Source organism: Heteronotia binoei, chromosome 6, assembly GCF_032191835.1.
Source record: "Heteronotia binoei isolate CCM8104 ecotype False Entrance Well chromosome 6, APGP_CSIRO_Hbin_v1, whole genome shotgun sequence".
NCBI classification, from domain to species: Eukaryota; Metazoa; Chordata; class Lepidosauria; order Squamata; family Gekkonidae; genus Heteronotia; species Heteronotia binoei.
The window spans coordinates 52,795,059-53,083,416 of record NC_083228.1 but is presented as its reverse complement, the minus strand read 5'-3'; the positions used below and the strand labels follow the sequence as shown (position 1 = coordinate 53,083,416).

General features: G+C 42.5%; 1 protein-coding gene across 1 annotated transcript; it reads right to left on the bottom strand.

The window, feature by feature from the left end:
- Positions 1 to 62,692: 62,692 nt before the first annotated feature.
- On the bottom strand, positions 62,693 to 198,688 carry CHST15 (carbohydrate sulfotransferase 15). The gene is made up of 8 exons (XM_060241455.1): positions 198,508 to 198,688; positions 106,516 to 107,557; positions 102,427 to 102,766; positions 88,982 to 89,131; positions 85,328 to 85,484; positions 68,380 to 68,536; positions 67,123 to 67,270; positions 62,693 to 63,285 (listed from the first exon to the last, which is right to left on the bottom strand). Exons 2-8 carry the CDS (start codon positions 107,056 to 107,058, stop codon positions 63,095 to 63,097), a joined length of 1,686 nt encoding a protein of 561 aa, XP_060097438.1. The 5' UTR covers positions 107,059 to 107,557; positions 198,508 to 198,688; the 3' UTR covers positions 62,693 to 63,094.
- Positions 198,689 to 288,358: the final 89,670 nt, after the last annotated feature.

The following is a 288,358-nucleotide window of genomic DNA, read 5'->3' as shown; positions in this document are numbered from 1 at the left end:
CACAGTGAATCTATGTGTTAGTTTCACTCTCCCTTTCTATCCTTTAAACCAACTTGGCATATCTGTGCTTATTTATTACATTTATTTTACACTTCTTATTCATATATCATGAGCCCCATGGTGCAGAGTGGTAAGCTGCAGTATTGTCATCGGAACCCTCTGCTCACGACCTGAGTTCGATTCCAGCAGAAGCTGGTTCAGGTAGCCAGCTCGAGGTTGACTCAGCCTTCCATCCTTCCGAGGTCGGTAAAATAAGTAGTCAGCTTGCTGGGGGGAAAGTGTAATGACCGGGGAAGGCAATGGCAAACCACCCCGTAAAAAGTTCTGCTGTGAAAACGTTGTGAAAGCAGCATCACCCCAGAGTCGAAAACAACTGGTGCTTGCACAGGGGACCTTTCCTTTCCTCTTATCTAAATGTCCTACATGTATATATACACCAATTATAGGAGCATCCCTCTTTTTGTTTCCGAAGCCTATAAGCAATTAGTATTAGGGTTAATCTGCTAGGTGTATACCAGGTTCCATGGGGTCCAGGGAACTGGGCAAAGGAAGCTCTGGCTCTTTCCTTCCTTCCTCAGGGGACCAGGAGGGGGAGGAACCTCAGTCAATAGAAGGAAAGACAGTTGGCTCAGCAGCTCTGCTGTGTGATTGAGAGAGCCTGGCAAAGCAAGCTCTGCCTCCCACCCTCCTGCCTAAGGGAGGAGCCTCATCCAATGGAGACAATAGAGGCTTTGCTCTGTAGCTCCTGTGTGATTGAAAAAGCCTTGCAATGCAAGCTGTTATGCAGAAGGAAGCAGGAAAGAGGGAGAAGGGAACAGACAACAGTCAGTTGCTCCTGATAGGAGCCCTCCAGGGGCCTGATTCGGCCCCTGGGCCACATGCTTGACACCCTTGGGATAGCATATGTAATGAGATAAGAAACCAATATCCCTGTTGAGAACTAGGGAGGTGTTTGTTCTAAGTTTTGTAATAACTTGTAATTCAGCAGCTTCCTTTCCATTCTGTGATGCTCCTTTGATGATGATGATGATGATGATGATGATGATGATGATGATGATGATGATGATGATGATGATGATGATGATGATGATGATGATGATGATATTGGATTTATATCCTGCCCTCCACTCCAAAGAGTCTCAGAGCGGCTCACAATCTCCTTTACCTTCCTCCCCCACAACAGTTTTTGCAATAAAACAGCTACTTTGAGGTCACCCACTGAATGTCCTAGAAGGTTGAAGTGTTCTCCTACAATGTATGTGGTATGTGGCAGCAAAGTGATAATTCAGATACTGAACAGGCTCAGCCCTGCATAGCTGCACCAAGTCTACTGCATCATGTGCTTACTAACCATACCCTTAGCAAGCCCTTAGCAAGCCCATAGCCAGATATATTTCTTTACACCTTAAGAGTAATTGTGTGGGACCTGATAATGAGCATGGAGTTCAGGCCACCATATATTTATCTTTCCTCCTCAGTGTTATCCTCATAATGATCCTGTGAGGTAGATTCAGGTGGAAGGGAGTGACTGGGCCACAAGGTCATCCAGTGCATTTCACACCACTCTGGGGACTAAATCTCATTCTTGCAAGTCCAGGTCTGACACTTCAACCACTAGACCAAGCTGGCTGTATGAGGATGGGCCTGGTGATGTTATATTGAATACTTCTTTTTTAATACTTGATTTAATATTCTTGATTTGATATTTGCATTCTTCTCTGAAGAGGTGTTGTAGAGTAGAAAGGATTCAAAATTGTCTTGGAAAGGGTGGGGGAGAGTGGAAGGAGCAATTAACCAATACCTTAATTACTGGAAGGGGAAATTCCGAAGTTACACTTACTTGCAAATCACTCTCTCCACCCCTAGAAATTGTCCTTAATTCCACTCAGGTAGATAATATTTGCATTCTCAGCATTCAGAGAAAGGATTACTCATGACTCAGATCTATTTAGATCTTCCTGAAGGCCATGGTTTTCTGTACTGAGCAACGGTGGGACTTAAGGCTGAATGGGTATTATGACCCTTCAACCCTTTGGCCATTGTAGGGAAGAATTTGTTTTTGTAGAGACAGATTCTGGAATTTAAATCTACAAGTTTTCTTCCCAGTGTTCTCACTTGTCACTGCAGGCATTAAAAGAGGGCAGGAACTATTGCACAGTGTAGCAGAAACAAAACTCAGCTTCTTCTAACTAAGTGGTTCATTCAGGGGAGACATCTTGACTTTAAGGGGGAAATATAACAAATAAATTTTTTGTCATCAAGACATAGCCAACTGGTGACTCTAGGGTTTTCAAGGCAAGAGCCATTGCCTGCCTCTGTGTAGCAACCCTTATATTCCTTGGTGGTCTCCCATCCAAATGGTGACTAGGGCCAATCCCACTTTGCTTCTGAGATCTGACAAATTACCTAGGACCAGGGCTTTTTTGAGCAAGAACATACAGGAACGCAGTTCCAGCTGACTTAGTGTCAGGGGATGTGGCTTAATATGCAAATGAGCGCCTACTGGACTTTTCTACAAAAAAGCCCTGTGTGAAACAATGGTGATTTCAGGGGGTGTGACCTAATATGCAAATGAGTTCCTGCTGGGCTTTTTCTACAAAATAAAAAAAACCCTGCCTAGGACTAAGTCAGAGCAACAAATACTTAAGAGCAACAAATACTTTTTCTGGTACCTGTTTATCTAGGCTCAAGACTATGTAACAGGTAACAATAGTTGTTGAAGCATACATTAATTTCTAAATTTGGTTTAGTGAAATGTACGCAATGTTTGAAACCTGTCACTGGAGGATCATGTGGTATTTATAACCTAGAATGGAAGACTAAGGAAGACTTTATGTAGAATTGGGGGAAAAGATGTTTGCCTGTTAGGAAAATACAGTTGTGTTTATCTCACCTACACCAGGCTGGATTAATTCATCTAGGATACAAATTTGCAGATAAACAGGACAAAAAAATCCTGTAAAAGTTAAAAATTTAAATTCATTGAATTCAAATGAAGAAGAGCTAATCAGAAGCTCCAAATCTATATTTTGAGGCCAAATAGAATCATTTTATTCTGACATTATAGGGTGTTAACAGACTGTGAAATTTTATACCTGTTCAGTGCCACAAGCAAGAGATTTGTCTTACTTTAAAAGTAACTACCACATCAGTAAAGCTATAATTATTAGAAGAAAGCATAACGGTAATCCCTACAGACATCTTCAGCTTTCCATGGTCATATTTTTATAACCTGAATCTACAGAGCTATTTGTCATACTAGCTATAAAGTTTGTAATAAAGTGAAAACAAGGAAACAAGGGAGAGCATATATGTGTGTTTCTGTGTTTGTTCGCAGCCTTAATTTCTTACAATAAACTTACTGCAATTGAAATTATTTTCTGTGATGAAATGCTGGACCTAGATCCTAACAAGTTTTACAAACTACAGATAAACCTTTTTTATTTATATGGATATTCTTGGGTGTGTCTCACTAAAATCTATGGGACTGGAGTGCATAACGGTGCCCTATTTCAGTGTATTATTGTGGTCTGTTTCTAGGAGAAAGTCACAAAAAATTCAAGGTATAAATAGACATGTAACTTCTACGGGTTGCTGCCAATGTGCTTTGCTTCTTAAAGAAGTCTTAGCTATCCATAATTTTCCAAATATGATAAAAGCAGTATTTAGTATTTATATAGCCTTTCTGATAATTTCTAGTGCTACATAAAATAACCTTGTAAGATAGGGTGGTATTGTCCATATTGTGCAGAAAGAACACTGTTAGAAGACTGGGGCTTGCCTAAAACTAATCTAGTGGGTTCAAGGGGAAACAAAAATCAATGTGGGGATTTCCTGATATCACCCCTAATAGTGATTCACAAAAAGTTACTTAAATTCATATGATTGACTTATGAAGTTGTTTGCCACTCACAATAGGAAGCTCAAACTGATCCCCTATCCACTAGTGATTAATGTACAAGGCTAAAGACTGAGATCTCCTTGAGCATAGCTCTAGCAGTTCTTCTGCATGCGTGGACAGGCCAGATCCCTTCAGAAGACCTATATTAATATTTTCACATCTTTTCCAGATCAGGAATATAGGTAAAAACAACTGAATTCAGACCTCAGCCAGCTGTTGTAACAGTAGACTATTGTATGGCAACATTTCACACAGGTTCTCATGCAAAACAATCCACTCTCTCTTAATGTCAGAAATTCCTATTGAGAGTTTATAATTATTTTTTTAAAAAAGGCCATGGGGGAAATAATCTGCATATCAGTATCCTTTGTAGTACAGATGCAAATCATTTCTACCATCTCTTACAGATTTATATCTGGTGTCCTAACTCTGTTCTTGCAGCATCTCAAAACATATACAAATATGCACTAAAATTATACAATTATATAAAAGCCAAATGGTACAAAAACACAAAAGCAGACTCAGTATAACTATTCTATTAAAGGACTAGATTTTCAGCTCAATTTAAAAATAGTATGGAAACAGTTAAAATACCAGCATGAAAATTAGGAAAGAAAATGTCTCTCCTGAACATGACATTTTTTGCCATCCTTCTGAAAGTCATCAATGAGCTGCAAGGTAACCCTTTCAGAAAATCCAAAATTTATACTACCACCATCAGTATAATTGTAGTCCTTGCTTCCATTTGCCATAACAGTGAGTGTGGTTCCACCTTCAACAGTGCTGCATGTCATCTAAGATTTTGGGGAGGTTTCTATAAGACAAAGCCTTCCTTTGTCAGCAGCATGGAAGCCCATAAGACCTTAAGGACATAAGAACATAAGAGAAGCCATGTTGGATCAGGCCAACGGCCCATCAAGTCCAACACTCTGTGTCACACAGTGGCAAAAAAATTTATATACACACATACACTGTGGCTAATAGCCACTGATGGACCTGTGCTCCGTATATTTATCTAAACCCTTCTTGAAGGTGGCTATACTTGTGGCCGCCACCACCTCCTGTGGCAGTGAATTCCACATGTTAATCACCCTTTGGGTGAAGAAGTACTTCCTTTTATCCGTTTTAACCTTTCTGCTCAGCAATTTCATCGAATGCCCACGAGTTCTTGTATTGTGAGAAAGGGAAAAAAGTACTTCTTTCTATACTTTCTCCATCCCATGCATTATCTTGTAAACCTCTATCATGTCACCCCGCAGTCAACGTTTCTCCAAGCTAAAGAGTCCCAAGCGTTTCAACCTTTCTTCATAGGGAAAGTGCTCCAGCCCTTTAATCATTCTAGTTGCCCTTCTCTGGACTTTCTCCAATGCTATAATATCCTTTTTGAGCTGCAGCAACCAGAACTGCACACAGTACTCCAAATGAGACCGCACCATCGATTTATACAGGGGCATTATGATACTGGCTGATTTGTTTTCAATTCCCTTCCTAATAATTCCCAGCATGGCGTTGGCCTTTTTTATTGCAGACGCACACTGTCTTGACATTTTCAGTGAGTTATCTACCACGACCCCAAGATCTCTCTCTTGGTCAGTCTCTGCCAGTTCAGGACCTATCAATTTGAAAAAAAAAACACAACAGGGAGAATTTCATTTCTTTATTTTATTTTAAACACTTATATCCTGCCTAACCTCCTTGAATTCATAGGTATTTATTGGTCTGCAAGTATTGCCTGCATCTTCAATGACACCAATAATGGTAATGCATGATCAAAAGTGGTCTGGCTTCAGTAGATCAGAAAACACTCCTGCCAAATAATAGTGAGATGTCAGATAATAGTGAGAAGATGTAACTAGGATTTTAGGCAACTGGGATATAGGTAGATAGTTCTGTACTTGCCCAATCCCAGAAACCCAGTTTGCCTATACATGCTGCAGAACAGTTGTAGAAGACCACCATGAAAAGCCTGTTACATGAGACCTGCTGGCATCTGAAGATATTTATTCTTCAAGTGTAGTCAAAGCTATTACTAATGGCTAACTTTGTCATATTTCTTCAAATTGCCCCTCACTAAGCAGATGGGAAGAGAAATGTGCCATTTGGAAAGAGATAAAAGGAACAAAAACACAGCTGCAAGCTCTGATTCTCTCATACAGTGCCACTAAGACTCAGAGCTGCAGTAAAGTTTAAAGTATTTCCTGACAATACAGGCTTCCAAGACCTAGAAGTATTTCATAAAGCATGACAGAAAACAGAATTAAGGCTGAATTGATCAAGCAAATTTTTATGGGGATTTCATAAATGGACTAATAGTTCACTTTAAAAAAATTAGTATAAATACATTTCATAAAGGCATCCAATCCTTCCTCCTTAGCTATCCAACAGCCAGTCCTTCTCTTGACCTATCACACACACCCTTTATGAGCTTTGGGGAGAACAGCCTGTGCACTTAGGGACAGAGAGTGGTAGAAATCCTGGATAAACCTTGTGTGAGAAAGAAATTTCTATGTTATCAGGAATGGTCAGGCATATGGCTGAACACTAGAGCAGACCAGAATGGCAAGATTTTGCCCCCCAAATCGGAATGAAGAGTCGGACACAAATGTATTGGTATAAATAATGGGCCACTTTATTACTCATCATAATAAATGGCAAGGGCACCCAAACAGCTGCCTGGTCAGGGCTAGGGGTCTCAACAGACCACTCCCCTGCCATTTGTGGGCGAGAGACTCAGCCCCTAGTCGGAGCTGTGTGACACAGCTCCCGCTAGGCCGGCCCAGCAGGGAGGCATGCCCTAGAGGGTCCAACCACCAGACGCATGTCTCAATGGAAAGCACCGTCTAGTCAAGCCTCCAGGACAGTCTGCATTCTCCCCACCCCGGGTCATCAAACCCCAAGGTTGATCATGCCAGACCCCTAATTCCCCAAAAGGGGGATGCTTCATGGTCCTCCCCTAGCCACATAGTACCATAAACCCAGGAAAACCTGCCACCACTATGGCCAAGTCTCTACTTAGGGCTTAGCACCCATCAGGAAGCCCAAAGCTACCCGCAGCCCTTGCCGGAGATCCCTCAAGAAAAGCATATTACCCTTTTCTGAGAGATGCACCCCATCCCCTCTGTGGAGGTCAGGAAATTCTGTAGAAATGTCCAGATGGGGCAGATAGTGGCCCAACCCCACTTAATTTCTTTATTAGCTTTGTGACATGCCCTCTCAATAGCTATAGAGTCCCATGCACTACGCAAAACAAGGCGGGGAATCACGGCTGACCAATTATAGTGGTCCCAGGCCATCGCTCCCTAATTTCCTGAAAATCCTCACAGGCCTGCCAGACTAACACCTTGCCTTTTACTAGCCCAAGATCATTCCCTCCCAGGTGAATAAATAAAACCTGAGGAGGAAGGCCCATACTCCCTTTATGGGACACTTTATTAGCCCTCATAATAAAAACAGCAAGCATCTAAAAAGAAAAAACAGTCAAACAAGAACATGAACCAATAACATGAACCAATAACAACCCCAGCTCACCTAAAGAACATGAACCAATAACAACCAAGAACATGAACCAATAACAACCCCAGCTCACCTAAAGCCTGTGACGTGACAGCCCAAAAACTCTTCCTTGGGCCCCTGAGCTGCCAAATAAGCAGCCAAAGCAGAAACTGGGCACAGCTCAAGCTCGGAGCAGGTGCCAAGTTCAAGCATGGTATCTCTTTGACCCTGATCCGTCTTAGAATGACGGACAGTAATGACTTCTTTGCCTTCAGATAACCTCAGGTCCCGTAGCAACAAGGCATTACCAGAAACATTTCCGGAGACGAAAATCAGCTGCTTTCTCCTTATAACCTTACTGGCAAAAGCAAACGCAGACAGGGGCCCCCTAATGGATCGCACGGCCAGTCCCCTACCTTGTAGAGAACTGCTCCACCGGGAGGGCCAAATACCCTACCTCAGCCCTAAAGTCCTCAAACTACCACACAGCACATTCATAAGACTTCCTGGTGCTAGGTGCAATGGCTAGGCCTATTGCTCAGCAGGCCTTGGCTCTCCAATCAACCATAGTGCCTAGGGCACTAACGCCACCTCTTGATTGGCATCTGGGGCCACCTGACGAAACCTCTCCATCTATTTATGAGAGAGAGTGTCCGCCACCCCATTATTCACCCCAGGAACATGCTTGGCTAAAAACAATATGTTAAGCCACAGACAACGCAGAGTGAAGGCCCTCACCAAACTCCTAACCTGCTGGAATTTGGATGGAAGGGAATTAATGACATGGACTACAGCCATATTGTCGCACCAAAAATGAACTCTGCGATTGGCCATATCCATCCCCCACAGCCAAACTGCAACCAGAATGGGAAAGACCTCAAGAAACATAAGCTTTCAGTTCACTCTCTCCAGCATCCCGGAGTCTGGCTAACCATCCGTGCACCAATGTCCGTGGAAATAGACTCCAAAACCCAGAGATCCAGCAGCATCAGACATGACCTGGAGCTCAGCTTCAAGCCTCATGTCTTCTCTCCAAAAGGAGATCCCATTAAAGGACTCCAAAAATTCTTGCCAAACCTTCAAATCTTCCCTCATGTTGCTGGTAACCCGTGTTCTATGTTGAGGCAAGCGTAGGCCTACCATAGCGTCACAAAACCTACGGAGAAAGGCCCACCCAGGGGCAACCACTTTGCAAGCAAAGTTAAGATACCCAACGAGCTGCTGCAACTCCATCAAGTAGACCTTCCGTTTAAGAAGAAAGGAATGAAACCTATCTCTTAAATCTACTAGTTTTTAGAAAGGTATCCAGGACAGCGGCCCCAGGGTATCCAGCTCAATCCCCAAAAAGATCAGTTTTTGAGCCGGACCCTCCATCTTTTCCTGAGCTAAAGGAACCCCAAGTCCTGTGGCCAGCTCCATAAAGCCAGACAGCAGCTGTGCACAACGTCCAGTCCCCACGGGACCCACAAAAGGTAGTCATCCAAATAATGAATGACATCCTGCAAACCCACTTTTCCGCGAACAGCCCATTCCAAAAATGTGCTGAAACACCCAAAAACTGAACACGATACAGAACAGCCCATTGACAATGCTCTGTCCATGTAAAATTGACCTTCAAAAGAAAATCCCAAGCGCTCAAAATCAGCAGGATGAACTAGTAAAAAGTGAAATGTAGATTTAATATCGCATTTTTGCCGACTCTGCACCCACCCCGCAGCGACGTACCACGGCAACAGCCTGATCGAAGCTGGTATACCTAACAGAGTATAAATACTCAGGAATTCCATCATTAACAAACACATGGGGCATTCATGCGTGAACTGACAAGCCTTTCTGCTACACACTCCCTGAGATTTGTCCTTTTTCTCCAACTCCCGAAAAAGGAAGGAGAAAATATCCACTTACCCTTTAAGATTTTTTCCCTAGTTTCAGGTAACAAGTGGTCTCCCAAAGGCATCCCCAAAGGGTAAAGCAGTAAAAGGAACCATCCCATAAGGAGAAGGGGCACCCCAATTCTCCATAAAAGCACCTGCAACACCCTGCTGCCCCACACCCAGCCAAGCTCCACTAGGGGCACACTGACCAGTTGGCCAAGCCCAATTTGTTAACGAGCTCGTACCTAAAGGGGAAGCAAACCCTGAACTCACAGCAAGGATGCCCTGACCAGCAGGTGCAGCAGAACCCCAAGGCCCCCAAGGCCAAGCCGGCCCAGCATACGCCTGCGAAATGTCCCCAGCCTTACCCACATATCCGGCAGGCATCAACGTTGACCCAACTCCAGCAGCTCCTGACGATGACGCTGATGCTGTGTCTGGACCGCCAAGACCCATGGCACTGCCAGCAATGAAAGCACCAAATCTGTTCTCAAAGATAGACAACCTGGTTAACACATTTGCTTGGAGCCCCTTTTTAGAAGCCTTTCCCCTTTCCCCCACCCCCCCCCTCAGAAGGAGAAATACCAGACACCTGTTCCAGCGCCTGTAGACTCTGCATAATGTTATCACTAACAGCCTCATCACCTTCCTCATCAGATGACGACAACGGGGGGTGGAGGCCTCTTAGCAGGTGCCTTAGGGGCCTTTTGCGCCAGCTTTTTTTTTTTTACCTACCAGACCCTTTTCCACCTGACATACTTATCAGCTAACATCGACCCTCAAAATGGGCACCAAACAAGAGCCTTCTAAAATGGCCGCCTTCCCCTTATGAAGAAAGGGAGCCCAAAAGAGCCTTCTAAGATGGCCACCTTCCCCTTGTGAAGAAAGGGAGCCCAAAATGGCCAACACCCCACACACAGAAGGGGGAAGCAAAATGGATGGCCCACCTAAGTCACCTCCCCCCAACCCCCACCGGGAGTCCAAGACCAAGGCAGAAACCCCTTCCCTGCCAAAGGAGGGAGAGGGCAAGCCACCCAGCCAATAACAAGAAATAATATTGCCGCCTTAATAGCAGATCCCTCGCGCAAACACCAAGACCGCCGACGAGCCCCAGGAGCCTTCAGTCCCTAGTGCTAAGAGCCTCAAGCGCCAAAGCGGCCCCCCGCCGCACTCAGAGACACGCGGCTCGTGTCTTTCGCAGCCAACCGACCCAACAAAGAACGGGGCCTCTGTCCCCACACGAAATCCACAGTCCTCGCCCAAACATGCTCCTCGCCAGAACTGCAACAGGGAGCGGAGGTCTGGCCGTTACAATGGCCTGGCCCCGCCCCCTAAATTGCGTGCCCAAACGGGCGGTACTCCTCCCTTCCCTCCCAGGGAGGCAAAGCATGCTTTTGCAGCCTAGCCTTTGCAAGCATATAAATATCTAAAAGCCAATGGGAAATTCTGTCTGTGTGTGCAAAACTGCAACCACAGAGGTTGTGCTCATGTGGAAGGAGAAATATTTTGCCATGGGTGAGTTTCCATTGTCAAAAGATATTAGTCCTGATCACATATTGAAATGAATGCATGTACAATCCATATACAATGGTGACCCTCTCCTTCATGCTTCATCCAGCCTGCATTACCCTTCTTTTCCCATGACCCTCCCCCAGTGAAGGGCTTAAAAGGCCTCAGATTGGAGAGGAAAGAGGATTTGTTCTCCTTTCTATACCCTCCTTCCTCTGAAAGTCCAAGAGGGGATAATCCATCCTCCAGAATCTACTGCCAATTCTCCTTAAACAGACCATCTTTCCAATACCCATCTAAAGCTAGCTCCTCCCATCCACCCTTTCACCCAACTAGGGAGTGTCCTGGAGCTCTGATTCAGCTGCAGCTATGGTTGTGACAAACTTCACCTGGCTGCCAAATTCCATTATTTAATCCAGAGCCTGCAGCCCTACTGTGTCTGCTCTGAGCACATCCTGGCTAGGCAAGTGTGGCTTTCAGCTGTGTATGGTTTGCCTCAGATAAGGTGGGTTGCACCTGGAAGTCTAGGGCAGGTCACATCACCAGTCCACAAAGTATATTTATATTTTTGTAGAAAAAGTCTAGCGTATATGTTCAGGAACTCTCATGTTTTGTTCAATGCATGAAAAGCTTCAAAGCATGAACTCCACATTTATCCAGGTCCTAGCCCCTGGGTTCACTCATTGGCTCTTTATTACAAACAGATGTGGACACATACATGTGGAATATACATGAGTTCACTTTAGGATTTCCAAGTCCAATTCAAGAAATATCTGGGGATTTTGGGGGTGGAGCCAGGAGACTTTGGGGATGGAGCCAGGAGCAAGGTTGCGACAAGCATAACTGAACTCCAAAGGGAGTTCTGGCCATCACACTTAAAGAGACCACACACCTTTTAAATGTCTTCTCTTCATTGGAAATAATGAAGGATAGTGGCACCTTATTTGGGGGCTCATAGAATTGGACCCCTTGATCTAATATTTTCAAAACTTGGAGGGTGTTTTGAGGAGAGGCACTGGATGCTATGCTGAAAATTTGGTGCAGCCTCCCCAGACCCCCAGATAGCTGTGGAACAATTATCCATTACACCCCATGGCAATTGGTCTCCATAGGGAATAATGGAGTGCCCAGCAGACATTCCCCCTCCCCCGCTTTCTGATGACCTTGAAGCAGTGGGAGGGCCTCCAAACAAGGGGATCCCCTGCCCCCACCTGGGGATTGGCAACTCTAGTTCACTGTAATAAGTGAACAAGGTTTTTGTTTTCAACAATAACTAACTTGCTATTTAAAAGTCAATTCTTATGTTGTAATTCTGGGTCACATAGATAGGTGAGTTAAAAGTAATATTGGGTTATTACTTTTACGCAACAATCCTTCGCAACAATCCTTTTACTACGCAACAATCCTTCGCTTCCAGAACTTACCAGAAGAGAAAGAGGAAGATTTAATTAGCAAAATTTCAAACATTTTAGTAGTTGATGATGAAGAGCTATTGGAAGATGGCCCGAAAGATATTCTTTGGGCAAAGAGAGTGTCTTCAAGCTACATAAGGAAATTTAAACTTCCCAGGGAGGTGCAGGTTAAGTTTGTTCGTCCAGAAACTACGGAAAGGGTTTTGCGAAAAGCGAGAGAATGTGAAATAGATTGGAAGGGAACCAAGATTAAAATACTGAAAGAGATACCTTGGAGTGTGCGGCAGCGGAGGTTTAAATTCAAGAAATTGTCTACTTGGTTAGTTAAACATGAAATTCAGTTTAGATGGCTTATTCCCCAAGGCCTCTTCTTTACATTTCAAGCGAATAGTACAATATTACTACTGAGGCAAAAATGGAAGAATTTTGGGAAGAATGGGTGAAGCGAAAAGGATCCGAATCAGAAGACGAACAAGAGGTTGAAGGTGCCAGGAAATCTACTGATGAAGAGTCTCCCAAAAAGAAACCAGAGAAAGTTAAAACAAGACTTCAGAGTAAGAAAGACTCAGCCAAGATACTTGATAGTATTGATTCAGCAAAATGAACTTAAAGTCGGGAACTAAAATACTTTCTCTGAATATTAACGGCTTAAATGAACCTGGAAAGAGGAAGAGAACTTTTCAACAGCTGAAAAAATCGGGTGCACAAATTATTTGTTTGCAGGAAACTCACATTAGGAGAGAAAACGTGAAGTATTTGGAAAATAAGAAATTGGGCACTTTATATTCATCGTGTGATCCCCTTAAAAAGAAGAAGGGGGTGGCTATTTTTGTATCTCATCATATTAAATCAAATTGTTTGTATTCGGATGAACAAGGAAGAATTATTGTAGTAGAGCTGGAAATAAATGGGCTGAAAACAATTCTCGGGAATATTTATGCTCCCAATGAAAACCAAGAGAAATTTTACCAAGATCTGTACCTAAAACTTAGAGAATTTATCTCAGATAGGTACTGTATTGTTGGAGATTACAACGCAATCTTTGATAACAAAATGGACAAAAAACACGATGCCCCTCAAAAAAAGAAGAAAAATCGAAATACTCTACCCAACTCCTTCCTGAAAATGGCGGAAGAACTGAATTTAGTGGATGCCTGGAGAACAAAAAACCCGACTACAATGGACTTCACTTTTTACTCTCACGCACATAAATCTTGGTCAAGAATTGATATGTCATGGGTGTCCTTGAGTATGATATTGTCTCTTAATCAAGTGGATATTCTCCCTCGGTCATATGCAGATCACAGCCCAATCGTGTTGACAATACAGGAACAGACAAGGAATCCTAGATGGTCCCTAAACTTGCAAATTTTAAAAGAGACTCAATTTTTAGAAGTAGCCAAAAAAGAGATTCAGGAATTTTTTAATCTTAATCAGGAAAAAGACACGAAGATTCCAATTATTTGGGATGCATTCCAGGCCTTCTTTAGGGGGATTGCTATGAGATATTCAATGAAGAGGAAGAGAGAACAAAGGAAAACTTATAGCGAACTTATAACAAAACTCAAGTATCTTGAGAATAAACAAAAAACTGAGAACCCTAAGGAGGTGAAAGCCAAAATCACGTTTATACAACATCAAATAAATACTCTTTTGGCAGAAGAAATCGAAAAAAAATTGAAATGGGCGAGACAAAATCATTTTGAAAACGCTAACAAAGTGAGTAGATGGCTGGCGTACAGACTAAAGAAAGAAAAGGAGAAGAAGATTATTAAAATGCTGAAATCTGAAACCAAGGAGGAGATGTATCAAAATTCTCAAATGAAAGATATTATTCAAAACTTCTACAGGAACCTTTATAAAAAGCAAAAGATTGAACAGACAGAACAAGAAGATTATATAAAGGGAGTAGAAGTGAAACGGTTAACAAAGGAGCGACAAGGAAGCCTGGAGGGCCCTATTTCAGTACAGGAAATCGTTGACGCAATCAGAAATCAAAAAAGCAACAAGACTCCAGGTCCAGATGGACTTCCAATTGAGTTTTTCAGAGCTTTTGAAGATCTATTACTGCTGCCCTTTAAGAGAGTACTTGAGAATGTTTACAATACAGGTGAGACTCCGGACTCTTGGAAAGAAGCTTTAATTACACTTATTCATAAAGAAGGCACCGATTCATCAGAAATTAAAAATTACAGACCAATTTCACTTTTGAACAGTGACTATAAGATTTACGCAGCAATATTAGCAAATCGGTTGAAGAAAGTAATTGCTGGTTTAATTCATGAAGATCAAACTGGTTTTGTTCCTGGACGATTAATGAACCAGAATGTGAGGTTACTCCTGAATGTGATCGAATATTATAGGGACCACCCAGATAAAGAATTTGCGGCTATTTTTGTAGATGCTGAAAAAGCCTTCGATAATGTTAATTGGAACTTTATTAAGACGACATTGGCGGCGACTGGCTGTGGCGAAAAGTACTGCAGAATGGTTGAAGCGGTTTACTCGAAGCAAAGAGCAAAGGTGAGCTTCAATGGAATAATCTCTGATCCAATAGAGATTGAACAAGGTACTAGACAAAGATGCCCGCTATCTCCTCTACTTTTTATTTTGACATTGGAACCGCTGATCAAGAAGATCAGGGAAGATGTGCAAATCCAAGGGACTAGAATAAATAATATAGAATTTAAGACTTTGGCGTTCGCAGATGATTTAGTATTCATTTTGGAGCAACCAACTTCTTCGATTGTACCTCTGAAGCAACGGCTAAAATAATTTGGAGCAGTATCTGGATTTAAATTGAACGTTTTTAAGACAAAAATTTTAACCAAAAACATGGAGAAAACTCAGATTGAATTATTGGAGCAACTTTCAGCATTCAAGTATGAAAAAAAAACAAAGTACCTGGGAATTCAGATCACGAGCGACTTAAAGACTTTATACAGAGACAATTACGAAAAATTATTGAAAGAAATTTGTAAAGATTTAACGAACTGGAAAGATATTCAAATTTCGCTTTTAGGCAGGATTGCTACGATAAAAATGAACATTCTCCCGAGAATTCTGTTTTTGTTCCAAACAATTCCAATTACTCTACCTAAATCCTTCTTTCAACAACTCAACTCCATGGTCGCGACGTTTCTTTGGCAAGGCAAGAAGGCCAGAATAAAATTGAAAGTTTTACAAGATACTAAACTCAGAGGTGGACTAGCCCTCCCAGACTGGAATTTGTATTACAAAGCTTGTTGTATTGCATGGTTGAGAACCTGGTGCAAACTAGATAACAAGAGATTATTGACCATTGAAGGAGCTGGACTGGGAGAAGGCTGGCACAACTATTTGTGGTATCATACTCCCATAAACTGGTCGCTTTCTTCGACACCAAATAAGAAGATCCTTATACAAGACGTGGAATGAAATCAAAATACAATATACTTACACTCCCAAGTGGCTATCTCCGATAGAGGCTCTGACCCATCCAAACTTGTACAATTGGGACAACCCACAAGATTATGCTTTTCTATTAAATGACCAAAATGAATTGGTTGAGGAAGAACTGTCTAAATTAAGTTGGTGGCTTCAGTGCCAACTTAAATCAAGATTTCGAAAAGATAAGGAAAAAGGCTTTACAAAAACACCAATTGAACTAGATCTAATTTTAGAGTCTAAACAGAAAATAATCACCAAAGTGTATGACTGGTTACTGCAAATTAAAATGCAGGACGAAGTTGTAAAAGAAGCATGGATCCGTTGGTTGAAGGACTTTGGCCATAACATAGACTTGGAAGAATGGGACAAACTATGGAAACAGAACCTTAAATTAATGAAACCAGCAGATTTTAAAGAAAATCTATACAAAATGGTATATAGATGGTACCTTACTCCAGACAGGTTGGCCAAAATTTATCCTACATATTCCGACAAATGTTGGAAGTGTCGAGAAACTAAAGGGTCCTTGTTTCATATATGGTGGCAATGTAAACATGCTAAAAAATATTGGACACAAGTTAACATTTGGGCTCAAAAGATCCTAAAAATACAAATCAACCATGTGCCGGAACTGTATCTCTTAAATATTTGTAGACAAAACCTGCCTATGACCAAGCTGAAACTGTTATTGTATATAGTTACTACGGCCAGAATACTATATGCCAAGTACTGGAAAAAGGACAAAATTCCTAATAGAGACGAATTCATTAGTAAGCTGTTAGACGCTGCAGAATCTGATTTAATGTCCACGAGATTAAGAAATGGTAATTTGCAAAAATGTCAGGAGGAATGGGACCCTTTTTATAAATGGGTTAAAAGTAAAGGTTTTGTTTTGGAGTAACTATGATTCTTTTTTTTTGTTGTTATTTTATCCTCTCCACCTCCCAGTGTATGATTGGGTTTTGTTTTTGATGTTAGATGTTAGATCATGAGTGTATAGTGTGTAGTACTGAGACGTGTAGTATGTAGTTAGGTTGTAAGTTGTTTGTATGATTGTATTTATGGGTTTGTTTTATGTTTTCTTTTGTTTTATGTTTCTTCTGTTATGTGCAATCCGTTCTTAATAAAAACTTTTTCTATAAAAAAAAAGTAATATTGGGTTGGACATGTTGTTTTTTGATAGTTCAAGGACCACTCACAAATGGGAATGATGGTTTTGGCAATTCTCCATCCAAATACAGACTTCTGTATCTGCTTGTGGATTGTGTGATCCAAACCATAGTAAATGTTAAATAAAAACCAGCAGAAATATCAGTCTTTAGGCTTGCCAGTTCCCAGGTGGAGCAGGGGATCCCCTAGTTTTATGGGCTCCTGAAGCCAGCAGGGAAAGTCCCACCCACAACAGCAACCACCAGTGGCCACCCCTCCCTCCCCTTCTGTGAGATTTAAAGAGCTCTCCAGCTGATCAGCAGGAGCCTGTGGCCCACTGATGGCCTTAGTGGCAAGAATCAGCACTCTGAATTGTACCCAAAACCCAATGCAGGTGTTTCAGTACAAGGGTGATATGATTCATAACCAACCCTAAACAGGGGTCTCAAAATCTCCTTAAGATCCCCAGACCAAAAGAGGCCATCACCAGATCCAGAACGTTTTCAGTAATAGCCGCTGCTCTGTGGAATGCCCTCCCTGAAAACATCAGGACCCTGTGGGACTTGCCACAGTTCCGCAGGGCCTGTAAAACTGAATTATTCAAATTCGCTTTCAACAGCTGAAGGGAGGTAGCTATTACTCCATGGTACCGATAATCACACTGAATCATTATAACTGAATTAAGAACATCAAAGAAAACAGAAATGTGCATCTTGGACCTATTGATTGTAAATTGTATGATAGTTTTTATTGTGTAACTTGTTTTTAATGTTTTATGTGGTTTAAATTGTTGTTAGCCGCCCTGAGCCTGCCAGGGGAGGGTGGGATAAATATCTGATAAAATAAATAAATAATACAAATTATGATACTGGCTGATTTGTTTTTAATTCCCTTCCTAATAATTCCCAGCATGGCATTAGCCTTTTTTATTGCAGTCATACACTGTCTCATTTTCAGTGAGTTATCTACCACCAGGGGCGAATTAACCATTAAGCAGACGAAGCAAGTGCTTAGGGCACCGGGGCCGAAGGGGGCACCACAAAGTTGGGAAAATGGTGAAAAGAAAAAAAAATGAATGAAGATTTGTAAAAAAAAAATTGATAAAACTAGTGCAAATTGATCATGGTGCACCCTAGGGTTATCTTCTATTTTCTGTTGGCGAGGTTCAGTGTCATAAGCTATGTTTAAAAGTAAAATGCATGTGTTTAAAAGTAAAATAATGGAGCCAAATTCAGTTGTCATGACAGTCATTTCAATGACTCTCTCTGCCCCTTTTTAATTTCAGCCCCATGTAAATGTCAAAAATGAAGCATGTTCAGTTGAGTGGTGTGGTGTGCAAAAGAGAATGAGCAAAAGAATCTGTCTGTTGTAGCCAAGACAGGAAAGCTGACAAATTTCTTCTTACAAATTGCAGAGAAAGATTATCCAGATCTAAACCAGTGTCAGTCTTCAGAGACAGGAAGTGAATCAAATCTATCTCCTTCATCAGAAACAGGCAATGTTGGTACAAGGCCAGATTTTCATGATGACGTTGCATATGATGAAGTGCCACAATCTGGACCTACTTCCATGACAAGATGTGTAAATGCTTTTGAATTGTCCAAGGAGTTTAGAGAACTGACCAAGGATGAAATGAACAAAGCTAAGGACCCAGGGTTGTGGGATGAATTTTATGGTGATGATGTGACTTATTGGGTTGCTTGTGGACTCAGTGAATGTCAGCACCACAATGGGCCATTTGACAAATCGTGTCGTAATTTTCATCAGTGGAAAGCCAAAGTGATACTGTTCACAGAAGATATTTTTTGGAATAAAAGCTAATGGTGAACATTACAAGAGAGAATGGCTGTTGTACTCTCCTTCAAAAGGATCGGTTTACTGTCTTGTTTGTAAACTATTTGCGCCCAAAGGGTCAACGCATTTTGCTAGAAATGAGGGATTCAGTGACTTGCAAAACACTGCTGTAATTGACAACCATGAAAAAAGTAGAACTCACCAAGATGCCATGTTGACATATTTAACTCAGAAACAAGGCTTAGGTTTGACACAGCCACTGGAAAAACAAATTGAAGAAGAGTACAATTACTGGGATAATGTGCTTTGGCGTGTTGTAGCAGTCATTTGTACACTGCCTGAACAAGGACTGACATTGCGAGGAAAAGTGGAAAAAATTGGATCTCTCAATAATAGGAATTATTTGGGGCTACTCAAATTGATAAGTCGGTTTGACCCATTCTTGGCTGCTCGCATATTACAGTATAGCAACACTGGAAAAGGCAACTCTTCGTACCTGTCCAAAATGGTATGTGAGGAACTTATTGAGTTAATGGCAAAGAAAGTGCACTCCATCATCATTGACAAAATTAATGTTTCTGGATACTTCAGTCTGTCTGTGACTCAAGGCCTGATCTTTCGCATGTTGACCAACTGATCATGGTGCTCAGATACTTGCAAGACGGACAGCCAGTTGAATGATTTATCACATTTTTGGAATTATAAAACCACACTGGTGAAGCTATGGCACAGCAGGTGTTGAAGTACTTATGTGATGATTGTAAATTGGATTTTGTTAAATGCAGAGGGCAGTCATACGACAATGCTGCCAACATGTCTGGACGTTACAATGGCATGCAGCAAAAACTTTTGGATGCAAATCAGTTTGCCATTTATGAACCCTGTGCAGCTCATTCACTAAATTTAGTTGGATGAAATGCTGTAGATTGCTGTTAAATTGCAGTAGATTTCTTTTCCAATGTACAACTGCTCTACACATTCTTTTCAGCCTCAACTGCTCGGTGAAGAATTCTCAAAGATTGCATTGGAAATGAAAAAGTGTTGAAACACTTTCAGACACCAGATGGGAAGTGCATGTAGTGGCAACTGCAGCAATTATCAACTCTTTCTTCAAGATTCTGGAAGCTTTGGAAGATTTATCAGATGACCAGTTGCAAAAAGGTGACAGTAGAAGGGAGGCAAAGTATATTGCAAACAAGAAGCAAGAACTGGAATTTGTGTTCATGCTGAATTTTTGGAATGAAACTTTAGAAAATTTTCATAGAACTTCTTCAAAGTGAAAATGTGATCTTGCAAACATGTGCAGATTTGTATTCATCATTGGCAGGCCAGTCGCACACATCAAGAGATGAGTTTGAGAGATCTGAATCACTTGTAAAGGACATGCTCCCTGATGTAGAAAACAAAGCAACTCAAACGCATAAGTGTATAAGAAAGATAATGCCCAACAGTGGAAATGCACCAGAGATCATTCTCAGTGCCAGAGACAAATTCCATATCTCCACTTTTTATGTAATTGTTGAAAAGTTAGGAACGGACAGACACTCATCGATGCTTATCCAGATGACATGAACAACACTTTGTCTATAGTGCTTCAGCAGTTCCATTCATATGTTCTTCATAAGTTTAAAACACCAAGAAAACATCTTTCACTCACATGGAACTTTACAACACAATTACAGAAGACAAACTAGAGAGTGCCTTTCCAAATGTTGAAATTGCCTTGAGAATATTTTTAACATTAATGGTCACCAACTGCACAACAGAGAGGTCTTTCTCACAACTGAAACGTGTAAAAAACCCAAATAGATCAGTTATACTTCCAGAAAGACTCAACTCTCTGTGTATATTAACAACTGAAGCAGACATTCTGAGAAGTATTAATTTCGGGGATGTTAGTGATTTTGCGAAAATGAAATGTAGAAAAATGCCTTTCAGATCATGAATATTGGATACATTTAACTTGTGAAATATTAAAATAGGTGTTGTATTGTATTTTTGTAGAACTTTATGTAGCCAAGCTTGGCTTAGTTTGTACAGTATATTGTGTTATCATATGAATAAATTTTTGTATTGCTGCAACCTGCATTGCATATCTGGTCAGGCAGGTCAACAACTAAAATGGACTGGGTCAGTGTGGAAAGGAGGGGGGCACCAAGATTGGTTAGTGCTTAGGGCACCAGTGAGCCTTAATCCGCCCCTGTCTACCATGACCCCAAGATCTCTCTTTTGGTCAGTCTCCTCCAATTCACACCCCATCAACTTGTATTTATAGTTAGGATTTTTGGCCCCAATGTGCATTACTTTGCACTTGGCAATGTTGAACCTCATTTGCCATGTTGATGCCCACTCATTAAACCTCAACAGATCCCTTTGGAGTGCCTCACAATCCTCTCTTCTTCTCACTACCCTGAACAAACTTCATCTGCAAACTTAGCCACTTCACTGCTTACTCCCAACTCCAAATAATCAATGAACAAGTTAAAAAGCATCAGACCCAGTACTGAGCCCTGCAGCACCCCACTACTTACCACCCTCTACTGAGAATATTGCCCATTTTTATTCACAGTGTTGCTTTTATCTTCTGTGTTGAAGCTTTTAAATTCTTGGTTTTTTATTTGGTCTGTGACCGTAAATAAACTGACTGACTGGGTCCCCTTTGTCCACATGTTTGTTCACCCCCTCAAAGAACCCTAACAAGTTAGTGAGACAAGAACCCATGCTGAGTCTTCCTCAATAGCTTTTGTTCATCAATGTGCTTACTAATTTTCTCTTTAATAACAGTCTCCACGACCTTTCCTGGTATTGAAATCAGTCTTACTGGCCTATATTTTCCCAGATCTCCTCTGGAACCCTTTTTAAAGATGGGGGTGACATTAGCTACCTTCCAGTCCTCAGGAATTTTTCTGTAGCACTTTGAATTTTGTTAGAAAATACTGCCTCAAATGTATTTCAATGTGATATGTAGCTTTACTAATTCTGAATTATGATGTTTGAGAGAAAGAGCACAATCCATTATTATTAATCAGTTGCAGCAGCTCTGCATTTCCATTGGAGATTTGTTTGCACATTGATTATTTCCCCCATCCTGCCTGCAAAGAGCACAGGAGAAGTGGGGTAATTTAGAAATCACCAGCTATTCCACCGGATGAAAAAATCAAAAACTGAAGCTGGTTTTGTGTGGGTTCATGCATGCTGTGCTTTTCAGGGATCAAACACATCAACTTTCAGCATCACAGGACCACCTAGAGCACATTAACATAAGAATGATTTAATAACCCAATCCAAATTTCTCCAAGTCACTAGCACAAATCAGAAGAAACAAAGCCCATCAAAGCTTGCCAAATTACTTTCAAATGCTTGTGACAATGTGCTCCATTTCTGTAACTAAATCTTTGTGTACACCAGCCAGTATGTTGCAGTACATTTTGATCCTGAGCTATGCAAAATATCCGGTACTACAGATGTTGCTAGATGTTGGGATTCTGATCTAAAACAGGTGGTCAATTAAAAGACTCTAACAGGGGGTTAGAGGCATATTATTAGAAATATACTGTATTAAATAACATGGTCAAAATATTAGAATGGAATAGTTTATCTGATGCTTAAAGGATAGTGATAAATTCTACTTTTCCTAAAACAGAAGGGTAGCTGGCATGCTAAAGACTGAATTTATTGTGCCCTAAAGTTTCATGAAATACAGATGTGTAACCATTAGTTGGATTTGCCACAACAAATCTTCTACAATTGCCTCCTGGTTTGGCTGCCTGTAAGCAAGATTCTTAGAAAGGACAACAAAGGTATAGCTGGTTGTGAACAGAACAAAAGTAATTCCTGTGTTCATCTCCAGATACTATTTGGCTAGTCTGGTTTAAAATATTCTTGTTTAGTAAGCCAAAGCTGTCCCACTGGAAGGAACAGGATCATCATTGTCTTCTGGTACTTTTCCCGTCTGTTTTTATCTGCTTGCTCCTTCATGGGGGGTGGGGTTGGTCCCCTCCACTGACCTCAGTAGTCCCCATTCATTAAGAAACATGATCACTATCTTCTCCTAGCATTAGTGTCATTTGTTTACCTTGTAATTTGATTTTTAAGAGAGTAGAATCTGAAAAGGACTTTTGATTAGATAGGAAGGTAAGGTATCATTTTTACTGTTCCTTTTAAAGGTCTTGTCTTCATATGTATTTTTATTTTCTCTCTATCCCCCATTATATTTGCCATCCTTTCATACCCAAGAAGAAACAAATATCTATGTATGTAGAAAACTTTCCACATTTCCTTATGAAATTAAAAAAGCTAATGTTGATAAGTTGTTTTTTAAAATAATTAATAATTAGAAATATATATTTATTAATCAAAAAGTATATATATATATATATATATATATATATATATATATATATATATATATATATATATATATATATACACACACACACACATACATATTTGATGAATGAAGACATATAGAAAATTCTTCACACTTCTCTGATTCAGTGATGCCCCTGAGATAATGTGGTGAGAGATTATTTGTACATCCTCTCTGTACCAATAAAAGCAGCTAAAAATCTCCAGGGTACACACTTCACTATTCTGTAACATGCTTAGTAAAGAAGACAAGAAAACAGCTATTAACTGGACATAGTTTTATCCAGAGAGCAATACTGATAGATTTTGCTGCTTTTTTCTGGTTCTGGTTGTACAACTCTTGTTATTTTCCTTCTTGAACCTTTGACTCTCTGATGTCATTCTATGACTACCACAATCTGAAGTTTCTGAGGCACCAGGATCCTAAAGCTGTATTAATTTTTCATGAGGTGTTTATTCCTCTCTGTAAAAGGGCTTCAGGTTTCATGGATAAAACAAAAATTCCTTTTCGAGATTCAGCCAGCCCTGCTCTTTCTCTAACTAAAGAGCATCACTAAAGCATTTTCTTTTCAATCTGTTCACTGTTGACAACTGCACTTCTGTCTGAGAAATAACTGCATACTTCCCATGACACTTGTTTACTCAGCCCAGAATACTGAATCAAACTCAAATCTATACAGACAGGCACAGAGGACACAAGAAAGAGTCCTCATCCCTTGTCCTAGGATAAAAATAAATCTCTCATGCTGCACATTTGCTAAGAGTGATTCACACAGTGCTTTTGGTATACCAGGAAATGCGTTGAAACAAGCTGGGTTGTGATTTTGCTCATTTATTAAGAGGTCAGTGGAAGTATGTGCTAAATCACAATCTGTGTGCATGATGAAGCATTCTTGAACAATTACTTCCATGTAAAATGTCTTTCTAGATCACTTCAACATATTTCCTGACAAATGAAAAGTTTTAATGACATGGATTTAAAAGGGTTTTATCTTGACAATCCTCACAAGATCCTCTTACTTTATTTAGTCATCAGCTGATGGCCTGTTGTGGGAAGTGGAAATATGTAATGTGATTTTCAAGGGATTTTTAATGTGATGTGTAAAGTTTGCTGCCATGTTCACATAATAAATTATCTGGAAACACAAGGAATTTCATGCTGGGGTAGGTTGCCAACCTCCAATAAGGCAAGTTAGAATGTGTAACTGACCCAAGGTTTAGGGCTGCCAGGTCTCCTGCCATGAGAATGGCATTGAAGAAAAGTAAACCAAAATAATTTCCATCAGGCTGTCAGAGGCCCAATCCAAACATGTAATACGCATGTAAACATCATTCTAGTTTGCAATTAGAAAAAAAAAAGAATGCATTAAAATATAGTGGAAGATGGGTTAGTATATATAATTAGATAAACAGCCAATATCCCTTATTTGAATATGTTCCTTTGCAGCAAAAAAGCAACTAGAATAATGTTTATATGTATTACATGTTTGGATTGGGCCTCTGAGAGACTGGTGCCCTCATTTTGACCCAGGGCTAGCATTGCAACAGACTCTAATTTATTGCACTTCACACCTGGTGACATGGACATCCATCTGCTATTCAGACTTATATTGCCACCTTGTTGTTGCAGCCCATTCAACACAAGCCATCACCACATCCCAACTTGTGATTCTTTTAATCTGCTAAAAATATTTCCATGATTTTGCATACTAATTCACTGCCCCCTTTTTCTATATTTAGGACTGCATGCCATTTCATCCTATTGTCTGATGAAGTGTGCTTCTGAGCACATGAAAGCTTGCATTCTGAATAAAACTTTGTTGGTCTTAAAGGTGACGACTTCTGCTTTGTTAAAATGAATATGACCAACAATTTGGTGCCTGCCTGATTTAAATCAGTTTAGAAGACTAGGGCAAAGAAATCAAGTTGCCAGTGATGCCACCATCTGACTTTTCAACTGGATTATTCTGGCTACCTCATTACAAAACTGGCAGAGATACATCCATTATTGCAGGCATCAGCTCCGCAGAAAATATAGAACTATGAGAAGTGTAATTGGTGTGATCCCTGTACTGACCAGCAGTGCACTTGCTTGCAATCATGTTATTATGTGTCAAAGAACAAGACCCTTGAGTTGAGAAAACTCCAACTAGGCACTAACTGAGGCCTCTCAGGTTCTTTAATTCAGTGTCTTCTAAACACAAAGTGTTATTAACACTAAAGTTTCACAATAATCCCAACTCTGACTTGTAATGCTGACATTTCATTATCTGGATGTGTTTTGCTCATTAGGCATAGGTCAGCATGAAGGATGATTCCAAGGCCTCATCTGTGAACTCTGAAATGGCCTAACAAGTTTAGTCTCCAGACCTTTGAAAGCAAATTAGGAGAACTATATCATGACAAAACAGAACTAAGTGGAAGTAAATAAGAATTCAACAGAGGAAATAGTTTCTTTCCACAACAGTATGGTGCATGCCTGTAGTAAATTAGGAATTTTGTTCCTTAGACACATTGTAAACACTACACATTAGTTGAGAAACATCTTAAAACAGAGGAAAATTCCCCATGGCAAATTAGCTGGTCAAGGTTAACTCTGTTGCTTAGATGCTTAGAAGGAAAATTGCTAATGTGGGCTGTGGCCCATGAAACCTCATGCCATGTTAAACCGGTTTGTCACATAGTCACTGGAATTATAGAACTATAAAAGTCTAAACTTACAGAACTGATGTTTCTTTTGGATTTGGGTTTTATTATTTTAAAACTTACTGCTGCATTTGCAGTTTCAGAGTGGATGCTGAAGAGGCCTATCATGCATGTAAAGTTTACTGCAGATTTTCCAAGCAGCAAGTCTTTAAGCTTGACTTCAGATTTTGTGCTCACCTTACATAACATTCTTTTTCCTCTGGTGTATTTATTCTGCAGTAACAAACAACTCGCCCACACACTTTTCTAAATCCTGTTGGGAATATCACTTCTGACATATGAGTGGTGGCATCCAAAGTTTGTTTAAAATTGTGCAATTGTTCTATTGCATCTACACAGTAGTGTCCAGCAAGCTCCTTCTATTTAAATCCTATAGTTCAGTTTTTGTGCATGCATTTTAGTGCTAGTTCACTGAATGGAAGAGAACACAAAGGAACCAGGCAAAGGGTGAAAGCCCACTGTTGAAACTGACCAGACTATTTTTGAAACTGACAAGCAGCTGCGAAGGCCTGTTTTCCATGTTGCCAAGCCTTAGGGGATTCTCTGCTGTGTTATTGGCAACTGTGAAAAATGGGAGTCATACATTCTCATAATATGGAGGAAGGTGTACAGTGCACAGTAGAACACAATGACACGGACATTGCAAGCTTTGATCACTGGTAACATGTATGGGTGTATGTGAGTGCATGCCTGTTCAAAGTCGGCTGTAGCCCCACCACAAGTTTCACAGGGCTGAAATTTGTATCGGGGGGAGTCCTCTAGCAAAAGATCTGGAGACCTTTTTTTTTTGTCTTGTGCCACTAAATTTTTTTAAATGGTATTTTTGACAATGCCCTAGTGCACCTGCACAGTAATGCTAATTTCCTGCCCTCCCTTGCAAATTTCTGTGGTTTTCTCTTTGTGATTCTCTAATTTGATCCTGCATACTGGTCATGATCTTGGCAGTTTTTTAAAACCTCTCCTGTGCCAATTAGCCCCAAGCAATGCTTAAGTTTGGTGGTTTGGAAAAGGTCCATGTGTCTCAGCTGGCATTTTAATGTTAGGCTTCTGGAGACTGCCAAAATAGTTCACACCCTATAAGCTTTGTTCACTAAGCATTAAAGGGAAAAATGTTTGCAGAGCTTCCCATCCCAATGTCTCCCTCTCTTTAAACTTCATGTCAATTTCATTCCACGCTGATGATCTCCTCCTTTATTTTGTTTGCCTGCAGCACTGAAATCCCATTTTTTGGCAATGAGGATGCAGGTTTTTGCCTCCTCTCTGATTCCCCTTTCAAGTCAATATCAGCAAGAAACTAAACCTAATGCAGCTTCTTTTAAACATTTCATTTTTTTTAATTCAGTGGTTTAAGACTAGTGATAGTATCATATCACTACAGTGATGCTGCTTGTCCAAAACAAATAAAACAAGATGGGAAATAATCAACGGATTTTGTACACCAATGAAGGGGGGAGGATAGTGGAAGGTGCAGAGTGGGTGGAATGATCTCAATGTGGGTGGGGAGTGACTTTGAGGGGCAGCAAAAGAGCAGGGGAAATTTGAGGGAATCTGTACGCTTTTGAATTACCTTCAGCTTGGAAGTGAAACAAGAGGGAAATTAGAACAAAAGCACTCTCAGAAAACCTGGAGAAATAGCAACCAGAAAGCAAACTGAGCACAAAAGGGAGGAAAATCAATGCAGAATGAAAAAGAAAACCTGATGGACATACATGGTGAAAGTGGGGAAACACCCATGCACAATAGGCCTTAGTCTCACAAAGCAGCAAAATAGGAGTATAATGGTACCTTGAAGAAAATCAAAATGTATTCTAGCATAAAGTTTCATGAGTTGAGCTCACTTTGTCAAGTGTGTGATACACTTCAACTAATGACTGAGAACACCTTATTATGAGATATATTTAATTAGTTTTGAAGGTGCCATTGGACTCTTGTTTAATCAGCTGTTACAAACTTACATGGCTACCCATTTGAAATTTTCCAAAGGTACCTGAATGTCATTTAGCTTTCTTCTGTTACCCAACGCCTAAGCATCCACATATTAAAAACCATTCTCAGACATTAACTCCCCACTTGATTAAAAACATAGTACACTATAAACTTTGAGGATCATGATCCTGCTTGTTTTCAGAACTATATTATCAAGGGCAGTAGTACACTGCAGCTATCACCCAACCCCAAGGTAATTTTCGTGCTTGGTTTAGATAACTCTTATTTGGGATAGGCATAAACCCAGAGAATGTAGTTTGTGTTGATTTGTGGCAGAACCATGAACTGAACCACAAACCGAATCAGAAGATCATTTGTAATCTAAACTGGCTCATGGCCCCATAAACCCTTTTGAAAGGGACCACAGTCCCTTTAGATGGGGTTTGCAGAAAGCCTGAAAAACAGCTGAGCAGTGGGGAGGTGCTCCTTGCCATTCAATTTTTTTCCCATATGTCTTCTGCAGTCTCTTTAAAGTGATTGCACAAAACAACTCAAAAGCTGAGTGGTGAGGAGCACCTCCCCACCACTCCACTGTTTTGGCAGCTTACATGAGAAACAGAAAGCAGGGGTTTAAAGGGACTCTATCCATGAACCACCACAAACAGCCATGGACTGCTTTAAAAGTTCATGGATGTTCATGATGGTAGACCCATCATGAACTTCTGTTCATGAACCACAAACAGGGCAAAATTTGTGATGAATTTTGATTTGTGGTTCAGTTCGTACCCATCCCTAGTTATTATAGTGCATGGCTTTGGAGTCTGTTGATGTGTTTGAGTTTAGTGGAAACTTTGTGTTTGTGTGATACATGTGTAATACAAAAGTGTTTTTCTAGTACATCTGTAGTAATCAATGTGTGGTTTTCACAACTGAATGTGTGGTGCAGCTGGGATAAACTGGAAGCTCATGTGGGGTGTTTTATGGTTTTATGCATTTCTGTTGCAAGTTCAAAGTGTCTTTAATTTGCATCTTATCCATCTTGGTGTACAGATAATCCAACACTGCTATTTCTTATGGATCACAAATAAACATTGTGGGGCCTTGGATACCATTCAGAACTCAGCTATCCATTTGGTACCACAGTCATGCTGGAAATTCTCTGAGTCTTCTCTGGTAATCCCCACTGAGAAGTTGCTTTGCTTTAGCCACTAAGTGAATTGCTGACAGGAACAGTTGAAAAATGCTCAAGAAAAATCACCTTTCATAGGACAAAATTATCTTCTTTAAAAAGCTACCCTTAATGATTAGAAATTGGACTGGTTCAGACATGACTCAAAATGATGGATTATTTTAGCTACATTCATCTGTGAAACCAGGATTCAGTTTGTAGGTGATTACTTAAATTCTGGTTTGCATCAATGCTGATTTGCATCAACTAATGCTGAGTTCAGGTATCTGTACCCATGGAGAGTCAAGGGAACAAGGATGACTGCCTTTGTATTTTGCACAAAATCATAATTAACCATGGCTTGAACCAACTACAAAGCATGGTTTCAGAATCTGATTTGATGAACCCTGGCTAACTATAGTTATTCACTGGAGCAACTTGTATCCAACTATACAGTTGAAGACTTTTCTCTATTGTAAAAAGTCTTTCTCCTTTAGAGAAAGCCTTTCTCTCTTAAAGGACACATAAGTTAAGGATAATCATAGGATCCAGTTTAATGGAAGGGTGTCATAGGCGCTAACTAGGGATGGGGACAAACTGAAAGAAGAACCTCAGTTCAAGCATGAACTGGGCCAGTTCTTGGTTCATTTGGAACCAGTTTGTTTGGTTTCACCATGCCCCAAACAGAAAATGAATCAGCTTTTTTCCTTGGTGGTTCATTTGGTTTGTTTTTGCAGTTTTGCAGTCCAGACAGCCTGGCACCAATTCAATCAATTCCTAGGAAACACTAGGGGTGGACTTCTGGAAGCCCTAGTAACACCCATAGCAGTTGTTTATAGTTTGATTAGCAGCTCTGAAAGCCAATCACAGAGTTCCCACTCTGCTCTATGGAAGCAGACACCTTTACTCAGCTGCTTTCACTTTGCAGCATGAAGAGAGAAGAGTTAGTTGTAGCGAGAGCTGAAGCTGAGCTTTTCTAGGGGCCTCTGCTTTGGGGATCTGTGGCTCAGTCATTTCATATCCAACCTCTGCCAAATTTGGAATGTGGGTGGAGGAGAGCCTGCTGAAGACTCCTGGTGAGTTTGGCATCTCTAACTCATTAGGGGGCTGTTCTACACCTCCTGTACCAAATGAACCATGAACTGGTTTGGGAAATGAAATGAACCATGAACCAAAATGAAACATTGGTTCAGGCAATAACATGAACAATAAACCAACACAAACCACAATTTTCCTAGTTTATGTCCATCTTTAGCTCTAACCTGTTATGTCTAAATGAAGTCATTGTGTTATGCCAAGGATGATGGAACTCGTTTATACCTTTTAGAGCCTAAAAGCTCACACTCACTGGAAAAAAAGCTCACAACAGCTCACTGGAAAAAAATGAATAAAAGGAGAGAGGACCTGGTAGGAAAAATCCAGTATGACTAAAACAAAACATCTACAAGCTCTCTCTCTCTCTCTCTCGGCTCGGCTTTGCGAACGAAGATTTAAGAAGGGTGCAATAGTCCACGTCTGCTGCAGGCTCGCTGGTGGCTGACAAGACCAATGCGGGACAGGCAGGTCCGGCCACAGTGGCTGCAGGGAAAAGTCTGATTTAGGGTTGGTGCTGTAGCAGTGCGATTCTTCCTCAATCTCCTTTTGTCCTCAAGACCAGCTATGCGTGCGTTCTCAAAGGAAGAGACAGCCTGGTGGATAGTGTGTCTCCATGCTTTGCGATCTAAGGCTAGGTCAGACCACTGGTGATGGTTGATGCGACAGCTGCCAAGGGATTTCTTCAAGGAGTCCTTGTACCTCTTCTTTGGTGCCCCTCTATTTCGATGGCCGGTGGAGAGTTCGCCATACAGGGCAATCTTGGGAAGGCGGTGGTTTTCCATCCTAGAAATATGCCCTGCCCAGCGCATCTGCGTCTTCAGCAGCAGTGCCTCGATACTGGTAACCTCCGCCCGCTTGAGGACTTCAGTGTTGGTCACAAAGTCACTCCAGTGGATGTTGAGGATGGTGCGAAGGCAGCGCTGATGAAAGCGCTCAAGGAGTCGCAGGTGATGACGGTATAAAACCCACGATTCGGAGCCGTAGATGAGGGTTGTCATCACAACCGCTTTGTAAACATTGATCTTTGTGCCTTTTTTCAGATGCTTGTTGCTCCACACTCTTTTGTGCAGTCGGCCAAATGCACGGTTTGCCTTTGCCAGCCTGTTGTCAATCTCCTTGTCGATCTTGGCATCTGAGGAGATGATGCACCCCAGGTAGCTGAACTGCTGGACTGTCTTCAGAACTGATTCACCCACAGTGATGCAGGGAGGGTGATAATCTTCCTGGGGTGCAGGCTGGTGGAGAACTTCTGTCTTCTTCAGACTAACTTCTAGGCCGAATAGCTTGGCAGCCTCTGCAAAGCAGGACGTCATATGCTGCAGAGCTGATACCGAGTGGGAGACGAGTGCAGCATCATCATCAAACAGTAGCTCTCGGATGAGTTTTTCCATCGTCTTGGAGTGGGCCTTTAGTCACCTCAGGTTGAACAGGCCGCCATCGGTGCGATAGCGGATGTAGACACCATCGTCATCATCTAGATCTACTGCGGCTCTTTGAAGCATCATGCTAAAGAAGATCGTAAAGAGAGTTGGCGCGAGAACGCAGCCTTGCTTTACACCTGTGCCTATTGGGAAGGGCTCTGAGAGGTCGTTGCAGTGTCTGACTTGGACTCGCTGGTCTTCATGTAGCTGGATGATCATGCTGAGGAACCTTGGGGGACATCCTAAACGTTCCAAGATTTGCCACAGGCCTTTCCTGCTAACGGTATCGAAGGCTTTGGTAAGGTTGACAAAAGTCACATACAGAGCCTTGTTCTGTTCCCTGCATTTCTCTTGGAGCTGCCTGAGAACAAATACCATGTCGGTGGTGCTCCTGTTAGCTCTGAAGCCGCACTGGCTCTCTGGGAGGAGTTCTTCTGCAATGGCAGGCACCAGTCTGTTCAGGAGTATTCTGGCAAGGATTTTGCCTGTGATGGAGAGCAGGGTTATCCCCCGGTAGTTGGAGCAGTCTGACTTTTCCCCTTTGTTCTTGTATAGGGTGATGATGATTGCATCGTGAAAATCCTGTGGTAATTTGCCTTGTTCCCAGCAGGTGACAAGTACTTTGTGAAGTGAGCTATGTAGTACTGTGCCCCCATGCTTCCAGATCTCTGGTGGAATTCCATCAACTCCTGCTGCCTTGCCACTTTTCAGTTGCTTGATGGCTTTAACAGTCTCTTCTAGGGTGGGGATCTCATCCAACTCTGTTTTCACTGGTTGAAGTGGGGTGAGGTGCATTGCTGAATCTTGAACTACGCGGTTGGCACTGAAGAGAACCTGAAAATACTCTGACCACCGGTTCAGTATGGATGCCTTGTCTGTGAGGAGCACTTGGCCATCTGCACTACGCAAGGGACTCTGAGCCTGATATGATGGACCATATACTGCCTTCAGGGCTTCGTAGAACCCTCTTAAATCACCAGTGTCTGCACACAGCTGGGTTCTCTCTGCAAGCTTGGTCCACCAATCGTTCTGAATGTCTCGAAGCTTGCGCTGGAGGTTGCTACATGCAGCGCGAAAGGTTGCTTTTTTCCCAGGACAGGAGGGCTGAGCAAGATGTGCTTGGTAGGCAGATCTCTTTTTCGCCAGTAAATCTTGGATCTCTTGATTGTTCTCATCAAACCAGTCCTTGTTCTTCCTTGTGAAGAACCCGAGGACTTCTTCAGAGATCTGCAGGACGGTAGTTTTTAGGTGTTCCCAGAGTGCTTCTGGAGAAGGGTCTGTGGGGCAACTGGGGTCCTTAATTCTTGACTGGAGTTTTGCCTGGAAGGCAGCTTTAACTTCGGCTGACTGGAGACTGCCAACCTGAAACTTCCTCCGAGGGATACCTCCTCTCCTGGGTGTGGGTTTAAAGTGAAGACGGAGATTGCAGTGTACAAGACGATGATCCGTATGACATTCTGCACTGGGCATTACTCAGGTGTGTAAGACATCTCGAAGGTCTCTCTGGCACACCAGAATGTAGTCGATAAGGTGCCAGTGCTTGGACCGTGGGTGCATCCAGGTTGTCTTCAGACTGTTCTTCTGCTGGAAGATAGTGTTGGTGATGGTGAGCTGGTGCTCCATGCAGAATTCTAGCAGGAGGCGCCCGTTGTCATTGCAGTTGCCAATGCCGTGTTTGCCAAGTACTCCTTTCCAGGCTTCCGAGTCTTTACCTACTCTGGCATTGAAGTCGCCAAGGATGATCACCTTGTCCTCTGTAGGGGTCTTCCGTACGAGGTTGTGTAGATCAGCATAGAACTTGTTCTTTTCTGCAGGATCTGCTTGAAGGGTTGGGGCATACACACTGAAGAGTGTTGCATGCTGCTTGTTTTGAAGTGGGAGGCGCATGGACATGATGTGATCTGAGTGACCTGTTGGCAGGTTTTCGAGTTTGGAGGCAATGGAGTTCCTGACCATGAAGCCAACGCCAGAAAGGCGGCTCTCAGCCTTTGACTTACCCGACCAGTAGAGGGTATAGCCAGCACCGTGTTCTTGAAGACTACCTTCCTCAGGGAAACGGACCTCACTGAGAGCTGCTATGTCGATATTCAACCTGAGAAGTTCGTGGGCAACTAGAGCAGAGCGTCGTTCAGGGCGACCACTGTCTACTGTGTCAAGCATGGTTCTGATGTTCCAACACGCAAGCTTTAGTCTTTGCACACTTTGTGAGGCAGGTGCATGCCTTTTCTTTGTTGTTATTTTTTGACCGCAAGTAAGGATGCCCGTTGACCGTGGCTAGCCAACTGGGGTGGAGGAGACGAGCTTTGTTTAGGCCACCTTTTCTAGGCCCCTCTCCGTGTGGAGCAAGCAGTGCTGTCCCTAGATAAGGCTGCTTGGTCGTTCAGGGTGCTGCCGAAAAATGCTTTCGTCTCCGGGTTAGCATCAGGCGACCAATACCCTGAACCGCCTACATGCAGGATCGGGACTGCGGCTTCCAGTGGCACCTTCCACCTGCCGTTTCGCCCCTTGCCCATTGCTGCAGGACTTGATGCGTTGTGGGTTGTGTATGTGGATATGCCCTTCAGGCCTGTGCAGAGGAATTTTTTAGGTGAAGCGCAGTGTGCGCGGTACTGGCTCCACCCTTTCACCTGGGGGTCATCTGCCATGGCCCAGTAAGCCGGGACGCCGGCAGCGAGTCCTCCAGGTGGTAGGTGTTACATTAACGAGCTCTATCTGCCCGGGTTTGATGTTAGAGTTTTCCTTCTCTTAGGCTGCCCATCCGGTTATACCGCCCGACAATTCTGTCGCACCATGACGTAGCAAACTCTGTGAAAAACGGGGGAGGGGGGACCAGCGAGAAGGTGTTGCTACGGATGCAGTAATGCAGGAGAGGCCATTGCAGTGACCATCTGCCAGGCATAGCCAGACAGTGACCACGCGGCGTTCACTACACCGGGAGAGGAGAGGCTATGTATTGCGCATACACTTTCCCTGGGAGGGTAGGATACCCAGAGGGAGCCCACCCACCCCCGCCCCCCCATCTCACAGCACTATATAAAAAAATGATATATAAAAAATGATATATAAAAAAATGATATAAAAAAATGATATATAAAAAAACACTATATAAAGAAATCTACAAGCTAACAGCTAAACAAATGAGTATACTTGAAACTGTTGCTAATTCTTACATTGCAATGTCAATATGTATTTATTTTATCTTGTAACTTAATATGTAAAGCAATACTTTGTGTGTACTGTGTTGCATTATTGACATGGTCCTTGATCTTAGTAGTGAAGAATCTGCTTACATAAAAATTAAACCAATCTAAAGCTGTGAACAACATCTGAGATAGGCCCGTCAAGCACCTACTTGAGCCCTAGTGCATAGCTAGCAGGGAGAAGACATGTTGTATGGGCCAGGGAAAATATAATGCATTCACACTCAGAGATATTAAAAAATACATTTATCTCACTAGACAGGAATTTGAGGAAGAGCCAAGATGATTTTATTACTCTTGGCTCTTGATATAGTCTATTACTGACTGTGTTCAGATGGCAAGTTAGCTGAACATCAGACTTCAAGAAAGAGTAGTACTATACATCATACTATTGCTATGCTGTTCAAATAACAATCTGAATACATGTTGTGCCATACATAATTCTGCGGGGATTTTTTTTTTTAATTCAAGGCTCACCATGTGAGCCATTTTATTTCCTTAAGCTATCAAAAATGTTTTTTTCCCCACATGGATTGCACAGTGCTTAGTTTCAAATGGTTTTCACAACTACTGCAATCATTATCATCTAGAGAAGAGATTCATAGAAGAAGAGGAGATTAGATTTATACCCCTTCCTTCACTACCTGAAGGAGTCTCAGAGCAGTTTACAATTTCCTTTCCCTTCCCTTCTCCACAACAGACACCCTGTGGGGTAGGTGGAGCTGAGAGAGCTCTTCCAGAACTGCTCGAGAACAGTTTTGAGAGAACTTGTGACTGACCCAAGATCACAACAGCAGATGTATGTGAAGGAGTGGGGAATCAAACCTGGTTCTTCCAGATTAGAGTCTGTGCACTTAACCAATACACCAAGCTGGCTCTGTGGATCTGCTATGGATCAATTCTGCATAGCAATCCTAAAAAGAAAACAGACTAAATCTTCTACAGATTTAGTCAAGTGCTCCTTGCCCACTCCTGTGGGGGTCTAACCAGATGTCTAGATATATAGTTATGAGCAGGAGTCATTTCGTAGGAAAAGAGGTGCTGGAGCTCATTAGCACAACTCATTTGCATATGCCACATGCCCCTGACATCAACAGAAGGTATGCTATATTATATCAGCTCAGCATTAAAATGCTTCTTGAATTATAATGTTCATCATAAAACCTTACTCTCATCATAATTCTTAAATTACTTTCTCCTATGTGGCCACAGTGGCATGAGGAAGATTTCCATCTGTCTGCTTTATATGTTTTGGTTATTTTCCCTTTTATATGTGGGGGGAAATATTAAAAAGTTTGGCAGATCTTAGAGTTCAGCAAAATTCTCACAGGGGATTTGAACAATGGGGTCCAGAAGCAAGTATTTTGGGAGGTGGGGTAAAAGAGAAAGAGCACAATAAAATTTAGAGGTTCCAGAGCTCCACTCCTGTGAGCTCCTACCCAAAATGAGGCCTGGTTATGAGTAACCTGTATGTTTGCTTGTCAGGTCCTCCCAGGAAACCAGTGGGAGACTTACCTTTCTGGAGACATTGCCAGTGATTGTGCTGATGTTGCCAGCAATGTTGCTGGTGATGTGCTGATGTCACTCCCTGTGTGCCCAGAGGTGATATCAGTGCATTGTTGAGGGACACTGGGGATGCACTGACATTTAGGAAAAATTTTATGGTTTAGTTTTGTCCAAATGCCAGTATGTCTCCAGCATCCCCTAGCAATGTGCTGATGTCACTTCTGAGTGCATGGATAGTGACATCAGCATATCAGGACACAGCTGACATTCCCACCCCACCTCAGTTTCCAAATGTTCTTCTCCATGCTAGCTAGCTGAGTGATGGTGCGAAGTGCCTTGCTGGTGGCAGAGGATCCACTACCACTAAGATGGGCTTGGCAAGCCTACCTGTAAGTGCTCCATATATCTGGTTAGACCCTTATTCTCTATGTTATTCTTCTAAGAAAGCAGTTCTCCAATACACTATTGCCCCAATCCTTTGGTGACTTAATCACCAGTTGTCAGGCCCAGGCAGATAGCAGCATCCCTTCGCTGACCTCTTGCCACTTACTCACACTCCCAGAACACCAGAGACCAAGATGCATCAGCTGATGTTTGTGATGTTCCGAATTGGCCCTGTAGAGTCAGAGAGAAATAGGGAAAGATTCTGAGGGGGCTTCTGAGGGGAAGTGTATTGACACTTGCTGCAGTGTTCCCAATAGGTGGCACCATTATAGATACCTACCAGTTGTCTCTTCTTCTATACTGTTCTGTGAGGAAGAGGAAAACAAGGGATGGTGTACTGAAGTTCAGAGGAGTGGGTCAGAGAAGACTGGCTATGGTGTGAAAAGCCACCTTCTTGGAAGGGGAACACAATGAAGATGAGCTAATATGAAGATGGGTTAATATGAAGATGGGGGAAACAATGAAGAACAATGAACAATGAAGGCCACAGTATTACCAGATTTTATTCCAGTCTCCAAATATCAAGAAAGCATAAGATCTACAATGTGAAGACACCGGGAAGAAGAACTGGTAGGGAAAGGTGAGGAAGGATTGTAATCTGATGGCGCCAAGGCAACATTTAGAGAGGGAGAGCAGGATGATCTTTTCTCAAGTCACTGGTGTTCCTTCCTGAGAGGGAAAAAGCATAACCTCCCAGTAGCTCTTGTACCTTTGGTCAGTTTTCTCTTTGTTTCTGCAAAAAAAAAAAAAATAGAGAGAGAGAGAGAGGTCTGCACTGGTGCCTCAAGTTGTGCCCAGAAACCAAGTAAAGTCAGTAAACATTTTTTTGGCCCTGGAAAAATATGATCATAGTGACAAAATGACTACTGTTTCCTGGACCAGATGTAATTTCTGAGCAGCCCTGCATAATATGCCTTATTGTAAAGGTTAAATAAAGTGTGATTACTAGTACAATCCTAGACAGACGTAGTAGGTGTGTTAGTCTGTAGCAGTAGAACAGCATTTGAGTCCAGTTGCCCTTTTGTCAGACAAAGTAAGGTTCAGCTATAAGGTTTGACTCACAAATGTATACCCTGGGAAATGTTGTTGATCTTCAGAGTACTGCTAAACTCAAATTTTATCCTAAGCCAAGTTCCTTCTTAGCTGATTGATTTCAATGAACTTAGAGCAATGTGGCTGTTTAGGATTTTGCTGTAAGTGGTTTATAAAATGGGAGTGACGTGTTTCTGATATTCGTACTTTTCTCATAAATCCTTTCACACAAATTACTTCTCCTTCTTATATAGCAGTTTACAATTGTTCTTACAAAACTATTTTAAAAATATTTGTGAATGTACCCTGCCCTCTTGTGGTATGATATTTGGAAAATATTGTTATGTGCTCATCCTAAAACAAATAGCATTTGGGAATGGATACTCTCGTGTATCTCTCGTGCAAGAGACAGCCAGCTGATACATGGAACCCCCATGCCCTTTTTCTAATGAAACATATCCTCACAATTTTGGGAATCAATTATTTGTTTCTATCATTGGCTATAGCAAAAATAAATAAAAATAAAGACAATGAGTAGCAAATATAATAGCAAATAATAGTAGCAAAATCATTCTTGGAAATATCATTTTGTTTCTGTTTTCTGCTATTGATTAGATTTCTGCAAATTATTACCACAATCACTTTGGTTCCTGGAAAAGAATACTGGCCTCTACTATCCTACCATTCCTCCCAGCAAAGTTTGAAGCCTTCCTTCAACTTAAACTGCTGTTTGATGGCCCTGACCAGACTGAAAGGTGGAATATAAATCTTCTCTATTCCATATAAAATAAAGCTATATAAATAAAATAACGTACCTTTCCCCATATATTCCCAACAGGTTCACAACATTATTTGTCTGTCCCTGGCCCAAAAGATATCAAGGCTGGCCTTGACTAGAGCCAGGGCCTTATCAACCCTGGCTCTGAAGCTGAGGAATGAACTGCCAGAGGAGATTAGGGCCCTGAAGGATTTGCTACAGTTCTGCAGGGCCTGTAAAACTGAGCTTTCCCAGATGGCTTTTGCATAATATCTCAAAGCCACCAGCAAGAGTGATTTAGCTCCCTACTGATGTTACTGTAAATATATTGATATGTTGCATGGCCACTACTGCCACCTATAGCCTGTAGAGCTTTGATGCCTATTTTATGGTATATTTCAGGGGGGGGGCAACGGTAGCTCTCCAGATGTTTTTTGCTTACAATTCCCATCAACCCCAGCCATTGGCCATGCTGGCTGGGGCTGCTGGGAGTTGTAGGCAAAAAACATCTGGAGAGCTACCATTGGCCACCCCCGGTATATTTCATTATTTTAATTGTGTTTAATTGTATTCATTGTATATAATCTTAATGTATTATGTTGGAAGCTGCCCCAAGCCATTTGTGGAAGAGGAGGGGCATAAATCAATGGAAATAAATAAATAAATAAATAAATAAATAAATAAATAAATAAATAAATAAATAAATAAATAAATAAATATGTCTTTAAAGTGTTAATTGGAAAAGCATGTTGCATGTAATGGTTAATTGCACAGACTCTAATCTGGGAGAACTCGGTTAGATTTCCCACTCCTCCGCATGCAGGTGCTGGGTGACCTTGGGTCAGCCACAGTTCTCAGCAGAGCTGTTCTCTCAAGAGCAGTTCTCTGAGAACAGCCCCACCTACCTCACAGGTTGTCTGTTGTGGGGAGAGGAAGGGAGATTGAGAGCTGTTCTTGAGGCTCTGAGTGAAGGATATGGTATAAATCCAATCTCTGCTGCTGCTGCTTCTTCCTAGTGAAGAGATCTGTAGGAAGGCAGTTTCCTTCTCCTGTAAGTCATTTCAGCAGTGACTACAAGGACGGAGAATCTCTTCCACAAGAGCAGTGCTATCAGGTAAGAGGCAATGACATGATAATCAGAGTCCTCATGCAGAATATTAATTTGACAGTGATCAGACAAGTAACATCAGCATTCTTTCCTCTACACATGCCCTTTCATCTTTCTTTGTACTTTCAGCCACACACCAAACCTATCACTGCTGTCTTCAATAGCCTCAAGAAGTGATAGCATCATTCTAGAGCCAGTTTGATGTAGTGGTTAAGTGTGCAGACTCTTATCTGGGAGAACTGGGTTTCATTCCCCACTCCTCCACTTGCAGCTGCTGGAGAAGTGTGTATCAGCATAGGTAACAAATGAAGTATTGACAGGAATTTTTTTTAAGTCTATCCTTGATTTTATCCCAAATTTAGATGTTTATAGTTTTCATTGGCATTTTCTTTTTATTATATAATTGTATTGCCTCCTACTACCTCAGTTCCTATGTACAAATGCCTAATAGAGTATCAGCTGCTGGAATGGCCTTGGGTCAGCCATAGCTCTCAGAGGAGTTGTCCTTGAAAGGGCAGTTTCTGTGAGAGCTCTCTCAGCCCCACCTACCTCACAGGGTGTTTGTTGTGGGGGGGAGGGGGAGGTAAAGGAGATTGTGACCACTCTGAAACTCTGAGATTTAGAGTATAGGGTGGGATATAAATCAAATATCTTCTTCATAGTCTTCTTCCTTCTTACTCAGAAAACTGCATCCCTGAACTTACTAGGTCCCTCCCGATCATGGTGAGCACTGCAGAGCATTCATTTTATGTGGAAAGGCTACAGCACAACAATAAGCACTGTAGGCATTGTTTTATCTGTGATGATTACAGAAATCTCTATAATTAACCAAATGATGAAACACTGTTTGTATATACTAATTAGTAACTGCAGCAATCTCTTGTTAACCATTTAGAAACAATTGCTTGGCATCCCAGTTGCTTCTGTTCAGAGAAAGCAGAAAACCAATTATTTGGCCTTTGATTGTTTATGATCTGTTTTAGTTATTTATTTACTAAATTATACCTCACCTTTCCCTATAACTGAAACTCAAAGTGACTTACACCATTCTCCTTTCCTCTGTTTTATTTTCACAACAAGCCTTCAGGGCAGATTAGACTAGGAGTACATGACTGTCCCAAGGTCACCTAGCAAGCTTCCATGGCAAGGATTTGAACCTGGGTCTCTGAGATCCCAGTCTAATACTTTAACCACTACACCACAATATATTCCCTCCCATCCCTTTATAAATTAATAACATTTCCAAACCTCTCATGATTCAAAGGATACTAGAAAGAGACTATGATCTCTTTCTAAAAGCAGTTCCTTTTAGAAGAGAGCCAGTTTGATAAAGTAATTAAGTGCGTGGACTCTTATCTGGGAGAACCAGGTTTGAGTCCCTACTCCTCCACATACACCTGACCTTGGGTCAGCTACAAGTTCTCTCAAAGCTGTTCTACTCAAGACAGTTCTGGGAGAGCTCTCTCAGCCCCACCTACCTCACAGGAGGAGAGGAAGGGAAAGGAGATTGTAAGCCTCTCCGAGACTCCTTTGGGTAGTGAAGGGCAGGGTGTAAATCCAATCTCTTCTTCTTCTTCTTTTTCTTTTTCTTGTTCTCCACTGTTCCAGCATCAGTTCTCAGGATGCCTGTGGAATCAAGGCCAAAAAGACCACAAGAAGAGCCCTGGTGAATAGACCACAAAGGTCCATCCAAGTATTCAGTTAGATTTTCTGGGACATCTTCAAGGAAAGAATAAAGGCAGAAGTAAAACTTGTTTGTTCCATTTAACCATCAAGTTTAATAGCCACTGATAGCCCTATTTTGTATTAATATTCTAGTCCTGCTTTGAAGCCGTATAAGCTAGTGGTTGCCATCACAAATTCTGTAAGCTGTTCTGTAATGTTATTTTCCATGAAGGTATGATGCACTGATTTTACCGGATGACTTAAAGTTCTACTATCAATATTGAAAGTCAGTGCTGGGCAGTGGTTAGAGTATAGACTAGTCCAGAGACATCTGAGTTCAAATCCCCTCTCTGCTCCTTGGATGACCTCTTTTCTTTCAACCTAACTACTTCACATTGTACAATACAATAGAGGAGAAAGAACCATGTAAACCACTGTGTTCTCCTCCGAAGAAGAGAAGGATAAAAATGTGATCAATAGTAAAGGAGGAGAAAAGTTCCCTCTGCACACTAGGTTTCCCATCAACAGAATTAGTAGTTCAGTTATAAAGTGTGGAAACCATTTAAGGGTTTCTGCTTGCCAACGAAATGGGGGCAAGGACTTGGGTCTCACATTTTAAGTGGTGGCAACAGGAACATCATGTGCAAGATGGTGCAATAAAAGAATGTGGTACTCCCTGTGAAGTTTTGCATGGACTGAGGTGTGTGGAAGGGGGGAAACCCCTACTTTTCATGTCATATACTACCCTGAGAATGACCTGGATTTATCACTGAGTCTACAGTGCCAAATCAAGCTCCCCATGTCTTGTGACACAAAGGTTTGCAAACACGTCTGTTGCATCCCAACTTTCTGTGTTTAAGAATGCATTCAAAATATCTTTGATAACACCCAAATGTAATGCGTGGTGGTCTTCATTTTACAGTTTTAAAAAGCAACCCTAATTTTAAAACCCACGTCACATCCACGGCATATTCTATTTAAAGGGATGAAGTGTGATTAGAGAGCAGATGTTCCCATGGTTCTGAGAAGAGTGCAGACGCACAGGAAGAACTTGGCTTGACTTGGATGGTAAATGTGTTCTGAATGGTGGAGCTTTGTGATGCCTACAGTAGCATGTGCTTTGCATTTACCATGGCAACAGCTACTTTGGTAACAAGAAGAAAGCTGAGAGCCACTGGAGTATTTATTGTGCATAGACTTTCATCAACTGCTACATGCCTGCAATGGATAACCAAAGGGTAACCATACCATAGGCAGAACAGAAGGAGCCTTAGGAAACAACAAAATATGCTTATGAAACATGCTATCTGCTTAGTCTGCCATGTATAGACATGTCAGGAGGGCTATCATAAAGGGATCCAGCCTTCTAACCAGAGAGATGGAACTTGAAAACCAAATTGAATTGGAAATGCATTTTAAATTAAAGAAATTGCATTTATTATTTAGCCACAGTCAATGAATTCCTTTTCAAAGCTGTTCTGCTGAGGCATCCCATTCAAACATAAGTGAGTTCACTCTGCTCTTGTTTAATTAGGTTCATTTTCCATCCCTTGCTTGCACATCTAGCCAGTAACTACCACTGTTATGTGCAAAGATTACTCAATAATTACATTGCATCCACAACTGTTATGCTTCAGTGTTAAGATATCTAGAAATAAATATTAACATAAAGCAAATATTTAACCTTTTTCATCCAAAGTGTTTTCAAGATAGCTAAATCAAGCTACATAGTACTATTATTTATTTATTTTATTTATATCCCGCCCTGGCAGGCTCAGGGCGGCTAACAATATGAGGGTCAGCAATAGCATGCCCAACCATTCAACAGTAAATATAAACAATATTAAATATAAAAACGTTAAAACATTAAAACATTTAAAACATCTGGTGCTAATTCGATGTATCCAAACAACAAGATATTAGTGGTGGTAATCAGACTGGTCAATTTTTAAACTTCTGGAGGTTGTAGATGTCATTATTTATTTATTTATTTAGGATTTATATCCCGCCCTTCCCACAAGTGGCTCAGTTATGAAAAAGTGTGGTGGAAGAGTGCCATTTTGCAGGCCCTGTGGAACTGCGTGAGCTCTCACAGGGCCCTCACCTCCTCCGGCAACTCATTCCACCAGCTAGAAGCAGCGATGGAAAAGGCCCTGGCTCTTGTTGATGCAAGTCTAGCTTCTTTGATGCTGGGGACCATCCACCGGTTTTGGGTTCCGGACCAAAGTGCTCGCTGGGGCATATATGGGAAAAGGCGGTCCCTAAGGTATGCAGGACCCTGGCCATATAGGGCTTTAAAGGTGATAACCAGCTCCTTGAAGTGAATCTGGTACACTATCGGTAGCCAGTGCAGTGCTTTCAGCACAGGCCGAATGTGCTCCCGTAAAGGAATGCCCATTAACAACCTGGCTGCAGCATTCTGCACTAGCTGGAGTTGCCGGATTTGGTACAAGGGCAGCCCCATGTAGAGGGAATTGCAGTAATCTAATCTCGAGGTGACCGTAGCATGGATCACAGTAGCTAAGTTGTCACGATCAAGAAAGGGAACCAACTGCATTACCATCCGCAGATGGTAAAAAGCTGACCTGGCAGTGGCAGCTACTTGGGCCTCCATCATTAAGGAGGCATCCAAGAGCACTCCTAAGCTTTTAACCTTGGGCGCCAGCATAAACTGCACCCCATCAAAGGTTGGTAAACGGACCTCTGGTCTCAGATCGTGGCGACATAGGTACAGGACCTCTTTGTCAGATTTAATTTCAGTCCACTCAGCCTGAGCCACCTCGCCACAGCTTGTAATGCTGTGGACAGATTTTCTAGGGTGGAATTGGACTGGCCACCCATCAACAGGTAGAGCTGGGTGTCAGTAGCGTACTGGTGACAACGTAGCCCATGCCTCTGGGCAACCTGGGCGAGGGGAGACATGTAGATGTTAAATAACATCGGAGAAAGAACCGCTCCCTGAGGCACTCTACAAATAAGTGGGTGTCGCCAGGATAGTTCTTCCCCTAGTGCCACCCTCTGTCCCTGACCCTGGAGAAAGGAGGAAAGACACTGCAAGGCTAACCCCTGGATTCCAGCGCCGGCGAGGTGACAGGTCAGTAACTGATGATCAACCGTGTCGAACACTGCCGATAGGTCTAATAACATCAGCACTGCCAAGCCACCTCTATCGAGCATGATCCCTCCCTTCTAGGTAGAGTCTGCAAATGTGCTCTTGCATGTTGGAATGCAGGGGTGGCCAACAGTTGACATCGGTGGATCTGTAGGATTATAAATTAACAGACAATCCTCCAGGGGGTTCTTTTAAAAAAGGGCTGCCAGTGCCTATTGTTGCAGAAGGCAGGAAGGAAAGTAGGGATGTTGAGAACTTCACAGTGAACTTGTTTGGCGGGTAAATATTTTGTTTCCAACAGCCATAATCACTCATAAGGCAAGCCTTGGATCTCCTCATCTCACAGCCTTCTCACTTGAACAGCATGCCAAGACAGTTTTGCAGCAGCACAGTAGCCTGTGGCTGCTTCTGCATCTGCACAGTAGGTGCAGTTGATTTTCCCCAGACACGGCTGGCTGGCTGGCTCAGGCAATTAATACTGGGGAGAGGGGACTATATATCCTGTGGGCTTTGCGAAAACATGTCTGTAAGAACTGCAGCAGATCCAGACAAATCAGTAGCAGTAATGCTGATCAGACATAGATGAACACCAAGCAGTAAGACTTTTTTTTTTTAAGAAAAGTTACAGTGTTTATTTATTATGGCTGACTTTTTGTATATTCCTCATTTAAAAACTGGCAGTGGAACATAGCAAATCAGTATTTATGGATAGGAGATTAAGGTCCACTATGCATACATGTACAAAAACTGACCTGAGAAATACGCTTAAGCTGTTCACAAGCAACCTCCACGGCCCCCTCCAATCAGTTTCTGCTTTTGATGGGTGGTAGGTAAAATAAAGTTACAACAGTCTCAAGTTTAGAGAATGGGAGATATCAGATGAGCCAGTTGCTGCAGCAGCCTCTCAGATTTAAAAAAACCAATCCAGTTTAAGGCAGGCCATGGCAATCAAATGGTGCCCAGCCAGCAACCAAGACAGGCATGGGCCACACACATGTAGGGCGAAATGTTCATACCAGTCCTGTGCCTTCATGGCGTGCCCAGGCCAATCACAAGGCTAGAAATGCACCATGGAGGCACAGCAAGGACTTTGCCACTGGGAAGTTCTCAGTGGCTATTTAATGAATATGCGAGTCATACTACTATGAGGTAAGGATGAGCAGGCCATGGGGAACAGATGTGCATGTGTGATTGCACACATTAAATCTGGGTTGGGGTGGCTAAGCCAAAAAGCCCATCTGATTGTAACCAGCATCAGAAAACCCTTTCAAGAGGTTAAATAAATCATATGAGGTGGACAGAAAATTAAATATGCATGGAATTAAGATGCAACACATAGCAACATTGCATTGGAAAGCATACACTCCACTTTTAAAGCATGATCCCTTCCTTCTAGGTAGAGTCTGCAAATGTGCTCTTGCATGTTGTCATGCAGGGGTGGCCAATGGTAGCTCTCCAGATGTTTTTTGCCTACAACTCCCATCAGCCCCAGCCAAATGGACCATGTTTGTTACTTCAAGGGGTCTAAAACTTGTGGCAGTCTATGCTAATCTCTTTCCCTCTCTGCCAAAGTTTTGGATGTACCCCATAACTAAGAGTTTCAGGTGGGTAGCTGTGTTGGTTTGAAGCAATAGAACAAAGTTGGATTCCAGTGGCACCTTAAAGAACAACAAAGTTTAATTTTAGGTATGACCTTTAGGTGTTATTTGGACTTCTACAAGTAGCAGCCACAGCAGGACCCAATTTAGAATAGGACTAAGTAGTTCAGAGGTGGAACCAGCTGCCTAGGAAGGTGGTGAGCTATCCTTCATTGGCAGTCTTCAAAACATGGCTGGATGATTATTTGTCAGAGATGCTTTAGGCTGATCCTGCATGGACCAAGGGGTTGGACTAGATGGTCTGTATGGCCCCTTCCAACTATATGATTCTATGACTATAGCGTCAGTGGCCAAACTGTGACTTGGGAACCACATGTAGCTCTTTCACACATATTTGTGGCTCTTGAAGCCGCTGCCACCCTGTTGACTGGCTTGGAGAAGGCATTTCTCTCTTAAACCCTTCTCCAAGCCACTCCAGCTCCTCCCTTCTCTCCTCTTTCTTTTTCCCTGCCTCTTTCATTCTTTCTTTCCACCTCTTCCTCTCTCATTTGTTTTCAATTGAGAGAGTCAGAGAATGCTTGCCAAAATATATCACTTTAAAAAAAAATTCAGGAAACAAATGGTTCTAGTAGTTCAGTTTATTACCATCAAAGATCAGTTAAAAATTGAAATAAATAAGGCATTGTGCCAGCAACTCAAGGCTGCTCTTATTCTTTACTGATGCATTCTCTGTGTGTGTGGGGGTGTGGTCAGTGTCTCAGGAGCTGGCAGGCCAGAGTGAGTCTGGGCCACGCTCATGTCTTGTGGCTCCCAATCATCTGATGTTTATTCTATGTGGATCTTATAAGTTAGTTTGTCCACCCGTGGACTATAGCTTGAAGTGGGGGCTGGGAGTTAAGCCTTCCCCCTCCATTTCCACTGTTTAAATTGCCGCCAAAGGTGATATTTGTCCTATAGATAAAACATTGTACATTTTCCTGATAGAAGTTACTAGCACATGGTGGGGGCCGGGTTTACACCGAGCAAAGCAAAGCAGAGAGGAAATTAAAATCTCCCCTTTCTCAATTCAGATCACACATGTCTTCTGCAGCTGCTATTTATAGATATCTTAAAACAGTGGTTCCCAACCGCTTTAAAAAAAAAACATGAGGGGTAGGGTGGGGGCGGCAGGCTGGGTGGGGGGTGCTGGGATTTTTGCCACTCCTCATGACAAATCCCAGGTGCCAGAATGCCAGGGCACCTAGACATTTCATTGTGGTCCTCAGTTTTTTCATCATTTATTGTCAGTTCCTCTTCCCCAGTAGAAGTACAAAGCTTATTTAGGTGGTGAATAGAGGTTAGCTTTCTGTTGTGAACACAATTAGTTACCCCATAATTTATACACTGCAGCACTTTTTAATATAAATTTGAAAACGAATAAATTTTGCAGATTTTAGGATTCGGTTTTACAGTAGAGATGATAAAAAGTATGGTCATAAAAATATAAAACCCTGAATCCCAAAAAATAATTATGGCTCCTAAACTTTCAGAGTGGCTCCTAAAGCCGAAGAAAGTTGTCAAATCTTGCTCTAAGAAGTTTCTAGTAAGTGCTTAAAACTTTGGTTTTAGAAGATTTCATCTTAGTTGGTGACCTGATTCAAGAAAAAGTAGGCAATGGTGCCCTCAAGTGGCTTGCAGAGGAGTTGAGTAAACTATCTGATAAAGTTTTAAGAATCAGTCTTACTCATTGGGTAGGAATTTTCAGATTTGCCACAAAGCTGATAGACAGGTAACATTATATTAATGGCAGTATAACTTTTCTAGCATATTTACAAGCAATTCTAGTTTTTTTAAAAAAAAAAAATACAGAAACCTGATACTCCTGCCCTGTTGATATCCAGGTAGAACTACTGGGATGTGTTATACATGGAACGATCTTGTGAAGAGGACATAAATGCTACAACTGGTTAAAAATTCACCTGCCAAATAGATGGTAGGGGAACATATTACTTCTGTTCAGTTGTTGTTGTTTTTTTATCAGGAATACACAGGAACGCAGTTCCGGCTGACTTGGCATCAGGGGTGTGTGGCCTAACATGCAAATGAGCTCCTGCTGGGCCTTTTCTACAAAAAATCCCTGTGGAAAACAATGGTGACATCAGGGGGTGTGGCCCAATATGCAAACGAGTTCCTTCTGGGCTTTTCCTACCGATAAAGCCCTGCTTCTGTTTAATTCAAATTGATTGTCAGTTAATTTCTGGAGCCAATTCACAGTACCAGTCAGAACTCTTGAAGTCCTAAGTAGCCTGGGACCTCAATATCTCCAGGACTGCCGGCTCCCATATATACACCTTAATTTTTTTTATTACACTTCTGAATAACTGGTTGGGGTTAGGCCCATTTTTAAATGTGTTTATATTTGCTACTGATTTTAATTGGTGAATTCATCATTTTCTGATAGGAGTTTCAATCTGAAGTTGGTGACACCAAGTTCAGATTGAAACTACTATCAGAAAATGATGAAGTGAGTTATACCATTTTAAAATGTTGGCCTTGTGCTGTTTTATTGTCGCTTGCTGTATTTTTAAAGTGGTATATGTCACACTGGTATAACTACTGTATAGATTTATTTATTTAAAAATTTATATCTCACATTTCCTCATGGAGCATGTTGGCTTACAAGTCATAGTTAAAATTTAACAATTTAAAACCACAGAAAAAAACACAAAGATATTGATGGTGTTCCCCTTACCTCCTATGGGAGTCTGTTCCATAAAGTGGAATTTCCAATGGAAAAGGCAAAGGCTCTAGTTAATGCCAGCTGAGCCACCTTATGTTAGGGAACAGCCAGTAGGTGACAACCTGAAGACCATAGGGACATATGCAAGGAGATGATCATTTAGATTTGGCTTTGTCCTGGATTGTGAAGCTCATAAGCAGAACCTTGAATGAGATTCATAAATAAGTAACTGCCAGTGTAGTTGTGTTAAGATGGATGAAACATGTTCCCATTGGCTAGCTCCTGATGATAACTGGGTGGAAAGATGGGATAGAAATGCTTTGAAAAAGAAGTGAATGAATAGGTCACCTGTCTTGGATCTCTATTGGCCTGTTAAGCTGTGGGGTTCAGCAGGGAGGAGGAACAAAGGCTGTAATGCAAGAAAAGATGGGTTTTCCTATCATGTCTCCTGATACCTTAGCTGATTTTTATTCCTGAATAAAATGCACCAAATAGGAAACTTGTCTGCTTTAGGAAGGATATTCCAGACCCTTGGCCATATTTCTTGCCCTTTTTGGCACTTTTTCTAGTGTTATATTGTTTTGGCAATGGAGTGACCAAAACGGCACACGGCTCTATTGGACAATATCATTATTAGAGCCAATCAAAGAAAGTACTGAGCAAGCTTTAGAGTTCATCAGAATTCTTCACATTGATTATTAAAAAATCCCAAGCCCAACAACAATTTTAAAAATGGAATGAAGAATAGAAAATAGATGTACTGGGCATGATAAAAACTTGTCACAGAAAAGAATGGATGAGGTATTGTGCAAATTTATTTTGGTTAAACCCTGCAACATATCTCAGGTTGCAGCATGTCATGTGGGATGAAAGAGTAATGGCCTTTCTCCCTTTGCCAATATAAAAGCTAGCATTTTAAAAAAAAATTCTCTAGTACTAAAGAGACTTCATTTATCTGGAGCAAATCAGAACTTTAGTTAAAGGGGAGGGTCTGTGGTTCAGTGCTAAAGCATCTGCAGTAGCTGGTACCATCTCCTATTAAAAGGATCAAGAAGCAGGTGGTACAAAAGACCTTTGTCTGAGAATCTGCAAAGACATTGCCAGTTCAAACAGACAGTCTTGACCTTGATGGACTAATGGTCTGATTCAGTTTCAAGCAGTTTTGTGTATTCAGGTGCCTCAGTAATGCAGAAAGAAAAGATTGTTAGCAAATACAATACAGTATATTAGCAAATACAATAAATAAATTTTAGATAACTGCAAAGACAATAGTAGCCAATCAACGGGATGTGCTGTTTTCCTCTCAGTTTTCTCTCAGAGTTAAGTGGAAGAATGTAATCTACTTCCAGTTACTGTATTCCCCTTCTGAATCATTAAAATTACCATTATCCAAAGAGAAAAAAAAGTTTGGATTTATATAAAGCGATTATAGTTGAAGTTTTATTCCCAATCCCATTCCTAATAATTGTTAGTAAAATCATGGATGGATTTCTAACCTATGAAATGTATGCAACTTCAGATGTATCTTGAGGGATGATGCTGGTCAAATGTTCTCTGATCTGCTCCTTTCTTCAAGGTCCTGTGGGTTTGCTTTAGCTTGCATTCAAGTTCTGTAGCATTCTATTTTAATTCAGAATGAATTCTGGTAGTGGAACATGCACAATTTGCCACAGCCTTCAGTTCATTGACAGCCTTTCCCCCTCTGAATGTTATGAAAGTGGATATAAATGTTGAGAAAATGCTGCAAAACATTCTTTAGGTGATTGTAAGAATGATTTCATCAAGATTCTTTGTGGGGAGGGTGAGATGACTGATGCAAACACATGCTGTGTTGTGAACAGGTAAACTATCTCACAAAAAGAATCTTTTTAGAGCCATGCATACAATTGCATCAAATTGTGAAAAACAAATCATCCATATATCCTAGTGCATATGAACTCTGAGCTTTGTAGAAAAATAAGTTTTATGAAATCCTATTTACAATTCCAATAAGACTGCAGTGCTTTGATAAGTTTAATACATTTGCAGCACTTTATCAATATGCACCAAGATACAGTGGTAGGTGGGAGAGGCAAGGGGATGGGTGGAACAGGCATTTGCCTCATGCTTTGTACAAACTTCAGTGAAGCAACAGAGGATCCTTAATGTATTGATGCCATGTTGGAAGCAAGACTGCAGAATTCAGAACAACAAAATAAAAACGAATGAATGAAAAGAATTCAAATAATAGGCTATCACTTGTCAATGCAATTACTACCATCACTTTTTTTGAGGGGGGTTGGCGGGGGACTGGCTGAAGAAAGCTTGCTCAGGCTTCTACTGTTCAGATCCTAGTTTTCATCTGTTTCTTTTCATCTGTTTTTTTTTCCAGGCAACATTTGTTTATTATTTCTTAACATTAGGATTTACAGAAGTGGCTTTCCATTGCAGTGCCTTCTTATTGCATCCACAGAAAACAACAAATGCTCTTATATTTTCACAGAACAATCCAGCACCACAATATCCAGAGAAGTCCTTTGTTTTTCAAGTTCTGATCTTGCACACTGCAGGCTTCCATGCTTCATGTGGCTTTCAACTCAGCAGTCTATTAAACCCCTACCAAGATGACTTGAGGGTGAATCATTCCAAGCACCATGGTGTTGATACAGCAGAGACAAGAAGGCTGGAAGGGCGCAGCGATGCCATGAAAAATTAATGTCTCACAGGCAAGCAGAGAAGGGGCAATAGGACTTAGCCACTACTGAAATTAGCAGTCACCATCAGCCTGAGGAGGGGAAAGTTTGCCCCTAGAGCCATATTATCAGATGAAGGGGCTATTGAAATATAGTAGTAGCCCCTTCATCTACTCTTGTCTGTTTTGAAATATTGTCTCTTTTGTTACCATGTTAGAGAAGGGACACAATTAACCTGTTGCTAGCTGAACATTCCAATCTCCTGGGTGGATAAAAAAAACTACTGAATGCTTGATAGTAGACAATATTAATGGCTTGTTATAGAATGCAAGGGTGAGCCAAGGTAGATTACTTGTCAGTTTCTGGTGGGCTTTAGGGTACTTAACCTGCTGATTGATAGGATTCTTGCAACACACAGAAAGAGACAAAATAAGGCAAAAATTCCACTGGTTGAATTAGACTTAATCTGTAATTTCAACCTGTACTATTGAATGCTCATTTCTTTTCTCTTTGTGAAGAAATGAAATTTTTGCTTTGAGTTTTAAAATGTTTTCCTCTCTGGGCCAAGAAAAAGCAAGAAGGGGGAAGTCCATTAAACTGCTTTCCCAGGCACACCTCAGCCACTTTTTTAGAATGCTAATTGGATTAGCTAAAGATAAAGAGATGGTCAAGCTCCCCCCTTCCAAGCAAAGAACAGAGATTTGGAGGAAGGGGAGGGCAATCAGTTAAGTGGCTACTTCCCTAGTGATGCATAAGGTAGCAAGTTGTCCCCATGGTAACCAGACTCTGGATAGCAGGAGACAAAGAGGCAAGGCCTCAGAACTTGGAAGGGAAGCCGGGGGTTCTGACCCTTCCAGTGGGCAATTCCTAGTGTGCAAGTCAGGTGGTGTTGGCGGTCAAACAGAAACATAGAGGGGAAAAATCCCCTCCATGTGTTGGGAAAACACAGGAAAGCATGATGGAATAGGGCCCATAGGACAGAGCTGGACTTTTCTGCAACTACCACACTCCATCATTCGAGATTGCTCTACACCGACTGCAAACCCCTTTGTGAATGCGTATCTTCATGCTACTTTACTGTAGTTGTCTTTTTCTGCCTCCCGTGTCTACTCCACTTCATGTGACAGTTGTCTGTGGGGGAAAGATGGGTTTATAAAATGTTTTAAAGTGGCATGTATACTCAAGATACTGCTGATTTAAATGACACTGGGGCAAATAGAATCCAAGCAAGCCAATAAATGGTGAGCATTTACTAAGAGTGACTACTCAGCCAGCTGCCATTGTGAATGCTGCCACCTCCACATATTTTTTTAAAAAAACCTCAGATTACTGTATGTTTTCCATTTCAGACACTGAATCAATGTAATCATATAGAATGCTTGACTGAGGAATAATATGGGCATTGTGAGCAAGATAAGTTTGATTTTGAACATGCTGAGGGCAAAAAGCAAAGCAGCACAAATTAGACTGATCACTGAGATCCTTCTTCTGTTCCCATCAAGAGTGCCTACTCAGGATCACACCCTGGATCAGTTTTGTTTTGTTTTTAAGCTGAAGCAATCTCAAGCAGTGGTGAACTGGAATGGAAAAAATGACCTTAGAAATTTGCCCCCCCCCCCCAACACACACACACACAAAGGAGAGAGAGAGGGGGGCAACCTGCTTGCCCCATCCCATGGCCCTCCTCACTCAAAGGAGGGAGGAAGAGGTGGCTTGCCTGCTCAGCATTGCCCCACCCTCATGGTAATATGGGGGAAAGCCTGTTGTGGAACATTCTCCTTTCCCATCACATTCCATTTTTGAGGTCATTCAGACAAAAAAGGTAGTCAAATGTGAGGCTGTTCAATATGTGTTTCCTTTTAAGAAATCTTGCAAATCAGCTCTCCATCACCAACAGAATTAAATATATTTGTGTGCATACCGAAACCAATGCCACCACTGTGCACTTCGTGGACCTCTTGCAGTGGACTGTGGAAGGTCATGCAGCAGTAAATTTATTCAATGTTACCCTGGGAAACTGGGTTTTATAACAACTCTTCCCCCCACCCACACTGCTGATGTTCTGCTGTTTTTACCTTTGGGTAGAAATCTTTCTGGCTCTAATACTTCATGCATTTGGAAGGATTCTGGCTCAAAAAAGTTTATGTTACAACAAATTTGTTAGTCTTTAAGGCATCAGAAAACCCTTTGTCATTTTGGCTGCTGCAGACTCACAAGGCAACTGCCCCCGCCAATTTGTCTTCTTCTTCAACAAGATTTCACTCAAATGGATCAATGCAGTGGCTCTTCTCATATCGACACTATTTCCTTCTAAATAATAAATATGGGCTTATTTTTTGTTCACATACTTCGCACTTCTCTCAGCAGCCCCGTGGACTGGAAACATACTTTTAAAAGAATGGTGAAAACATAGGATTCAAAGAGTTGGGAAAGCCCAAGTGGGTACTCTGCTCTACTGCCCTGCCCTCCTTACATCAAAAGCAGTGGTACTTGAACCACAGTTTACAGAGAGCCCTGTTTGCAAGTGCTGTCAAGTTGCAACAGACTTATGGGTTTCTAGGCAAATGAAGAGCAGAGGTGGTTTGCCATTTCCATCCTCTGCAGAATCTTCCTTGGTGGTCTCCTACGCAGCTTAGCTCCTGAGATCTGATGAGATTGGGCTATACCATGCCACCTACCCTCCAGACACATTTATAATTACTGTCAACCAAAAGAACTACATTTACATCCATCCCTAGCATGTCGCTTGTCCTAGCATGCAGCATACAACTTACATGTTCCTTTGGCATTGGCTGTGTCAGTTAGAAACCATGTGCCAACCACACATCCTATCAGTTAAGGGCTATGTTTCCAAAATGCAGTGCAGGTGCCAGTTCAGGAAGGAGAGTTCAGAAGAACCACAAGTGTCATGTCAAAAAGCCACATGTGAGTATCACTGACCAAAAGTATCTCCAACAAGCAGAGTGTGTTCTGCTAAAAAGACTTGAAAATCTCTCTGGTTTAGCCTAAATCTACCTCTAGATAATTACATTTTTATGCTGTTTGGTAGATGGGGTGATTTTTTTGAAATCTTTTCTTTTTCCTTGTTGATGCATCAACAATGGTAACATATGGGGATATCTCTCTCTTTCTCTAGGCTGGAGCTGCATCATATGTGATCTTCTGGGCAATATGGGACATACCATATATATGCTACAAGTCATACACAGTCACTCAATTCCTGGCCCACACAGTGCACATGCCCAGGTATCAAGTGTAGCTAAGTACAGACCTTTTCAATCTTGAGTCATGGAATTTGGCTTCTGAACCCCTTGATGCTTCCTAGTCTCAACCCAATCCTTTTGGTTTTTAGGTATCCAACTTGAACTACAGTGCTCAGGACTGAACTCTAACTATACTTTTGAAGCTCCCATCCACCACACACACAGTGCTGTTTCTCAATCCCTAGAGTAAACGTTCAATATTTATCATCCCAAAAGGCAATTTCTTGCACAAATTTTCTGTCTCTTCAAACTCAGAACAGAATAAACCATTATTCAGTTTTCTATTAACTGACACATACTGGTGAGAGAATTATTCATATATAAAAACCTCCACCTCACTTTACAGGTCCAAGGTTGGTAGAAATTATTCTATAAAGGAGAAAAAAGTACTACTCATTCAATTTTACAAAACTATCGTCCAAGGAACATTCTCCATGATGCACACAAGGTGGCAGAGCAGCATAAGTTGCTCCTCTATCAAGTATTTTTAAAGGACTAGAGCAGGGGTGTCAAACTCATTTATTATGAGGGCCAGATCTGACATAAATGAGACCTTGTTGGGCCAGGCCAAGTTGGGTTGGGCCATATGTGTACCTATTTAAGATTAGGTAGCTGAGATATAAATTTTATAAAGAAAACTGATAAACACAAATATATATATATAAACTTAACACATGATTAAAACATTAGCACTCATTGGTCTTAAAGATGTTTTCTTTATATTTCTCCCACGGGAACCAGGGAATTGGGCAAGAGAAGCTCTGGCTCTTTCCTTCCTTCCCCAAGGGACTGGGGGTGGGGGGGAAGAGGAGCCTCAGTCAATATAAAAAAGAGAGGTGTGGCCCCATAGCTCTACTGTGCAATTGAGAGTGCCTGGCAAAGCAAGCTATTCCTCCCCTCTTCTTCCCCAAGAGAGGAGCCTCAGTCAATGAAGAAAAGAGAGGTTTTGCTCTGTAGCTCCTGTGCAATTGAGCAAGCCTTGCAAAGCAAGGTGTTATGCAGAAGGAAGCAAGATATAGGGAGAAGGAAGCAGATGACAGCCAATTGCTCAGGGGCCTGATAGGAGCCCTCTGGGGGCCTGATTCGGCCCCCAAACTGCATGTTTGACACCCCTGGACTAGAGAAAAGCCCTTCCTCTAAATGAAAGAATGTCACAATGAATCTAACACACATTTCCGATCCAATCTACATGAGATAGCCAATGTGAATTGCTTTCCAGCAAACAGTTTTAACAGGAGTGCCTCTGGCTTAGTTTGAAAACTTGACTAATTCTTGGCAGGATCACAAATCCAAAGCTGAAACAACTTCTTTGTTTATGTTGAGGTTATTAAATTTAATAACGATAGGCCTGAACACTGGGGTCAACAAGCAACAATGTCTTTTTCTCTACCTAAATATAAAAGGTTGTTTGTCTTGGTGGAAAACTCTTATTTTGTATGTTTGTATTAAGTTTCATCTCCCAAATATCTAAAAGTCATGAGCTTAAAGCAGAGAACTTTTCAGAAAACACATTCCTCATTCACTTCTGAAGGCACCAAACAGAGGTTAAAGGATGTTTTAAAACCCACCCTTTCCTTAGCAACACTGGGTTTTCTTGATTGCTGTAACTGAACAAAGATCAGTGGAACTAAAAGATAAGGCATAATTATTTTGTATTTTGAAGCTTGAGATGTACTCTGGCAACAACTCAAACTCCTGATGCAAAGAGTGTTTGTATTTTAAACCAAAGTGACCTTCCAAGAAAGTCACACGCAGTTTGGATGATAATGCATTAAAAGTATCTTGCATTTACTTTACTAGGTTCTGTCCAAACCAGATTACAACTGTTCATAGATTACTTCTGTCTCATTACTCTTGAGAGCATTAGGATGAAAGAACAAAAAAATATGGGAACAAGATGATCTTTGACAACAAAACTAGTACTCAGACGTCATCACAAGCAATGCAAGGATGCTTTTTCAAGATCTTGTTTAGGGCTGTCTCCTCTTCGAGAACAAAATCTTGTAAGGCTGGGGTACAGCTTTCTCATTGGTGAAATCTGTTACACAGGTATTCCAGAATTCAGGGACTTCTGACCCCTTGAATTCTGTAAATACTTGGCTAAGGAAATAAAAGTCCAGAAGTTCCAGCTGAGATGAAAAATTTCCAGCTGCAAAAGGAGGGCTACGTGCTGAGATGACAAATAATATTTGATAGATTCAAGAGGGCAGCCATGCACATGAAAGTTTACATTCTGAATAAAACATGGTTAGTCTTAAAGGTGAAACTTGACTCCTGCTTTGTTCAAATAATATTTGAATTAGGAATGTCAGCCTGCAGGTGGGACCTGGGGATCTCCTGGAATTACAGCTAATTTCCAGACTACTGAGATCTTGGAGAAAATGGATGTTTTGGAGAGTGGACTCTATGACCCCAGTGAGGTCCCTGTCCTTCCCACACTCCATCCCCAAACCTCCAGGAATTCCCCAACATAGATCTTGTGACCCTACACCCCTATCTCCTGCTGGTGACCAGGGAGGAACTGGCAACCCTAGTTTGAAGCAAGAGATAAACCATTTCTATCCAGAGTTCAAAAAACTGTTGGGACTCTCTCTACATGAACCATATGGAAATTTAGGGACCTATCTATTAATAGGTTGATCAGTTCAAGGAACTGCTGGCTAAGCAGCATGCATAAGATAAATAACAGGAGATGGGCTATCAAGTCACACTAGAGCAAGTTAGGATTGTGGGATCTTGCTTAAGCTGTGTTCACCTGTTCCTGTCAAGAAGATCTTGTCTCAAGTAGATGGCTTTTTTCCCCCACATTTCCACTTAAAGAAAACACCAAAGTACATAATGTGTAAAACTTCCAAGTAATATTGTCAACCAGTAAAACAGCAGCAAGCAGCAGCCTTTTGTCAAGTCAGCTGAAAAACTTGGCCTTTGTTGGGAAGTTCTCCTCAGGCGAAGCTCCACTTGTTCCTCGTTCCCACACAAAGGGCATTGTCACAAGGGAGTGGAGCAAATGACTTCTGACACTCTCAAAGGGGCACTCATAGCTATATTTCTCTAGAAAGAATTGAACTTCAGATGTCAACCATCAGGGAAAAGCAGACAAGTAATCAAGTACCATCCCTGGACACTTGTTTTTACCTTAATGCAGCAGGAGCAAAGCTAGACCTGTCTGTGTCTGCTTTCTCCTTACCATTCCATAAAAGATCATACCTAGCTCTGTTCTCTGCTACTGAAATTACAGTTGGTAATGTAGGAACTATCCATGTTCTATGAGAGCAACACAAATATTTATACACACTTTGCTAGAATGTTGTGCTTAATAAACAGTTTGGTTTGTAAGTCTAATTTATGTGTATGATTTGTCTGGGATCCTGAAAAAACCCTGGGGTACTGTGAACTTCTCTGCAAGGGAGTATGGCATAATGTGTAACTGAATTAGCCGAGTTTTTAAAAGCTGACACTGTGAAACAGCACATCAGAATTTTTGAGATTTGTCTCCTGATGGTGAAAAGCTGGTCCTCATTTTCATCCCTCTGAACACTAAGCTAATAATAGTAAAGAACGTTTAGAAGAACTTCCTGACATTAGATCATCCAAAAAGATCTCCTTTTCATTCTCATCCAGGGTCTAGTTTCCTACCCAGATAGCACAGCTCCTACTGGACTCCCACTCAGTAGACCAGGCCTCGGCCTCTTGCATTCTCTCTTCCTGTTCTCCTGGCAGAATGGAAGCAATCAATCAGTAGAAGATTCTAGATAGCTGGACTGTTTCTTCCCTCACAGGGAAAGGAAGATTTAGGCACAGGCACGCTTTAAGTGGATGCTGGATTCCAACGTTTAGAAAAAGCTTAAAACTACAGTCACTGAATTCCCCAGGTGAGCAGAAGTATTGCTAAGTCTTAAAAGATGTCTGCATGGTTAACTATCCAAGTCAAGGAAGTCATAAAAGACAAGGCGGCTTCTTTTTTAAAAAGTGGAAGGTCTGCTCTAATGAAGTGAATAGAATAGAGCACAGGGTCTGGCAAAAGAACTGTCAGTTAATTAGGCATGCAAAAAAAGAATCTGAGAAACAAATTACTAAAAGCATCAAGAGAAAGATTTCTTTAATATATACAGAGCAGGAAACCTTTGGGCCTTTGGATGACCAAGGAATAAAAAGATTGCTGAATGAAGAAGGAGAGACTGCAGAGAAGCTAAACAATGTCTTTGCATGTGTTTACCGTGGTAAGTTTGGGGCTTATGCCACAACCACTATTTTCAGGAAATGTGCCTGAAGAACTGGGTCCAAGTGAGGTGACAAGAGAAAAAATTCTAGACCCATGGGGGAAATTAAAAACCAATAAGTCTCCAGGTCTAGACGACATACTCTCAGTGTTCTTTAGGAACTCAAATGTGAAATCATTCATCTGCTAATTGTCACTAAAATCAGCCTCTACTGTAACATCCCTGATCTATGGTACAGCCTCATTTTGATTACTGTGCATAATTCTGGTTGGCATGTCTCAAAAAGGACATTGCAGACCTAGAAGAAGAACAGAAGAGGGCAACCAAGATGATTAAGGGGCTGGAACATCTTTTCTGCAAGGAATGGTGAAGACCTTGAGATCTTTCAGTTTAGAAAAGGTTTGTAAAATCACACACAGGGTAGAGGAAGTGGAAAGAAAGAACTAACTAGTCACACACTTGATTCAGTATCAGCACAAAGGCACCAAACTTTTCTAAAATGGGAATTAGAACTGAGCCCTGAATTTCTATTTATATATTTTTCTCGATTTGATTTTGGCTTCATGCAGGCGGGTTGCAACTAGTGTCCTTACATAGGAATCTGTTTCCCTAGCAATGGATACAGCTTGTTGAAAGTGGTGGAACTACTCCAAAAGTGATGAGAGCACCAGACTAGTCTGTTGCAATGGGGGAAAGTGTCCATCACCCGCTGACAATGATACCAAAAATAAAGTGGAGCTACAAATGCATGCCCAGTTTTGGCACAATTCCTGTGTTTCCATATAGCAAAGCACAATATTTAAGGCAAGCAATCACTACTTCTGCAGGAGCAGAAGACTGCCTCCTAACCTGGAGAAACAAGACACTACTTTGTGGAAATGTTATCACAAAGACTCAGTGCTTTCCTTGAGTAAATGCATTTTTGTGGTGTGATTTCACACATACAAACCCTTACCCTGTCTGTCTTGAACTGCACATCTGAACAAACATTTTCTAAGCACGAAAAAAGCATCATTGTTGTGTAACAGAGCCCCCCCCCCCAAAAGGCACCCATGCTAGACAAGGCTAGGATGCTACTAAATCCCTTTGCACTTGCAGAATGGAGATTTACACTGGCTAAGCTCAGTATTGTACAGGCATACTTTTATGCCAGAATGTCATCACCACTACTGCCTGGGGCAAAAATGGAAGAAGCCTGGTGTTTGGCAGGGAGGAGTGGTACTCGGTGTAACTGCGATCTCTCAGATGTCAGTCCTATCCTCAGTGCTGGAATACAGTTGCAGCAATAGGTAAAACACTCCAGCTGGATGGTCTGTGCTGGATAATTCTCCTCCCCATGGTGACATTAGAGGATATGATTCTAACCACCGCTTGAACCAGTCTCAGCAAACAGCATAAACCCCCATTAGGATTCACACAAGTTGTATGCATGTGTAGCTGGAGTTACATCACTCTATTCTGAAGACCTGAGCCTAGAGATAACAACTTTGGTGACATGGCACAAAATAGAAGCACTTCACTTTAAAAAACAACAACCAGAGATGGCAACAACTATAAGATAGCTTACTGGCAAACATTTTTGGTTTCAGAACACATAATGGCACCCCAACACAGGACTGTAGGCGCAAACATATACATCCCAATGTCATCAATCCAACTCAACTTGCAAGGACTAGGCTCTTATGAAGAGGTTACACTCAAGGCTCCGACCAGGCACTGGTGAAGAGTATGGGAAGAACAGCCTCCTTCCTTGGTTAACATGAGGCACTCTGCGCCACTGACACTGAAAACTCGAGTCCCAAAAAACATGGAGCACAACAAACAACAGTGTATGAGGACAATGAATGAATCAATACTGTTTTAATGATTCCATTGATGCTTCTAACAAGATGTCCAAATATAGGTATCAGGAGGTATCTCAAAGGAAGTGTACCTGTGATTTAGCACCCTGTAAGGTTTCTCCCTAGTGCCCCAGCAGGCCTCTTTCACCCCCTCTTCAGCAAGGCTGGAGCAGAAGGTCATTCTCTCCCCCCACCTCCAACCACTGTGAGGTGGGATTTGATGTTTCCTTTCAGTTAGCCCTTGCCGCCCCCACTCGTTTCTGTCTCTGTCACTTTCCCTGTTCCCAGTCATTGCCCAGAGGTACAATGCTCCAGGGGTTGTTTTGTCTACAGACATAATGTAGGAATCCAGGCGTGTCTTTAACAAAATCAAACTTTATTTCTACAATACACAACTCTAGAATAAATACAGTTACAGGAGTAGAATGCAGACTGGAAAAAAAAAACAGAAACATGGGAAAGGTAACTAAACTAGTGAAGGCTTAACAGATAGATGTGTGCATAGCATAGATGCTGATCCTTTGGCACAGTTTCCCACAGTCACACACACACAAAGGGTAGTTCCTTTTTAGGTCTCTCCTCATGTCAAACAAGGCATTAGCCAATCTGGACCTCAAGTTCCAGAGCCCAGAAGCCTGCCAGGTTCAGCTTGCCCAATACAGAGATGCTAGCATATCATAGAAATTGCATGTTTTCTTTTCTGGTGGCAAAGTCAGCTCATTCAATTGGATGAACTCTTTCCTAGTCCTGCTGACTTTGTTTGGGCCAGTCAGTCTCCATACCTGTCAAACATTTGCCCTTCTGCCTCTCATTCATCTCATACCCGTTCTCTGTTTTATTCATTACCCAAACTCCAATGAGATATTACAGGGACTATTTTAACCATTGTTACCCATTTAGCATCCTTATTTTTCTCTTGTATCTCCACAGGCATTCACCACATACAGGCAGACAAAGATATTTCCCACCCCTGGTGCCATTCGGTTAATAAGAGGCCTACAGTGACCAGTGATCCATAGTGACCATTGCAGTTATTTGTGCTTTGGAGATCATTTCTGTCCTATTACTGGATGAGATGCTGTAGGTTCATCTTGTCTGGTTTCTTGTACTGTACACGTTCAAGGTGATACAAAGGGGTTTATGTGATGGATTCTGGATTTCTGTCATTACCACATGATGGTTGCTGCTTTCCACACATGGCCCATAAGATGGTGTCAACAGGAGAGATGCTGAAGGGTGGGTGGCAACAGAGTTCTGGTGTTGCTATGTTAGCTCTATTTTTCTGCTACTATTACTATCTTGATTCTGCTAAAATACAGGCTAATTAAACTCATTTACACTCTGCCATACTGACTGCAATCTTAACTGGACTACAGAATGTTTTGACAGACAGGAGGCTGCTCAGCCCCTGCAAGGTAAAACAGCAACACAGCCTATGGGAATGCAGCATCCCCTCCTTTCAGAGGGCAAATGAAGACTGAAAAGGAGAATCGTCTAAGCAATGGAGCAATTTCATCAGTAGCTCTGCCTGGTGGTGTGGCAGAACAGTTTAACTCTACCTCTGGGAAAGGACAGAGTTGTGAGGCTTGCCTCTGGTGATGAACAGACCTGCTAACTACAAGCTTTATAAAAACAATTCACATGTTGTTTTAATAAACCTCCTGCATCAGTGGTCTCTGTACTCCTTCATGCTTGGTACAAAACTTATCTCACAGCAGCAACCCAAAGCCTTTACACTTGCTATCCAAAACCAACTTGTAATGGGTAAAGGTTTATATCACAGATCAAGCAAGTTTCCTATGTTCATCAAAGAGGCAGGACTAGTCCCCTCTGTTTCAAGAAATGGCTTGCCTCAGATACCCCTTTCAGTTCTTTTTGAATGTTCAGATAGATTGCCCATTGTAGTAATAAACCAATCAGGACTGTGCAGCTATTTTTACATGGAATATTATATACTCCCAGTGTCTTCTGTAGCCTTTTAATTCTGTGAGAGAGATGGATAAAATTAAAGCTTTTCCTTCTTCATTTATGTTATAGTACATTTACCTTGATCTGATCGCTTCCTTGTGTTAGCTTGATAGCCTTGCACTACCTCCCAGCCCTCTCTTCCATTTAATATTTAAGTAAGTCTTTCTTGGGAAATTTTTTCTCATACCAGGGGCCTACTGAAACACAATAACCCATTAAACAACTCATCTGGTTTTGCTTTTACTGTACTGAGTTACATAGTCGAGGCAGACTTAATAGGCTTATTAAGGAGGAAGGAATTCTGTACCAAATGGGGTTGAAATAAAAAACCCAGACTTCTGAATTTAAATCAATTAATTTTTAATGATTAAAAAGCTATTTTGAATAGTTTCAAAAGAATGCAATCCATATTTTAAAAATGAGAATGAATGTGCATTTTTAGGTGGCTAGTGCTGACTGCTCCATTGAAGTTGCTTAAAAGATTATACTTTGTAATCATAACCAGAGAATGTAAGACTGCTTCATACCATTTGTACACTGCTGTGTTGTGGAGAGAGAAAAAGTTTCATAACTCTGGAGCTTTGTGTTCTTGTTTCTTCATAGGATTACTGTGGGGAAGAAGGCATTGGGCTTTCTTGACCATAGAGTGGGTAAAATATAATTACTTGCACCAGAAAATCTGCACCAGAAAACAGTTCCCACCCCCCTTTCTAAGTACTGTACTTGTGCGGTGGCACTGAACAGATCAAGGCCTTTTCCATAAAAAAGCTTCATCACAAAGAACTTGAGCTAGTTTTGCATTGAATGGCCGATAAAAATCTTCTAGGATTTCCTTTGTAAGAGGTAACATAGGGCCTAAATTGCGATCCTCAGGTCTTCTTGTGTTTGACGCAGGACTCTTGGTAATTAGAGCTTCTTGTTTTTCACTTAGGGCACCTGTAGTAAACAACCCAAAAATACAAATGTATAATTTTCTTTACGCATTTTCGGAAACATTTCCAAGTTAAAGAACACTAAATGTCCAAGACAACTTGTGTTTTACACTAGGTGCTGAGCAGTGTGTGTTTTCTTATTTCTCTATAATGTCTGAAGCTGAACCCACATCTTTGTTTGGGCTAATTCAAAGACTTCTTATCTGTTTCACTGCAAAGGCAAGGCACACAGGGAGGAACACAGGGAGAGTGGACTTTCTGTTACAAGTTGTAGTGTCTGAAGACAACTTAGGAGAGTGCATGCATCAAGAAAATTTCATGCAACTGTTCTGCTCAAGGTTATCTCTCACACTATTTAAATTGCTTCCAGATATTTAAAATTAATTGCATTTAAACACACATGAAGACAAGCAGCTTTTTATGTATCTATTAGTAATCTGAATGGCTAAGCAGCATCAATCTTCAGAACTTGACTGTTCTCGGAAAACAAACAGCAGCATAGTCTAATGCTGAAATAGATTCTTAATGTAATTTCTTTGTATTTGCATTTTTTGGGGCAGGGTTAGAATAGAATCACCAGATTTCACTTAACATGCCCAGAGAACAGATGCAAAACATGCAAACTGATACCAATCTATTTTTGGTGGGAAACATCAAGAACATTATACTTTTTTGGGTGACCTTCCTCAAGACTGAAACATTCACCTTTATTACAGCAACTTATTTTGTTCTGTGCTTGTAGCCAATTCACAGAAAGCCACTCTCTGTACTGATATAACTAAATTGCTTTCATGTAGCAAATTTGATGTACAGTGAAACTAGTGATGATCCCATGTAATGTAGTTAAATGGACACCTCTGAATTGTCATTCCTTACATGTACATTTTTATTACACATGCTTCCAAGTAATATTTTACTTTTATTTAAAACATTCATTAGCTGTCTTCCTGCCTTGCAGAACTCAAGGCAACTGTCAAGATAAATAAAAATTATAAAAAGCACAATAAAAATGTCTGCAGGAAACTCAGATGTGAAGTATCCCTATGCTACTGTGAACAGGTAAATTAAAATAAAATCCACAAATATCCATTTGATTAGAGGAGGATAAAAGTCTAAATTTAAATAGGTTACAGTGCAGTCCTAGGCTAAGTTACAAAATTCAAAATCAGTGGGCTTAGAAGAGAAGCTATCTTCTCCTTAGGATGGCACTGTAAAAATTCTTAAATCCAATGCATAAGGTACAAATCATGCCGAGTTAAGCAAAAGATCAGCAAATAATGCAGCTAGTCAACAGACAAGATATCCCAGTAAACTAGTCCACATCCTATCTACAAGGCTTCTGTAAAACCCTGACAGGGCCCACTAATTCATATATATCTCTGAAGTTGACCAGTACAAAGGAACTAAAAAGAACAAACTAATGCTAAGAGCTGGAGCAATGTGACTTCCACTTCTCCCCAAAGCACTTGGGGGACTCCTCCTTTGCCCCCCAAGGTCGGACTAAAGAGTCAAACACAATGCATTGGAATAAAATTGGGCCACTTTATTAACTAACAGCATAAACAGCAAGGGCACCCCACCAGCGGCCTGGCCAGGGCTAGGGGTCACCGCGACCGCTCCCCTGCCATTAACGGGCGAGAGACCCAGCCCCCCAGCCAGAGCTGAGCGACTCAGCTCCCTCCAGACAGGCCCAGCAGGGAGGCACGCACCAGAGGGCCTCAAACCCAGATGCACATCTCGACAGAAAGGCACCCTCTAGCCAAGCCTCCTGGAAAGTCTGCAATCTCCAAACCCAGGTCTCCAAACCCCAGGTTGATCATGCCAGACCCCAAATTCCCCAAAAGGGGGATGCTTCACAGTCCTCCCCTAGCCGCATAGTGTCCTAAACCCCCAAAACCTGCCATTACTAAGGCCAAGTCTCTACTTAGGGCTTAGCGCCCACCGGGAGACCCAAAGCCACCTGCAACCCTTGCTGCAAATCTCTCAGGAAAAGCATATTACCCTTTTCCGAGAGATGGACCCCATCCCCCCTGTAGAGGTCAGGACATTTCGCCAAAATGTCCGGATGGGGCAAAAAGAGGCCCAGCCCCTCCTCCAGCACCTTTTTAATCTCCTTGTTAGCCTTATACCTGGCCCTTTCTATAGCTACAGGGTCCAAAGCGCAATGCCACACCAGGCGGGGCAGCATGGCTGACCACACTATGATGGTCCCCGGCCATTGCTCCCGAATGCGCTGGAAATCATCACAGGCTTGCCAAACCAAGGCCTTGCCCTTCAATAACCCCAGATCATTACCTCCCAGGTGAACTACTAAGATCTGAGGAGGAGGACCCACTTTATCATTAAACAATAAAGGCAGCAGGCCCGGCCACTGAAGGCCACGGCGCCCCTGCCATTCAATAACAGCATGCTGGCTGAGTCCCAGCTGAGAGCCAGCCGCAGTTCTCCGTGCCTGAAGAGCGGCCCAAAACACATGGCTGTGGCCACAGATAAGAACTCGGCTCTGGCTCCTCTGGCCAGGAACAACAGCATCTAAAGAGAAAAAACAGTTAAAAACAAACAGAACCAATAACCTTCCAACCCCCAAGTCACTTACGGCCTGAAAAAAGGTCGCACATATGCCTTATAGGCCGATGAACGCCACCGACCCAACCTCTGAATAGAGGTGGAAGGATACCCCATGGCGGCCGCCGTAGAACCCTCCCCGATCCTGAAGGAGTGGGTCCCAAACCGCACTCCTGACAACCCCAACTCACCCAAAGCCTGGGATGTCACAGCCCAAAACTGGTGTCTCGTTAATGGGTTACCATCCAAACATAGAAACAAAAACCCATCCTTGGGCCCCCTGACTGCTGAATAAGCAGCCAACGCGGTAACCGGACATAGCTCAAGCTCCAAACAACTACCAAGCTCGAGCGCAGTACCATGCTGCAACTGAACCGTCTTGGAACGACGGACAGTAATGATTGCCTTACCCGCAGACAGCTGCAAATCCTCCAACTGCAGAGCCCTACCAGAGGCGTCATTTCTAGACTGAGCAACCAGCTCACTCACCCTAAGAGCCCCGAAAAAGGCCAACAAGGATGCAGCGTGAAACAAACATACTTCGAAAGACGAAGCACACACCATGTCCCAAACCCTCTTCAAACCACGCAGAATTGACAGAGACACAGGATTCCGCGTATCAACCCTGGGACCGGCATCTCTAGACCACCCCTCCAACATCTTTAGCAGACAAAAGTCCTCTGTATCCTCCCTATAACCCAGCGCCTTGCTGGCAAAAGCCAGAGCAGACAAGCGCCCCCTAATGGATCGCACTGCCAACCCCTTACCTCTCAGTGACACACAGTAATGGAGCAATTCCTCCACAGGAAGGGGCCAAACCCTGCGATACCCTACCTCAGCCCTAAAGTCTTCAAACTGCCGCACAGCCCGTTCATAAGACTTCCAAGTGCTAGGTGCAATGGCTAGACCTATCACTCTGCAGGCCTCGGCTCTCCAATCAGCCATAGCTCCAGTAAACTAGTCCACATCCTATCTACAAGGCTTCTGTAAAACCCTAACAGAGTCCACTAATTCATATATATCTCTGAAGTTGACCAGTACAAAGGAACTAAAAAGAATAAACTAATGCTCAGAGCTGGAGCAATGTGACTTCCACTTCTCCCCAAAGCACTTGGGGGACTTCTCCTTTGTTGCTGTCTGCCTCCATGAAGATAAGCTAAGAACTGAAACTGCCAACATCTCTAGAGAAAAGCTTTAGAAAATATATAACAATGTCATGCAACTGGCAGTAATGTGCTTATTAATGCTTATTTAAATGATCAGAAAAAGTGCCCACCTAGATCCAAAAACCGGAACACCATGTGCATAGTATACTTAACGTTGGATGCATGATCTTCCAAACGGAGAACAAGCATTTGGTCTTTATTAAACACTGTGAGCCAGTCCATGAGAAAAACAACATATAGACCAACTTGAAGTCGTACCTAGAAGAATGAAAACAAAATTAAATCAAGTTTTGGAAAATAAATGAATTCCAGATCTTATAATCTCAGTGGTTCTCAAACTATTGGGTAAAATCCAAAAGGGGGTCATATTTATCTCACAGGTAGCTCATGAGAACAGTATGGAAGAAGAACAGGGTAAGCCTGGGAGAAGAGACTCTTCCACAGCAACTGAGGATTTCCCTCTGCATAATATGAGGATTGACCATGAAATCTGCTTGTTATACCTAACACAAGATGCCAATTGTGAATTTCCCATGAGAAGTATATTCAGAAGCACTGCAGGAGCTCAATTCTGATTTGGCCTGTAGGGGGCAACAGGGGATCCTGCCTTTCTTCTATGCTGTTTTTCCAACCCAATATGTGGCCGGGGGGCATTATTTTCCACTGGAGTTACAAGCATTCAGCAACACCCCCTGGGCCATTTCCGACTGGGAAAAATGGCATGGGGGAAGGCAAAGAGCCCCTCCTCTTTCTCACTCTGCAGTCTCAATCCAAACTAAATCCATTTAGTGCTTCTGAATTGTGGTCCCATGGAGAACTTGCAGGTGTTGTATGGCTGCAAGGCCTTGTGGCAATCATGCGGTAGACAGTGAAGTGTAATTTGGTGCTTAGTATGCTCACAGACAGAACCTTAGCTAAAAGGGCAGTATGAACTTTTTAATTTCAGCGACCATAGCAACAATACTGGCTTTTATGTGAATTAGTTCCATGACCTTTTGTCCATAGCCCTGTTGGTGCTGAGATGGCAAGCCCACATCTAGGCTGCACCGCTTCATTCAGACTGATACGCCTTTATACAAGCTAACAAAAACAAAGAACCCTGTACACTGCAAGTATATTTATGGGACAAGACTTAGCCTTCTGCCTCACATGCTAGTTTTATACATGTAGGGATTTCTGAATAGCATTTAATCATGTGATCCTCCCACCCCACCCAAAAAAAAAATGTAGTCTGGAAATGCAGCCCGGGAAAACCTCCGTGATCAGGTTCATGCTTGATTTTACAAACTTCTCCACACATTGGATAAAACTGGCTACATATTCCATTGCCTATGCATTAGACTAAATCTGAACCAAAGCATACTCACAGGCATAGCATTATTAAGGGTGTTGTTGTACACACAAGCTCTCAGGGAATAATCCACCAGGCAATTTTCAAACAGCTGTAGTGACTCAGTCACTTTTTCATGGAAGTCCTCTACGGATTTGTTAGCACTTGCAAAGTAGAGATAATCTGAATACAGTCTGTAAAACGAACAGTACAGTACCAAGTGAAATATAATTTCAGTCAAACCATGTGTCATCATGAAAAAAAAATATTTATTTTATCATATTTCTTTCCTGCCTTCTCTGCAAGCAGGCTCAGGGCGGGTTACAATCAAATAAAACAATTAAAAACATCATAACATAGTTAAAACCAACAAACACCACATAATAGAGTCCATAAGATGGGAGTTACAGTTCAACAGGAACTCCTACACAGATCCCAAGATGGACCAGCATATCAGGGGAGGGTACATAACCACCATCAGTAGCACAGTTTTAGTGCATGCTCAAAGATGTAAGTGGGGCAAAGTGAACCAGAGCAGAGCAGGGGAGGCTGATGCAAATTGGATACCCGCTGCCTCAACCAAAGATAATAACCTGATTATACTTTTCTGGGGAAGAAACACGATGTACAGAAGAGGCCTATTTACAGAAACAAACAAGCCCTACTGTCATCAATTTCTGATTTGTTTTCCTCTAGCAAAACCTCTGGTAAAAGAGATTATCTGGAGACTATCAGACAAGCAGAGAATGAAACGTAGCTCAGACTGGCAGGACTAAGTGCAGAAATATTAGGAGCAACCATCAATCTGGTCGAAGTTAGCTTTCTAGCAAAGAATCCACAGCATACTTTCACTAGAGCAGGGGTGGCCAACGGTAGCTCTCCAGATGTTTTTTGCCTACAACTCCCATCAGCCCTAGCCATTGGTCATGCTTGCTGGGGCTGATGGGAGTTGTAGGCAAAAAACATCTGGAGAACTACCGTTGGCCACCCCTGCACTAGAGGAATCTACTTTCAAAATCTTCTTTCCCCTTTCTCATTGCTAACAGAGTTTCTCTGAATAGACTAACTTCGTCCCTGAAACTGCTATAGGATTCAAGTGTGATGTTACTGCTTGCGGATGTCATATCTGAGCCTCTGGCTATTATTTTTGAGAATTCTTTGAGAACAGGAGAGGTGTCGGAAGATTGGAGGTGGGCGAATGTTGTCCCCATCTTCAAGAAGGGAAAAAAGACCATCCAGGTAACTACCGACCTGTCAGTTTGATGTCTATACCCGGAAAAGTTTTAGAACAAATCGTCAAACAGTCGGTCCTGGAACATTTAGAAAGAATGGATGTGATTACTAAGAGCCAGAATGGGTTTCTCAAGAACAAGTCATGTCAGACTAACCTGATCTCTTTTTTTGAGAAAATGACTACCTTGCTGGATCAGGGGAATGCTCTAGACATTGTTTATCTTGATTTCAGTAAGGCTTTTGATAAGGTTCCATATACTATCCTTGTTGACAAGTTGGTAAAATGTGGTTTGAATCCTGTTAACGTTAGGTGGATCTGTAACTGGTTGACAGATAGCACCCAAAGAGTGCTTGTGAATGGTTCCTCATCCTCTTGGAGAGGAGTGACAAGTGGAGGGACTCAAGGATTTGTCCTGGGACCTGTTTTATTCAACATCTTTATCAATGATTTGGATGAAGGAATAGAGGGAATGCTTATTAAATTTGTAGATGATACTAAATTGGGAGGGGTTACAAACACAGAAGAAGACAGAACAGGATACAGGATGACCTTGACAGGCTGGAAAACTGGGCTAAAATCAATAAAATGAATTTTAACAGGGATAAATGTAAAGTTCTGCATTTAGGTAGGAAAAATCCAATGCATGGTTATAGGATGGGGGAGACTTGTCTTAGCAGTAGTATGTGCGAAAAAGATCTGGGGTCTTACTGGATCATACACTGAACATGAGTCAACAGTGTGATGCGGTGGCTAAAAAGGCAAATGCAATTTTGGGCTGTATCGTATAGTGTCCAGATCACGGGATGTGATATTGCTTTACTCTGCTCTGGTAAGACCTCACCTGGAGTATTGTGTTCAGTTTTGGGCACCACATTTTAAGAAGGATATAGACAAGCTGGAACAGGTCCACAAGCGGCCGACGAAGATGGTGAGGGGTCAGGGGACCAAGTCCTATGAGGAAAGGTGAAGGACCTGGGGATGTTTAGCTTGGAGAGGAGGCGGGTGAGAGGTGATATGATCACCATCTTCAAGTACTTGAAGGGCTGTCATATAGTGCAATTGTTTTCTGTGGCTCCAGAAGGTAGGACCAGAACCAATGGGTTGAAATTAAATCAAAAGAGTTTTCAGCTCAACATTAGGAAGAACTTCCTGAACATTAGAGGGATTCCTCAGTGGAACAGGATTCCTCTGGAGGTGGTGGGCTCTCCTTCCTTGGAGGTTTTTAAACAGGGGCTAGATGGCCATCTGACAGTAATGAAGATCCTGTGAATTTTGGGGTAGGTGTTTGTTAGTTTCTTGCATTGTGCAAGGGGTTGGACTAGATGACCCTAGAGGTCCCTTCCTACTCCATGATTCTACTGCACAGCTGTAATAACCATCACAAAATCCTCCTTTCTCCTGGTGTATCTTTACAACTTCTTGTACTGTTTAAATCAGGTGCAAAGACAACCATGCAGGAAAAATTAGTTCATGGGGGGAGGAACTCTTTTTCCTCACCTAACCAACTCCTGTTACATGGAACATGCATGTTGAATCAACCCAGAGCCACAATGTCAATATGAATACCCCAAACTGTGCTCTTGTGACCTTAAAATTAACCATCATAGTTCCCCCCCTTCCATTCAGCACCTAGTGCTGCATTTGTCTGTCATATTTCCATCTTGCTCTTCTTCCAAAGAGCTGAGGACAATATACATGGTCCTTCTTCCATATTAATCTCACAGCACTCCTGTGAGAAAGGCTAGGGTGAGACAGTGATTGTCCATGGTCACTCAGTAAGCTTCATAAATCAGTGAACGTTTAAACCTGTGACCCAGGGAAAGACAGATCTATAAAATGCAAGCTCATGCAACCTTGATTTACTTCAGAGCCATGTAGAGAAGGGACTTGGTTTTGCTTCTTTGTTATTTGACTTTAAAAGGAAAATGTGTATTTTTAAAGAACACATCTTTTTCTCCATTTAAAATGTTAATGGCAAAGTGGGGAGCCAATACTGATTATCAAAACTGAGAAGAGTTTGAAGGGTTAAACCTTTTTTCTTTCCAAACAGGTCAAATGCAAATTGAGGTTGCCTGAGTCTGCAATTTCATTTTACAGACATATAGAGGATGCATGATGTCTGTCATGTCTTTTTGAGTCCGTGACCTGACATTACATTACACTAGGTCTCAGTCAATCTACTGTCTTCTTCTGCAGACTCAGTCTCACTCAAACACGTCCTACTCAATGGAAACTACATCCATTAACTAGAACTACCTATGACTTCTTCATTACCAAATCTAAAAAATATCATCCTATCTTTCTGCTGCATTCGACATAATCAATCTCTCCTCTTTGATTTCCATTTCTCAATATTTCATCATTCTTTCTGCTATGAAACTGTACGGTCAAGGGCTATGTGCACAAAGACCTATTTTATTTTAAGAGGATGTGTGTGTTAATACACATGTCAGAAAATGGAGAGAAAGTGTGATGCAGAAGATATATATTTAATGTATTTGTAATGAATGGTTCTATTCAGCTCATATTCATGTATTCATTTTATGAACAGTTTTCTGAGTTCCTGAAATTATCCATTCTATTCCAACAAAACAGCTTTTGCAGTGGTTTAGAAGGAATTTCACCTGATAAAATACAAGCAGTTCTTTTTGATCCTTGATTTTTCACCAATCAATTCGAAGCCACTGTCCTATCTTGGTTCCTTTTGTTCTGTATCCTACTCTTTCTCTTTAGTCGTTAGTAACTCATCATTCTTTTTTTTTCTTGGTTCTTTTAATCAATCAATTAAAAGCGTTCTCCTCCACCTTACCCTGCAGACTCAAGGCAGCTAACAATTTTCTCCAGACCAGTTTGGCTAAGGAACCTGGAGGGTTGGATTTTGGTTGCTGTTGTTTGTTTTGCCATCTTCTGGGGATGGAGCAGGGGTCATTGGGGGTGTGAGGGAATAGTTGTGAATTTCCTGCATTGTTTAGGGGATTGGACTAGATGACCCTGGATGACCCTTCCAACTCTATGATTGTATGAAAACAACAAAGCTGTAAGGACACATGAACATTGTAAGCATCTAGCGACAAAGTTAAAACTTATATTCAATAAATACACAGAGTTAAAACCAATGAACACAGCTTAAATGCAGCCAAACCGCGGGGGGGGGGGGGTCCTTTACCCTCAAATCAAATGCCCTCAAAAATAGACCTACCATAGAGAAAGGCTGTATCCTCACTGTTGCCAAAAGACAATCCTAGGTAAGGGTACCCCAGGAGAAGGCTGTCTTGAGAAATGTAACTGGAGCATGGGAAATGAAGACGCACTCCAATCACTACACCACACACAGACTCCACTGAGAAATGGTACAACCAATTAGACCTCAGTTGAAGGAACAGCTCTTTGGAGTGTCGCTCCGGGAGCTCTACAACAGGGGTGTTAACCGGCCCGCCCAAGGCTCTACTCAGGCCTGTGATTAGAATGCCCCCGTGATCTCCTCACTAAACATCTACTGCTTGCTGATTATAATGCTGTCAGAGTTGCAGTGTTATTGGCGGCTCTTTCCAGCCTTAGATCAGCTGCTTCCCCTCTGCTCTGTCCTTCCACCTGAACTGGAGGCTGCCTTTGTTTACAAAAGTTTGATTGTTGGCTCCATGTGACCCTGCTGAGCTTTTCCCATTGGCTATGCTTCCTTTCTGCTCTGTTATTCCAGTTGGGCTGCCTCCTCCACTTGCTGGGCTTTTCCTCCTGGCTGGGATCTGTTGCAATAATCAATGCCGGATTGAAACTGTGTTGTTTGTTGACAAATGCTTGAAAAAAGGTTTCCTGTGATCAGAGGTGACCCTCCTGAGCTATCCCTGTGAGTCTGATCAGCTGCAATTTTCTGTGGTGAGTTATTTGTTGTTAAGCATTTATGTTGGAGTCTGGAGAGGGGGGACCTCAGTGGGATACAAGCTTCTGCCCTGATGTTTAGCTTAGATTTCAGTGTAGGGTTGCCAGCTCCAGGTTGGGAAACATCTGAAGCTGGAGTCTGGAGGGGACGGGGGGTTCAGGGGATACAAGCAGCTGAATTTATGCTTAGCTCTGAGTTGGGAAATACTTGGAGGTTTTTGGGGTGGAGTCTGAGTGGTGGGCACCTTTAAGACCAACAGACAGAAATAACAATTTTACATATAGAAGGTGGGCAATAAATTAGCATATGTAAGATTGTTATTTCTGTTTCTATTCCATTCTGTCTGAGGAAGTATGTGTGCACATGGACGCTCACACCCTAAATAAAACTTTATTGGTTTTAAAGATGCCACTGGACCCAAAACTTTGTTTTAAGACCAAAAGTTCATGCACTTTTATCCACCGTAATGCTAACTCTTTATCTGGAGGGATATACGAAGCACAAGAACAAATTAAAGGGAAAGAAAAAGTGTCTTGCTTTCAGTCTTGACAATGAGTGCTTCTCTTTCCACATGCCACATTTTCATGGGAGCATAGATGTAAGTTGGAGATATGAGACATGTGCTTCTTACTTTCCACAGTAGCTCTCTAAGGTGTGGCAGAAGAGGAAGGATGCAGCATACAAATAGAATGATCTGGCTGTAAGGTCTAATGTGGGCATACAAAGAAATGTGCCACTCCCAGCTTATATTTCACTGACAATAAACAGGAACTGAATATTTGGCAGTGTTTAGTATTTTACTGCCTTAGGCAGTTGCCTGTTTCTCTGTGCATAAAATACCTGGCTGTGAAAGCGGAAGACATGAGAAAACCAGGAAGGCTAGAGCCAGCCATTTAATTAAATCCAGCACTTTGTAATATATGCTCCACACATGCAACTCACAAATTCTTGAAAAGCATCAAGGAAGATGAAGTGAGCTAGAGAAGTGCATCTTCACAGTTGCACGGAGTGGGTAGAAGGAGGCTCGGAAACTGAGCAAGTATGTTTACTTTATTTGCATGCTCATCCATTGTCAATATAATTTAACTGTACTTTCTAAATTATAGGAAGCTTAAGGCTTCCCCCTTGCAAAGAAGCTTTTTAAAAATTAAATAACTATCAAAATATATTCTACAAAACATAAATGCAAATATAAATCCAGTGCATAAGAGCCCATTCTGATCTGGTTCATGCAATCAGTGTTTGCAGGCCATAAGATGTTTGGTACTTGACAGGTTAATACCACTATTTTGAAATGTAGCTAGAAAGTCAGATAGAATAATGGAGAACTAATGTAAGGCAAAGCCCATAAACAGTTCCAATCAGGAACATCAAGATTTGCTGTGTTTTGAGAGCCAGTTTGGTGTAGTGGTTAAGTATGCAGACTCTTATCTGGGAGAACCGGGTTTGATTCCCCACTCCTCCACTTGCACCTGCTGGAATGGCTTTGGGTCAGTCATAGCTCTGGCAGAGGTTGTCCTTGATAGGGCAGCTGCTGTGAGAGCTCTCTCAGCCCCACCTACCTCACAGGGTGTCTGTTGTGGGGGAGGAAGATAAAGGAGGTTGTGAGCCGCTCTGAGACTCTGAAGTTCAGAGTGGAGGGCGGGATATAAATCCAATATCATCATCATCTTCACTTTCTTCTTCCCTATGTTTTTAAACATCCAGTTTTAAGTACAATTTCATTAACCTTTGTTAACCCTGCATGCAGTCATAACATGAACACTGCTTATCAGATACCCATGCTATGGGCATGTCCAGAGCTTCCACATATGCTAGACTTTTTGCACTGCATTCATGACTATATGGCAAAAGCAGATCCTTCAAATTTGGGGGGAAATGATATCCTATGTGGATGACCTCCAACGGCAACTGGATCGGGGCGGCGTTGCGGTACTGATGTTGTTAGACCTGTCGGCTGCATTTGATACAGTCGACCATCGGTTACTGACGCGCCGCCTCGCCGACATTGGGGTTGAGGGGTCGGCCTTGCAGTGGCTTTCCTCCTTTCTCCTAGGTCGGGGACAGAGGGTGGCTATCGGGAGCGAGCGGTCCCGGAGGCGCACACTGGATTGTGGGGTGCCTCAGGGAGCAGTTCTCTCCCCGATGTTGTTTAACATCTATATGCGCCCCCTTGCCCAGATTGCCCGGCGGTTTGGGCTGGGTTGCCATCAATATGCAGATGACACCCAGCTCTATCTACTAATGGATGGCTGGCCCGACTCCGCCCCAGGGAACCTCGACCGGGCATTACAGGCTGTTGCGACATGGCTCAGGCTGAGTGGGCTGAAGTTGAATCCAGCGAAGACAGAGGTCCTATGCGTGGGTCGCGGCGCTCTGGGAAGGGAAATAGCTCTCCCGACCTTTGATGGTGCGCCATTGAAAGCAGCGCGCCAGGTAAAGAGTCTGGGTGTTTTACTGGAGCCTTCACTATCGATGGAGGCCCAGATAGCAGCCACTGCCAAGTCAGCATTCTTCCATCTGAAGCGGGCAAGGCAGCTGGCCCCTTTCCTTGAGCGCCGGGACCTCGCAACAGTGATCCACGCAACGGTCACCTCAAGACTAGACTACTGTAATGCCCTCTACTTGGGGCTACCTCTGTGCCGGACCCGGAGATTGCAGCTAGTGCAGAACGCGGCGGCCAGGCTGTTGTTGGGACTCCCAAAACGGGAACATATACAGCCGGGGCTACGTGAACTGCACTGGCTGCCGATTATATACCGGGTCCAGTACAAAGTGTTGGTCGTTACCTTTAAAGCCTTATATGGCCGAGGACCTGTCTACCTGAGGGACCGTCTTTCCCCATACGAACCCCAGAGAGCACTGAGGTCAACCGGGAAAAACCTAATGACTGCCCCTGGGCCGAAGGAAATTAAATATCAGAGTACCAGAGCACGGGCCTTTTCGATCGCGGCCCCTACCCTGTGGAACCGACTCCCAGAGGAGGTGCGGGCCCTGCGGAACCTTGAACAGTTCCGCAGGGCCTGCAAGACCACCCTTTTTAAATTAGCATACTCGGACTGCTAGGAAAAACGGTAACCAAGGGTCCGCCAATGCGGTCTAAAGATCTATACCGCATCACAACTGTATTACTGGATTGGTTTTAAGTTAATATTTTAATGTTTTATTGCTCTATATTGTAATTTTAAGGTTTTACTTGTTATTGTATGATTGTAGAATGTTGTTAGCCGCCCTGAGCCTGCCGTGGTGGGGGAGGGCGGGATATAAATGAAATAAATAAATAATAAATAAATAAACTATGTAACAGGCACCAGGGCAACAGCTAGGGAGCATTAAATTGACATTACAGAGTATTTCCAGATCATTTACAGAAGAAAACCACTTCAGCTCTTTTGCATACAATTACCATCTGTTAACATTTGGAGACCACAAAATATATTTATCAAGTCAGCAGTGCATTGCCTGACACACAGGGTAGCAAGAGGAGACATGGACAGATTGGGAGCTCAGTTGTTGACAGCTCTAATTCACACAGTCCACATGAGAACAAAATTCTAAAAAGAAAAATATTTATATCAAGGTGGCATGTTTGTTCTGTGTCCCCAACAAGATAAAGGATAGTTTTTTTAAAAATAAAATGGCTTATTAAACAGGTCTTTACATGGAGGGGGAAATGCAAGAATCTGACAAGGAAATCATTAAAATTCTACAATACAATACGTAATGGTCACTTCCAGATGGCATCTGGATCAAGGCGGGTCAGCGCTGCTGATACTTCTTGATCTGTTAGCAGCATTTGACACGGTCCATTACGACCTTATGACCCACCACCTCACCATCACCAGAGTTCGGGGGGGGTGGCCTTACAATGGTTTTCCTCCTTTCTCCAGGGTGGTGCATGGCGAGCAGACTTCCTTGCTGCATCTACTTATATGTGGAGTGCTGCAGGGAGCCATTCTCTCGCCAATATTATTTAACATCTATAGGCACCCCCTTGCCCAGGTTGCCGGAGGTTTTGGACTGGGTTGCCACCAGTACGCTAATAACACCCAGCTGTATCTGTTGATGAGTGGCCGGCCAGTCGCCACCCCTGACTAGTTGTCCGAGGCATTGGGAGCCATGGCTGGGTAGCTACAACAGAGCCAGCTGAAGCTGAATCCAGCTAAGACAGAGGTCCTGTACCTGAGTCGGGGCTGGTATGGGCATCGAGCTCCTAGCTTTGGACGATGCTACATAGGTGCCAGCCCAAAAGGTGAGGAGCTTGGGAGTGACCTTGGATTCCTCCCTTTCCATGGAGGCCCAGATCACGATGGTTGCCAGGTCTGCCTTTTGTTATCTTCGGCAGATCCAGCAGCTAGCACCATATCTATCCCCCCCGGACCTGGCTACAGTGATCCATGCAATGGTCACTTCCAGACTAGATTACTGTAACTCGCTCTACGCTGGCTTACCCTTGAGACTGATCCGGAAACTGCAGCGGGTGCAGAATGCAGTGGCTTGCCTGCTGATTGCACCACCTTAACGGGTGGGCATTTGGCTGGCGCTCTGCAGTATTGAGTACCGGATCTGCTTCAAGGTTCTAGTGCTAACATTTAAAGCCTTATGCAGCCTGGGACCGACATACCTGTGGGACCGTCTCTTTCCACATATGCTCAGGAGGTCATTACGTTTGGCCTCCCAACATCTGTTGGCCATCCCTAGCCCAAGAGACGCTCACCTCACCTCAACCAGGACCAGGACTTTTTCAGTCCTGGCCCCAACCTGTAAAACGGAGCTGTTCCACCAGGCTTTCAGCTGAGGCTGTGGGGGTATATTCTTGATCTGGTTGGCCTCCCCGGCCAGTACAGTCATCTGTGCTAGGCATTGGAATAAAAACTGCCATCCCTATGAGATATCATAATGTGAGATGACTAGGCTGGGCGATATGTGATGTCATGGTAATCTGAGTGCTGTTGTCTGTTTTAAAATGTTTTTATTGTATTTTATTATTTTATTATATGTTGTACTCCGCCCTGAGCCCTACAGGGAATGTGCAGAATAGACATTTACTAAAATAATAAATAAATAAATAAATAAAACTGCTGTTAAAGAAGTGGGGAATCCGCAAGGCATCACTTCATTTCCTCTCTATTTCCTTCCCCACAATACTCCCTGTTCCTCCCAATAGTTCTTATATCCTCTCCCATTTCCCAGCTTCCTTCTCTCCTTCCTACTCACTAGCCATCTTTCCTGTCTTCTCCCTAGTCTTTTGTATTCACTTCATTTATGCTCCACCTTTCTCCCCAATGGGGACCCAAAGCAGCTTATCTCATTCTCCTCTTCTCCACCTTATCTTCACAACAGCCCTACAGGGTAGACCAAGCTGAAAGAGAGTGAGTGGCCAGGTGTTAACCAACAAACTCTGTTGGCAGAATGGAGATTTGAGTCTGGGGTTGATTCCGCATTCACCTTTCTCCGGGGCAGGCTTCTGTTTCTGGGCGGAGCAAAGTGGTGATTTCACACCAGTTGCTCCACGCTGGCATCTTGCACGGGGCAAACCCGTGATTTGCCCCACTGCAGTGTAAACCTGAAAAAACAAGATTACACTGCAGCGGGGCAAATTGCAGGTTTGCCCCACGCAAAATGCCGGAGAGGAGCAACTGGTGAGAAATCACCAGTTTGCTCCGCTCAGAAACGGAAGCCTGCCCCAGAGAAAGGTGAGTGCGGAATCAGCCTGGATTTCCAGATCCCAAACCCTTTAACCACTGCATCACACTGGCTCTCAGCTTTCCCTCCCCCTGGGAAAAATCTGACCAAGTGACAAAAGTTGTACAGTAGTAACTCACTCAAGTGAGGTGGGTGGTGGCTATTGCTGGGCTCAGTCAAGTCGTACAAGTTGTGCAAAGTTTGCCACTGTCCACAAGCAAGTTGTATAGCACCAATTTACAGCCAGTGCTACACCTGGTGAGTTGTGCAGATTGCATTGTAAGAAGTTGCCCAGTGGCCTTAGCCCTGAAAAGTTCTCCTTCCAGAGCAGGACTGAGGAGGTGAACTTAAATGTTAAATGCTAGCCTCAGCCATGAATAAACTGTTCAAACTGACTAAGGATATTCACTGCATAGGATACTCTTGTCACTGATTCATACACTCAGATGAATTTTGTATGAAATTTTAAACTTTCGTATTACACACAATAAATTAATTACATGTAGGCATAAAGTATCAGTGCTATACTAAGCATGTTTATACCATTCCTCAGCCCATGGACTTCAATTGATGTAGAAAGTTCCAACTGTACCCAAGATGGCACTGGACATCACAAAGTTATCTTCTTTGTGTTCAGAATTATACAATGTTGATAATAATCTTGGGTTCAATATTGTGCTCCTGAACTCTTGATCTCCACAATAGTATCTTTTCCACATTTTCTTTAGTGGCAAGATCTATATTACCTACCCTTTTCTGAATTTCATATTGAAAAATTGAAAGGGTACACTCTGTAAGCCAGTGATACATATACGCACTTGGGGTTACAGCTCATGGATTTGTTCTGTTAATGATAGTGCTCTCCTCCAATGAAAGGAGGCTTTCATTGAAGCAAGAGGCCTTTCTCTTAAGAAAAAAGTTATCTACAGTAGATGAAAAAGCCCTGTGGCGCAAAGTGGTAAGCCACAGTACTGCAGTCCAAGTTCTGTTCACAACCTGAGTTTGATCCTGGCAGAAGTTGGGTTCAGGTAGCTGGCTCAAGGCTGACTCAGCCAGCCATCCTTTTGAGGTCAGTAAAATGAGTACCCAGCTTGCTGAGGGGAAAGTGTAAATGACTGGGGAAGGCAATGGCAAACCACCCCATAAAAAGTCTGCTGCCAAGAAAACGTCATGATGTGACGTCACCAGGCCTGCAGCCAGAAAATTCCAGTTGGGGGGGCCCACAGAAAAAAAATTTGGATGGAGGGGCCCCCCTCTGGTGGCCCCCACACTCTCCACTGCCACTTTTTCCCCACGGCTCTGGCACCCCGCCCCCCTCCGCGCAGCACCTTCCCCTTCCTCCCACCCACCCATCAACGGGGCAAAAAAGTAAAGTGTGGGCTTCTGTGGCTCGTGCAAGGCACCCCCCTGCCAATCACATGATCACCAGGAGAAGCTGGCGGTGTCTATGCTGGCTTCCCGGCGCGATCAGCAAGTTAAGTGCTGGGGCGGCCAGTGCTGGACTTGCTGATCGTGCCGGGAAACCAGCGTAGACACCGGCAGCTTCCATGCAGCTTTTTCCAGCGATCACGTGATTGGCAGGGGGAAAGGATGCCTTGCATGAGCCAAAGGAGCCGGCACTTTACTTGTTCACCCCGTTGCTGGGTAAGTGGATGGGTGGGAGGGGAAGCTGCTGTGCAGAAGGGGGTGGGGCCACCAGAGCTGTGGGGAGAAAAGTGGCGGCAGACAGAGTGGGGGCCGGGGAAAGGAGGGCCCAAAAATGTCCAAGGGGGCTGTGTGGAGGAGCTGTAACCCCCGGGCTCCCAAGGCTACAGGCCTGGACATCACCCCATGGGTTAGTAATGACTTGGTGCTTGCACCTTTACCAGGGAGAGCCTGGACATCACCCCATGGGTTAGTAATGACTCGGTGCTTTACCTTTACCAGGGAGAGCTCCAATATCCTATACAAGATATTGTAAACAGATTTCTCTTGGAAGGGCTTTTTCCAACTTCTCTTAAAAAGGCAGTGGTCCACCCTCTCTTGAAAAAGTCTACTTTAGATCCAGCCGAATTGGCACGCTATCGCCCGGTCTCGAACTTACCCTTTTGGGGTAAAATTATTGAGAGGGCAGTAGTGCTACAGTTACAGAGCTTTCTGGAGGATGCTTCGATCCCAGACTCCCACTAGTCCGACTTCCATCCAGGTCATGGGATGGATACAGTTTTGGTCGCCCTGGAAGATGACCTCCAGTGGCATCTGGATCAAGGTGGTTTGGTGGTACTGACATTGTTAGACCTATCGGCTACATTCGATACAGTCGACCATCAGCTGCTGACCCACCGTCTCACCGACACAAGGATCCAGGGGTTGGCCTTACAGTGGCTTTCCTCTTTCCTTTGCGGTCGGGGACAAAGGGTGTCAGTTGGGGGAGAACTGTCTCGGAGACACACTCTTAATTGTGGTGTGCCTCATCTACATGTGACCCCTTGCCCAGATTGCCCGGAGGTATGGGTTGTGTTGCCACCAGTATGCAGATGACACCTGGCTCTATCTACTGATGGATGGCTGATCTGAGGATGTCCCAGAAAACCTGGACCAGGCATTACAAGCTGTGGCTGGATGGCTTAAACTGAGCCAACTGAAGCTGAATCCGATGAAGACAGAGGTCCTTTGCCTAAGTCATGGTGGTCTGGGTAGGGGAATTCCCCTACCAACTTTTGACGGTGCGCCACTGACAATGGCGCACAAGGTCAGAAGTTTGGGGGTGCTACTGGAGTCCTCCCTGACAATGGAGGTCCAAATAGCAGCAACTGTGAAATCTGTCTTTTTCCACCTTAGACGGGCGAAACAGTTGGCTCCTTTCCTTGACCATAACAACCTGGCAACTGTGTTCCATGAAACAGTCACCTCAAAATTGGACTACTGTAATGCCCTCTACATGGGGCTGCCCTTGTCATGAACCCGGAAACTGCAGCTATTGCAGAACGCAGCGGCCAGGATGTTAATGGGGCTGCCCAGTGGGAGCACATACAGCTGGCACTGCAAGAACTACACTGGCTGCCAGTAGTATACTGGATTCACTACAAGGTGCTGGTTATCACCTTTAAAGCCCTTTATGGCCAAGGACCTGCTTACCTGAGGTACCGTCTGCCCCACACGTTCCCCAGAGGGTACTAAGATCGGGAACTCAACATCTTTTAGTGATCCCTGGGCTGAGAGAGGCGAGACTGACGGCGACCAGGGATTGCGCCTTCTCAGTAGCGGCTCTCCACTGGTGGAACCAGCTGCTGGAAGAGGTTAGGACCTTGCGAGACCTCGCCCAGTTCCGCAAGGTCTGCAAGACCATACTCTTTCGGATTGCTTTTGACTCACTTTGAGACTGTAACAGCAGGAGGAATCCAAGGGATACTGACACCATCGGATCTGAACAACATCAGAATGTTACTAGCACCAACTGTTTTTAAATTGTTTTAAATGTAATTAATTGTAATATGATGATTGCCGTAAACTGCCCTGAGCCGTCTCGGCTGGGAGGGCAGGGTATAAATTTAATAAAACCTAAACCTACCTTTTTACAGTAGACAAAAGGGCTGCAATTAACAGAGGATCCAGCACTTAGTTTCTTTGTAGAGCAGATTTTCACCCTTATATTTAGTCCAGTGAAATAAGCAAAACATGATTTTGACCAAAACTTTGGAATCTCTCCCCCCAGGGAGATTATTGTGGTCTCTCTGTCTCACACTACTGGTGTCTTTCACCAGCAGCCAGAAGCTTTTCTGGAATACTCCCAGTAGAAGTTACTGACCCTCTGTCTGGTGTTGTTTATTTATGTGTTTTCACTGAATTATTTTAGAATTTTAATTGCTTGAATGTTTTAATTTTTTTAAAAAAAATCTCTGTTGCCATGTGGACAAAGGAGACCCGATAGATGTTGTTTACCTTGACTTCCAGAAAGCTTTTGATAAAGTTCCTCATCAAAGGCTCCTTAGAAAGCTTGAGAATCATGGAGTAAAAGGACAGGTCCTCTTGTGGATCAAAAACTGGCTGAGTAATAGGAAGCAGAGAGTGAGTATAAATGGGCAGTCTTCGCAGTGGAGGACGGTAAGCAGTGGGGTGCCGCAGGGCTCGGTACTGGGTCCCATGCTCTTTAACTTGTTCATAAATGATTTAGAGTTGGGAGTGAGCAGTGAAGTGGCCAAGTTTGCGGATGACACTAAATTGTTCAGGGTGGTGAGAACCAGAGAGGATTGTGAGGAACTCCAAAGGGATCTGTTGAGGCTGGGTGAGTGGGCGTCAACGTGGCAGATGCGGTTCAATGTGGCCAAGTGCAAAGTAATGCACATTGGGGCTAAGAATCCCAGCTACAAATACAAGTTGATGGGGTGTGAACTGGCAGAGACTGATCAAGAGAGAGATCTTGGGGTCATGATAGATAACTCACTGAAAGTGTCAAGACAGTGTGCGTTTGCAATAAAAAAGGCCAATGCCATGCTGGGAATTATTAGGAAGGGAACTGAAAACAAATCAGCCAGTATCATAATGCCCCTGTATAAATCGATGGTGCGGTCTCATTTGGAGTACTGTGTGCAGTTCTGGTCGCCGCACCTCAAAAAGGATATTATAGCTTTAGAGAAGGTGCAGAGAAGGGCAACTAGAATGATTAAAGGGCTGGAGCACTTTCCCTATGAAGAAAGGTTGAAACGCTTGGGACTCTTTAGCTTGGAGAAACGTCGACTGCGGGGTGACATGATAGAGGTTTACAAGATAATGCATGGAATGGAGAAAGTAGAGAAAGAAGTACTTTTCTCCCTTTCTCACAATGCAAGAACTCGTGGGCATTCGATGAAATTGCTGAGCAGACAGGTTAAGACGGATAAAAGGAAGTACTTCTTCACCCAAAGGGTGATTAACATGTGGAATTCACTGCCACAGGAGGTGGTGGCGGCCACAAGTATAGCCACCTTCAAGATGGGTTTAGATAAAAATATGGAGCAGAGGTCCATCAGTGGCTATTAGCCACAGTGTATGTGTGTATATAACATTTTTTGCCACTGTGTGACACAGAGTGTTGGCCTTGATGGGCCGCTGGCCTGATCCAACATGGCTTCTCTTATGTTCTTATGTTCTTATGACCCAGGTAGGGTGGAAAGGCAGCAGGAGCAAGCAAGCAAGTATGCAAATAAATAAATAAATGATTTTATACATGCTGAAAAGTCTATGCATGTAGCCCCACAGAATGAGGTCTATGTTAAACCACACTTAAGGTGCTTATAAGAAATTAATTTCTGTGCTTTTGCTGACAGCAAACTACAAAAGATAATTAAGTTCATTAGGGACAACAGTTCTAGAGAGAACAGTGACCTCCCAGGTTTCTTCCCCTTCTTCCACTATTCTTGCCTGGATTGTATGCCAATGCCAACCACTCAAACTAATTGTGAGATAGATATATGATGCCATCTAACAGTAGAGCAAAGTGTCAAATAGTATTGGAGTTAATGTATTGTATTTATTTTATTATATATTGCTGTATATCTATGTTGTACACCACCCTGAGTCCTGTTTGCAGGAAACAAAGCAGAATAGAAATCAAATACTCTAAACTAAACTAAATGCATAGTGCACAATTAATTTATGGAATCTGTTTCTATAAGATTCAGAAATGGCAATTTCCTTAGGTTAACAAAGGTACGGGAAAGATTCATAATGGACAGGCCTAGCAATAAGATGACTATATAGAGGTGCTACCCAAATGAATGATGGTCGCTAGAGGGCAATAGCAGAAAAAGGCTATTGTTTCCTTTCTCCTGTTTTTGACCTTCCCAGTATACTGCTAGAAAAAGTATGCTGGATTTTGGGTCTAATCAAGCAAGCTTCTGTTATGTTGTCATGCAGTATTAGTTGCTCAATGTTATAATTTTTCTGTCATCAAATAATTAATCAACATGTTACGAGATTGTGACAAGGAAGTAATGGTATTCAAAATTTCCCCAACTTAAATACATTTTCTAAATATTGTTACTAAAATTGTTATTAGAAGGCCACAAATTCAGACACACTCTAGAGCTTGCTAGAGAATTAAAGTTGATGCCAAAAACACACTAGTTTTAAAGGATTAAATCATCCATATCAAAAATCAGCACTTTGAAAAGTAAACAATGGTGACAAATTTTATGACATGCTTCTTTGTCCAGAAATATTTTTGCTAACCTTTCAACAGGATCTCGAAGCATCACAATCAGCTTTGCATTTGGCTGGAAGGCATGGATAAAGTCCTGTATTAAAAATGGAGGCTTTCCATCTGTACTGTTGTCATAGAAGAAAATCCAAGCATTGTTGTCCCACATTGTTGAAGCACTGGCCTCTCCTAGAAAGACAAAAGCCACATGTTGTTATTCTTCATTCCAGGTAGCTTGATCTAAGAACTGTTATAAAGACTGTGCAGAACAAGAATATTAAATGCCATATACTAGATGACTTCATATCTTGGGATTTTCTGTATTTGTGTTAACACTAAACTCTAACTGAGACTGTTTTACCTAAATGGTTTTTACAGAACACTGCAGTCTTGGTTCTGCTAATGTTCTCATTCCACTGGTTTTAGATTCCCCCCCCTCCTTTGAGTCTCTGTAAAGAATTTCTACATTGTAACAGCACCAAACGGCAATAATTTTATTGCTACTTTGCACATAAAATGTTGAGAGAGTCAGTATCTTAGTATTTCCTTACCACTTATGGCATTTAATATTCTATAAAAAGAGGAAGGATTAAGGATGGATTAATACTATCAACTTTTCCAGTTTTCTGCCCAAATCACTTGTACAGAATATGTGCTGTTTATTCAACACAGGGTGTGTGCAACTTATCTGCCTGCAGGGGCTAGTGAAAAAATCAGATTCCAAAATACACAAAATGTATTTTGGTGCAAAATCAGATTCCAAAATACACAAATGGGCAGAGGGATATGTTCATGCATTGTGTCCCTTTCACTAGCTTATCAGGGATGTGGCTTTCCATTATTTATTTTGCCAAACCTTTTATTTGGTGGTCAACTCTTTCAAGTAAATTAGATTAATTTTGCTCTTTGCTAGCTCCCCTATAATGTTAATACTTAGCTATGGCAGTACTTTTCTGACTGGTTGTAGCATCTTCCTTTTGACATCACAATTCTCATTTAATCTTTCCTAGGATGAAGCCATAGTCAACCTACAATAAATTAACCACTGTTACATGTATATATCAAATTATAACAGCACAGTCACCAATTTTTCATATAAGTTAAAAGCACATAACATATGATTAAACTGTCTGCTTTCATTAGCAGATGGATGTATAATGTCCTTATCCCAAGATTAATGGAATAAAATCATGTTGTGCTTTCATAAAACATTCTGTGTAATTTATCATAATAATGATCATAAATAAATAAACCCTGTCTGGAATGCCTGGAGCCGTAAACACAGTGTCTTTGGTAGAGCTTCTGAAAGCATCCATTGCTCCCTCTGACAAAATATAATTATAACCCAATAAAGATTTGATTCAGAGATTCTTTTTATTGGAAAATTACATTGCTTGATAAAGTTAGAGGAATGTTTATAGTTTTAATTATATCTTCCCTTTTTAATCATCTGAAGTTTAATAACATGGCTCCCTAAGAGAATCTCAGATTTTCATATATCCTAAAGATGCTCTCTTGACTAAATTGTCTTTTTAACAAGGTAATAAAAAAGTTCCATATAATGAGCATATTAATCCAGATTTTTTTCTCTCCTCAAGATCTGATAAGGAGGAGCTAATGTAAACATTTCCCACTAGAAAACTGCCTTCCTGAAAAATTGTGACAGAAGGCAACAATTGAAAAAGCACATTGTCAATTTAAATTAGTGTTTCCTCCCAAACCAGTCACATTTAACTATAAAACAGATCATATCTGTGCTTTCAAGTGGCCTTGTTACTAGAAACTCCTATGTATATATTTATTCAGATGAGCTGCCTCGTCATATATCTGCCTGAAGTAACCCACAACAGAAATCAAAACAACAACAGTAACATCAAGCAAGTATTACTGAAAACATCTGTAAAACACCTTAACACCAAAGCACAGCATTAGAGACTGTAAGATGTATTTAGCAGTGCAAAGAGAGCATAAAAACAACCCTCATAAGAAGCAAGAAGTATCTTAAAATCGGACCCAATGAAATAAAGTACACGTAAATACAAAGGAAGGCTGGGCCACCATAAAAACTAAGGGGCTGGCTGAATGTATGTTGAGACAGCATTCCATGAATTAGGAGCCACTAGTGGAAAACCCCTATCTCACTTTCTGAATATCAGGATACATAGGTCAGAGACAGAGGCGACAATCTTAAACCGTTGGGTATGTTTATATGGGAAAAGAGAGTTCTTCAAGTTCCTCGATCCCTTAGGGCTTTAAAGGCAAAACAGTACTCTGAATTGGAACTGAACTGGAATGATACATATGCTGAAACCCACACCCACAAATAATCTGGCAGCTGTATTTTGTACTGGGTGAAGCTTTCAAGGCAGAGAGATGTATGGTAATATAACCCAGATGTGATCAGAGCATGGCTTATTTATTATCTGGATAGAGAATCAGTTTATTGGCCCTCACTCAGTCCATTTCTACCTTCAGTCATTTGTTTTGAACCTCCACCAAACAAACTGATTCACCTGTTACAGTGAAATAGAACAGAATGTTTCATCAACACATATCCTGACGCTCTCTTGGAAAAGGTGGTCTAGAAGGTGACCAATGCTGTTTAATGCCAAACCAGGATGCATTCTGTCTAGATAATCCATTTTATCTAAAACCATCTACAGCTGAACACCCACTCTAGCACTTTACCAAAAACCTATTTGGTTTTGGTTTGCTGATCCTTATGCTTGCAACCAACCTGAGATAGTTCAAAACCCAAAGGGTTGTTCATGTATATGAACTGCACATAGTCATTAAGATCATCAGGAAATGACTTGCTCAGTATTCTTTCATTTATTCTGATTGCACTGGAGAGAGAGTGGAGTAGGCCTTTTCTGTTGTGGTACTCATCTTCAGAGACACCTTTCCTTAGGAGATCAGACAGTGAGGAACAAATGTCATTTTCCTGATCCAGGGTACTGTAGTATGCATGGCTATAGCAGGTTCCAGTCTTTGCTCTGCCATTAAGTTTATGGGTGTCTGACAGCATCAGGGCCATTATGGGATAAAATAGTAGGGAAGAGCAACGTAAGCTACCCTAACTTGCCAGTAGAATAGGACAAAATGGCTTGCTTGAAGGATGGGGCACCAGCAAATCAAACAAGAGGTTGGACTAAATGGCCTATATGGCCCCCCTCCAATTCTGTGATGCTATGATTCTATTCTTGAAAGCTACTGCCAGATTCTGCTCAGAGCATTTACTTTTTAGTACTGTGATAATTACTTGTAATTGCTTTGTATAATGGTTGTTAGATTATTACTTTGAGTGCTTGTTGTTTGAAAACAGACTAATAAATTTTATAAACAAATGAGTAAATAAGTTAGGATATTTCAAGAGGATCTATTTACACAGAAAGAATAAGGAAGTGCAAACTTGAAGGACACTTAAATTCTTCTTCCCAGCATACATCATTTAATTTTCATTACTGGCTGAAGACAAACTTTTATGAGGCTGAAAAGCTTGCTTTCCATTTTACCAGCAGATATTGTTCCAGTAAATGCTTTCATCTTTTCCATATTTTTGTTATCTGAGCTTGCACTGCAAAGTGGATATCAGTGACCTCTTATCTTGACAGAAATAGTCACAAATGTTATTATAGCAAATCTAATAACATCAACATGTACCCCAAAATAAATATTTTCTGTACCAATAATGATGTTGTTCATCTTGTTGCTATAGCCTTTTGCAGCATCACCTTGTAGCACACTCTGAATCTGATGGGCAGACAAGTCAAACAGATCTAGGTAGTCTTCAACTGGGTAGCGATCATGGAATCCATCTCTCAGACGAATTATTCCTGAAAATAAGAATGAAAGGGAAAATGAGTAATAGATAACATGAAAACAGCAGTTGTTTTTGGTAAAATACTAATTTGAAATGAAAGGTGTGGTCCAAATAGAATGATACTACAGGCGAGCTTTCACACACACTGAATAATACACTTTCAATCCACTTTCAGTACACTTCATTTTGCACAGTAAAATTCAGTTGCAAAGTGCACTGAAAGAGGATTAAAAGTGAATTATATAGGGTAAAGTCACTAACATGGCACTTAAATTACATCTGCATTATAAAATTCTATATGATCAGTTCTGTGTGGGAAACTGGATATACTCCATATTTACATAATCATTTGTGAACATGTGTATGTAGGCTAAATAATGATTCCAAAAGCTGTGCCTGTTACACATGACCATGTGACACAAAAGGGGGACCCCACTGCAATAATTTGCATGCATCCTTAAGGGAGGGAGAGTCTTATTTATGTATTTAGAAACTCTGACTTCTGCACACCTGTATGATGTAGCACAAAACAATATATATAGAGAGAGAGTTGGAAGGGATCTCTAAGGTCATATAGTCCAACCCTCTGCACAATGCAGGCAACTCACAAACACTTCCCCTAAATTCACAGGATCTTCATTGCTGTCAGATGGCCTTCTAGCTTCTGTTTAAAAATCTCCAAGGAAGGAGAGCCCACCACCTCCCGAGAAAGTCTGTTCCACTGAGGAACCACTCTAATGGTCAGGAAGTTCTTCCTAATGTTGAGCCGGAAACTCTTTTGATTTAATTTCAACCCATTGGTTCCGGTCCTACCTTCTGCGGCCACAGAAAACAATTCCACACTATCCTCTAGATGATAACCCTTCAAGTACATGAAGATGGTGATCATATCACCTCTCAGCCACCTCCTCTCCAGGCTAGACATGCCCAGCTCCTTCAACCTTTCCTCATAGGACTTGGTCTCCAGACCCCTCACCATATTCGTCACCCTCCTTTGGACTCGTTCCAGCTTGTTTATATCCTCCTTAAAATGTGGTGCCCAAAACTGAACACAATACTCCAGGTGAGGTCTTACCAGAGCAGAGTAAAGCGATACCATCACATCACGTGATCTGGACACTATACTTCTGTTGATACAGCCCAAAATTGCATTTGCCTTTTTAGCTACCACATCACACTGTTGACTCGTGTTCAGCATATGATCCACTAAGACCCCTAGATCCTTTTTGCACATACTACTGCTAAGACAAGTCTCCCCCATTGTATATATATAAGCTCAACACAGTGAAAGGAATAAAAACAAACACCAGTATAATGTAAAACAATACGAATCACTAAAAAAATCATGCCAGTAAATACAATCAAGGCCATTAACAGCACATAAAACTGAGCTGTTTAAAATTATATTGATAATAAACAGTTCTCAGGCTAGTATTAATCCAATATATTTTTGACCCTGGATTGGACAAAATGGATTTCAGCCCCTAACTCTATGCACTTTGGCATAAGAAACTCTGACTTTTAAGACTGCAGCAGTACAACACTGGGTGATTGCTTTACATTTCATGAAGAACATCTAACTGCAAGTAGTAATAAATACTAGAAAAGTACTACTTAATACTGAAAGAAAAATTTCATTTGGCAGCATGGAGTGACAGGGAGCAAGAGGTGTGCATGCATGCTGCCGCCAAGGTCACTATTTCCCTCACCGAGGAAGCGAGGGTGAGCAGGAGCACCGAACCTGGCACCCTCTCTCCAGAGCCACACTCCAAGCAGCCACCTCATGATGCCTAATGGATGTGCTGGCTCTGGCTAGAAAACAAAGCTGTAAGTAGAAGGCGGCAAATTAATGGTTTAACATTTAAAGTAACTAACATGCATTAAGCTAGTGCTCACGTTGACATGTGTTCGTTACAACTGCTAGTGATTTACAGTTCATCATCTATCTACTGTTTTCTTTACCGGGGACAGGGTTAAAATTACACTGTAGACTCAAGTTTTATTTACTCATGCTTCTGCACTCCCTGTTTATGTATTCTATATTATTTGCTGCAGCCATATACTTCTTTCTGATTGTTTTGTTTCCACACCTTCTTATATGGAATCATGCATTTGATCCAACTTGCAATTTGTTTTATAGTATATTGTGGAATAGTGTCTTCTAATAAACTTCTTAAGTTGTATCACTACCATATTGGAGTCTGTACCTTCCTGCTGACAGCCATGTAACTACCAGAGTGATAGAAACCCATAAGAACAGGGGGCTCCTGCTTCAGGGAACCAGATTAAAGCTTAGGAACACACCATCAGACATCCGAAAATATGAAACCCCTTAGTAAAAATAGTGGATAAAGAAAAATGCTTTGGCCTGTCACTTAAAGAGGAGTAAAGTTGGCACCAGGTGAGATTTAATGCCTAGGGCATCCTAAAAATGAAGTGCCACTACTGAAAAAGTCTCTGGTTACCACCCACCTTACCTCCACAGTTTGGAACATGAAGAACAGAGCCTGAGAAGAGGATTTCAACTGGTGGGCTAGACAAGTAACAGCCAACTAACAGCAATACCACTGAAGCATGGTAGCCCTCACTCCGGGCAGCTTCTCAAGAAGGATGCAATGGTTGATGGTATCCAACTCAGCTGACAGGTCCAGGAGAAGCAACAGGGATGCATTCCCCTCTTACTCTTCAGGAAAACATCATTAGTCAGAGTGATCAAGATTGTTTCCATCCCACATCCAGGACTGACTCTGAATTGAAATGGCTGCAGATAGTCTGTTGCCTCCAAGACCACCTGAAGTTGTCTAGCCACCAGATGGTAGTTGTTTAGGTCACTAGAGTCCCGGCAGAGGTTTCAAGGCTGCAGGAACCTTGCAAGGAGGTGTTCTAACAAACCATAGGTTTGTTAACAGCCATGAAGGACAAAAGTCAAGTGCACATTTGGTGGACTGCACAAAGCTAAGCAGCTTGTCATTTTCATCCATGGAATTAGGACCAGACAGTGCTCCAAAAACATTCTGTGATTTAAGCAAATCAATTGTGGTACTCAAGTCTCAGTGGATGAACAAACCAGTCAGATGTAATAGATTCCTCCTTGATACTGGTAGAATAAAACTCTTATTAATATATCCCAGTGGTGTAATCTCTTAACAAGAGGACTGCAGCAGGATAAGCTAAATATAGGAGAGCTAGTTAGCACTGAGTTTACCTTATAAAAGGAAGCCAGTAGCATACAGGCTACAATTAAAAAAAAAATTATTTGAATACTCCCATAAATAAACAGACTTTCACCTTGGAAGGATGTGTCTTTCATTAGGCATAAAAGTGCAAGAAAAAAAATGGAGCTAAAGAAAACCGCCTAGCATCCTCTACAATATAGACAGCCTGATTCTGTAGAAATGAGAACGGGAATATTAATAGAATGCAGAGACCTATGAAAACTTCTGAGGGAAGAGATCCAGGAAATCCATCCAAGAGAATGCTGAAGACATTTTAAAAGAAAATCCTGTGTATTCTCACTGAAACGGTTCCAGAGGAATACCAGAGTTAGTTTGTTGCAGCAAAAACTTTTATTTATTCCACAATAACTTTTGTGGACTACAGCCTACTTCATCCAATGCAAGTAGTCCATGAGAGCTTATGTTAGAGTATAAGCTTCGCTTAAAGCATCACAAAACTCCCATATTAGTCTTTAAGATATCACAAGACTCCTGTTTACTTTTAATGAAACAGGACATTATAACAATTGACTACAATTTGTCAACTGCTCTGGCATGCTACTAGAGAGTGTAGATATGACTCTGGGATCATCCAGGAAGAGAAGAAGATTAAGAGCACCTGACACAAGTAGAGCAGGCTGCAACCTGTACAGCAGAAGCATCTATGATCTAAGAGCATAGATCTTCTAAGTCTTGGCACACAATGCCATCATCAAGACCTCAAAAGGCTACAACTCTGGGCCAGCCTAGTGGGATATGGCATAATGAAATACATGGCTATGTTTAGACAGAACATGCCTCTGAAGTCAGTGAAAGATTAAAATTCCATAGTGCATTCTGCTGTATTGGTACTCAAAAGCAAATCCTGAATATCTGCAAAATCTGAAGGCAACATTACTTACTATGTAATTCCAACTCTACATTAACAATTCTGTGAAAGAAATGGGAGCAATTTTTAAAAGACTGGGATTTAATACTATTCTAAAGCATTTCTGACAGCTATTGTATGCTCATATAGAAATGCCAGATACTATTCTAATTTCTAAACTGTTAGAAACAAAGGCCAATTACAGGACTACTGAATAAGTCAATTCTGATCACTGAATCTGTGTTCCACATATCAAGTAACTTTACAGCGTGTTAGCTCTGTGGATGAACTGAACCCTAACGCAAATCAGTTAGCTGAGACACTTCAACTATGCTCCACTCCAATGAAAATCCTTTTGCTTCCTATCAGAAGATGGCGGCTTCCTCAATTTGATCAGACTCTTAAGTATGGCTTTCATATCCTTCAAGAGACAGCTTGGATAAGGATAGTTTCTGGGGATTCTTCTTCTGCTCTTGCATATGGCTTGTTTTGTCTGCATTTCACCCATACCTAGGGATCCAGAAAATTTCCCATTCAAGCTGAAAAATGGAAATGCACACTTTGTTTCCAGACCGTTCTTTGGCTTTAGCCTCAAGAAAGAGTGGCAAAAATAAACAAACCACATTTCAATTAACAGATATTTAAAAGTTCAGAAATAGTTTACTGGGTAAACTGTAGAACCCCAATGGACATCAGAGACACTCAAAGTATTGATGAACACAGAGATGCTTGGAAGGACACTACCTGCCAATTAAAATCCCACTGAATTTAGCTCAGCTCACTTTTACTAAGTTTGCTACCTCAGTTGCCTTCAAACAGGAATCCAGATGTACTAATTTAGTGCATTTCAATTTGCCACAGTTCATTAGTGGTCAAACAGCTATAATGAGGATAAACTGAGTCTGCAAAAATCAGGGTTTCAAGCAACTTTCTCTTCAGCTCCTGCTTGATGAACAAGCACAGATTTGCTTTGATTTTTGTATAAAGAACAAATAAGTAGGCACAAGATAAATCTATGCCTGTTAGTGTGAAACCATACCCATCTAGCTTACCTACAACTTTAGCAATAACCAAAAACACTGCCATTCAAATCCACAGGGTTTCTATGTTTCCTGGTGTCCTGGGAGATACAGAAAAGAATCGGAAGAATCAACCAACAGCATAGAATTGGAGAGGGAGCTCTCTGTTCAATAGCAAGCAGAATAAGCAATGAAAATTTATTCTCAGCTGCTCTGAAACTGGCTTCATTCAAGATTTTAATCCTTGCAACATTTTTGATTTTTTTTTAAAAAAGACGTCTGCTTTCCAATCTCTCTAAGGCTGCTTCCAAACTAGGATACTTTTGCAAAGTTCAGTTTTTGCATGCAGCTGGAAATTGGGATTCCATTCAACATTTAATATGGTGCTGTTTTCTATATAAAAATCTTGCAGTGCTTACCCCATGGGCAAGATCCTTCCATATGTTACTCAAAAGGAAGTCCCATTCAGCAAAGGTCCTGTTTCTGCAAGCAATTTTCATTCTATTTATTTTTTTACAGCTTAATTAATGACCTATTCAGCCAACAAAAGGATTTTTCATCAACTGTTAAGTATTAATTCTTGTTGGGAAGGAGAGATAACTATTTTACTTTGAAGGTAAAGCCACAGCTTATCTATTTTATTTTTTATGGGTGAAATTTATAACAATATGGAAAAATATTAAAAGTCAAGAACAGTTAAAGGAGCTAATGAGGAATGGGTTCATGAATACCATGGCTAGTTGAGGAAAAAATCATAAATTAATTAAATATATTGGAACATGAAGGATGGAAAGAAAATTTAATAAGACACCAGCCTTGGGAATCCTCAATCATGTGTTAACAAGATAACCTGAGTTTTATGTGAAACAAAACTTGCCAAAATCAAAAGTGAAAAGATAAGCAAACAAAGGTGAGAAAAATAGAATGGGTGGCCAAATAATATTGCCTAGATATATTAAATGAACTAATCATGGCAATTCCAAATTAAATATCTAGTACTGAAGCTACCAAAAAATTCTTGGATCACTTAAGAATGATACAAATATCACCCCCCACAATGGGAGGTGGGGATTCAGAATGCTGTATTTTTCAAAAATTCATTGTTCTTTTTAGGGATTAACTATGTGTTACATATAACTGCTTAGAGCAAGATTAAATGTGTTTTAAACCCTGTTGAGGAGGGTGCAAAATCTTGAAGGAAGAAACGTGGTTAAGAAGTGGCAAGCCAGGAAATGGCCATGGATAAATCCTTCTCCACTCTAACAGTGCAATTACCGTATTTTTCGCACCATAAGACGCACTTTTTCCTCCCAAAAAAGTGGGGGGGGGGGAAGTGTGTGCGTCTTATGGAGCGAAGGTATCATACGTACCTTCCTCGGGGGGGGGGGGTGATCCACTGCCTCCGTCCCGGCGCTTCCCGCCCCTGCCTGCCTGGCTCCAGCTCTGACACTTACAGCAAGCGCCAGGATCGCTCCCTCCGCCCTCCGATCCCAGCGCTTGCTTTAAGCATCAGCGCTTGCTTTAAGCATCAGCACTGAAGCCAGGCAGGCAAGGAGGGAGAAAGCACGCCGCCACCTCCACAGTCTCTGGAGGGCCTCCAGGGACCAGCGGAGGCCGCGGGGACGCCGCGAAGCACCCGGCGCTGGTCCCGGAAGGCCTTCCAGAGCCTCTGGAAGGCCTTCCGGGACCAGCGCCGACCAGCGAAGGCCTCCCCGCGGCCTCCGCTGGTCCCTGGAGGCCCTCCAGAGTCTCTGGAGGGCCTCCAGGGACCAGCGGAGGCCGCGGGGACGCCGCGGAGCACCTGGCGCTGGTCCCGGAAGGCCTTCCAGAGCCTCTGGAAGGCCTTTCGGGACCAGCGCCGACCAGCGAAGGCCTCCCCGCGGCCTCCGCTGGTCCCTGGAGGCCCTCCAGAGTCTCTGGAGGGCCTCCAGGGACCAGCGGAGGCCGCGGGGACGCCGCGGAGCACCCGGCGCTGGTCCCGGAAGGCCTTCCAGAGCCTCTGGAAGGCCTTCCGGGACCAGCGCCGACCAGCGAAGGCCTCCCCGCGTCCTCCGCTGGTCCCTGGAGGCCCTCCAGAGTCTCTGGAGGGCCTCCAGGGACCAGCGGAGGCCGCGGAGAGGCCGCAGAGCAGCCGGCGCTGGTCCCTGGAGGCCTCCAGAGGCCAGCGCCGGCAGCTCCCTCCCTCCCTCGCCGCGAGGCCGCCGCCGCAGGACTCGCCGCCGCTGGACTCTCCGCCGCCCTGGAAGCAGGTAAGGGGGCTGAAAGCGGGGGGGCGGGGGGCGGCCTTCCTTTCTTCCCTCCCTCCTCCCTTCCTTCCTTCCTTCCTTCCTTCCTTCCTTCCTTCCTTCCTTCCTTCCTTCCTTCCTTCCTTCCTTCCCTCACTCCCTTCCCTTCCTTCCTTCCCTCCCTCCTCCCTTCCTTCCTTTCTTCCTTCCCTCCCTTCCTTCCCTCACTCCCTTCCTTCCTTCCCTCCCTCCTCCCTTCCTTTCTTTCTTCCTTCCTTCCCTCCCTCCCTCCCCCCCTTCCTTCCTTCCTTCCCTCCCTCCCCCCTTCCTTCCCTCCCTCCCCCTTCCTTCCTTCCTTCCTTCCTTCCTTCCTTCCTTCCTTCCTTCCTTCCTTCCTTCCTTCCTTCCTTCCTTCCTTCCTTCCTTCCTTCCTTCCTCCCTTCCCTTCCCTTCCCTTCCCTTCCCTCCCTCCTCCCTTCCTTCCCTCCTTATGTTCTTATGTGACACAGAGTGTTGGACTGGAGGGGCCACTGGCCTGATCCAACAGGGCTTCTCTTATGTTCTTATGTGACACAGAGTGTTGGACTGGAGGGGCCACTGGCCTGATCCAACAGGGCTTCTCTTATGTTCTTATGTGACACAGAGTGTTGGACTGGAGGGGCCACTGGCCTGATCTAACAGGGGTTCTCTTATGTTCTTATGTGACCAGAGTGGTGGAGTGGATGAGCCATTGGTCTGATGCAACAGGGCTTCTCTTATATTTTTATGTGGCACAGAGTGTTGGACTGGAGGGGCCACTGGCCTGATCCAACAGGGCTTCTCTTATGTTCTTATGTGACACAGAGTGTTGGACTGGAGGGGCCACTGGCCTGATCTAACAGGGCTTCTCTTATGTTCTTATGTGACCAGAGTGGTGGAGTGGATGAGCCATTGGTCTGATGCAACAGGGCTTCTCTTATATTTTTATGTGGCACAGAGTGTTGGACTGGAGGGGCCATTGGTCTGATGCAACAGGGCTTCTCTTATATTTTTATGTGGCACAGAGTGTTGGACTGGAGGGGCCACTGGCCTGATGCAACAGGGCTTCTCTTATATTCTTATGTTACACAGAGTGTTGGACTGGAGGGGCCACTGGCCTGATGCAACAGGGCTTCTCTTATGTTCTTATGTGACGCAGAGTGTTGGACTGGATGGGCCACTGGCCTGATCCAACAGGGCTTCTCTTATGTTCTTATGTGACAATACTGACTTTGGTGGACCCAAGCACTGATTCAGTGTAAGGGAGCTTTGTGTTTGTGTCTTCTGGTGCAATTTTGTTCTCAGATCCTGTATTTACTTCATCAGTATATGGGATAAGGCACTTTCTCAACTGTGCTGCATAATGCAGCCTATTTATTTTGTCCTGTTGGCTCTGTCTGCGCCACCTTCATCACTTTCGGGGTGTGGATCCCCCAGTGGGGTGGTCTCGTGACTCCCTCCGCCGGCTGTTTCTGATAGCCCTGCGCCCCCTCTTTCATTTGATATGTGTCCCGTGCGGGTGCCACCCTCCCGCCGGGAGATGCCGCAAAATGAGCCCCCTTGAGGCTTATGGCGGCAGGGCTCGGGGGAAGCGAGCTAGACTGCTGTTCTTTTGAGGGGTTATAGAGTGTTTCGAGCCCGTCCCTGTGGCATCGGTCCCATCGTTGTGGGGCCCAGGGGGCCGGCGCAGCGGCACGCTGAAGCAGCCTGTCGGTCACTTCCGGGTTCCTGTCCTGCATCTCGACCTGTGTTATTAGTGACAGGCTGCTTCGGCGTGCCGCTGCGCCGGCCCCCTGGGCCCCACAACGATGGGACCGATGCCACAGGGACGGGCTCGAAACACTCTATAACCCCTCAAAAGAACAGCAGTCTAGCTCGCTTCCCCCGAGCCCTGCCGCCATAAGCCTCAAGGGGGCTCATTTTGCGGCATCTCCCGGCGGGAGGGTGGCACCCGCACGGGACACATATCAAATGAAAGAGGGGGCGCAGGGCTATCAGAAACAGCCAGCGGAGGGAGTCGGGAGAGCACCCCACTGGGGGATCCACACCCCGAAAGTGATGACGGTGGCGCAGATAGAGCCAACAGAGCAAACAGGACAAAATAAATAGGCTGCATTATGCAGCACAGTTGAGAAAGTGCCTTATCCCATATACTGATGAAGTATATACAGGATTTCAGAACAAAATTGTTTCCAGCGGTGATATTTGGGGGATTTTTGGGGATGTCACAGGAAGTGCTGTGAAGTCACTTCCTGTTTCCGGCAGTGGCATTTGGGGGAAATGATGTCATTTGGGGGAAATGATGTCACAGGAAGTGATGTCACTTCCCATTTCCGGCAGGTGACGCGGGGAAATGATGTCACGGGAAGTGATGTCACTTCCTGTTTCCTGTGGTGGCATGACGTCACCGGAAGTGGCGTCACTTCCTGTTTCCGGCGGCGCACGCGCTTTGCGCGCGCGCACCCCTACCTTCCCCCCCCCCAACGTGTCCCTGGCTGGCCTTCAGACATTATGGTCACCCTAATGGAAGCCCAGATAGCAGCCACTGCTAAATCTGCCTTTTTTCATCTTAGGCGGGCGAGGCAGTTGGCTCCCTTCTTGGAGCGTGGCGACCTGGCAACAGTGATCCATGCAACAGTCACCTCAAGGTTAGACTACTGTAATGCCTTCTACATGGGGCTGCCCCTGTGCCGAACCCGGAAACTGCAGCTAGTGCAGAACGCGGCAGCCAGGCTGTTAATGAGACTCCCTAGGTGGGAACATATACAGCCTAGGCTGCGGGAACTGCACTGGCTGCCAATTGTGTACCGAGTTCGTTACAAGGTGCTGGTTATCACCTTTAAAGCCCTATATTGCTGAGGACAAGCCTACCTTTGGGACCGTCTCTCCCCATATGTTCCTCAGAGAGTACTGAGATCTAGCTCACAAAAATCTGCTGAAAATCCCTGGGCCAAAGGAGGCCAAACTAAAAGCGACAAGGGAGCGGGCCTTCTCAATAACAGCATCCCAATGGTGGAACCAGCTGCCAGAGGAGGTACGGGCCCTACAAGACCTTAATCAGTTTCGACGGGCCTGCAAAACCGTCCTCTGTCAGCTGGTCTTTTAAGGTGGAACCGTTGCATCATTACCATAAAAACTATGTTTATATGCACATCAAGACTATAGCAACATATTATATTGTGGTTTTATATTATTAACTTAAATGTTGTTTTATATGTAATTGTATTTTAATTGCTAATCGCTTTGAATTTTATTGTTTTATCATTGTACAATGTACTATGACTTGTATTATTGTACAATGTACTATGTCTTGTAAGCCACCCTGAGCCTGCTTCGGCGGGGAAGGCGGGATATAAATTTAGGGGAGGGACGGTGGCTCAGTGGTAAAGCATCTGCTTGGGAAGCAGAAGGTCCCAGGTTCAATCCCCGGCATCTCCAAAAAAGCCAGGCAAATAGGTGTGAAAAACCTCCGCTTGAGACCCTGGAGAGCCGCTGCCAGTCTGAGAAGACAATACTGACTTTGATGGACCAAAGGTCTGATCCAGTATAAGGCAGCTTCATATATTCATAAATTAAAATTTATTATTATTATTATTAGGCTTGAGTACCATTGCATTGGATTGTATAACTGGATTCTATAAATTCTTCATTTCCTGAAACTGTTTTTCATTTTAAAGCTGCCCAACAAGGCTACAGATGTAGATCTAGTGGAAACACCATTAAGATACATGCCAAGGTTCTGTAAAGGAAGTATGATATGACTTGATATAATACATGAGTTTAAAGAAGTTTTTTAAGTGGTTTCAATGCTCATTGGTGCAAAACTGATGCTCTAGCAAGGTGCATATTATGTGCTACATCCTTGGATGAGGTGACTTTCAAATGGAAATCAGTCCCAAATTAATAGCTCCTGTTTTATAAATTCCCTATCTCCTCCCACATTAGAATCCCCAGCAACACACAGCCATTCTATGATGTGAATGGCACAATCATATAGATGCTACAGAAAGGCTGTGATTACACATGCTAAATAACACAGTTTCAATCCACTTTCAGTTCACACAGTAAAATCCAGTTGGAATGTGTACTAAAAATGGATTGAAACTGCATTATTTAGCATGTGTGATCACAGCCATAGTGTTCCCCACACCACTGGCACCTCCTAATGAATCCATGGCATGGAGGGGAAAATGTAATCTTCCCTGACATTATGGTTACATCACTCATGTGCACCCCCCCACACACACACACAGCTGCAAGAGATTGCTTCACAGAAGAACAGCCCCCTTGCTGTTCATACTGCATGCAAAGGGCATCTATTTCTTTTTGAGGATCTCCATTGCCTGTAGGGCATTCTAAACCATGTTCAATGGGATTCCAACTTTGGCTTCCATGATGTAAGTGTGCTTTTAAGTGTTCAAAGTACACTTACACAATCACTGACAGCCACTTTTAATGCAAACCAGGATACAACAACATATAGTGGCATATATTCTACCAGTCTAGTGAGCAAAGTTTGAAGCCTTCCTCCACCTAATGAGCCTTCTTTCAACTTCAACACTTCTTCCACTTCAGAACTGGGGACTGCATGTTTGTCTCTTTTCCTACATTAGAGGAAGGGGTAGTACCCTTAAAAAAAACCTTTAATGTTGTCCTACCAGTGAGAGTAAGACTGGTGCTTATATCTCATTTTACCCCATCCAATAGGTACTGAGTTCCCAATTCCTACCAAGTGTCCTTTGTCTACAAGGTTGTTTATATGGAGCCCTAAATGTTGGTCAACACTAACATTTACTTACCAAGACTGTAGCTGGTAGCATTCCAAATATAGGGGCTTTTTTGTAGTAATGCTGGGGGCAGTCTTTTCCTGGACTACAAGTAAAGTACTCTATATAGTTCTCCCCTCAAAGTCAACTTGGGAAACTCCAACCGTTGCAGAATGCTGCAGCTCAGTTATTATCAAGAGCTAGACAAAGCACACATAGTATTCCCTTTGGCAGCCCATCAGTTACCGGGTTCAATTCAAGGTATCAGCTATCACATATAAAGCCCTTCATGGCCTTGGAGTCTCATATCATGCAGGACTACCTCTCCTCATGAGCTCCACCATAACAGCCCTTCTCATCTGAGAAGAGCCTCTGCAGGTGCCACCCAGCAAATGGGCAACATCAACTGCAGCCTGTACATGTGCATTCTCTGTTGCAGCCCCCATTCAAGAGGTCACTTTTATAAAGAAAATAGGGCTACATTGTTACAGAATATATCAGGAAAAGCTTTAATAAAGGTAAATCAAGAGATTGTGGACTATACTGCAATATACTGCAAGGCTCTACTTTCTTAGAGGTTTTTAAACAGAGGCTAGATGGCCATCTGACAGCAATGAAGATCCTGTGAATTTAGGGGAAGGTATTTGTGAGTTTCCTGCATTGTGCAGGGGGTTGGACTAGATGACCCTGGAGATCCCTTCCAACTCTATGATTCTATATAATAAGTTCTATCCATTGGTGTAAGTATTATCCTACTATGCAATTTCTGTATCCTTTAACATGTACTGTTACGTCTTCTGCTTTGTTTCAGCTTTATTTTAGCTTGTTCCTTGGTTTTATATTTTCCCAATCCTAATTCTATTACACTGTTTACTGGATGTCCTATTGATTGCACTGACTTACACAGCATAAAATGACTTGAGTCTCGGTTTAAAAAGATGGGCTACAATATTTTAAAAATGACCTACAACAATTTCAGCTGATGGGTCCTCTGTATTGGGCTTCTGGTTTGAATTTTTAAAGAGATTTAAAGAGGAAGTCACAACAGAGCTGGACAACAAAACCCAATCTCTTTATTCCTAGCATACGTTGTATCAGCAGAACTGAAAACTTCAAAATTGATACTGGTTTATAGAGAGTTAAGCATTCAATTCAGAAAATACAACACCACAACATCAGACTGCGGTGTTTACTCACCAAAACGTTTTCTTGTCCACCAGTGAGGCTCCTTAATAGCTGAGAATCTCACATCAGGATGCAACCTGAGCCTGTCATAAAGGTCTGTTGTTCCGCACTTTGGCTGGCCTATGATATAGAAATGGGGGAGACAGCGCAGCCGATAATGCTTGTCCTTGTAATGATACAAATGGTTCCAAAATACCTTTCTGAGGTAATCAAATATTGCTCGAAAACGTTTGGAATACAGTGCATAGGAGTTTGTAGCATAAGGGTCTGTGGTCATATTTCCACTATATTCTTCATACCAACAAGGACTCTTGCTGTTTGGAAGAAACTTGTTAGGAATTACTGAGAACATCTGCAATACAGAGAACAAACACTTTAGTTAAGAGCAACAAACAAAAAAACATGGTTGCATTCCAGTTACAATAATCCCAGTGTTTCACACTGTAGTCATTTTAATACTTAACTGCTCCAAGCTGCTGTACAGATACAAGACCAGGGGAATGGGCAGAGCTGATGGTGAAAAAGAATATATATGCACATATATATGCGTGTGTGTTTGTGTGCATATATGTGTGTGTGTGTGTAGCATGAATCCTCCATTCAATGAAGAATTATCAAACTCTAGCAGAAAGAATATTGACTGTCAATTCTGACATGTCACATGAGAGGATAATCAAAATGCTTCTACATGGCCACCACTTCATATGGGGACCATGACATTTGAATTTATACTGTTACATTTATCAAAATATTCACCACCTTTCCCCCTTGCAAGGGTCTCAAGCTAGAACTTCCTTGACTATGTGAAGTCTTCATGTCAGAAGCTACTAAGGCATAGCAGAAATAAAAAAGTGGGCAATCTAGATTGAGGATCATTCCCCAGTGCAGTCCTGTCTACCAGACATTAAAGCAGCCTGGTCAATATAACTTCTGCTTTTTAGCTTACCTCTGCTGTGCTACATCTATAACTAGTTTACACTGCAGATTAGCCATTCTGGAAGCAGTGCATAAATTCATTGCTGTTTTTAGCACAGATAAATCCACACACAGATTCAAAAGTACTACAAAGAGTTTTGCGATGTAACCAGGAATTCTGCCACCAGAATGTTTTACAAACATTCTAGGGGAGCCTCTGACTTCACAGAGGTCACTCTCTATCCTTTACTATGTGCATATGGTACACATCCTCCTGCAAAACCAGCACCTGGCATAGGTACTAGATTATCAGAATTTAGAACTCATACCAATGATTCTATTAATATTAAAACATTGTGATTAATGAAGAAATTTAAAAATAAGGTATGAATGAAGCAACACTGAGGGAAAGCTAGTATGATACAGTGCTTACTGTGCTGGACAAGTATTCAAAAGATACAAGTTCAAATCCCAACTCTGCCATGGAAGTTTGTTGAGTGACCTTGAGCCAGTCACATTCTCAGCCTAACATACATCACAGGATTGTTATGAGGATAAAATGCAGCAGAGGAATTGATGTAAGCTGCTTTGGGTCCCCACTGGGGGTAGGACAAGGTATAAATGAATAATAAATAGCTAAATCGCTTGATGATGGATTTCCAAAAGACATATGGCTAGCCACTGTAAGAAACAAGATGGTGGACTAGACAGAATAACCCAGCAGACCACATATGAGGAAATGAAGAGAAATTTTCAAAGCAAACCTGTAAACAAAAATTCTCAGGCATCAGATAGCTCTTATGGCTACTTCAAAGTAAATGGTTTCAGTAGAAAAGCCAGGTATAGACCACTTCAAGCTTTCAAGCAACCAAACAATATACACAATATTACATATATGGCACTCAAATTTTAAAAAAACATGAACATGTACTGCAGCTCAATGAACTGATCCCTCAATGAAACTTAATTGAAGTGTACTGAAATATGCAATTGAATTAAGAATTCTGGAAAATGAGTTTGCAAGAAACAATAATTAGAAAACACAGGTTGAGATGGAGATAAAATAAGCAGATCAAATTAATGTTCTGGTTTAATTCAGAAAATATAACATCTGCATATTTCATTGAAACACTTTCGAGACAGGAATTCTTCACAAGTCATGGTTGAGAAATACTGCCTTCTAATTATTAGATACAAGTAGAAACCTAAAAGAACTTGTGGGGAGGTGTCTCATTTCCCTCTCTCCCAATATTTCCTTTTCTGCCTCCCTTCTCTGGCTGCCCCACAGCCCCTCCCCCTTTCCATCTTCCTTCACTCCTTTCTATTCAAAGCCAACCTACTCTTTTCTGCCCCACCCACCCACATCTTCAACTGTCCCTGTGGCCTCTACCTAGGAACACTATGGCCCAGCAGTGTGGAGCCAGCTGCTGGGCCAGGTCCACTTGAATGATAGGGAACTCTCAAACACTGGTGGGAGGGGCACATAACTTTCCCGGTGCCTCCCTTCCTACAGTATTTCCTTTTACCCTCCTCCAGGAAACTCCCAAATCCTCCCCTCTTTGACATTCTCCTCAGCCATTTATCAACTTACTTTTTATTTGCGTCACATCTTCAGCTATATATGTGAGTATGTATGTATGTGTGTATAAAATTTATAACCCACCTTTTCTCATACTGGAACCAAATCACTTGACATCATTCTTCTCATCTCCTTTTTAACCTTACAACAAATCTATGGGGTAGGTTATACCGAAAGTATATGACTGGCCCTACATCACCTAGTGAGCTCCCATGGCAGAATAGGGATTTGAACCTGGATCACACAGACCCTAGCATGAAGCTCTAACCACTAGACCACACTGTCTTTCATATGGTGGCTGCTGCTGAAAAGAAGCAAGCTGACAGGCCTAGGTAAATCAATCAAGTAGGGTGGTATCAATTCACCCAGTGATTGCTACCAGGCATTCAAAAACCAAAGTAGTTGTGGAAAGGGCCCTGCCCCCTCCAGCTTTTACTGACAAAAATCAAGTCCAGAATGCAGTGGTTTCCTAGCACCAACCACTGAGGGATTCCAATTCTTAAGGCTACAGGAGCCCATTTTATAATTGTTGGGTTTTTTAAAAAAACCCTCCATGTATCTTTTTTAGATTTCAGGGGGGGGCGGGTTGTAGACCTGGGCATTTTTTCAGGTTTGTATAAAGATCTGTCTTGTACATTTATGGTTCTAATCACTGGATTTAAGTATCCTTAGATTTGACCAAGTTGGCTATTAGAATATATGATGTTTGGGACCCTTTCCTGAGAGTTATTTTCTAATTTAGAGTTATAAAAACCTTAGGAACTGAGATTATGCTTTAACACATTTTATAATCTTTTAACACATTTATAACACATTAATATAATCTTTTAAATTTGTTCCCAGTTTATCATCTATTCCCTCTGACTTTCCCACAGAAATATATCCATAAACGTTCTGCATTCCAAGCACCTAAAAACTTCCTTCAGAGCATCTTCAAATAAGCAACCCATCTGGAAGAACTAAGATTAAAGAAGATAAATATACTCAGAACTTTACTTGCTATCTCATTTCAGGACTGACTGAGCAACAATGGGGCAGCTGCACTATCTCTGTCTCACATCCAGACAATATCCAGTAGCAACCCATTTTCATGTTTGTCCTTCATATCTCCTTAGACTTCCTAAGACACACCTTGAATTCATGAAACTCCTGAAGTCACAAACACTCAGGGCAGACCTGACTTCTGAGGATTGCCAGCTCTGGGATGGGAAAGACCTGGAGATTTTGGGGGGTCTAACCTAGTGTACAATGCCATAGGGTATAATGGCTATAGCAAGGAACAATGCCATAGACTCCACTTCTAAAGCAGCCATTTTCTCCAGGGAAACTGATCTCTATTGTCTGGAGATCTAATGGTATCTACAGGCCCCACCTGGACGTTGACAACCTTATCTTCACCCTTATCTTGTGTATTTTATGTTGTTAGCTGCCTTGAGTCTGCATAGAACGGGCGGAATATAAATATAATGTAAATAAATAAATAAATAATAAGACCCACCAGTTCATATATCCAATAACATGACTATCAGTGTTAAGAAGTATTCATAAGCAAAAGTCAGTGTCAACATTGTTAATAAAGCAAAATAGTCTCTTTCTCATATACTCACATGCAACTCTTGTTTTTTCAGATCTTCTAAGTGTGGATAATGTCTGGGTATGAATTCAATATTTGCAGTAATAGTGTCAATAATTACTTTAATATTTGGATAATCCTTGGCATATGAAATATTCATCTTAGATGTTTGTAAATGATCTTTTACATCACAGAGAGTCTCACTGTCCATTAAGTTTGAATTGCTAGCAAAAGCTCCATAATGGAACGTGGGCAGTATCAGCAAGAGGCCATGTTTGGCTCCAGTCAGTATATAAGATGCCATCACTAGCATCATTATTAATAATCCAAACATTAAGCTGCACAGTTTTCCTTTCTTCAGACAAAACAGTCCAGTCCAGCTCTCACTGTGATCAGTCCTTACTTCCAGAACTGCAAGCAAGTTCATCTGTTTGCTATCCAAGTGCAACAGAACTTTATTTTCTCTTTTGCAAAGATGACAGTTTTTGTTATTGTAACTCCGCCCTTGGCACCTGGAACAGTGTTTGTGCAAGTCATTTGGTAACAGTGCTATGCAACAATGAATGCAATGCTTCATACCATTAGACTACTGGTGAAATGTGCCATTTAGGGTTGTCAGGGAAGAAGTTCAGGTGGATTAAAGTAATTTCCAGTAAAAAGAGTCATGAATACCTCGGGCAGCCAGAGAAAGATGCTGCCATGTAAAAAGATTCAATCAGATTCAATAAATATATAGATTCAATATATACATAATAAGGCTGTATCTTAGGTGTACATTAAATGTAGTCTGGACATATTTATGAGAATTTGGCTCAATGGGAGAAAGTTAAAAAGACAAAAACCCTATTCAGGTTTTTCCCATTGAGCAAAATGTAGTGAATGGGATTTCACGGTTCAAAGTAAAGAGGCAAACAAAAGAAAATGAATTCATTGTCCTTGGATTGTTCCAAAGGTAAACAAAATTTAAGATTTCTGAGGTTTAAATATGTTCCTTTAACATGCAGTTTCCAAGAAAGAAAAACTTTTTGGAGATCTTCATCTTTCTCACATCAGTTTAGAAGGCTTTGTTGCTTAACCTGAAAAAGAAAAAAAAAACAGAATAAATATGGGTGCACAGAATTTCAATCAAAACATCGGTTGTTTTTTAATAACACAGGATTAAATAGTGAAAATACTAGCACTGGTTGAAATTTATTTGCTAGAACAAAAGAGGAAATGGATTCTTGTTGGGAATAAGATGGTTGGAGAAATGAAGGAAGACAAAGCTATAGCAGGGAAACTGGTAAACCCAAACAACTGTGGTACAGAAAGAGAATTGTCTAGGAAAGATCTTTAGAACAAGAAAGCTGTTGAGAAAGGATGCAGCGGCAGTCATCTGAGTGAAAGCTATGGAGAGAAATACTTAATGACAGCATTTGAGGAACAACAGTGTTAAGGAAAGCTGCTCTAAAAGGGAAAGCAGTGGCTAAGTGAGCAGGAATACATTTATATCAGCTCCTAGAGATTCTTAAAAAAAGATAAATTTCTCAAAAGTGTGGTGATATGATAGTTTAGGATTACTCATAAATAAAACTCATTTCTCCTTCCAGTTCATGCTTCTGCATACTAATTCTTAACCTCAGTAACAGAAAGATCATTAGCAACTGCTCTCCAAAGCAGAATCGCCTCTGGTGATGACTTAATTGAATGTTTCTTATTTTTGAGATCAATAAAACATGTTGTCTCACCCTAAGAAGCACATTAAATGACTGTATACAAATGCTAAGATAGCAAAAACGATATTTTGAGAGTTCAAGAGAAAACTGATGTTATCTGAACATATTAACTTGTTTCTAGAGCTTTTCATGCGCAACACTGTTGCTTCTGGAGTGAATCCAACCATCCTCCAAGTAGCCTTCTTCCAATGGATAAGCTGTTTAATTTGAAGAAGGATCCTTGGGGTAGCAAAAGGTTTCAAATGTGAGCAAAAAGGAGACTATGTACAAATAATTAGATAAATAAACTTTGCATGGCAGAATGGTAGGAAAGAACATGATTCACTGCTTTGTTTTTTCCTGGAAACACTGATAATGGCTACACTCCAAAACCCCACAATCTTTACACAGCTTGTTTCTTTGTCCTTTGGAATGGGGTCTACATTGCTTAAAGTATATTCCTTAAATAACATAAATATATTAATCATCATTAGTATTCAGTGGGACTTAGATTTTTTTTAAAAAAAATAAAATCAATCACAATGCTTTCAACGTATCTTTGAAATGGATTGCTTTTTTGCTCAATTAAATTTACCAAAACCCACTTAAATGACAATAAACAAAGCAATCATAATCATAGCAACATTTCAAACACCTTCTTCTAAAAGCACTGATCCCTCTTCAGTGAGCTAAATGAGCAACACACTTCAAAATTTTTCATGTGCTCACAGGGCTCCTATTGCAGGCATCCTTGGAAGATTGCACTTCCCAGGATCTTGGAACACAGCTATCTTCAAGGTACTATGTCAGCATTGGGCACTTTAAGAAGAAAAGTGCTGATGCACTGTTATGTAACTCCTACTATACCTGCTAATGAAAGGCATGTGAGAATCATGTGCAGCTAGTTAAGAATTGGGTAACATGATTGGCTAGCTGCACTATATCAACAGAGAGCCTAACTCTCATTCTCTGTGGATTGATGAATACGGAGGACGTGCAGAGGTGTGGAGAGCTATTGTGATCAGAGGCTGTTACTCTGTCGGACTGACTGATGATGATGATGATGACTTGGTATGTGTAAGACTACTCTCTTGGACTGTGACTGTGTACTGCTAACTTGGATGGACTGAACTTGCTGTGTATTGACTATCTGCCTGCCTATTACTACTCTCTTTGCCTTACCCCAAATACAACTGGTTCAACTGGCTTGTTGGAGTTTTTGTCTTCATAGAACTTTTACTGGTGGCTGCACTTATCAGGGCACTCATACCTGCGGAACTTCCACGCACACTGACATCGGTTATGGGCCCAGCGTGGTCTGCGGGGGAGTAAGCTCTGTCTGCTGCAGCATTTTCCAGCGTTCTACTCGTGAGTAAGACGAACAGTTTTTGGGCGTGGCACTTTGTATGTGTATAAGGCAAACCATGGAGTCCAGCGTACATGTCTCTGGCTTCCTCATTACGAGGCTTAATGAAGACAACTACGTCACATGGTCAGAGAAAGTCACCATGCTGTTAAAGTTCCAAGGGTTGTGGGAGTATGTGGTAACTCCGCCAGACTTAACAGTGTTACATGCTGCTGATGATGCGGATGTAATAGCCAAACATCGGAGTAACGATGATAAGGCATTCTCATTAATTGGCTTAACCTTGGAAGATTCACAGCTCATCCATGTTAAAGGGTCTAATAATGCCAAGTCATGTTGGGATGCACTAAAGGCTCTATATGTGAGAGAGAGCGTCGGGTCCCACATTTTCCTAATGAAGAAGCTCTTGAGTGCACGTTTGGAGACAGGTGGAGACATGATGACTCACCTGGAATACATGAAGCGCACTTTACTCCAACTGCAGGAAAAGGAGGTAACTTTTTCTTCCCTGCAGCAAGTGTACATAATCCTCTGTTCCCTGGACCAGAGCTATGATCAATTTGTGGCTAACCTTGATGTTGTTCCACAAGCTGAGCTTACCGTGTCCAGCATTTCCCACCGACTGCTGAATGAGGCGATGAGGAGGAGAGACGCAGCTCAATTCCATGCGGCTCCAGCCCATTCAACAAATGTTCCTGCCCGGGAGATTCTTAAAGGGGCAGAATGCAAAGCAGCTGCAGCTAAAGCATATGCTGTACGTAAGTGCTACTTGTGTGGAAGTTGCAAGCACCTACAACGCCAGTGTGGCTTGAACAAAAGGAAACATTCTCCTGCTGTTACAAAAGGAGCTACAGACTGCAACATATGTGCAGATGGTATATCTGCTAAAGCCAAGAGGAAAGGCGACTTATATTTCCTTGAGAAGGAGCGTTCAGTGCAGCATGTGAGTACAAATAAACCACCACATGATAATTGCATACATCTCTGGCATCGCAGACTGGGGCATATCAATTTCCAGGCGATGGAGAAGACTCTTCAAGCGGCCGGAATTACCCCCAAACCATGTGGATGTTTCATAGAATGTGAAGTATGCAAGGCTGTCAAGTCCAAAGCAGCAGCAACTATGTCTCCTAGCAAGTTTCAGACTAATGAGATACTTGACTTAGTGTTCCTCGACCTGATTGGCCCATTCCCTACGAGGAGTTTGGGCGGGGCAAGGTTCTGTTTATGCATAGAAGACCATTTTTCCCGGTATGGTTTCTGCTTCCTTCTTAGGTCTAAGGCGGAAACATTCCAGGCATTCTACAACTGGCTTCGCTTTGTGCAACAGAAGACAGGCAAAGTTCCTAAGTCTATTCTCAGTGATAATGGGTCTGAATTCTGCAATGAGAGAATGATTTCTTTGTGCAGGAGATATGGCATTGAACGAAAATGTACCGCTCCTTATAGACCCCAGCATAATGCCTTCTGCGAAAGAAGGAACCAATCCCTGTACAATATGTGTATGGCTATGTTAAAGGACAGTGATTTACCCTTGAGCTACTGGGGGGAGAGCATGATGTGTGCTTCTCATGTACTAAATTTGTCTTGGTCATCTGCTATAGGAAGGATTCCTGCAGAAGCCTGGTATGGCAAGAAGCCCTCCATAGAGCATGTAAAAATCTTTGGGATCCCTGCATACGTCCACATCCCAAAGGAGCTCAGAAGGAAGGGAAAAGACAAAGCTGAAAAGTTGTTGTTTGTTGGTTATTCTAACAATCATCGAGCTTTCAGGTTCTGCCATGCTGGAGAGAAGAAGATAACGACCAGCGCGTCGGCAACTTTCCTTGAGAGATCTGTTGGCTGGCAGCGAACATCCTCGACTCTAATCCTGCCGACAGCAGAGAAACAAGAGACACCACCCGTTCCTAGGAAGGGGAGGAGAAGCCCGTCGCCCAGCAACGGAGCAGTCAAGGAGGAGCCGTTAACCCCTGCATCTCCAGGAGCTGGTGTTTCACAGCAGCAGATGGCAGCACAACAGACAGTGTCTGATGAATCTGCAGAACCGGTGCTTCGGAGGTCGTCACGTGAGACGAGGCCACCGGATCGCTACAGTCCAGGACAGGCATGTACTGTGATTGCAGAGCCCTCTAACTTTGAGAGTATTCAGCATTTATCACAGGAGGAACAGGCTGGATGGCACGCTGCAATGAGCTCTGAGCTAGAGTCCCTGCGTAACCTGAACGTCTATGAAGAAACCACTCTACCGCCCGGTCAGAGACTCATAGGGTGTAAATGGGTGTATAAACTCAAGCCTGGCACAGATGGTACTACTCAGTACAAGGCCAGACTTGTAGCCCAGGGATTCTTGCAAGGGGGGGCAAGATTACGATGAAACTTTTGCTCCAACCCTTAAAGCCACTTCACTTTACTGTGCTCTCACTATCGCAGCAAAACAGCACTGTATGATTAGGCATCTTGATGTTAAAACAGCCTACTTGCATGCCCCATTGAGACACTGTGTGTATATGAAGAAACCACCAGGTGCCTCTGGTGACAATGATAATGACAATGATAATACTTGTTGGTTGCTTAAGAAATCCTTGTATGGGTTAAAACAGGCTGGATTCGAATGGAATCAGCATTTGGTACATAACCTTAAAATGTTAGGTTATAAGCAAGGAGTTGCAGATCCCTGTGTGTTCACTAAACAGAAGGGGGAGCAACAATGCACCATCCTAATCTTCGTGGATGATTTGGCCATAATATGTAAATCTGCCAAAGTAATGAATGATACTATTGATGCTCTAAGGTCCAAATTTACTGTGAGAGATCTAGGAGAGATCAAGCAATATGTTGGCCTAGAGATAGAAAAAGTAGATGGTGGATACAGAGTATCACAAAGGGCAAAAATATCCCATTTGCTAAAACAGTTTAAAATGGACCAGTGCAAAGGGGTGCAAAGTCCTATGTTCCCATGTAATGAGTCAGACAGCGAACAGAGTCCACTGTTCGATCAGGGGATATATCAATCCCTGATTGGCAGCTTATCATATCTAGCTAATTGGTCCAGACCGGACATAGCCATGGCCACTAATGTATTGGCAAGAGCAATGAAAGAGCCAAGGCAAAAACATTGGCTAGCAGCTAAGCATATCTTAAGATATTTAAAGCAGACCATAGATTTAAGTCTATTCATAACTCCTACTGGAGAACTTACCATGCTTGCTTATGCAGATGCTAGTTTCGCCAACGATCCTGATACTAGGCAATCTACTACAGGAATGGCTATTTTTCTGGGTGGCGCCCTGGTTGGGTGGCGGTCACTGAAGCAAAGACACGTGGCTCTGTCTACGTGCGAGGCAGAATACGCGGCCTTGAGCGCTATATGTACTGAACTCATATGGTTCAAGCAATTGTTGTTAGACTTTGAAATACGTCATGTCAATCCCATAGTTGTGAGGGAAGACAATCAGGCTGCTATACAGTTAGCAACAACTCTTGGTGTCAAGAGTAGGTCCAAACATACTGATGTACGTTTCCATAACGTTAAGCAATGCTTGGAGGATAGACTAATCGTGCTTGAATACTGTGAAACCAATGACAATGTTGCAGACTTGTTTACAAAGGTTCAAACACATGTGAAGCATAAAGAAAGCTGTCTATCTTTAGGTCTTAAAAAATGTGAAAAGCAGTAATGTCATGCTGTGGAAATATTTTAACTATGAATGTTAAAGTTACATGCAATGTATAGCCCATGTCGTTACATAAGGGGGAGGATGTCAGCATTGGGCACTTTAAGGGGAAAAGTGTTGATGCACTGTTATGTAACTCCTACTATACCTGCTAATGAAAGGCATGTGAGAATCATGTGCAGCTAGTTAAGAATTGGGTAACATGATTGGCTAGCTGCACTATATCAACAGAGAGCCTAACTCTCATTCTCTGTGGATTGATGAATACGGAGGACGTGCAGAGGTGTGGAGAGCTATTGTGATCAGAGGCTGTTACTCTGTGGGACTGACTGATGATGATGATGACTTGGTATGTGTAAGACTACTCTCTTGGACTGTGACTGTGTACTGCTAACTTGGATGGACTGAACTTGCTGTGTATTGACTATCTGCCTGCCTATTACTACTCTCTTTGCCTTACCCCAAATACAACTGGTTCAACTGGCTTGTTGGAGTTTTTGTCTTCATAGAACTTTTACTGGTGGCTGCACTTATCAGGGCACTCATACCTGCGGAACTTCCACGCACACTGACATACTAGAAACTGAAGAATTCCCAAGATGGTTTGGAAGAAGATACTTAGCAGCCTCTCAAGATCTTTAGAAGACATTGGATTTATAGTCTGCCTTCCACTCAAGAGTCTCAGAGCGGCTCACAATTTCCTTTATCTTCCTCCCCCATAACAAACACCCCGTGTGGTGGGTGGGGCTGAGAGGGATCTCACAGCAGCTGCCCTTTCAAGGACAACCCCTGTGATAACTATGGCTGATCCAAGGCCATTCCAGCTGGTGCAAGTGGAGGAGTGGGGAATCAAACCTGGTTCACCCAGATAAGAGTCCGCACACTTAACCACTACACCAAACTGGCTCATGCTGCCATATTGGTGTCCCATATAGGGTTGCAGGTAAGATCTTTGAATTGCGTAATTTAAACAATGCTGGAAAAGACTGTCCGCCTTTTGTGAAATTAAATTTCTTCAAGGATATAGCTTAAAGATGAAAGCTACTTATAATGTAGCTGTTAGCCAAACAGAACAAGAAAAAAGTTTGGTAAATGTTTGGGGGATGCTGATTCCCCCAAACATTGGTTTGAGGGCTCCGAACCAGACCAAGTTCAAGGCAAATTTTGGCTTATGAGCCAGTTCATGTCCATCCCTCTCAGTCACTATTCAGTAAGGAAAATAGCTTGGTTCACCACTGACTGCTAGTTATAATGCTGCAAATTGAGGGGGAGGACAAGTGTAACATAGGTAGTTCTTCTAGAAGATCTTGAACAAAATGCTCCACTTATCATTTTGTATCAGAATGAATTTTATTGTATTGCATCAAACAGTGACTATATGGACTTAACTGTCTACAGACTAAAGGACCATTATATCAAATGCCTCATAATTAAACCAGCACGTAACAGTGTCTGAAGCATACCTTTATGTTTTTCAGTGATACAGGATTCAACAGACACAGAAGAGGCCTTCAAAAATTTATATCATCTCAAATCTAGAAAGGAGACTCTCTGGATAAAGCTGCATTAATTAGAAGTTTGTGCACATATATGTATAAATAAGAACCCTCACATAAAAACTCCACTGAATGAGCTGAGCAGCATTTCTAAAGGATAATTCGTATCAGAAAAAGGCACAGATCACTGGATTTTAATAGCTGTAACTGGATTTTAATTAAGACAATAATGGGAAAGTGACACAAATGAAAGCATTCTTTAGAATAGCTATACAGTTAATTCCCAACCATGCCACTTATTTATGGATACTTATTTCCACAGATAGGGGGCACATGGAGGGAATTTTACTATATTGCATCAAACAATGACCATATGTTTCTGCACACTTGTGACATTCCCTAGGGTTGCAGAAAAATTGGGGGGGGGGGAGTTTAAAAATACACCAGTGATTAAATTTCCCCAAGTTAACATAATGAGTTATCTGCACATGAACAGACAATTTTCCAATTAAAATTCCAATAACCTTTAATGGCATAACAATAGCTTAATGAACAGACGATTCATTTACCAGTTGAGCTGGTGATGGAGGAGGCCACTGCAGATAGGAACTCTGGACCAACTGCCATGATGGTGTTGCTGCCACAGAAGATGCTGGCAAAAGCTCCAGGCCTGGCCATGGCAGTGGAGCACTTTGGGAGCTGCTCCCTGCATGGCTGCCATGATGGAGTGCTCTGGGAGAGCCTCTAGGGCCAGCTGTAGTGGTGGAGGATGCCAGGAGTCAGTTTGGGCTCGAAGTGGCTCCCAGATACTGATGCTGTCACTGTAGGTGGGTGGTGGGGCATGGAGGTGTGATGGGGAGGAAGAGATGGAATTCTTTCCCCCCCACACACACACAAGTCTTGAGGTCCTTCCACAGGCACCAACACTAGTAGGGAAAAAGAAAGGAGAGAGACTGGCCCGGTGGGATGAAAGAGAAAAAAGGGGGATTGTCTGAGAGAGGGGAGAGAAAGAGGAAGGAGGATTTGCTTGTGGGGGGGAGAAACAGAAACAAGAGGAGATTGTCTGAGGGAGACAAAGAAAGAAGGGGGTTTGTCTGGGGGAAAGAGAAAGAATAGGGGATTGTGTGTTGGGAAAGAAAGAATGGAAGATTGTCTGGGGGAGGATGAGAGAAAGAAAAAGAAGAGGGGAAGATTGTGGAGGAGAGAAATAGGGAAGAGAAAGAGAGGGGCAGACCAAGAAACCATTTATTCCAGTGTAACTAGGGTTACCAACTTGCAGGTGGTAGCTAGAGATCATCCAGAATTACAGCTGCTCTCAAAAATCAGTTCCCCTGGAGAAAATGTCTGTTTTGGAGAGTAGACTCTATGACATACCCTGCTGAGGTTACTTCACTCCCCAAACCTGAGTGTGAGATGAAGATACAGGGGAAATTTAGGTACCCCCTGCAAATCCTTGGAGGTTCCCCACCATGCAGCTGGTCCCATTTTAGATGGTACTGTTCAACTTGGCCAGAGTTTTCTTGGATAAAAGCTGTCAAAGGGAGGGAAATAGGGAGGGAAGGGGGAAGACAGGAGAGCATATAGAAGTATGTTGGGTGGTGGTATGGGAAGGAGAGACGGAAGCCGGGAAATGGAGAATGTTATGGGGGCTGCCAGAGCAGGGAAAAAGGAAATAATGGGGGGGGCATCTTTAAAATGAGACGCCTCCTGCAAGTCCTTGTGGGCCTCTTCCATGTGAAGGTATAATATTGTTGTGAGAAGTTCAGATAACTGGGAGAAGTCACCCATTAAAAAAAAAAGTAAAGATTGCTATAGTTATGATTTACAAGAGTTCATTTTACCGTTGTCTAAGAAGTGCATTCACTCACTAAGCAAACCTAGGAAATACAATGGTATTTTTAATTAACATGGAAAAAGAGAACTTGAAGTTAGCAAAACTGGATGCAAACTTGACAGTAGCTGCGAGCAGCTTCTTCTACAGATCATCCCACCATGCAGAGGTCAGCTGACCATATCACTTACATTCTTAAAGTTAAAACACATGTTAGACTCAGTGGACTTTAAATAGCAATCCTTGGTAAAACTTCAAAAGCGTGCCAGAACAGCTACTGACTGGCAATGGTTGTGGCGAAAGCCTCTTAAGGAGCCTTTTCCAGCAAAGACTAACCATAAATAGCATTGTGTATTTTAAAAAATCCCTCAACCACTTTATGAAAACTTTTCACTCATGAACAGAGCCTCTCCTTGCCTAAGGTGCCATAACTTTGTTGTAGATTTGTCACTTGTCCCACCGTTTAATTTTATACAAATACATTTCATATTTTTAAAAATCTGGCTATTATTAAAGATCCAGGATGTGGGGATCAAAAGAAAGGCAACAATCTTACTATGTGGCTGTGAAGACATGTTGATTTTCTAGACTCTCTGTTCAGTGAATTTATCCTTAACTCCTTGGCTTCATCTTAGATTTCACAATGTGACTTAGTTGCTTTATCTACTCTTTACTGACACAGAAGAGTGGACTACTATTCTATAACTCTCAGCAGCTGCAGATATGTGAATGTAAATGATGGTAGTACTAGAAGGGAGTCTAGAAGATGACCTTTTACTGGCTAATTCTTTCTATAAATATCTTTTATCTATTTCAATATATTTTTCTTCCTGGAAAGTGAGAACCAATGATACCGGGATTTCAAACTCTCACCCAGCTACTTCTTTCACTTTCCCTGATGCATCACTCTTCTTCCTTCTTCATAGATCCTCATTCCCCAACCAGAAAAAAATGGGATTAGTCTTACAATAAACTCTTCACTCTCACCATAAACTTGGTCTGTAGTTGCTGCTTAAGGACTATCAGCTCTATCTTTTAAATTTCTCTTTAATATTTCTCAGTACCGTACAACTATAAGATTTATGGCCATTTCTAGTGTAGGCAAATTTATGTTCCCAAGGTATCTGATTAATGGATGTTCCAGTGCATTGAATTATCTCATCTTGGTTTTAGAATTCTAAATGGCAGTGTAAGTGACTTTGCCCTCAAATAATACAGGATTGAAGTTGGTTCTTAATGCTGTCTTGGTCAGTGCTGATGGGTCACAGTAGAAATACCTAATGAAAGTATATCTGAAGCAGAGAAGAAGTCCCGCTCTCCCCCCCTCTTACTTTGAACTGTTACAGGCTAGCAGTAGCAGCCAGCCAAGAAGCCTCTCCCTCTTTACCTCCCTTCTCTAGATTTTTTCAGAAGCTGTTTTAACAGTATTTGATGACACAATGGGAAATGTAAAGATGCCAGACATCTTAATGTCACTCTGAGGGTGCACCTCAGTACTTCTGGAACTGCTGATATAGCATCAAAGGCACCAGGGAGGGAGCAATATACACTGCATATCTGTTCATCCCTAGACTGGCCATCACCTACACCAATTACAGTAGTAATAACAACAGCAAAGTGTGTGTGAAATGGTTGAGGGTTCACTGGAAGAGTATGGAAATTCACAGAGACTGATGACCTCCCAGGAAAAATATATGTACATATTCCTAGAAGGTCCCCATTGTTACTTGTAAACTGTCATGCCATTTCAGATTCATGCCTTCCATTTGGTTATATCAGATATGCACTAAATTGCTTCAGGAAATCCATCCATTCAAACCAGCAGTATCTTCTCCCATTGTCTCCTAATGGAAAGACACTGCAAGAATGCAATTAATGCAGTATATATCTCAAACATATGATTTGTTTCATCTAACAAAGCAGTCATCAGATGAGTTCCTGTTCCCAGAATGCCTTAGGAGTAAACCTGAAGAAGCCTTCTTTCCCACAGGCCTAGTTCTCCCTTCCCTCCACCTCTTCCTGCATGCCAGTTTTGGCTGACCAGCTACTTTCTCCTGCACATGAACAAACTTTAGCCAGTCCAGATGCTATCTTATTAGTGTCCCAATCATTTCCCTCTAGTAATGTACCACTTGTATAACTTCTGATGGTGGATACTTCAAGTTTCCCACTACCACATAGGTATTTTCCACACCAGCCCAGAATGCTATCAGAATATGCAGCACTGACAAGGAAACAAGATGATATAGGGTCCTATGTTAAAATTCTAGATGTCAGAAGCACAAGCTTTATTTAAATTTGGCATTCTTTTCTGGAGTGGTTTACAGATAACACACTCCCTTCTCCAAATGATTTCCTTCTTTTTCGTCCCATAAATAAAGCCTTTAAAAAAATTAGATACGTTCATTGGCATTTCATCAGGAAACACGCTATTGGGCGAGGGGAGTTATGGAATACTTGTGCATATATCACTTGATCATGTTTATATTAAGCACTTCTTACATAAAGTGTTTGGTATGCGTTTTAAAAGATGCATATGTTCATTTCATGTTTATACTACATTAAAATGTAGTAAGTTGCAAAGAAAAATACTTGCATATTTTTCCGTAATGCACAATTCTCCAAAGTTAGCTAGAAAGACAGAAGATCTATCGAATGGAAAATGAATTAATGGCTCTACTGCCCAGGATATCCAGACTCAATAATTTTGTAGTCACTAAGAGATGTTAGGTTTCTCTGAGGAAGTTGCTAACTACATGTCAGCCCCTAACCTTGTGTTAGGTTTTCCCTGAGGAAATCTTCAGCATGGGGGAAAAGCAAGCTCCACATTTTCCAGGTGCACACAAGCTCAATTTGGATCAGAACTATGGTACATGAGAGCATATGGTTTAGACTTTCCCCATTGCCATTTTTCCAACTTGAAATTACTGAGGGGTACTATTTACCTCTCTGAGGGCTACACAGGTACTGATGAGCTACAAGTTAAGTTTCTACAACAGGACAAATAGCATCCCTTGGGCCATTTCAGGTTGGAAAAATGGTGAGAGGAGAAAGATAAGCCTTTTTTCCCCTCTGTGCATCACAGCCCTAATCTGAATCAAGGTCACATGTGCCTGAGAATCATATTATGTCTGAACTCACTTCTGGCGAAACCATACCATGTAGTTAGGCTATAAACCAATGCAATGCAAATCTGCCTCAGCTTTGAAATCACACTATTATGAGTTTACCTAATCGTTCTCTTCAGAATGATTCTCTTCACTAAATTTGATCCTTCTACCAAGAAAAGACATTCGATTCAGCCATCTGAGAAAATTTCTGTATGAAAGTATGATTACTGCCAATTTCAACAAATATGATATTACAAATGCCAAAATATCCATTTTTAGTCTGACTTCCAGAATGTATTCAACCTGAAATAGACATATATGTATTACCATTCTGATGTTATATTTCACCCTTTGTGTTTGCTACATTTTAGGTACCAAAGAGGAATATCTGAATTTTAATTGGAATACATGCTATGAAATAAAGAACAGACTTTCTAATAAACCATTTGTGTCAATTTTTACACTCCTAGTGCTGACAGCCTCCAGTTCTTCATCAGAATAGCATTTGATTAAGGTGATGTACAGTTTATTTGGATATTACTGAATGCAGTTTTTTCCTGTTGAAATTAGTAATACATTATTTATGACTATATAAACAGAAATATTTACCTAGCTATATTTTCTGTGTCTTGAACTCTGACCATAAACTGTGGGAACTAGCATATCCCCACAGCATTCATGCCCACCTAGCTAACAAGGCATAAAAAGGACAGTCAAGTTGTCAGCATAGGATATTGTTAGTAATAAAGGTGAAATGCATAAAAGAAATGTCACTCAATGGGAGATCTCAGAAGACAACCTTTAAAAGAGCTGTTTCAGATCCAAATTTCTCTCAGCAAAAATTATTTTAGTTGTGTGACTAATTTCTATACACTGAGAAGGACAGTTTAGTGTGTATATATATATATTTAACCTCTACCTTGAAAGTGGCTATATCATGCTCAACATTTTTCACAGTTAAAGAAAACAGCTTTGATAAAAGCAAGTTGGGAATGTAGAATGTCTCCCATTGTTACAGTTTTCAAACAGTGATTCCAATCAGGATCGGATCTACATGTTTTTGAGGTGGGGCAAAATTAAAAAATGACGCCCCCTTATGGCCCCCATTCTACCTTATGGGCCCACAGAATAAAATGGACTCTATACCCAATTTGGGAACCCCCTCTGGTGGCACCCAGGGGGAGCACCCCCTCTGCTCCTCCCCCAGATCCCACCCTGATTTCAATCCAACCCCAGAAGAGACCAAGATATGATCAGAATGGCAGAAAAGAGGTCATGTACTCAATGACAAAGGCTTATTTATATCATCGCTCCCACCTCAGAGCTTAAAACTCATCTGAGTTTACCTGCATAATATTTTTCCACTGTTCCATGCTTCATGTCTCATAATATTATGAATTGGTTACCCAATGAAGACAGTTAGCAAACTGTCCAAGACAGATAAATATATCTTTACAAAACATTTAACTAATGTATGGAACTGAACACCACAATATGCAATGATGGTCAAACACTTAGATGCATTGTATAAAAGAACGAGACAAATTCATATAAATGAGATTTATTAACAATTATTGTAAAATAGGAATTAAGGCCTGTTGTGGAAATAAATACAATGAGCTCTAGAAAGATGTTCTGGTAGAGTGCCCCAGCCTTGGGCATTCAGGGTCAATTTACTGTGGCATCATAGCATGATGATGATCACACAGATGCTGAAACTTAGCACTCCTTTCATCTGCAGTACATTGCTGCCACCTTTTCCTGTTGTATTGTGGCATTTAGCATCAGTGTGTACTTCTAGTGTGATCTAGTTTTTTTGGCCTGGCATAATTCTGTTATGGTATACCATAGAGTATGTGAATCAAGGTGGCCATTTTTTGTAGGGGAACTGATCTGACTTCCCGTCTCCTTCCTCCTCCCTGCAGCCTCTACCCAAGAAAAGTACAGTCTTTCTCCACAGTGTGGACCAAAGCAAAAAGGAAGAAATCTTAGCAGGGTATAATGACACAGAGTCCACCCTAAAAAGTAGCCATTTTCTCCAGAGGAACTGATCTTTGTCATCTGGAGAGCAGCTGTAACCCTGAGTAATCTCCAGCTGTCGCCTGGAGATTGGCAACAATGGTTCCCCAGGAAGAAATGGCTGGTTTGGATGGAGTCTGTGGCATTGTAACTGTCTGAGGTCCTATCCCTCCTCAATACCCACCCTCTCCAGGCTCCACCCCTCAAATCTCCAGGAATTTCCCAAGCTGGAGTTGGCAACTCCTTCCCAGTCAACGATCAACCTACCTTTATCTGCCCTTCTGACTTCAGCTTTTCATCTCCCCGTTCCCTCTACCTAGGAAAAGGACAGCCTTTCTCCACAGTGGGGACCAAAGCAGCTTACATCATTCTCCTCTCCCTCTTTTGATTTGTGCAAAAACCCTGTGAGGTAGGCAGGGCCAGTGCTAGGCACTGCGCAGCACACACCCCCCCCCCCCAGTTCCCTCAGGAAATAAATCTCTCGCTCATGGCACAATGACTTCAAAAGTGATGTCATCAAGCAGGCCAGGGACGGGGAGAGCTGATACAAGCCCCCGCGCACACACACACACCAAGGCTTCTTGCTTTGCCAAAAGCCTGATCAGGGCAGGGAGAGTCGACGCTTGTGTACCAGAATCCTGCAAAGAGCATGGTATGCAACCCCCCCCCCCCTCAGGCTTCTTGCTTTGCAGGAAGCCTGATCGGGGCGGGGAGAACCGATGCTTGTGTACCACACTCCTTGCAAGGAGCACAGTACACAAGTTCCGGCCCCGCTTAGGTTTCTTGCTTTGCAGGAAGCCTGATCGGGGGCAGGGAGAGCCAACGCTTGTGCATCATGCTCCTTGCAAGGAGCATGGTAAACAAGCCCCAGGTTCGGCTCATCAGAGGAGAGAGGGGGTGCCCAGCAGTGCTCCCCAGGCGAGGTGGTGCCCTAGGCAGCCACCTAGCCTGCCTACTCCCATGCGCCGGCTCTGGAGGTAGGTTAGGCTGAAAGTCTGTGACAGATCACCTTTATGTCCCAATTAAGAATACATTATTAGCCACTGTTAAGTGCAATTCCAGAGTAGACAGACCTTGGTCTGATCTTGCAAGACATTTTTATTCGACACAGTAGAATGCAAATTTTTCAGACTACTGGCTAATCAATGAGGATGCTGGTACTATAATAAGATTGCCAATCCCCAATTGGGAGCCAGGGATCCCCTGGTTTGGAGGGCTCACCCACTTCAAGGTTATCAGAAAGTGGGGGTGGGGGGTGAATGTCTGCTGGGCACTCTATTATACCCTACGGAGACTGATCTCCATAGGCTATAATGGAGAATTGATCCATGGGTAACTAGGGTTCAGGGGGGTGTTTTCTGAGGTTGAGGCACCAAATTTTCAGCATAGCATCTGGTGCCTCTCCTCAAAAAACAGCCCAAGTTTCAAAAGATTGGACCAGGGAATACAGTTCTATGAGCCCCAGAAGACGGTGCCCCCATTCCCCATTATTTCCAGTGAAGGGAAGGCATTTAAAATGAACATGGTCCCTTTAAATGTGATGCCAGCACTCCCTTTGGAGTTCAATCGTGGTTATCACAACCTTGCTCCTGGCTCCACCCCCAAACTCTCCCAGCTCCATCCCCAAAGACCCCAAATATATCCTGAGTTGAACCTGGCAATCCTAATTCCATAGACTCTACATAATTCTTCTCAAACTTCTCATCCCTGCAGCTGCCATGTCATTGCTCTGGTTTTAGGAGATTATACATTTCTATATCTCTTCAAAAGTTTCAGAGGATCATACCATTTTGAATTTATCACAACTGATACCTTTCTCTGTATTTTGAATATGCTGTTTGTCAATAATTTCCTAACTGACCTAAAGCAAGGAATACAAATTTTCTTCATGCCTTACTGCTTGGCATGTCAAATCAGAAAGATCTGTGTCATTAAGATTTCAGTTTGTGATGTCACTGCTCCAGATTTGCCATACAGAGGTCTCATAAGTAATGCAGCAGACACCAATTGCTCTGCCAGAGTAGCAAATGGTCCTGTATTTATTAATATTTTACCCTCAAGAGCTACTGTGGATTCAGTGCGATAATGAATTTTAAAAAAAGATGTGAGTAAGTGAAAAACATTCCCCACAGCTATATTAGGATATGAATAATAAATTATCTTAAAAGTTCAAATAGTGTGATCAGAATAAATTATGTCAATTAGGTATAATTAGATTAATCAAACACATTTATGTAATTTAAATAAGCATAGCTTGTTCTGATTTCTAAAAGTGCCCCCAGGCAGAAGAATGTTTTTTAAAGGTTTAATCCATGAGATAAAGGGGAGGCAGAAAAAAAGGCCACTTGGTGGGGGTAAAGTCATTGCGAGGACAGTAGTGACATGGAAAGATATGCCCCTAATGCAGTTGTGGAGGCTACGGATCTGATCTGAGCAAAAGGAAAGCCTAGGCCTTTCCTTTTGATCTATTTTTTTTCCTTATCAAACACTCCTACTTTTGCTTTCTCATCTACAGGAATAACTGGGATCTTTTCCCATTCAGATGTGAAAGGCATCTAAATCAATTTAAAAGTTTTAGGAGATACAGAAATGAAAAAAAATAACCATTAAGAATCACAGGAAACATTAGGAGAAAACAAGAACACTCCTAGATATTAACTTCAGCAGCCAACCATCCATCAAAATTTCTGCTCAGTCACCACAAAAGTCCTTAAAAACAAAAAGGTGTTTAGTTCCTGGCAAAATGGCATGAAGAAAGTATTCAGGAAGATCTCCATTAGGATTTCTTTTCCAAGGTGTGGATGCAACAATGGAAAAACTCTGTTCCCGGCTCTCACAGATGTTTCCTGGGAGAACACTGAATACAAAGTAGTGTTTTCTCCTCAGATCTCAAGGAGACAACTATGGTAAACAGTATATAGATGCCAGTTATTTCTTTAAATTTTTCATTTGAATTCAGATTGCTATGAATGGGAAAAGTTCACAGAAGCACATCTTTTCCACCTTTCTCTTATCTCAGCAGCCCCCTACACCCTTTGAAAAACCATTGGCAAGGATCAAATTCTGATGGCAAGAATTCCCCCAAACCAAACAGTATTTGGCATAAGAGGGAAAAGAGTTCAGGCAATGAGGTGAAATTGAATAAAATTCTCCGCACCCTACACTTACAGGAGAGAGATTAGAAGACTAATATTCTAATAATATCAACTGAATAGAATCAAAGGATCATAGAGTTGGAAGGGACCTCCAGAGTCATCTAGTCCAGTGGTCCTCCAACCTTTTTGGCACCAGGGACCGGTTTCATCAAAGGCAATTTTTCCACGGACCGGTGGGGGGGCAGCACTGGGGGTTTTGCCATCCCAGGCTGCCCCCCACCTGCCCCCATTCCTGCCCCCCATGGGAGTCTTTAAATAGGGGGGAGACTGGGGCTGTTTCTGCCACCTCCCCACTAGGTGACCAGGCAGCAGAAGGCCAATCTGCCTCCCCCGCCCTGATCAACAGGGGCCTATAAATAAAGAAGTAGGCTAAGGTCACCACCGGACACCGGTGGGTCTGATCATAGTCAAGAAGTCAATACCGCCTATACTGGATTGAAATAGCGCTATAGAATGGTTTTAAAGTTGATATGTAAATTATGGTTTTATATGTTTTATCGGATTAATTGTTTTATAATGCTGTAAACCGCCCTGAGTCCGCTTGCGGAGAGGACGGGATATAAATGAAAAGTAATAAATAAATAAATAAATAAATAAATAAGGTCACAGCAGCACTGCCCCTTCTGCCATCCTGGGATCTAAGTGGATGAAAGAGGTGATATGGCCTTACTCCACGGCCCAGTTGCTAGCAGGCCACGGACCGGTACCAGTCCATGGACCAATGCAGGAAAAGACAGGTTGCTTACCTGTAACTGTAGATCTTCAAGTGGTTATCTGTGCATTCACGCTCATGAGATAAAGCGCCTGCGCCAGTCCCCGAATCGGTACCTAAAAAGCCTGGGATTTTTTTGCACTCGGCACCAACGGGCATGCGCAGGCATCCCAGTGCGCATGCTTGCCGGCACCAGCATGAGGATCCCGCCAGTTCCTTCCTGACTGCTGGAAGCCCCTACTGGAGGGAGACCGTCAGCAGTGGGGAAGGAGGGCGGGAAGTGTGAATGCATAGATGACCCCTCGAAGATCTACAGCTACAGGTAAGCAACCTGTCTATCTTCTTCGTGGTCTCTGTGCTTCACACTCATGGGAGATTAGCAAGCAAGACATACCTGGAGGCGGGAAGAAGGTCAACCAGAAGAAACAGCTTGCAGCACCTCAGCTCCCAGACAAGTCCTCTGCTGAGCATGCACGTCCAGAGCGTAGTGCTTCATAAAGGCATGCGGAGAGGACCAGGTGGCAGCCTTGCAAACATCCATCAGGGAAACGCCTTTCAGGAACACCACCGACGTTGCCATCGCTCTTGTAGAGTGTACGCGAATAGGCCCAGGTAACGGCTTCTTTGCCAACAAATAACACAGTTTAATAGTCTCAGTGAGCCATTTCGAAAGCCGCTGAGATGAGATCCTGGAACCTAACTTAGGAACAGCATAAGAAACAAAAAGCTGCTGGTCCTTACGAAAACTCTTGGAGCAACTTAAATAAAACAATAAAGCACACTTCACATCTAGAGCATGCAACCTACGTTCCTCATCCGAGGAAGGCGTAGGATAAAAAGTGGGCAACCAAACTTCTAAGTTGAGGTGGAACTGAGAAACCACCTTGGGGAGAAAAGAAATATCAGGAGCTAACAACACTCCAGCCTCCTGAAAAACTAGATATGGGTAGTCACAACGCATAGCCATGAGCTTCCCTGCACGGCGTGCTGATGTGATGGCTACCAAAAAAGCAGTCTTCCAAGATAGAAGCTGTAAGGAACATGTGGCCATCAGCTCAAAAGGACGTCGAGTCAGGCTGTCCAACACTAAAGTCAAATCCCACAACTGTGGGGGTGATCTCGATGGAGGATGAAGCCTACCTAAGCAAACCCTTCAAAAACCTCTTAGAATGAGGGTGCGCAAAAACAGAGTGCCCCTCAACCGGTTCATGGAACACAGAAATTGCCTCCTTGATGGAAGAAAAAACAAGGCCAGCATCTACCAGAGATAACAAAAACTCAAAGCCGCCCTGAGCCCGCCTCAATGGGGAGGGCGGGATATAAATCGAATAAAATAAATAATAAATAAAAATTACCGACAATCCCACCCTTTGGGGTGAAACTGAGGGATCAGCTAAGAACTGCAGAAACCTCCGCCACTTCCTATCATAGGAAGTATGGGTAGAAAGTTTCCTGCTGTTCAAGAAAACTTGTTGGACTCTGCTAGAGAACCCACAGGGTCGATGAACCACGCTGTCAGCTTCAGGTGGGGCATGTTGTGATGGAGTACATGACTGTCCTGAGCTGACAGAAGGTTCAATTCCACCGGAAACTGGTAGAAGGCCCCCCTCACCAGTTGGAGCAGGATTGGGAACCAGTTCTGGCAAGGCCACCAGGGAGTCACCAGGATACAGCATGGTCTCTCTCTTGCGATCTTGTTATCCACCCTTGTCAGTAGTGGCAGAGGTGGGAACAGATAAAGGAACCGACCTTCCCACGGGAACAGCAGACCGTCCCCCAAAGACTCTGGATCTGAGCCCCGAGTGGCGGCGGAGGCAGACGGCAGAAGTGATGGTCCTTGCTGAGACGTCGACCATGTGCTTTGTTGCAGCCAGTTGTTGTTTGGCTACAGCAAAGCCTTCCTTCTGCAACTTTTTTGCAGCTGACCTCTTCTCACTCAGGGAAGACAGGAGGGGGGTAAGTTGTTCCCACACTGAGTATTGGTATCTAGCCATGCATGTGGCATAGTTAGATAACTTTACTCCCAGCGTCCCAGCAGAGCAGAACTTCCTCCCGACGTTATCCAGCTTCTTTCCCTCCTTGTGTCACGACTCGAGCCTCGGGTAGGAGACGGCTGCTGGTGTCCCGGCAGTCAGCCAGAACTCTTGCAGCCGGCTGAGGTTTTCAGGGAGCAGCACGGGCGTTATCTTAAACAGTCCAATTAGTCAAAACCATAAATCAGTCCGAGCCAAGGGATGAGACAGAGAGCGTAAACGCAGGAATGCCGGGGGTCGGGTAGCCAGAGAGAGCAAAGCCGAATGAAGTCAAATTACCAAAGCAAGTCCACAGAGCAAAGTCACAGTCCAGAGTTCCGAGGTCCAAGGTTCAAGCCGGGTCAGAAATATGCGGGTTCTCACAGGAGTCAAGAGGGTGCAGAGCGTGGTCACGTCCCAGGAGGATCATTCGTTGCCAGCACAGTTTGCCAAAGGGCCAGGATTGCAGATATACTGTGCTGGCTTGTTAACCCATTAGTATGCTGGGCTTAGATCTCTTCTCCCCCCGCATGCGTGCTTCACTCCTTCTGTTTCTAATCTCCTGCCGTCTCCTTTCACGGAGCCGGCTAACAGGTGGTGGAGATTCAGGAGGGGATGAGCTGGGGCCCGGCGTGGCCTGATCAGTTCCAGGTGGCTCCTGCTGCCGGCTTGCCTCCTCAGGACTTACGTCCAGGGCTGTTAAAGGCGCCTGCTCTGAGCTAGCAGGTGCTGGGTCAGGGGCAGGCATGACACCTTGTCTGGTGGAGAGGAGTGCGTCTTGCGGGCCTTCAGTGAGGAGGAAACAACCACCGAATTTGGTTTTGGGTGTGTAAAGAGGAACTCAGCCCCAGACTCTTGGACACGGTACATATGCTCCAACCTTCTCGATGACACGGGTGTAAAAGCAGGCTTCGCCCAGGGCTCCTTCACCGCCTGTAGGATGACCTTCGTCACCGGCAGGGCAACCGCTGTAGACGTATCCCGCTGCATGATGTCGAACACATCATCTACAACGGGTTGTGGCTGTGTCACTGGAAGCGAGAGGGAGAGTGCCATCCTCTTCACCAGGTCCCCGTACGACTTCAGATCCTCCGATGCTGAGATGGGAAGATCCTCAGCCATATGAGACACTGGTGAAGGTTGCAAAGCCTGGTCCGGATCGTCGGTACTGACCTCAGAGTCCAACGATGAAGACTCTCTGAGTAGAGAATGTTCTGAGAGCACCGGTGTTGACTCTCTGGCAGGCGACCGGATCGACACCGACAACCGAGGTTGGACTTCCTCCACAACCACACCGCGTCTGTCAGGCGGGACCGAGATTGATGCCGAAGGTCTAGAGTGTTAAGACAGCCTGGACATATGGGATGCCTTGGACTGCTGGTCCCAGTCTGCGAACTCACGAGGAGGGAACCATTGGTACGGTGGGTAGGGATAAGCGTAAGGAGGCCACTGGCGCTGCTCCCATGGTGGAATCGGTGGGAAGCGACGAGCTACTGTAGTCGGTTCCAGCTCTCTCTGGCCTCTCGCCTGATCCATCGGTGCCGAAGGCTCCATCGGCGCCGACACCTCCACCTCTGAGACCAAGTCGCTCTCACTGCAACGCCTGGACCCTGAAGAGTGGGAGCACTGAGTCAGGTCAATCTCTTGCTCCGATGCCAATAGGCGCAGCTGCAAAGCACTGCCTCTCAACACTGAAGGGCTACGACGCAGGGACACCAAGATCTTCCTCGGTGGAGCTGTCGATGTCGAAGCATCATGTGAAGGTGAAGGAGTGCAGGATGGTCTCTTCTTCCGCTTCTCCTTCGATTTCACCTTCTTCGGCGCGGATGATCGGGTCCCCAAATCATCCCGACGCTTTTTTGCCGGGGTGTCCACTGACCCTTCAGAAGGCCGTTTCGTGGAATGCCTGCGCTCGACCAGCATCTCAGTCCTGATTGGCGAAGCCTCAGCCGATGTGACTGTCAGGGCCGCGGCCTCACCCATCGGTACCGACGGGCCCGATGCCATCTTTTGAGGACAAAGTGCCAACTTGACCAAAGCCGCCGAAAGCCTCACCGCTTGATTCTTATGAGTTTGCTTGGAGAAACTCAGACAGTGCGTGCAAGAATCGACACAATGTCCCTGGCCAAGACAGAGGAGACAGAGGGAATGGCCATGGGGGGGGGGCAATCTTCTTCCCACAGGAGCGGCACCTCTTAAAAAAAAAAACGTCTTTCCATAGATGCCCAGGAAAAAACCCCACCCAGGAAAGTCTCTGAGGGGGGAAACACGGGAGGAAAACCAAACCCCGAAGGGTAAGTCCAACAAACTTTTTTTTAAACAACACTAACTATCTAACAACTAACTAACTAACTACACTAAGAAAATAACAAACGGACTATATACAACAGGAAAAAAGCAATCTAAGATTACTTTACTGACCGGGGACACGAAAGGAGATCCTCTCAGTGCAGCGGTCAGAAAGGAACCAGCGGGATCCTCACGCTGGCGCCAGCGAGCATGCGCACTGGGACGCCTACGCATGCCCATTGGTGCCGAGCGCGAAAAAATCCCGGGCTTTTTAGGTACCGATTTGGGGATCGGCACAGGCGCTCTATCCCATGAGTGTGAAGCACAAAGAGCATGAAGAAGATCTCACAAATACCTCCCCCCAAATTCACAGCATCTGTTTAAAAACCTCCAAGGAAGGAGAGCCCACCACCTCCCGAGGAAGCCTGTTCCACTGAGGAATTGCTCTAACAGTCAGGAAGTTCTTCCTAATGTAGAGCCGGAAACTCCTTTGATTTAATTTCAACCCATGGTTCTGGTCCTACCTTCTGGGGCCACAGATGACAGCCCTTCCAAGTACTTGAAGATGGTGATCATATCACCTCTCAGTTGCCTCCTCTCCAGGCTAAACATCTCCAGCTCCTTCAACCTTTCTTCATTGGACTGGGTCCCCAGACCCCTCACTATCATTGTCATCCTCCTCTGGACCTGTTCCAGCTTGTCTATATCCTTCTTAAAATGGGGTGCCCAAAACTGAACACAATACTCCAGGTGAAGTCTTACCAGAGCAGAGTAAAGTGATACCATCACATCACGTGATATGGACACTATACTTCTGTTGATACAGCCCAAAATTGCATTTGCCTTTTTAGCCACTGCATCACACTGTTGACTCATGTTCAAAGTATGATCCACTAAGACCCCTAGATCCTTTTCGTACATACTACTGCTAAGCCAAGTCTGCCCCATCTCATAACCATGCATTGGATTTTTTCTACCTAAATGCAGAACTTTACATTTATCCCTGTTAAAATTCATTTTATTGATTTTAGCCCAGTTTTCCAGCCTGTCAAGGTCATCATATCCTGTTTATGTCTTCTACTGTATTTACAACCCCTCCCAATTTAGTATCATCTGCAAATTTAATAAGCATTCCTTCTATTTCTTCATCCAAACCATTTATAAAGATGTTGAACAAAACAGGTCCCAAGACAGATCCTTGAGGCACTCCACTTGTCACTCCACTTGTCACTCTCTCCATTCACAAGCACTCTTTGGGTGCGATCTGTCAACCAGTTACAGATCCACCTAATAGTAACAGGATCCACACCACATTTTACCCACTTGTCAACAAGGATAGGATGTGGAACCTTATCAAAAGCCTTACTGAAATCAAGATTCCTTGGTGGTCTACCATCCAAATACTAACCAGGGCCTGACCTTGCCTAACTTCAAAATACATACAAAATGTATCTCCAAAGTCCTAAATGTGAAAAGACCACCAAGGAGCTCATCTTGCAGGTAAAAAGTGGGGTTCCCAGTACAGATTCAAAAGCTGATATTTTGAGGGTTTTATTTCTGTTTTCATTTATTAGATGCACTATATGTTTGTTCACCACTTTGCACATATAATTGGTATACTGAAACCCCCGATCAAATATTTAATATTATATAAGCAAAAAAGAAGAATTGGTATTTCATACGATTTTAACAAAAAATCTGGGCATGGGAGTAATTTCATTGGGCTGGATCCAAACATGCTGTTCCACTGGTGTAATGCTAGAACAACAGCACTTGCTCTCTGCAAATTCAGCTCTAACATTGAGCAAATACATCACCCTCAAGGATACTAAACTTGGGGAAATGGTACAGGGGTGAAAGACAGAAGCTCTTCCCCCTTTGTAGTCTCAATCCAAATTAGTTCTCCACAGCTGGTATGTTTAAAAATCCGACATCTAATCTGGCCCTAAAACAGTGCACCAACCCCAAAATGTCAACTAATGTTGCAAAGTTCTGCCACTTGCATTTTTTAAAAAAAGGACACTCCTCTCAGGGCAACATAGGGATAGTTCCCAGACAGTCTCTCATTTAGTGGGATTACAGGACAAGATTTACTTTTCCTACTAATATTCCTCATAGATAAATGTGGCAACCAGCGTCTGAAATAATTTCTAACTTCTGTGTGTGCTGTAATTTCTACAAATGAATTACATGAGCAATAAATGTAATAAAAAAAACCCTTTCTAAAGAATCATATTGGGGATAGAATGAATTGTGTTCTCTTTGGGCTCAATTTTGAACACACTGAAATTCTCTGATTTAACATTTTGTTAATAAACTTTGCATGAACTTGGAGCCATTTACTTCTCAGCATTCAACTGTCTGCCAAAAAATAAAATCAATTACATGAGAAATTGCTACTCTCTGTGACCTCACTACGAAAAGGCATAAGTAATGGTTTTGATAGCTCATATGGCATGTTAGGCATGTCAGTGACCTTCTCCTACGAGGGTACTCAGTCACTCTGCCTGACATTAAAAAAAAATCACAAAATTCAACCCACAGGAAGTACATTTATAAGTATCAGTCAGACAGTCTTATTAAAGGCAAAACCTTACAACATGTTGATTTTTAAAGAACCTTTGTGAACCACCAGAAAATATATACACAAGCTGCAGGAAAGCTGTTCATATACCAGCTTGCCAATGTTACATTTTTAGAAAGACCAAATCTCATCGACTAAAGTCAACCACTATGCTTAAGCAATGTACATTAAAAATGTACAAGCCCCATCCTAAACTGTGATACAAAAGAGCTTCGGATAACGACTAAGTATACATGCTGACAGCAAGCTCTTACAATGCTGGGTGTTAAGGTTGCCTACAATGTATGGGCTAGTGTTAGGGTTGCCAGGTCCAACTCAGGAAATATCTGGGGACTTTGGGGGTCAAGTCAGGAACAAGGTTATGACAACCATGATGTCACTCCAAAGGGAGTTCTGGCCATCACATTTAAAGGGACTGCACTCCTTTTAAATGGCTTCCCTTCACTGGAAATAATGGTGGATGGGGGCACCTTCTTTTGGGGCTCATAAAACTGGACCCCCTGAAACTTGGCAGTGTTTTTGAGGAGAGGCACCAGATGCCATACTGAAAATTTGGTGCCTCTACTTCAAAAAACAGTTTCCCCCCAGAGCCCCAGATACCCACAGATCAATTCACCATTATACTTTATGGGAATCGGTCTCTATAGGGTATAATGGAGTGCGCAGTAAACATTCGAACCCCACCCCACCCTGTTTTCTGATAACCCTGAATTAGAGAAGGGCCTCCAAACCAGGGGACCCCCTGTCTCCAAGTGGAGATTGGCAACCCTAGCTGGTGTGACCACTATGCCAGGATAGAACTAGACTGTGTCAAAAATGTGCCGGGGCAGAGTGGGGCTTAGTTGGTTTCCTAAGCCCTTCCAGTAGTGTAGCACAACGCTACACTACCAGAACTTTTGGCATAGTTCAAGCACACAGGAACCCATGAAGAGGGGGAAAAAAAAACAACTGCCCCCACACTTCTCACACTGTCCCCCAAAACTGATGCAGCTTAGGAAGCAGACTAAGTGCACAGTCACATGCCTTCACAGTGGTCCATCACAACCAATGTTCCCTCTAAGCTGCAGAGTCTTGTGAGCAAAAATTCTACTTTGTGAGTTGTGAGCTGCTGCATGAATTAGTGTGCTCTGGGAGTCATCCTTCCTGAACTAAGACAAAAATGTATGAGCTGAAGGCTAAACTTCTGTGAGCTAGCTCATGCTAACTCAGCTTAGAGGGAACACTGATCACAACCCACACCAAACTTTGTGTAAACCCCAGGACACCTATAGCTCAAATGATACAGCACATAGTGTAGGATTTTTTTTGCTCTGTCCTATATTGTGCATATTTAGTGAACACCTTTTTTCAGTCTGAAGATAAAGGGCAGTTAGTACTACAAGGGCAGGGGACAAAAATTGCTGTTGCATTTAACTAACACCGCTCTTTTCAGAACACTTAAAGATAAATCAATCCCAGGACACAGGTACCAAAAGAAAGACCTAATGGGAGATGCAAGGACAACACACCCTACACAGCTAATGGAGAAGTCCTATCACTACCTGGAATTGCTGCAGCCACTTCCCCTGAGGGGCTGTATGTACTATGCATTGCCCCAACAATCCTGACTTCCACAACAGTTGCAATGATATGAAGGGTGGGTGTGACATGCTGGCACTCAAACGTCATGCTGGTGTCAACCCCTCTCCTGCAGGTAGGGTGACACAGAAAGCAAAACTGCAATCTGGGGTAACCACAAACCACCACACTCTTGACCTGTGCTACTGCTGACCAGACAAGCAAGATCAGAGCCTCACGGAGTCTCAATGCAAACACAGTTCCACTACAACTCCCTACAAGTGATGGGTAAATGATGGCCCAGTGGTTATGCCCTTAAAGGGGACCCCATCAAATGTGAATGCAAAAACCACAGATCCTGCCAAATGCCATTTGCAGATTGGCCAAGTGCAAAGTAATGCACATTGGGGCCAAAAATCCCAGCTACAAATACAAGTTGATGGGGTGTGAACTGGCACAGACTGACCAAGAGTGAGATCTTGGGCTCGTGGTAGATAACTCACTGAAAATGTCAAGACAGTATGCGATTGCAATAAAAAAGGCCAACACCATGCTGGGAATTATTAGGAAGGGAATTGAAAACAAATCAGCCAGTATCATAATGCCCCTGTATAAATCGATGGTGCGGTCTCATTTGGAATACTGTGTACAATTCTGGTCACCGCACCTCAAAAAAGATATAGCATTGGAGAAAAGTCCAGAAAAGGGCAACTAGTATAATTAAAGGGTTGGAACACTTTCGCTATGAAGAAAGGTTGAAACGCTTGGGGCTCTTTAGCTTGGAGAAACGTCGACTGCGGGGTGACATGATAGAGGTTTACAAAATTATGCATGGGATGGAGAAAGCAGAGAAAGAAGTACTTTTCTCCCTTTCTTACAATACAAGAACTCATGAGCATTCGATGAAATTGCTGAGCAGTCGGGTTAAAACGGATAGAAGGAAGTACTTCTTCACCCAAAGGGTGATTAACATGTGGAATTCACTGCCACAGGAGGTGGTGGCGGCTACAAGCATAGCCAGCTTCAAGAGGGGGTTAGATAAAAATATGGAGCACAGGTCCATCAGTGGCTATTAGCCACAGTGTGTATATATATGTATATATATAATTTTTTTGGCCACTGTGTGACACAGAGTGTTGGACTGGATGGGCCATTGGCCTGATCCAATATTGCTTCTCTTATGTTCTTATCTCTGGACATCCCTTGTTCCTTGCTGTCAATGCATAACACTATTCATTACTGCCCTTGTGACTCTTTGGTCTCTGTGCAGGCAGCCATTCAATAGGGCGGAGGAAATGAGAACTCCCTTCCTAATACATTGAGAACCCCTGTCGAGTCCATGGCATGGCCAATGGCTGCAGTGACCAGGATGGATCTCATTGTTTTGCTGTGCTGTTGCCAACTGTCTCACTCCAGCCCAGCTCCTAAAATATCTAAGCTGTTTGACTGGCACCCTTGTTTGTTTGGTATTTTTTCCCATTCACACCTGTGGTTGGGAAGCTTTACCTATAACTCTGTGTCAGAGCAGTTCTAAAACACACAGGATACTAGATGGAGCTGATGCTGTTAGGTAATCATTGAGAGGGTCTCAGGAGTTTAGATTAAGTTTCCATTCCCCACTCACTTCTAACCTCAACTCTCCTCAGCATGCAGTTCACAGAGGATGGAGGCTGACAAGGTGGTCCAAGGGGAGTATGCTTTTATAAGGGCAAGTGTCCTGTCTGCAAGAACCGTCACATCACTGTTAGTGTCTGATAGACCTGCAATCCCAAACACACACAGGGGGCATGTGATTGGGATTCCAGCTGGAATGCCTCAGGGCTGCCCTTGTGTGAGAACTGAAACAGATGTTTTAGGTATGCTATTCCTGGGCCTTTCCTCTGCGCCATCTCTGCTTCTATGGTCTTTTCTCCCCTGCTCCATATGGCTAGTGTCAACAGCAGAGCTGCTGGGGGGTGCCCTATGCCGTGCCTCATTCCTTGCACCCAGCTGGGCAAACATTTAGACGACTACTTCCAAGTGTGGAAGGCATGGAGTCTTAACTGGCCTCCACTTCCTATTTTGCTGCTATTCAGCCTGTTGGTGAGCAAAAGTTTAGCTTTATCTTCTAGTCAATATTCCCTTTATTAAGAATCATTTTTTTCCAGCCTATTTGCCACATGGATGCCTTTTCCACAGTGAGCTCTGGGCGGTGGAGGGAGAGGTTGACAGGATTGGCTTTGATGAGAGTGCAGCTCTCTGTTCCATTGTTGCTGTTATGGGGGTCTGTGCTCCCCTTTAGGGCAAAAGGCTAGGTAGTCTCCTGTCCTGTCCAGGACCCAAACCCCTGGTGGGAGGGGATTTGGGTAATCCATCACGGTTTACTGTGCTTAGTGAGCTATGAGAGTGTGAGAATGCTGTGGCTAGAGTTCCTCCACTGTGTCCTCCTGGAAAAAATGGAACTCAGCTGAAGTAGGTACATGAATTCACAGCTGAGGAGTTCCAGGGAGTGTTTTTCTTCCTTGGGATTAAGCACTCATTTCTCCCTGTTTTCTGGTATGCTAAGTATGGGTGTTGACTGCAGGACATCAGGGGGCCATGGCTGCAGAAACAGTTGGCTGTGTCCATGTATACACATGGGGGATTCTGGCAACATACCACACTCTGTGATGGTAGGATACTGACAGAATAGCCAAGGACTCCTGAGCAACTGCTATATTGTCCACTGCTTGTTTTAAGGCATTTATTTCACTAATTTCTTCTCTGATACCAGCTAATACACTGGCACCATACCACCAGAGCTCTCCACTGGGATCTTTCATTCTGAAAGATTCAATATAAATATATTGAAAGTGATCAATGTTGCATCCACAGAGAAATGTGAAATCATTCTTGTAAATCAGCACAGACTGATAGATACCAAACAATACTCCAATGGTTTAAATCAGTTATTGTTTCTATGTTTGTTCCTGCTACTGACTATTTGGGTTTATAGAAATTCCTTATCTTCATATAGAATTTGTTCCTTTAATTCTATTTTATTTTCAAAATGTTATATACTTCCTGCACAGGAACTGAAAGGAAAGAACTCTGAATGGCAAACCTGATGTTGGGTTAACTGGAGGAATGACTTGAAATTTTCAACACCAACTGAATTACAGACCCAGAATTTTGGACAATAAAAACTTTTCAGAGCTTTTGTGCTTCATTATAGTAGAACAGTGAAACTGTATTTTGCCATATTTTCAAATTTACTCAGTGTCTCTTAAATATCACCAGTTCTTGGCTCCCACTAGATTAGCCTCTGATTTATGGCAAATTCAAATACCTCACTCTCAATAAATCAATAATTATGTATTGAAGCAACACACAATTAAGGTAACACAAGGTATTGAAGATCCCACCATGATACTCAACATAAAAATACACATATGATATTCATCTCCTACAGAAATTACTTCAGCTTCCATGAAAGAAAGTGGGCAGATGGCACATAGGAGTAAAAAGGCTAGCCATTGATGTATATAGAAAAGAGTAAGAGTTCAGTAGCACCTTAAAGACTAACAAAATTTGTGGTTAGGTTATGAGATTTTATGAGTCACTGCTCATTTCTTCAGATGCCATCGATATGTGGTTAAAATACATAGTTTTGGTATTCTCATAATCTCCACAAACATCCCACGCTACCACAGCATCTATCTGAGAGAGAGAGAGAGAGAGAGAGATGGGGTTAAGCATACATTCTATCTGCATTCTCATCAACACAGTTCAAACTACTGCTGCAGTCTCACATTTCCACAACAAAGTGTACATTTTTAAAGTATAAACTGCATGTCTGTGAAAGCTTCTGATATTTCAGTTCCTCGTCAAGGGGGACTGAATATGCCACAGGCTTAAATGATATAATGTGCTGCTTATGGTAATTAATTTGCACTCCCACTTATTGAAGTATTCAGCTGAATCAGAATGACAGCTAGAAAATGCACAGAGACCAACTGGAAACAAATTATGATACACATTATACCAAAGTAATTTGCACATTCATGGGTTTATTATGACTTGAGTATTTTTCCAAGCAAAGCTATCATATTTTCTTTTGTAATATAACAGAATGATCGAGACATCTTTCAAAACCCAAATTAAGCTGGAAAGGCCGGAAAAGATATGAACAACCATTGCAGCATCAATATAAAACTGTTGTACTTTCCAAATGGTTACCCAAATTCTCTTCCCCATATAGGATATTATGTTAATTATTTTATTGTATTTATTAAAATATTTATATCTCACTTTTTCTCATGGCTCAAGATGACTTACAAGTCATAATTTAAAACATCACAAATTAAAAAAACACCTAGTCAGTCAGCCAGTCAAAAATGTTGTGTATAGCCACTGGCTGTTACAAAACAAAACAGAACAGAACCCAAACAACAATGTTTCCAGTTAACACCTTAGAAGTTTCCCAGAAAGGCCAACCTCAAGAAGTTATAGTATTTGATATTATTCTTGCTCTTATCTTCTTAGCTGCAGGGGCAAACAGACTCTATAGAATACCTGAGCATCATTGTCAGATAACAGAAATATCTTTTCAGTTTCTGAACGTGCTTTTAAGGATGTTAATACCCCAGACAGAAATTTAATTCTGGAGGCATTATAGATTGCACAGGATAGAATATAATGGGGGAGGTCCTCTGTCATAGGTGAACCACAAATGCAAAAATATTGTTCTGTTGGGATGTGGGAATATCGACCAGTTAACAGTTGTTTGCATAGTCTGAAAGCGGAGAACTGTGAAGGATGTTCTGATGTTAAATCTGGAGATATTAACCAGGTATGGAGATTTCAGATGAACAGATTTGATTAATCTGAACCAGGGGGTTACTTTAGATTTTTGGATTAGAGAATGATCTAGCAATGCATCTGAAAAATATATCCAATCTCTAAATTGAAAATTGTCATGTTGGGCCCCTAGGAGATCATCAGGAATAGAATAACTCTGGATAATGTTGTTGAGGTATCTAGAATGCCTGTGATCTTTTGACAGTAGAAAATTAAATGAATGGTAATTAAGGGAAGTATGATGAGAGAATTTACTTTTTTTCCATTTTTTTATTATAGCTAGGTATACCCTAGCTTATGGAAGGCAGTCCCGTTTCAGCCCTCATCAGGGCAGCAGGAGAGCCCCTAGGAAGAGCAAGAATTCGTCTTAGGAACTGATTCTGGATTACCTCCAAACTAGATAAAGAGTTCTCATTCCACCTTCATATTTCGACAAAAGATGTAGTAGAATCTTGCTTTTAAATAATTTTAGTGTAATATAATAGAACGATCAAGAGATCTTTCAAAACCCAAATTAAGCAGGAAAGGACAGAAAAGATATGAACAACGCATTGCAGCATCAATGTAAAACTGCTGTACTTTCCAAATGGTTACCCAAATTCTCTTCCCCATATAAAATATTATGTTAATTATTTTATTGTATTTATTAAAATAAATTTTTATCTCACTTTTTCTCATGGCTCAAGATGACTTACAAGTCATAATTTAAAACATTACAAATTTAAAAAACACCTAATCACCCACTCCCTAAATACACTTGCTTGTGTTATATATCAGATTTGAATTCCATGTTTTCAACAAAAGCTTGAAGTGGAATAAATTAGCCTATACCGTTTTTTTCTTAACAATGGCAGTGCAAGGTAGTGTAGAGCTAGGATTTGGGAGACCCCAGTTTGCATCCCCACCCTTGCCATGGAACCTTGCTAGTGAATTTGGCTAAGTCATATACTCTCAACCTACTCTACCTCACAAGTTTCTTGTGAGCAAAAGGGGAGAATGTCCTAATCCACTTTGGTGCCCACTCAGGAGGAAAGTGAGCATAAATGGAGTCAATATATGTGAGTTGTTGTTGTTATTGTTAACCACTGTTGTGTTCAACTCTTGGTGATTCTATGGCCAGCTCTGTCCATGTTTTCCTATCTTGTAAAGTGTTGACTTTAATGGTGTCTAGCCACTGTGTTCTTTGGTGGCCTGGTTTCCTTTTGACGCTAACCAACCCAAGCATAATTGATTTTTCTACTGAGTTCTTCCGCAGGACATGGCCAAAATAAGTCAGTTGCAGCTTTGTGATTTTTCCTTCCAATGCATTTCTGGTTTAATGAGCTCCAAAACTTGCTTGTTTGTCACCTTTGCTTTCCAAGGTATGCTCAGGAGCCTTCTCCAACACCACAGCTCAAATGAGTCAATTTTCCTCCTGTCCTGCTTCTTCATGGTCCAGCTTTCACAGCCATAGGTTGCTATGGGGAACACAACAGCACAGACTAATTTGCATTTGGTTGCTAGGCTGATGTACTTGCTCTTCCAAGTTCAATTTATTGCTGTGTGACCCAGTGTGATTTGGCATTTTATTTCCGTACTGCATTCACCACTTGGTTGATCAGTGATCCTAAGAAAGTTCATTTGTCCACACATCTAATCAAAAGGTTTGTGTCAGAAGTGGGATGTAGGCTAAGCTAAGAGACAGCAACTGATTCAAGACCATACAAAAAACTTCAGCACTCATGAGGGCTTCAAATCCAAGATCTCATATTTGAACCACTATACCTCTCTGTTTATCTCAGAGCTATTTCTTATGTGGGAATAGAGAGTAAAAGACCCACTGAATTCCATGAAGCTTACTTCCAAAAACACAAGCATAGAATTTAATTGAACACATTACATTAATATCCTTGCATAAGGCCGGGTCAGATGTCAGGCAACATATTTTGATCAGCACAAGCAGGGCTTTTTTTGAGCAGGAATGCACAGGAACGCAGTTCCAGCTGGCTTGGTATCAGGGGGTATGGCTTAATATGCAAATAAGTTCCTGTTGGGCTTTTGCTACCAAAAAAACCCATGTTCATGAAAGGTTTGGGCTGTACAGTCAAGTCACTGTTTCTTTGTAAATGACTGTAGATCAAAATTACCAAAATAGGGTTTTTGTCTGTCCCAAATTCAGAGCTTGATCAAAATTATTCAGAAAACTTCAAAATGGGTGGGGGAGACCTTGTATTCCCAGGAACATGATGTTTTGTTTTGTTTTTCTTGACCAGAGGTTTCTGGTCTCTGCACAAGGCTTCGATAGTAAGAAAGAGAACTTCTACAGAAACTGTCTCTAAAGGTATCAAACCTTTTGCCCCTCTGAGCCAATTCACTTTGGCATGAAAGATGCTGTATTTATTCTTATTCTTTTATCTAAGCATAGACAAACTATAGCTGAGTTTTGCCAGCAACAAAAAATCAATGTTCTTAATGTCTTTGACATTCTCAGCCAATGAAACAATTCAAAAATGATTACAGGAACATGGAAAGGGGAAAAGTGTTGTGTCATATTGCTATGCATGACATTGAGAGCTTTTGGGCTTTCCCTGTTGCAGATTAGGTAAAACAAAATGTTCATCAACAGAAGAACACAACAAGACTGCTGCTAGATCAGATCAGTGGTCCAGTTCAGCCAGTATCCTGTTTTATATAGTAGCCAATCAGCTGACATGGAGAACCAACTAGCAGCACATAGAGGTCAAGGCTTTTCTCTAGTATTTCTCCCAAGCACCAGTATTCAGATGTTTACTTTCTCTACATACAGAGGGTCCCTTTAGCCACTATTGCTAGCCATTGATGGACTATCCTCAATGACCCTGTCTAATCCACTTTTAAAGCCACCTATGCTTGTGCCCATCACTACATCAACTGGCAGTGTATCCCACAACTGAATTATATGTTAAATAAAATCACAGTTCCTTTGTCTGTCCTGCCCATTAATTTCAATGGGTTCCCCTGAATTTTAGTATTATGGCAGAGAGACAAAAAGCTCTGTCTTTCTATCTACTTTCTCAAACACATGCATAATTTGATAAACTTCTATCATGTTCCCCTTAGCTATTTTTTTTTCTAAAGTGAAAAGCCACAGACTCTTTAGCATTTCCTCACAGGACAGGTGTTCCAATCTAACATCTGTTGCACACTGTCATTTCTCAGTTAATGCATGCACATCTGTTGGGAAGCTACTGATACTTCCACAACTTTCCATACCAAGCTATTTATCCTAAATGACCTCTACAGAATTGCTTATTTGTCTGTTTGCATATGCGTTGCTGAACATAAGCATATTATTGTTCCTTGGACCTGATCTGCTGAATCACTTCCTCTTATTCCATTCTAGTCTTGAGATATCATTCCAAAGTCTTTCTTCCGAGTATTGTGCGTAGTTCTGGTTGCCATATCTCAAGAAAAATACTGCAGGGCTGTAACAAGTACAAAGTAGGGGAACCACGATGATTAGTAAGTTAGAGCACCTTTTCCTATGAGGAAAGGCTGGCAACTCTGAACCTTTTCAGTCTTGAAAAAGAGATGGCCAAGGGGAGTCATGACAGAGGTTTATAAAATTATGCATGGCATGGGGAAAGTGGATACAGAGAGCCTATTCTCCACATCCCAAAATTCTAAAATTTAGGTGCACCCAACGAAATTTGGTAGAAAATAGGTTCTGGGCAGAGAAAATGAAATACTACCCAATGAGTTATAAAACTGGAATTCACTGTCAGGGTGGTAGCGATGGCCAGAAACAAAGACAGCTTTAAAAGGAGATTAGTCAGATTCATGGAGGATAGGTCCCTGCAGGCCTTGGATTCAGGCCCAGCACTAGAGGTTCTGGCACCCCTAGGCTGAGGCCCATTCCCCCATCCCGCCCTCAGTCTCTTGCTGCACGTGTCACCGGAAGTGACATCATTGGGCTGCACATGCTACACATGAGCACTCAGCCCGGCCCTCCCCTGCTTCAAAGGGAGTCAGCCAGCTCCCACTGAAGCAGGGGCGGGCCAGCCTGAGTGCTCGCAGGGAGCGCCTTGGGTGTGGGGAGGCAGGCAGGGGGTGGACGCAAGGAGGCTACACGTGAGCGCTCAGCCTGGCCCTCCCCTGCTTCAAAGAGCCAGCAGGGAGCGTCTTCAGTCGAGGGAAGGCGGGCAGAGGAGGTGGAAGGCAGGCAGAGGAGGCGCAAGGAGGTGGATGGCGGTGGGTGTGGGGAGAGGAGGCACCTCATGGCACCTCTAGACCAAGTGGCGCCCAAGGCAGCCACTTGGCCTACTCCCACGTGCTGGCCCTGCTTGGATTCAATGGGAGCTCACTGGAGCACAGCTGCTGAACCTTTCTGACAGTTCCACCTTCTCCTCCCCACCTTGTCCACTGAATGGTAGGTGCAGCTGCATAACAATCCCTGGATGAGCTCTACTGCCTATTTTTCTACAAAACAACCCCTGTGTCTATGCATGGCTACTAGCCATGGGGAGAGAAAGGAACCTCCAGCTACAGAAGCAGCAATCTTCTGAACGGCAGCACCTGCAGAAAGCAACACAGACTTTATGCATTGTAACAGCCAATAGCTAATTACAATAAATGAACTGACTGACTTTATGGCTTGTTCATTTGGCCCTCCAGGGCAACTAGTTGCCCATTGTGTAAGACAGGATTCGGGACCAGATGGACCACTGATCTGATCCAGCAGGCTCTTCTTGTTGAAGCTTGTGCATTGGTGCAATTTTTATCATGCATTTAGGTTCAAGTTTCTAACTGAATCCTCATTTTCCTGAATTTGCAAAAAGCAGTTAAAATAATGATGGAATCTCCTTCACCGTTGTTTGACCTATGTACGTTCATTTTGAACTGAAGCTATAAGGTTAGATAGGCATATGTTATGTTTTTAGATCTCCTTCCTTATTATGTGAGGCTAGAATATCCCAAATATAAGAGTTCTTATCTTCATTAGCCACTGAAAGAAAATGAGCAAGTGGGAGGGGTGACATTAACTGTGAACTTTTAAAATGTGATCCTGAAGAGACATCATTATCCTGCTTTAGCCCCACAATAACCTCTTCAATAGTGAGAACAAAAATAAATGCAAGGTAATTTAGGGTTTTTAAAACTAGAATGAATGCATATCAAAATGGCTTATGTTACTCTACTAATGAGCTGAATATATAACCCTTCAAGAGATGGGAGCAAGGATAACATTTGATCTCCAGCTTATGCATTTTACATAGATTTCAGCAAAGTGTAAAAATCATAGCCGTCACCAGCTCTTGAAGTGCCTGAACAATTTTGAACTGTACAGAGTAAAATCCTACGCAGACATGATAGGCTTCTTATCCTTTTTGTTCCTGGCACAATCTAAACATGTTAGGCTTGATTTGTCAATAGAAAGAGAATACTGAAAGCATAAAAAACACAAATACCATTTCCTAACAGTATTATTTGTAAAACTGGTCAAAAAAATTAAAAGTAACGTAATATCTTTAATTAGAAACAAAAAGTATTAAGTGATTTTGGTTTTGGATTTTTCCTTAGGCCAATTTTGCTACCTGCAACCTCTTTCTGTATTGCTAAACTAATGGGGGTTTTTTTCTTCTTTCTATGACCCGATACTACTTTCCTTTTCAGCAGACTTTATATATACAAATAACCTGATTACAGAAGTGCACAGCTCAATGCTCAGCATACTTCCTGTAAAGAGCCTCTACTGATCTCAACGGAACTACCTCATATCACGGAAAAGTGATTACAGATTGTACCAATGCTGTGAACCACAGACCTTTAGGGCCAAACTAGATGATACCACAACCCAGAGTCTGTCACAGGGCCACTTTTAAAAATGCTGCACAGGCCCAATTCTGATAGTATGCCCAGCATTTCCATTAGGCAGTCTTAGGAGGCTGCCTGGAGTGCTGAGCATGGGAGAGAGAGGGGTGGTTTGGGCCCTCTCATCCTCCCTTGCCCCTGAGTGGATGAAAATAGTCCACTCAGAAGCAGTAGCAAGGTTCCCAGTCTGAGCGTGCATGCCCCTGCCTTCGCTCTTTCTCTCGTGTCACAGGTGCAAGTGATGGGGGGCAGCAGCGGTGCATATGGTCAAACTGGGAGCCTCGCTGTCACTGTGCTCACCACTTTCTGGTGCTGCCGTTCAGGCGGTGGAGATTCCTTGCCTGCGGTGCCAGCTTTCGACCAGCACTCTAGCGCTGCCGCTGTCTGGTAGGACTATGGCATGAAGAATGAGGGGCTCCTGTCTCTCCTATGCACTGTTTTCAAGAGAAGATTTCAGTAACTGAAAATACCATGAAGGGAGACATCCCACCTTGCCACAATACCAAGAGGATAGAGCCCCAAAGCATTTTAGAAGTTAAAAGGAAACGATGCCATGTTCCTGAGGTAGATTTTGGGACACAATAACATATAGTTTGGCTCTTAGGATTCCCTAAAACGAATCAGAAAAATTTTATGTTACGTGTATACTCCATTTTATCAGGTCATCTAAAAAGAAAATGCCATACATTTTCTTAAATTATATAAATATAAATTAATATGTGTAAGTTAAATGATTGAAGCAGCCTGATGCTACACTATCCGCCAAAGTATTTGAGTATATTTCCCATTGAGCACTTATTACCATATCTATGTATAACCAACAATGAATATGTGAACTAGCAGTGCATTATATTTAACTTTTGCAAGCATTCCAGCATTTAATTTTGAAATTGTGAGTACCTACATGACTAATTCCAATAATATCTATGAGTTACTGTTAAACTAGGGCATGACTGCAGTATAGTGAAATGTTTTTACTAGGACTTTAAAGTATAGAGAAAGGAAGTGCAGAAGACTCTGCTAAGTGGGCTAGTGGCAGCTGAAAAAGATCTGGCTGCGTTTCTTCTCCTCTGCTACACATAGTTAAAACCTGAGTTTGCCCAGAGGCATGAGCCAAGGGGCTCAGCCTAGGCAAATCAAGTGCTTTGAAGAAAATCTGCTGAGGAGAGAAAGAGGAAGACCTGTTCTGCTGTTGAATATTCTTCCCTTTTTCTATTGTATTCCTATCATAGGAGAGCACTTTGTTTGGAGTTAGATCCAGACTACATTTTCTGCTAATGAAAGAAGAGCTGTAATTTCCACCAATTTCCCCTTCCTTCTGTATACCTCCTCATGTCATTATTGAGTGTACCTCAGGAACAGCATTTCAGAGAGATTAATGGGCTGTAGGAGGAGGGGGGAGGCACAGAAGTCTGCTCTGCAGATGGAAATGCTTTCTATTAGTTTAAAATTCAGTATGGATTCATCCCAGTATTTCCTGATTGGTTTCAGGCTCCCATGGCAGGCATTTTATTGGGGACTTTTGTCTTATTAGGGGTGTGCAAATATATATCTTGTTGAGTTTGTGGGCACTTCTCAGATTCTGAGAACATCATGTGGATATCATCATAAAATGCCTGCCATGGGAGCCTGAAACCAATCAGGAAATACTGGGATGAATCCATATATATTCAGGTTCAGGTATACTGAACCTGAAAAATGTTGGCATTTTTCTGATATTTCTGAATAATTAGGATTGCTGAATTTATTTGGCTCCATGATACTCTATGGGGACTGTCCCCATAAGGTATAATGGAGAAGGGATTTTAAATGCCTGTTTAGTTTGCTCGCTGAGTCATGCCATGGTGTGGCATGACTCTGTGAGTAAACTGAGCAAGCATTTAAAATTTAAATCCCTTCTAAGTTAACTCAGGGAGCCATGCTGCCACAGCTATGTGACTCCACAAATGAACTCATAAGGCATTTAAAGAGACTACAGTCTCTTTAAATATCTTCTAGCTATGCCCAAATAAAAGCCAATTGATACTAGATTTTATTCGAGCAGGGCTATTTCAGTAGCAGAGTACAGATCTCTGATCAGTATTTGGCTGAATAAATAAAAAAAATACTGTAAAGGTAATTTCGGGTATTTATTCAGCTCAGTATAACAAGCACACACCCTATATTTTATAGTATCTAGCCAAAGCTAGTGAAGGACTTTAATTCTTATTAGGATCTTATTAGCCCCATACTGAAATTTACACTCTCTCATTCATAGAAATATGTCATAATACACCACATTTCATTTTCTATACTGCCATTCCTTATGGTACCTATAGTTAGGAATGAACTTCTTGTATACCAGAACATTTAAATGCCACCAGGTTTGTAAATACTTTAAAAAGTGCTTCAAAACATTAAAATAGACACTTAAAAGTTAAAGGGAAACCCTTCATCGCCCTGTGTAATTCTGTCCCTTTTTCCAGTTGCTCCCTTGGCTCTTGCACTCTCTTGCCCTGCTCCAGGTCTCCAGGTGACCTCTGTGGTAGAGGAAAAGAGTTTGCAAGCTAGCCTAGTTCCCCCTCCTTCCCCATTTCAAGCACGGCGGAAACAGTTGCCTACCAATGGGTCAGCACTCAGAGACTGTCTGAGGTCCCAAGGCTAAGCATGTTTACTTTAGAGTAAGCCTGCATTAAGTTCCTCCTTGCCCTCTGGGAGATGCACAATGTGTGTGAAAGAGCTACATGTAGCTCCCGAGCTAGTTTGGACTCTCTTGGACTAGTTAGAAGCCTTGGTGGGGAAAACTCCATCTAACTCTGACCACGTTCTAAAAGTGCTTGGTGGGCATTAGGCAACGTGCTGGCAGGCATCATGGTGTTCACAAAGCACCATGTTGTAGACCCTGCACCATGTTGTAGACCCTGTAGACTGCTGAGCAGGATACGTTGGAGGTGAATGGGGAGACAGACTGCAGATCTCCAAAACTAACCTGAAAAAGAATCTCATCCCGGGAGGGGGTGAGTTATTAGTTTCTATTTATTCCCTAAATTTATGCAAGAATGTTGCATTGGCATGGTTCTGACAGCACCCTATTGAAAAAGTGGGCAAAACAACTATGATGAAGCACAGCCTTTTTACCAGCAACTTGCAGGAATGAGGGAATAAACTGTGTTTATGTGTCAAAGACTAATTACCTGCCTGAGTAGTGAAGAGTAAAGAGACACACCCAGCAAGAAGCCAGGTTAAACATAACTTTAAACCACTTGGGTTAGACTCTGAAGACAGAATTATCTCAGTTATGCCTGCCATAAAATCAAGGTGAAAATTAAATCAATTATACAATTATAATATGTTTCCATCAGCACATGAGTAGCCAGAATAAATCAGTCATTTAAAAAAAAATCCTAAGTGCTGAAAGCTGGTCTATCATGACTTATTTGAGAATGTACTTTTGCTGTGATCTCATGCAAAGTTTAGAAACTGTTCCTTTGATACAGTGCAGATGATTATAAAGAGAGGTCCCAACGAAAAATTGTCACTAACTTTGAAATCCATGGTAAAGAAATCAACAGAAGCATAAGCAGCTAACCCTTTTCAATCCATACGCCCATGAATAGCTAGGCCTGAGGACCTGTGTAGATGTGTAGAAGACCTAAAGCAAGATCACTAATGACCAGCGTATCATGATCACTGGACCCAAAGCAGTGCTTAGGGATGACACTCAAAGTAGGTGTACGTTTATCATACAACATGGGATAGTTTTTTATACTGTTTTGGAAGAGAGTCCTGGGGTTTAAGTGTGAATGCTTGAACAAAAGGTGAGATGGTTCTCATGTTTGATCAGGAACTTCCCAAACTCATATCAGGAAGTGAGATCACTCCCTGTTGATGGCATGTCCTGTGTATCTGAGATAGATAGTTGGCACAATCTAATTAAAGAAAAAGAGTAACAGACTTTACTTGGATAAGCCAGGGAAAAGAACCATAAAACTTGCTCATCAGAGGAGATGGCCAGATGTTTGTTTACAAAGTGAAAGATACCATGAGGGGTTGAAAACAGCTCATAGAGGAAGTATTGTCATTCAAGATTAACACTTCAGAGAGAGAGAGAGAGAATGCTGGGACCTCTTGTTGATTAATACCTAACAGAGCTAAGGAGGTCAAAGCATATAACACATAGGCCATTCCTGTTTTCTACCTTCTTCCTAGAACCTCTTGAACTCAGGTTACCTTTCTGTCCATGCCAGTTTAGACACAGATGCATAGAGGTACCTTTATTTATTTAGAAGATTTATATTCTGTCCTATCCCATGAATGGGCTCAAGGTGGATTACAACATAATTACACAATTAAAACAAGAGCATTAAAATCAATAAGAACCATCATTAAACAGTTTACCTTCCTAGTTATAAACAGGAGACAAAAATGATTTACAAAATTTCCACCCAGCTGATGAATCAAGTAATATCATATCATGGCTGGGCTGTCATACAGACACTTCAGTATACTCTGGACATGGAAACATACTATGGCAAGGGAGGCCAAGTTGAGTTTGGATACCCACTGTCTCAGTTGAAGGCCTGGCAAAACAACTTATTCTTACAAGCCCTGCAAGATCTGGCAGGGATCTAACCTCCAATGGCAGCATGTTCCACCAGGCCAGGGCCAGGGCTGAAAAAGCCCTGGCCCTAGTCAAGGCCAAACGGATGCCCTTAGGGCTGGGGACAACCAGCAGATGTTGGTTCTCTTAGTGTAAAACCCTACAGGGCACATACAGGAAAAGATGGTCTTCAGATATGTTGGTCCCAGGCCGTGCAGGGCTTTAAAAGTCAGTACCAAAACCTTGAAGTGAATATGGTACTCAATAGGTAGCCAGTGCAAATGACACAGTGCTAGTCAAATACACACCCATACAGGCAGTGCCATCAACAGGCACACCACCACATTTTGCTTCAGCTGGAGCTTCCAGGTCAGCCTCAAGGGCAAGCCCATTTCAAGCAAGTTACAGTAATCCAGTCTGGAAGTGACCATTGCATGGGTCACTGTAGCTAAATCCTGAGGGGAGAGCTGGGGTGTCAGCTGCCTAATCTGCTAAAGATGATAAAAAGGCCAACTTGGCAACTGCAGTGACCTGGGTTTCCATAGAAAGTGAGCCATCCAGGGCTGGTAGCCTGATACCTGGTGCTACTCCACCCCAGCTCAGGTACAGGACCTCCATCTTCATTGGATTGAGCTTCAGATGACTCTGCTGCCACCATCCAGCAATGGTCCCTAATGCCTTAGCCAAATGATCCAGGGCAAAGTCCAGAAAACTGTCCATCAACAGATAGAGTTGGGTGTCCTCTGCATACTGATGACAACCCAGCCCAAGCCCCCTGGGCTAACCAGGCAAGGGGGCACATGTAGTTGTTATTAGGTTACCCTGTATTGGCCTATGAGTAAGTTGGCACACAAATCCATATATTGAAGCTTCTTTCATTGTGAGATATGAAGAGGGTCATTATACCACAATACAGTTCATTTTACAGTGTTCTGATAGTATTTTTCTGTCTTCAGCTGGAAGTAGAGCTAGAACTCATTAAAGTATGAAAATTGATGGACCTCACTCATTTCATGCATGAATTATAGCTGGAGTTTATACCCATCCTCAAGGGTGCCAAGAAAGTTGTAATACAGAATGCAAAGTGAGACTCCCCTCTGAGACTGAGACATCAGAACGTAAACTGGCATACAAATACAGGGTACTATCCTTTATCTATACTATGTATATAAAAACTGTTTCATCTTGGCGAAATCGAGCTCCCTCATTGGTTGTGATTGTGCATCAATCAAACCATCAATCAAGAGTACTGGTATCATATCATAGCATTGGAAAAAGTGCAGAAAAGGGCAACTAGAATGATTAAAGGTTTGGAACGCTTTCCCTATGAAGAAAGGTTAAAACGCTTGGGGCTCTTTAGCGTGGAGAAACGTCGACTGTGGGGTGACATGATAGAGGTTTACAAGATTATGCATGGGATGGAGAAGGTAGAGAAAGAAGTACTTTTCTCCCTTTCTCACAATACAAGAACTCGTTGGCATTCAATGAAATTGTTGAGCAGTTGGGTTAGAATGGATAAAAGGAGGTACTTCTTCACCCAAAGGGTGATTAACATGTGGAATTCACTGCCACAAAAGGTGGTGGCGGCCACAAGCATAGCCAGCTTCAAGAGGGGGTTAGATAAAAATATGGAGCAGAGGTCCATCAGTGGCTATTAGCCACAGTGTGTATATATATGTGTATAAATATATATAAATTTTTTGGCCACTGTGTGACACAGAGTGTTGGACTGGATGGGCCATTGGCCTGATCCAACATGGCTTCTCTTATGTTCTTATGTGTGCCATTGGTTGAGTCTGCTCCTCTCTCCCACCTAAGTGGCTGTTGCTAGCCAGCCAAGCTGATTCTGTCAGTAAAAGGCAACCATCCTTGGTTCTGGCAGTTGCTGGCTCTCCCTACTCTCCCACTGGCTGAGCCATTTGTCACTCTGCTTCACAAAGGAGAGAAAGAAAGCCTTCCCTTTATTCGTTGAGAGAGGCAAGAGAGGGGAAAGAGCCAGAGAAAGCCTCCCTCTATTGGCTGAGGGCTCCTCCCTCTCTTCCTCTGGAAGGGAAGCAGCCAGAGATGGGGGAGGGGGGAAATGGCATCCTGTAGAAGCAGGCCAATTACAGAGAGGGAGGGAAGGAAAGTAAGACAGAGTGAGAGAGATTGAAGTTCTGTGCTTAAGACCAACAATGTTATCAGAGAAAGTGTGTTGCTCTGAAAGATATCACTAAAGGTCTCTGAGGAAGAACTCACTGGGGCCAGTCCTGACTAGGGAGGCCAGTTTCAGGTTGATGGGAAATTCCTGCATATTTTATGGTGGACTCTGAGGAGAGCATAGGAGTTAGGACTTCAGAGAGGGGTCTGCCAGACCCTGGTTCTTGCTGTGGAAGCTGACTGGGTGATTTCGGACCAGTCACAGATTTTCAGCCTAACCTGTCTCACAGGATTGTTGTTCAGATCAAAGGGAGGAAAGGGGAATGATGTAAGCTGCCTTGGTCCCCAACACTGTGAAAAAAGACTATCCTTTTCTTAGGTAGAAGCTGCAGGGAGGAAGGAGGTAATGGAAAGCTGACATCAAAGGGGCAAAGAAAGGGAAGGAGATAGGGTTGTCAATTCCAGGTTAGGAAATTCCTAGAGATTTAAGGGTGGAGCCTGGAGAGGGTGGGGTTTGAGGAGGGGTGGGACCTCAGACAGGTACAATGCCATACACCGCACCCTCCATACCAGCCACTTCCTCCCCAGGAAACACTTGCCTGTCTCCAGGTGAGAGCTGGAGATCACTCAGAAATACAACTTGTCTCTAGATGGCAGAGATCAGCTCCCTTTGAAGTAAGTGTGTGTGTGTTTGTGTGGTGGGGGGTGAATGCCTTCACTTGGATGGGTGGGAAGACAGCAAGGTTGGGGGGGGCACTCACCCAGAGCCTCTTTCTAGAGTCAGTTGTACTTTTCTCCACAACGGGCCTAATTCCTAGTTTTAAATATGAATCCAGCTTTGCACCTTCTCCCCTCCCCACTGTTTAGGGCAGGAAAAAAGTAGAACACAATAGCAAAATGGAGACATCAGAACAAAATGCAGTACATGTATTTAGATTAGAACAACAGTCGGCATATCTAGGATGAATCTCAGCTGAAGTGAAATGGGAAAAAGATAAAGGCAATATAGTCAAGACATTAATATGATCAAAGACTGAGAGATCACACTAAAACATGGATCCCACCTAGCAATTCCACTGATGGAAAAATTGGGAAGAACTACTGCTGACTCTACTTTTCTTATGCTTTTTGTATTGCTGTGTTTTATTATTTGCTGATTTTTCACAGCCGATCTTGTATCAAAATAAAATTTCAATCAATCAGTTCTCCTTTTCTACTGTACACTTCTGATTCCCCTCTGATTATGTTTCTGCGGTCCAGTCTCCCAGTGGGCATTTGGTACAGGAGGGCAGAAACTGGGATTCATCTGCAATAACTTTGGGTGGGATCCAAGCTGTAGTACATAAATTCTCCACTACACACATCTATTTGCTTGACCTGCATATTCCTTAAACCCTTGGAGACTGAGAATGGATGCTGATATGTACTTCCAGAACAAAGTCTTTCATTTCATGATCAAACCCAAGCTTGGCCTCTTCCTCCCCGAAAAGATGTTTCTTTATCATCAGTAACCAAGACAAGTTCACATTTTCATAATTATTTCTCAGTGGTATTAGCTACTTCCCTCTGAGACAGAAATCACTTTATACCTATTGAGGGTTTTATACCCGTTTTATCAGTTTGCTATGACTTAAACAGGGAGCAAAAGTGGGTAAAGCTTTTTTGTGGCTACATAAACACATCAGGAAAAGCACGGAAGTTCCCAACCTTCTTCCCAAGCAAACCTGGAACACTAAATAAAAGGGAAGAGAACTGCATTAGTCCTGTATCTCTCCTAATCCTTTGCAGCCAGCCACAATAAAACTCAGATTTAAACACACCTCTAAACTGTCACATCTTCAAGCATTTAATCTTTTAAGAGGAAGCTAAGTTATAGAAAGACACAAATGTAGTGGAAAACATACTGTGGAAAAGGTGTCATTTTAAAAAAAACAACCCTAATTCATGATTTTTTTTTTCAATGTGTGGTTTAGCATACCCATGATTCATCCTGCATACTTCCAGAACACCACCATGTTGCATATTTTTCCCTTAGGCCTTGGATATATGGCAGATGCACACAACAGAGATTCTCATACTCATGGCTTCACTCATACACAACCTTCACTCTCATACTCATGCACATAGTATTTTTGATTCATTACTGCACAAAATACATACACAGAAATCCTGCCCTACCACAAACACTGCTCATCAAACAAATCATACTGAAGAAGCACAAAGCGTCATAGTTGTACAGATGTTTCAAGTTTGCTTGCACAGTCACAAACACATATTACCCCTGTTAAAGTAAACTCAAAACCGAACAAGATAAATTACATGTGTCTACATTTAGACAAAAAAAAAGATCCTGCTACTGTTGTATTCCGCCAAAGAAAGAACTATAACTGCATTTGCATTCCTGATACATGTAATTAAGGGACTCTGAATTTCCCACCAATAAAAGCCCATTCAATGAGCAACTCAATGAGCTAACCAGACTACCTCCAAAAACCACCCGGAATACCTTTTTCTGTCTTGCCTTTTTTGAAAATATTGCCAAGACTCTAAACCACCCCTTCATTCTCCTCTGACCAATGAAGTGACATGCCTGACTGCTCATTGTCACCCCTGCACTCTTTCCAAGCCTGGTTTTGAGTCAAGCATTTCTCTTATTTTTGAATCAAGCACTTGTATTTTGGGGGGCATCTGTCTATTCAGAATGGCTCCAAGTGAGTATGTTTGCGTTGCTGTAGAATAGGTGGCATAGACATACATCACTTATTTCCAATGCTTTTCCTTTGAGATTGTGTTGCAGATTGTTGTAATAATAATAATAATAATAATAATATTTTATTTTTATATCCCGCCCTCCCCGCCGGGGCGGGCTCAGGGCGGCTGACAGACATGGGAATCCCATGAATCATAAAACAACATAAACAATTTTAAATATCAGTTACAGTAAAAATTATTTAAAAGTTAAATATATAATAAAATAGGTGCTAAATACTGTAGTCGTGATATCCACAAGATGACTAGTTGTCCATTCATCAAATTAGTCGGGTTCCATCTCAAAGGCCAGCTGAAAGAGACATGTTTTGCAAGCCCTGTGTGCCTGAACCCACGACTAGGGTTGCCTGCCTCTACGTAGGGCCTAGAGTTCCCCAAACATAGCTAATCTTCAGACTACAGATATCAAAATTCCCCTGCTGAAAATGGCAGCTCCAGAGATGGACTCTATGGCATCATATCCTTGCTGAGCTCCCTCCCCTACCCAAACATCACCCCTCAGTATGCTCTGTTCCCACATACCCAGCAATTTACTGACCTGGGTTTTCCAGCAGTACCCCTGACTGGAAAACTGGATCTTACCTCCACAGGCTTATATAAATAGCAACCTTTTTGCCTCCTATTCTTGATTGGAGCATGTTGGAAAAAATGGAGCACTTGAAAAATATTTTGCTCTCAACATAACCTTCAGATATCATATTGACAAAGTGATAATATTCTGACAGGCTGAGTATGCTGATATTCCAACCCAGCTGTTTGTATTATTTCTCTCAACAGACTTCACTTTTAATTTCACTCCCTATCCAAATTTTCAGCATACCTTCCAAGCATGTAAAGACGTGTCACCACTTTGTCACAGACCCTTTATCACCAATTGTATGGCTCACTCTTCACACTAGAGGCATTCCTCTAAGAACCTAAGCCAGCAGTTTATGTAATATAAAAGTGAGAGATGGTGGATGAAGTGTTTTTTTCCCCTTACACTCAGGCCCTTTTAATGTGGATTTGGGTCAATTGGGAAAAACAGATTCACATGGTGCAGTTCTAAGGTGCAGATCTATTCCCAATCACACATTGTAACAGCATCATTCTAGTGGGAATGGATTACAACCAACCTGTACATTTTATTATTCCTGAACATTTTACAAGCGAACTCAAAACAGCAATGTGGTATGTGGTACAACATGTTCATAAATGGCTGTGTAAATATTAAAGAGCGTATGCTCGAGAGGATAGCATGGCTAAGTTAGAGTAGTAATTTATTTTGAGTATTGAAACTGACACTCCAGTTATCACAACTTTGTTGTTTCACAGCACAAGCCTTCAGATGTGAATCTGTCACTATCTCTATGCAATTCCTCCCAAGCACCTCCAGTGAAGAAATTGTTAGCCATCAGAATCACAAAAGCTGCAAAGGCATGCATGTGTGCTGCACTGGTTCACTACCAATTCATACATTACTTTTGTCAGTTTAGGACAATATGAAAAGATTGCACAAGCAAATTGGTTCTTTGTTACCATAAGATGCAAGGCAAGTGAAATCTCTTCCTCAAACTTGGATGAAACTTGTTCCTTTTTTCCCCCAATCAGGTTTCATTACTGTACACTTTTCTGAAGGATGAAAAATATAAACTAGTACTATCAACAAAGCCATTCTCAGTGTTACTTAAACATCCACTTCAGCAGAGCTACCCTCAAAACTAATACTTGTAGGAGTTCTGCCTCCATTATATTGTTCTATATTAACTGATTCTTCTAGCCCTTGAGAAACATTTTTCTAAGAATCCTAACACATGCAGAATTTTTAAAGTAATTTAACGTAAACACATTTCTCAGGGCTTTAGAGAACATTTTCTTTTTTATATATAAAAAACTAGAATAATGGATTTAAGCACACTTTGGAGTGCTTCCATTTCGAAAGAAAATGAATTTAGAAGTGTCTGCTTATCCTAAATGTATAGTCTGTTAGCACAAGGTCTGACAGCTGTGCACACAATTCTCATTCTGCACTAACTACAAATACTTATTTTTAACCTGGGTATGCAAAGTGCTGGTTGTCTGCCTCATCTATTTTCTCTCAAGAGTTTACAACACAATTTAGACACATGTACTGATATTCCTCAGTGGTCTGTATCTGGTTAGGTACACTGCAAGAAAATCTCTAATTATTAAATGCAAGTCTGACCAACAATATAAACAATACATGGTAGATGGTTCGAAGTGCAGAAGGTGTTACCCCTTTCCCACACTCACCAATTTTTCTCCTTTAGGTCTTCCCTCCTAACCGTTTTTTTCCAAGCCAAGCTCACCCACATTTAAAGATACAGGTATGGTGCAGTCATGTAGTTCAGCCCTCAATGTCACTTTGCAGAACTTTGAAGTATTACAACAAGGTTTACTTAAGAAAGAGCAAAAGACAGACTTCATTCTCTTTAGGGAATATAAGTATGACCTCCTGCTGCTAACTGCCTAATGGGGAAATGAGGCCAGCCCATTTAAAGAACAATGGGCAGGACTACTCCTCTGCCTTTCACTGAAGCATGATCTACATCAGAGGTCTTCAACATGGCACCCATGGGAACCATGGCATCTGCCAACACCTTTCCAGGCATCCATTGTTTTCATAAAATGGGCAGGGCTTTTGCCCAGCAAGGCTTCTGCACTGTGCAGATTTTTTTTTAAAAAAAAAATAAAAATTGCTTCAGCAGCAGCTGCCAACACAGCAAAAGGATCTTTACTATGTAACTGAAGGAAACTGTATACAAGCAAGAAAATGCTTTTAAATAATATGTTGATTGAAAAAGGTATCCTGGTAAACCTAACAATCTGAGTAGAGATATACATAACCTCACTCCCTGACATTTTGTGGTCGGCTCCACCTCCTTCAGCAGCCTTTTTGTGGTTAGCTCTACCTGTTGTAGCAGCCACTTTGTGGTAGTGCCCACCATCCTAGGTCAGAATTCCAGAGGTATCAGCAGAACCAAGCAGTCTGGGCCCCCCAATCTACATTAATCAGCAGTTTAAGTTTTTCATGGCAGGGAATGGACTGAGAGACAATAGCTTAATTGTCACACCAGAGAGAGCCAATATGGTATCACAGCTAGACTAAGCTCTAAGACACCCATGTCCAAATTCCCACTATCTCACAAGGTTATTTTTGTGGGAATAAAACAGGGGAGGGGCAAATGATGTCGCAAGCAAGCCACTTTGGCTTTACTAGGAGGAAAAGAGGGGCAAAAACATCTAAGTTGTGTGTTGTGTGTGCAGATCTGCACATGAAAATGTCCAGCAAATCACTGCTGTCATCAAAATGGGGAGGGGGGGCTCCAGAAGAGTAAAATCTCAAGACTATAGCCAATATCTGGGCAACTCCAGCCCAACCTTACATTCTCTCCAAAATGACAATCTTTTATGCTAAGTCAGCAATTCCTCCCATTCTGCTGCCCTGTAGCTCCTCAAGCAACCTAACAATAGTTTCAGAGGGTTAACAATAGTATCAGAGGACTGGCATGTTGATGTAGTGTGAAACAGCTAGATTAAAGTCCAGTGACACCTTAGAGACCAACCAGCTTTGGGGGGTATAAGCTTGTGGGAGTCAAAGTGCCATTTGTCAGATACATACCTGATGAAGGGAGCTTTGACTATCGAAAGCTTATATCCCAAAAACCTTGTTGGTCTCTAAGGTAGTACTGGGCTTGAATCTAGCTATTACAACATAACAACAGCAACTGCCCAGTAAGCAGGCACAAAGGTCTGTTCCAGAACCACTACACCAGGGGTGTCGAACATGCAGTTTGGGGGCCGAATCAGGCCCCCAGAGGGCTCCTATCAGGCCCCCGAGCAATTGGCTGTCATCTGCTTCCTTCTCCCTCTCTCTTGCTTCCTTCTGCATCACAGCTTGCTTTATAAGGCTTGCTCAATTGCACAGGAGCTACAGAGCAAAACCTCTATTTTCTCAATTGGCAGAGGTTCCTCCCTTGGGGAGGAAGGGGGGAGGAATAGCTTACTTTGCCAGGCTCTCTCAATTGCACAGCAGAGCTACTGAGCCAAGCCCCTCTTCCTTCTATTGGCTGAGGCTCCTCCACCCAGTCCCCTGGGGAAGGAAGGAAAGCTTCCTTTGCCCAGCTCCCTGGATCCCATGGGAGAAATACAAAGATAGCATCTTTAAAACCAATGAGTACTAACGTTTTAAGCATGTTTTAAGTTTTTAAAAATATATATTTGGGATTGTCTTTGTTCTTTATAAAATGTATATCTCTGCTACCTAAACTTAAATAGGTACACACATGACCTGGCCTGGCATGGTTTGGCCCAACCCATCATGGCCTGGCCCGACAAGGTCTCATTCATGTCAGATCCAGCCCTCATAACAAATGAGTTTGACACCCCTGAACTACACTGCAAGAGAAGTGAATGTGTTTTGGCTTGTCGTTTGTCACCCTTCCATGTCTCTTATCAGCTTCCCCAAGATTTTTAACTTCTCTAATAATCTAGATATCACTGCCATGTTATATTTATGGTAATATTCAGAAATGCAAGCTTGGTGTCTGAGCCCTGTATGACATCCTATATTAAGGGAATTCCCAACTCCTCAAACAACAACTAAAATGCAGCTAATGTAGTGTGACACTCTGAAATCCCTCTTCTACTATCAATACCATCATCTAAGTAACATGCCACAGCTGTATTCCCAAATTCCCTTCAAATACCATTCTAAAAAATGAACTAAACAGCTCAAATAATGTACAAGAACTAGAATACCCTATTGGGAGTACCTTATCAGAATAAAATTCACCTTTGTATGCAAATACCAAAAGATTAAAGTTATCAGGATGCACAGGGGAAATCTGGAAGCCAGATTTTATGCTGCACTTCAACCAAAGAACTATAGTACCTGAAACCCACATCATCATTACAGCCAATTTAAGAAGTTCACACTGAAGAAGTTCAGTTCTACCTATTTCTGCACTGTAGTGCTAAAGAAACCATTTAACCCTCCCAAGGTGAAAAAACCAACTAAATTACTTTGGCATAAGCGTCAAAGTGATCCCACATTACAGCAAAAAGCTATGGAAACCTGATAGCTCCCTCAGTCATGGCATTAGCTACTAAGAAAACAATCAGGCCTCAAGAATTATTTCCTTCAGAAATGCAGGACAAAAGGACAGTCAAATTTGGAATAGGGGTCAAAGTGACCCCTCGCTGAAAACATCAAAACCCCACAAAAACATAAATGGGGTCAAATTAGCCCCACTGTTTTTAAAGCAGAAGATACAGTTGGAAATAAAAAATCAAAGGACTGAGAAGTACCCTAGGCTGTCAGTTCTTCCACTGTTCAATTTCAAGCCTAGGCAAAACCTCAGTGATATGCACTATTGGTGTGCCAAGACAGAAATGCTTGTGGCTGTGCAAGGAGGTGTCACACCTCCTTATATTGTCATTTCAACTCCACCCCCATGTGTGTGTGTGTGTGTGTGTGAGTGTGAGAGAGAGAGAACTATCACCACCAGACACTTGTATGGACAGATGCACTTGTTCCATATTCTCTGTTGGAACATAATTAACTGAGAAAGTAAAGCTTTATGAATACCTGCAACATTAACTTTACATTCTTCCTTTTCTTAAGCCCATGTTTAAACTTTTTCAATTAAGCATTTTAACCCAAAATAGTTTAACTTAATTGATGACTTAGAAAAAGTCTTTAATGATATATTTTTACAGTTCTTTTAAATAAATATTTTCTATATTTTTTGGTATGTTCTTTTCTCATTTTCTGGTGTTAAACTACAACTGTTGGTTATGTACACTACAACAGGTGGCACGAAATGATTCCTTTAGAGTTACTGGAGAGCCAGAATGATTGTTCCTCAGTTCCCCATCATAATTTAACGAAACCTTATAAGGTGATAACTTTTTATATACCCAATATAGACGTCTTAATCTATGTTACATACCATGAGATGAGAAAGAGCTTACATAAAGTGCTGCCTTGTGGGGCCACCGTTAGATTTCCTCAAGGATATGATTTGTAATCACATATTCCATTTTCTACAGGTGTTGCCTTTTCCAGTGAGCCAGAAGGCAGCCTATAGAAATCTGAACATGATCATATAGCTTGGATTCCTTATCTCATATCCCTTTGGAAAGAAAACATTCTCTGCATCCTGAAAACTGTATACAGTGGTATGGAAGCTTCCTACATAAAGACTCTGTTTGCACAACAGGATTCAAACCTTTCTCACAGGAAGCCACTTGGATATGAGTACTGCCATTCTACCCATGGCGCCATTCTACCCATAGCACCATGTGCAGAATGTTATGCCATGGCCTCTTTCAGATATCTGGCCAGAAGTTGTGTGTGGTCTAAAACAGTTTGAATCATGGAGTTGTTTGGCCAAAGATTGATAGATGCCTTCCACGTATAATACTATGACAGTGTTACCAGTGTATAACAAGTAATTTAAGAATATGGGTTTCAGTTACATAGGATGCTATGGGTTTGTCTGTCAGGGTTGCTATAGTACTGCTTGTTTCTATCATTACTGTTGTGTTGCTGCTTCAAGCACACAGAATCATAAAAGGCATTATAATGAACTTAGGGCGTTTTCCCACAGAGCTTACCACGGAGCAACGTCCCTCTTCACCGCGCAGCGTCTGCATGGATTTTCCACCAACTTCTTCGCAAAACCAGGAAGTGCCGGGCCTTTTGCGTCGCAAATATAAACCACTAAAAACCAGTTTACGTTAGCGAAGCAAAAGCCGCGGCTCTTCTTGGTTCTGCGGAGCAGTTGGTGGGAAATCCATGCAGACGCTGCGCGGTGAAGAGGGACGTCGCTCCGTGGTAAGCTCTGTGGGAAAACGCCCTTAGTTTTGGCACAAAGGCTTTCCTACATAGTGGGGCCATGGAACTCTCCTACTTTAAAACTCTCCTACTTAGTCCGCTTGCGGAGAGGTGGGATAGAAATTTAAAGTAATAAATAATAAATAAATAATAATAAATAAAAGTTTCTAGAGTTGTTACGTGAAGATTGCATTTAATCATAATTGCTGTAAACCAAATTCCAATATATCTTAAAAATGCACAAGCTGGAATCCAGAAGGTAATTGAGAGAGCAGCCAATGCATTCCCTCCACTTTTTCTCCCTCCCCCTCTACAATTCTCTATCTCCCACCTTCCAATGCTTCACATTCTCTTGTTATCTTTTCCCCCTAAACCCTGCTATGTGTGTGTGTGTGCTTCCAATGCCACCTGAAACACACACACTCATTTGCTCATCTCCCGGTGCCCTTATATCACATACTGTTGTTAATTTCTCCTGTTTTCTGAGTCCCTCTGGTCTCACACTAGGCTTCCCAACCCTCCCGCTCTGGCGGGAGTCCCCTGGGTTTACAGCCTCATCTCCCGGTCTTCAAGAAGTGGGAAGCGGGGGGGGGGGGTGGAGGGGGGGGAGAACATACCTGTAGGCTTCATTATAGCGCTCCTGAGCCGTTTGTAAAATGTCTGCCCCTTTAAGGCTGGGCAGGGAGCAGGAAGGGCTTGGGAGAACAGCCCCGCCCTTTCTTTTGCTTTCACTTTCACAGCAAGAGTTCTCCAGAAGAAGATCTGGTAAGTGTGTGTGTGTGTGAGAGAGAGAGAGAGGGAGGGGGCAGGGGATTCCCTGGTTTGGAGGCCCTCCCCCCTTTTAGAAAGCGTGGGGGGGGAGGGAAATGTCTACTGGGCATTCTATTATTCCCTATGGAGAACGATTCCCATAGGGAATAATAGGGAATTCATCCGTTGGTATTGAGGGCTCTGGGGGGGGCTATTTTTTGAGGTAGAGGCACCAAATTTTTAGTATAACATCTAGTGCCTCTCCCCAAAATACCCCCCAAGTTTCAAAACGATTGGACCAGAGGGTCCAATTCTATGAGCCCCAAAAGATGGTGCCCCTATACTTCATTATTTCCTATGGAAGAAAGGGATTTTAAAAGGTGTGCTGTCCCTTTAAATGTGATGGCCAGAACTCCCTTGGAGTTCAATTATGCTTGTCACATCCTTGTTCTTGGCTCCACCCCCAATGTCTCCTGGCTCCACCCCCAAAGTCTCCTGGCTCCACCCCCAAAGTCCCCAGATTTTTCTTTAATTGGACTTGGCAACCCTATCTCACACACAACTGCTGTCTTTTAATGTCTCTTTCTTTCTCCATCCCCCCCTCTCTCTTACATACACATACAAACTGTCACTAATTTCTCTTTCTCAGTCTCATTTTTCTCATGTCATTCCCATTTCATACACTCAACTCTTTACCTTCTCTCTCCCCCTCCAACACTCACTGGGCTACCCACTAACTGCTTATGCAGCTCTGTGGGGGTGGGGGGCAACTCCTTCCCTGCCCACGAAGTGAGGCCATAACTCAGCCCCTGGGTCTTCCTCCCTTTCTCTCCCCTTCTGCACACTGACTCCACCAGCCTAGCTCAAGTGGTGGCAACAGTTACTACTCCAGCTCCTTCTCCAACAGCAGCCTCCACTTTGAGGAAGCCAGCTGACAGAGTCACATTCTGTGTACAAGTATAAATAGCCTTACCATGTTTTTGGCAGATTTAACCTTCCCCCCCCCCCTCCATTTTTGTTTGGAGTTCTCAGATTTTCCTGCAAACCTGGGGAGGTCCCCTGAGATTGTAAAAAAATATATCATTAAAGACTAATTCTAATTTCTTTCCATGTGAATAGGGCCAATCCACTGAGCTAAGCATCTCCAGATGCCCCCTCCACTATATATCTGTGTTTAAAGTACACTGAATCACAAAGTGCAGTATAAATGTTTTGACAAATAATAATAAAGAAAATAATAAATTGAAAGTTTTATGGGCTACCAGAGAATTTATACATGTAAATAAATATCATAAAATTCTACTTTGAGGTACTCCTGGCGGGAGGGGTTGGCTGCAACAAAATTACCATGCTAGTGATTGATTTGTACTGGATATCTCTCACGTGAAATGGCTGGATTAAACCTACACCAGTATGTCTTCATGAAATATTACAGTGGTTGATTCTGGTTCTGTGCTTTAGTGCATAAAATTCATGTTCTCAGTAGTTGCACAATGTTATGGAATTAAGCCACTGTGCTCCTTGTATTTACAATTCTTGTTACAATTATGCAGGGCCTGTAAAATGCAGTTGATCTGCCAGCCTTTGGTTGAGGCAGCGGATATCAAATTATACTGCGCCCCTGGCTCCACCCACCTGTTCCATCCACCGGCACTATCTGTAGACATTACTTTTATGATGCTATTGCCAGGAGTCTTACCAGTGCCACTTGTTAAAATCCAAAACATCCAAGTACACATGCAATGGAAATTCCTTTGAAAGCTCTCTAACCAGATTGAAGCCATTTTATTACTTATGCTATGCTATGGGGGTATTATATTGAATTTTACTGTACAATGTTTTAAAAATTTTAAACCTGCTATATTTATAAGTTGTGACCTGCCCTGAGCCCTGCTTGAGGGGGAGGGCAGGATAAAATTCAAATTAATAGATAAATATTCAGGTAGGCACTTGGAGAACATAAGGTATACTTTCTGCTGCTTCTGTTGTGTTACACAGTCCTGAATTTGTGTTTGTTTTATAGCAGTAATTTTAAAATTATTTTTATGAGACTGTTTATTTTGAGTTTCTCTATACTCTTACCCAACCTGAGAATACTGAAATTCTACCGCAAGTAGGGTTGCCAAGTCCAATTCAAGAAATATCTGGGGACTTAGGGGGTGGAGCCAGGAGACTTAGGGGGTGGAGCCAGGAGACATTAGGGGTGGAGCCAAGATCAAGACTGTGACAAGCATAATTGAACTCCAAAGGGAGTTCTGGCCCTCACATTTAAAGGTACCTTTTCAATTCCTTGCTTCCCAAGGCAATAATGAAGGATAGGGGCTCCTTCTTTTGGGGCTCATAGAATTGGACCTCGGTTCCAATCTTTTTGAAACTTGGGAGGTATTTTGGGGAGAGGCACTGGATGCTATACTGTAAATTTGGTGCCTCTACCCCAAAAAACAGCCCCCCCCCCGAGCCCCAGATACCCACGGATCAATTCTCCATGATTTTCTATGGGAAAGCTCCATAGGGAATAATAGAGTTTCCAGCAGACATTTCCCTCCCCCGCTTTCTGGGGACCCTGATGCGGGGGGAGGGCCTCCAAACCGGGGGATCCCCTGCCTCCGCCTGGGGATTGGCAACCCTAACCGCAAGTGTTTGGAATTTCAAACAATCAACCAATGTTGAGCTGCATTAATTACAAGTGAAAGCAGAGGCAGGCTCAAGTATCCTATTCCCACTGTCCTCCTCTCTGCACTGATAGCATCTAATCTATTAAGGGATCCACCAACAATCTCACTAAAAGCATGGATTACCCAACAGAAAACAATTACAACAAATTTGTAAAGAAACCCTTGCCTGCTCATGCAGTGAAAGGCACATGCAGGAATGCAAGCTGGGCAGTGTATGCAAATTGAAAGCCAAAAATAATTTTGTTTCTTTCAAGCAAGCAATATGCCACAAGTGACTGTATAGGAATGATACTGACTAGTGAGAACAGATGGTCTTTATGGGCCAGTAATATCTATAGACTTATGTGGAAAGTTTAATTAAAACATTAATGAATTAAATGTTAAGTAAACGTATTACTTTATATTGAAATAAAATTTACACATCAGAGAATCAGTACTAGCTCTAAGAGATACACTTTGAATACACTGCAGTAAGCTGAAGTCATACTGTCCCAATTAAAATAACTGAAGCTATGCAACTAGAATAATAATTAGAATATTAAGAGTTCTGGCCTAAGATCATATTAAGGATTTCTGAACACTATCTTTCCTGAGAAGCCTCCTACATACAGAGTCTGTAGTTTTAATGCTGATTTTACAACATAAAACTTTGTGTGGGGGGGAGGGAAATAATTAGCATTTTAAGAAGGGGAACAATTTTGCTGTTATTTTTAGTTGCCTGTTCCTATCAAGTGCTTCCCAATATGGAATTTGAACTCATATACCAAAGTCAAGTTTTTTTATATGTATCAGGGATCCTTATTATAGTAATGAAGTAACAGAGCTTGTTTAAAGCTTAAAGAGTTAAATCAGAATATAAATAAGTTTTGCAAATACAACTGTTGTGGAAAGAGATGAAAAATATTGATTTGCCACAGAAAGACTGTGTGCAGACATTAGTTTTAAAATATAATTGCAAAAATGCATAAAGATCAGAATAAAAATAATAAAATTTTAAAAGAACTCAAATATATCCAGGGATTTCAAAGCCATGTCAAAGTACTCCAAGGACTGATTCAACTATTTTACATTTTTGGCTAAGAATAATGACATGATGCAATATGTCCCCATCTATAACTTACCAGCTGTAATGTTCATGAAAATATTATGCAAACTGTGTAAATTTACATGCAACTAAATATATGCAAATTAACAGCATTTGTTATGAAGTATTACTGATGCAGAGCCTAGTGTTGAATAAGCTGCAGAGATAAATCTTTCAAAACCAAACTAAGAAACAAAGCTCTTTCCTTGCTCAGTTCCTGTTAACAGAACTACATCAGATGTAAAGTCCCAGCAGTAGTAATTATCAAAAGCAAAAAAACTAGACCAGCTTTAAAGTAAAAACACTTAGCCAGCTTCCTAAGCCACGCCAGTTCTGGGCATGCATCAGAGACTGATGGAACACTACTGTCCGTTTATTGTAATTAGCCATTGGCTGTTACAAGCAGGGGTCATTTTGTCGAAAAATAGGTGGTGGAGTTCATCCAGGGATTGTTATGCAACTGCACATACTATTCAATGGACAAGGAGGTGAAACTCTCAGAAAGAGGAGGTGGAACTCACAGAAAGATTCAGGAACTGCACTCCTGTGAGCTCCCACTGAATCTGAGGCCTGGTTACAAGTCAACAAGGAAATCTCAAGGAAAAGTAAAGTAAACTAGATGTTAATGAACATACCAAGTAAAGCAAAAGGGTGTAACAACAGATGCAATACAATAGCAATAACAATGGAGATACACAAATAAATCTACAAATCATCCCTTTGCATTGCCACCTTGGCAAAGACTGAAACTTTCTGAGAGATATAAGCATCAATATCAGATAAAAGAAATACTATTTATTTCTCATCTGAATAAGCACTTAGGTCTGACAGAAGTCCATCTAAAAATCTGGCCCTTGGACTAGAATAGAGCGGACAGAAAAGTAAATAGTGAAGTAAGTCCTCAATTGCATGAGAACTGCAAATACATAAACGTTGGGCCACTGGAGTTTGGTTAAAACAACCTTCCACAACTGCTGTCGGCATGGACTGGAATCGTAAGAAGGTAAAGTTACCTCTAAGAACATGATTAGAAATGTTAAGTATGGAGATCTTGTGTGTTCCAGTTTAATTAATTTGTGCCATGGTGCTGTTTTCGATTTTTAATATTAAGGTACAATCTAGTCGAGCAGAGTCAAATATCCAAGATGGGATTTGTCAGTTGTGGGTCCCAAGAGATCATCGAGAATAAGGTATCTTGAGCATATGCTATTAAGAAACTCAAGGTGCTGAGGGTCTTTAGCTAACAGTAGATTAAAAGACTGATGACTAAGGGAATTAGATCTTGAGTTTTCAACCCTTTTCTAGTATCTAATGATTATTAAGTGTGCCTGAGCTATAAGAGAAGGGATACCAGTTTCAGCTCTCATCAAAGCAGCTGGAGACCCTTTGGGAAGTGCTAAGATACGCCATAAAAAAGATACGCTAGCTAAATTGGCATTATTCCATCTCCACACTTCACCTCCATACAGAAGGTGGGCTATAACCTTAAAGGTAAAGGTAGCCCCCGTTCCAAGCACCAATCATTTCCAACTCTGGGGTGAAGTTGCTTTTGCAACGTTTTCATGACAGACTTTTTGGCAGGATGGTTTGCCATTGCCTTCCCCAGTCATCTACACTTTCCCCCCAGCAAGCTGGGTACTCATTTTACTGACCTCAGAAGGTCTGAGTCAACCTTGAGCCAGCTACCTGAACCCAGCTTCTGCCAGGATCAAACTCAGGTTGTGAGCAGAGCTTAGGACTGCAGTACTGCAGCTTTACCACTCTGCATCATGGTCTCAATAAAGCCCTGGCTGAGGAAATCTCAGAAGCAGAGAAGACTTCTTCCTCTCCAGGATATTCAAGTCCTGGGCTAAACAAAGACCCATGCCAGTTCAAAGGTTCACATTGCCTTGTGCTCCACGTGAACTTAGATCTAGTTTGGGACAATGTTGTCTGTGCTGCTTGGCAGGACAGACCCATCCTCCAGCTGTGGTGTACATTGCAGCTCTGGAGACTTTAGGACCTAGCTGTCAAAAGCCAGGCCAGAATAGAAGCACTACATAAATCCCAAGCAAGATACCCCTAGCTCAGATGATAGGACACAAAGGAAGAGCTATATCTGGCCCAATATTGGATGCACACACGACAGAAAGTGCACTTTGGATAACAAGGGTGCACTCAGCACAAATAGCCGAATGAGAGCACAAACAGGGATGGCTCTGCCTGTGGTTGGAACACTTGCAAAGACACAGGAACCTTGTTTAACCAAGAGAGATGGAAACCCAATTCATCTAAATGGCTTTCAGCAGTCCTGAGGCTGTTCAATCTTCATGTGGGCTGAGCTATATCCATATCTCTGTATGACTGGACCTTGACAGATACAGATCTTTCACCAGTCATTACTGAATTCAACTGTAGTCAGCATTCAGTTCTGCTGGAGAAAGGCTGAGGGAGAGTCTGATATGTACCCAGGGGCTCTGGCAAGGGGTCCCCAAGCTGCACACTTCTCCAGATGACTCTTGGCATCTATATAAGCCTTCCTTGAAGAGAAGTTGCAACAAATGCATAAAGCAAGAGAAGGGTGATGCAGGAATTGTGTTTCCACTGCTTCACAGCTGCTACTGCCCATCAACACTGTTCTGATAGGCAATTAATGCAAGGGGAGGATTTTGCCTGCCTTGGCAATGTTACTGCAGCTGCCTAACATTATCGTTATGTTAATGGTGGGCATGGGGAAGGTTCCTTCAGCCTGACATCAACATGGCTTCCTGATCAGCCCCCAGAGCTGCGAGTAAGTGCAGGGAAAGCTTTGCTAGCCCCAGAAAATCAATATACTCTGCAGATACAATGTTTTGGTGGATACTATCTTTGGCAGGTCAGACAGCTGGTGCCCTATCTATCCCCCCAGGATTTAGCTACAGTGATCCATGCAATGGTCACTTGCAGGTTGGATTACTGAAACTCGCTTTATATAGGCTTACCTTGGGGGTGATCTGGAAACTGTAGCTGGCGCAAAATGAGGCAATATGGCTGTTAACTGCACAGCCTTTCCAGGGAAGATGAAGACAGCAGGTGATTAAAAACACCTTTTATGTCCAGAACAAAGGCTCCATGAAAGGGAGATGGTTCAGTTCCCCATCTTTCCAACTCCGGAAGCCTCACAGCTTTGCTAGCCCCAGAAAATCAATATACTCTGCAGATACAATGTTTTGGTGGATACTATCTTTGGCAGGTCAGACAGCTGGTGCACATACCCCCGAACTCCAGATACCCGCGGATCAATTCTCTACTATTTTCTATGGGAATTAGCCTCCACAAGGAATAATGGAGTGTCCAGCAGACATTTCCTTTCTCCCCTTTCTGATGATCTGGTGGCTATTTGCAAAGAAGTAAAGCTGCGTAACAGAGGCCGGGGGTGAAATTGTGGCTTTTGGACTTTAATAGGCACGGATGTTGGATTTATATCCTGCCCTCCACTCTGAATATCAGAGTCTCAGTGTGGCTCACAATCTCCTTTATCTTCCTCTCCCACAACAGACACCCTTTAGGTGGGTGGGCTGAGAGGACTCTCACAGCAGCTGTCCTTTTAAGGACAACCTCTGTGAGGCTTCCGGAGTTGGAAAGATGGGGAACTGAACCATCTCCCTTTCATGGAGCCTTTGTTCTGGACATAAAAGGTGTTTTTAATCACCTGCTGTCTACCCTCCCAGTTATGGGAAGAGTCCAAGATATGCTTGCAAGATTTTGAGGAGTTTAACTTTGGCTTGCGAGGAGTCCCGCTGGGGCTCCTTTTCGGCTTTGAAGAATCTCCCGTGAAAAATCGCATAACAACATCTACAAAGGCTTTTTGGAGTCATTGACATAAGTTCACCCAACCCCAACTTTCTATGCACTATAGACTACTGAAGATTGGAATGATCGGCGTAAGGAAGTTTTGGACACTTGATAAGGTACAATTTTTATCTTTCATTCCGGATCTAAAAGAACGTTTTTAAACTAAAGAAACAAAGATTTGGAACTATTTGCAAAGAAGTAAAGCTGCGTAACAGAGGCCGGGGGTGAAATTGTGGCTTTTGGACTTTAATAGGCACGGTAAAACTCAAAAAAACAAGATTTGTTTACCTTTGCAGCTTCTGCAAAAAAATTCCCCGTCATAACAAAGCCTCGGCTTGCAATTGGAAAACAGGAAGTGACGATCAAAATATCTCGAGAGTGGAAACCATTGAGAACAGTACTTCATTTCCAGAGAGTCAGCAAACAGCGCTGGGAGAAGAGGGACACATCCTAGACCTCCAGGCCTACTCTAGCCCAAAAAATCATAGAGTTGGGGCTTGAAAAAGTTATGGCCACCATTTTGAATGTTTACAAAACTTTAAATATTAATATCTTGGCCCAGGAAGCTCTGAGGATGGCGATTTTGGGCTTGCTGAAGAGGGCATGCTCTAATCTATTGAACCCTGTTATCGGTTTGTAGTTTAGTGAGGTCAAGTTGGGGTCTATTATATGCTATGGGAAGACTGACGTCTGATGTCTGATCCAAAATACAAACTAAGAACGTGTGGAAGAGCTGGCTCAGTAGAGGGCAAAATGTCTACGATTGCCCAAGAACAGCTGGATGCTATGGAGGCCAGATTAACAAAGACAATGAAAGATTTGATAACTACAAGTGTGAAAAAGTTGACTAAAGAGACTAAAGAAATAACAAAAGAGATAACTAAGAAACTAACAAAAGAAATAAATTCCAGTGCTGAAGCTGTAAAGAAAGAGATTAAAGAAATTGAAGATCTGCAGAAGGAGTCACAAGCAACAGCACAGAAGAGTAGAAAATAAGAGTTACAAATCAAGATGTTACAATAAAGAAGATTCAAGAAAAAGTTCTACTACAAGACTGTAAGCTGATGGAGAACTTTGTACGTCTGAGGGGGGTGCCAGAAAACAATCAAGAGGACTTAAAGAAATATATCATGACTATTATTGCTGAATATTTGGGTGAAGATCCAGAGAAGACTGAAGATCAATGTGATTACGTGTACACGGTCAATTCAGAGTTTGCCAGAAGGCGTAAATTGCCAAGAGACACAGTAATTAAATCTACCACTAGAGACATAGTGGGAAAGATCCTGAGCCAACAATTTGCAAAAGAATTGGTGGTGGAGGAGAGCAGAGTCAGAATAATGAAGGAACTACCAAGGAAGGTCATCAGTGACAGAAAGCAATTTAAACCTTTGACGGATAAATTAAGGGCAAAAGGTACAAGATATAGATGGATTTTACCAGCCGGACTTACTTTTGAGTATAAAAGGCTGAAGTATTCCATAATAGACATTCAAGGCATGGAAGGGTTTTTGGCAGACAATAAGGATTTTGGGGACATAGCTTAATTGAAGAATCATTATGGATCACAAATTAATTTCTTGGGATATTAATGGCCTAAATTCGCTGCAGAAACGAAGAGCAACATTTCATTGGATTACAAAACAAAAATGTAATATAATTTGTCTACAAAAAATACACATTAGACAATCGGATTACAATTTTTTACGTAATAAATTTTTAGGGGAAGAATTTGGTTCATTGGCTAAAGAAAAAACAAGGGGAGTGATTTTTTACATAAAGAAGGAGCTGGAGCCAAAACTGATTTTTAAAGATAATGAAGGTAGATATTTGGCAGTAGAAGTTTTGATGTATGGCAAAAAGACTCTGTTGTTGGGACTTTATGCTCCTAATGGGGCTAAGAGTGACTTTTTCAATTATATTCTGAAACAACTGGATCGTAACATACGATCAGATAATGCTTATGGGTGACTTTAATGGAACTATCCAGAATGCCTTAGATAGATCTGGGGGGGAAAATGTAGATGGGAAACTACCTAAAGCATTTTTTGAACTAATTAAACAAGAGAGCTTAGAAGATGCGTGGAGAAAATTCAACACCAGGGTACAAGACTATACTTTTTTTCAGCCAGACATAATACCTTTTCTAGGATTGATATGTTATGGGTTACAAAAGAGCTGGGGCTGATCACAAAAAAAGTAGAGATTCTTCCAAAAATAGGTGCAGACCATAACCCGTTGATGTGGTTGGCTAAAGGGAGGAAAAAAGAGAGGAGGTGGAGGATCAATGATGACTTATTACAGAAAGTGGAGGTAGTGGCATCTCTAGAAAAACTAAAGCTTTTTTCCAAATAAATGACAACCAAGAGGTACAATTTCAAATGGTTTGGGATGCCTATAAGGCTGTGATGAGAGGAACATTAATTACATTGAATAATAAGGACAGAAGGGCAAATGAAAAGCAATTGCTGGACTTACAAAAGGAAATAAGTAAAAAAGAAATTGAATTAAGAAAGAGACCAGGGGGAAAGAAAATTTTGCAAGAAATTACAATTTTACAGAGTCAATTGAGTCATTTACTGAATAAAGAGGTGGAATGGAATTTGAAAAGACTCCAACAAAAATCTTTTGAAGGGGCAAACAAACCTGGAAAGTATTTGGCATGGCAAATGAAGAAAAGAAGGGAAAATAAATATATAAACAAGATTAAAACCGGTGGCAAAGAAATTGTAGACCAGGAGGGCATCAAAAGGGAATTCTACAAGTACTATGCTAACTTATTTAAAGGCCAGCGAGTTGATAAAGAAAGAATAGAAGCTTATTTACAAAATGTGAAGGTAAATCCAACAACAGAAATGATGAAAGAAACATTGAACGATCCAATTGAAAAAGGTGAAATAGAAACTGCAATCAGTTCAATGAAAATAGGGAAAGCACCGGGACCGGATGGCTTTTCAATAAAATTTTACAAAGTTCTTATAAATATATTAGTTCCAGTGCTCCAAAAATTGATGAATAATATCCGTTTGGATAGGCAAGTGCCAAATACTTGGAAAGAAGCAGTTATTTCATTGATACCAAAAGAAGACAGAGATGCTACAAATGTGAAAAATTATAGACCGATTTCATTGCTTAACAATGATTACAAAATCTTTGCAAAAATTTTGGTGGAAAGGCTAAAACAATATCTGCATAGGTTTATCTGTGAGGAGCAAGCAGGCTTTCTCCCGAAGAGGCAAATTAGAGACAATATCAAAATAGTGATGGACATTGCAGAGTATTATGAAAAAAATCCGGAAAAAGAAGTGGCACTCTTTTTTGCTGATGCGGAGAAAGCCTTTGACAATCTTAATTGGGACTTTTTGTTTGCTGTGATGGAAAAAATAGAGTTGGGAAAAGACTTTATAAGAACGGTGAAGGCGATATATACTGAACAGCGAGCTAAACCATGTGTTAATTCAGATTTAACAGAGCAAATGGTTATCAGCAAAGGCACAAGACAAGGTTGCCCTCTATCCCCATTGCTATTTATAATGACTCTAGAGATTTTGTTGTTGCAAATAACAGAAGATAAGGAAATAGAGGGGCTAAAATTGAAAGGATGGACTTTAGAGCCTTTGCAGATGATGTGATGTTTATTACTGAAAATCCAATACAAGTATTACCATTGTTATTGGAAAAAATCAGAGAATATGGTGACCTTGCTGGGTTTTACATAAATAAAGAAAAATCGCAAATTTTAAGTAAAAAATTATTATTGTGCAAACAGAAAGAACTTCAAAATGCAACTGGATGTGGTTACCTCGAAAGTAAGATATTTGGGTGTAGAGATCACGATGAAAAATATAGATCTGTTTAAAAATAACTATGATAAAAATAGTTTGGCGTAAAATTGAAGCCGATATGTTAAAATGGAATAAACTGAACTTGTCTCTTTGGGCAGGATAGATGCTGTGAAAATGAATGTCTTACCAAGAATGTTGTTCCTCTTCCAAACAATTCCAATTGTGAAAGATGTTAAACAATTCAATAGATGGCAAAAAAAGATTTCTGAATTTGTATGGGCGGGAAAAAAACCCAAGAATCAAAAGGAAAATACTAATTGATGCGAAAGAACAAGGAGGTTTTTAACTGCCGGATCTTAAATTATATCATCAAGCAGTATGTTTAGTATGGCTCAAGGACTCGATAACCTTATCCAACCAGAAGTTATTTGGTGTTAGAAGGTCATGGAAATCTATTTGGTTGGCATGCATATTTGTATTATGGGAAGGAGAAGATGGATGGTTTCTTCCGGCATCATTTTATAAGAAGAAGTTTGTTGAATACCTGGAAAAGATATTTTAAATATGGTATTGAGAGGAAACCACTGTGGATTGTACCAATTGAAGTTATAAAATGGATTTCTGACTCACAGGAAGACAAATGGGTTACATACAAACAATTGCTAAAAATTAAGGGTGGCAAAGCAGAATTAAAAGCAGAGGAAGAACTGCAAGACAAATTTAATTGGTTCCAGATGCTACAAATTTAAAGTTTAGTGGATAAAGATATCAGGACTACAGGTATATGGCAAGATCAGACAGAAATGGAAAAAGTGCTATTAGGGGAAGATGAAAAGTTGATTGCAAAGATGTATAAATTGTTATGGAAATGGTCTACAGAAGACGAAGTAGTAAAATCTCAAATGATTAAATGGGTAATAAATATGAATAAAGAAATTTCAATGGAGACATGGGAACACTATGGAAGAACTCTATGAAAATATCGACATGTAATAATATAAAAGAAAACTGTTTGAAAATGCAATGCAGGTGGTATATGACACCTAAGGAGTTAGCAAAAATGAACAAGCAGGGATCTGATCGGTGTTGGAAATGTAAAAAGCATAAAGGCTCTTTTTACCATATGTGGTGGACATGTGAAAAAGCAAGGCAATTTTGGCAAATGATTCAACTAGAGATGTTGAAGATTTTGGGATATCCAGTTAAAAGGGCACCAGATTCCGTTCTGGTAGGATTACAAATGGAAAGTTTTCCGAAGCAAGACAGGACTTTGGTGTGGTATGCTGTCAGCTGCAAGAACACTGTTTGCACAAATGTGGAAGCAAGCTGAAATACCAGATAAATGGGACTGGATTTTAAAAACTTTACATTGGAGTGAAATGGATAGACTTACTAGAATCTCGAAAGACAGTGATGCAGAAAAATTTAAAGATGAATGGAAGAAGTTTCAGGACTATATTGAAAAGCAATGGAGAGTTAAGAGACATTTGGTGGTTTTTGAAAGTATAACCTGAAATTGGGGAAAATGGGGGAGACAGGTGATTAGAAAGAATTTTTTGAATCAATATAGCTCCTTTTATTAGCAGTTAGAAAATATAGTGATAATTACAACAAACTGTTATAATTGATGTGATAATAGATCGATGAATGATAAGTGTAATACTTAAAAAGAATTAAATAGCTATAACTGGTGATAGATGAAAGATAAGTGTAATACTATGGGTGAACTAAAAGGTTAAGGTGATATGATTTAGCATATTGAGATAAATAAGTTCAGGATGTGCTAACAATGTCCTGAAGGAAAGCTAGAAGACCGAATTATAAATAGAGATATAGAGATTTATAAATAGAGATATAGAGATTTTATGTAAGTTTTATAGTGCAAGATTCTAAAACAGATAGTACCTTAATTGTTTTTTCTCAATAGCTTGAAGCACCGACGGAGATCAAAGAAAAGAGGTGAGGGAAGTGAGAAAAAAAGAAAATGTGTAATGCATTGATAAGGTTTGAAATATTGCTTTTTTTTCTTTTTTTTATTATTTGAAATACATTTCAATATATTGCAAACATTTAATAAATTTGGTTAACACAAAAAAAGGACAACCTCTGTGAGAGCTATGGCTGGCCCAAGGCCATTCCAGCAAGTGCAAGTGGAGGAGAGGGGAATTAAACCTAGTTTTCCCAGATAAGAGTCTGTACACTTAACCACTACACTAGACTGGCTCTCACCACTACAGCAAACTGGCCAATGCTGCGCCAATTGCACTGGCTACCAATTGAGTATTGGATTCACTTCCAGGTTTTGGTACTGACATTTAAATCCTTATGCGGCCTGGGATCAACATACCTGAGGGACCGCCTTTCCCCATATATGCCCTGGAGGTCATTGCGATCTGCTACACAACACCTCCTGACCACCCCTGGCCCAAAGGACGTCCGTCTTGCCCTGACCAGGGCCAGGGCTTTCTCAGGTCTGGCCCCTGCCTGGTGGAATCAGCTCCCTATGGAGATCTGTGCCCTACCTGAGCTACTACCATTCCGTACGGCCTGTAAGACTGAGCAATTCTGCAGGGCCTTTGGTTGAGGCAGCGGGCATCCTGTTCCAGCTACTATTCCATCAGTTGGCCTCCCTCATTGTGACTTCATGCTTTACTATTGTGCTACCTTATTTATTATTACCATCATTTTATTCTTGGGCCGATAATTGTTAATTCTGTAAAATGTGCCCTTCCCGCCCGTAATGCACCTTATTTATTGTTCTATTGTTCTTCGGTTTGTTAATTTTATTGAATTGTTTTTGGTTCTAAATTGTAGGTTTTTATTGTTGTCCAGTTTATGTTGTGATTCACCCTGAGCCTGTTTACTGGAAAGAGTGGAATATAAACCTACTAAATAAATAAATAAGCAATTATTGATGTTCTCACTGTACACAATATAGATTTAATCTTAAGAAATGAACAATTCTATCTTAACATTTCATAGCATTATGCCATTAAAGGTATGGTATGGTATGGTATGGTATGGTATGGTATGGTATGGTATGGTATGGTATGGTATGGTATGGTATGGTATGGTATGGTATGGTATGGTATGGTATGGTATGGTATGGTATGGTATGGTATGGTATGGTATGGTATACATTTCATAGATTGTCAGCAGGGCTTTTTTTGAGCAAGAATGCACAGGAAAGCAGTTCCGGCTGGCTTGGTGTCAGGAGGTGTGGCCTAATATGCAAATGAGTTCCTGCTGGGCTTGTTCTACAAACAAAGCCCTGGTTGTCAGTATTTTTAAAGGATGAAAAAAATGTGTATCTCCTTTTTTATCAAATAGTAGATTCTCAACTGTTTCAGCTGCTTAACAAGGACCCTTATGTACTAATATTTTCAAATCATACCTCTGACCATGCATCTCACCAGTACTTTATAGTTCTCTTTTTTCCTACAATTAGCAGCTGCCACCCAAAGGGAGATCAGCTGTCATCAAGGGCTGAGCAAGATCCAGATGCCCAGCCCCCCTCTCCCTTGCCAACCTGTCTCTTCTCTGTGAGACACCAAGCTGTGCAATCTACTCTTGTATTACAATTTTAAATTGGTTTGTTAGCCATTTTGAGAAGGATTTTAACACTGGGAAGCAGGTTATATATAAAGTCTCTAAATAAATAAACTGAATGATTTAAACAAAGGAAGTAAAGTTTAAGCAGTAAGATCTCTTCAAGAGAGAGTACAGAAATTGAATGTAAAGTGTTTGAAACCTAAATGGATACCTACATGGAATTTTTACAGCTCATTCTCAAATGCTTTTGTCATTAATAACACAATGTGCCAGTCCTGGAGAATAAAAGCCTGAAAGACTGCTGAAATTATTATGCCTGTTTAAAGGCTACCATTAAATAACTATTAAATCCTAGCAGAAGCTTTTTATACATTTCATTGTATGGTGCCAGACTGAGATATCTCAAAATTGTAGCTTGTGCCACCCAAAAATTATACATTATTTAGTGAGAACACTTGGATGTGCTAAAACTGTGTTGAGTAATTGTTAGTGAACTGCTGCGGAAGAGATGTTCAAGCAAAATGCTTCAATCATAAAATTACTTAAATTTGATTTAACAAAATTGAATTGCAGTGACATTAAGCTAAAAGCTATTAAACACACCAAGAATCCTAAAACTGTTGGTCAGATACCACAAACTGTTCTTAGGTTTTTAACTACCTTGCTGATAAAGATGTTACACTGGGGGTCAATGAGATGAGTGGCGAGCAAGAGAGGGACATGATTCTGTTGAAGGCAAACAAGAAAAGGAGTGGCATATGCAGCACCATGCAGGAGTATTGCTTATGAATATGATTAGCACTTACAAGTGTCAGAGAGTGCAGAAGACCACCTGCATAAAACTGTGCGAACTTCTGTCTTGGCTGTCCCCCAAAGATTTTCAACACAAGCAGTATAGGTCATCCCTATACAGTGGCAGTGCAATTTTCCATCCACTATCACCAGCTGCCAATAAACAGAAGCTATTTCTGAGACAACTGAAGTATATACATGCATGAAATAGAAGCATACAGATACTGTAGTTATCACTGTGACTAGTTTAAAGGTCCTGTGACAAGAAGCTGGCTATAGAACAGGTGAGGTGATTCTTGCTACTAATAAGAACATCCCTGGCAAATGAGTTTATATATAACAAGCTTACAAACTAAGTGGTATCTGGGAAAGGGCCAACACTGCACAATATTTTAGGATAGGGGGACCAGCGGGGGTAGTGGGAGTATTGGAGTGGAACACACTTTCTGCTCTAAGCTTCCCTCCTCCAGTCACTGCTGGCCTGCTTATCAGGGCACTTGAGTTGGAGAGGAATTGTCCACTTGGCTCAGACCCCCCTGTTCAACTAGCCAGTGTCAGCAAAAAGGGAAAACCTTGGAGCAGAAAGCATGCAGAACATATGACAGCAGAAACTACAGGGACTGGCAAGGGAGGAGAGAATGGGGTGCCTCCCCCCCATGAGTCCCCCCACTCTTTATCATATATTTCAGGTAGAGTAACTGGCTATATGCATTCTTGGCTTTAACCTTCCTTCTAATTTCCTCTTATTTTCTTTCACATACTGTTTGCTTTTCTGATGCTCTTTACCTTCTTATGCCTGGTACTGTCCTTTCTGTTGGTACAGACATTAGCAATCTCCAATTTAGCACAAGTCTATTCAGCTTTTTTTTTTACATCCATGACAGGCTGTGGTTTTTGTTTGCACTCAAAAACAGAACTGAGAACTCAAGCCATGATTTAGAACAAACCTATTTATCACATTTGTATCCCACTCTTCTACTAAGGGGCTCAAGAAGTTTACCTTGTTCTCATCTCCTTCAGTGAATCCTGAAAAGAAACCTGTAAAGTCATTTATGCTCAGAAGATAACTGGACCATGGTTATGCAGTGAGTTTTACAGCAGAGAGGAATTTCAACTTAGATGTCTACAGTCTACTTACTCTAACTTTCTACTACACCATGGATCCCCAACCTTTTTGACCCTGCAGGCTCCTCTTGACACATAATGGTGGGCATAGTCACAAAATTGCTGCGATAGAAAGCAGAGTCAACCACAAAATGGCTGCCACAGGAGGGAGAGTCAACCACAAACTGTTCAGGGAATGAGGCTATGTGTAACTGGAACAGTAACTCTTCTATATTTAAATAGAATCTCTATTTTATAAATTTTATTTTGAATTTTTAACAGACTACAGAATGAAAAAAGGGAATGGGGAAAAATGTGTAAGAAATATAATTACCAAAAGCACAATATAAAGGGAGATTTTACAGATATTAAGACATTCCTTGGTCAAAATATATATGTACATAAAAAGTATATGATATAATAGTTTTAAAAATATGTGGCAGTATATATGGTGTGATGGCTTAGAAATATATATGGCATCTTAGCAAAGATATATATGACAAAAGCTTTAAGAAACAATATAACAATCTACTTACTATATTCTACCATTCTCATAGTATGTTATTATTTTTTCCTATCGTCAATCTTATCTAATATGTGATAAAACTTAAGTAACCTGGTAAAGGTTTTTATAAAATTCTCACACAATAGTTTGTTAAAATGGAAATCACATAAAAAATAAGACCCTTAATATTTCATATTAAGACTGTTTTATGAGCAGAATCTCTTTTTAACGGGATTTCTTTTTAAATGAATACTGTTTAAAAATATTTTGTTCACTTAGTGAATAACCTTTTGGTGTGGTGGCAGCTGGTGCCAAAGCAATTAAAGAAAAATCTAGACAGATCTCCAATGGCCGATCAGACACCATTGCTAGGCAAACCCACACTGTGCCCCACCCACTTTCTAAGCACACTTTGTGGGCTCCAGGAGAAGTGTCAACAGGCAACATGGCATGTGCAGGCACTGTGCCCCTCCACTACATTCTCAGGAGACTGAAATCACATTGATTTGAACCAAATCAACCACAGTGTATTCTGTTGTATACACTAAACTCTCCTCATGCATCCAAAACCAAAGCTGAACAGTATAATGAACTACTTTGTAACAATCTGTTCAAATTAATCCCTTTTAAAATTATCTTCTGCATTTATGCTCAGTCTTTTTCCCCAGTGGGGACTAAAGCAACTTACCCCCACAACAACCCTGTGATGGAGATTAGGCTGAGATTCGTCCACGATCTTCCAAATCCCAGTCTGACACACTTAACCACTACACCATTCTGGCTCTCATTCTGCCTTCTTGACTTTATTACAGACAAATATAGCAAATAGTTTAGATTTATAATGGCATTACTATCAGTTAAAACAAGTCCTATAAACATCAAAATGTTTTCATTAAAATATCAATTCTAATTTTCTATCTACAATCATATTCTGAGTCTTTATTAATATGTAGTTTTGTTCGGAGTCAGCGTATTTAAAATAGGCTAAGAGAATGCATGGTCATTTTTACTTTTTTCATAAAGCTGAGTCACCTGAAGCTTATGTTTCCCCTTTCAATGTTACATCTCACATTTAGTCATTCCACTGAAACTGCTTTGCAGCCAATATAAATAGTTTTGCAAAAAAATGCTATTTTGAGGGAAGTGGGTATAGGAGGAGGAGTGAGACCCCTTCCCCAGGAAGCAGCACTGCAGGCTATAGAGAGGAGGAGGGACAACTTCAGACATTGCTATAAGATCCAGGTGGGGATGGGGGAGCAGGAGTTGCTGCCACTGTTGAGCAGGAGAAAAGAATTGGATTCCCCACCACCATAAGTTTCCAGAATCCCTGCTTATGCAGTTCTATACTCCAAGCAAGCAAGAAATATCTTGGGTGCGGGGCTGTTGCAAAACATTAAATAAGCAGGCTGCAAAACAATAGCATAGGCAGACACAATGTCTCCTTGGCAAAGGTCTCCTCAGATGAGAAACAGAACAAAACTTCAAGTCCAAAATACATTTTAACAGGACATTTTTTTGTAGAAAAAGCCCAGCAGGGATCATTTACATATTAGGCCACACCCCTGATATCACCAAAAGAGATGTCACCTGTTCAGTAGATTACTTTCTACATATTGACACAGGATAGTACAGTGCCATTAGCTGCATTTCATGGACACATGTTCTCACACAGCCCAATGAGAAACTTTGTTTCGCCCTCCTCCCCAAACACAGCCGGAGAGAGAGTGTGGTGGAGCAGGCAGTGGAGGGGGCACTCATGGGTGGTTCTGCATCTCTCGCTCTCTTCACAAGCCCATTGGAGGCTGGAGGTGGCAGAGAGGACAGAGTATGAAGTCTGGAAGTGTGTTGCTGCTTAGTGGATTCCCTCTGCCAGAGACCTTTTTTTGAACTGGAGCCTTGGCCAAGCCAGTCAAAACTATGTTCCTGTTGGTTCCTGCTAAAAAAAAAAAGTCCTGCATTTTAATCAATACACTAAAGTGACAAATCCAAGAAGGTAAGTATAGGATCCAGAGCTGAGGCTAGGTCCATTGTTTACAAGGAAAAGACACAGTTAAGTCACAGCAGTAGTGCAGTCAGCAAGCAGCAAACATGATGGATAGTGGCAGTGGTGTAATCAGCATGTTGCTTCCAGACAACCTGCCTCTCACCTGTTGCTTATATCCAACTGCCAATCCCCATCCTCAACCCATGCTGTGTCATTCTCCAACAGGTGCAGACAATGAAAACAAAGCAGAATACATAGCTGACAGCAGTTTTCCTAGCCCTGCTCCTGAAAGAATTCTTCTTCACCAGCAAGAGCTGAACACCACTGAACTGCCAGTTGGGCACTACGGTGCCTAGACTGTGCATTCTTTCTAGCCTGGCTTCTCTGGCGTTTCAAGGGCTCAAGTGACAACAGAGGTGATGCTAACTGCCACAAGCAGACTGCTACAGGTCCCAAAAGTGGTATGTTGCTTTGGGCTAAAGGTCTACCATGCTGCAGTTTGTAATGTAGAGGAGGCCATACCAGTTGGCATGCACATTTTAGGTTCTATGCACATGAGTATACATGCATATATCTAATGTGCATACATTAAGAGGTGAGTTCACATGTTCCTATTTTCATGTGAAATGGCTGAATGACAATGAGATCAACATTACTAATTATACATATCGGAATGTCACAGACAGACTGGATCCCACATCAGCTTCCCCCCTCCATCACACAGCTGTTAGTTCAATGAAACCACAGTTTTAAAACTGCATCTTCCAAAACCCTAATGATTGTCTGTTGTTTTCTGCACACTTTTCATATGTTTCTGGATATTCAGCTGGCAACACCTAGTAATTCAAATGTTTTTACACCAACTCAGCAATGAGAGAAAATCACCACCTGTTTGCTCTATGCACAGGCATCCAAGATACATCAGCTTTGTTACTAAACTATGTTTTATTACAAATGCAATAGACTTGTTTTAAATTATTGTTTTGAATTATTCTTCACACACACACACACACACAGATTGAATATGTATGAGTTTCTGATAAGTTTTTCCCTTAAATGTGGATGTAGTACAACAATTTGTCCTTTTCAGTGCTGAATCTCATTTTCTAATTTTTGTCCATGCCTGTAACTGTTATTTCATGCTCATTGTTCCTTCACATTAAAGTTCTCAATTCTGTCCGATTATGAACTTCACTACTAAATTAAACATCTCACAAAAATTGGAAAAGTAGACTGAACAGTGCTATTTTTTCTAAAGCAGAAAGTGAACTCTTATGAAAAATAAAAATTTTAAAATAGTGCTGTAAGAAACAATGCCAGAAAAGGGCATAGTTCCCAAAATGCAAATGTTTATATGATGAACCCATGAACTACTGATCAATACATTTACATAGGTCGTTCTACAAAACAAAAACCAAAAACAAAGCATCAATATTCCAACTCTGAATGTTCAGGAAATCAAGAAGAGTTCCATCTCATAAGCCTCTGAAAGGAGAACACAAACTCAGTAATTTAGACTTGAAATGGTTGCTACTTACCTTCAAGAGTTCATTTCAACCACTTTCAACCATTCACTTTCCCTTTCCTGGGCCATCAGTGTTTAAAATTCTGAAACCACAGATCCCAGCATTAACATTTCCTCAAGGACATATCCTTCCCAAAATATCAACTACCTTCCCAATAACCAAGTAGTGTAATGAAAACATGTTTAATATATATATACCGGGTTTCATTCCCCACTCCTCCACATGCACCTGCTAGCATGGCCTTGGGTTAGCCACAGCTCTGGCAGAGGTTGTCCTTGAAAGGGCAGCTGCTGTGAGAGCCCTCTCCAGCCCCACCCACCTCACAGGGTGTCTGTTGTGGGGGGGGAAGGTAAAGGAGATTGTGAGCCACTCTGAGACTCCAGACGATGGGGACACCTTCTTTTGGCGTTCATAGAAATGGTCCCCTGGTCCAATCTTTTGAAACCTTGGGGGGGGTTTTAGGAGAGGCACCAGCAGCTTTGCTGTATTTGCTGTATTTCCGTGCAGTTAAGAACCCTACAACTTCAGGATTCTCAGTTGTATGTTCAGAACTACACACATGTGTATCCTTGCATGTACCCATGCTGTATGAATGCATTCCAATCAATGCACACAGTCCAGGACCAGGGCCAGCGCATGGGAGTAGGCTGACTAGGCGGTGGCCTCAGGCACCACCTGGCCTAGGGGCACCCTCTCTCAGCACCCCCGTGCTGGTCCTGCCTTCACCCAGGCTCCCAAAGGCTTGAGAAGCCTGGGCAAAGTGGGGGGTCAGTGACGTCGTCAGTGACATCACTGGGGTGCATGCGCAAAGCGCGCACAAATATGATACTGGGGGGCCCGCGGAGTGCTTTTCAGCCTGGGGTGCAGAAAAACCTAGCGCCGGGCCTGTCCAGGACCTTGCCTTTGCAATCCTTGTCTCCATGTACATTCATTCAAATGCCTCAAAAGAATTATGTTCTTCAGTGCTAATATATAAAGTGAAGACAATAGTGCCAACTTAATGGAATTAATATTACTGTGAGGATAATGGAAAACTTGGTGACTTCATAACAACAAAAACTGGAGGTAATAAAGGCAGCAAAAGTGCTTATGTTTTGTTTAGAAAATATATATGCCACCTTTGAAGGAGCTCTGCAGACAGCTCACAAAATAAAACAAGAGAAAATTAACAAACCATTAAAAATCTCAGATGATAAAACACAGATTCCAGAATCCATGAGCACCAGAATTGTAGATCATTTCTGCTTCGCCTATCTCCTACCAGTCCTTTCAAACCCCAAGGAAGTCAATTCTCATGGATGCAGGACCCACATGGGTCAGGGGCCTGGTTTAAGGGGGAGAGGGAGGCAACAACCATTCCTTCCCTCCTTCTTCTGCTGCAAGAGACAGGAATAGGGCCACCAGAACCCTACAGGGGTGGGGAATACCCTGGCCCCTGTCTCACACCACCAATCAGCTGGCCAAAGGGAGGGCTTATCAGTGGTGGAGCCCTAGGCCAGTGATGCAACAACACTTCCGGAATGAACCAGAAGTGACAATAAAACCATAGAAGTTTTTGCACAAAAACAGACTGTCCCGTGGTATTTCCATTCTGTAGCTGGGGGCAGGGTATCCCCCAGTTTGGAGCCCCTTCCCATTTCAGGGCTTTCAGTGGGGGGAAGAAAATGGCAGCTGAGCACTTCAGACCCTATGGAGAGCAGCCTGGGGCTTAGAGGGCTGTTTTTTTTAAATAGAAGCACCAAATGTTCAGCAAAGCTGCTGGTGCCTCTCCTAAAAAAACCCCCAAGGTTTCAAAAGATTGGACCAGGGGACCATTTCTATGAACGCCAAAAGAAGGTGTCCCCATCGTCTATTTCCAATGGAAGGAAGGTATTTAAAAGGAATGTGTCAGCCAGCTCACCCAGAACTCATTTTGAAGTTCAATCACACTTCTTCCCTCTCTTCTCCTGGAGCCTCCCTCCTCTCTCTCAGAGTCTCCTGGTAAGTCGCCAGCTTGTCATCCTCATCTGGCAACCTAGCTGGCAATACATTGATGTCATTTCCAGTGCACGCCAGAAGTAGCATCCCTGGCAATCCCTGACCTAGGCCAGGAGGGACCCAGTTGCCAAGAGGGACCCAGCAACCCTAGTACGGTGTAGAGATTACTATAATATGGTGAACTAGGTTTTATCCCTACTCCTCCACGTGAAGCCTGCTAGGTGACCTTGGTCCAGTCACAGTTCTCTCAGAACTGTCTCAGACTGATTCCCCACTAGCCTTACCCAGCTCTCACTCTCCTCTTCTCCACAGGGCTTCCATCAGATTTTGCACAAGCTGCCCTGGGCTGCAACTCTTTCACACAGCAAACAAAAGCCAGTTTTTAGAGGATCTTGCTTGCTATGTGAAAGAGGCAGAGGCGAGTTGCAGCCTCAGGGCAGCTGGTGCAAAATCCAGCAAAAGCCCCGCAGAGAAGAGGAGAGTGAGAGAGGGTAAGGCTAGTGGGGAATCGGTCTCAGTCCCATCTACCACACAAGGTGGCTGTTATGAAGAAAGGAAGGGAATGTGATTGTAAGCTGTTTTGAGACTCCTTAAAGTAGAAAAAAGCAGGGTATAAAAATCCAGATCTATTTCTCACTAGGCTTGTTCCGGTCTCGGAGCCCTTTTTCCCCTGGCACTTCTGTCCGATTTTGCAGAAGCTGCCATAGGGCTGCAACTTGCCCCACTTCTTTCCTGCAGCAAGCAGAAACTGATTTTCAGGAAAGAGGTGGGGCAAGTCACAGCCCCGTGGCAGCTTGTGCAAAATCGGACAGAAGCACCAGGGGGGAAAGGGCTCCAAGACTGGAACAAGCCTAGTGAGAAATCAGTCCCACTCTTCTAGGCAGAAGGGCAGTTTCGCCCTCTACTCAAAGCAGCCCTTGACGTGTGAGGTGCTACAACCCTAGAAATCAGCTTTCCTAAAGTCAAAAGGGATTGGTGGAGAGAGGAAAATGCAGGAAGGGTGACTATGAGCACTGTCTGCTGACTGGTTATGAGAGCAAGCCATCATCAACCATGGAGACAAATCAGAATGTTCCATGATCAACTTACAGAAACAAAAGGTATTTCACAGAGATCTGGAACAAAATTTGCTAGGTGAAAAGGCCAAGAGGGCCACCACCAAGCACTAATTTTAAAGCATACAGAAGTCCCAGGAAGTTGCATCTGATATCTAATCAGAAGTACTTTGGTCAAGGAATGTTTCTGTAACATACAACATTCATGGAGATGTGTGTCTGTGTATGTTCCCTGCCACTCAGTGTTGGTCCACTGGGGCAAACCAGAACCCAGATTTTCAATTTGCTGTGTCCTTTTCCCTGAGAAACAGGATCTAGCCATTGTTATCTATACAATGGTTACTTCCACATTAGACTACTGCAATATGCTGCTGTGTCTGTCCCATTATTTTTAAGCACAACAAAAAGACTTCTCATAAGCACTAGTTATAGGGAACATACCTTGCTGCCACAATTTGTACCCAGGTTCAATTCAAAATGCTAGTTTTTATCTTTAAAGCTTCATATAGCTTAGGACCAAGGTACATAAAGGGTAAGCTACTAAAGCACCAGCCTGCCTGACAGCTGTGTCAGCGCTGGAGGCCTCCTACCATTTCATAAGCAAAGTGAGTGAACACATATTCAGGGTCTTCGGCATTGTGGTGACTTATATTTATTTGTATTTATTTTCTTAGATTCCAGCTTTGAACATCATTCTCCTCCTCCATTCTCTCACAACGACAGCCCTGTGAGGTAGGCCAGACTGAGTGATGTCCCCAAGATCACACAACAAGCTTCCATGGTAGAATAGACAATTCAGACCAGGGTATTAGCCTGTCACTCTACCCACTATGCTGAACCAACTCTCAATGAATTTAAACATTTATGCCATGTTTAGCTATAACCTTCTGTCCAATTTAAAGGCATTTCAACCCCAAGCAAAGACTTGTTTGCATAACTACTTTTGGACCTTTAGTCACTGTTGTTCTCTCACACACACTGGGTTGGATCACACTGGGAATCTGGCATGGCAGTATCCCAGCTTTGAAAAAGCCGGTGCTCTTTGATGCATGCTGTGGCAATCACACAGCCCCTGCCCTGCTGCTGGGAAAGGCAAGGCTGCACACATGCAAGAGGAGCATTTAGACTGCTCCTGAGCCTGCATCGAGCACCCCAGCCATTCAGACAGCTGGGAAACATGCCCCACATGCACTTTAGAGACTGGGAGCTATTTAATCTAGTCCCAGCCCAACCTAAAATGAGATAAGGATGTGCAGGACTCAAGCAGATGTGTGTGTGTGATCACACACATTAAATCCAGAGGAGAGATGTATTTAGGTTGGGCCAAATCTCTCATGTGATTTCACACACTGTCTTCTATGCATATTGTCCTTCTTCACTGCTGCTGCTAATTAAATTTATAGCAATTTTATGATTTATTGCCTTTACTTACAAGTACAATCACAATGCCAATCAAAAGCTGACACTATTCTCTGGGTCAAGATATCAAAAAAGTATTGTCCACTATATCAACAGCAAGTCTTCTGCAGTTACTCTGTCTTAGAAGTCCTTCTAAAAGAGAACAGAAACAGCACAGATCACACCTCCATTGGCAAGCCATCCACATGCCACATAAGTACTATTAACAGAGAATAAGACTACTGATCTAAGCTCCCCAATAATAATAATAATATTTAATTTGTACCCCCCCCTCCCCACCGAAGCAGGCTCAGGGCAGCTCACACAGCAAGGGAGGAGGGTACAGAGACCAGCAGCTGATGAGAAGAATGGAGGTAGTGAATAGGTTCATATGGGAGAAGCAGCCAAACTGGTCCATTCTAGGCCATGATCAGCATCAAAGGTCAAAACTGGCATTTTAAACTGAGCCGGGGAGGGGAGACAGACCTGGTAACCAGTAAAATTACTTTATTACAGGTGTAAAATGGCTGAAGAAATTAATTCCACTAAGAAGATGAACTGCTACATTTCATACTAACTGAAGTTTCTTTAAGAGCCCATCTAGATAGAGAACATTACAAAAACGAACCCTTCAGGTTACAAAAGCATGGAGAAATGTGGCCAGATTGTCTGGGTCTCACAGGTGACACAATTTATAAGCCAAATGTAAGTAACAAAAAGGCCCTCTTAGCAATAACACTGACCTGCTTTTCCATTAGCAGCACTGGGCCCAACAGTACCCGTAAACTCTTAATACAGACTGCCAAAGACAGAGTTCATTTTAGAGTTGACAATATAAATCCTTCCTGAACATCAGTTTTTATTAATGTGTGTTACTTGCATTTTAGTTTTCAATCTAATGCTAGTTATACTGAATCTTATTTTATAACAATATTTATTATTTTCCAATGCTGGACACACTACAAAACATTTCAGTTATGAGTATGGAATGTAAATGTAACAAAATTAATGGATCATTATCCTCATTACGGAAAATGTCTTCCACCAAAATGTCACCAAGATCAAAGTGATGAGTGAATGTGCCTCGAAATGACACAACTTGAAAAGGATCATCAGATATTCTTCACGCACATCTGTTACACTAAAGGCTTTTCTGCACACTCAGTTATTCCTTATTTTCTTGGCAGTTGATCCATAAGCACTGGGATCATTCTGGACATGGTTCTTCCACATGTCTGCCCTCCCACTGCATTTTCACAGTTGACATACAAGGAAAAGGGCACATCTATGCAAGGGAAAAGACAAGCGACCTACTTAAAAAAAAAAGCTGAGAATTCAAATAACCTGCTACACTAATCATTACAACGATACCTCAATATAGCAATATTTTAGTGCCTTTAAAAAAAACCCATGTCTTTAGGGCAGGGAGTGGTTTGATGATAACCACAGTCCTGTCATCAATAAGTGGGATGGAAGTAGTCAGGACAAAGAAAACTGACAGGAACATTACAGATGAAGGAAAAGGTATAAACAAACCTGTAGCCTGGTTTGTGGGGTGGGCATTAGAATCAGGCACATAGCACAAGGGGAAGAATTTAATCCTTCTTGCTTTCCACAGTTCAAAACTGGCGTCACTCCCCCCCTCCAGCCAGTTATTATTCTCACTGCTTCACAAATTCCAGATGATCAGGAAGGGGGGTCGCAGGCACTGTCCCCTTTCCCATCAATTTCTTTCCAAGCTGACAGCAAGTAAGAGGGGAGCAGTTTTGGTAAACTAAACCAGATAGGGTGGAAAAGGTTAAATGAATTTGCACAAAACTTTTTTGTAGAAAAAGCCCAACAGGAACTCATTTGCAGATTAGGCCACGCCCTTTAACATCACCATCATTTCGCACAGGGCTTTTTTGTAGAAAAACCCCAGCAGGAACTCATTTCCATATTGGGCCACACCCAACACCAAGCCAGTTGGAAATCATAATGTGTTCCTGCTAAAAAAAAGAAGCTGCCCTGCATTTGAGGAACTAAAGTACCAAACAATTAAATGTTCATATTGTGTGCTATTCCTTTTATGGTGGAAGGAGTTCCAGAGCTTTGGTGCTGCAACAGAAAAAGACGTTTTGTGCCTTTGGTCATCACCTTTCTTCTGCAAGCAAACAATGCCTCTAGTAAGAAAGGCTCTTTTTCTAGCAGGAGTGCCTCTGCATATTAGGCCATGCCCCCTGATGTAGCCAATCCTCCAAGAGCTTAGAGGGCTTTTAGTACAGGGCCTACTGTAAGCTCCAGGAGGATTGGCTACATCAAGGAGCTCCTGCTAGAAAAAGAGCCCTGGATAAGATCTTAACCAAAATGCAGCTTCCAATGAAAACAAGCCAAGAAAAATAACCTCTTAATTAAAGTTTTTTTAAAAAACTGCAGCCCCATACCTTTCCTCCTAGCTGGACTCTTTTTGTAGCAGGAACTCCTTAGCATATTAAGCCACACAACCCTGATGTAGTCATTGTCCTGGAACTTACAGAGGCCCTGTACTAAGAGCCCAGTAAACTCTTGGAAGATTGGCTACATCAAGGGTGTGTGGCCTAATATGCAAAGGAGTTCCTGCTACAAATTTAACAGTTCCTATTGGCAATCACATCTTTTGGGGAAAAGAAAAAGGCTTCTGTCACGAACATTATGATTCAATCATAAATACAATAAAATCATAAAATTTTATTATGTTTTGTCCTTTTCTGCTAGAGTTTTTGGCCACTGTGGCCTTCTTAGGCCCTCAGGGCACCTTCTTTGGCATCTGGACTCCTTAACACAGGTCATGTGCCTAATGGAAAATTTATTTCTACAAAAAGGAGAGGACACTTGTTTTCTGACCAAGAGCTCCCAGAATTCGTGACTGGTTCCTGCCCATTCTGTAGGCAAAACTGTAACCAATCCTGAGAAAGAAGGCAAGGATCTGGGAAATTTACAAAAACCTCCTCTCCAGGAACTCAGTGTGCATTTCATGAAGTTGCTCAGCAAGATAGTTACCACAGGTAGGAAGTCAGGAATCCTGGATTTAGGGCCTGAACTAGGGTCACTATGGCAAGAGGCCTTCTGTCAATTCTCTCCATTGGCCATTGCACTCTGACTGGCAGCAAGAGAAAAATAAAGAAAAAATCACTGCTCTGTGTAAAACCCAGAAGTGATAATTTTATTATTATTTATTTATTTTTATTTTATTTATCAAAGCTATATCCTGCCCTCCTCTGACGAGTTCAGGGTAGCACTAGTAAAAACTTGAAAGTTGCTGATGGTTCCTAAAGCTCCGCATTGTCCTTTCTGGATGTACTTGGAAGTGATATCACATGCACACACATACAGCCATGAACCAGCCACCTGACCCCCACTCATTTCAGCAGACATGTTCCACACCAAGTTGGTTGGCCCTGGCCACTGCACCATGTCAGGTTCAGGCAGTTTAGCACCAAAGCATGCTTTGCCCTACCACTCCTCCATGTCAGCCATCTAGAAGCTTTTGGCTCCATCCTCAGGCTCTGTTGCAACAGGAAGACAAGGTGTGCAAGACTGGAAGGCCCTCCTACCACACAGACTGGGGATGACTGCCTCAAATCTCCCTCTGAGGAGGGCACCATGTTTGAAGCCTCCGCAGATGAAGATTAAGCCTCTGCAGATGAAGACCACATTCTCCGACTAAACAGCAGAGGGGAGCTCATTTGCTGCCTCATAGGATTATGGGTAACAGGATGTTTCCCTCATCATCACTAAACAGAAATGACTAAGAGATACATAAATTAGGGGGTTTGTGCTGGTCTATGACCATATTAATAACGACTTTGTACTTAGGGCTTGGGAAAAAAGGTCAGGTTAAACTGGCCTCAAACAAAGCATATCACTTCATAGTTCCTCTGATGTTAAGTACTCTCCCCCTTTGAACATGACATTTTTGTACTTGAACATACTATTTAAAGCAATTCCTGCATCTTCTGCCATTGTTAAAGTTTCTGTTTTCTACCTACCTTTCATAAAGGATCTTTTTTAAAAAAAAGCTTTCAGTGTGCTCTGCCCCCACCCTCCAATCACAGTATGCTCTGCTCCCACCCTCCAAGCACTTGGACATTCACACTCAGCACTTTCACACACACTAAATAAAGCACTTTCAATCACTTCCAACATACTTTGCAACTGGCTTTTACTGTGTGAAATGGCAAAACCCACTTGCAAACGGTTGCTGAAGTGGATTGAAACTGCATTATTCAGTATGTAAGAGTGCTCTTTGTTTCTAAACCCAAACATATACAATGGAGAGTCAACATCTTCCCAGTATCTTTTTATACAGAAAATTTCAGTTTTCAGTTGCCCTATCATGCCCAATTTTCTCAACTACACTGAATTTTCACTTAAAATCATTATAAATGGACTGTTGTTAATGTTCCTTAACTGACAACTTCCAACAACTGACAACACATCAGAATTTTCCACTGAATAACCATAGCCAAAACTTGCCAGAGGCTTCATTACCACCTTTATAAAGTCTATAATGTGCTAAAAATGCTAGGTGGCACTAATACACCATTGATACAAATTCTGAAAAATACTAGGTGCTTGGTCAACCACATTCCACAGAAATATGGTGATGCTGCCTTTGCCAGCCACCTGAGAATATCTAAACATGGACTAAAGGCCCTTTAGAAGCTAGGAGGCCCACTGGGAGCTTAATTATAACAATGAATAGTTTTTAGAATGTTATTTCGGTAATCCTCACAAAATAAACCTATTTTGGAGGACAGGCTCAGAGATATTATTAAGGCCCTATGTTTATGTTACCTTATAGTGGGTTTATACTGGAATGAAAAATAAGCTACAGTAAGAACTTTTCTTACATCAATCAAGGTATGTCATAGTACCCAAAGACTAGGCCACTAAGTGTATGTACCAGGCATTAGTAAGCTCTTAAGGGAAACAAGATTTGAATGGTGGAGTTCCACTCACATTCATGACTGCAAAATAGCAGGATTGGTGGTAAGAACCTCTCATCAGGATTTCCTGCTCTCATTTCAACAGCTTATCATTTAATCAACTTCTTACTGATTATTAAAAAAGGTATCAGTCGACCTGACAAAACCCCTCTGAATGAAATGAAAATTCTTTATTATAAACTGCATTCATGATTTAGTTTCAACAAGGGTCTTTAAACTTGGTCATGCTTTAATGTCCTGCTTCAAAACAGATCCTTATCTAGGGTTTAATGTGGACTAAACTATGGTCTTCCCCTAGGATTGCTTGGAGGTTTTAGGGGTGGTGCCTCAGGAGGGTGAGGTCTGGGGAGGGGTGTGATTCAGTGGTATATAATGCCATAGTGTCCACCCTTGAAAATGACCATTTTCCCCAGGTGAACTGATCTATATCACCTGTAAATCAATTGTAATCCCAGAAAATCTCCAGCCACTACCTGGAAGTTGGCAACCCTATCTCCCCCACTGAACTTTGTCAGCAAGTAACTCCAAGTCACAGAATAAAGTCAGGGACAATTTAGTCTCCCCTTCCAGTTTAAACTGGGAGGGGCGAGGATGATACACTATGCTTTACAAAGCTCTTGGAAAGCATAATATTAAATTGCAGATCCTTGATTACTGCATTCCTGAGTTTGGCAATGTAAAGGGGGCCTAATTTTCTCCCCTAGTAGAAGTGCCTTTGGCCAGGCTCAGAACAAAGGTGCAAAGAAGAAATAAGTGGAGGAGCCTCACTCATCAGAAGGGGAAGCAGCACTCAACATGGTGAGGTTGTTGGCCCAACAGACCGATCAAAACTGACTTGAGTTGTTGTTTTCACAATGTTATTTCCTTTCAAGCTCAAGAACATAAGGCTGGGTATCATACCAATGACACTGAGCTTTATATTTCTAGATACCACTTTTATAAAAATCCATCATCAACACAGTCAAAGAAGAAAAAATGCAGAAGAGGAACCAACAATCATGGAGTAAATGAACTACATCCTACCAATAACAGCACATTCATATTTACTATTATCTGGTTACAAAATGTAATTGTATTCATAACGCTCTTGGGAAATCCAATTTCACAACTTCCTTTGAACATTAAAAAAATAACTGAAATAACACAGTTTGCTTTCATCTACTAATATGCTCACTTCTGAGCCTTAGTTTCTTATAGCTGGGAACAGATAACAAAACCTATTACAGAATTTTCCACTGTAATTGGAAGATTTTTATAATGCGTATTCAAGGGTTTATCCATATTCACCTCTCATTAAGAACATACGAGAAACCATGTTGAATCAGGCCAATGGTCCATCTAGTCCAACAATCTGTGTCACACAGTGCCCAAGACCAAAGTGCCATCAGGAGGTTCACCAACGGGGCCAGAACTCCAGAAGCCGTCCCACAGCTGCTCTCCAAGCACCAAGAATACAAAGCATCACTGCTCCAGACATAATGTTCTATCTATACCTTGTGGTTAATAGCCACAAATGGACCTTTGCTCCATATGTTTATCCAGTCCCCTCTTGAAGCTCTCTATGCTTGTAGCCATCACCACTTCTTGTGGCAGTGAATTCCACATATTAATTACTCTTTAGGTGAAGTACTTCCTTTTATCTGTTCTAAGCTTACTGCTCATTAATTTCATTGTGTGGCCACAAGTTGCAATGTGAGAAAGAGAGAAAAGCACTTCTTTCTCTACCTTCTCTATACCCATCAATTGTCATTCCTCCAAGCTAAAGATTCCTTATCTCTTTAAGCTTTCTTCATAGGTAATATGTTCCATCCCCTTGATCATTTTAGTTGCCTTTTTCTGCACCTTTTCCGATACTATATCATATTTTTGGAGGTGAGGTGACCAAAAGGGCATACAATATTCCAAATGAGCATGCATCACATATGTGGGCATCATGATACTGGATGATTTGTTTTCAATCCCCTTCCTAATAATCCCTAGCACAGCATTTGTCCTTTTTTATTGCAGTCACACATTGAGTCAAAATTTTCAGTGAGTTATCTACCATGACCCCAAGATCTCTCTCTTGGTCAGTTACCACTAGTTTGGACCCCATCAATGTATATTTATAGTTAGAATTTTTGGCTCCAATGTGCATTACAGAAGAAGAAGAATTGCACATTTATACCTCGCCCTTCTCTCTGAAAGGAGACTCAGAGCAGCTTACAATGTCCTATATCTTCTCCCCCCCACAACAGACACCCTGTGAGATGGGTGGTGCTGAGAGGGTTCTCACAGCAGCTGCCCTTTCAAGGACAACTGCTGGGATAGCTATGGCTAACCCAAAGCCATTCCAGCAGCTGTAAGTTGAGGAGAGGGGAATCAAACCCAGTTCTCACAGAAAAGAGTCCACACACTTAGCCACTACACCAAACTGGCTCTACAAGGCACTTGCCCATGCTGAAACTCATTTGCCACCCTGATGCCCACTCACCTAGCCTTGACAGATCCCTTTGGAGCACCTCACAGTCCTCCCTCGTTCTCACAGTCCTGAACAATTTAGTTCATTCACAAACTCTGCTACTTCACTACTTACTCCCAACCCCAAATCATTAATGAACAAGAAAAAAAGCACGGGACCTAATATCAAGCCCTGCGGTATCCACTGCTTACCACTTTCTACTGTGAAAACTGCCATTTAGACTCATTCTCTATTTTCTTAATTAACCAGTTTTTAATCCACAAGAGAAGCAATCCTCTTATCTCATGATTGATGAGTTTACTTCAGAGCCTTTGATGATGAACATTATCAAAAGCATTCTGGAAGTCAAGGTAAACAACATCTACTGGGTCAACCTTGTCCATTTATCTGTTCACCCTCTCAAAGAACTCTACAGGTTAGTGAGACAAGATCATACTCCTGACAGAATCCATGCTGATTCTTCCACAATAACTTTTGTTCATTAATGTGCCTACTGATTCTGTTTTTAATAATGGATTCCACCAACTCAGCTGGGTATCAATGTTAGACTGATTAATCTGTAATTTCCCAAATATCCTCTGGAACTTTTTTTTAATATGGGGGTTACATTGGCTACCTTCCAGTCTTTGGCTACCTTCCATTCTTTTATTAAACAGATGTTGTATTTGTTACCGTTTCTAAACACTAAGATTATAACTTCAGGAACCATGTCTGAAATCCATGTTGCCTGTATTTATAAACACTGTATGGTTTTTCTTAGAACCACTTGGGGTAAATGCTCATTAAAATACTGTTGTATGGGATGACCTTTATAGAAGCAAAGCTTTCTCTTCAGCATGTAAATTAATTTTCTTCTCTTGGCTTGTAATGAGCCAAATGACTATTTTGACTCAATGCCCAATAGTAGGAAATGGCCCCAGTGACCAAAAAAAAAAACTAGAGGGAGCTTTTAGCATATCAAATGAAGAAGAATTTGCTTCATTACCATGATTGTGGATGCACAAATATAGTGAGCAGTAGAAATTGAGCAGTGTTTTCAGGAATTGCCCTCCCTAATCAAAGAAAGCCAAGGACTAATGCAATGCTAAGGACTAAGGCAATACTGTTTAACAGGACAATTGTTTGCACTAATGAATTAGAGTTTGTCATGCTTCCAGTATAATAATTCTTCATGTAATTAATCTACATTTCCAATTGTTGCATCTAAATGAACCTTTATTAGCTCAGTTTTACAAGTTGCTTACAGCTTTTCACATCAGAAAACAAGAGAATTGTGGCACAGACAAAAAGATATTACCTGGCTGCTACAGAAATCCAGAATGGGAAAATCCAGAATGGGAATTAACTGATACGGAACTAACACAATTAGGGAAAGTTTCAATGTCTGCGGTTTGTAAAATGAAAAATACCAGACAGAAATCTCTATTGGAAGATTTCAGAAATAAGCTGTAGAAATAACTATGCTTTTTTAAAAAAAACAAAACAAAAACATAGCTGTCCTTTAAATCTAGAAGTGATATTATAATCTAAAAGGTCTGCTATCTGCAGAGTTGTAAAGGAGAAAAAGAAAGATCACAGATGGTCCTGTTGTAGTTCAGTGAGTGATGAGCAGCTTACTTAAAAGGTGTCAGGCCATACAATATTGTTACAGGGCCCCAAGGGCACATAAAACGACAACTCAGTAGGGTTATGCCTTTCCCCAAGCTTCATTCATTATTATCCAAAGATATTAATTGCCCAGTAGTCAGATCACAGTTTCAGTTAACAAACATATATCCTGCCCAAATTAAATGAAAAAGCAAGCTCTGCCTCAGATGCAAGCTATTTAACAAATGTCTTCCCTGACAAATGACCATAAAAATACTGTAATTAGCCAATCAGCAAATTCTCAGTCAGATAGGTCTCAGCCCAACAGGCAACCCAGCAAGATGACAGCAAAATTACATTATCTTACTTATTATGCAACTTCATCCAAGGCCTCGCTCCAGACTTGCTTACACTCTGAAAGGACACATTTATTAAAAAAAAAAAAAGGCAAGTGCCCATATCTGTTTACAGAGTTCAAATCTGATCAGTTCAGTGTCTGTACTGAATTCATGGATGTGCATAACTGAGAAACAGACACAACATGCATTCCTCAGTGTTATCAATGAAAACTTACGAAGCAGTGAGAAGGGTCATTTTAAAGCCACGCTTAACAGGACAAAAATTCAAGCCAGTTGCAAAATATTACTGCTGTCCTGCCTTTTCCTAGGAAGTTGCTGGGATGCTTCATTTTACAGGACAATATAGAAAAGAGGAGAATTAGAACATTTCAAGATCAGCAAGTTCTCACCAAACAGTGAAACAGAATGCATTAGCCAGTGACAGGGTCTCTCTGCCACACTGTTCTGCAAATTACATTCTCTGAAAATCCTGTGATCAGTGCTGCCATGTAAAGACCAGGAAATCTTTCTGGCAAGGAACTAAGCATCATGAAAATACCTCAGACTCATACCTCAGAATCTGCTAATGATTGAAGAGCATTTAAAGATCTTTTGAATAAACATAAAGACATGTAGGCATACATGTACAGGTCCATCCTATACAGAAGTTAATGTACTAGGTAATCCTCCCAAGAGCCACAACCATCTAGCAAAAATTTGGCACAGAAACACGTATAGTGCTCCTACATCCTTGGGGTGAGTGTCCTTGGGTCACTAAAACAGCAGTGCTGCTGATCAGCAGTATAATGCATTTCCTCTATACCAAATTGTACAGAAATTGAATGCATTTAATACACTCCTACATATGCATTTACATCTCAACTGGTATCTAAATAATCTTGCTGGACTATTCACTACTGTGTTGATACAACACTGACTTTACATCCTTGCAATTACACAGGTACAGTGACCACACCCACCCTCCTTTGGATAGAATTCCTACAGGCAGTCAATTCTGCAGCATGTCAGCTCAGCATTTTTGAGCGCCTGTGCAAATAAACCCATGCAAAGAGAAGGCTTTTGGTGGCTTGGCACAAGAGCATACTATGTCTCTGACCCAAACCCTTCTTATCCTGACGTATCAACACTCTGTCCTAAACAGTGCCTGGGGACATGACTGGAGCTGAACAGCTGCAGAAGTGCAATCAATGGTGAAAGTGGACAGGAAAAAGCAGGTATAAGGCACAGGAGGCCAAATTTTTCGGAGTTCATAAAAACACCTTTCACTTTCACCTCTGGGAACAATCGTGCCATATTCTTGAACACTACCATATCAGATGGACAGAAGAGCTACTTTAATTAGTTTTGCGTTTCTGATAAACAATAACCAGTCTCAGCATCGGTAGACTTCGAATAACGGCCGGGTTTTTTTGGTTGTTTTCGACAACCAGCGTCGTTTTAACACCCATTAAAAATCACGAGTCGCTTTGGAGAAGTCACTGTCTGTCAGCCAAGGGCTGGGGGAGGGGGAGGCGAGCTCCGGGCACGCCGCTTTCTTTGACGGATGGGCATCGCCGATACCACCAAAAGTCTAGAACACAGGCCAAGGGTTTTTTTTTTTCCCAGGTGTTGTTCTCCTACACCTGTGCGTGCTTCCAGCCAGGCTGGGGGCAGCCACAATAGAGGTATCCCTGTCCGCATGCCTGTTTTCTCAACAACTCTTCACCACACGCAACTATATCCCCCCTCCCCGCCGAGCTTCCTCAGGGGCCCTTCCATGTGGCACCACTCGCGCTCCGAAGGGGGCAGTGCCTGAGCCCGCCCCCCCTCCCGCTTCGCTCGCGTGTGCGCCGGAGACGCTCGCCTCCCTGCTCACCCCCAGCCCTTGACTCCACACAACTTCTCCCAAAGTGAGCGAAAGAGAGCCGAGGCAGAACCCCTCCCCCTTCCCAGGTCAGTGCGGACGCGCCTGCTCGCGTCTCTCTCTCTCTCTGGAGCCTCTGACCTTGGACTGCTCCGCCTGCGCCGACCACCACCTAACGCTGCGGGTCCGAAACAATACAGGGGCACGTGCAGCGGCTTCCTCCCTCCCTCGGCAGCTGCAACTTCGCGTCGCCCGTCCGCGCGTGCCCTGCCCGCCTCCTTCGCCCTCCTCCTCACCCCGACGGCTCCTGCCTCGCGCAGCGCCCCTCCGCTCACCTCGCCTGCCGCCGCTGCCTCCCTCCCCGCGCAGTTTCGTGCCCAGCGCCGCCGCCGGGAGCTCCAGCCCGAGCCTCCGCCTCCGGCTCGCAGCGATGCTGTGCTGTCCCTCCAGCGGCTCGCTAGCTTCCCCCGACCGTGCGCGCCGCACCACGCCAGGCAGCAGCGAGCGAAGAAAGGCGGGGCGCAGAGAGCGAGGGGAGGGAGGGCGGGCGCCCGGGGAGGCGTGGTGCCTTCGACCTGCCACCTCCCCTCCGCCAACTGCCGCCGGAGTAGAAGGGTCTGGCGGCTGTGGCTGCTGGCCTTCTCGGTCCGGGCCACAGGGAGAAGGAGGAGGCGGTTTCCAGCCGGAGCCCAGCCCAAAGCTGCGGGCTGGTACTTTCCGAGCCCGCGGTGGCTCTCGCAGCTCCCCAGAGGGTTAAGGAATGAGCATCCGCAAGGCTAAAAATAAAAGAAGTTTGATTCAAGTTCCTGGGACTTGCCAGAGCAGTAGGGAGGCGCTGCCAAATCCAGGGGAGGGACTGGCGCGGCAGCCCCGCCAGCGAAACGAGTGACCCTCTGGCTTTGGCGGCCCGTTTCACACGGTGCGGGAGGGATACTCGTGTGTTCCAGATCGGGCTCTGGCCCATACAGAGTTTCCCTGTCGGCAGGGACCTGATTCAAGCACGCGGTCTAACCTGAATGTTTATCCAGATGCCATGCATCCGTGCAGCGAAAACACGTGCATGCTACTGTCTCGTGCAACAGGGTTCAGGCAGCTGACAACTTATATAGTGCATCTGTTGACTGGGCCCGTGTGATATCAGCACTGAAACAGTTGCACTGGCTTCATGTTTGATCTTTAAAAAAAAAAAAAGTAAAGGTAGTCCCCCTGTGCAAGCACATGGGTAATGTCACATCATGACATTTTCTTGGCAGACTTTTTTACGGTTTGATTTGCTATTGCCTTCCCCAATCATCTACACTTTAACCCCAGCGAGGTCGGTACTCATTTTACGGACCTAGGAAGGATGGAAGGCTGAGTCAGCCTTGAGCTGGCTACCACAACGGGATTGAACTCAGGTTGGGCTGCAGTACTGCCGCTTACCATTATTTGGGCGGGGGGGGGGGAGAGCTTGCACAGGGGACTACTTTTTGATCTCAAGTACAGGTATTTAAAGTCCTTCAGAGCCTTGAACAGGGGTGGTCAAACTGTGGCTCAGGAGCCACATGTGGCTGTTTCACACATATCGTGTGGCTCTTGAAGCCCCCACTGCCCCGTTGGCTGGCTTGAAGAAGGCATTTGTCTTTTTAAATCACTTGTCCCAGCCAAGCCAGCTGGCAGCTTGGAGAATGCATTTAATGTTAAAGCTGCTTTCTTCTACCTCTCCCAACCCATCTATTTGCTTTCCTCCCTCCCTCTCTTCCTTCCTGCCTCGCGGCTCTCAAACATCTGACATTCATGTCTTGGGGCTTCCAGACATCTGACATTCATGTCTTGTGGCTCTCAGACATCTGGGGTTTATTCTGTGTGGCTCTTATGTTAAGCAAGTTTGGCCATCCCTGGCCTAGAATCTGCATATCTGAAGCTGTCCTTCCTTATATGAACTACCTTCAGTCAGTTAACAATTCCTTTTGGTACTGCCCTGCTCTCCTCTTACTAGAATGAAGTCAAGACCCTTTACAATTGCCATGCCTTGCAAAATGGGATTCTGGGAGTAATGATGAAAGCTTCATCCCTCACAGCCATCAGGAAGACATGTACATTTGTATTATTTCAGGGCATGTTGGCCAATGAAAGTTGTATTTTTGGGAAAAAGGTAAAAGTTGGATCTACACGGATCTTCATGAATTCATATGATTTTTACATTGAAATGAAATCAAACCACTTTAATCCTATAGATCCTGTCTTAGACTATAGGCAGGACCACAAAAATCATGCCTCCATGAATTCGTGGCGCCTCAGCAATGCAAAAACTGGCTTCCAAAGCACGGATCCTCATGAATTCATATGATTTTTATGGGGAAATGAAATCAAACCACCATTATGTTGTAGATCCTCTCTTAGACTATAGGCAGCACCAAAAAAATCATGCCTCCACGAATTTGTGGCGCCACAGCACTGAAAAAACATGTTTCCAAACCACGGATCCTCATGGATCCTCATGATTTTTGCTTTGGGCCACCCCAAGATAACCAGCCAATCACATATCATGTCCATGGGCAGATGTTGCACCACAGAAATCGTGGATCCACGGCTTCATGGCAGCGCCAGGGACCAAAAACTTGCTTTTGAACCACGGATCCTCATGGATCCACATGATTTTTGTTTCGGATCCCTCCAAGCCCTCAATCCGATCACATATCATGTCCATGAGCAGAGTCTGCACCACAGAAATCATAGATCCACAGCTTCGTGGCAGCGCCAGGGACCAAAAACTTGCTTTTGGACCACGGATCCTCATGGATCCACATGATTTCTGCTTCGGATTCCCCCAAGCCCTCCATCCAATCACATATCATGTCTATGAGCAGAGTCTGCACCACAGAAATCGTAGATCCACGGCTTCGTGGCAGCACCAGGGACGAAAAAATTGATTTCGGTCCACGGATCCTCATGGATCCGAATGATTTCTGCTTTGGATCCCTCCAAGCCCTCCATCCAGTCATTTATCATGTCCATGGGCAGAGTCTGCACCACAGAAATCGTGGATCCACGGCTTCGTGGCAGCGCCAGGGACCAAAAACTTGCTTTTGGACCACGGATCCTCATGGATCCATATGATTTCTGCTTTGGATCCCCCAAGCCCTCCATCCAGTCACATATCATGTCCATGAGCAGAGTCTGCACCACAGAAATCATGGATCCACAGCTTCGTGGTAGCGCCTGGGACCAAAAACTTGATTTTGGACCACGAATTCTCATGGATCCACATGATTTTTGCTTCGGATCCCCCCAAGCCCTCAATCCAATCACATATCATGTCCATGAGCAGAGTCTGCACCACAGAAATCGTAGATCTACGGCTTCGTGGCAGCACCAGGGACCAAAAACTAGATTTTGGACCACGGATCCTTATGGATCCGCATGATTTCTGCTTTGGATCCCCAAGCCCTCCATCCAGTCACATATCATGTCCATGAGCAGAGTCTGCACCCCAGAAATCGTGGATGCACAGCTTCGTGGTAGCGCCAGGGACCAAAAACTTGCTTTTGGACCACGGATCCTCATGGATCCACGTGATTTCTGCTTCGGATCCCCCCAAGCCCTCCATACAGCCACATATGTCCATGGGCAGATGTTGCACCACAGAAATCATGGATCCACGACTTCGTGGCAGCGCCAGGGACCAAAAACCTGCTTTTGGACCACGGATCCTCATGGATCCATGTGATTTTTGCTTCGCATCCCCCCAAGCCCTCCATACAGTTACATATCATGTCCATGGGCACAGTTTACACCAGAGAAATCATGGATCCACGATTTGGTGGCAGCGCCAGAAATAAAAAACTTGGTTTTGAACCACGGATTCTCATGGATCCACATGATTTCTGCTTCGGATTCCCCCAAGCCCTACATCCAATCACATATCATGTCCATGGGCAGATTCTGCACCACAGAAATCGTGGATCCACGGCTTCGTGGCAGCACCAGGGACCAAAAACTTGCTTTTGGACCACGAATCCTCATGGATCCATGTGATTTTTGCTTCGGATCCCACCAAGCCCTCCATACAGCCACATATCATGTCCATGGGCAGAGTCTGCACCACAGAAATTGTGGATCCACGGTTTCGTGGCAGCGCCAGGGACCAAAAACTTGCTTTTGGACCACGGATCCTCATGGATCCACATGATTTTTGGTTCGGATCCCCCCAAGCCCTCAATCTGATCACATATCATGTCCATGAGCAGAGTCTGCACCACAGAAATCGTAGATCCACGGCTTTGTTGCAGCGCCAGGGACCAAAAACTTGATTTTGGACCTTGGATCCTCATGGATCCGCATGATTTCTGCTTTGGATCCCCCAAGCCCTCCATCCAGTCACATATCATGTCCATGGGCACAGTTTACACCACAGAAATCATGGATCCACGGCTTCGTGGCAGCGCCAGGGACCAAAAATTTGCTTTTGGACCACGGATTCTCATGGATCCACATGATTTTTGTTTCGGATCCCTCCAAGCCCTCAATCCGATCACATATCATGTCCATGAACAGAGTCTGCACCATAGAAATCATAGATCCACGGCTTCGTGGCAGCGCCAGGGACCAAAAACTTGCTTTTGGACCAGGGATCCTCATGGATCCACATGATTTCTGCTTCGGATCCCCCCAAGCCCTCCATCCGATCACATATCATGTCTATGAGCAGAGTCTGCACCACAGAAATCGTAGATCCACGGCTTCGTGGCAGCACCAGGGACGAAAAACTTGATTTTGGACCACGGATCCTCATGGATCCACATGATTTTTGCCTTGGATCCCCCCAAGCCATCTATCCAGTCATATATCATGTCAATGGGCACAGTTTACACCACATAAATCATGGATCCACGGCTTCGTGGCAGCGCCAGGGACCAAAAACTTGATTTTGGACCACGGATCCTCATGGATCCGCATGATTTCTGCTTTGGATCCCTCCAAGCCCTCCATCCAGTCACATATCATGTGCATTGGCAGAGTCTGCACCACAGAAATCGTGGATCCACGGCTTCGTGGCAGCGCCAGGGACCAAAAACTTGCTTTTGGACCACGGATCCTCATGGATCCACGTGATTTTTGCCTTGGATCCCCCCAAGCCCTCCGTACAGTCACATATCATGTCCATGGGCAGAGTTTCCACCACAGAAATCATGAATCCACGGTTTCGTGGCAGCGCCAGAAATCAAAAACTTGCTTATGAACCACGGATCCTCACGGATCCACGTGATGTCTGCTTCAGATCCCCCCAAGCCCTACATCCAATCACATATCATGTCCATGGGCAGAGTTTGCACCACAGAAATCGTGGATCCACGGTTTCATGGCAGCATCAGGGACCAAAAACTTGCTTTTGGGCCACGGATCCTCATGGATCCACGTGATTTCTGCTTCAGATCCCCCCAAGCCCTACATCCAATCACATATCATGTCCATGGGCAAAGTTTGCACCACAGAAATCGTGGATCCACGGCTTCGTGGCAGCGCCAGGGACCAAAAACTTGCTTTTGGACCACGGATCCTCATGGATCCACATCATTTTTGCTTCGGATCCCTCCAAGCCCTACATCCAGTCACATATCATGTCCATGGGCAGAGTTTCCACCACAGAAATCATGGATCCACGACTTCGTGGCAGCGCCAGAAATCAAAAATTGGGTATCAACCACGGATCCTCATGGATCCACATGATTTCTGCTTCGGATCCCCCCAAGCCCTCCATACAGCCACATATCATGTCCATGGGCAGATGTTGCACCACAGAAATCATGGATCCACGACTTCGTGGCAGCGCCAGGGACCAAAAACCTGCTTTTGGACCACGGATCCTCATGGATCCATGTGATTTTTGCTTCGCATCCCCCCAAGCCCTCCATACAGTTACATATCATGTCCATGGGCACAGTTTACACCAGAGAAATCATGGATCCACGGTTTGGTGGCAGCGCCAGAAATAAAAAACTTGGTTTTGAACACGGATTCTCATGGATCCACATGATTTCTGCTTCGGATTCCCCCAAGCCCTACATGCAATCACATATCATGTCTATGGGCAGAGTCTGCACCACAGGAATCGTGGATCCACGGTTTCGTGGCAGCGCCAGGGACCAAAAACTTGCTTTTGGACCACGGATCCTCATGGAGCCACGTGATTTTTGCCTTGGATCCCTCCAAGCCTTCCATCCAGTCACATATCATGTCCATGAGTAGAGTCTACAACACAGAAATCATGGATCCACGGCCTCGTGGCAGCTCCAGAAATAAAAAACTTGGTTATAAACCACGGATCCTCATGGATCCACATGATTTCTGCTTTGGATCCCCCCAAGCCCTCCATCCAGTCACATATCATGTCCATGAGCAGAGTCTGCACCACAGAAATCATGGATCTACGGCTTCGTGGCAGCTCCAGGGACCAAAAACCTGATTTTGGACCACGGATCCTCATGGATCCACATGATTTCTGCTTCGGATCCCCCCAAGCTCTCAATCCAATCACCTATCATGTCCATGAGCAGAGTCTCCACCACAGAAATCATAGATCCACAGCTTCGTGGCAGCACCAGGGATCAAAAACCTGATTTTGGACCACGGATCCTCATGGATCCACATGATTTCTGCTTCGGATCCCCCCAAGCCCTCCATCCAATCACATATCACGTCCATGGGCAGTATTACACCACAGAAATCGTGGATACACAGCTTCATGGCAGCGCCAGAATCCAAAAACTTGGTATTGGACCATGGATCCTCATGAATCCTCATGAATTTTGCCTTGGATCCCCCCAACCTCACCATCCAATCGCATATCATGTCCATGGGCAGAGCTTCCACCACAAGAATCATGGATCCACGGCTTCATGGCAGCACCATGGAAGAAGAACTTGATTTTCCACCATGGATCCTCATGAGTTTACACCCCGGAAATCATGGATCCTTGGCATTGTGGCAACATCATGGAGCGAAAACATGGCTTTGAAGCACGTATCCTCATGGATCCTCATGATATCTGCATTGGCTCATCCCAAGCTCACCATCCAATCTCATGTTGCTTCCATGGAAAGAGCTTGCTCCACAGATATATTGGATCCATGGCTTCGTGGCAGCACCATGAATCCAGAACATGATTTTGAGGCACGGATCCTCATGGGTCCTCTTATGAGAAGATAGGAGTCTTGGAAAACAATTTCACGGTAGACCTTTATTCCTGGTTTAGCAGTGTCCCCAAATTGACATTCTCCACCAGGGGTGGCCAACGATAGCTCTCCAGAAGTTTTTTGCCTACAACTCCCATCAGCCCCAGCCATCAGCCATGCTGATGGGAGTTATAGGCAAAAAAGTTCTGGAGAGCTACTGTTGGCCACCCCTGTTCTACACTAAAATCATAGAATTGTATAGAATCATAGAGTTGGAGGGGACCTCCAGGGTCATCTAGTCCAACTCCCTGCACAATGCAGGAAACTCACAAACACCTTCCCGAAAATTCACAGGATCTTCATTGCTGTCAGATGCCCATCTAGCCTCTGTTGAAAAACCTCCAGGGAAGGAGAGCCCACCACCTCCCGAGGAAGCCTGTTCCACTGAGGAACGGCTCTAACGGTCAGGAAGTTCTTCCTCATGTTGAGCTGGAAACTCTTTTCATTTAATTTCAACCCATTGGTTCTGGTCCCACCTTCTGGGGCCACAGAGAACAATTCCACACCATCCTCTATATGACAGCCCTTCAAGTACTTGAAGATGGTGATCATATCACCTGTCAGTTGTCTCATCTCCAAGCTAAACATCCCCAGCTCCTTCACCTTTCCTCATAGGACTTGGTCTCCATGTCCCTCATCATCGCCATTGCCCTCCTCTGGACATATTTCCTTATTAACCTGTGGTGCCCCAAACTGAACGCAGCAGTCTAGTAGGGTCCTAACCACAGCAGAGTAAAGTGACACAATCACTGAACATGATGTGGACACTTGGTTTTTGGTGATACAGCCCAAAATTGTGTTTGCCTTTTTGGCCGCCACATCACACAGCTGACTCATGTTCAGCGTGTGGTCCACAAAGCCCCTAGATTGGTTTCATACATAGTACTGCAAAGATAAGTCTCCCCCATGCTATAATGAATATGCAACTAGGTTCAGAAAAAAATCCTGCAGTTGTTTGAGACTTCGAAAATAAAACCCAGAACTGTAAATAGGAACTATAAATAGGCCAGCCGTCCACAAAACTGTTTTTATGTAACTTTAGCATGATCCTTATATTCTGCCCCCACTTACATCCAGAGAGCTCATGTAAGAGCAGCTGTCATTTCTGTACACTTCCCAAAAGCACTAAATCAAAGAACAGGTAGCTGTACTCCAGTCTGAATATCTGTAAGGAAAAGTATGGTGATTCGGTAACATCATCCAATCGTGGTTCAGCTAATGGGAGAGAGATGGATTCATCAGAATATCACACAACAGAGCAGGCCTTGAAATCCCTAGTCTTGTTTCAGAAACCAACCTATGAAGCTCTTTTGCCCTCAGGCATAGAAGGCAGTGCACAGCTTGCTCTTTCATGGGAAAACCACAGATTATGCAAAGACACTATGTTTTTATTGTAATTAAAAGAAGACTCAATAAGTTTTAATTCTGAGCAGGTAAGTGATGTATGGAAAAAGTCAACCCTTTGCCACTGACCCTGTTTCACTCTCAAGGCGTCCCGTCAAGACACATATAACATATGTATGACAACACGTCTGTCCTCAATCATATGCTCTCCAATTTGATGAGGGAAAAGGCCCAGCCACACCCCACATTCCACATGTATATGGGAGGACTCATGGATGGATTCTCCTTTTGCATCTCATTCCATTAGTGTCCAAAACTACCTTTGTTTGTTGGCTTCGTGTATGTATCACTTTTCTCCCCAATGAAAGCAAAGGGGCTGACATCATTCTCCTGTCCTCCACTTTTATGCTCACAGAAACCCTGCAAGGTGGGTTAGGCGGAGAGTGCATGACTGTCCTGAGGTCACACAGCAAGCTTCCATGGAGTCAGGATTTGAACCTAGGTTTACTAGATCCTAATGTAATATTCCAACCTCTACACCATACTGGTTTTGCATGACCTGGTGAGCCAAGAGTACAGCATGTAGAACAAGGGTGTATGACTTCCCTAAGCCTTTCTGCATCTTTGGAATCATGACACAGCATGGTGGCTGCAACCAATAAAACGGCTGTCACAAAACAACTGCTGCAGGGGCAAAGCCAGCAAAAGAATGGATGCCATGTTTTACCTTCAGTCACACAGAGAATAAGCTTGTACTGTTGGAGGCAGCTGCTGCCAAAGCGACATCTAGCAAAATCCACACAATCAAATGTACAACAACCAATCAGAAGCCAAGCTGGGCACAGTGTGCCACCTGATTTAAAAAAAAAAAACACTCCACTGTTACCAGGAAAGGTGCTCTTGGGCACCATGGCACCTATAGGCATCACTAGTTTGGAGACTCCTGCTTTAGAAGGCTGCATTAAAGAAGACTCTTGAGAGTCCCTTGGACTGCAAGAAGATCCAGTCAGTCAGTCCTAAGGGAAATCAACCCAGACTGTTCCCTGGAAGGTCAGATGCTGAAGCTGAAACTCAAATCCTTTGGCCACCAAATGAGAAGGGAGCACTCCCTGGAGAAGAATCTTGAGAGTCCCTTGGACTGCAAGAAGATCCAGTCAGTCCTAAGGGAGATCAACCCTGACTGTTCCCTGGAAGGTCAGATGCTGAAGCTGAAGCTCAAATCCTTTGGCCACCCAATGAGAAGGGAGCACTCCCTGGAGAAGACCCTGATGCTGGGAAAGACAGAATGCAAAAGAAGAAGGGGATGGCAAAAGATGAGATGGCTGGACAGCATTACTGATGTAACAAACACGGATTTGAGCAGACTTCGGAAGATGGTGGAAGAGAGGAGGGCCTAGCTTGACTTTGTCCATGAGGTCGGTCACAAAGAGTCGGACTCGACTGTGCGACTGAAAAACATTAAAAAAATCTGTTGACCATAAACAGTTGTGATTGCACTTATGTTAATGAGAACAAGACAAACTCACCCCTAAACAACAAACTGTCCCCCTTAAAACATTTACAATCGAATTAATGTAAGAGAGGTGACAGCTTTTCATTATTAATTAAAATAATTATTAATGAAAAGTCCTATGAAGAAAGGTTGAAGGAGCTGGGCATGTTTAGCCTGGAGAGGAGGTGGCTGAGAGGTGATATGATCACCATCTTCAAGTACTTGAAAGGCTGTCATATGGAAGATGGTGTGGAATTGTTTTCTGTGGCCCCGGAAGGTAGGACCAGAACCAGAACTGGTTGAGATTGAATCAAAAGTGGTTTTGACTCAACATCAGGAAGAATTTCCTGACCGTTAGCGATTTCTCAGTGGAACAGGCTTCCTCCTCGGGAGGTGGTGGGCTCTCCTTCCTTGGAGGTGTTTAAACAGAGGGTAGATGGCCATCTGACAGCAATGAAGATCCTGTGAGTTTAGGGGGCGGTGTTTGTGAGTTTCCTGCATTGTGCAGGGGGTTGGACTAGATGACCCTGGAGGTCCCTTCAAAGTCCATGATTCCATTATTCTAATTTGGTGGCCGCTATCTAGTGAGCAAGATGTTTTGAAGTCAAAGATAAGACCATTACAATATCTGCCTTGGATAGTTTTGCAACTCGGTGGCAACAGAAAGTTCAGAATGCAGTTATTTACAGTGAAAGGTATGGACATGATTTTGATTTCTCATGTTACTGTGGTGTCCATGGTAAGGTAGAAACATTACAGATTTTTTTTTGTTTGGTCATCCTGTAGACATTGGTGTGATATCATAATGCACAAGCCTCAAAGTAGTTGAAGCAATGTTTGGCATCTTGGCAGTGTTCTGAGGTTTTCGTGGGTTATTCTGTGGTCATGGACATGCTGTGTGATGTGAAAGAAACCTCAGGGGGACCATGCATGATGAGCCCAACTATTCAAAAATGAAAAGTCACAGAATTCATGAAGATTAAGTGTTTCCAAGTATGTAAGCACACTGTGACAGCATACAAGGTACTCGAAATCCAATTTGTATTTTGCAAATGCTGGACATAGACGTGACATCTGGATGGATAATGAGTGTGGTAAAAAATAAAATTGTGAATGTGTGATAGTTTTTCAGCAAGCTATGACCATGGATATTACATGTGGTATAATGTCGAGTTTTCCTTGATCCAACGCAAATAACTTCAAGATCAAGAAGGATCCGCACTTCAAAACCATATTTTGGCTCCTTGGTACCAGCACAAAGCCATGGACCTGTCATTCCTGTGGTGCAAGGTCTGCCAAAAATCATGGTGGAATCCAAAGCAAAAATCATGTGGATCCATGAGGATCCATGCTCCAATAGCAAGTTTTTGTTCCATGGTGCTGCCACGAAGCCATGGAGTCATGATTTTTGTGGTAGATGCTCTGCCCATGGACATGATATGTGATTGCATAGTGAGCTTGGGGGGATCCAACACAAAAATCATGGGAATCCATGAGGATCCGTGGTTCATAACCAAGTTTTCTGTCCTTGGTGCTGCCATGAAGCTGTGGATTCACGATTTCTGTGGTGGAAACTCTGCCCATGGACATGATAAGTGACTGGATAGAGGGTTTGGGGGGATCCGAAGCAGAAACCATGTGGATCCATGAGGATCCATGGTCCAAAATCAATTTTTGGGTCCCTGGCGCCGCCACGAAGACGTGGATCCACGATTTCTGTGGTGTAACACTGCCCATGGACATGATATGTGATTGGATTGAGGGCTTGGGGGGATCCGAAGCAAAAATCACATGGATCCATGAGGATCCGTGGTCCAAAAGCAAGTTTTTGGTCCCTGGCGCTGCCACAAAGCCGTGGATCCATGATTTCTGTGGTGCAGACTCTGCTCATGGACATGATATGTGATTTGTTTGAGGGCTTGGGGGGATCCGAATCAGAAATCATGTGGATCCATGAGGATCCGTGTTCCAAAATCATGTTTTTGGTCCCTGGCGCTGCCACGAAGCTGTGGATCCACGATTTCTGTGGTGCAGACTCTGCTCATGGACATGATATGTGATTTGTTTGAGGGCTTGGGGGGATCCGAAGCAGAAATCACATGGATCCATGAGGATCCGTGGTCCAAAAGCAAGTTTTTGGTCCCTGGTGCTGCCACGAAGTCGTGGATCCACAATTTCTGTGGTGGAAATCCTGGCCATGGACATGATATGTGACTGTATGGAGGGCTTGGGGGGTTCCAAAGCAGAAATCACATGGATCCATGAGGATCCGTGGTTTATAACCAAGCTTTTGATTTCTGGAGCTGCCACGAAGCCGTGGATCCATGATTTCTGTGTTGTAGACTCTGCTCATGGACATGATACGTGATTCGATTGAGGGCTTGGGAGAATCTGAAGCAGAAATCACGTGGATCCATGAGGATCCGTGATTCAAAACCAAGTTTTTGGTCCCTGGCGCTACCATGAAACCATGGAGCCATGATTTCTGTGGTGGAAACTCTGCCCATGGACATGACATGTGGCTGTATGGAGGGCTTGGGGGGATCTGAAGCAGAAATCACATGGATCCATGAGAATCCGTGGTCCAAAAGCAAGTTTTTGGTCCCTGGAGCTGCCACGAAACCGTGGATCCATGATTTCTGTGGTGTAAACTGTGCCCATGGACATGATATGTGGCTGTATGGAGGACTTGGGGGGATCCGAAGCAAAAATCACATGGATCCATGAGGATCCGTGGTCCAAAAGCAAGTTTTTGGTCCCTGGTGCTGCCACGAAGCCATGGATCCATGATTTCTGTGGTGGAAACTCTGGCCATGGACATGATATGTGACTGTATGGAGGGCTTGGGGGGTTCCGAAGCAGAAATCACGTGGATCCATGAGGATCCGTGGTTTATAACCAAGTTTTTTATTTCTGGAGCTGCCACGAAGCCGTGGATCCATGATTTCTGTGTTGTAGACTCTGCTCATGGACATGATATGTTACTGGATGGAAGGCTTGGAGGGATCCAAGGCAAAAAACACGTGGCTCCATGAGGATCCGTGGTCCAAAAGCAAGGTTTTGGTCCCTGGCGCTGCCACGAAGCCGTGGATCCACAATTTCTGTGGTGCAAGCACTGCCAATGGACATGATAAGTGACTGGATGGAGGGTTTTTAGGATCCGAAGCAGAAATCATGTGGATCCATGAGGATCCGTTGTCCAAAATCAAGTTTTTGGTCCCTGGCGCTGCCACGAAGCTGTTTGAGGGCTTGGGGGGATCCGAAGCAGAAATCATGTGGATCCATGAGGATCTGTGTTTCAAAATCAAGTTTTTGGTCCCTGATGCTGCCACGAAGCCATGGATGCACTATTTCTGTGGTGGAAATTCTTCCCATGGACATGATATGTGACTGGATGGAAGGCTTGGGGGGATCCAAGGCAAAAATCACATGGATCCATGAGGATCCGTGATCCAAAAGCAAGTTTTTAGTCCCTGGCGCTGCCACGAAGCCGTGGATCCATGATTTCTGTGGTACAACATCTGCCCATGGACATGATATGTGATTGGCTGGTTATCTTGGGGTGGCCCAAAGCAAAAATCATGAGGATCCATGAGGATCCGTAGTTTGGAAACATGTTTTTGCACTGCTGAGGCGCCACGAATTCGTGGAGGCATGATTTTTCTGGTGCTGCCTATAGTCTAAGAGAGGATCTACAACATGATGGTGGTTTGATTTCATTTCTCCCAAAAAATCATATGAATTCATGAGGATCCGGTTTTGGAACCCAGTTTTTGCACTGCTGAGCCTCCACAAATTCGTGGAGGCATGATTTTTGTGGCCCTGCCTATAGTCTAAGACAGGATCTATAGAATTACAGTGGTTTGATTTCATTTCAATGTAAAAATCATATGAATTCATGAAGATCCGTGTAGATCCGACTTTTACCCAGACCCGTATTTTTGTAGACAGATTTCTCTGTTCCACACACAGGACTGCTAAATTGGATTGCTTCTTAGTTTGCTGTGCTACCTGGGTTTTATTGTGCTCTTTGAAAAACAAAATAGATATTCAGAGTGCAATCCTAAGAACGCTTTCCTGGGAATAAGCCCAACTGAATAGCCCTGAGTAAGATTCTGAGTTAGACTTGTTTAGGATTGCTCTTTGGGAGTCTCCAGAGGCCAAAATGGGGACTAATGGTTATTCCTTTTGTGGTATAATTGGTTTTTGTCTGACCACTAGTAGAATTGCAAACAATTGAATTTGAATGACATTTTTGTAATTGGATGTCATCCAGGGCTTTTTTTGACAAAATCACCTTTATTATTGCAATGTATTGTAATAATATTTATATTAAAAAACCATCAAAGAAAGCACTAATGCAAGAATAATACCAATACATTACTTTTCACCCCTTCCATCCCCCTTTTTCTGACTCCCGCGGGGGTTTGCTTAAATTGCTAAAAATACAAGGTAATAACTCTTTAAAAACCTTATACTCTAATCTCTTAACCTTTATCAAAAGAAAAAGATACTATTAATCCAGTAAAAAAAACCAAAAGAAAAACCATTTCTTCTTTTCTTTATAACCATTGAACTGTTTTCAAACATCACTAAATGCTCCTTTACTTTCCAACCTTTCTCAACATGTATTCGAAATTTCTCCCAAACCATCTTAAACTTCTCCAAACCATAGCCCTTTAAGATTCTTGTAAATTTGTCCATTTCACTCCAAAACATTACTTTTAAAATCCAATCCCATTTTTCTGGTATTTTATCTTGCTTCCATAGCTGCGCATATAATATCATTGCAGCTGAAAGTAGATACCAGATAATAGTTCTATCTGATTTCAGAAAACTTTCCATTTGTAATCTCAACAAAAATACGTCTGGAGATCTCTTAACATCATAACCTAAAATCTTTGATATTTTTTTTCTGAATCATTTGCCAATATTGTCTTGCCTTTTCACATGTCGACCACATGTGGTAAAAAGAACCTTCATGCTTTTTACATTGCCAACATCTGCCTGACATCTGATTACTCATTTCTGCCAATTTCTTAGGTGTCATATACCATCTATATAGCATTTTAAAGCAGTTCTCTTTAATGTTATAACATGTAGATATCTTCATAGAGTTCTTCCACAAGTGTTCCCATGACTTCATTTGTATTTCTTTGTTTATATTAATTGCCCATTTTATCATTTGAGATTTAACTACTTCATCTTCCATAGACCATTTCAATAACAGTTTATAAATTCTTGAGTCCAATTTGTCATTATCACCAAACAGCATTCTTTCCAATTCTGTTTGTTCTTGTCTTATACCTTCGTTTTTAATGTCCTGTTCCACCAAGCTCTTAATTTGTTGCATTTGAAACCAATTATATTTATCGTCCAATTCTTCTACCGATTTTAGTTCAACTTTCTCACCATGCATCTTTAACAATTGTTTATATGACAACCACTTCACTTCAGAGATATCTGAATATAATTTTATTACTTCCATTGGCACAATCCAGAGCGGTTTTCTCTCATCCCCATATCTTTTGTATTTTAACCATGTATTCAACAAGTTTCTTCTTATATAGTGATGTGAAAAAACCCATCCATCTTATTTTTCCCATAATACATATAAGCATGCCAACCAAAAATGTTTCCATGACCTTCTAGTGTCAGTAGTTTTCTATTTAATAATGTCATCCATTCTTTAATCCACACTAAGCATACTGCATCGTGGTATAGCTTTAAATCAGCTATATACCTCGTCCAATCCTCCTTCTCACCTAATAGACCACTTTTTTCAAAACCAGAAGATCCTTACCCAACTCTCCCACGAACACCAAGCCTTTTTAGATTCTCCGATTTCTTCCCTTGAAGTCGTTGACGCCATTAAGGCCTCCAAAATCAATAAAACCCCAGGTAGAGATGGACTACCTTCAGAATTTTATAAAAAATTCAATCTTTCCCTGGTACCTCACCTTACCACTGTTTGCAATCTTGTTCTGGACTCCGGCTGTATGCCTCCCTCCTGGTCCCAGGCGAAAATAGTTATGATTCCCAAAAAAGACAAAGACCCATTAAATGTTAAATCTTACCGCCCCATTTCTTTACTAAATAACGATTATAAAATATTTACTTCCATTTTGACTGCTAGATTGAACACAATCATAGGGCTCTATATTCACACCAACCAATCAGGATTTATTCCGAATCGCGATATCACAGACAATACTAGACAAACAATTAACTTAATTCAATATTGCACTTTTCAGCCATACGACTCCTGCATTCTTGCCTTAGATATAGAGAAGGCCTTCGATAGTGTAGAACCTCTCTTCCTTAAAAAAGTCTTACATCACATGGGTTTCGGACCTAGGTTCAGAACGGTTATAGATTCTTTGTATTCCTGTCCATCCACGTTTATACAAATCAATGGTCAACAGTCCCCTTCACTTATCCTAGAAAGAGGGACTCGTCAAGGGTGCCCCCTATCACCACTGCTATTCGCCATTGTCATAGAGCCCTTTGCAAATTTGATACGGCTTTCTTCAGAGATCTCTGGTATCTCTGTCCAAAATTCTACTTTTAAAATAAGTTTATTTGCCGACGATATAGTCTTATATATTACAAATCCACTACAGTCTATTAAAGCCGTTTCCTCTCTCCTGTCTGATTATAGTAAACTTTCAGGTCTTTCAGTTAACCACTCGAAATCAATTCTCTACCCGATTAAAATTTCCGATACTTCTAAAAAAGACATAGTTGCAAACTACCCCTTTCATTGGGTCTCTGATTCCTGGTCCTATTTGGGGCTGAAAATCCCCTTAAATATAGCTGGCCTATTAAAAACTAACTACACGGCCACGGCTTCTGAGATTACTACCAAGCAATGGGATAAGTTGCAACTATCCTGGATGGAAAGAATCCATGTAATTAAATCCTTTATTTTTCCCAAGTTTTTATATCTTTTTCGGGCTCTTCCTATTGAGATCTCTCAGCCTACTTTAAAATCCTGGCAACAAATACTGACCTCCTTTATCTGGAAATATAAAAAGCCTAGAATCAAAGTTTCAACTTTATGTCGATCAAGACAAAAAGGTGGCCTAGCAGTTCCCGACATTGCAAAGTATTATAAAGCTACTATTTTATCCCAGATGACCAAAATATTGTACCAACATCCCCCGCCGCCGTGGACGCCCATAGAGGAAGCTCACTTTACCCCACTGAAATACTACGAACTATTATGGCTCAAGAAAAATGAACGCCCACCGTGGCAATTCATGAACCCATTCCTCAGGGCGCTCTTGTCAGTATGGGATTCAGAGCGTCATTTTCTGGCTCCAGGACTCTCTACTATCTCATCTTTTATAGGACAAAAATATTTCCTTCCTGCCCAACTACCCTTTTCTTTCAAGGTCTGGAGAGACTCCTCAAAAGTTTTTTTCTTTAATCTTCTTTCATCTTCTAAACAACTTCTACCTAAAAATGATCTAGACCAAGTTTTGACTAAGCCAGCACCTTGGTTTGAATACTTTCAAATCGGGCACTTTCTTCAGGACCCTAAAGTGATCTCTTCATTTTCTCGCCCTTCATCTGACTACGAACATCTGGTTCTTCATTTTCACGAAGAGAGAACGCCTAAAAGTCTCATTTCACGGCTGTATCAAATCCTATTGTCTAAACTCGAAGCAACCTTACCCTCTTACACCACCCAATGGCATAAAGACTGTGGCATCATCCTTTCTCCCGACCAATGGGACTCTATATGGGCTAGTGATGCCCTACAATCTACCATTATAAATATATCTCAACAAAACTTTAAATTGATAGCACGTTGGTACCTTACTCCTAACCAGTTCTCCCATATGACCCAGTTAGGCTCTTCAAACTGCTGGAGAAACTGTGGGCTCAAAGCCTCTTATTTTCACTGCTGGTGGGACTGCCCCAAAATCAGACCATTCTGGACCTCAATTTGTGCCCATCTCTCCTCCCTAACTGGGGTCTTGATCCCAGATGAACCAACAAGGATACTTCTCAATCATTGGTCCGATACCCGTCTTTCATCTTCTAAAACATCCTTGATAGTTAAACTCCTGACAGCTGCTAAAACCACGATTGCGCAGTCCTGGAAAAACTCATTGAATTTGACACTTGACAACTGGCTACTTAAAGTCTGGGAACACATTGTAATGGATAAAATTCAGGCAGCCATAGACCACAAAGACCCATACCAAGCCTACGCTAAATATCTGGCAACTTGGCTTCCCATTCTAGAAAAGCTTGACACCGATCCATTTTATGCTAACTCTTATTCTAAAAATAAAATGTATAAGGATTTCCTTTTGCTATAAAATTCTCTTAACAAGTTAATTTCAAGTTATTTAAAGTGTATTATATCTTCCTTTTTCCTTTCCCTGATCTTATTTTATTTTCAAATACTGTGTTATTATAATTATAATTACTATTACCTTCAGTTTGTATTTTGTTTTTAAAGGTTATTTTTGCTCTGTATTCTGTCTATTAAGCTTACGATGTTATTTCTGTTAATCTTGACGGTAAACTTCTTGCGCTATGGATTGTAAGCTACTTTTATGCCTTAATAAAATGTTTAAAGTTAAAAAAAAAATCAGGCAATTGGAAACCTCCCCTTTCTTTTGCGTCAGTCAAAATTTTCATTTTAATTCTTGGTTTTTTTCCAGCCCACACAAATTCTGAGATCTTCCTTTGCCATTTACTAAATTGTTTGTAATCCTTCACAATTGGGATTGTCTGAAATAAAAACATAATTCTTGGTAGAACATTCATTTTGATTGCAGAAATTCTGCCCAGTAAAGACAAGTTCAATTTATTCCATTTTAACAAATCTCCATCTTGTACCAAAGCTTCTCATAGTTGTTTTTATACAAATCTATATTTTTCATAGTAATTTCCACACCCAGATACTTTACTTTTGGAACAACTTCACACTCAGCTACACGTTGTAATTCTTCTTGTTGATTCTTTGTCATATTTTTACATAAAATTTTCGATTTTTCTTTGTTTATATAAAAACCTGCCAACTCTCCATATTCTTGTATCTTATGAAGCAGCATGGTATTACACAAATAGGATTTTCATTTATAAACATTACATCATCAGCAAATATCAATAAAGATAGAGGGCAACCTTGTCTTGTACCTTTGCTGATTATCATTTTTTCTGTCAAATCTGCATTTATACAAAGTCTTGCTTCTTGTTCAGTATATATCGCCTTAACCATTCTTATAAAATTTTCCCCTAGTCCCAATTTCTCCATCACTGCAAACATAAAGTCCCAATTCACATTATCAAAGGCCTTCTCTGCATCAGCAAAGAATAATGCCACTTCTTTTTCAGGGTGCTTCTCATAATATTCAACAACATCTATAACCGTTCTAATATTGTCTCTAATTTGTCTCCTGGGAAGAAACCCTGCTTGCTTGTCTTCAATGAAATTATTCAAATGCTGTTTGAGTCTTTCTGCTAGAATCCTAGCATATATTTTATTGGCATTATTGAGTAATGAAATTGGTCTATAATTTTTTACACTTGTGATGTCTCTATCTTCTTTCGGTATCAATGAAATTACTGCTTCCTTCCATGTATTTGGCACTTTCCCATCAGTTCTTATTATATTCATCAGTTTTTGCAGTTTTGGTACTAATGTCTCTGCGAGGATTTTGTAAAAATTTTCTGTAAAGCCATCTGGACCCAGTGCTTTTCCCAATTTCATTGAGTTCATTGCTGCTTCAACTTCTATTTTTCCAATTGGTTCATTTAAGACCTTTTGCATGTTTTCTGTTAAGGGATTTACTTGTATTGTCTGTAAATGAGCATTTATTTTACTCTGCTCCACCTTTTGACATTGGAGCAACTTAGCATAAAATTTATAAAATTCCCTTTTAATTCCTACTTGGTCCACAATATCTTTGCCATCTGATATAATTTTGTTAATAAATTTACTCTCTCTTTTTTTTTTTCATTTGCCAAGCCAGGTATTTTCCAGGTTTATTTGCTCCTTCAAAAGATTTCTGTTGCAATCTTTTAAAATTCCATTCTACTTCTTTATTTAGCAGATGTCTTAGCTGGTTCTGTAATATTGTAACCTCCCTTATAATTTTCCTTTTCCCCGGTCGCTTTCTAAGTTCCTCTTCCTTGTTAGCAATCTCTTTTTGGATAGCCAACATTTGTTTCTCTTTTGCTCTTTTGTCTTTATTATTCAATGTAATTAAAATGCCTCTTATTACAGGTTTATACGCATCCCACACCATTTAAAATTGTATGTCCTCTTTTTCATTTATTTGAAAGAAAGCTTCATTTTCTTTTTCTAGAGACGCCACTATATCTACTTTCTGCAGTAAATCTTCATTTATCCTCCACCTCCTAGACTTTTTGGCATATTTTGCCGACCACATTATTGGATTATTATCTGCCCCCACTTTAGGAAGAATCTCTATTTTTTTTTTGTCATAAGTCCAAGATCTTTTGTAGCCCATAACATATCAATCCTTGAGAAAGAATTATGTCTTGCTGAAAAAAAGGTATAATCACACACCTTAGGATTAAATTTCCTCCAAACGTCTTCCAAACTTTCTTGATTCACTAAGTCAAAAAAAACCTTTGGTAATTTCCCTTCTTTGTTTTTTTCCAAGATCTGTCTAAAATATTTTTAACTGTTCCATTAAAATCTCCCATCACCATTATTTGTTCATATACCATTTGGTCCAATTGCTGTACAATTTCTTTAAGGAAAGAATCCTTTGCCCCATTTGGGGGATACAATCCCACTAACAATGTCTTTTTGTCATTTAATGACTCTTCCACTGCTACATATCTTCCATCATCATCTTTAAAAACCAGTTTTGGGTTAAGTTCCTGTTTTATGTAAAAAATCACTCCCCTTTTTTTTTCTTTAGCCAATGAAAAAAATTCTGTACCCAATTGTTTGTTCCATAAAAATTTGTAATCCATTTGTTTAATATATACTTCTTGTGAACAAATTATATTACATTTTTGCTTTTTAATCCAATGAAATGTACCCTTTCTTTTTTGTGCTGAATTTAGTTCATTTACATTCCAAGATAATAATTTGTAATCCATAATGATTCTTCATTTATTCTGTATCCCTAAAATCCCTATGTTCCTCAAAAAAATCTCCTCTGGTCTTGGACATTGTTAATTGTAATCCTCTTTCCTTCCAATTCAAAGCTTAGACCTTCTGGTAATATCCATCTGTGTCTCAAGCCTTTGTCACGTAGTTTATCAGTTAATTTCTTGTACAATCTTCTGTCATTTATGTCCTTTCTTGGCAACTCTTTCATAATTCTTACTCCGCTTCCTTCTACCTCCATTGCTTTTTCAAATTGTTTTCTTAAAAATTTTCCAACCATGTCTCTTGATACAAATCTTACTACCACATCTCTTGGTAGCTTATTTTTTTTGGCATACATTGAATTGACCCTATATATATAGTCATAGGAATAGCTAGATTGATCAGGGTCCATCTCCAAAAATTCAGCAATTATTCCTATTATATATGTCTTCAACTCAAATTCCTCATTTTCAGGGACTCCTCTCAGACGTACCTGGTTCTCCATTATCTTACAGTCTTGTAGAACCACTTTCTCCTGCAATGTAGTAATCATGGAATCTTGATCTTTTACTTTATTTTCAACTATATGCACTTTATTTAATGTTGCTTGTGAGTATTTTCAGAGATCCTCAGTTTCTTTTTTAACTTCTGTCTTCAACGCTTCTGCACTTGATTTAATGTCTTTTCTTAATTCTTTAATATTTCCAGTTATTAATTCTTTCATCACTTTGACCAATTTGGCCTCCATGGCTTCAAGTTGTTCATTTACTTTGGCCATCTTTATCTCTTCCAAAGACCTGTCCCTTGGACGAAGCTTCAGTCACCCCTTATGTTCAGACATTACTGTCCTCCCATTATAAATATAGGCTCCAACGTTGGTCTCTTCAATTCAAAATTGAAACACAGATTCTGATAGCTTGAAACACGCCCTTTCCAATGAGCCCAAAATCGCCGTTTTAGGAGCTTCCTAACTCCAGATATTATTTTTTTAAAGTTTTAATTTATTCAAAATGGTGTCCACAATTTTTCCTGGCTCCTTTTTAAAACTTTTTGTCATTTTCTCTTTGGGCCAACCAAAATTAATTCTAATTATATAGTCCAATGTGTTTCACCTTATTATAACAATATCTGCTGGCTCCACCAAGTTTGAAAGTCCCATTTTTAAAAAAAAAAAATCAATTTTTTACCTTCCTTTAATGGCCGCCGAAGTTTTTCTATGGTTAATTAGTCCTAGAGGGATCCAGGAAGTTGAAGACTTGACCTTCTTTCAATGGCTCCCTCCTGCTTTTCTTCCTTTTTTACTTCTTGCTTTTCTTGCCACCAAGTCCCATTCTCTATGATCAGGTATTCTTGCGATGTATACACCACTTCCTGTGATGTCTTCCAGTGCAGCAACTCTGTGGCGATGGGTTTTTTTGCAGAAACTGCAAGTATTCCAAACATAAGAGGGTTTTTTTACTTTTAACGTGGCTTCTTAGATCCTAATAGTCCCAAAATTACCCCCTTCCCTTCTTCTTAACTTTAGAAAGTTGTAGTTAGTTCCAAATTTTAGTCCTTATTTCCCAGATAGCTTGTTTTAGTCCCGGAGTGATAGATAACAATCTTCTTACCTTGGGATCAAATATATCCTCTTTAACACCATCCTTGCTGAAGATAAATGAGTAGATACTAAAATAGTCCAAAGAAGGCTTGAATCATGATAGGTTTAAGTCAATTTAATGACCACGGAAACCTCTGTAGACGCTGGAATGCAATCCTTCACTGGGGATCCTTCAAAGCCTCAGAGAAGCCCCCCTGGAACTCCTTGTCAGCCAAAGTAAATCCCTTCTGAATTTCCAAGGCATGTCTTGGCCTTTTCCCTGTCTGAGAAAAGTCAGCAGTTGGCATTGAAATCACCTTCTCTGCCCAAAAACAAAGGCTCCGGTCCGCTCCTCTTTTGAAGAAGCGTCCTAACTCTCCATGATCCATCCCCAGAAGCCTTCATCCAGGGGGTTTTTTGAGCAGGAATGCACAGGAACACAGTTCCAGCTGGCTTGGCATCAGAGGAGGAGAAGAAGAGGAATTGCAGATTTATACCCCGCCCTTCTCCTATACCCCTTACAATCTCCTATATCTTCTCCCCCCACAACAGACACCCTGTGAGGTGGGTGGGGCTGAGAGCGCTCTCCCAGCAGCTGCCTTTTCAAGGACAACCTCTGCCAGAGCTATGGCTAACCCAAGGTCATTCCAGCAGGTGCAAGTGGAGGAGGGGGGAATCAAACCCGGTTGTCCCAGATAAGAGTCCGCACACTTAACCACTGCACCAAACTGGCTCTCTAGGGTGTGGTCTAATATGAAAATGAGTTCTTGCTGAGCTTTTTCTACAAAAAAGCCCTGTGTGGAAAATGTTCATGTCGGAGGGGGTGGCCTAATATGCAAATGAGTTCCTGTTGGGCTTTTTCTGTTAAAAAGCCCTATGTGAAACAATGATGATATCAGGGGATGTGGCCTAATATAAAAATGAGTTCCTGCTGGGCTTTTTATACAAAAAAACCCCAAAGACACTGAACTTTATATTTCTATACACAAGTCTCCAAAGGTTAAGGAAAAGCATCTAACATACCTCTGAAGGTTGTTAGGGAAAAAATGCTTTTTATTGAATGTTTTTAACATAGAGTTGCTTTGCATGTAAGAGGGGCCAAGAAGGAGCAGACCAGTGGCCCATCTAGTCCAGCATTCTGTTTTATACTGGAACCAAACAGATGTTCCTGAAAGGCCCACAATCAGGGCACAGGAGCTGTTGTCTACAGAGCTTGTATTCAGAAGAATATTCTCAAGATGGAAGCCCTATTTAGTCATTGTGCCTAATAGCTATTGAGAGACCCTGTCCCACATGAATCTGTCTAATTACCTTTTCAGGCCAACTAGACTAGTGGTCATTACTACATCTTGTGGCAGTGAATTCCAAAAGTCATTTATTGAGGGCAGATTTCCACAGGAGGCTATTTTAAATCTGATGTTTCCATTGCTAAATTCCACTACTGGAAATGCCCAACTCCTCACTGTCCATTTGACCACCTCTCCCACCCACCAGTATCATAAATGCCATCACATTCACATTATTCTGGCAGTACAAGGTTGGTAAATGTGTGTTATCTGAATAATGTGTCATTCTGCCTCAGCCCCTACATTTGGGATTAGTGAAAAAGAATTTGGGGAACTGAGGGTAATTTTCCACACAACCTTGGATTTTATCCCTCATTTAAGAAATGAAGTGCTGAGAGCTACCAGGATTCTGACACATTCCCTACAGGAGTTATTGCCTTTGATAAACTGTCAAATGCCTGTCAAACTTTACCAAAATATATACATGGTAATAGTTTCAGAGAGTAGCTATTTTGGTCTGCAGTACAAGAGCTAGTCCAATAGCACCTTAGAGACTAACAAGGTTGTCAAGGTATAAACTTTTGAGGCTCAAAGCTTCCTCTGTCGGATACCAGTAGGAATGGAAATCACTTGACTTCTTATATCCCAGACAAAAGGTAGGTGGGTTGCTGCAAAGAAAGGAGTCTGGATGTAAAAGGGCAGAAAATCACAGATGCTACATTATGAACTACAGATGCTAATTTTCTGCCCCTGTGCATTTTTCTTTTGCTCTAATTAAGCTGATTACATTCTACATTGTATCTTTGGTACATATGGTAAAATATGCAGGCATGAATTCATTTCACATTATGCTATGAATGCTTTTCCTAGTATCTGTGTGTGAAAATAGTCACACAGGACAGCATTATTATTATTATTATTATTATTATTATTATTATTATTATTAGCATTTTGAATCACGTAATCTCCACAACTGTGGGGCTCTAGGCAATGTACAAAATTGTAAAAATAATATCACATGTAATACATTAATCTATGATCAAGATGTGAAATTTACAGTGCCCTCCCATTTCTGGCCTGTGGGCACCTTGTGGATATGGGCACCTCATGAATTAGCCTCAAATATACATAAAATCTGACTTCTTTAAAGCACATTCACAATTTAAGCTGGTGTTTTAGCAACTTTGACTGTAAATAACAGATGAGCTTAGGGTTACCTGAGTTGGAAAATACCTGGAGATTTTGGGAAAGGAGCCTGACGAGAGCAGGGTTTAGAGAGGGGGGGACTTCAGTGGGGCATAATGCCATGCTTTTCCAAAGCAGACATTTTCTCAGGGTGAACTGATGTCTGTCACATGGAGGTCAGTTGTAATAGCAGGAGATCCCCAGCCACCACATGGAAGTTGCAGGTGTTCGTTTAAACAAGCCGGCTATGTGGCCTGACACTTAAGAAAAATTGCTAAGAGGATTATTGCAGCTTGAAGAAGCTCACGCGAAACAAGGGTTCAGTACGACCTTGTCCTTGGAAACTTGGATTATTGGCTGCATCTTTTGACAAACATTAATCATCTGGAGTACTACACCAGGATTTCATGGAATGAGTTGGAAAGTTTTACCACAAGATGGACTCTTGGTGCTAATGCTTCCTTTTTCATTAAGGACTGAAAGTTATGGTTGTTTTGTAATTATGATGGTGGAATTTGTATATGAGTATGTTTAATTTTGTTGACTTTGTATAATTTAATAATAGAAGCTGGTTTTCACGGTAGGTTATGTACCTTTGATTTTTTGACCACATGGAAGTTGGCAACCCTATTTCTTTAACTTTCATAGTTTGCCCTTTGATGGCTAAAGCTGAAATTCTATGCACATTGAATTTAGAAGTAAGACTTATTGTATAAACTTTGACTTTCCCCCCAAGTAAATGTGCATTGAACTGGCTTTCATGCATTAGGAGGAGAAATCTTTTTTGTTGATATTGCTGATTTCCCTCTCTTCCATCAAAACTTTGCAATCAGCCCAAACATGGCCTTGAATGATCAATCTGGAAAATTTTGGATCTTACTGTTTCAAACATGCAACTTTATAAACCTCACAAAGCTGCTGAAGCAAGTTTGCATATTCTCTGTGTTGGATACCATTCAGAAAGAAGAAGGGTGGCTGTTTTTTCCTGCTTCTCTTCTCCCATGAGTATATATAATGAAATCCAAAATTGCTCAATCGATGTCACCAATTTGTGGTTGTGTAGTAGTTTCCAATCCACTTGTCACATTTAGCACCAATGACTTAGCAGCCTCTAAGATGCCTCTACCTATAAGAGCAGCTGTTGGTTCACAGCAGAACTGTTAGCTTACGGACAGTTTATATCTATGTCTACAGTTTCTGTCATACACTCCATCCAGGGACTCCAAGGCTTTAAATATCATAACTTATAGTTTTATTAGCTTGCTTTCAGCCTCCACCAGTGTCAGTTGCTCTTGTTAGTCATCCACACAATTTGTGTCATACTGTCACTAGCATATGGCAACACCTGGGCGTTAGCCAGATTTAATTTTTTAAGGAGTGAGGGGGAAATTACAGCTTGCAAGCAAAGCAAATGTGATTCTTACAAGAGATATCAGAGATTCCCATTGTGAAGAAAATCAATTCAATTTTATATTGTGAAAAGCACAGAACAGCATGAAAGACTGAGTAAAAACTACAAAAAGTGATGTGTTCATCATGAACTTATTTTCCTGGAATAAGAAAACAGCAAGTGGAACAATACCAGTCTTATGTTGTGCCATCTAATCACTCAATGCATATGTAAAAATACTTCAACTTGTAGGACAGCATAATGAGCCCCTTCCCAAGCCTAGAACTAGCCTTATCATATTAGCCTATGTGCATCAGAGGGTTCTTAGCTTTTCCCAGAGCACACTCAATGTATGTAAGTTCTGGGCAAGCCTACTGGGCATCACTATTGCCCCTCTTCAATTCAGGGCCACTCTGTACACAATGCTGGGGACCAACATCTGGAACCTCGGATAATATGTTGGCAAAAAAGCAGCCTGAAGAGTTTAAGAGGAACTGGAGCCATGGAGCTGGGTATGGACAGTTAGCTCTCCCCCCCACACACATCCCTGCAGACCATTTTTCCAATTAGAAATACTCAATGAAGGCTGCTTTATGTTGTTTCTTCCAAGGACTTAAAGCTGCTGGAGGGAGGAAATTTCATGTCAGGAAAATGGTCAGGAAAAACAGGAAGAAGTTATTCTCCCCTTCCCACATTCTATGACCTTCATCCGTATCTCTTCCCATGTCTGCTTTCTGCAGTAAAGGTGGGGGATCCAAACAGCTATAGCTGGTGTGTGCAAGTAAAGCTAAGTAGTGGCAAGCAAACCACCTTCCATACACTGCAGAAATACTGATAACATTCTGAGGGCCCTCAAGGTTTGAGACTCCTTGCCTTAGCCAAACAAAAAGCTATTAACAGATATAAAAATACATAGTAGAACCCCACTATTGTTCTACCTGCCCCAGTCAAGCATTCTTCAGACCAAAATGCACATGATATTCATGTGCCTGGATGTGTACAGCTCCCAGACTTTTTTAAAAAAATGTATTGGACCCAATTTAGCTCAGGACTACAAGATGGCAAGGGGGTAGGGGAAATTAATTCCTCAAACTTAATTTCAGGTTTGAAAACGGCTGGTATGGAAAGGCTTAAATACCTTCATATGATGCACTTCTCCTGCTTCAGGGTTATCAGAAAGGTGGGGGAGGGAAATGTCTGCTGGGTACTCCATTATTCCCTATCGAGACTGGTTCCCATAGGATATAATGGAGAATCAATCCATGGCTACCTGGGGCTCGGGGGAGCTGTTTTTTGAGGCAGAGGTACCACATTTTCAGCATTGCATCTGGTGCCTTTCCTAAAAACAACAACCAAGTTTCATAAAGATTGGACCAGGGGGTCCAGTTCTATAAGCCTCAAAAGAAGGTGCCCCTATCCTCCATTATTTCCAAATGGAGGGAAGGCATTTAAAAGGTGCACAGTAATCTAAAACGTGATGGTCAGAACTCTGTTTGGAGTTAAATCACACCCTTGCTCCTAGCTCCACCCCCAAAGTCTCCTAGCTCTACTCCCAAAGTTCCCAGATATTTCTTGAGTTGAATCTGGTGACCCTAATTCTGATTCTGTGTTTCTGTAAAGTGTAAAACAAAGTCCTTTGAAGGTCATATATAATATACTCAACATCTTGGCTGATTGGTCCTTGAGGAGGAATGACATATATTCCATGATCAACTTCCTTTTTAATTACACCTGCTGGAGTTACTATTTTGAAGAAAGACTGGGCATGGGTGGGGATGGGGAGGACATTTTGGCAAAATAATAAACATGGATTGTGCCCCAATTTCCACTCTTCCAGTCTAGCCCTTAAAATCACAGTCATAGCAGCAACACTCTTTTTTTTTAAGTATTCTTAGAGTACTTTATGAAGATACGGGTTCAATGCAACTCTGACTCTGTGTTTCTGCGAAGTGTAAAACAAAGTCCTTTGAAGGTCGTATATAATACATTCAACATCTTGGCTGATTGGTCCTTGAGGAGGAATGACATATATTCCATGATCCACTTCCTAACTTCCTTTTTAATTACACCTGCTGGAGTTACTATTTTGAAGAAAGACTGGGCATGGGTGGGGATGGGGAGGACATTTTGGCAAAATAATAAACATGGATTGTGCCCCAATTTCCACTCTTCCAGTCTAGCCCTTAAAATCACAGTCATAGCAGCAACACTCTTTTTTTTTAAGTATTCTTAGAGTACTTTATGAAGATACGGGTTCAATGCAACTCTGACTCTGTGTTTCTGCGAAGTGTAAAACAAAGTCCTTTGAAGGTCGTATATAATACATTCAACATCTTGGCTGATTGGTCCTTGAGGAGGAATGACATATATTCCATGATCCACTTCCTAACTTCCTTTTAATTACACCTGCTGGAGTTACTATTTTGAAGAAAGACTGGGCATGGGTGGGGATGGGGAGGACATTTTGGCAAAATAATAAAAATGGATTGTGCCCCAATTTCCACTCTTCCAGTCTAGCCCTTAAAATCACAGTCATAGCAGCTACACTCTTTTTAAAAAAAATGTTCTTAGAGTACTTTATGAAGATACAAGTTCAATGCAAAGTAAAATGAAATAAAAATTGATCTTGTATGTTCAACTTGTCTAGGTCTGTTGGTCTTTAGAACAACAAATATCACTGTTAACAAATGTACAAATAACTGGGCCTCACCAGTGGAGATGGCTGCAGGGTCATGTTTCTCAAGTCCTTAAGAGACAAATTAAAAAGTGAAAAATGCAGCAAGTCAAAATACGAAAAACCAGAAAGCAAGCAATTTCCCTCACAAACCAACTCTCACCAAGCTCTTGTAAGGCTAGTAAAATATATGACTTGCTGGGAAAGAGCTGTTTACAATAAAATAACTCTACAGGAAAAAAACCAGTGGGGAAGCAGAAGTGCAAAATAACTTCTCTGTTATAGTCAAGCCAATTTCAGTGAGACATTCCAGGTTCATACAATAACTGTGTAGCTGCAAAGATAAATCTGTTGTTAGTGCCTGGAAGACAAGGCTAGTGGAAACCTGTTGCTAGCCTTTTCAAAGTATCTCAGGAATCTCTTGGATGGTAATATTTGGCTCCTTTCAGTGCCACAGGCTTAGAAGATTTGTCTTTATGAAATCCACAAGTATTCTTGCAATTAGTTGGATGGGCATAAAAAAGGACCTGAGAAATTGTGTCGGTGACTTTATTATCCCTGCAGTTCTCCAAACTTAAAAAGCATTGTTGTAATGTTTTACAGATTCTGGGATCAAAAACCCTTCCTTTCAGAGAAGATTGAAGGCGCTTACAAAATTATTAATGCTCTTGAAAACTGAAAGTTGTTTCCCTTCTCAATTTTCATGTCATGTAAATACTAGATGGTCCAGGCTAGTGCCATCTCCTCAGATGCTAAGTAAGGCTGGCCCTTTTTAGTATTTGGAGGGAAGACTGCCCAAGACATTCAGGGTTGCTACACAGAGCCAGGGAATGGCAAACTATCTCTAATGCCTCTTGCCTTGAAAATTCTGTGGGGTCGCCATAAGTCAGTTACAAATTGATGGCACGTTCCACCACCAGGTCCTGAGTAATAAAGATGTAGTACTTTCTTACATAAGCAAACATAACATTTGAGCTCCATGAAGCCACATTTTGCTTTGGTCTTTCAGCCTAATCTGCTTCTCCAAATTAGAAGTAACACTGAATATGAAGGCAGCTTAGAAGTAGTGAACATCTACCTTACCACTGATCTCCACCCTTCCTTAAGCATATGTTTTTTTATTTCTCTTGGATGGATTAAATACAAGGTTGTTGAATGTCAGTTGTGAAGGCAAGAATTGGGTAGCCATAGGCCCGTAACCAGGCCTTGGATTTAGCGGTAGCTCACAGGAGCATAGCTCCTGAACCTTTCTGACAGTTCCACCTCCTCTTTCCCACAATGTCCATTGAATAGTAGGTGCAGCTGCATAACAGTTCCTGGATGAGCTTCACCACCAGTTTGGAGAGTGGTTTGGTGAGCCAGTTTGGTGTAGTGGTTAAGTGTGCAGACTCTTATCTGGGAGAACCAGGTTTGATTCCCCACTCCTCCACTTGCACCTGCTAGAATGGCCTTGGGTTAGCCATAGCTCTGGCAGAAGTTGTCCTTGAAAGGGCAGCTTCTGGGAGAGCCCTCTCAGCCCCACCCACCTCACAGGGTGTCTGTTGTGGGGAAAGGAGATAAAGGAGATTGTAAGCCGCTCTGAGTCTCTGATTCAGAGAGAAGGGCAGGGCATAAATTTGCAATTCTTCTTTTTCTGCAAAGCAGTCCCTGTCCATAACTATGGTGGGACCCATGGAGTATGTGGCCCCTCCACCCACACCCAAGTTGAAATTGGCTGGCCCCACCACTTACGGCCAGCACTGGCGCTTTCTGTGCTTGCTGCCACTGCCACTTTCTTATGCTTGCTTCCACCACTCTTCCACTGTGTGTTCTCTTTGAAGCTCCCAGCAGATCCACACAAATCACAGAGAAGCTAAGGCAGGCTGTGGCACTGTCCTCCAATCGGATGCTGCTTCCCTCTCCAGTGTGCCTGTTCCTTCCTGCCTCTTTTTGTATCTAGCAAGTTTCACACATACCAACGTACCCTAAGGCCCTGGCTTGGCCCACCTGTCTCCCTCCTTCATTCCTCCTTTCCTTCCTCCTCCCTGCCTGCCCACATCTGGCTAGCTCCTGGCACCCTGGAGGAGTTTCCAGCAGCAGGAGAAGTGGCTTCCAGACTCACTGCTGCTGGTTGTTCTCTCTATGGTGCCCTCCATCTCCTCCTCCTTGAGGAGCTTGGAAGGTGCCCGCTCAGCATGGTCAAGAAGCTGCGTCAGCCTGCTGTGTTCTTTGACCTCCATGTTTCTCTAGTCAGCCAGCCAGGATTTTAATTTAATTCTTTTTATCTTTGTGACATCATTTTGTGATGTCATTTTGGTTCCCAAGGCCTCCTGCCCCCCCCCCCAAATTGTAGCTATGTGCCCCACCAAACCTGAAATTCTGGCCCTGGGTAACCAGGTCAAGTTTCATCACATGATGGTCAGGCAGAGACTATTCTTGGAGAAAGAAATCCAGAAATGGGTGATGCAGATACATGGACAATGTCAGGACCAGAGAAGATAGGGAGAAGTATATTGGTAACAAGAATACAGCTGTATAGTGTTGGACCATATTGAGAGGTCTGTAATGTCTGCATCTGCAAGATTTTCAAGATGCTTCTCTTAGTAGTTTTTATACTAGCCATTCTGTGTTTCTGAAAATGATACTATGGGGGAGCAGTAAATATCTTCATGTAACTCATGAATAGTCATGCATATTTTTCTTTCATTCCACACTTCATCATCCCCACATGTGATTCCCCTCTGAGAACAAATTGAGGTGGCTGTATCATCTTGGCCTGCAGACTGCTAGTTCCTCATTACCCCTACGGAGCTGCCTACATAAAGACCTGGGACTGGAAAGGGAGAGCTGTTTCTTGCCTTGGTCTGCAGACTCACTTTTTCTATGTTATGTTCCCTTGTTTTTAACTTTTGAATTTCATAGCTAACTTTTTGTTTCTGTGGGTGGTCTCTTGCTGGTGTCCTCCCCGCCCCCAACCGCCATTCCAGTTTTGAATTTCATGCGGTAACAGGCATGTGAGCAAGTTATGTTTTGATATGTTAACATTTTCTGTTTAAAACAATTCTATTAGTAACATATGGTAATAAATTTCAATTTCTTACTTCATTAATAATTACTTTTTTAATCTATCCCATATATTACTTTCTACCCACCCCTCCCCCCATTACTTGACCCCCGCTGGTGTTATATACTTAAAATCTTAATACTAAAGGTACCCTTAATTAATAAGAATCAAAAATAAATATCCTCCTCCCTCTTGTACTTAGTCATTATCAAAAATTGTCTAATGTCCTTTTATTTTCCACTCTTTTTCTACATATCTTCTGAACTTTTTCCACTCCATCTTAAATACTTCTAAATCATAGTCTCTTAAGGTCCTTGTTAACTTGTCCATTTCACTCCATGTCATAACTTTTACAATCCAATCCCATTTCTCTGGTATTTTTTCTTGCTTCCACAACTGCGCATACAATGTCCTAGCAGCTGAGAGCAAGTACCAAATTAAAGTTCTATCTTCTTTTGGAAATTTTTCCATTTGTAATCCCAACAGAAAAGTCTCCGCAACTTTGTTAAATTCGTATCCCAAGATCTTAGAAATCTCTTGTTGAATCATCTGCCAGTACTTTTTCGCTCTTTCACAAGTCCACCACATATGGTAGAAAGAACCTTCATGTTTTTTACATTTCCAGCATCTTTCTGGCATCTTATTGTTCATCTCTGCCAACTTTTTAGGAGTCATATACCATCTGTACATCATCTTAAAACAGTTTTCTTTAATACTCTGACATGTTGAGAGTTTCATAGAGTTCTTCCACAAATATTCCCATGTGTCCATCTGTATTTCTTTATTTACATTAATTGCCCACTTAATCATTTGAGATTTCACTACTTCATCTTCCGTAGACCATTTTAAAAGTAACATAGATTTTCAAAATTAATTTTTCATTATCTCCAAGCAGAACTTTTTCCATTTCTGTTTGTTCTCATCTTATTCCTTCAGTTTTAACACAGCTTTCCACCAAACTTTTTATTTGTTACATTTGAAACCAATCATACTTATTATTCAACTCTTCAGCAGTTTTCAATTCTATTTTACCGCTTTGTATTTTTAATATTTGATTATATGACATCCCTTTTTCCTCTCCTGTCTCAGCTGTTATTCTTATTACTTCTGCTGGCACTATCCATAGTGGTTTTCTCTCATCGCCATATTTCTTATACTTCATCCAAACATTTAGTAGATTATTTCTTATATAATGGTGAGAAAAAAAACCATCCGACTTTTTCTTTCCATAGTACATATAATCGTGCCAGCTGAATTTATTTCCATGACCTTCCAACGTTAAAAGTTTTTTATTCAACACCATCACCCAATCTTTTATCCACACTAAACAAACTGCTTCATGATATAATCTTAAATCTGGTAATTGAAATCCTCCTCTCTAGCATCTGTTAAAACTTTCATTTTAATCCTTGATTTTTTCCCAGCCCATACAAATTCTGAAATCTTTCTTTGCCATTTATTAAATTGTTTACTGTCTTTCACAATTGGAATAGTTTGAAACGAATACATTATTCTCAGCAAAATGTTCATCTTAATTGCAGCTATTCTACCAAGCAGTGGCAAATTAAGCTTGTTCCATTTTATCATATTTTCGTCCATTTTACACCATAACTTTTCATAATTGTTTTTAAACAAATCAATATTCCTCATTGTTATTTCCACGTCCAAACATTTTACTTTAGGGATAACTTCACATCCCGTTAACCTCTTTAATTCCTTTTGTTTACTTACTTGCATATTTTTACACAAAATTTTTGACTTTTCTTTATTAACATAAAGTCCCGCCAATTCTCCAAAATCTTGTATTTTGGCTAACAACAAAGGTGTTACTTGCATAGGATTTTCATTTATAAACATTATATCATCTGCAAATGCTCTATATTTATAGGAAAATCTTTTAATTCTCGTTCCTTCAATTTCTTCATCATCTTGTATTTGCATCAATAAGATTTCAAGAGTCATTATAAACAACAATGGTGAAAGCGGACAACCTTGACTTGTACCTTTGCTGATTATCATTTCTTTTGTAAGATCTGCATTTATACATAAACTTGCACATTGTTCAATATAAATTGCTTTTATCATTCTTATAAAGTTTTCCCCCAACTTTATTTTCTCCATTACTGCAAACATAAAGTCCCAATTCAAATTATCAAAAGCTTTCTCTGTGTCCGCAAAGAATAATGCAACTTCCTTCTCTGGATGTCTTTCGTAGTATTCTACAATATTTACAACAGATCTAATATTGTCTCTTATTTGCCTTTTAGGGAGAAAACCCGCTTGGTCTTCCTTTAAAAAATTTATTAGATATTGTTTAAGCCGTTCTGCTAAGATTCTTGTGTATATCTTATAACCATTGTTTAATAATGAGATTGGTCTATTTTTATTTTTATTTTTTATTTATTTATGATTTATATCCCGCCCTTCCCACAAAAGTGGCTCAAGGCGGCTCACAACAGATAGTCAAACACAAAATTAAACAAGTATTTAAATATATAAGCATTTAAAACATTTAAAACCCTAAAAACATTAAACATTACAACAGTATGTATAACAGGAGTCTGGCAAAGCTACATTTAGTTTCTCATATCAGTTAAGTGTAGGCTAGCCGGAAGAGGGTTGTCTTACAGGCCCTCGGAACTGAACAAGGTCCTGCAGGGCCCTCACCTCCTCCGGCAGCTGATTCCACCATGTAGGGGCCATAACAGAGAAGGCCCTATCCCTAGTAGATTTTAGGTGGGCTTCTTTTGGCCCAGGGATAGCGAGAAGATTTTGGGTTCCCGATCTCAGTACTCTCTGGGGAACATGTGGGGAGTGACGGTCCTTCAGGTAGGCAGGTTCCAGGCCATATAGGGCTTTAAAGGTAATGACCAGCACCTTGCACCGAACTCGGTACATTACTGGAAGCCAGTGCAGAGTCCGAAGACCCGGCCGAATGTGTCCCCATCTTGGGAGGCCCAATAGCAGCCGGGCCGCGGCATTCTGCACCAGCTGCAATTTCCAAGTTCAGCACAGGGCAGCCCCATGTAGAGGGCATTGCAGTAGTCCAGCCTCGAGGTGACCGTAGCATGGATCACTGTTGCTAAGTCATCACGATCCAGGAAGGGAGCCAACTGCCTTGCCCGCCTAAGATGAAAAAAACGCAGACTTGGCAGTGGCTGCTATCTGAGCCTCCATCTTTAAGGAAGGCTTCAATAGTACTCCAATAAGGCTCCAATAGTAATGTAAAGAACTCCAATAGTTCTTTACAATAGTGACATCTCTATCTTCCTTTGGAAACAACGAAATTACTACTTCCTTCCATATATTTGGTATTTTCCCATTTATTCTTATCACATTCATTCATTTTTGAAGTTTCGGTATTAATTCTTCTTTTAAACTTTTTAAAAAATTTTGCCGTAAATCCATCTGGTCCAGGAGCCTTTCCAATTTTCATTAATCGCTACTTCAATTTCTATTTTTTCAATTGGATCATTCAAAACTTTTTCCATATAGTCAGTTAAGGGTGCTATTTTAATCTTTTGCAAATACGCTTCCATCTTTTCCTACTTTACTTTAACACCTTTAGATAGTTTAGCATAATATTTAAAAAATTCTCTCTTTATTCCTTCTTGATCTGCCATCTCTCTTCCATCAGCCACAATTTTATTAATAATTTTACTTTCTCTCTTTTTCTTCAACTGCCAGGCCAAATGTTTTCCAGGTTTATTCGCTCCCTCAAAAGATTTCTGTTTTAATTTTTTCAAATTCCATTCCAATTCTTTATTTAACAGATGTCTAATTTGTGCTTGCAATATTGTAATCTCCCTTATAATTTTCTTTTTTCCTGGCCTTTTCCTTAATTCATCTTTTTTTTTAAATTTCATTTTGAATGTCCAACATCTGTTTATCTTTGCTCTCTTGTCTTTATTATTCAATGTTATTAGTAATCCTCTCATTACTGCCTTGTAGGCATCCCATACTATCTGAAATTCTATATCCTCTCTGTTATTTACTTAGAAGTACGCTTTGGTTTCATTTTCTAGAGATGTCACTATTTCTTTATTTTGTAGTAAATCTTCATTTAATCTCCATCTTCTTGACTTTTTCGACAGTTTTGTAATCCACATTATTGGGTTATGATCAGCTCCTATTTTAGGTAATATCTCTATTTTCTTTGTTATAAGTCCCAAATCTTTAGTACCCCACAACATGTCAATTCTAGAGAAAGAGCTATGTCTAGCTGAAAAAAAGCTATAGTCCCGTACTTCAGGATTAAACTTCCTCCATATATCTTCCAAACTCTCCTGTTTGACCAATTCAAAAAAAGACTTTGGCAATTTCCCTTCTTCATCATTTTTTTCTTTCCAGATCTATCTATCGTATTCTGAATTGTTCCGTTAAAGTCCCCCATCAATAAAATTTGCTCATAGGTCACTTCATCAAGATGTTGTGTAATATTTTTTTAAAAGCACCATTTGGAGCATAAAGTCCCAACAACAACGGGTTTTTTTGGCATTCAAAGTAATTTCTACCGCTATATATCTTCCATTCTTATCTTTAAATACCAATTTCGGGTCTAATTCTTGTTTAATATAAAAGACTACTCCTCTCTTCTGTTCAGCTAATGTAAAAAATTCTAGTCCCAATTGTTTATTCCATAAACATTTATAATCCTTTTGTCTAATATGCACTTCTTGCAAACATACTATATTACAATTTTGTTTTTTTATCCAATGAAACGTTGCCTTTCTTTTTTGTGGTGAATTTAGTCCATTTACATTCTAAGATATCAATTTGTAATCCATCATGGTGCAAATTCTTTATTTTCTTCATAAAATCTACGCAGTTCCTGTGTGTCATGGGTGCTGGGGACCCTGCAGAAGAAGCTGAGCCTGCAGAAGAAACTGTGCCCCTGCCACCTGCACCAGTGCCCCTGCCACCGGCACCAGTGCCCCTGCCTCCTACTGGAGAAGATCCAAGCCCCCCTGCCTCGCCCTCTCGGGTGGCTCGTGTGCATGACCGCCTTCGTCAGGACCTCAGGGATTGGAGGGCGGCACGCTCACGAGCAAGATGCTCCCTGAGCCCTGAGTTCTAAAAGGATCCTGGCCCCTCTAGGAGTGAGGATGCTTGAGTCTCAGCAGGATCCTGGCCGCCCTCTGAGTCAGCAATTAGTCCAAATGGGCAACAGACAGCAGAGGGCTATATAGCTGTGGGCTTTGGGAGAAGGGTTTGTGGAAACAACTAGTCACTTACCTGACGTTCTAGCATCCACTTTGGCTTCTGACTTTGGCTTCTGGACCCCTTGACATTGGCTTTGACTTCTGGACCCCCTGACTTTGGCTTCTGAACCTCTGACCTGTGATACCTGGACTGTGATTTGGTTTTGGCGCTTTGAATCCTCTTTGCTCACCAGCTACAGACCTTGGACTGCCCCTGGACCTTGCCTGGCCTGGCCTGGCCCCAGCTTGTGACACTGTGTATTTGTGATTGTAATCCTTTTCCCTTGGTTCAAAGCTCAAACCTTCAGGTATTATCCATCTATACCTCATTCCATTGTTACATAGTTTTTCTGTCAATTTTTTGTATGCCTTTCTGTCAGTTAACACTTGTCTTGGCAGTTCTTTCATAATTCTTACTCTACTGTCTCCCACTGTCAATGACTTATCAAAGTTTTTATTCATGATTTTTCCCACCATTTCTTTTGTCATAAATCTTATGACCACATCTCTTGGCAGATTATTCTTTTTTGCATAGAGTGAATTTACTCTATACATATAGTCATACATATTTCTATTCCCTTCAGGATCTTCCTCCAAAAATTCTGCAATTATTTTTATTATGTATTCTTTCAAGTCTGATTCTTCATCTTCAGGTACACCTCTCAGACAGATCTGAGTTTCCATCAGTTTGCAGTCATGAATTGTCACTTTTTCTTGTAATTTTAACAAGGTGGAGTCATGTGTTTTCACTCTCTCTTCCACTTCTTGCACTTTCTTTATTACCACAGTGTCATTTCTGAGATTCTCTATTTCTTTTTTTAATTCTTTCTTTGAGTCCTCAATATCCTTTCTTATTTCTTTTTAGAGGCAGTTATCATTTCTTTCACCCCCTTCATTATCCTAGCTTCCATTGCATCTAATTGGACTTGCATTTTCTCTATTGAAGCAGACCTAGCACGAGTTTGTTTCAGGTCTGACATATAAAAGAAATCAAACATTTTAATCTCACCAAATTAAATTTGAACCATCAGGTTTGATAAAGTGAAGCTTGCCCTTTCCAATGCACCCAATTTCACTGTCCTCTGATCCTCCCAGGCTCAGATATTAATGTTTAAAGTTTTTATTTCTCCCAAAATGGCAGTCACAACTTTTGCTTCACTTTAATTTTTTTTCCATTTTTCCCTATTTTCAGTTCAAATCTTATATCTACTATCCAACAGTAGTAATTTTTAATTGCCAAATCTGTTAACTCCACCAGTTTTTAATGTCCCAATCACTTTAAAAACAATGTTAAAACTTAGTCCTCCCAACAACAATGGCCACCAATGTTTCTATCTGGTATTAGAGAGCCAGTTTGGTGTAGTGGTTAAGTGTGCGGACTCTCATCTGGGAGAACCGGGTTTGATTCCCCACTCCTCCACTTGCACCTGCTGGAATGGCCTTGGGTCAGTCATAGCTCTGGCAGAGGTTGTCCTTGAAAGGGCAGCTGCTGTGAGAGCCCTCTCCAGCCCCACCCACCTCACAGGGTGTCTGTTGTGGGGGAGGAAGGTAAAGGAGATTGTGAGCCGCTCTGAGACTCTTCGGAGTGGAGGGCGGGATATAAATCCAATATCTTCTTCTTCTTCTTCTTCTTCTATTATAATCCTAGCGTAGGCTGTTTGCTTTATTGACTTCCTTCTTCCTCTAATACTTCCTGCTTTTCTTGCCTTCAAATCTCGTTTCATTGGTAGAGAAATCTTACGATATCTGACATATTTCCTGTGTTGACTATGAGAACTGCAGGTCTGTGACGATGGTGCTGCCTGCTCAACCACAGATAGACTAAACAATAAATTCCTTTCTTCTTTTAACACTGTCTTTTAAGTTTACAAAGTTAAAATTTAGCCCCTTATCATCTTCTCCTTTCAGGCTTTCAGTATTTCCAACTCCCACCTTTTACTTTTGTTTTGTTTAACTTTAATTAGTCCCAGAATGAAGAGATAGCAAATAGTACCTTTTTTCCGTAGTTTATCCAACTGAACACCAGTTCTTTGCAGATTAGATGTTTAAAATTGTAAAAGGTTTGGATCCTGCCAAGCTTATGCCAAATTAATGACTCTGGAAACTTCTGCAGATGATGAATATGCAACTTCTCTTTAAAGATCCCTCAAAGCCTCAAAGTAGCCCCCCCCCCCAGGACTCCCTTTCAGCCAAGGTAAGTTTCCTCAAAGTATCTGTGCATATCTTGGACAATTCACTAGCTGAGAAATGTAGGCAGAAGGCATTGATTTGCCTTTTACTACCCTGAACAGAAATGCCAGCCTGCCCCCGTTAGGGAAAGCAACTCAGCTCGCCTTTTTCCAACCCCAGAAGTCCTCCCCTCACCCCCGATAATTCTATAGTGGCTAGGGACAATTTGATTAAATTATCAGGGATTATATCTCTAGCCCATAGGATCTGCTGTGCCACATTCCAGTATATCCTTTTCACAGACCAACAATATTTTTGCTTGAAGAGTGGGCACATGGAATGGGTACATGGAGTACTAGAAAAGAGCCAGACTGATATTTCTGGGTCCAAAGCTGAATGGGGAATGGCTTAAAACATAAAAAGTGATGTCCAGTGCTCTTCTAAACCCATTGACTTTGATGTACTTAAGAGCATTTTTATTTATTTATGATTTATATCCCCCCCTTCCCACAAGTGGCTCAGGGCGGCTTCCAGGATTCTGGAAGCATGGAATTCTGCTTAGGATGGCTCTGATAAATGTCTTGCACAGTAGTCCCCAAGCCTTGTTTTAGGATTAATGATTGCTGCCTGATGTTAGGGCAAGTCCACCTATTACCAACTACTTAACACTGTTAAATAGAACAAATGTGTGCTGATGGGTGACATGCATATTTTACCAACAGGACAAAAAACAACTCTCCAAGACCTTAGCAGCTTGGGGAAAATGGCACAGAGAACACAGTAGGCTTAAGTCCCCCTTTCCTCATGCATCATGGTCCTGCTTCACACCAGGCTCCCATGGCCTGACAAAATCAAAAATCACCAGGACCTCCTAATGCAGAACATCCAGCACATCTCTGATTTGACAGGATCCAGGGCAAACCCAGAAACAGTATATTGTGGTTAAGCCCTTAGCCTAAATGCTATATTCTGTAGGGTTACCAGCCTCCCAGAGGGGCCTGGAGATCTCCTGCTTTTATAACTGATCACCAGCTGATGGAAATCAGCTCCCCTGGAGAAAATGGCTGCTTTGAAGGGTGGACTCTATGGCATAGTACCATGATGAAGTCCCTCCTCTCCCCAAACCCTGCTATCTCCGAGATCCACCCCCAAAGTCTCCAGGTATTTTCCAACACAGATCTTTTTTTTATTTTATTTTTTAAGATTCTATATAATTTATATGTCATTCATAAAGTCCGGTCATAAACAATTCAAAAATGTCTATGCAAAATTCCAAATACAAGCAGACATCCAAAAATACATGCCACATGGAACAGCCACCCCATATATATCCAACAGATAAGTCTTTACATCCTTGAAATCAGCCAACACAACCCTAATATTCTGAGAGGTGTGTGCATATGTGTTTTGCATGTAACTGTAAAGGTTTTGATTGGGTGAGGAACAAAAAGGTGTAGTCTTGGGTTGCCAAATTGATTTCAAAAATTCCTGGGGTTTTGGGGCAGAGCCTGGGAAGGGAAGGGTTTAGAGAGGGACTTCTGGTGGATATGATGCTCCAATAGGCTTGCCAATCCCAAGGTCCCAGCGGGGCTTCTTCCGCTTTCCCAGACTCCTTCCCGCCCCCAGTCAGCTGGCCAGCGGGGGGAAGCCCCACCCCCAGAGGACCATGTGCCTTTGCACCTCCGGAGGCTTCATTCTCCAATTGAAAGGCTTCCTCTTGGGATGGGGTGTTTGTGTTGCTGTGAAGAAGTTGGCAGCAACTCATGAGTAGAGAGGCCAACCCCCCTTCAGAGTCACCAGCAACGGGGTGGGGGGGGGGGGAGGGAAACGTCTGCTGAGCACTTCATTAGTCCCTATGTGGAGATTGATTCTCATAGGGTATAATGGGGAATTGATCTGGAGTTTTCAGGGGCTCTGGGGGAGCTGTTTTTGAGGTAGAGGCACCAAATTTTCAGTATAATATCTAATGCCTCTCCCCAAAAGTACTGCCCAAGTTTCAAAACGATTGGACCAGGGGTCCAATTCTATGAGCCCCAAAAGAAGGTGCCCATATCCTTCATTATTTCCTATGGAAGGAAGACATTTAAAAAGGTGTGCTGTCCCTTTAAATGTGATGGCCAGAACTCCCTTGGAGTTCAATTATGCTTGTCACACCCTTGTTCGTGGCTCTGCCCCCACTGTATCCTGGCTCCACCCCCAAAGTCTCCTGGCTCCACCCGCAAAGTCCCCAGATATTTCTTGAATTGGACTTGGCAACCCTATGCTCCAAAGTCCACCCTCCAAAGCCCCAAAGTCCACCTTCCAGGGGAAATGATCTCTGTCATTTGGAGATCAGTGGCAATTCTCTGGAAATCTCCATGCCTCCCCTGGAGGTTGGCCACCCTAGGGTCTCTGTGGAAATCAAAGGAAACAATTTTAAACTTTAAAAAATCTAAACATAGCAAATACAAATGGGATATAGAGCCAGTGTACTGTAATACAGTAGCCAGTATGTTAGAATAAGACCTGGGTTCAAATTCCCATTCAGCCATGAAGCTCAATGGGTGATCTGAGGCCTAATCTCTCTCTTTCTTAGACTAAGACACCTCTCAGAGTTGTTGTGAGTACAAAATGAGAAAAATCATGTATGCTATTAGGAGCTCTTTAGTGAAAGGTAAAAATAGATAGATATAAATATTGGTTGGGGGGTGTTAATGAACAACAAATGGATGGTCCACTGATTTATTTACTGCTTCCTTTTATTGCTTTCATTGTCAGCACACAGTGTAGACAGACAAACCCCACCTTTTTTTGTTCACTCCTGCCCCAAAACCTCCTTTATCAGCTTAAACCAGTCAGCCTTGCCCCTGGCCATGGGCTGACAGTCAGCTAGAGATAGAATAAGTAAGCCGAGGAACAGGCTGGTACTGTGGCGCTGCCAATTGTCAGCATTCTGGAGTCTCTCTCAGCTTAATCATTGTTGTACTAAATGTGCTTACAGCAGTGGGGAGGAAGTCTCTGAGGACTTGCTGTTTTGCACATAGTGAAAAAAAATAATAAAAAAGAAAAACACAGAAAGCCAGCCAGCACAGCCCAAAAGTGTTGGCAGCAGGCAGGCAGCTCCTGGCAACAATAATTAAAATTATTAAAAATTAGATCATAAAGTGAAGGAAGATTGCTGGGAGAAAGAATGCAGTATAAAGGAAGTCAAGGATAAGATAGACAAACAGACAGACAGATGGATGGAATGATTCAGTCAAGGAAGCCATGGTCCTCAGTTTGCAAGACCAGAGCAATGCTGTTAACAATAGGACATTTTGGATGGCATAAATTCATAGGGTCATCATAAATTGGAAGTGATTTGACAGCACTTTACATACCTAGATAGATAGTTCTCTGTTAGCCCAGGTCACAAATGTACCTAGACTGGCATTTTTTTTTCATCTACACCAGACTAGATTGCTGGCTCCCTACTTGTCATGCCAAGAGCTAGCCACAGTGATCCATTTAATGGTCACCTCTAGGCTAGATTACTGTAACTCATTCTACTCAGGGCTACCATTATGCCTGATATGGAAAATGCAATCAGTGCAGAATGCAGTGGTGTGGGTTCTCATGGGTACACTGTTGACTCCACCAGCAGCACTGACTCCAAATTGAGCACCAGATCAGATTTAAGGTTCTGGTGTTGACATTCAAAGCCCTAAATGGTCTGGGACCAGTGCATCTATGGGACAGCCTCTCCCAATACATCCCTCAAAGAGCTCAGTTAATGACAATGAGCTAGTGGCTCCTGTAGGCTTGCCAATTCCCAGGACCCAGTGGGGGTTCTTCCGCTTTCCCAGGCTCCTTTTCCAGTCAGCTGGCCAGTGGGGGGAAGCCCCGCCCTCAGAGGACCATGTGCCATTCCACCTCCGAAGGCTTCAGTCTCTGATTGAAAGGCTTCCTCTTGGGATGGTGTGTCTGTATAACTTTGAAGAAGTTGGCAGCAACTTGTGAGTAGAGAGACCAATCCCTCACTTCAGAGTTGCCGGAAACTTGGGGGGGGGGGAACGTCTACTGAGCACTTCATTATTGCCTATGTGGAGATCAATTCTCATAGGGTATAATGGGGAATTGATCTGGAGGTTTTGGGGGCTCTAGGGGAGCTGTATTTTGAGGTAGAGGCACCAAATTTTCAGTATAGTATCTAATGCCTCTCCCCAAAGTACCCCCCAAGTTTAAACTATTGGACCAGGGGGTCCAATTCTATGAGCCCCAAAAGAAGGTGCCCCTATCCATTATTTCCTATGGAAGGAAGACATTTAAAAAGGTGTGCTGTCCCTTTAAATGTGATGGCCTTGGAGTGCAATTATGCTTGTCACACCCTTGTTCTGCCCCCAATGTCTCCTGGATCCAAAGTCTCCTGCCTCCACCCCCAAAGTCCCCAGCTATTTCTTGAATTGGACTTGGCAACCCTAGGCCCCTGACCTGAAAACCATCTGACTGACCATGACTAGGGACAGGGTCTTTCTGCCCCTGGCCCCTACCTGATGGAACTCTCTGTCTAGTGAGATCTGAACCCTGCAGGATTTGAAACAATTCTACAGGACATGTAAAACAGAGATGTTCCACCAGGCATATGGGCAGGGATAGCAACGGTCTGAAGAACACTGGCCTCTGTCCTTGTGGTTCTGTTCTCTCATCTATCTCTTTGACTGTTACCATCTGAAATTCTTTAATTTTTTTATTGATGAAATGATTATTTTAATATTGTACAGTTATTTTTTTACTATTTATTATTATGTACCCCACCCAGTGCAGGGAAGGGCTGCTTAGAAATTGAATGTATAAATACATACATACGTTCATACATGCGTACATACATACACACACACATAAACCCATATGCAGCTGTCATTATGCATGTGGGATATTATTGTGGTCCTTCCTTATCAGTTCCCAGTTTGAGAATCAGCAATCTTTAATTCTATTTCTCTAACATTTGTATGGTTTGTATCTGTGGAAGAGGCCTTCATACCCCAGCCCTGTCCCCAGCCCAAGGGAAGTCAGATTGGCATTGACTAGAACCAGGGCTTTCTCAGCTCTGGCTCCTACATTATGGAATGAGCTGTCAGAAAAGACCAGGGCCCTGCAAGATTTGCTTCAGTTCCATGGGGCCTGTAAGACTGAGCTTGTCCACATGGCTTACAGCTAATATCTTAATACCCTGGCAAGAGTGATTGATCTCCCTGTGGGTGTTCCGTAATAAGAATATTTAAGAGCAATATGCCACATGACCACTATTTATTATTATTATTACCTGTAGTCTGCTGAATATGATGCCTGTTTTATAGTATAGTCTATGATTTTATTGATATGTAATTATTTTATTGTATTTATTGTGATTTTAATATTGTTGGAAGCAGCTCTGAACTGTTTCTGGAGGAATGGAATATAGATGTTCATAAATAAACAAAAAAATAAATACCAATCTTGACAGCAATAAGAAGTGATACTTACCTCTCCTGTGCCAGCCTCACATGGTATGAGGCACTTCTCACCTTTTCCATCTCTGTGAGAGATGGGGCTTTCCTCAACACAGCTGAGACTTGACCCACCTCAGGCTGGTCATACAAGATACAAGATGTGCTCCCTTTTGCCTGGCCCTGTGCATGATAAGACTCGCCTTGGTTCAAGTAGCCCCACACAGGGTGATACTTGCCTCACTTTAGTAAGGTTAGCCCCATGCAGGATGAGGCTCGTCTCACCTCAGCAGGGCCAGGCCTAGGGTTGCCAGCCTCCAGGTGGGGCCTGGAGATCTCCTGCTTTTACAGCTGATCTCTAGGTGGCAGAGATCAGTTGTCCTGGAGAAAATGGCTGCTTTGAAGGGTGGACTCTGCAGCATTGTGCCATACTTAGGCCCCTCCCTTTCCCAAACCCACCATCTCCCAGATCTACCCACAAAGTCTCCAAGTATTTTCCAACACAACCCTAGCCAAGCCCTATGCAGGATGAGATTTGCTTCAGCCTAGCTAGCCTCACAACACTCCTCAACCCAGGCCATACCTTTCTTCTTTGGAGGCATGGCCAGGAAGGGGTGTGGCCAGAGAGGAGGCATGGCACTTTTCCCTGGCCACTTTGCATTCCTAGTCTGCTCCTGGTTTTACACGCAGCTTAGGAACAAAATACTTCCTGGTTCACAATGAGCCATAATTTTAAGTCTCTTTTTCATGACAAATTATAGCATATTGATATGTTAAATTGGGATCATCTGAGAGGCTGTCCAGAGTCATACTACTGATAGTACTGATAATGTCATCCTAAACTTGTGTACACTCTTCCAAGCCCATTGACATCAACAGTCTTAAAGCCCATCTTTCAGGAAACTCACATGGTTCCACACTGGACACACTGTTTAACTCTTATTATAGTTTTGATCTAAGCACCATTTTGAGGTAGTGTTTCTAGCAAAAGAAAATCTTTTAAAATAACTATTTTAAAATAACTATTTTAAATTCAGCTTTTATCCTTGTCTTTCTACATACTGTTCTGGGTGGATCACGAGTAGGTTAACTTTATGCAAGAGGCGACTGCCACCTACTCTCTGTGTATAAAAAAAGGCTTAAATGGTAGGATCAAACTTACATTTACCACAGTGGGATTTTGGGCTACTCAGTAAAACACTTGACTGAGTTGCTGATTAAGCCTGTAATTTGAAGAATCATATATTCTTTTTCTTCCTGTTTTAGATTATGTCTTTCCTTCAAAAAGAAAAGCATGCTTCATAAGGTACATTTTAAATATCAAGATGTTTAGAAAGTATGCAATACTTACAATAGAAAATATACAAAATGTATGTTATGTTCTGGCTGATTTTTTTCTGATCTAAAATAAAATGTGTATAGTTGACTACAATCTTGCAAAAAAGTGTAGATTTACATTATTTCTTATTTTGTAGTTAGTAGATTTAGGCAAATTGGCACCTTGTTTATGTCTATATGAATAGAATAGTAATGTTTTTGATTAATAATCATTATTACTACTCTTAATGATTGCTACTATTGAGTAATCAATAATATTTATTATTACTGTGGCTAGCCTGATCTCATCAGATCTCAGAAGATAAGCAGGGTTGGCTGTCATTAGTACTTGGATGGGATGCCACCAAGGAAGTATAGAGTTGCTACACAGAGGCAGGTAACGACAAGCCACCTCTGTTTGGGGTCACCATAAGAGGACTGTAACTTGACAACACTTTCAAACATTACTACTTTTGTTATTTTTAAAGGACTAATATGCCAGAGCTAACATGAGTAATGTACCCATAAATCTCTATGATATTTTGAAAGTCTGTAATTGTTTACTCGATTTGAATACAAATATGTCAGCTTTGTAATGCTCACCATTATTATGATGAGCTCCATTATACCCCCAAATTTTTCATTAGCTCAGATTACTGTGCAAGATGGTAAACCTCTTTTGAAAGCTACAAGGGTAGCAAGAACACTGGGTAGCATAGTTTTTCCAGAACAAGGAGGGACCCATAAGAAATTCTTGATGATAGTCTTCTCATGAACCCCAGTTTTCCCTGGCTCTGATTCTCTCCTGTTCTTCTGCTGTCACCACCTCTTATCTCTTTGTTTCCCCCCTCCTCCCTCTCAACATCTGTGGAAGACATAGCCATCTGTTAGATGCAGGCACTAAGCACCAGCAGTGTTTTGGCTAGGAGGGAGGGAGTACTCAACACCCACCCTATTTGTGGAATCAGCTAGTAATCTCCAGTTGCCTTTTCTTCTTCCAGCCCTGACAACAACGTATCTCACTGGGATGGAGCCTGGGGCTTCCAGATGCAGCTTGAACACTTCTCTGGCCCAGCACCTGTCTCTAGGGATGGCCACAAACTGAGAAAATGCAGTTCATATCAGTTCATGGCATGCCTAGTTCGTGAACCGTGAACTGTCATAAACTTTTAGGCACCAAACTGGTTCAGTTCTTTAGGTTCATGACACAGTAGAACACACACACCCTCGGCATGCTAGAGACACAAAACTCACACAGGATATCCAAATTACTCTCCTCTACCTGCCCAACAAATTTGATGAGGATTGGATTTACAGGGTCCAAATTACAGCTCCCCAAAGAAGGTGTCCCCAGAAAAGTGCTTTCTGGGGAAATGACAGGCACAGGTTCAGGAGTGTATAAAATGCAAGCTAGAGGCATCAAACTCGCAGAGATCTCCCTCTGATGCTCCTCTACATGACCTCTCCCAAAAGAAGATGCCCTCAAGAAAGTGCTTTTGGGGAAAATGTCAGGCTCAGATTCAGAAGTGTATAGAAGGGACCCCTGCAAGCTACAAACACCAAACACATAGGGAACTTCAGCCTGCCATCTGCTCCTCTACAATCTCTCCCAGCTGGGGCTGAATTACATTTCTGGGGTCTCAGTTATGGACCTCATAAAGGTTTCCCCAGTGTTCATTCTGGAAAAGACAGCTGCAATTACAGGAGTCCACAGATTATGCTCAGATTGTGCTGTAGTGGGGAAGAGAGATAAGGACAACAACATGTTTATGGTTCAGCTCATGGTTTGTGACTGAACCATGAACCAACCCATGAACCCATATGAACAAGGAGGGTGGTTTTTAAACCAGTCTGGTTCGTATCAGTTTGTGGGAGTATTTAAAGTTTAAACCCCTGCTTTCTGTTCCCTGTGGCTTTTCATGGAGAGCAGAAAGCAGGGGGCCATTTAAACAAACAGCTGAGCTACAAACTGCAAAGAACTGTGTAAAAAAATGTGAAAGTTTATGGTGGTTCTTCAGTTCACAAATATTGCTCACAAACCACAAACCAGCTAAATTTCATGAGAAACTTTAGTTTGTCAGCTGGATCGTTCCCATCCCTACTGGTCAGTTCAGTAGCAAGCCTACCACTATTCAGCAGCCATAACATGTGCTATCAGTTCCATGTCTCAAAACCCAACCATTATATACCACATCATGTAAGGTCATGTAGTCCATCTATTTGTAGAGACCATTTGAGGCACGTTCATATAAGAAGATGCTACATTTCCATCTGGTAACTGCAAACCTGACGCAGAGGACAATATGTAGCCCAATCTGTACTTCTAGTATCATAGGCATGCTTCCAAAAGTTTGTCCTGGAAAGATGTAAGCATGGAAGACTTTGTATCTTAGCTGTGCTTGTGACAGCCATGAGCAGACTGACAATACCACAGGTACTTAATATATCCCTACTAATTTACAAGCAAAATGGGTATAAGCCCTTCCAACATCATGGTGCTCATTATGGAAGTTATTTGCCATAAATGAAAATGGTCGTTGGCCATTAGCCTGAACAGTGAGTAAATTTGGGTACAATTAAGAACCGAATGGAAGGACTTTCTGTTTAGTGTATACTTTTCATAGTACAGTTATACAGGCTTCCTTGTCATTAAGGCAAATTACACTTGTTACTTATGCATCACTCAGGCAACAAAGTAATAAGCAAACAACAGACAGGTTACCAGTCTCTTTTCCACTGGAAAACAAGTTAACGTTTTAAAGCTTGAAAACCAGATTTTCCCTTACAAAATTGCCCTTGGGAATTGCTTTTGTAGCCTCATAAATTCAGAGCCTAGGTACTCAATCCAAACTCTGTTAGAGTTAGTTCTAAATAAGGGCTGAGGCAAAATGGAACAACAGAACACAAGATAAATATAACACCACTTTTTAAAAGACTTTCAAGTTCAATTGGCCATGTTAAGTTTGATCCTCTCATTCTTTTACTTCACTGAATTCCTTTGATTGAATGTTTACATTCTTCAACAACTAGATGAAGAGTACTGTTTCCTTCATACTCCACACTGAGTTAGGTTGTACATATTGAACTCTTTCTAATCTTTCTTCAGGCGCTAGTGGCTTTACCCTTAATCATTTTTATTGCCATTCTATGTCCAGTTGGTCTCCATCTTTCGGGAAATAAAGTTTCCAGAGTCAAATAAGACATCTGAGGAAGGATCTCATCTTAGCGCTAGAGGTAGGGATACCTTCATTACTTCATGGATACCTTTCATTACTACAATTTTATCAGAATTGTTGAATAAATCTAGAAAGATTTAGTGATACAGGCTTCATAACTGCTGCAGAATTTTATGGGAGCTACTTATGGGTTGTTTTTAAAGTTCATACAATTTTTCCCCGTGCTGGATTCCACTATTAAAAACAGCATTTTCATTGGTAAGTGAGGAGGTATGATATAAGCTTTGATAGCTCATCAATTCATTAATTTTTAATCTGCATTTTAATTCAGATCTTAATGATTTTCAAGTCCTGAGTATATCACAGACCAAGAGTACCATCCTAAGATGTTATACCCTTTTTAGTCCATTGAAATCAATGGATTTAGAAGGGTGTAACTCTGCTTAAGAACGCACTTTAAGTTCAAGGCCTCCTTCTAGCTGTAATCCAGAAAACCATAGAATCACAGTCAAGGAAACCTTGCATTTAATCAGTCAGGGAAAATGTAATCTTAAATTTCCTCAAAATATTAAATTTTATAACTTCTTATTTAATACAGAGCTGACATAATGTGGTGCACAGGGATGGAAATATCTTATGTGCTGTTTTTGTGATTCTTTTGAGAATTTTTGTTTTATATAATATAACCACTATGTTTGCAAATTAAAGGGAAAGGCTGGCACAGGATGAAGAGGCTTTTTAATTATTTCCCCTGATACCATTTTTCTGCACAAAATCACCAGTCCAAATTACTTTTCCTCATGCTGAGGAAAACTTTCAGGCTTTCAAAAGACTCACAGAACAATTCATAAGATGTAGTTCCCTCCTAACACTGGTCTCTGAGCTAAGGAGCACCCAGTTCAAATCTTGTTTGTGTAATGAATTCACTTGGTGACATTAAGAATAGCATTCGCTTACCTTATGAAGTCCTCTAAAGATTCTGAATATATATTTAACACACTGAATATTCAGGAAAAGGAAAGGAAAGGTCCTCTGTGCAAGCACCAGTCATTTCCAACTCTGGGGTGATGCTGCTTTCACAATGTTTTCACGGCAGACTTTTTACAGGGTGGTTTGCCATTGCCTTTCCCAGTCATCTACACTTTGCCCCCCAACAAGCTGGGTACTCATTTTATCGACCTCGGAAGGATGGAAGGCTGAGTCAACCAGGAGCCGGCTACCTGAAAACCCAGCTTCCGTCGGGGATCGAACTCAGGTCATGAGCAGAGCTTAGGACTGGAGCTTTAACACTCTGCACCATGGGGCAGAATATTCAGAGTGCTGTATAAATACTAGATAGCAAAACATTAAAAATTAGATATGTACATTTGTTTTAAAGCTAATGCAACAGGTTTTTTTTAAAATACCTTCATTTGGATAAACAGAACAAATAAGAAAAATGATGTATGAATGGATGGATGAGTGATATTTACTTAGTGACGTGGGAGCTACATGTGGCTCTTTGACATGCCCAGAAGAGAGGGCTATACCAGTAAACAGAAGAAGGAAAGACAAGAGAATGATCAATGTGGTGGGGAAAATATTTTAGAATGGATGGCCACTTTGCAATTTTACTTATGCTTCATCAGGGTAAATCTGTAAAAAAAAAAATATATATATATATATATATATATATATATATATATATATATATATATATATATATATATATATATATATATAGTATCAAATATAAATATAGACAAGTCTCAAACATAATAGACACATATCTACTTCCCAGGCAGTCCCCCCCCCTCAAAAAGGACTGCTTTATTGGCAGTCTTTGCCCCTGTCTGCCCTTCATGTGCCATTGGAGCCCAGCCCTGCCTTTGCCTCCTGACAGCTTAAGTACAGTCTTTCTTGGGACTGCTCCCAGGTTCCCCTGCTTCACACCCAGCCTGTAGGGTTCGATAGGGCTGCCAGTTTGCCCACTTTAGTGTGCAATTTCCTGTCCTTCTTCCCCCATAACTCACCACTGCTCAAACCAGCAGTGGGAGCAAACAGGGAGGGGCGAATTATGTCACATGATGCCACACCATTTCCACTTCCAGCCCCCAGCTACTGTTGTTCACCAGCCAAGGGTAACCCTAGGGTGTGATAATCTCAAAATGACAAACTGAAAGTATTCTGATAGCTATTATGTCAAGTACATATTATATAATTAAACTTGTTACAAATCACACATAGGTAGATAGATATTTCTGAAGTTCTGAACTGGAACATCAAATCATTCTCACTATACAAGAAGGGAAATGGTGCATAAATTTTGTAAATAATTTTTTTTTTAAAAAAAAGAGAGAGAAATTACGAAATACACAATAAACACAAGGTCAGTTTTGTAAGAAATTATGGGAGGTCAGAACACAAGACAGGCTTCCTAAAGACTAACAAAATTTGTGGCAGGATATGACCTTTCGTGAGTCACTGCTCACTTCAAATTTTGTTAGTCTTTAAGATGAAACTGGACTCTTGCTCTTTTCAACTGCTTTGTTGTTCAGTCACACAGTTGAGTCCAACTCTTTGCAACCCCATGAACCAAGTCACACCAGGTCCTCCTGTCTTCCACCATCATCCAAAGTCTGCTCAAATTTGTTAGTTACATCAGTAATGCTGTCCAGCCATCTCATCTTTTGCCGTCCCCTTCTTCTTTTGCCTTCTGTCTTTCCCAGCATCAGGGTCTTCTCCAGTGAGTGCTCCCTTTGCATTTGGTGGCTAAGTATTTGAGCTTTAGCTTCAGCATCTGGCCTACCAGGGAGCAGTCAGGGTTGATTTCCCTTAGGACTGACTGATTTGATTTTCTCGCAGTCCAAGGGACTCTCAAGATTCTTCTCCAGCACCACAGCTCAAAAACATCTGTTCTTCTGCACTCGGCCTTATGCCCTGGCCCAAGGGATGTTCGCCTTGCCTTGACCTGGTGGAATCAGCTCCCCATAGAAGTTCGGGCCCTCTTGGATCTGTTGCCATTCCAGAGGGCCTGTAAGAAAGAGCTGTTCCACCAGGCCTTTGGCTGAGGCAGGCAGGCATCCCTATCTTGCTATACCATCTAACTGGCCTCCCAACACTGATACCACCAACTACCAATACCGACTACCATCTGGACTGAGGAGAAGATTGGGCCGATATATTTGGCATCTTTGGACACCAGGCTGTGTATTTAAGTGTCCACACTATCCACGCTGTTACTGGCTTAACTGCTTTAATGTTTAATGTTTTTAATTGTTTAACTGTTCTACTGTTTTATTGTAATAGTGTAATTATTGGTTTTACTGTTTGATATATTGGAATCCATCCTGAGATCAATTTGGGAAATGGCGGAATATAAATCCACAGAAATAAATAAATAAAATAATAAAAATAAATATGGTCCAACTCTCACAGCCATACATTACTACTGGGAATACCATCGCTTTGACTATACATACTTTTGTTGGCGGGGTGATGTCTCTACTTTTTATTATACTGCCCAGGTTCACCATAGCTGTCATCCCAAGGAGCAAACATCTTTTAATTTCATGGCTATAGCCACCATCTGCAGTGATCTTGGATCCCAGAAATGTGAAGTCTGTCACTACTTCCATGTCTTTCCCTTCTATTTGCCAAGGTGTGTTGGGACCGGATGCCACGATCTTAGCTTTTTTGATGTTGAGTTTCAAGCCTACTTTTGCGCTCTCCTCTTTCAACCTCAACAAGAGGTTCTTTAGGTCCTCTTCACTTTCTGCCATTAGAGTGGTATTATCTGCATATCTGAGGTTGTTGATGTTTTTCCCAGCAATCTTAATTCCGTCTTCTGCTTCATCCAGGCTAGCATTTCACATTATGTACTCCACATATAAATTAAATAAGCAGGGTGACAATATACATCCTTGTCAAACTCCTTTTCCTATTCTAAACCAATTAGTTGTTCCATATCCCATTCTGACAGTTGTTTCTTGACCCTTATACAGATTTCTCAGGAGACATGTGAGGTGGTCTGGTACTCCCATCTCTTTAAGGACTTGCCGCAGTTTGTTGCGATCCACACAATCAAAGGCTTTAGTGTTGTCAATGAAGCAGAAATAGACATTTTTCTGGTACTCCCGTGCTTTCTCCATAATCCAGCGAATGTTGGCAATTTGATCTCTAGTTGCCCTACCTCTCTGAAACCCGGCTTGAACTTCTGGTAGTTCCTGATCTACATACTGCTGAAGCCTACCTTGTAGGAACTTTAACATGACCTTGCTGGCATGTGAAATGAGTGCAATGATGCAATAGTTTGAACATTTCTTGGCATTACCCTTCTTTGGGACTGGAATATAAACTGATCTTTTCCAATCCTGTGGCCACTGTTGCATTTTCCAAATTTGCTGACATAATGTGTGCATCACTTTAACAGTATCATCTTTTAGGACTTTGAATAACTCAACTGGGATATCATCATCTCCGCTCGCTTTGTTGTTAGTAATGCTTTCTAAGGCCCATTTGACTTCACACTCCAGGATGTCTGGCTACAGACAGACTAACACAGCTACCCATCTTGGTGCTTCTTAAAATCCATCTAAAACAGAATTCGTTCTCCAACTGCGACCTTCAAGATGACCATCAGTGATATCTCAGGAAAGAATTATTTCAGATGAACCCTTTTTGGAATAAGGCAGTGTACAAACCAGATAAAATAAATGTTCAATAGTAGCAACACACACATTGAGAATCATATGCTAATTCTATATGATGGAGGTAAGGAGATAACGTCTGCCTCTTTGTATCAACTTTGCACCAGTTGAGCAGTATGTGCAGCATATTATGATTTCTGTGTCCCTTGATGCAGTATTAGTCCAAGAACCAGAAAGAATTATTATGAAGGATTTCCACATGCCTGCATTGAGGTCTTCCTAATAGCAAGATAATTCAATTACTGCAGAAACCACAATTCCAGGATGCTTAGAAACTTGTTCCAGCACTAGGAGGAAAGATAAAGGGCTATTTTGCTCTTATTGTTTTCCCTTCAGCTTTCCTTGAGCACCAGGATCACTAGTTTGAATAACCATCACATACTCTGTAATATAAAGGGTAGAATATGGTAATCTATATCCTCCAGCCTTCACTTCAAAATGCAGTCTACATCTTTCTCCTCTTTCATTTACTTAGAAATAGGATACAGTGTGATTAGCCAAAGGAACAAAGATGTACTAGAAAACTGTAATTGTCATATAATAGATCATCAGCAATTCAAAGCAGGTATCTCCAACTATAGTAAGTGAAATGGCAGACTATAGGCTATATAGTACTACATACCACAATGCTCAGCATATTTAAGTCAAAAGAAAACCACCAAATTAACTGAGACATAGGGCTTGATGTGTTTACTCCAGCACCCATGTTCATGCATGTGTACTAGATGTATTCACCAGCACTCAGCTCCAGGAGCAAAGGCTGAAAGTCAAATAATAGCTTTTCATACCAGCAACATGTTTCCCCCCCAAAGGGGAAAAAATAGTTATGGTGATTTAACAGGAAGAATTACAAGAAACTCAGGACTTCCCTGTAAAAGGGGGAGTCTAGATTAAGGATGGCCATGACTGGGAAAATGTGGTTTGGTTCATGGTTTGTGGTGTGCCCAGTTCACAAACATGAACTGTCACAAACTTTGAGCTGCCAAATGAACTGATTCAGTTTGTGATGTTGTAGAATATCCCCCATGGAATGGTGGAGACACCAAACTCTGGCTGACTCTCCTTTATCTGACCACCAGGTTTGGTGAGGACTGGTTTCATGGTGTCCAAGTTATGTCTCCCCAAAGAAGGTGCCCCCCAGGAAAGTGCTTTCTGGGGAAATAAGTGGTCATTCCCCCAGAAAGCACTTTCCTGAGGTCACTTTCTCTTTTGGGGGGGGGGGAGGGTTGTAACTCAGACCCCATAAATCTAATCATCACCAAACTTGGTGATCAGGTAAAGGAGAGTCAGATGGATATCCTTTGTGAGTTTGGTGCCTCTAGCTTGCACAAGATCCATTCTATACACTCCAGGACCTGCACATGTGAAAATGACTGCCTGTCATTGGTAGGTGGTTGTTTTGTGTAGCCAGTTTGGTGTAGTGGTTAAGTGCATGGACTTTTCTTGGAGAACCGGGTTTGATTCTCCACTCCTCCACTTGCACCTGCTGGAATGGCCTTGGGTTAGGCATAGCTATTGCAGAGGTTGTCCTTGAAAGGGCAGCTGCTGTGAAAGCCCTCTCAGCCCCACCCACCTCACAGGGTGTCTGTTGTGGGGGGAGAAGATATGGGGGATTTTAAGCCACTCTGAGTCTCTGATTCAGAGAGAAGGGCGGGGTATAAATCTGCTATTCTTCTTCTTCTTCTTTGACAGGTGCAGGTTCAGGAGTTTATAGAATGGATCCTATGTAAGCTAGAGACATCAAAGTCATTGAGGACCTCCCCCAGATGCTCCTTTACATGTGTTCTAAGTCCTGCTCCCCTGTTGCTATGTAAACATTTAGACTGAGTGGAGACAGTTTGTCTAGAATATATCGATGCATGAACCACCACAAACCATCACGAACATCTGGAAACTTCATGCTGGTTGACCTGCCATGAACTTCACTTCACAAACCACAAACTGGCCAAAGTTCATCATGAACTTTAGTTTGTGACCCAGTTTGTGCCTATCCCTGTTCTACATCATAAAATCATCTAAGGGCACATCTTCCCATTGAGTGACCAGGTCCACAAGCAGTACTTAGTAGTGAAGAAGAGGCCTCCTACTCCTCCTAATGGTGCTCCTGTTTTGTCAGCACTTTGACCTGGTGATGTGAACTCTGATCACCCACGCACACATCAAGAAGTGCTTTTCCATCAGATTATGAGAAGGAAGGAACTGGCTTGTACTGTCATCGTCAGCACTGACTCTTATTTAGGTGTTATGCAGGGGTCATTTTGTGGGGGGAAAGGTGCAGGAGTTCAGTAGCATATCTCATTTGCATATGGCCCAGGATCTGTGTGCAGTGGGGAGAGAACTCCCCAGTCCATGCAGACCCTAGCTGGAGGTTCAGGAGCTGTGCTCCTGTGAGCTCCTGCTGAATTCAAGCCTTGGTGTTATGTATTCGGCTGCCTGCCTGCAGATGGAAAACAGGAAGGGGGTAACAGAAGAAAAGAAAATCAGTTAATTGACCTCTCCTTACCCTAAGGTGATTTCTAGTATGAACAAGTTCTAACAGTGTTTAGTTAAAACACTTGAGACATTTTTGTTAATCACAGCAGAACATTCTGCACAAAATTTTTCACCAAACCCTTGACAGTCTGTGACTTTGTTAAGGCCAAGCGTGGAAATTTTAAAATATCTCCGGGGGGGGGGGGTATGCTACCAGTTTTCTGGTGAACTAGAATACAATGACCCCAGATAAATACTTTGTATGTTACAACACAGTCCTTGCTTTCTGTATTCTATACGCATTGGTTTTGAATGATTTCTTTAAAAGGTTCTTGTCTACCAAAGAATGGGAGATCTGGCATGGATTTAACTGAGAGTAGCCTATTGCTCTGGTCACTAACCTTGCCAAATCATTCACTTTTGCAAACCATGGAAATCAAATACACAGAGTTTCTCATATTTCCTGTTTATGCCACACTTTAATGGCTTTGTTTGTTTGGCACAGTTTCATCTTAGCTGCTCCCATCAACTCTTCCCTTCTTTCTCCATTTATTATATTTTTGTAGTGTGGGCAAGACTATAAGTAATCCAGGCATTCCTTTCCCAGAATGCTTTCTTTCATAATATAAAGCAGTTACAGTTGCTTTCAGGCTGAGTGGTGAACCATGTGGATATGAGTATTTGTTAGACTTTCTTTGCTAGACATTTGTTCCCCATGATCATCACCATCCATGCATGGGGAGGGTTCCTTAGTATGCTAGTGTACAAAAAGATGACAGAACCACTAATACTGCTACTTCTTTGCCTGTGAAGGAGCTGCTGTTACTACACCTCATGGCAGGGCCATAGCCAGCAGGTGGGACAGGGACAGTGCCCTTTATAGAATCTTCAGCACTCCCACCCAATCTTCCCATATCTTCCTTTTCACTGAAAGGAAAAGATTAGGGAAGACTGGGTAGGAGTGCTGCAGATTCTATAGGGAGCACTGTCCCTGTGCCCCCCCCCCCTTGCTGGTTTCTGCCCTACCTCATGGGGGAAGGTGGGAAACATTCAGCTTCCATTAGCTATATCATTAATACAGAGTTCACGCCCGGCAATGCAGCCTTTGCCGAATGCAGGGCTTTTTTACTAGCATAATCTACAATGACATATTCTATTTACATGTATCTCTTTACATTCTTCAAGCTCAGAAATATTATGTATGTTAGTATATTTCATCTTTGTGCCACATATAAGGAATTGTAGGTCACTGGGTCATTTTGTGAACACGTCAGTACCCAGTGCAATTTGTCCTTTCTTATTCATTTATTATTCCTCTGAATCTCCTGAATACAAAATGCAGCTTTTAAACTTTGATCAGAGATATATTATAATTATAAAGGGCTCCCCCCTATTTGCCTTTCTTTCCTGAACCTCCTCTGCCCATGTTTGTTCAGGTCACTATGATGTTTTGCACCTCTATTCTGTGCCATATGTAGCAAACTTCTTTATAATTCGTCTCTTTTCCATGATCCTACTATTACTCTCTTCCATTTATTTCTTTGGAATATAGGATAGGTATATTCAGGAGATATATGCTGATCAAGAAGGTCCTCATATTTTTATTGTTTTGCAGAATGCGCAAAACAGAAATGTTCAGAAGGGCATTTTTGCAAATGGATTAGAAAGGTAGTATAAAGGAACCACTCAGGAGGTTGCTTCTATAAGGGTTATAGTCTACTGCAATGTTAATTCACCTCTATTTGTAACTGTAATAATCTTCTGTAACCCCTTTCTTCATTAGAGTATGTCAGGGGTGGCCAATGGTAGCTCTCCAGATGTTTTTTACCTACAACTTCCATCAGTCCCAACCAGCATGGGAGTTGTAGGCAAAAAACATCTGGAGAGCTACCGTTGGCCACCCCTGAAGTATGTCATGCTGTAACAGACTGTCAAGGGTTAATTCCTAATGAAATCTCAGAACCTTTCGTTGACAGGCTATTTGAACAGATTTTTGTTGAGAAAGTCAATTAAGGAATGACTGTTTGGAACCACCAGTTGAAGAAGAGTAATTTAAGCACTGACTGTGGACTGGAAAGAAGGCTAACAAAGTGAGTGGATGGAGGAGGATCTTCATTCAAGCCAAAAAGGAAAATAGCTTCTAGTACAGAGAAGTGATTCCTGCCCAGTTAAGCAGCTTCTAGTGAAGAGGAGTGATCCCCGGACTGCATATAAAGAAGGATTTAGGAATTTGGTTGTATGTTGCTGCCTTCTAACTTTATGTATTGCTGAACTGGAGAGCCAGTTTGGTGTAGTGGTTAAGCGTGAGAACTCTTTTCTGGAAGAACCGGGTTTAATTCCCCACTTCTCCACTTACAGCTGCTGGGATGGCCTTGGGTCTACCATAGCTATTGCAGGAGTTGTCCTTGAAAGGGCAGCTGCTGTGAGAGCCCTCTCAGCCCCACCCACCTCACAGGGTGTTTGTTGTGGGGGGGAGAAGATATAGGAGATTGTAAGCTGCTCTGAGTCTCGTATTCAGAGAGAAGGATGGGGTATAAATCTGCAGTCTTCTTCTTCTTCTGAAACTCAGAAAGCTATGCTTGAGATGTTCAAGGAGGAAGCGGGGGGGAAGCCTCTCTTCTCAAAGCTTTAAAGACCTTGTTGGATAGCAGAAACCCTTACTTGTGGACAACAAATTATCTGGTGTTTGTGTGAATGCAAAGTTATCTCAATTTCATTATCAATTCACCTTATATATCCTACACCTGATTCCACCGGAGGGAAGAGGGCGAGATAGCCATACATACAAGTAGGCAGCTTTTGTTGCCTTACACAGGTTTTGTTATGCACTATTTTCCAATTCAGTAACTGTAGACTTAGTTCATTGTTTATTGGAAAATCCATGCTCTCTGACTGAATTGCTTTTCACATTTTGAAATCCAGTTTGAGTCTCTAAGAGAAAAGTGGGCTATAAATGAAGTCAATAAATATAGAAATACATAATTAATATATAATTTTCATTCCTGTTATATGCAACACCCTTCTTTTAGGTGATGTGGTCAGCCGGCCCATTGTGGACATTTTGAAGCACCTCTCATGGTTGGTATGAGTACATTCAGTTCCCAATCACCTTGCTGTGTTAATTCATGGACAGCATGTTCTTGGAGTAGATTGGTTTAAATATCTTCCTGAGATAAGTTTCAAGTTTACATTTATTGAATATCTATTAATTTTTGACACCTATTTTCAATCATATAGTCATTTTGGGTATCTCCCTGAGTTATCATGAAACGTATTGCATAACACTATTAATAGAAACTATGGAAACACTCTTGGAAATTGGCTCTTAAGTGGCAAACTGCAAAATCAGATTGAGATGAAATTTAGGAGTATACATGTTATGGCCTGGGGAATGGGCTAAACTGAACTATAAGAGTCAGATGCTTTGTTGTTGTTGTTGGGAAACACAATAACCATTCTCATATTTTTTGATCAGAAAACTTATATAATTGACACTCCTGAATTTATATGTATTATGCAACACTTAGACTTCCTCATATTGATAATGAGAGGTATAGGATTCAAATTATGGATAAACTCTATAAACATGTGGCTGTACCTTTGTCAGTCTATAAATCTTGTTTAAGGTGTAAAACATTCCAGTTCAAATCTGACAAGCCTTATACAGTAATCAGCCCCGTAGCCAGAATTTGAGGAATCAGGGGGCCTTGGATTTTTTCAGGGGGCACATAGCAGGCAGCCCCAACCCCGTGGCCTTCCCTCCCACCGCCACTTGAGGAGGAAGGCTGCTGGCTCACTACCATACAGTCTCCGCCCTCGCGACGCTTTCCCCAACTCCTTCTCTCTCTTCTCCTTCCTCTTAGTACCTGCCTGCAGTACAAAAATCCCTGGGAAACAGCGTCCTCCTCATTCTCAAGGTCCCCTGCTGAAACTCAGATGACTTCCAGAGAAGCTGATTGTTGCTGCAGACCGCCCCCCCCTCCCCCCCGCCAGGTCTTTTTCTCCCCGCAAAGACCGATTGAAGGTCCAGGCTTGCAAGGGAGGGGAAGAGAAAGGGGACCTGGTGTGCAGCCCCCTTTGCTAGCTTCAGCTCTTCTGGGGGCAGTTCTTTGTGGCTTTTCCCAGAAAGACTGGTGGAGACTCAGGCTGCCCATGCTAAAGTGGGCTGACAGAGGGAAGGGGTACTCCCCAGCACATGCTCAGACTCTTCTACTGCCCAGCGATTCTCATGCTCCCACTGCTTTCCCTGCCAGGTGGAGCCACGCTCCCATTGGCTTTGGCTGCCCACAGCTGTGGGGAGGAAGCCCTGCCAGAGACGGGGGGGGGGGGTGAAGGCCAGGCATCTGGAGCAGCACCTTAGCGACCATTGCACCAAGGACACTGCCACCATCTACCCTGGAAGGAAGGGGGGGGTCAGCTTAGTGGGGCCAGCAATTGAGGTGCATTGCCTCCTCCCAGCTCTTAGCAGAAGGAGGTGGGGGGAGAGCTCCAATTCCACTGCAAGGTAATGGAGGGGGGGGCTTTAAAATCATTTTGGATTGCTCTTTCTTTCTTTTTTACTCTACCAGCGATTTAAAGGCCCCATCGATCAGCTGATCGGTGGGCCCTTTAAATGGCGCTGTGAGGCTGTTTGAATCCCAAGGTGGGGGGAGGGAGGAAGCAGGGGCCGGAGGCTGGGAGGAGAGGGCTTACTAGGATCATGATGGGAAAGGGCTCTCACCACCGCTGCCCTCCCTTCCCCACCACTCAAATAGCAGGCGGGCCTCGGCAGAAGCAGTCCGATCCTCCCCCTTGAGTTAAAGAGGCTGGAACTGCTTCTGCTGCCTGCCCTGTGCATGAGGATGCAGCAGAGGCCCCGAGGTCTGGTCTCACCCAGAAGTTGGGGGACTGTGCCCTCACAGGCCCCCTCGTAGCTACGGGCCTGACAGTAACCCTGCCTTTCAGTATGAGAATCCCTAGCCCAGTGCGATAGCACATTCCCTTTATTCAGAAGGTTCCGGGTTCAGTCACTAGTATTTCTATTGTTAAAAAGGTATCAGGTAGGATGGCAGAAAAAGACCTGTTTCCTGAGACCATGGGCATAGGTCTAGATAGGCCAGTTGTCTGACTGGGGAATAGGACAGCTTCATATGAACTTGGTGCCTGCAGCCACAAAAGAGAATAGGAGGACTTCTGCATTTTTTCTTGCTGAATCAGGCAGCTTGAAACAGGGCCAATTTTTGTAATTTCTCAACCTTGCATGAAAAATGAAACTATTGAATAGAACTTTGAATACAGGGACATCCTGCCTAATAGATGGATGGGTTTTTTATTCCAAGCATTAAGCTGCTGTACTCACATTCCAGCTCTTTCTTTTGTCCAGCCAAGCTAGACATTTGGTTATCTGGGGGAGGGAGGAGGGCAATCTGGATTGCATTTGCCGGACTGCAACAACAGGACGTGCTCTATGATTGCTTCCAGACCACAATAAACTTGGATGTGGTCTTCACCCCACCCTCAACATCAGTAGAAACATACAAAAGACCAAAGAGGGAACAATGCATGATGGGATGAATCTCCAGGAAGGAAGTTAACATCTGTAACTAAAGCATGGAAAGCAAGCACATGACACTAAAGAAATGACAACCTGCAGTTCTAATGGGGACTTAAATGTCTTATGCCAGTTCTGTGGTTATATCAAGTTCACAAACGGGGCTGAGTAGTGAGCGGAGCGCCGGAGCACTGGCCACAACTAATGTCGCGGAGCGCCGGAGACCGCAACATTAGTTGCGGCCGGACTGCCAGATGAGGTGTCCGGGAAGCAGCAGAGAGCTCCCGGGCAGCCGTGGAAGCAGTGCTTCTATCTGCTGCAAATCGATCAGCGCTTTCTCTGGCGGTGGCGGTCAGCTGCTGTTGTGGCTCCGACTCCGGCTGGGAATACCACAAGCAGCCATCTGGGCGCTGGCCAGACCCGCTGTTGCCGCTGCTAGTTGAGCTTCTGGAGACCTTGACTGCACGGCAAGGAGGCACAAGGGGGGGTCTTACCCCCCCCCCTTGGGTCTGCTAAACTGTGCAAGGGGGCTTACAGGCCAAAAAAACCTATGCAGGAAAGGATGAAGAACTGGGGACCCTGCTTTGCACAATTGCACTTTGAAGAACTGGGGACCCTGCTCTGCACTATCACACTTTGAGGACATTCTATTCAACATCTGCACTATAGAGGCACAGCAGCACTTTATCTTGTCACAACACCAACCTCCAACTGCCTCCAAGCTGCTAATTTATAAGGACTGAATTTTAATTGCTAAATTGATGGACTGTTTTGGTTAACTAATTTGTAGATGAATTTACTGATTAACTAATTGGCTGTCTGAAAAAATATAATATTTCTGGCAAATTAATTAAGGGTGTTCTATTGTTGGGGAGGGTTTCTTATTAGAAATTATAGAATTAATATTTTTAGAATTAATATTTTTAGCTAATTAATTTAAAAGGGAGATTGTGGGTTGGGCTTAATTGGTTAGTTAACTTTAGAATTAACAGATATTGATAAATTAAGGGGAATTGGATTGGCAAGGATGGAGAGAGTTGGGGAGTTAATTAATCACAGGGTGTGAGTTGTGCTTTCTACATTGGTCTGAGGCTGAAGCGGAGACCAGTTGGAGATGACCGGCCTGGGGATTCCAGTACTCCTGGGGAGGGGAAGGTATGATGATGGGAACAGACATCAATATAAGGGAAGGAGGCTGAGAAAAGATGGTGGTCGACCACCTTCCAGTGTGTCCCATCCCGACAGTGACAGGTAGTGGGGTCAGGTTGAATTACTCGCCTCCGTCATTGGTGTTATGCAATGCCAGGTCCATAAATAACAAGACCTCGATCCTCCGAGAGTTTCTGCTCGAGCAGGATGTGGACCTGGCTTGCGTGACTTAGACCTGGGTGCGAGAGAGAGAGACTGTAGCCCTCTCCCAAACGGCTCCTCCGGGATACTCAGTCTTTCACCAATCATGGATTAGCGGGCAGGGGGAGGGGTGACTGTATTCATATGAGAGGCTTACTCCTTTTGGGCTCTCCTGCCCCCAGAGATCAATTGTATTGAATGTGCCTGTCTGGCGTGGGACGTTGGGGAAAGATTGGCAATATGGTTGGTGTACTGTCCGCCTAACGCACTGGCCAGCGCCTTACCATCCTTGATGGAGGCTGTAGCAGGCTGGGCACTGGAGTACCCAAGGCTTGTGATCCTGGGTGACTTCAATGTCCATGCTGACGACGCGGCCTCCAGTCAGGCAATGAACCTAGTGTCATCCATGGTGACACTGGAGCTCTCCCAATTTGTTGCATTGCCCACTCACCAGGCGGGGCACATGTTAGATTTGATCTTTGTGGCCGGGGTTCTGGTGGATGATATTACTGCTGAGGTGGTGCCATGGTTGAACCACTTTGCCCTTAAGGCTCATGTGGATGTCCCACCTCAAGTCCGTTTGGGTGGCGAGCTTATTTTGACTCACCCATGGAGTCTGACAGACCCTGAGTGGTTCCAAATGGCTCTGCAGGATCGCTGGCTCCCTGGCGAGTCTCTTGATGACCTGGTTGAGTCTTGGCAAGGCCGGTTTTCCAGAGCCATTGACGAGTTCACACCTCGGCACCCTCAGCGCCCATGTGTTAAACTGGCTTCGTGGTATACCCCGGAGTTGTGGCAGCTGAAATGAGGTTAGAAAGGCAATGGCGGCATACTCATGACGAAGCAACTAGAACATCTTATAGAGAGTTTATGAGGTCCTATGAGATAACAGTCAAAGCCACAAAGAAGACTTACTTTGTGGCCAAGATTGTGTCTGCAAATTCACACCCGGCACAATTGTTTAGAACAATTCAAAATCTTACAACACTGCCACAAGACAGGTCAAATGCTAGGGAATTGGAGTCAGGTTGTGAGGCTTTTGCGAAATTTTTTGCAGATAAGATGCTCCGCCATGACCTCCCCGCCACATTGGATATGGTATGTGAACTCAAGGCCCCGTGCCTGTCTTCTGGACCAGTTCTGGAAAGCTTCGACATGCTCAGCTTGGAGGAAGTTGACAAAATCCTCTCCCGTGTACACCTAACAACTTGTGATCTGGACCTGTGCCCCTCCTGGCTAATTAAAGCTTACCGGAGGGAGCTTAGATGTCCTATATGGGACATCATAAATAGATCCCTCTTGGAAGGGCTTTTCCCAATGCCTCTTAAAGAAGCTGTGGTCCGCCCCCTCCTGAAAAAGGCTACATCAGATCCGGCCAAATTGGCACATTATTAGCCGGTCTCAAACTTACCCTTTTTGGGTAAAATTATTGAGAGGGCAGTAGCGTTACAGTTGCAGAGTTTTCTGGATGACACTTCCGTCTTAGACCCCCACCAGTCCGGCTTTCGCCAGAGTCATGGGACAGAGAAAGTGCCTTACTGCGTCCCAGAAAATCTGGACCTGGCATTGCAAGCTGTGGTAGGATGGCTCAGGCTGTGTAAGTTGAAGTTGAATCCAGTGAAGACAGAGGTCCTTTAACTGAGCTGTGGCGGTCTGGGAAGAGAAATCCCCCTACCAATGTTTAACGGTGCGCCATTGAAAATGGCGCGGAAGGTCAAGAGCTTGGGGGTGCTGCTGGAGCATGCTTTGTCAATGGAGCCCAGATAGCAGCCACTGCTAAATCCGCCTTTTTTCATCTTAGGCAGGCGAGGCATTTGGCCCGCATCCTGGAGGGCAACAACCTGGCAACAGTGATCCATGCAATGGTCACCTCAAGGTTGAACTACTACAATGACCTCTACATGGGGTTGCCCCTGTGTCAAACCCAGAAACTGCAGCTAGTGCAGAACGCGGCAGCCAGGCTGTTATTGGGACTCCCTAGGTAGGAGCACATACAGCTGAGGCTGCAGGAACTGCACTAGCTGCCAATAGTATACCGGATTCATTACAAGGTGCTGGTTATCACCTTTAAAGCCCTATATGGCCGAGGACCTGTCTACCTTAGGGACCATCTCTCCCCATATATTCCCCAGAGGGTACTACAATCTGGTTCTAAAAATTTATTGGCAATCCCCGGGCCGAAGGAGGCCAAACTGAAAGTCACCAGGAAAAGGGCCTTCTCGATTACAGCTCCCCACTGGTGGAACCAATTGCCAGAGGTGGTGCAGGCCTTGCAGAGCCTTGCCCAGTTCTGCAAGGCCTGCAAGACTACTCTCTTTCAGCTGACTTTTAATGTGGAATCTACTATAGAAGGAAGACCGTCACCACAGAAAAATTGTAAGATGAGTAACATCAAGATTTTAGCACCAAACTAATTCAATGGTTTTAATTAGATGGTTTTAATGTATAATAATATGTATATTTGATTTGTCGTATGTTTTGTGAACACTTTGTTTTAATCGTTGAAATGTTGTATATTATGCTATGCTACGTGAGCCGCCCTGAGCCTGCTTCGGCTAGGAAGGCGGGTTATAAATGAAATATTATTATTATTATTATTATTATTATTATTATTATTATTATTATTATTATTATTATTATTATTATTATTACAAATTGTAGTTATGATGCACTGCTTTGATTTTTTCCCCCAGATTGTATGGAATTGGTACATCAGTGTCACATGGGCCTGGGGGGTCTCCAGTTCACTTGCAAGGCTGAGGGCTGTAGTAGACTCAACAGGTGTCACTCCTGCATGTGGCTCACACCAGCTCTGGAATACCATTCACAAACAGGTTTATTTCCAGTTTACCTGAAATCCAGTAACAACTGACTTGCCTGGCTACAGCATATCCAGTCCTTCCTTCTCTAGCAGCCACCCATAGACATACTGGATCACCACTTTTAAATCCCAGATGAATAACTGGTCCCTCCCCTGAACCTCACACCCCCTTTCCCCTGGATTCAGTTGGGCCAATGTTTGCCTAGAAGTACTCCTTCTCTGACCAATGCCGCCAAGGCCAAAATCCACCAGTGCCCAACTGCATGCATGTCAAGCAACACCCACCCACAAGTCAGGAACAGCTTTCCCACCTAGTTCTCCTCATCCCCAAATTGTCTTTTGTGGGGTCACAGCCTCTATCCTGGATCCTTTGCCTGCTGTTCCCAGGCCCCCATGTCATAATCAGATTTAGGGCAAGAAAACATATTTGTCCCCTTCGTTTCACCTTCCCATCAGTCATTGGTTTTGCATTAAGACTCTAAATGAACCAAGGCATGTACTGGCAAACATGGCTCAAAGTGAGATCATTCATGATGAGAAAGTTGCTTTTGAAGACATCTCTCTGGCATCCATGAGATATGTTCTTGGCCATCTGACAAGCAAGTGCATTGGGGTCAAGGAGTTGCTTCTCATATGTAATTACTTCCTTAAATCCTTCTCTATTCCTGTGGACAAGTGACATTATACTTTTCCTACATGTCTTCTCTACATTGCAGCCTGGAGCACAGAATGTGTATTCCCTTGTTAGGAGTTAGTATAACTAGGCAACCAGGTATAATACATTTCTGACTTTCTGTTCAGCATCTGAAAGGACAAAGTTGTACATTCACATTTTCCTTTATTCATTGGACTTTATATCAGTCTTTTTTGTTTCAATCAAAATGCCTCTACTATATCCGCATGGATGAAATTAGATTACCATTATTTTTATTTATTTATTTGTTTGTTTATTTGATTTATATCCGCCCTCCTCGCCGAGGCAGTCTCAGGGCGGCTCACAAATTTGAGGTCACACACAATACCATGTACTGATTATTTTAAAAAACTTTCCATGTGGCTTCTCTGATTGCCTGAAGAGCCACATCTGGGCTATTTAAAAACATTCCTGAGGTCCCTGTCTGCAGAAGTTAGAGTAAACCAAAGGCAGGGAATAAGAGAACTTCCCTTGGCATGGCACAGTTTGTCCTTTCATGGTCTGATTATTACTGTGATAACTGAGACAGAGGCTTGGTGAAGGAATGCATCTTTCTCTCCCTCCTTCCACACCCTGCCCAGCACAGCTCAGTCTCATAACTGACTTCAGAAAGCAACCTTAATATTAATACATGCTGCAGGACCTTAATATAGTGTGACTGATAGGGACATCACCAGTTTGACTTACCTGTTGCAAACAGGGAGTCGATGTCAATTAGTCCAGTGTTTGCAAGCAGTTTGGGCCTGTTTGCCAAGTTTCTTTTCGAGCATTTGAACAGTACAGTACAGCTCAGCACAATACAGAACAAATAGCAGTGTCTCACATGTGCATGTTTATAGAACCTGCTTGCTTATAGTCCTACATTGCCCATGCCCTTCCTTCATGTCAGGAGGTGGACCCCTTCTCTGACTTGGATCACCCTGCAATGGCAGAACCCCAGCCATACTGGAGCCCCCAGAGGAAAGCAGGGAGAGCAGAGGGGGCGCAGGAATAGCCCAGGAAGAGGCAGGGACTGGCTTTTGGTGAGATGAACTGAGGTGGGAGGGGAATTAGGATACTGGTTGGCATCCAGATTTATGCCTTTGGGAAGGGCGAGGCAAGCAGTAGCATCCTATAAAAGGAGTTCTCCTATGCATGGCTTGGGAGGATGCGCAGATTTGGCTGAAGAAGCTGCACAGAGAGAGAGAGAGCAAAGGAAAAGTGGACCTGAGGGAAGGAGAGGGGAAAGAGTGGTTTGACTGCCCTCCATTTCCATATTTGAGGCCAAAAGTGTATAGAATCATAGAGTTGGAAGGGACCTTCAGCGTCATCTAGTCCAACCCCAGCACAATGCAGAAAATTCACAAATACCTCCCTCACACACACCTGTGCGCATATTGGGATAGTGTCATGAAGCTGGCAGAAGGCAGACTGGTAGCAGGGGGCCCAGGGGACCTCACCTTACAAACCTGTTGTGTCACTTGGCAATCAATGGTATAAAGACACAGTGAGCATATCAATAAGTAGGTCAGCAATTTTAAATAGGCTTATTTTTAAAATCTTCCAATTTGGTGTTTCTATAAATCTGTCCTAGCAACATCATTTCACACATATACTTTTCCCCTCAGCTTTATGGGACCCATAGGTTCCTCCCCATGATCCGCATCACTTAATGATCTGACCATCCATGACCCCAGGTATAATCAATCTCACTTGCTTTCTGGAATCTTTGGTCAAAATTTTACTTGCATATCTCAAGGAAGAAAGTACTGTGATTTTTACTATGAGGTCAATAACAGTTTGTTTAGAACACAGGAAAAGCCGTGCAGGATCCAACCAAAGGTCCTACAAATCCAGCATACTTTTTCCTACAGTAGCCAACTGTAGATGCCTCCAGGAAGCCCACATGTAGGGCATGAAGGCAGCAACCTTCTCCCCCCACACCCAGCAACAGATAGGAATACCTCCAGACGTGGAAATTCATATAGCCAGCATGTCTGATAGCCCCTTGTCCATAATCCCCCTTCCATACATTGCTCTCTTCACCTTTTAAAGATACCTAAGTTAGTTTTCTAGGGATGCTAGCCTTCAGGTAGGACCTGGGGATCCCCTAAAATTACAGCCCATCTCCAAACTATAGAAATCAACCCCCCTGGAGAAAATGGATGCTTTGGAGGGTGGACTCCATCACATTGGGTCTCATTGTGGTCCCTGTCCTCCCCAGGCTCCAGACGTTTCCTAACCTGGATCTGTCAGTGGCAACCCTATGCCCATCCCCTGCCAGTTGCCAGGGGAAACCCAATAACTCTAAAGTTGTCACATCTGCTTTTTATTTGCCTCAAATGCCGCTTGCTGGGTTCACTGTAAGTCAGCTGCAATTTGATGGGGAAGTCGTGATCATCCCATCTTGTGTCAGTGAATTTAATAAATTAATTAAGCAGTGTGTGACAAAATATTTTCTTTTGTCTGTCCAGAATGAATACAAGTATGGGAGGGGGAGCTTCCTCCACATCTCATTGCATAATTTTATAAATCTCTATTATTGTATATATCTCTACTACAATAAATATTTATGAGCTTGTTGCCTCCCCCCCCCCCAAAGAAAGAGAAAAGTTCCCAAAGCAGAGCTGATTCTTTTAGAATGTAACATTGAACCTCACTAATTTGCAATCTGAATTGACTCATTTCACAATTCCTGGAATAGTCAGGATTTAGAAATGCAGTAGAGGAAGTGGCTGCTTCTGTCAACCACAACACAGGGAAATGATGCAGCAATACTAAATAAAGACCAATGATGTTGCAAAGTTCATGCTAGCCAAAGGCTGTATTTTGCACTGGAAGAGCTGTAGCAAAACAGATTTCTAAGCAACTGACCCCATAGCAGCACTATCTCAGGAACGTGCTATTTTTTCCCACTGTTCAGAGGCCATACAGTGTTTCATTCAGGTGCATGTGGAACTTTTCACAGATACAAAATAATTTTACTTACTTTGGTCACTCATGAAGGTGGCATCAGATCACTTCCTCTGTACCAGCTGGCTTGCAGTCAAAAGTTTTGTGTTGTGGTTTCTTACATTTCCAGGCAATGCAATAACATTGATTTTGCAGTGCCAGAGACTTCTCCAGTGTTGTTTCACTGAAAGTCTTAATGAACAGGGGAAGGGGCTGTTGTTACCTTTCATAGTGGCTACTTTCCTCATGCACCTTAAAAAACTGCACTTGCTGAATTTCCCTCTTCCACAGACAGTAATGGCACATGAACCTTGTTTTCCTTTCTGTGACCATCCTGTTGAAAACAGAGCCTTACAAGGAATGGCCTCAGGTCCAATTTTTCCTGCAAAACCAAAAATAGTCTGGTGAGTTCTGATTTATGTCTGGGGATGAATAACAAGCTTCACCATCTAGAAAAAGTTCCAGCAAACATCTGGCCAGTTTGCTTGATGATCACACTAATAAACCTGACTTCAATGGAGCTATGAAAGTCATAGAATTGCTGCTGTACTTGCTAAAGTCCATAAATATCTGTAGCTTTGGAACCTCCTGCCTCAAGAAGTCTATTTGGCCCCCTCATTCTTTGCCTTCCAGAAACCTGTGAAGATAGCATTTATCTTGGAGGGCATGTTGTGGAGTTAACAGGGTTTTTAGCTGCTGTTATTGCTATTGTTTCTAAATTATTTGTACATTCTATATATATTCTAGCTTTATAAGGGAAGTGTGACAGGGAGGGACTCACAAAATCTTAATCTTCCACTTCCCCCAACAATTCGGGTTGCAAACACCAGCTTGGGAAATTCCTGGAGATTTTTTTGGGGGGGGAGCCTGAATTTGCTTCTATTGCGAATCATGGATAGTCCAATGTTCCCAGTAAAGCACCCACCCTACAGTACATGAATGTGTTGTTAACATCTCCACAACAAACATATTTCACAAGCATTCTTTCATTCTCCCAATGGTAAAGCTCTTCCAGTCATATTGAATATGTTATGCCTTTCCTCTTATATTAGAACACTAATTAACTATATTTTAAATGCCCTGATTATTTTCAGTTTCTAAATATGTTCTATTATCAAGGCAGAGGTTTCAATAGTAGTCTCTATAAATCAACTCTCCAGTTATCTGGATGTTATGACTGCCTTATACTGAATTAGACCACTAGTTCTTCTAGCTCTGTACTTTCTGCTCTGACTGGCAGCTGCGTTGCAAGATCTCAAGCAAAGGTCTTTTCCAGCTCTACTACTTGATACCTTTTTATTTGGTGATACCAGACTTTGGATCTGGAAACTTCTTCATGTACTTTACCACTGAGATATGCCTCTCCCTCCATAGGTAAAATTACCTAGGTCACTCTAGGTCAAATGGCCACCCAGGTTATCAAAGGCTCCAGATGAGCCTCCAAAAGCATCCAGGTAAATAAAGTGGGATAGACTTGCATTTAACAACACAATAAAGGATCCATCAATGTAGTTTTCTTGTTAAAAAAAAACCAAAGCCATTATATTGCTATTAGAAACACAGCTTGCCTGGACTGTACTTACAGCCTGTACTAAACTGCTTATGTGTGTTTATGCAGTTAAATTCATATCCTATAAAATTTACTGTGAACTTTAATGGTATGCTCATCACATCCCTAAGGGAGACTGTTATTTAGAAACTTCCAAGGACTTTGCTGACATACAAACTGCATTTTTCCTGCTATTTGTGATATTAGGATAGTACTAATAATGTTGGAATAATACTTTAATTTATGAAAAGCTGGATGCTGTTGCATGTAAAATATGTACAATTAAAATTCTCACTTCACATTTTACATAAAAATCACTACAACTCATATATCAAATGTTGTAATGGACCTGCATTTTCCTTTTAAGAATTCCATCAGTTCAATCTCAAGAGTCACTGACAGGTAATGGAATTACTCCACAAGACAACTTGGCCCAAGGGTCTTTCTGTAAGCATACATGTGGAAGTATTACTTATAGATATCCATTGTATTCTTTTCACAGCTGTTAAAATGATCTTCACCTGAATTTCCACATGCAGTAGCATCACCGAGCACTGAAAAGACTGGGTGAAATAATACAGCAAATACTATTTGAATATGAAGAAACCTCCCAACAATGAATTTTCTTTTGTATCAAGGTTACTTCTGACTTTATTAGTATTCATTTTCATTTAAACTATTGCAAAGTCATTAATGCGATAAGAGTCTTACTATCTTTTCCAACAATGCTTATTCATTGAAAGCATGCACAGTGCAAATTGGCAAGATGATGGAACACTGCAAAATACAATGCAAAAGATCCTTTAGGAAAAATAATATGGATTTCTCATTCTTTTCAACAGCTTCATGGGAGCTAAGCAAGATAAGACTGAAAAGCTAAACTTATCAGAATTTGCAAGGGCTCTGAATGTTCAAAGACCTTCAGAATTTTTATTTTTGTTTTTAGGAGACAATGACATCCTTAACTTTCAGCAAGAATCTGTTCTGCAGTTTTGTCTAATAAAAAAGGCACCGCCAGTTACTACCTACATATATGAGACTAAACAGAAATGATGTCCATAAAGCATTTAATGTCTATAAAGATAGGCACCACTGGGCTCATAGTTTGCAAGATCTGTAGGGTTTTGACCCATCCCAGTTTCTATTACATTCAAGACTGTTGATACCATAAGGAAAAATGAGATGTCCGTCACAGGTAGCAAACAAAAGAAAGCAGTAAAGACTTGCAAATCACCAATTATCTAAGTTATTATGGGACGGAGGGTTGCAACTAGAAGGACACTATTTGGAGTTTCTGTGTCAAGCATCAAAAGTCTTAAACCAGTTTTGATTACTTTGTAGGGATGTCTGTATGTATTTATATGGGCCATCAAGCTCGAGATGACTTATAGTGACTTCATAGGTTTTCAATGCAAATGATTAAGCAGATATGGTTTGTCTTTGTCTTACTCTGTGAAGTCTTTCTTAGTGGTCTCCCCACCAAGTGATGACCTAGCCTAGGTTTTGAGATCCATCAAGATTGGGCTATACCTAGCCAGTCCAACACTCTGTCATACAGTGGCCAAAAAACCTCAGGTGCCATCAGGAGGTCCACTAGTAGAGCCAGGACACTTGATGCTCCCCCAAGCACCAAGAATACAAAGCATCACTGCCCCAGACAAAGAGTTCCATCTATTCCCTGTGGCTAATAGTCACTGATCGACCTTTGCTCCATATATTTATCCAGTCCTCTCTTTAAGCCATCTTTGCATGTAGCTGCCACCATCTCCTATGGCAGTGAATTCCATGTGTTAATCATCCTTAGGGTTTGTAGAATCTTTCAGGCTCAAGTGCCGTGTTCTACTGGAGAAAGTTTTTCTTCCAGACATTTCGTTCTCGGTTCTCATCCTTTGTTAATTCTCCTTTGGGTAAAGAAGTACGTACTTCCTTTTATCCATACTAACCAGATGGCACAGCGATTTCATTGAGTGCCCACGAGTTCTTGTATTGTGAGGAAGGGAGAAAAGTACTTCTTTCTCTACCTTCTCTATCCCAAGCATAATCTTGCAAACCATTATCATGTTATCCGTCAGTTGATGTTTCTCCAAGTTAAAGAGTCCCAAGTGCTTTAACCTTTCTTCACAGGGAAAGTGTTCCAAGCCTTCATGGGGAGAGCTGGCCAAGCACACCAACTATGCTGGTTCCGGGTCTCTCGCCCAGATGACAGCTTCCCTACCACAGAACACCCAATCTAGAGATGCCAGCTCTCCAGCCCTGCCCGAAACAACACAACTCTCAAACAACAGGAGCAGTGTACCACACCTAGGTCCACATCTGTATCTAACACAAAGCAAGATGAAGCATTCAGACTTACCTTGAGCAATGAACTGTCCGCTGGTCTAGGCTTTTTGACATTACCCAGGGAGCACCATGAGGAGGCGAGCCAGAGTTGTACCCCAAATGAGGGAGATATATGGGAAGGCCTCAGAGTGAGAGGGAAGGAACCATTCCCTATCTCTCAGCAGCAACACACAGCAGCCATCACTGTCCCGCTAAGGGAACTTTAGCCAAGGTGTGGCTGCCCTCCTCATCACAACCCCCCCTTCCCCATCTTTCACCTCCAATGAAGAAGAAACAGAAGGACAAGATGAAATAGAGAATAAGAAACAAAGACATTGGATTTCCTTCCTGCCCTTCACTCTGAGTCTCAGAGCGGCTTACACAACAAGTCACACTCCCTTACATCTTCTCCCCCTCCCCCACACGCAGCAAATGCCCTGGGTTGGCCTGAGAGAGCTCTCACAGAAGGCACCCTTTCAAAAAAAATTCTGAGAACCATGGCTGATACAAGGTCACTCCAGCAGCTGCTCTGCCAGCAGAGGAGTTCAAAAAAAGATAACAGTCCATACACTTAACCATTACGGCACTCTGACTGGAGCTGCTGGTTTTTCTTAGCCCTTTAAAAAATTCTATTAGCTATGATGACTTGGGGATTGGAAAAATTTTCTTCTACTGCTCTGCACTGACTTCATGCAGCATTCTTTCTGAGTCAGGCAGGCAGCATGATGGGAGAAATGTTGGGGCTGGGCCATTTTCCCACCAATCAATTGACCAATTACTGGGCTCTGGGCTGGGGCTCCTTCTGGACTCTCTCTACTTTTATTTTAGGGCCACCCACAAGCCCAAACTAGCACACCAACCAGACCAGGTAGGGTAAGTTGGCACTGAGACCACAGGAAAAATAAAAGCCAAGGGACTGACCAGACCAGGCTACTGGCTTACAAGCAACAGAGCGCAGCAGAGACCAAGGGTCACCAGCCCTCCCCTCCCCAACCCACCCACAAGCCCAAACTAGCATGCCAACCAGACCAGGTAGGCCAAGTTGGCACTGAGGCCACAGGAGAAATGAAGACTGAGAATAAGCCAAGGTAGGCTAAGTTGGCGCTGAGGCCACAGGAGAAATAAAAGCCAAGGGACTGACCAGACCAGGCTACTGGCTAGCAAGCAACAGAGCACAGCAGAGACCAAGAAGGGTCACCAGCCCTCCCCCCACCACAACCCACCCACAAGCCCGAACTAGCACGCCAACCAGACCAGGTAGGCCAGGCACTGAGGCCACAGGAGAAATAAAGACTGAGAATAAGCCAAGGGACCACCAAAAAACCAGGCTACCAAAGGCCCACCACAAGCACAACAACCAGAGCTCAGGCCACAGAAAAATGGCCTGTTCCAAAGCAAACAAACAGAGGCCCAAAACAGCAGCAGAGCAAATCAGAAATTATTTTAACGAACTAGGCAAAAGTGATTAAAGCAAACAACCCCAGCCAGGCCAGGCCAGAGCCACCCCCTCCCCCCCCCCAGCAACCCCCCCCCCAAACACAAAACCACCCAGACACCTACCCAAGGAAAACAAGGTTTTCTAAAAGATAAAAACAAAAACTTATAAAAATTCCCCAATCCCCTTCCCCACAATAAAGAAAAAAAGGAAGGATCTCACCCAGTCAGATGCTGAAGTCCAGGTCCAGGATTCAGGATCAGGATCACCACACCAGGCCACAGAGAGCAGAGCAGCGGAGCACTTTGCCAAAGCAGCAGAGGCTCAACACCAGCTCACAGTCTTTCTATGGCAACAGGAATAGCAATGGAGTCCAGGGGGCAAGAGATGGTAAATGAATACCCTCTCTCTGCCCATGGACAGAACAGAACAGCTTTGATCAGAGTCACATGTCATCTCTAATAATGTTGCTATAGAAGCAAGTTTTTCTAATGACAAGTGGCATAGGTGGAGGAGGGGGACTCTTGCTCCCCGGCCCCCAGCCTTTTTACTGACATTAAAAATACTCCAATAGGTAGTTATTTGCATAAATTTGGAGCTGCACTTGAAGCATTCTGAACACTCAGAGCTTGACATAGACTTCTCCATGGAAATTCCTTCTCTGGGGCTTGTGTCCAAAGGTGATATGCTAGAAGCTTTCACCTGCCAATCCCGTGCAAGGATCTGGTTGGAAAGGAGTCATGCCACTGCCTGGAAAATCAGGAAATTCAAAGAAAAACAAGGCACCTGCTGCTGTTGACAGTAAGGATCAGAACACAAGAACAACACATTTTCATAATGCCCAAGAATCCCAGCTTTGTGTTAGCGTTCTGGAAAATCACAGTAATAACCAGCTGAAACAGTGATTTTTGGATATATTTTCTCCCCAGGAATTTTGGAATGCACACTCCTATTGATTATCCTTTGAGAAAAGAGCAGAACCTGCCAACCAAAGGCCTACATTCATCAGAGTCCTGCTCATAGGATATGCCTTCTTAAAATTTTGCATGTCATGAAGTGGGATACTTTACTTGTGCATCATAATCATTAGTAGACACTTCAGTTCTGCATCCTAAATCTACTATGTGTGCAGCTTCAGCTTGTGCATATGTTTTACTCAATAATGATGAACAGTAACTGATTAACTTTTGTGGAAGAATGGCCTTCATACATTTAATCAGTTTTGCATTAAAGCTAACAAAGCTTTTTGTTCTCCATATTTTAAAATACTCACTCTAAGGTCATTTGTGACATTATCCTTTATAATGGATGGTGAACAAATGATATAAGTATAGCTTGGCTGCCTGTCACAAAGAAGAAGTAGAAGATGATGATGATATTGGATTTATACCCCACCCTTCATTCTCAGAGTGGCTCACAATCTCCTTTACCTTCCCTCCACAACAGACACCCTATGAGGTAGATGAGGCTGAGAGAGCTCTCACGTAAGCTGTCCTTTCAAGGACAGCTCTGTGAGAGCTATGGCTGACCCAAGGCCATTCCAACAGCTGCAAGTGGAGGAGTGGGGAATCAAACCCAATTCTCCCAGATAAGAGTTTGCACACTTGACCACTACACCAAACTGGCTGAAACAAGATTATACTTGTTAGGCAATGCAATCTAAAACATGGTTAATCCTCACTTTTTGAGACTTCATTGTAGCCAAATCAGTTCACAGGATTGTTTTAGCTGGTATGTAAAAATAAAATAAAATGTACACTACAGTATTATTAAAGATCGGGGACTATTATTAAAGCTATGGTATGGTTTAATGCCATGCACAGATGTTTAAAAGCCTAAAGTTATCTGTTTTTTTTAAAGACTCATTTGAGTTTATTGCTAAGTTCCAAAGTTAACATAAGCATATAACTCCCTTTGCAGTTCATTTCCATGCACTTTAATATAAATATTCCATAAATATTCCAATTGTTCTAAGTCTTCCTTAGCAGTAAGCTTCAGTAAAATAAAAGTTTCTGTATGTTTAATTAATCAATCTCATTTCTCTGGTGGCTCCTGTTGTTTATACTTCTGTACAAAAGCTAATTTAGCAACAGTAATTAAATTAAATATTTGTAATTATGTAGGTATCACTGACATGTGGTTAAGCAACAGTATTTCAGGAATACAAGGGGCTATCATTCCTAGCCCCTTTGCTAATATCACACAGCATATTCCAAAATGATTGTGCATTAACACCTCACCACCCCAAATGAAAAAAGTTTGCTTTGGGGGTTGCACAGAACCAACATGAACCTCCAGAGTTTCTATGTAGTTTGGTGATTTTCCAATGTAAAGTGCCATTGAGAAATTATTTTAAATAAATTCCCACTAAAAGGCAGGTTACCTGAGAAGGTAGCACTATACCTAATTACAAAATTCAAAGTTACTTCACAAATTTCATTGCCAAGATCTTTGTGCCATTTTGCAAAAGTCTTTTCTTTGGCTCCTTTATATCTCCAGCAATATATTATAAATGAGAGAAAATAGAAAAAAATAGAGAAAATAGTTCATTAAAAGTTGTTTAATTTTTCAAAAGTCATTAGCAGCACAATGCAGGGGGGGAGGCAGAAAGTCTTTTGGGAGCAGGTGAGCTGCTACATGAGCATAGGAAGCGTTTGCACCGACATACAACAAGCGCCGCCACAGTGGGGGGGGGAGTTACATGGGCGGGGGGCCGCCCGAGCGCTGCTTCGCCTGAGGGCGGCAACATCTGAGGGCTGCACCTGAGCGTGGGCGGAAGTGAGGCAGAGTGCAGTGTTCAAGTGGAGGAGGGGGTGGAGTTGGGGGCGCAGCCAGGCTTAGGCAGCTTCCTGAGTAGTTTGGCCCATGACATGCCCCCCCCCCGAGAGGCGCAACTTTACGCCAGCAAAAATAGCAGCGTGTCCCACAGGCACTCTTGAAACCAAAAACAAAGGTCGCCTCCACTGCTGCAGAAGCTCACAAACCCCTTAGGGAGCGGCGTGATTGCCTTGCCAATCCCCTCGCACCTCAGGCTGATGAGCCCCATCCCCAGCACCCAATCGTGGTCTCCCCCCTCCTAGAAATGCTTCCACTCTGGCCTCACACAACTCAGTTGTTAGGGAGAGGAGTGTATGGCGGGAACCTCTGCCGGCGAGTTCCCAGCCATTCAGACATAGAGTGAGGGACAGGCAGGCATGTTGGTGACGGGTTTTGCACTGCATGGTTGCTTTGACAGTATCTTTGACTTGCAAGGGGGAGAGAAAGGTCTCTCCCCTGGGGCTAACTGCTCTTGTTTCCAGGTCTCCACAGGTTCCGAGCTCCCAGAGGCTCTGCATGCGAGGACTGTCACCCATGGCTGGGTAAGTTCCACTGTCCCCCCATCCTCCCCCTCCCCTCGCTCTCAACCACTTGGTGTGTGAGTGTCTCTGGCATTTGAACCAGGCAGTGGGCTCTGGCAGGGGGCATTTGCTGTCTCCGCTCCCCTGTGCTGCCGCCTGCTCCCTTCCCTTGGTCTGTCCTCTGCCGCCTTCCCAACCCCTGGCAGGGCACGGGGTGTGTGAGTGTGGCAGCTGCAGGTGATCTTGATCTCTATCTCTGTTTTGCAGGTGGGACTCCAACGCAGAGACTTCCACGTGTGTTGCTCCACTGCCCCCCACTCCCTCAGCTGTTTCTGCCCGCCACTCGGAATAGAGCCCCGCCCACGGCGAGACTGCCCAGCACATGCCAAGGAGACTGTTGCACTTTGTTCTGGAAAAATAAAGTCTGAGCTGTGCCCTCTATTGTCTCTCCTGCTTGGCATCTGCTGCACGTTCCCTGGGCAACCCCCCCCCCCCACTGTCAGTGGCCTCTCCGAAGGAATGCCTGGGAGGGTGGGCAGACTTGGTTTTTTGGGGGGAATTGTCTATGAGCTGCCACACTGCCCCCCCATGTGGCTGGACAGGGGAGGGGAGTGCCGCCCTTTAGCCTGTCCGGGCTGACAGCCTACCTGACCCCACAGGGCTGTTGTGCGCAGGGCACTAAGGGGGGGCTGATGAAGTGGACTCAGAGTTCTGTGGCTGATGCACTCGCACTCTGAGTTCTGCTGCCCCCGGAAGAGGTGTTCCGTGCACATGGCAGGGGATGTCAGGTCTCTGAGTGGGGGGGTGTCTGTCGGTGCAGGAGTTAGCAGAGTGAGCTTGGTGACCTGCCCAACACAGGGCTCCAGGAAAGAAATCAGCCAGACACCTGCAACTAGTGCCAAAATAGTGTATTTACAGATATATACAATAAGTGCTTACTAGTGCAGTCCAATATCTTACTTCAACAGACAAAATGCTCCGCCTACACACCAACTCTCAAAGAGAGACCTGTGTGGTCCACACACAGTCTTCTTATAGTTCTACTAGCCAATCCTGGCTGTGCACTGTCATGCTGACTCAGCAGGTTTCTTCTCTTGGCTTCTGCCAGCTCAAACCGGCCTGCTGATAAAGTCATTGTGACCTAGCATGCCTGCTAGATCACCAGCTGTCAAAACATAGCTGTCAGACTGGGTGCAGATAGATTCATTACACCAACACACCTCCTAATCTATTGAACCCAGTACACCCAACCACTGTACATAGTCTTCATGTTCACATGCAGACAGTAACATACATTTTCATATTTACACATTCATCATTACCAGTCCAGGAACTCGTCTGGGTGATAGAAAATATCATCACTGTCCTGGTCAGCCAGCTCCTTCTGGTGTTTGGCTTCAGCCTCCCTGTTCTTTGCCTCGCACTCTGCCACCCAGGCCTTCCATTTCTTAGCCTTTTCCTTCAGCATTTCTTCAAACCCTGGTGGGTCTGGTTTAACTGTCAGAGTGACATAGGGTACCTTATACCTGGCAGGAGGTTTGCCTTTTGTGGTTCTAGCAGACACCCGTGGCTCTGTGCTAGGACCGGCCTTATCTTCCTCAGGCTGATCTGTTCCCACCTCCTGGGCTGGTTGTTCTGCCCCTGTGATTTGAGGTTGCACCTCCTGACTTTCACACTCCACCTCCTGACTCTCCGTCTGAGGCTCTGAACCACCTTGGAGCTCACGTTTCTCTGAGCCTCTGCTTGCCATCCCCCGGTCGGGAGATTGTTGTTCCTGCTTAATTACCCTGGGCAGGACTCCAGCATCATTATCAGTAATTGGCAGGAGTACAAATTCTCTCTTATCAGAGTGTAAGTGAGGCCAGCTGGACTGCTCGTTAAACTGGGCAGTTTCACTGAGGATTATTTTCCTTCTCTTATCGCAGAAGCGATAACACCTGGCCTCTGGCTTGTAGCCCAGAAAAGTCAGGCTCTCTGCCCGGACATCCCCCTCCCTGCTGCTCTCGGAGGGGATGCCAACCCGAGCCTGTGTCCCAAAGACTCTCAAAAATTTCAAATCTGGATACCTGTTATACAGCAACCTATAGGGCAAATTATTTACAGGTTCACACCAAACACGATTATGTATAAACACAGCACAGTACATGGCTTCTGCCCAATAGCAAATTGGCAACCTTGCATCTTCAAGCATGCTGTACATTATCGTTTGCAACACAGCTCCTGTGCGCTCCGCTAGCCCATTTTCTTTCCCATTTTCTTGGGGCGTGGCTGGGTTCACTAAACGGTGGGCAATGCCCTTGTTCTCCAGCCAACATTTCAATTCATTTGACAAGAATTCCCCACCTCTGTCGGTCTGAATAGCCTGGAGGTTTACACCTAATTGTCTCTCAACTGCTTTGACCCATTTTGTGAACACCTTGTACACTTCAGATTTATGCACCATAGCAAAGACCCAAGAGTACCTCGTATGGTCGTCTGTGGCCACTAAGCAGTACCTCCTCCCCGACAGACTTTTTGGCAATGGGCCAATCACGTCTAAGTGAACTAGCTCTAGGGCACGTTTACTTTCTCTTGTGCTTTCCTTAGACACAGCACATGCCCTGCTTTTGGTCTTCTTGCAGACCTGACAATCCAAGTAACATTTACAAGGTTTCACTTTTAGACTTGGCACCAACTCCAGGGTTTTTTTCAACGCTCTAAACCCGCAGTGCCCCAGCCTCCGGTGAAGTAAATGTATACACTTATTGTGCGCAGGCTCATTTGACACCTGTGCCACCTGGGCACATTCATTCTGGACCACATATATTTTACCTTCTCTTTTTCCAGTTACAAGCACCTTTCCCCCACCTCCCAGGATTTTACAGCAGGTCCTTTCAAACCTCACCTGGTATCCCTGGTCAATTAGCGTGCTAACACTTAGCAGGTTTGACTGTAGTGTGGGTACACATAACACATTTTGCAAAGTGCAATTTAACACAGGAAACTTCACATTGCCTGAGCAAGTAGCATTGGCAATGGTCCCATTAGCTAATCTAACATGCCTGTGTTCAGGAATGTCAACATTGTTCAACAACTCCTTCTTGCAGCAGAGATGGCTCGTTGCCCCAGAGTCTAAAATCCAAGCAGACCCTGTGCTCTCTACTGCAGACGTGACCAACCGGGCTCCTTCCTCATACGGGCTGGTGGTCCTCCGCTCTCGCTGCCTCCATCCACGCCGCTTCTTCCCCCTCTCTGGGCAAGCTCGAAGCAGGTGCTGTGACGATCCACAGCCATAGCAGCATCGGACTGCCATTGCAGTCGGCTCCTCTTTCTCAGCCTTTGGCCGTCTGCCAGCAGCAAAAGCTGGCTCACTCTTGGCTGTCTTCCCGGACGAGCCGATAGCCGCACGCTCCTGGGCCGACACCCCCGGACAGCTCACTGCCGCAATCCTCTCTTGGAAATCAAGCAAGTGGGCACAGACGTACTCCATTGTCAGGGTCGCTACGTCCACTGTCTCCAGGGAAGTTATCAGGGGAGTAAACTCAGGCGGCAACGATGACAGCAAAATGTAAACTCTGTCATCTGGAGCTACAGTCTTGCCTCTGGCCTCAAGCTCAACGAGACACTTCGGTGTGAAGGGCGGGGTATAAATTCCAATATAAATAAATAAATAAACAGTCCGTTAGCTTCTTGATGTGGTCTTTCACACACCCTCCAGCTGGCAATACAGTGCGAAACATTCTCCTAGTCAAGGCCATAAGGGAGCCAGCAGTGGTACTAACATGAACCCCACTGAGCGCGTCCCAGACAGCCTTGGGAGTGTCCTTCCCTCGCACATATACTAGCTGGTCATCTCCTATAGCCAGCACGATGTTTGCCAGTGCCTTATCGGCTAACACAGTCTCGGCAGGAGATAACGCTGCAGGGGGATTACTCACAAACAGCCATTGCCCTTCACGCTTGAGGTAGTGTTCCATTCTCAGGCTCCACACCGCGTAGTTGGCTGAATTGAGCTTCTCAACGGCCACTGCAAGCTGCTGCTGAGCCATGATGCCGACTCCTCCACACAGCTGGCTGCCGTCGTCCCTCTGGCTCTCAAAACGAGATAGCTGGTGCTGCTTTGTCTTTCAACCGGCGTTCCTCGCCTCCGGCTCTTTCCAAACTCTCAGCCAGCTCAACTCTCACGGTGCTCCTCTGCGCAGCGGAAGCGTGCTGGGCCCATAACCCTGTCGGTGCGGGAGTTAGCAGAGTGAGCTTGGTGACCTGCCCAACACAGGGCTCCAGGAAAGAAATCAGCCAGACACCTGCAACTAGTGCCAAAATAGTGTATTTACAGATATATACAATAAGTGCTCACTAGTGCAGTCCAATATCTTACTTCAACAGACAAAATGCTCCGCCTACACACCAACTCTCAAAGAGAGACCTGTGTGGTCCACACACAGTCTTCTTATAGTTCTACTAGCCAATCCTGGCTGTGCACTGTCATGCTGACTCAGCAGGTTTCTTCTCTTGGCTTCTGCCGGCTCAAACCGGCCTGCTGATAAGGTCATTGTGACCTAGCATGCCTGCTAGATCACCAGCTGTCAAAACATAGCTGTCAGACTGGGTGCAGATAGATTCATTACACCAACAGTGTCTGCTGCTGGGCTGCTCACTCCCAGACACACATTTCAGCCACTGTCTATGACAGCAAACTCTTGCACTTGGTACTTCCTGCTTGTCTGCCTGCCATTGGCAGAGTCTCTGACAGCGGGAGGGTGTGAGGGGATTGACGGCTTCTCCGTTGTCCTGTGCGGGCCTATCTCGCCCCCACCCCCGCCTCGCCACCAAGCCAGGCTTCTTGTGCACGTGTGCCCAGCCTCACTTCTGTTCCCTTCCCATGTTGGTGGGACGTCTCTCCTTTGCCTGTGATGGTCTGCCCATTATTGGCTCCGTTCTCTGTTTGGGGGCGGGTTGGGGATGGCTATCAGCCTCTCTGGGGCTGCCGCTCCCCATCCTTGACTGTCATGAGCAATGGCGCATGTGCCAGGACTGGCCAATGGTGGGGGAGGGTTGGCCCTCCCCTCTGTCTGCCTCCGCCTCTCTTGCGTGCCTATGCCAGCGGCATTGCCATGGCGACTGTCTCCCTCACAGCAAGCTACACCTCTCCCCTCCCCACGCTCCAGCGTGCCGAAGTTCTCAGGAAGTCTACTAGCAGTGCAGCAGCTACACCACGGCCGGCTGCCACTTATGTCTGGATTGGGCTGTTGATCTCTTATATTCAATCCTTTTCATAACTTAGAATTCAAGTAACTCCTTGTCCTTTATTCAGAGTTGGAAATGCTACCATTTATCAAATGGGATTACCCTACTACCAGTGACAAGTTGTTTATAATAGGTTATTCTGAACTTCTCCCAATTCTTGATTGATCTTAACACACAGTGGATCTATAGTTCTCTGACTACTGAAGTCAGTGGTGGTGCTTCTGAAGATATTCTAGATCTAACAGAATCCCAGTCATGCATCATGGCATTTATAACTTTATTGTGAGTCCTTCCCATGCAGTTGTCATCTACTGAGGATCAAGGGTGGTAACAAGGTAGGAATAACCTGCACACATTGTGCTAAGCCTTAAATTGTTACAGCAGCCCCATGTAGGGTTGCCAGGCAAGGCCAGGCAATAAGCTAGGGTTGCCAAGTCCAATTCAAGAAATATCTGGGGATTTTGGGGGTGGAGCCAGGAGACTGAGAGGATGGGGCCAGGAGACATTGGGAGTGGAGTCATGAGCAAGGCTGGAACAAGTACAATTGAACTCCAAAGGGAGTTCTGGCCATCTCATTGAAAGAGACTGCTGGGTCTGGTTCCTCCATAAAACAAAAGCAAAACAGAGGGTTTGTGCTCTGATGAAACTGCTGCTGACCCTTCCCCATGAAGCACTTCCTGTTTCCTGCTTCCTGCTCAGCTTTAAAGGCACACATTTTAAAAACGGACCTGTTTGCAGGTTTTTATTTATTTATTTATTTTATTTAAGATTTGTATCCCGCCCTTCCCACAAGTGGCTCAGGGCGGCCGGAGCTCTAGAGATACATGGTGTCTGTGGGGGCGGAGCTTCCCCCCACTGTCCAGCTGGCTGGGGGCGGGGGGAAGCCTGTAAAACTGGGGGATCCTCTGCTGGGACCTGGGGATTGGGAAGCCTACAATAAGCAGGCAGTATGGGAGGTGAAGACTTCCAGACTGCAGGGGGGAGGTGTTCAGCAGTCCAGCACAATGATGTCACTTTCAACAAAATCTGGAAGTAATGTCATCATGAGAAGGCACTCTACCATTCACCCAAAGCTCTATGGGCTAATGCTAGAGCATCACCAGTGCAATAACATCCACCTCCAAGTCACATCAGAAGTGACATCATTGTGCTGGAAATGCCAATCATGCTCCCTCCTAATTTTGGCCAAGCGTCTCCTCCCACCATCCAACTGAGTGGTAGTAGGAACATAAAGCAAGCATGTGAGACACCTCACTTCCAGCAGGAAGCTGGCAACTGGAGCACCATGAGACAAAGCCATGGAAACATATGATAGACCTGAAAGTGCTATATATAATTCAACATTCTTCTTTAGAATCTTCATTGATGTAGTTCCAAAATTAGGCTCCTTGCTTACAAAGGACAAACCTGTTTTTAAGAGGTTTAAAAACTAGGCCCAAAGTTGTGAATAGATCCAATAAAACCACTTGCAAGTCAGCTGTACCAACATCACATTATTCTGTATCAGTAAAAGACTGCACTTCCTGTATTATTATTATTCTTTTATTTATTCATTAATTTTTCCTTTGACATCCAGGTAGCCAACCTTCATGTCAGATATTATTTCCATAATCTATTATATGCAGCTTTTATTTAGGACACTTATAGAAAGAAAAATCACATTTAAACAAATTGCAAGCCTTTAAATGTCTTTTCAAAAATTCATTTTAAAAACTATTTTAATATAGTATCCTCTGCTTTGAAATTCTGGTTCACATTAAAATGAGATAGGGGAGCAGATGAACAATGCTGGTAGAGAACTCTAAAAATATGAGCATTCTATGTCCCAGATGGCTTTAGATTTTGCTATCCTTCTGAATCCTATTCTCCTTTTGTATATCACATTTGGCTTTCATCTTCCCCAGTAGAGCCAATCTTTTGTAGACATTCCTTTCAGCCTAAAGCTGTTTTATGTGGGAATAACTAAATGGAGGGTGGGAGGGTGGATAGGAACATTGGGTTTTGATCAGATATGTTCTCTCTGTCCTACACATGGGGGGAGGAGGGGAGAGATAATTTAGATTTTAAGGCCATTGTTAGACCTAGTTCACACACATGTACAAACTGATATGTATGTCAACTGGAATGCAATCATACAAAGGCAGCTTCTAATGCGAAGCCATTTGACAGCTGAAATGAAACACACTTCACCTGTGTGCTTGCTATTGTTATCTCCTTGCTCAACTGGCACAATTGTAATAGTATAGATAATTAGAAATACAACATGCATTTCCACAATGCTAAGCTTCTTCCAAATGAAATGGACTTTGCTATGCATGAAGAGAAGAAGACATTGGATTTATACCCATTAATTACCCAAAGGAATCTCAGAGCTGCTTACAATCTCCTTTCTCTTCCCCTCTCCACAACAAACACCCTGTGAGGTAGGTGGAGCTGCGGGAGCTCTAACAGAAACTGCTCTTGAGAGGAACAGCTCTGCAAGAATTTGTGACTGACTTAAGGTCACATTTGCAGGTGCAAGTGGAGGAGTGGGGAATCAAACCCGGTTCTCCCAGATAAGAGTCCACACACTTAACCACTACACCAAACTAACTCTCAATGAATATCAAACAAAGCCCAGGTGGCTTCTCAGGCTAAAAGTATGACCCATGTGCAGCCCTCATATTTCACATAAATTGTCTGTCTTCAAAACTAGGAATAATTGCCCTTAATAGAACAATCATCACCTTCTTACACTTCCCTTTTGAGCATCTGCTAGATTTTTTAAAAATGGATTTCAGCTAAGTTTCATGCCCCTTTCTGAATTTTCCCACCATTTGGAAAGCAACAATGAATATTAAACCAGTATATCCATGCCACCATGAAAGAGAATGCAGGCATGACATTACCTGCTTTTAATATGTCAACAGCCATTGGGTCTAGTGTTAAGGTTGACCCTGCTTTGGTGCAGTAACGTAACCAGGCTGTACCTGGGTTTGGTCTCAGTAATTCCATGAGTAACACATACCATAAGGCTTTATTGAAAAAGTTCAAGAAAAAGTACAAGGCATATAGTTCAGTGGCTGTACAAATGCATAAAAATAGCAAAACTGATGGGCTATCTTATTTAAGATAGTTGGTTGGTTCTTAAAGCTTAGTGTTCCAGAGCTAATGCAAGATAGTACAAATATGTTCTTGGCAGCAAATAGGAGTAGAAAGGATAAGTAAAAGGGGGTAAGGATTCTTCTCTCTACACTTACAGAAAAACACTGACCATAATCTCCTGACCTCCTCAACCAATCATTTAGCAATGTCTACGGAACATTCCAGGGCAAGTGTGAGTCCCCCCATATCAGATTCACAGCTGAACTGTGTGAGCTAATTAACAGAGGATCAGAGAAACAGTGAAGTTAGCAAAAAAAAATCCTTTAAGATGGCTTCTCTCCTGAAATCTAGTTTAATGACTGCCTTGTAGTTTCAGCTATTTGCTTCTCTTTGATAGGAAGTATTTTAATCTTTCCATATGTGTTATTTTTATTTGCAAGCTGCAGCATGCATATACACTGTAATCCACAATAACATGGAATGTGCCATAAAATAAATCTACATTTACTACTCAAAGTGTATTATTACAAAAATGATCCTCCCGTGATGTTTCCCATGTTGTCCAATAAGCATTTTTCTGATACTAAGAAAAAAAAAATATTTTGCTGAAGCATGACCTGATCTCCAAGATGCTGACAGACACAACATGTTAAGTTTGTTCTTGACTTCCCAAGCATTTCTCCCCCCACCCACCCCGATATGTTATCATTGTTTAGTAGAAATATGTAGACATTCCCAAATATTTCTAACTCTGTCTGGAACCATAAAACATTCCTCCATATGAACTAAAGTCCAGTGAACTTTGTAGAAACTTTGTAGAAGCAGTTATGCTTTGTCTTCATTAATGCATACTCCTTTCAGTTTCTTAGAAGCTTAGTACGAGAGAGAAGATAAGATTTCAACTAATTTGCCAACTCAAAGGATTTTTAAAGGGTGACAAAACATATTATCAATAGAGATGCTCCAAAATTTTCTTCATCTATATTTCTCCCTAGATTTTGGAATTTGTGATTACCCAAACATGGAACAGCTGCATTAGAAATCTTCCATTGCCTCGCCCATCATTTCATACAGTATGAACAATACATTCAGTTCCTTTAACTGATATGCATCTTTTTTGCCCACTCGGTGGTACTGATGTACACATGTGTATTGATTAAAACACTGCAAAAAAGGAATCTTGTTGTTATTGCACTATATGACAATTCATTTTGTGTGATGTACTGATGTGCAGGGACATGTGTGTGCATGCACTGCACAAATTGCTATGGATGCTATCATACCCATGATCGTGTCAAGGTTGTCCTTTGCAGAGTTTTATCAATACATAAGTATACCACAATACATAAGCATAAAGGGGAGAATGTGCCAATAAACTGAAGGATGGAAAGCTATGGTAAACTATCTAGGCTGAGATTCCAACATTAATTGTAGATATTATTCTAAATAAAACAGTATTAAGGCATGAGAAATTAAGGAGGAATGTTGAGTGAAAATTGTGGCACTTGACCCGTGCCAGTCTGGGTTCCGACCGGGCCACGGGACGGAGACAGTGCTGGTCGCCTTGGTGGATGACCTCCAGCGGCATCTGGATCGGGGCGGCTCTGCGGTACTGATGTTATTAGACCTGTCGGCGGCATTTGATACAGTCGACCATCAGTTACTAAAGCGCCGCCTTGCCGACATAGGGGTTAGGGGGCTGGCCTTACAGTGGCTTTCCTCCTTCCTCTCTGATCGGGGACAAAGGGTGGCCATTGGGGGCGAGCGATCCCAGAGGCACACACTTGATTGTGGGGTGCCTCAGGGAGCAGTTCTCTCCCCAATGCTGTTTAACATTTATATGCGCCCCCTTGCCCAGATTGTCCGGAGGTTTGGGCTGGGTTGCCATCAATATGCAGATGACACCCAGCTCTATCTACTAATGGACGGCCGGCCTGGCTCCGCCCCAGGGAACCTGGATCGGGCCTTGCAGGCTGTAGTGGCGTGGCTTAGATTGAGTGGGTTGAAGTTGAACCCAGCGAAGACAGAGGTCCTTTGCGTGGGTCGCGGCGCCCAGGGAGGGGAAATAGCTCTCCCAACCTTCGACGGCGCACCATTGGAACCAGTGCGCCAGGTAAAGAGTTTGGGTGTTTTACTGGAGCCTTCATTATCAATGGAGGCCCAGATAGCAGCCACTGCCAAGTCAGCATTCTTTCATCTGAAGCGGGCAAGGCAGTTGGCCCCCTTCCTGGAACGCCGCGACCTTGCAACAGTGATCCATGCAACGGTCACCTCAAGATTGGACTACTGTAATGCCCTCTACTTGGGGCTACCTCTGTGCCGGACTCGGAAGCTGCAGCTAGTGCAGAATGCGGCGGCCAGGCTGTTACTGGGGCTCCCGAAATGGGAGCACATACAGCCGGGGCTGCGCAGACTGCACTGGCTGCCAGTTATCTACCGAGTCCAGTACAAAGTGTTGGTTATTACCTTTAAAGCCCTATATGGCCGAGGACCTGCCTACCTAAGGGACCGTCTCTCCCCGTATGAACCCCAAAGGGCACTGAGGTCAGCAAGTAAAAACAAAATGACCATCCCTGGGCCGAGAGAGGCCAAACTCCAAAACACCAGAGTACGAGCCTTTTCAGTTGCGGCACCTGCACTGTGGAACCAGCTCCCGGAGGAGGTGCGGGCCCTGCGGAACCTCGACCAGTTCCGCAGGGCCTGCAAGACTGCCCTTTTTAGACACGCCTATAATGATACGGACTGCTGAGTTGCAATGAACGAAGAACCGCCATCTCTAACACCATTTAAACTGGCAGATTCAGCGCCAGAACAGCTATTACTGCCAGATATATATATATAATGTAATGTAAAATTAAGTATTTTAACTGAATTAACGGGTTTTTATATGTGTAATTTTAATTGCTAATCTAATGTTTTACTATTTATGTTAATATATTACTTACTGTTAGCCGCCCTGAGCCGCTTTGCGGGGAGGGCGGGGTAGAAATAAAATTTATTATTATTATTATTATTATAAAGAAACAGAATGGACTGAAGTCAGTTCTCCAATATCAACCAACATTTTTACTGCTAACTTTAAGAGGAATGCTTTTCTTCAGCTCAAGAAGTCATTCGATGACATAAATCTGGTAAATTTGTTT

Bases quoted from the DNA above. Each gene is read 5' to 3' on its own strand.
- CHST15 (XM_060241455.1), bottom strand. From the start codon at position 107,058: ATGAAGCATTGCATTCATTGTTGCATAGCACTGTTACCAAATGACTTG. The intron at 102,767-106,515 runs GTGAGTATATGA...TCTGTATTGCAG, and splicing joins TGAAAAAACAAGAGTTGCAT to ATGTTCTCAGTAATTCCTAA. The intron at 68,537-85,327 runs GTTAGCAAAAAT...TTCGTTTTACAG, and splicing joins CTTCGAGATCCTGTTGAAAG to ACTGTATTCAGATTATCTCT.